We start from the raw sequence: 288,358 nt of genomic DNA on the forward strand, positions 1-288,358 counted from the left end.
CATAAATAAAGGATAATTCGGAGTCACGAGGAAATCGAACTCTAAAATAAATATATCACCTGTAAAATCGCTACACACATCTTCAAGAATCATATGCAAATTTCAGGAAGTAACCAGACGACACCGATGGTACATCACAATGACGAGAATGTAAGAGAGTGATATATAAGGAATACAGGCAAAGAAATAAAATTGTTCGCAGGCGCTTTATAAGCATTTCAGTGCAATAACCGAATAGTTATGACACAAAGGACGCTTTTGGATGATTTTTTACGTGGTAGAATTATCGGCTGTCTGGAATGTGGGCGTACCCAGCTGGAAGTATCAGGCGAACTTGGAATTGCCCAGAGTGTCATCTCCAGGCTTTGGCAACGATTCCAAGATGATGGTAATGTGAGTAGACGTTACAGCACAGGTCGCCCCAGAGTTACAACGCCGAATGAGGACCGGTATTTGGCAGTTACTCAAAAACGAAATAGGCGGAGCACAGCCTCAGACCTGTCTCGTCGGTTCTCTTCAGCCACTGGTACGACAATTTCAAGGCAGACAGTGTACAGCCCCTTAGGGCAGATTGGTCTATATGCTCGTATACCTGTCAGATGCGTTCCACTTGCTGCAACTCACTGTCGCCTGCGGTTAGCCAGGAGCAGAGAGCATGCATTGTGGACACCGCAACAGTGGGCTTGTGTGATGTTTTCCGACGAGTCCAGGTTTAGCTTGCAGTCTGATTCTCCCCGGGCTTTCATATGGAGAGGTCCAGGTACCCGTTACCACCAAGAAAACATCATTGAACGACACCGTTACGGTGGTGCAGGAGTGCTCGTTTGGGGTGGAATTATTCTGGGTTCCAGAACTGACCTGCATGTTCAAATTGGAACCATGACAAGCCAAATCTATCGGAACGTCATTCTGGAACAACATGTACGTTTGTTTCGGGGCGCCATGGGCACACAATTTGTGTTTATGGATCAAAACGCCCATCCTCACCGTGCAAACATCGTAAGCGAATGCCTTCAATCGGAGGATATCACCCGTATGGACTGGCCAGCATCTCACCGGACTTGAATCCAGTAGAGCACGTGTGGGATATGCTTGGCCGACGAGTTGCAGCCCGTCAACCACCTCCTACATGTCTACCGGAACTTCGGAGAACATTGCTTTTTGAGTGGTGTAATATCCCCCAAGATCAGATCGATAATTTGATACTCAGCATGCCTATGCGTTGTACGGACTGTATTGCATCGTCTGGGAGACCTACAATGTATTAACAATCATACCAACCATATAATATTGTTTTTTTGTAAATAGGTTTTCTTTGTAATTTGCTCCAGGGAGAAAAAATCGCTAATTTTTTTAATAATATCAAACATATAGCATCTTCTTTGCTTTTTACCTTTTGTTTAATAAATAAGCTTTACAAATAAGTCAAATTTGTTTTGCTTCTAACTCTTCCTTTGCCCGATTTTGCATTATCCTTAATTTATGGACATGAGTGTATTTTCTCTTATTTCTGTTTGCTTCCGCTGGCTATTTATAACTTCCTATTTCGCTCGAAGATTTGTTATTCTTTCCAGTAAAAATAATATTTCCTGTTCATCTGTGGACTATAAATACTATAAGCTAACAAATGCATCTTATTTGTTACTCTCTGTGTTCAAATGGTAGCTGAACTAATATTATTTATTAGGCAGGGTCTAAAAGTGTCCTATGTTAAATGATGACCCTGATGTACAACACATTTTGCAAAGCAATCGTAACTGTCGGGAGGAAATAATATTTGGTTGTAACGAAGGTTTTCCGCCAAAAAACATTCTTAACAAAGTTCGGAAAAGATAAATTTGATAGTTTCTTAAAGCCTTCGGCCCAGAAATTTGGTGGCCGCGAGTCTAAAAGCAGATCAACCTTATTTCGGACGTCCTGTGTAGAATGGAAGATAACACCAGCAAGATGTAACTGCAGGTTTGAAAAGAGGCAGAAGTCCGAAGGAGCTATGTTGAAGCTAAATGGTATATGTGGCAAAAACTACCATTCGAATTCGTACAGAGTCCATCCCGTGAATGCAGACACATGTAGTCTTGCATTACCTTGATGGAACATTACCGTTTTGAGCCGGAACTCAGTTTACCTCGCCATTCTGCCATGCCACGAACTTCCGAGTACTTTACTCAACAATATGATAACGGAATGACTGAATAAAAGTTGCCATCGCTAGTACTTCTAGCGATGCTTGGTTTATTTGATTAAGGCAATGCCTCGAGGACTATTTGGCAAAAAGAAGGGATACCTTCGGGGTTGACTTTGTAAGGAAAACTAGCTCGTATACGTTACACATGGGAAACACATGGGAAGCGAAATCGTACTGTCAACTTTATGGTGCTCAAGTTTCCTGCCCACGACAGGCGAAATCTTTCTCTCTTTGCCACGGTGAATTGCATGAGCTTCTTCTGATGTTAGTGTCAGACATGTGAGGTAAGTCACAACACAAGACATAGACTGATGCTTGGAAGATAGCGTGCAGCTCAGTAGATTCAAATTTGACAAATATAGTAATCGATCACCGAGTGCTAGCGGCATTTTTCTACTATTTTTTGACAAGGAGAATAATTCAGAAAAAGAAACTTTTCTCTTTTGGTATGACGTTTTAAATACAATATGAATTATGCCGCTCTCTATATGTGTAATACTTACACCAGGACGAGCCCGTAAATCTGTCTGTGCTTTGGCAGACAAACATGGATGCAGATTTTCTCAATCTAAGAAAGAAAAGATTGGTTTTTATAAAAATAAACATTCGTAATTTATTCCAGAGGCTGCCAGAATATTCCCTAGAATCCAATTGTCTAAAATATTATTTATAATAAAAAGGAAAATATCCCTTTCTTCCAGTAAAGTAACTACGTTAGATACTGTACTCCTCGAACTCTCTCAAACTGCTTTTGTTTGGAGAATTTTTTCTACTTGGTCTAGAAATGTTCTGACATTTTAAACATGTGATGGACGGGTTAATTCTCTTTGTAATGTGCACGATCTAGCGGCGCCATCTGGTGAGAACTGTTGTTAATTGTAACTGTGCAACTGTTAACACACTCTGCGACCTTAATCCACAGCAGAGCATTTGCAAACCCAAAATTGTACCGCATAGTCAAAAACGCTGTTTTGACTCTAAGGCGGATATTTGGGACCCTTTCTTCCGTTATTTGACTTCTACGAGCCTCAAATCATTCTTCAAACCCCATTCAATTTTCTATAATCAAGTTAAGTGCAGAAATTAATTTTTCTCAACTGCACATAGACTTCCGTTAAAGAAAATAGCAGTAAATAAGAATTAAAGGTTAAAAATTAGATAAGGCGTGCTGCTTTTATAAAAGTTGTACACGCCATTTGTAAACCTAATATACTCTATTTAAGGATCGCCTGCATCAGACCTTAGAATAAGACTGTTACGAAAACCTAATTTAGCGTAAAAGGGGACAAGTCTTGAAATTTGAATATTAATTGTTCTTACTCCGCGATGAAAGGCGATAATTTTATAAGATATAATTTTTCTCTATTTATTTGGTCGATAAATTGATTTTTTCTGATAATATTTTTATTATCTTTATAATCACTTTCTAAATCTGGTAAAAATTGTCTATCAATCAAAAACACGTAGAAGAAATTAAATTTTTCTTTTTCTAAGGAAGAAAAGGAGAAATTTAAGATTGCTTTTCCAGAGAATGTTTCAGAAAAGCGTTAAAATGAAAAATGAAGGGGAAAAAATTGTTGCTTAATGCGCAGAATACAGAATGGGTCTTCAGTTTTATGCATCTGGAAAACTTCTATTATTTCTGATACATATCAGAAGAACGATAGCTTATGTAAATAAATAAATTTTAACGAGGCGGTACATTTAATTTAAATTGTTTGATATTTTATCAGCAGGTGATATGGGTAATATACGACAAAATCATTATAAAACAACAACATGTAGAACAACAACACGTTAGAACAACACGTAAATCTCATTCAACGGGAAATTAATAGTTTCTACAAATCACAGCTTTGGAATACATAAGGAGAACACATTAGTATATTTCTCATGACTGCAAGGTTACAAAAATAATATTGAACAAATGTACATTTGAAAAGCACTGTTGTATGGGATACGTAGATAATGTGTTAAAAAAATAAAACATTTGAGACTTGAGGTAACTAATAATCGTCCCTCCCTTTCTGCTTGCCTTCTTAGTGTAAATATAGCACATTCAGCGCGTATTCGAGAATTCGAGGTTCGAGTCCCGGCGAGGGAATTGCTAATTTTTCATGTTTCCTGCTAAAAAAAAAATCCTAATGGCTCTACGGTTTCTTTAGGAAACATTATTCTTAAAAAATAAAAACAATAATGAAAATCCTGAGTAGGAAGGCAGTCAAGTTCTCGGATGGGAACCCAAAGTGGGGATCACTATCACTTAATAGCTTTAATCATTCTGCCGATTGCTGAACCATAAATGTTCTTGTCCTCTCGATTATGAAAAACCTAAATACATATTGATAAAAATTTATAATAGTTCTTTAATTTGCGTCTATCAATTGAACAGATAATATATTTTAAAGATATGTCATTAACTTAAAGTTTTCAAAAATGACTCATAATCTTTCATTTATTCATTAGTTTTAGAAAGAGAACAAATATTCTGCCCTTTCCAGAGGAGTCAGTTCCTCATAAAATCATTAGGTAATTTTGAAGCAGGAGTACAGGAAAATTGAGCAATGCCTTCCCTGGGAATCGAACCTGGACCTCTCGAATACGCGCCGAGTGTGCTAACCGTTGCAACACGGAGGCATATTGGAAGGGGGGAGAAAATACCTCAGGGCGACTGGGGATTAGGGAACCCTGTCGCCAAGTCCTGGTAGTGAAGAATCATCATCCATCGCCTTTTAGTTGGGGCGCCACAGTAGATCCAATTAGAATTATTCGCATCTCAGTAAACTGAAGAATATGCAGTGCCCTCGCCGGGACTTGAACTTTGACCTCTCGAATACATGCAGAGTGTGCTAACCGTTGCACGACGAAGGCATGCTGGAAGGAGGGAGAAAATGCCTTAAATCCGTTTAACTCTATTACTAGAATTTTGAGCTTGAAAGAAAATTTTCAACTTACAAAAATTATGCTTTGCCACAGTCTCTCATTTCCCATACTGATAATGAGCTGTTGCAGCATTTCGTTTAACCACTGTGTCCGGCTGCAATTCTAGATATTTGTACAGATAAAAAATCTATCTCCGTTTAAGTGATGTTACATGTAGAAGTGAATGGATGCTTTCTACCTGAAGATTACCTGGCATTTTCAGGGAATATACAGAAAGATTTAGGAGCCAGATGAAAAATTTCAAAATTGCGCCTCTAAATGATCGTATCACCTGTTCATTCAATATTTTTGCTTACCTTTTCCGTCTATGCTTTTATTCATTGAATGTTATATGTTTCTTAGAGGATGAATGTATAGAGAATGTAGGTGTAAACCGTATGGCTTTTCATGCCAAGTAAAGAATGCTTTAAAAGCTTTTTTGCTGTAAAGTTCATTTTCTTGCTTTTTTTTCTCTATGCATATACAGTGAAAATGTCTCTCATTTTGAATAACCTGGTACTCATTGAAAATTTTTTAACTTAAAATAGTAATATATTCCAATAGTTTATTAGGTACCAGAAGAGGGCGCAGTCCGACCCACTTAACCAAATACATTGGTTTTATAGTCATAACAGGCCACGCCGTAGTTTATAAGGTATTTTCTCGCTCCCTTTCTTCTGCATGCCTTCGTGATGTAACGGTAGCACACCCGAAGCGCATTGGAGAGGTTCAGTTTCGAAGCCCGGCGAGAGCATTGCCCATTTTTCATGCTCTGCTTAAAAAAAAAAAAAAAAAAAAAAAAAAAAAAAAAAAAAAAAAGTCTTAACGTATCTACAGTTGCTCTGAACTAAACAGTGGTAGTTAATGATTCTTCACCACCAAGATTTGGCGATTTTGTGCCGTAATTTCCAGTCGCCCTTTAAAACGGGGAGTATATAAGGCATTTTCTGCCTCCTTTCTGCTGTAACGGTCGCACACTCGGGGCCTATTCGAGAGGTCCAGGTGCGAATCCCGAAGAGAACACTGCTCATTTTTCACGTCTCTTGCTTCCAAAAACCCTAATACATGTTCAAGTTAATTAATTAAAGGAAGCACTTTGATGAATTGGTGGCAGAAACTGTGAGCAAAAAATTAATTTTATTTTTCTCCTTTGGGAAAAAGCAGTGCATATTTTCGCAAACCGATCGTCATTTAATATCGTGTTAAAATAAATATTTCGTTTTACCGTTATGGATATTAATTATCATGTGGTGCATATTGTGGTATGTTACCGTCACAATTGTCTTAGGCTTTATCTTCTAGTAAATTTTATAGCAGGAAAGACTTTTCTCCGAAAATAATTTTTACACGATTTTCATTTCGATTACTGACAGAAGTGTAAACTTTAGAAAATTGTTTTTAACTGTAAAGAATATTCTCTGAAGTTTCTCTTTATAAGTAATCAACACTGCGTCACTAACGAAATTCGCATCTAAATCTCTTGAAATGACTATTAATTTCCCTGTTTTCGATCACGTTTCAGTTCCTTTCATTTCGAATAACTGGGATCTAATGCAAATGACGGTAATTGGGATCTAATGTAGTGATTTGATTTCACTCTATTAAACTTTTATTTCTCTTATTTTACAATCTAAATCTTTAAATTTATTTCCCAAAAACATTAATTTTTAGAAATTTTCATCATTGATAATAAATGTGTAACGTTCTAGGTTAAACAGTAGTTTGGGTCATGTTTTTGTGTATCATAATATACAGGCTGGTTATAATTACAGTTAAACTTTGTAATGGACATAAAAGGAAAACTACTGGACCGAACGTTATCGTGTATAGGCGATCATGGGAATTTATTCTCCATAAAAAACGTTCAAAAACTTACCACCAAGGGAAAAATGGCTCTATATGCTTTATTGTTAAACGAAATAAGACACGGAGACATCGGTTTAAAATGTGTTTAATCGTTTCTGAAACGTGTTACAAAGTAGGTTCAATGTGGCGTCTACCATTTTCCGAAAGCAAGTTAAATAGTATTACTGCTTTCTCAACAGGAGCTCTTAGGAAGAATCAGGAGAAATGTTACGGAAATGTCTGGGAATCCCGTCTTTCAATTCCACCAAACTGTTTATATTGTTACGAAATGTACAGGCGCCGTAAGATGGCTTCCCCGTAAAGCACTTTTAGGGTTGCCATATTTGGCGAGAAATAGCCCATTCGGCGACAGGGCGAGTCATAGTGCCTCGTCTGGAGCGCGAGATAGTGTATCTCATTTAGTTAGTCCGTGCGGATAAGATCGAGTTGACAGCCGGGCAGCGAGTACCGAGTGGGTCGTCGAGTGCATCGAAAGAGTCTCTTAGTACATCGCGGTTAGTGCATCGTCGAGAAAGTGTGTTGAGCTCCGGGAACGACTGAACCGAAGAGTCGGGAGCTGTTCTCAGTGTCTCGTTGAGTGCGAGATAGTTAGTGTCTCGAGTTAGTCAGTCCGTGCGGAGACGATCGAGTTGACGGCCGGCCAGCGAGTGCCGAGTGGGTCGTCGAGTGTATCGCGGTTAGTGCGTTCGTCGAGAGGAGAGAGTGTGTTAAGCTCCGGGGACGCCTGAATCGAAGAGTCGGGAGCTGTGCTCTGTGTGTCGCCGAGTGCATCGCGAGTTGTAGCGTAGAGAGTCTCGAGGGTACGTGGATTAATGTGTGTGGTCTCGAGAGAACGACCAAGCAGAGTCGGGAGCTGTACTCTGGTACTTTGCAGTGAAACTGTCTCCACCGTTATATCCTGATAACCTGAACGTTCTGTCGCTGATTGTGCCAGCGTGTTTATAATAGTCTTCGACGACTATAAAAGTGTTTTGGAGGCTGTCCTGATTAATATTGGTAAAAAATAAAGTATGCTTCGATACTTCATCAAGTGCTGTCGTCGTTATTCACTCCAAATCCACACAAACCGCGTACGAACGTGAAGGAAGAAAATAACGCAACAACTGGTGTCAGAAAAAAAGCGTAACAATATTATCAACATAAACAGTTCTGCTGTAAGCCAATTATAAGCCAATGCGTTTTAAACCCATAGCTTCATGTCTTAGGGCTGAATTCCGGCTTCGAAAATCACATATTACCGATCTGTAAGAAAACGATTTCCGGAATACGCACACTTTTGCGAGTGATTTGCAATTATTTTCTAATCGCTAATTTGTGGTTTTCACGGACGGATTTCCCCGTTACGCAGATGGCGCACTCGACTTTTATCGTGTTTAACGCTTTTAAATGATAATTTTGTTTATGTCAACGTTCCTTAATGATATACAACATGTTAAACCAGTGTAATAAAAGGTTAAGTTAGATTCCGACCCTTATTTTATTTAACAATACTGCATACAGCGCTATTTCCCCCTGGTGGTGAGGTTTTGAATTTTTTTTCATGAAGAATAAATTCCCGTGACCTCCTTCACACGATTGCCAAGTTTGATAACATTTGGTCCAGTAGGTTTCCTGTTATGAACATATCAAAGTGGAACTTTAATTATAACCACCCTGTATATCACAGAAATCCTTAGGAAAAAGAAACATAGCCATCTATAATAATAAAAGCAAGTGTAATGTGTCTGTCTGTCTGTCTGTCTGTCTGACCGAGCTCTCCAGCCAAATCTATCGCACGCAGGGACCTGGAATTTTTTATACGGAAGCACAAAGGGGCTGGCCACCAGACCTCGAAGCCCGATTTTCGATTTTTGAATTAGAAAAATTTTAAAAAAATTATTTATAATTAATTAATCACGGTTTTTTTGACTCACTGATATTATTATTTGTTTTCAAATAACGTTCGATTGTAACGATTGATTTCTTTATTCTAGCGTTAGTTTGCTGTTTTGACGATACATTAAATCGATTAATTACAATTCATTTCTTTTTTGTAGCTTATTATTTATAATTAATTAATCACGGTTTTTTTGACTCACTGATATTATTATTTGTTTTCAAATAACGTTCGATTGTAACAATTGATTTCTTTATTCTAGCGTTAGTTTGCTGTTTTGACGATACATTAAATCGATTAATTACAATTCATTTCTTTTTTGTAGCTTGTGGGGGGGGAAGAGAGAGAGACAGTCTACATGTCCTACACTACTATTCCTGCGCTATTCACTTATCTGCATTTTCTAAATGCACGGGCAACGCCGGGCGGGTACAGCTAGTTTATAATAAAAAGACTTTGTAACAATGATAATTATGCATTTATTGCGATACATATTTTTGATGTTGACATCTTAGAAATTAGTTATATATTGTACTCATTATAGAATACATTAGCTGTTTATTCGTTACTGTTTATAAAAGTATCAAAACTTAAAAGTCTTTTAGGAATAAAATATTATAGTACATTTACGTGTATCGGTTTTCTTCTCAATGCAGTTATGTGAGTTTATAAATGGAGATCTTCTGTATGGACAGCATCTGAGTCGGAAGATGCCCCTGCGGCTATTTCATCTGAAACAGAACCTGAATCTGACATCTGAGCAGCCCACATAACTTTATGATGATCATCCTTCTTCTTCTCAGGAGATTTTTTATCGTTCAGTGTCGATAAATGTACGAATATATCTTCAATGGCTGTTCTGGTTTCTTCGTTGCCACTTGCCTCTTCTTCGCTGTTGACTTCCAGAATTGGAGACACGATGTTTTCTGTGTGTAAAGATTTCTTCCTGTCGCCTTTACTATAACGAATAGAAGCGAAGGAACCCAAACCAAATGATGAGGTTCTTCTGCTGCTTCGCTCTGCCATACTGGACATAGGTATTCCAGAGAAAGAATTCCCTGTTCTTCTTCGTTGTTGTTCGTTAACAGATCGACAAGCCACAAATCCCAGAGCAATCCCAACTAATACTAACAGAGATCCTGTAAGTAAGAGTATGATGCCAACTACTTGCATGGGATCTAGCTGAGACTCAAATTTGACGTTGGAACTCTGAATCATTTTTTGTATGAACGCCACAGTCTTTGGAGGAAATTTTGGCTTGCAAGCCATTATGGTAAGGACGGTGCCGCCGACAAGATTGAAGATTCCGAAAAGAGAGAAGCAGAAAATAAAGGGAATGGCTATGAAGAAACCGGCAGAACGTCCATGGAAGAGGAGAGGGCAGCTCGCAGCGTCTCGATGAGAATGGCGAAGACAACTTCCCTCCATTTATCTGAAAATAAAAAAGGTGTTTTAAAATGATAGCTTATATTAAACTAGCAGCTACGCTGCCAGCCTTCGTCTGGCTTTTAAATGTACAGGAAAAATACCTGAAGGGAATACCAAACATTAAATTAAAAAAACTGAGCAGATTTTTACTCTGAAGAACAACTTCAATAAATAAATAAATAAATAAATAAATAAAAATAAAATAAAATTTTTTTTAAAAAATCTGAAAGGTTTCACATTTTAAATTACATCCAAAGGGCGTTTTTTTAACGTTTTGTGTGTTACCTTTATTAAATATAAAAATGTATTATATACATAAAAATGACAATGAACTATGCCAATCTCTTAAAATAAGTGACATAAGAAATACGATGAAAAATTGTTGCCTAACGCATATTTCTAAAAGAATGAAACTATTCAAAATGATGCGATTTCATCAAAAATGTATCAACAACAATAAGAAAGGAAAATTTTTGCCAAAATCACATTTTTAAAGATGTGAGATGTGAGAAGTGTACTCGGAAGCTTCATTAAAAAAAAATTTAAAATACAAAATATCATTTTTCTAAAATTCATTTTGTAAAAGCAGTCGCAAGGATGAAAGTTTAACATGTCCAAAAATAAAAGAAAAATAAACTGTACATTTTTAAAAATAAACTTTTTAAAAAAAAGCCCTTTGAAAACGAAAGCTCACTTTGTAAAATAAATTCGTATTTAATCGATTTATTGAAACGCGAAATTTATTTTAAGTTCGTAAAATAGCTAAGTGCCTACGTTTTATGACGATGTGAAAATGGAGTGTGTAGAGTAAAATCTCGCGTTCCTATAGCCCATTATGTCTCAAAATGACATGATTTCGTCACAAAACATAAAATAAAAAAAATTCTAATTCGTATTTCGAAACATCGCTTCGAGGTGCACTGGCTCTTGTCTACATGCACCTATGTACCAAATTTCGTAGCCGTGGATCTATTAGCTTACGCGCAGCGCGAACGAAAGATATACACACACACACACAGACAGACTCTTTCTTTTATTATATGTAGAGATAATTCTTGCGAGAGCCAAATCTAGTGTATACCAATCGCATTGAAAATGGATCTAGCTGAGATCAGGTTTTTTTTTTAACGTGTTTTACGTGTGGTTTAACGTGTGGGCTCAGATTTTTAGGACACACAAAAACTCAGAAACTTATAAGATATATTGACACGTAAAATGTACAAAATACGTGCCCTCTGTTTGTATACTAAAATAAAGACTGCAAGTGTGATTTACATTTCAGTGTCACGTTATCCTCGAAGTCGTAGAAATCACGAAAATTTGACTAGTAATTAAATATTGTATGAAGACATTAATAAAGGCATAATAAAAAAATAGGAAAAAAAATCTGAAAGTTTTCAGATTTTAAATTACATCCAAAGGTTCGTTTTTTTAACGTTTCGCGTGTTACCTTTATTTATTTAATATCACGTTCAACCTACTCAAACCATAAAATTCAGTTCAACAGCAATATCGCAAAATAATTTTAAAATGGGCCTATCTTTAGAATTTCCGATACAGAGTCTCGCGCGCTGGAGATAAAAAAAATATTTTATGGTATGTGTATCCTGTATGTATTTTTTCTGTTCTTAACTGAACTGCATTTTTATATCTGAATTATGTTCCATTTTTTGAATTCGTAAAATTCTGACTCTCACAAAAGTGTGTTACAATATGTTAGTTTTACTTGCTCGTACCAACTCGTTCAGCTTCCGATTTGCTTCTTGCACCTGCCTGAATTATAAAAAATTTGTAATGTCTAACATAAGCCTTCTTCTAATGAAAGGATTTATTTACATTGACATAGAAATACAAGATCCCTTAAAAAATCTGAAATTTTCAGTGATTAAAATATATTCATTTATCGTTGAATGCAAGAATTGTTTTGTGAAGAAGAGACAGAGCTCTAACTATTGTTTTTAAGATGTCAGTTTGCAGCAGAGAAGAAATTTAAAAACTGTGAAAAAGGACCTGCCACAGCCCAGTCTTTCCTAATAATTATAAATATCTGTCTCTGGTATGAAAAAGATTGAAAAAATATTTAATAAAATAAAATAAAAAATCTGAAAGGTTTCATATTTTATATTACGTGCAAAGGAGCGCTTTTTTAACATTTTGTATATTACTTTTATTTATTAAATATGATGGTCTTCGCGCTTAAACTATAAAATTCAGTTTAACAGCAATATCGCAAAATAATTTGAAAATGAGCATATCTTTCCGATACAGAATCTCTCGCGCTGGAGATTAAAAAAAAAAAAAAATCGTACAGTGTTGCCATTGCTCGCATTGAAATCGTTTTGTTTTTTAATCAAAAATTCTTTGAAGTGTTACAAAATATGAAATCGATAATAAAATAAATTTCAAATTCAAATTAGGGCTTCCACATGCCCATATTCTATAGAAAATTACATTATTCAAATTTTGCTGGCTCTAGGTACCGTTGTTTTATCACAATGCGAGAAATATACATATATTATGCAGATTCTTCATTATTTAATTTCTTTGAATAAAATACACGGTGATAATATTTGGTGGCAACACTTTACAAAGTGAAACAACGCTTATCGTGAATCGACGCAAGATGCCAAAACGAAATTAATACCTTCTGAGCAAACTGCCCTTTTGGACTAAAAATATTATTAGTAAAAAAAGCTAATAAAAAAGTATCCCGTGTTTCATAAATAAATGGGGAAGTACCAGTTATAGCAAATTATTTCAGTCATCAGAAATCTGAATATAAGGATAAAAAAATCAAATTATGAGAGCAAAATCGTTTCAACCTTCTTACCTTTTTATTCTTAGAAAAGTTCGTTATTACTTTCTGTTTTTCGAAGATTTAAATAAAAATTGTTTGCATATTTTTTTACGTTTCTAGTAATAAAATTCTGATTTACAAATTTTGCTTTACCTGCAATAATTAAAACGAAAGCTTATATTTTAAGGTTATAAGGTATTTTCTCCTTCCTTTCCCCATGCCGGCGTGCTGCAATGGTAGCACACTCGACGCGTATTCGAGAAGTCCAGGTTAGAGTCATGGCAAGAGCACTGCTCATTTTTCATGCCACCAGTAACAAAATAACCTAATGACTCTATCAGGTATTACATTATAAACTTGAGGTATATTGTATCTTTACATAATACAAAAAAAAGTATGATGTGTACACCACATGACTTCCTTGTACGAAATATTAAATTATACTAATTTTTTCTTGCATTTCATTTAAACTTATTGAATTAAATCTACTACGTCAACAGCGCATAAACCGCAGTAGAATAAACACACTCTTTAAAATTCACTATATTTGTTTAACATTCCATCTAACAGCGTTATATTTCGTTCATATAACTCAGAATGCACAAAATTTATATCATTTGAAGAATTGTCTAATCGTTGCCACATATTCTATTCAAATACTATAATAAATCTAGAACGATGTATAAAAGAAATTAATCAAACAAAACAAAAAAAGAAGCAGTTTTTCACAGAAGATTCGGTATTTCTCTTCAATTAGTTCAGTTCTTACTCCGCGGCAAGGCAAAAATACATAAAAACTCAAAATATCTATATTAAAAATTACGAAGTAAATCTTAAACACTTATTTCCTAGAAAACATTCCAGAAAGGATTTAATTCGCAATAATAAATGCCGTCGTGCTGCAATGGTTGCGAAGCTTAATCTCTCTAGATTGGGAACAAATCTACTATTCTGTTGTTTCATATATAAACAAACATGCTCGTTATGTTATTTAAAAATTAGGTGTAGCAGCCCTTAAACAGCTTTTAAATTGTTGATAATTCTACAAATATTGCTTGTAGATTTCCTAAAGGCATAAAACCCTTAACCGGAAGATAAGAACAATATAAGTAAATCGTTTTTGAAGCATAAAATGCACAATTTACAAACATATAAGAGTAAGGAAATTGAGATCACTGAGCCGGGTAGCAGAGTGGATATATATACATAAATATATTTATATAAGTTTGGTGAGGCCGACTGCAACCAATATACGAGGTGCACATCTACATGTTATAGCAGTCCTATATACAAAATTTCAACGTTCTGAGGCTACTCGTTTTTGAATTATACGAAATACGAACGTACAGATACCATGAAAAATTCTCTTCAGAATTCATTTTAAAGCAGTTTTATAATTTTTTGGGGGAGGAAAAGAGTCTGTTATTCTGTCCTTACGTACAGATATCACGCAAAAACATCGCTAAATTGCATTCGATAGCGGTCAAAAGGGATATTTTCGTTGAAATATGCTGCCTGAAACTGATTACAATACTTCCTCTTTACTTCGTACAAGGAAGTAAAAAACTGCAAAGCTATATTTATCACATAGATTTCAGAGCTACTTTAAATTACTTTTTATGAACTATTAACAGAAATGGTTTACATTTTTATTACTCTAAACTTGCAAATATTTTTATATAATAACTTTTACAGTTAACTGGATTAAGTTACAGATATTTGGTATCTGCTAGCTGATATTCACATCTAGGACCGTAGGTGTCAAGTTTTCTAGATTACGCAATAAATATGGCACGTAATACATAAAAGCAGCTAGCAGATGTAGTGAATCAATATTCATTAAATTATTTAAAGTATTTATTAACAGTATATTTGGAATTCAATGGATCCTACAGCATTGCATGACAGAAAAATTTTATAGCCTTGATCTTCCTCATTTACAGCTAGCCGACTACGATTTATTTTTTAAGCTATTAGCGACGTCGTTAGTCTTTCAGTTTTTCTTTTCTTTTTGGATCATTACGCTACCACAGACATTATAGTTACCATAGATGCTTACCATTAAGATATTACGCTGCCATAGATATATTATCTCCCCTCAAGTTTTGCCACTATACGGAACAGAAGTCTCTAGTTTATCTTTCCTCAAACCTCGCATAGATATTTCTTCTTTCTACCTTTCTGAAAAACTTAAAATCTTTAAATTTCTCTATATGCAATTCTTTAAGAAACTGAACGATTTAAAAATATTGTTACGAATTTTGTACTTAGATAACTAATTTTAGTAGAATTATAAGCACCGTTGTTGTATTTCTTTTGTCACATGAGAAATCTAAAGAGGACCTGTGCCGGAAAAGTAAGAATACAGGCGCAAGTGCATTTAACATTGCGTAACTAGGTATTCAGGTAATTTCGGGAGATATGGCCAAGCTGACAACAGTTTTGGCAACTTATTTTGTCGCCAAATTTGGCGACCATTTGGGTTCGATCCCTGTATCACCGTAATATATAATTGACCATTATGTTAGCTGTAACAGTAATTCTATTCTTGTATTGTTTTCCAGTAATTTCAAGACGCAGAAAGCACTAGAAATATCTCGACGGTCGGTTGAAAACTATTTAAGGGAAAAGAGAGAGCATCTTCTCTCAGCTGCTTAGTAATTGTTAAGATATAATAACACGCAGAACAAATATTAATTTAGAAGTCAAACAACAAAACAACTGGTTGAATTGGTGAACTGGATTTTCTAGAGGCATTTCACATTCAAAAAAATCGTTCTGTTCTAGTTAACGACCCTAATTCCAATCCATCTTTGCCATCAGCCTTTAAAGAAATTATGTTTTAGCTCTGGTTTCATCAACAGATGGCGCCAGTGGCATATCTCCTGTCCAGGCTTTCTTATCTAATCATTATATCTTATCTCGTTCATTTGCGCTGGTGATGGTTCGGTAAAACCACCGAAACTAGTCCTATGAAAATTTGAAAATATGACGCTGATTTTTGTTATTTGACTTCTAAACTAATAGTTATTGTTGTTACGATTTGTGGTATTTCCGCGTGAAATGAAATAACCGAGTTAGATTTCGCTTTAGATGATTTAGCTTTCGCATTGTCTTGTGTTTAACGTTTCTTAGTAGTTTGAAGCGTAACTACTGATTGTACTGTGTGATTCTGTGGACACCTATAAGAGTATTTCTGTGGGAAATTCCAAAAATTTGAAAATTTTTTTAATAAAATAAATTTTCTACGCACGCAGCAATATTAAACGCATATATAGTATCATTCTTAGCAAAAGATTTTATTCTGCAAGAATGCTTATTTTTATTCTTCATTAGAGACATTTCTTAAGTTAAAAAAGATGAGAATATGTAGCAATGAAAACAGCAAACTTAAAACATTAGTTTTTAAAGCTAAAAATTAAAGCTGAATGACGTTTATTGCAGAGCATGCGATATTTGAAAAATACAGTTGGGGTGTGTGTTGTAAAACTAATTTGGCTTGGAAAACAAACAACTTTTGTATTAATATAAATGAAAAACAAGAACATGAAGCCAATTTTCTTGCTCCACAGAGTAGACAATTCGCATAAAAAGAGAGTGATGAACCTTGTTAGGACAGAAGGGAAGATAATCATAGTTACTGTCAACGTGATCAGAGATCAAAGTAACATAGATAACGCAATGTGAAAATAAGAGGCTAATAATCATTTTGATGACGTAGACATTGCTTTTTTTTTATCTTGAAGCTCTGATATATCATTTTATAGGACCTGTCTTTTTTGGATGTTGTCTTTTTGGAGAGCTAAAACTGGGAGTCTAAAAGTTTAAGCTATGTTGTCGTAGATTTGATTTTTGCGATTTTGTTTAGTCTTTTTTTTTTTTCGGGGGGGGGGTCTTTTACAGTAGTTTTAAATATGTGTCCATAATTATAACAAAATTAGTATATCGAATTATCATGGATATTTTAATATAATGGAAAAATAACGGATGAATATGATATTCCTCCTAGTATCTGCTTTTATTAATCGAAAGACTTTTAGTCTTTATTAAAATTTTAATGCAAGTGCTTTGTTAAAATTAAGGATTTTACTATTAAACATGCGAATAATAAATTCGGAAGCCTTATAGGCGAAGAACTGAGTTATTTCGAATATATAACAAATTGCTTTGAATTGAAGATGACAAAAGTCAAATAAATTTTATAAATAAAAAATTATTGTATGTGATCTTAGTAGTCTATTTCTTTGTGACATGAAATTTTGAGAGAAAAAGTATCTTTAACAGTATAACCGAAAGCTTACTTTTTTTAAGAGTTAAATATATACTTCTCTTAAATTACATTTATTGCTTTTGCTTTTGAATTAGTTGTTAATATAGAATTTTATCCCCCTCAGTACATATAAACAAATTATATATTAAATTTTAATATAAACAAGGTATTTTAGTTAAACGTATACTAAGGAAAAATTATAACATAGAAAATACAGTTATGAAATGCCCAGCTGCGGTCAGATAGCTTCCCCTTAAAGCCGAGTTAGGGTTGCCGGAAAGTGGCAAAGAAAAACATGGTGTCCATATTTGGCGCCAAATCGCTTATTTGGCAGCAAAATTGGCGATATGCCATAGACAAAGCGAAAACATTCTAGAACGATTTCTTACCGGTTTTCCCCAAAATGTTCTCAAAGGCAGGTCAAGAGCTATATAGAAGAATGCGTGAGCGCAAAGCAAAACTCTGAAATATATAATCCTGGAGAACACATGAACAGTGTCTTTGCGGCATGGGGTCACTCTAAATATATGTCGAGCCAAAAGCCCTTTCGTGTGAATTCGTGGTAGGGGAGAAGAGCAGGAGACCCTCAGTCCCCTCCCCCGGGGTACTCTCCTTCAGAATTGGTGTGGAAACCTACCTACTTGAGGCTCTGGAAGCTATTCTTCTAGGACATTCATGGACAAGACAACAACAGCAATAACATATAATTTGTGGCTGCCATATTCCTGTATTTTCTTTTAACACTGCAGCAAAATTCTTGTCTTTCTTAGAGGATCTCCGCCACATGAATTCCAAAAGATAATGCTATACCGTCAGATACACTAACCCCTATACCGTCAGGCCGCATCTCTTTGCCTTTCGTTTCTCCATTTAAGAGAGCCCCTCAATCTTTCCGCAATTTGGGGTGTGAGCACGCGTTGTTGTATCAAAAATTAAATTTGTGATACACAGTTAAATGGTTGAAATCAGCCTTTTCAAACTCCTCTGTTTTAGGAATCTGAATACATTCTCGATTCTTCTAGTACGTGGTGTACAGTCGTTGATATCAGTGTTCTTGCTTCCCGATTTGGATCTGCAAAAGGAAGCACTCGCCACTTTACAGCATAACCCACGGAATATCCACTGTTGTGGAAGTACCGGTGTTCGCCGAAACCATCGCAGCAAAAACATCATGGACGAAAACGTCGCAGAGAAAACAACGCAAGGTGAAAACGTAGTGGTGCAAAACATCGTGTTAGAAAAAAAAAAAAAAAAGAGAGAAGAGAAAACAAAGCAGCTCTAAAATATCGTGGTACAAAATATCACTGTCGAAATTTAAGCGGTTCAAAAGTTTCGCAGTTTAAAAACGTCGTCGTCGAAAATATCGTGGTAAAAAAATAAAGTACCGAGAAATCATCGCATGGCGATAACATCGCAGACATCCGTTTTTCAGTCTTTAATAATTGTAAAAGGATACTCGCATACTGATTTGTGAACGCAGAATGGAAAGAAGGATAATTTTTACTTTCATATTTTTTATTAACTAATAAATATTTGCTGAAAATATAAAATGGAAGCTCAAGCATTGAAAATTATTGCAACTTATAGCACTTGATTTTATACTGACATAGTTAACTAACAGAGGTCATTAATAAATTATTTGTTATGAAGTTTTACTGATAATTTTTCATGAAAAGTATAATCTAAAAAGGATTCGAAAAAGGAGAATAAGTAAATGCATGTCCTTATCTATAAAAAATTTGTTAAGTTAATTATGAGATCATTTTCTTCATGTTTGTTAAACTGGTACGCTTACACTGAAAATTATTTCTTGTTTTGCTTTTTATAAATTTATTTGTTAATAAAAAATATGGAAGTAAAAATTATCCTTCTTTCCATTTTGCGCACATAAATCATTATGCGAATATCCATTTACACTTATTAAAGCCTTAAAAACGCATGTCTGAGATGTTATCGTCATGGGATTTGTGGGTACTTTATTTTTACCACGATATTTTCGAAGACGATGTTTTTAATCTGCGAAGTTTTGGAACCGTTTTATTTTCTACGACGATATTTTGTAACACAATGTTGTTTTAGAACTGCGATGTTTCCTCTTTGCTTTATTTTCTCCCACTATACTTTGTACCACGACATTTCTGCCTTGCGTTGTTTTCCGCGACGTTTTCGTCCGCGATGTTTTTGCCGTGATATTTTAAGCTGTAACCGAAGTACCCTGCTATCATCGTTTTTTCGCCGCACGAAGATACTCTCGTTAATTTCGGGTATTTTCCAGGTCCACCTATTCGACCTTTAGACTGACGAAGTACATTTAGCAAAGAAACCACTCTAAAAAATTGTTCCAGTCAATCGTGGTATTTTGACGTATGTTGAGCTGTTTATCGCCCCAGTTAATCGACATTAGTTCCTCTGGCCAACAGTAGATGAAAGGCAGCCCTGTTAGGAATGGTATTCTGGAACCGCTAAACCAGTTGTTGTATCGAGTGCTCTTTGTTCGTTTACAACTTTTCCCATTGCACCTCCACATACTTTCTTTCACCCATAGGTTTAATTTCATGGCCATTTATACAAATTCGATTGCGTTTCCTGGAAAAATGGCACGGCTCTTCCTCACTCCTTGGTAAATTAAAAATTGTTAACGCTTTTTTATAATTTTTAAACTGAAAAAAGACTACTGCAGTAATACGTACACTATACTTAAAATTCAGTAAAAAACAGAAGTCGAAAGCGAAAGTACTGTCCTTACATAAATGTTTAAACTGAGAAAAGTCAATTACGATATCACGTGGTTTGCCAGATTAGACAGGGAGAAGTTAAACTGAAAAAAGCCTATCATGATTTCACGCGGTTTACATAATTTTGGCGGTTGACTGGGACTCGAACCTCAGACTGAACTTCCACTGTTCAGCGACATTACCGCTCGGCGGTCCTAGTGAAGCTCAAGTAGTACTAATGTTTGTAATTCATAATAATAACTGTAGACAACTAATATCATTGCATATCTCTAATATCATCTAAAAGGTCTACATTTAATATGCTGAATTTTAAAGAAATAGCTTATAAATGTATGATGCATTTAAGTTATTGTGAGGTTTTTTTTTTTTTTTTTTTTTTTTTTTTTTTTTTTTTTTTTTTAAATTTAATTTTTTTTTTATTTGAGTTATTTCGACAGTTATTTTCAAACCAGAGAGACAGAGGAAAAGTAAAATAAGCTGCGTTGATAAAGAATTGTAGGAAGAAGTTTATACTTCTTAACTTAAGTTAATTTCTATAACCGCTGGCTAGTCGTCACGTGATCCAATGACAATTAAAAATATATAATCTGTGCACATTCCTAATAAAGCATGGTTGTTAATTGAAATCTAACGTCATTTAGCAGCATGCAATTCACTAGCGACTTTTATAAAAAGAGTAGAGCCGTTAGGTTAATTAGAAAAGCCAGAAGAGATGAAAAATGAGCAATTGCCTTTTCCGGGAATCAAACCACGGACTTCTGGAATACCGGCCCATCATGCAGAACCACTGCACCAAGAAGGCACGCTACGAAAGCGACAGAAATACCTTATATACTCCCACTTTTAAAGGACGACTGGGGATTTAGGGTACCTAGTCGCCAAATCCTGGGTGCGACATTAGAATTTTTTGGAAGCCGGACAAGACGAAAAATGAGCATCGCCTTCGCCGGGAATCGTACCACGAACCTCTCGAATACCGGCCCAGCGTGCAGAACCACTACACCACGAAGGCAAACTAGGAAAGTGGGAGAAATACCTTATAGAAGTAATTGAGTTTGCAATTATTACTTCCTACCGAACAGAATAATACGTTGCCTATAGCAGAAACTGTGACAGGGAAAACAATTTACTGAAGAAAGTCCTGCGCTATAATATTATTGCGAAAGCCCAGCTGCAGTTAGCTAGCTTTCCCACAAAGCCGGCAGGAGGGGGATTGATAATCATTAAAAATGACACAGGAAATGATACTCGAATCAATGCTCTCATAAATCGAATTATACTCATGTGTCATCTCTACTTGTTTTTTATTTATGGACCAATTTCCATGCTGAAGCTTCGCTCTGGATTACACAGACGTGTACAAAGTGGAAAACTGGTTAGGCCTGAGAAAAACTTTTAGCAAAATTCTCAAAATTAAGAACAGTTAATTTGTAAATTTAAACAGAATGCGACAGAGATAAGGGGACAAGGAGATATAATTATACCTCATTGAGAGAGATACTGGGACGAGGAGATCTAATTATATCTTTCAGTTACCTCTGTCAGTTTATAATTCAGTCTTATCAGTTATCAGTCTTATAGTTCAGTGTATCGTAACATATACTAAAATTTCTTACTATAAAATAGGTAGGTAAATGAAGAATCGGTTTTTAAAAGTAGAGTATTAATTGCAGAGGCTGCGAGCAGTAAAGAAACAATTGTATTGTAAGGATCTTAAGTTTTACTAACGTTTATTTTTATTTTAAATCTTTACTATCACTTCTTATTTTCTACTTCCGACCAGAATTAAAAGCGTTAACTTATTTATGCAAAATTTGTCTGGCGAACGCCAAGTACTTAAGTTGTGGCTTTTTGCCAAGCGAGAGAGAGGAAGGAGTTAGTCGAAGCAGGCCGCTTACCTTAGCAGTTTTACTCAGTTGCTGGTTGCCTTCCAGGCCAGAGGTTTAACCCTCTGACCTCTGACTCTGAAAATTATTTTTCGTGATAATTTTTAAACGTATTGTAGTGTTAACAGTTCTCTGTACTACATACGGCTTCCTGTTAATATACGGCCAATCTTCCACGTCGACCCTTGTTTATTTATCCAAAGTTAAGTTAGAGTTTAGTTAAATATTTTTATATTCTTACGTTCAGACCACAAGTAGTTGGTCTCTGTATTCCGAAGTACGGAGATTATTGTAAAGAGTGAAAAATAAAGGGTTTCGTATACCCTTCCTGTGTATCTTGTCTACTTCAACATTTATTGAACATAGCTTTAGTAAGCTCCCTGTTCCGAGTCAGGTCTGTGCATGTTCCCAAAGAAAGTAAGAAGGAACATTGAACCTGATAGTGGCGCCCAACGAAGAAGAATAACCATGGCCGAGTTTCAAGAAGAACCCGTGCTGCCTGCAGAAGCGGCTCAGAATCCAGAAATGCCAGCTGCCGCCCTGGAAGGATTTGGTTACATCGTCCAGACCATGCGCGCTTCGATGAAACCAGAAGCAACATTTAATGGAGACTCACCGGTAACCAGTTTTTTGGAAAAATTGGATGACCAATTCATGCTCTACCCGTGCACGAGTTTCAAAAGGTTAACTTAGCTACCAGCGCTTTGAGGGGCCAAGCGCTTAACTGGTTCAAATGTATAGGCATTAGTCTCTTGGGTCAAGCAGGAAGTCCCACCTATACTTACGAAAATTTCCAGACTGCCCTAGTAAAAGCCTTCCCTGTCGTAAGGGATCGTGCGAAATTAGAAACGGAACTTTTCAGTATATATCAACAAAGAATCGAAAACCTCTCGAGCTTTATTTTAAGAAAAATTCACGTTTTCAAGCTCTTGTATGGAAACCGTCCGGATCCTGAAATAATTCAAGTGATTTTGCCGAGGTTACTGCCCCAAGTGCAAGACTTTATTGAATTAAGGAATCCGACTACACTGGAAAAGTTTTTTGAGCTAGCAATCCAGTTTGAAAGTAGAAGAACGGCGGACATTGAAAGAAGACGCCAATATCAACAACGAAACCAATTTGGTGCGCCAAGACCACAGCAAAGTCAAGCACACTGCTACGGAAGCAAAGCGAATCAGTGGGCAAGGAAACCCGAGCATTCAAAAACAGCCGGCGAACGTCGACAGTTCAATAGCAATCCAGGAAAAAAGTCTCAAGGTCAGTGGAAAAAGAAGGAAAGCATGGAAATAAAAAAGGATTTAAACTAAAACGGATTTCTGCTGACGGGAGGGTACGGAAATCCGAAGGCCAAGAAAACCCCTCTTCCTTCAAGTTAAATACAGTAATGGTGAAAAATTTGACTCTTCCGAAGATTGAAGTGTTGGTGAATAACATCCCAGCCACCGCACTCCTGGATACAGGCGCGCAGTGTTCCTGTGTGGCAGAAGATTTTTTTAGGAAGTATTTTCGTAAATATCGCATATATAATTCGGATAATACGACAGTATTAGCTGCGCGAGGAGAAAGATGTAAGTGCATAGGTAAATTACCGCTATACGTCCGTATCAAGGACGAACAAGTAAAGGTTATGTTTTTCATAGTAAAGAATCTGCAAGCACATATTATCTCAGGAATAGATTTTCTTTCAGAGGCACAAGCAACGCTGGATTTTAATGAAGCGTCCCTTAAGCTGGCGATGAAACCAGTTCGAGAAGAAAAGGCTGAACCGCCGATGTTAAACCTTGACCACCTGCCTAATGAAGAGCAACGAAGAATCCGACAAGTGGTAAGTGAATTTGCTTCGTTATTTAGTGATATTCCAGGATTTACTCAAGTTACTAACCATAGTATTGACACCGCAGATTCAATGCCAGTTCGCCACAAAGCATACCGGTATGATAAGAATAAGGAAAAAATTATAGAATGGTACATCAGCGATATGCTACGTAAAAAGATCATAACGCCCATCTCAAGTAGTTATGCTAGCCCGGTGGTTTTATGTAAGAAAAATAATGACTATCCATTGACACATCCAAAAAGGTGGCGATTCGCGATTGACTACCGTAAATTAAACTCCATAACTAAATATCCGGTATATCCGTTACCTATTATTGAAGAAATTCTAAGGAACATAACGTCGACCAAATATATGACGACTTTAGACTTAACGTCTCGTTATTTTCAAATAGAGGTTAGGCCTGAGGACGTGCCTAAGACTGCTTTTATAACCAAGTCTGGCACTTATGCATTCCTGCGTATGCCGTTTGGCCTTTCAGGGGCACGGCAACATTTCAGCGATGTATGGACATTGTGTTAAGGCCTGTTCTTGGAAAGTCCACATTTATCTATTTAGACGATATCATTATTACTAGTGATAATCTCGACCAACATGTACAGGATTTAAGACAGGTGTTTTCTTTATTAAATGAGGCCGGTCTAAAAGTTAATGTCGAAAAGTACAAATTTGCAGCCCCTGAATTAAAATATTTAGGTTACAAAATATCTCAGAAAGGAATCGAGACAGACGAATCAAAAATAATCGCTGTACAAAAGTATCCGACTCCAAACACGGCGAAGAAGCTCTCTTCTTTTCTAGGACTTTGTTCATATTATAGGTCCTTTATAAAAGATTTTGCAGCTATTGCTGAACCATTGTTAAAATTAAAAAGGAAAAAGGCAAGATTCTCGTGGACGGCCGAAGCCAATAGGGCGTTCGAAAAATTAAAGCAAGCATTAACGCAAGCCCCTGTGTTGAAATTTCCTGAAAAGGATGAGAATTTAGAAATTTCAGCGGATGCTTCGGATTATGCGGTAGGAGCGGTACTTTCACAAAATCAGCAGCCCGTGGCATTTTTTAGCCGAACTTTAAATCAAACACAAAGAAACTATTCCGCGACCGAGAGAGAGGCACTTGCAGTTCTGTTAGCAGTGCAAAAGTTCCGAGTCTATTTTGGAAAGGCGCCAATAACAGTGTACTCTGATCATGCGGCGGTAACTAGATTGTACTCAGGGAAAAACTTATCCCCAAGGTTAATAAGATGGGCACTCAAGCTACAAGAATATAATCTGGTAATCAAGCATACCCCCGGAAAGGAAAATATCGTAGCAGATGCCCTATCCAGAATTAAAATAGATAAAGAAGATAATACTGTAAAAGAGGCAATGCTCACTGCATGTACAATAAATTCCCGAGAAACTGTAATAACCGAACTGGGTAAGGATCCTGAGTTTGGAAGCATTTATGAGTATTTAAAGGATCCTGAAAATTTTAGCCACCAAGATATTGTGGCGATAAGAAATAGGGCGGATCATTACGAACTAATAGATGGTCTATTATTTTATACAAAAACTACGAATTCCAACAACGAATTTCGACCTGTTATCCCAGCTAGTCTTAGATTAAATATCCTGCAGGAATTGCATGACAGCCCTTTAGCTTCTCATGCTGGTATTCGAAAAACTGTACAACGCGTACGCGAGGCAGTCTATTTTCCTGAACTGCAAAAGTTAACAAGGGCGTATGTCCAGTCCTGCCCAACATGTCAAGCAGTTAATTATATTAATTTCCGCCCGGCCGGGTTTCTAAATACTATTAAATCCGAATTTCCAAATGAAATAATTGGCATCGATTTATTGGGCCCTTTCCCAAAAAGTCAGTTAAATAAAAGTCGCTATCTCCTTGTTATGGTTGATCATTTTAGTAAGTGGACCGAAATTGTCCCTTAAAACGAGCCTCCGCGAAATTAGTTACTGATTCTATTTTAAATAAATATATTTTAAAATACGGGGCGCCCCTAAAAGTTATATCGGATAATGGTCCTCAATTTGTAAGTAATGTATTTGAAGACATGTGCCAAAAACTGGGCATACGTCATTTAAAAATGGTCCCGTATCGGCCGCAACCAAATATAGCGGAACGGGTCAATAGAAATATAGTGAAGATTATCCGTAGTTATGTTAAAAATTTTCATAAAAGCTGGGATAACTATGTCAATGAATTTGCTTTCGCCCTTAGGACCGCAAAACATGATCCAACGGGCAAAACTCCTGCTGAGTTATTTTTAGGCAGAAAAATTATAACGCCGTTAGATAAATTATTTTATGTGCAACAAAGAGCCCCAGAATTTAAAATGGGTGATATAGAAAAATTAATTAAAGAAGCAAAAAAGAATACTGAAGTAGCACAGAGAAAACAAAAACTCTATTACGATTTGAAACGACGGGGAGTAACTTATAAAGTAGGGGATTAAGTGTTAAAAATTAAGCATTCACTTTCTTCAGCACCAGAAGATAAAACCGCCAAATTTTTTCCACGATTTGAAGGACCATATGTCATAGAAAAAATAACTCACGCTGTAGTGGTGTTAAAAGCCAGGAATGGTGAAACATGCTCCGCAAACATTGATCAAATAAAACCCTACTATGATCGCAATAAAATGCAAATTTTCAAAGATCTTTTGCAGGATCCGGCACGGCAGGCACAAGCTCCAGAGGTGAAACAACGACAAGTACAAGGGCAAGCCATTAGGAGGCAGGAGCAATTGAAAAGAAAGTTTCCCCGCTGGAAAATTGAAGGTAACAAGAAAAAGAAGCCGTTCCAGCGTCCAGAAAAGAGAGCTCAGAATGAAGAAGGGAGAAGTACGACCAATGCAAAGAAAGCCAGGAGAAATAACGGCAACTATAACCCGGCTCCCAAACGGAAGATCTACTCATCGGACAGGACTCTCCGCAGCAAGTGTAGCCGAACTGCGGAAGGGCCATCAGCGGCGGAGGAAAAGGTACAAGGAAAATTTGAACGGCCAGCAACGAGGTCCAAGCAGGAACGCGAAAGAAGTGTCCCGGTTCCGCCAAGACCAGCTCCCATCAAACGGCCAGGACCACAGGCAGAGGCGAAAAAGAAGGTATTCAAGGGTGACCGAACTGGAGGAAAAAGAAAGCTTCTAGAGGAAGACACTGAAGGGCGAGCCCGCACAAGAAGGAGGAAAAATCAAACTAAAATCTGCGCTACCTTCCAGGACTGGGCTCAGAAAAATATGTCCGAATATCACAAAGATAAGTAAAATTTTATGTTACTTTGCAAACTTAAGTTAATCTTTCATTCTTACTGCAAGTGGCAGATTTCAAGAAGTTTTACCTCATGTGAGGTCTACCTTTATCGCCAAAAAGGCGAGAAATGAGTTGTTACCGATTTTGGTATTATGTTTTTCAATTACTCGCGCGTAAAACTAAAGTTGATGTATAATAGGAATGTGTAAATACTTAAATATTGTAAAAGTTATTGTATAAATTTTATTTAAAACATTCTGGCAAGAAAGAAGTTTTAGTCTGAAAGACTTTTTGAAATGTAGTATTTCAATGTAGAAGAATTGGCACTTGCTTGGAAAAGAATAGAAGTTAACAATGTACTACTAATGTATGTTTTCAATTGCGTAAAATTAACGGCATGTTAATATGTTCTTATATACAATGTGAACTGTTATTTTAAATGTTAAGAAATACTGTCATATAGTAAAAGTGAAAGTAATGCAAAAAAAAAGTTTTTTATTCGTGTGACTGTAAAAAGACCAAATTATGGTGAATATGTGTTAAAGGTTGAATGAATGTAGTTAGGCTCTCTGACGCTACACTTCAGAGTTAGCCACTTTCAGAATAGTACCTCAGGGTTTAGAGTTGAAGATAGGGTGAGTTACGAGGTCTTGTTATGTTGAATTTTAACACGTTAGTGTTTTGATTGTATTAGGCAGTGTTGAACACGTATACATAAACACATTCGTGTTTGTTCTTTTACAACACATGTCAGAGAGCACGGGGAGAGATAATTAAAATAAAGTCATGAATGAAATAAGAATGTTAAGAGAAATATAAATATTTATGTGACTTGCCATTTCATTGTGTAACATTTCATTAAACTACTGGAAGGAACCAGATTTGAATAAAAGCTCCTGTTTAGATGCAGTACAGATGAAAAATTGGTTGTCCATGGAGCTGATATTGTAAAAACAAATTTTTTTAAAAAAAATTTCTAGTTTCTAGTGAGAAATGTTTGTAAAAGATTGGCCTCCCGTTAGATTCTAGAGCTAAAAGTTTTCAACAAGGTCATTTTAGACCTCAGTTTCAAACTAATTAACTCTGGCGGGAAGTATGTAAGGATCTTAAGTTTTACTAACGTTTATTTTTATTTTAAATCTTTACTATCACTTCTTATTTTCTACTTCCGGCCAGAATTAAAAGCGTTAACTTATTTATGCAAAATTTGTCTGGCGAACGCCAAGTACTTAAGTTGTGGCTTTTTGCCAAGCGAGAAAGAGGAAGGAGTTAGTCGAAGCAGGCCGCTTACCTTAGCAGTTTTACTCAGTTGCTGGTTGCTTTCCAGGCCAGAGGTTTAACCCTCGTGATAATTTTTAAACGTATTGTAGTGTCAACAGTTCTCTGTACTACATACGGCTTCCTGTTAATATACGGCCAATCTTCCACGTCGACCCTTGTTTATTTATCCAAAGTTAAGTTAGAGTTTAGTTAAATATTTTTATATTCTTACGTTCAGACCACAAGTAGTTGGTCTCTGTATTCCGAAGTACGGAAATTATTGTAAAGAGTGAAAAATAAAGGATTTCGTATACCCTTCCTGTGTATCTTGTCTACTTCCCACATTAATTGAACATAACTTTAGTAAACTCCCTGTTCCGAGTCAGGTCTGTGTATGTTCCCAAAGAAAGTAAGTAGGAACATTGAACCTGATTTTATTATTAGTAAAACGTCTTAGTCTTAAGTCGAACAAAAAGGGAATTACGTTTGATTAAATGATGAAAAAAACTCTGTATACCTAATTTTTTAATCACATTGGAATTTAATTAAAGGGCGAATTAAAATTACTTCCATTTATTTGCCAGAAATATCGAGTCAAATCCGCTGATAGTTTTCTCAAGCATACTTTAAATCGAGTGAAATACACATTCACGTACTTCTGAAGACATAGATTAATTCCCATATTTATTTAAATACTAATTATATATAACTAGTAGCAAAAACTACTTATCTAAAATTGTTCGTTAACAGCGTAAAGATATCAGTATAATATATCACTACTCATATACAGGGTGATCAGCAAATAAGCCCTGATTTCAAAATTAAATATCTCTACAACAAAGATCGATAGAATTATGCGGTAAACTGTACGTTTATTAGGAAATCTGTAAAAAGGGTGTACAAAAGTTTAGAAAATTTAGTTACGAAAATCGTCAGCAGAGGGCGATGTAATCGCAATGACCTATCAATTGCCTTTAAAATGTGCATCGAAGTCGAAGTCGAAAGTACGACAGTTGGCTTGTGAAAAGAGGCTAGCGTAAAAAGTGAAATAATGTATTCCATTGAACAACGTGTTTTTTGGTGTTGTTGTTGTTATTCTGGAATTTCACCGAATTGAACACAGTCCAACGGCAACACGTCGCAGTTTTCAAAACCGATTTAGTTTTCCAGTTGGACCCGATGCGAAAGCCATTCGCATGCTCTTCGCGAAATTCGAACGGACTGGCAGCGTGGTTGATGATCGAAAGGGAAATGTTGGGCCTAGGCAAACTGTAGTCACTCCTGAAAATGCAGCCAAAATTTCTGGAATTGTTCAGCAAAATCCTAGGAAAAGCATCCAACGGATTGCATCACAGACAGGTTTAAAGTACACGAGCACGCAAAAAAATATTAAAAAATAGACTACGGATGTTTCGATACAAAATCCAAAGTCACCATGAAAGGTGTGCAACAAAGGGTTGACTTTGCGAATCAGATTCTATCAATGATCGACAACGACAGATTTGATGTGAGCTGCATCTGGTTCACAGATGAGGCACATTTTCATTTGAATGGAATTGTTAATAAACAAATCTGAAGATATTGGGATTCCGAAAATCCTCATTTGTATGAAGAAAAAGCACAGCATTCGCCTAAAGTTATTGCATGGGCTGCGGTATGGGCCAGAGGCATTATCGGATCCTTTTCGTACGTGAAACGGTAACCACTGAAAGTTACGTTACGATTTTGGAACAGTTTGTCAGCACTCAACTAGCGTTGGAGGATCGACCAGGTATCGCTTGGTTTATGCACGATGAGCTCGACACATCGAACAGATAAAGGTTTTCGCTTTCTTCATGAATACTTTGGAAATAAAGTAATTGCGTTAGATTATACGCAGTTTACTGACACAAGGATTGCTTGGCCTCCATATTCTCCCAATCCTAGTCCTTGTGACTTCTTTCTGTGGGGCGCAATGAAAGACACTGCCTATCGAAACAATCCCGCTACTCCCGCTTCACTTTATTGTTTTTTTAGACTCCTTTCAGAGAAAGAGTTTTGAGCGCAGAGCACCATCTGTTAACGATTTTCGTAACTAAATTTTCTAAACTTTTGTACACCATTTTTACAGTTTTGCTAATAAACGTACAGTTTACCGCATAATTCTATCGATCTTTGTTGTAGAGATATTTAATTTGGAAATCAGGGCTTATTCGCTGATCACCCTGTAGATACAACTTGACTTGAAAATTCCTAAAATGAGAATTCCTAAACGAGTATATCTTGGTTGTTCAGAAATTTACTATTATAATATCCATTTCTAATAACATTTTCCAATGAAAGGAAGGAAAAAAATTCTAAATCGTACCTTAGAGACAAATACAAAAACTATACTTCTGAATGAAAAGCAAGGATTGCTGACAAAATGATTTCAAAGAGTAATAATAAAATTCATTCTGCTTTCGTGACTCTATCCTGACATCTAAGGATATTATTTCGAAAGTTATCTATTCAACATTAAATCACATACTGATGTTTATTAGCCCCAAAGGGACGCCCCGAAGGGGATACCAGTCTCGAAGCTGCAAGTTCATTGAAACACTTAAATGCGTTGTACCACTTTTCAAATTGTTGACATCAATATTATCGCCCTGTATTAGATTTAAAGAAAACAAATAGTAAAGATCTATGTACTTACGATTCTCGCTTTGTGAAAAAACAACGACACCTAGAGCCATACAATTCTGAATAACGTAGTCCTCCACTCGATCATGGGCAAATGGAAGATCGAATTTTAAATTTCAAAATTGGTTTATTATCTATTTCATAGTTAGTAAAATTGTAGCGAATTTTTTATTAACAATCTCAAAGATTTCAAAGCAACCAGTGCCAACAATATATGAAATAAAATACTTTTATCTCCAGAGCGCGAGTCTGTTTACCGGACATTTTAAAGATGTGCTGTTTTAAATATTTTGTGATTTTGCTGTTGATTCGAATTTTACGTGGCGTAAGCGCAAAGAACGTGATATTGTTGCGTGCGTACGGGTTCGTAACAAATTGAATGCCCAAATCCGATGAAAAGGGAATAAAATTTGTTCTTATCACAACAAATAAAAACAAAATGCTTAAATTTCTATAGAAACATTCGTATAATATCCCAATACCTCACAGTAGTTATTTTTTAAACTACTAAAACGTTCAATAGAATTTAATTCAAAATAGAGGAAAACGTAGAGAAAGCGAAGCCGATCTCGCCGCGAATTCGCTACAGTAAACAACAATAATTTTCTAAACAACTCATAAAACAACTGAATGAGATGTTTTCTTCCAGCTTTTTATAAGCTTTTTAAATGCAAGAGTATATTCTCGCATTTTCTCGATATTAAAAGAGTACAATTACGAGATATCCATTATTAAAATGTTAGATGCGCGTGGTCTATTTAATGTTTCTGGCATAGCTTTCTCTTCATCCGTAACGATATTTAATAAATAATGTAAACGCACGAAACATTAACAATAAAAAAGATAAAAAACGTTTTGTAAAGCCATCTTAGTAAGAAAACTGAACATTGATATGATGACTTGAGAAACGTCCGAAAGAAACAGAAAAATGTATGCCAATACTTAATGTTGCATCGGAAATTCTAAACGTATGCTGCTATACTGCTTTTAAACTTTTTGTAATTTTGTTGATGAACTGTACATGGTGTAAGTGAGGAGAAAATTATACTCAATAAAATAAACCTAAAAAGACCAAAATGTGTTAGCGTAGCAGTAGACTGGTAGACTGCGAGCTCAGCTGAAGCACAAAATAACCTTAACAGTCTTTTTTGGGTGTTTGTTAAAGTCTCACACCTTTCAGATTTTAATTCTTTTTATTAACGCATTCATTTATGTAACAAATTTTGTATAATGATGTAGAAAGATTAGATATTTTTTGGAAGATAGAGAGATGAAAAATTAGCAACCGCCTTCGCAGGGAATCGAATCACGGACCTCTGAAACACCTGCTCAGTGTGCTGACCACAACACCACGAAGGCACACTAGGAGGGAGAAATACCTTATATACTCCCCCTTTTAAAGGATGACTGTGGTTTATAGTGAACCCAGTCTCGCCAAATCCTGGGTGTGTAGAGTCATCATCCACCACCTTTTTAGTTCGGGCGCCATAGAGACATTACGTTAATTGGGAAAGCCGGAAAAATGAAAAATGAGCAACGTCCTCGCCGGGAATCGAAGCGCGTACCTCAGGAATACCAACCAAACGTGCAGAACGACAACACCCCGAAGGCACGCTAGGAAAGCGGAAGAAATACTTTATATACTCCCCTTTTTAAAGGGCGACTAGGGGTTTTATGGGACCCAATCACCAAATCCTGGGTGTGAAGAATCCTCATGCAGGACCCTGTTAGTTCAGGCGCCACTGTAGAGACATTAGGAATTTTTGGAAGCAAAAGAGATGAAAAATTAGCAACGCCTTCGCCGGGAATCGAACCACGAACCTCTGAAATACCGGCTGGGTGTGTTGACCACTACACCACAAAGGCACGCTAAGAAGGAGGAGAAATACCTTATAAAACAATGTAAATTATTGGTACATTGTGAAGTGTATTTATTCCAAGCATCCCAGTTAATTGATGTTTAAACCCTAGCAGAAACTGAGGGTATGGGTGGAAACCCTCATACCGTTGACCGACAACAATTTCTAACGTCAAGTTCCCCAAAATCCGAAAAATTGTGTGTCAGTTTGATGACGTTTGTAAAATTCTGCAAAGCACATTTTAGACAATCTATGAATCATTTTGTCCTCGAAGTTTCCAGAAATTTGTATCTTTCTATTTTAGAAATATTATAAATAAGAGGTTACGTGAGGCATTTATTTAGTTACTAATTTTAATGATATTCAAATAGATTTGAGACTTTAAATGTCTTCACGATATTAAGCTTCTGCTCCATGCTCAGATTTTTTGGAATTTATTCTATCAGCGATTTCAGTCATAACTGTTATTCCTGGTGTGTCAAGACGAATTTCGGTCTACATATTTTTACTTCTCTATGCGAAACAAGGAAAGTAAATCTTCCTTCCTTCGTAACTCCTTGTATAGAATAAAGCTGTGATCTCGAAACATTTAGGGTATTATACATCAACAAAATATCAATTTTGGCCGCTCCGGAATCCATTGAACAACGTTTTCGCGCGACATCTGTATGTACAGGCAGAATAAAGGATTTTCTTTCCAAACGGATTTAAAATGGATTCAAAAGAGAAATTTTCGTGACATCTGTACGTACGTATCTCGCGTAACTTAAAATGAGCAAATTCTGAAAACGTATATATTGCCACTCCGTTACACGCATCGACGAGCTCACAGTTTTATTCTTACATTTTGAAATATTTATCATGTTTTGATTTAAAAGCGATTTAATAATGTTCCAGTTGAGGTTTTTATTCCCTTAGTTAATCTGCATGCAATAGTTGTAAAATTAACTTGGTTGTAAAATTAACTGGCCGAATTGTTTGTTTTTGCGCAGACACTCTAATTTTAATTGTATTTTTTTAATAAATTGTTTCTAACTGTATGTATTGTTTTAGGTTTTGCTATATGTTACAGGTTTAATGAAGATTGAGATTTTATTCATTTTGGGGTAGCTGCACAGTGAGAACTGAATTGATTGAATGACAACTACAAGTCTAATGAAATTCGAAGAAATAAGTTTAAATGAGTGTGTGTGATTATGGCAAAGTCTCGAAGGCTATCTGCCTAATGGGAGGAATGCCTCGTGGAGGACTTTCTAAGGGAAAGTGCCTCGTATACACGTTACACATGGGGGAACCACGAAAACGCACATGCAGCCAACCCGTTCACGGGATTCGAACCTCAGGCCGAACTACCAGTGTTCTTTATCGCTTGGCCGTTGGTGGGCCCAATTAGTTTAAATGAATTGCAGTAATATGTGTATAATTTAATAGGGCTTACAAGGAAGTCGTGTGGTGTCCGCATCAGATTCGTTTCAATTCCGTGGTTATTTAGAACTGTTTATCTTGCTTTGTAAATCGCTATTTATATTAATAAAGATTCATATTTTCGTTTTGTCTAGTTTGGTTATTTAAAAAGTTTTCTACGAACTCGTAGCAAGCAACAGTATTAAAATTAAAAAGTATGGTACTTTATTCAATACTCGTTTTAAATTTCTGCTGTTGGTTGCCAATACAAAACGCTTATTAATACAAGTGAAGCAGTAATGAATTACAGCCTGGCGTAAAGTTGATGCTTCAGTGTTTTAAGTGCAAAATATTGCTTCACAATAACTTTAACTCCTATCCGGAATTCTTTCCTTTCTTTGAATGCGTGAATTATTTGAAATAAGCGTTAACATTTTCAAATTGTTGAAATTACACTTAAGCCAAAAACTTCGTGCCTGTATTTATACTTGCAGGTTTCAAGTTCCGGTTAATTAACGAGATTACGGGAATCATTGCAACTACGGAAAGGATAATCTAGCAATTTATAAAGTTAAAAGCAATATCCTTTTCGAGTTCCTCAAAATTATTTGAGTCAGAAAGCATTAGGAATATTTTAATAAAACAGATTTACATGATTAGTCAGAGCTTACCTCTTTAGAAGAGAGAGCCAGTTGTTGAAATTTCAAGAACGTTTCAGTAAGCTTCTCTCAGAAATTGTTTGATGTTTGTATACCGTCAACTTAATTCATCGTTACTGCCTGAAGTTTGCTCTTTGTCTTGAGTTTGCAGAGATATAAATTAACTATTTATATTAGGATTTCCAGAGCAAGAAATATGAAAAGTCAGCTAAGCCCTTACCGATATTAGAATCATGGATCTTTCGAATCGCGAGAAAACGTAAAGAGGGTAGTGCTGTGTCTTTTAACCTGGAAATGCTCTTTTAATATCCAGCCAATCAACGATTGTTTAGCTTTTCTCTAATGCAATAGCTATTTTCTCTTATGCATTTAATTTACCGCACGCATTCGCATTTTTCTACCGCTAATGCATTTTTCAAGAGCAGCCGTATTGGTTGGCAGTTTTGTGCTGTGATGAAAAGTCTTTATTATTCTGTGCATATTGGTTCTGTGTTATTGAAAGTGCTTTTTTATAATTTGTTTTGTGCTCCGGTTTTGAAAAATGTGCCTTTTGTATCAAGATAATGATTATTTTGAAGAAATGAATGATTGAGAATTTCATCGACCCGGAACGCCCCATTTGCATGCACAGCAATGGCTGCTACGGAGGATGACGTGTTTTACAATGCTTTTGAAAAACACTGTAAAATTATTGAATCAGCACTTCAATCTAAATGCAATATGAATCAACAGGTTCGCGAGGAGGCCAGGCAGGCTTTGGGTGAGTTGAAATCTTCTATTTATAAGAATTTTAAACGTATCAAAGCTGTTAAATTTATGGATGCATGTAAGGAAAGTTTGAAAGACGCCTTTTCAAGACCTAGTTATGCTAGTATGGTGGCGCCATTTGATGTTACAAGGATTAATGAAAAATCCTTGATTTCTTCGGATTGTTGTTTAATTGTAGACTCTGAAAACTGCTCTTCTGACGATGTTAAGAAAGTTATTAAACTAAAAATTAATCCATTAGAAGCTAAGTTAGGTGTATATACTTTGAAAAATATTGGAAAAGATAAAGTCTTGGTTAAGTGTTTGACAGAAAATGATCGGTATCGACTTCAAGCCGAGATTAATGAAAAGTCTCCGGAATTAAACACGTCCTTACCAAAAAAGAGGAATCCTGTTTTACTTGTAAAAAATGTGCCAAATGAAATACCTAATGAAGATCTTCTGAAAGTGATTTTTGAACAAAATCCCGAAGTTGTTGAATCTGATGAAAACAGAAGTACATGTAGAGTTCGTTTTACTTTAAAAACCTTCCAGTTCACGAGGCACGTTGTGATTGAAACGCACCCCATGGTTCGTAAACGTATTCTGAATCTGAATCTGATGAAAACAGAAGTACATGTAGAGTTCGTTTTACTTTAAAAACCTTCCAGTTCACGAGGCACGTTGTGATTGAAACGCACCCCATGGTTCGTAAACGTATTCTGAATCAAGCCAGGTTGAAAATTAATTGGAGTATATGTGAAACTGACGATTTTATTATCATCAGTAGATGTTTTAAGTGTCTTGGGTACAACCATCGTGCTGATGAATGTCGTGAGCGAACAGCCTGTTTTAACTGTTCTGGAGAACATAAGGCAAGGGATTGCTGTAGCTTGTATAAATTGCATCCGCTTCAATCATAAAACAAATAACAGCTATAAAAAAGTGAATGTTAATCACAAACCTTTTTCAGAATGCTGTCCTAGTCATGAATTTATGAGAAAGAACATTCAATCTCGAATTGATTATGGCTAGACGCGTTCTAAAGTGTGTGCAGTTAAATCTTCATAAATCCAAATCTGCGACACAACAGCTAATTTTAAATATGGAAGCTGATGATATTGACTGTGCTTTGGTTCAGGAACCTCATTATTACAAGAATTTTCTTCCAGGATATCCTGGCACTTATAAACTTTATTGTGATCCTAATTCTGATAATGTAAAGGCGGCAATCATTATTCGATCACGTGATCTATCAACATTTCTTGATTATAAAAATACGGATTATAATATGGTTACCTTGGATATTACTGTTGGCTCAACAGTGCTCACTCTTTTTTCATACTATTTTGAACCCTCAAGAAACATTGACTTAGATCTTCATAAAATTAGTCAAGTCTTTATGTCCAAAAATCTTAATCGACTGGTTTGGTGTATGGACTCTAATGGCAAATCTGAATTATGGTTTAGTCCCTATTCTGACTCTCGTGGAGATAAACTGAGTGAATTTATTTCTGCCAACAACCTATTTGTTATTAATGAAGATTATGGACCTACGTTTCAGGCAACTCAGGGTTCTAGTTATATTGATGTTACTGTTATTGGTTCAGATCTTCTCCAGGATATTTCGAGTTGGCGACTGTCTGAAAAAGAATCCCTTTCTGATCATATGATGATTGAATTTGAATTTTGCCTTTCTACGTTCTTACGAGACACCTCAAATGTTCCTTTTAAAATCTTCAATACAGGGAAAGCAAATTGGGATCGTTTTCGAAAATTTTGTTCTTCTCGCATCACCCGTTTCATTGATATTCTTAACGACTGTACTGACGGTTCTCGACTAAATACTCTTGTTGAGAATTTTAGTTCTGTTCTTCTCCAGGCATCTCAAATTTCCATACCTGTTAGGAATCATGGTAAGCACAATGTTCCTTGGTGGTCTGCCGAAATTTTTTGTATGAAAAAAAGGCTTAATGCCTCTAGGCGTAGATTTCAGCGTTGTAAAAATCCGCCTCTTAGAGAACTTTATAAAAGTAAATATCTTGAATATAGAAAAGTTTACAATCTAAAGCTTGCCGATGCTAAATCTCAGTCTTGGAAAACATTTCTTTCGACCATTGATGTTCGCAATGTATGGAAAAAGATTTACACGTATGGAGTTAAAAGAGATTTCATGAAAAAAATTGAAATAACTGGTATTTGTCTTTCCACTGGAGAGACAACCAACTCTTTAGAAGAGACAATTACTGCTGTGCTTCAGAAATCTTTCCCCTCGGATCTAGAGGAAAATGATGATGATTTGCATAAGGAATACCGTCAAGCTGCGCGTACTGCTTATTCTTCTTTTGTAGATCCTATGTTTTCTTGTGATGAAGTTAATACAGTTATTTCTATGCTGGAACCAAATAAATCACCTGGTCCTGACTCTATTTCGAACGAGATTATTAAACAGTTTCATTTAATGTTTCCTCAATTTCTCCATAAACTTTTTAACGTTTGCTTAAATGTTGGCATTTTCCCACGTGTTTGGAAACATGCTCAAGTAATTCTTATTCCTAAAGGAAATGAGTCTAGGATTCCTTGCCTAGATAACCTTAGGTGTATAAGCTTACTTCCTGTTTGGGGTAAGTGCTTGGAAAAACTTTTTATTAACAGAATTTGCTGGTATCTCCGCCATAGAGACCTTCTTTCTGGTAATCAGTATGGTTTTACACCTCAAAAAAGTTCTGAAGACGCTCTTTTACGCTTGAATGAAATTGTTCAGAGAGGAAAAAAGAAAAACTTGCACACTATTTTGGTCTTTTTGGATATTAAGGGCGCCTTCGACTATGCGTGGTGGCCTTGTATTCTCAATCTTCTCAAAAAAGTGGAACTTCCAATGAATATTTTTTCACTTGCTGCTGATTTTTTAAATGATCGGGCGGCCAAATTGCAATTGGGCTCGGCTTCTGCAATTCGTCACCTTGAAAGGGGTTGCCCTCAAGGTTCTGTTTCAGGACCTACGTTTTGGAATATTATTATTAATGATCTCCTATTAAAACTGGAAAATCTTGCTTGTTGTGATACTATAGCCTTTGCGGATGATGTTTTGTTTTGCTTCCAGAGTAGGGACCTTTCTGCTACTTTTTTACAGGCACAAGAGACTTTAAATTTCGCCTCCAACTGGTCAAAAGGTTTTAAATTAGATTTTAATCCTGATAAAACCAGGGTTATGATTATTGAAAAGCGAAACATCTGTTATGATGCATTTCAGTTATCGCTCGATGGCACCCCTTTGACTGTGGTAAAGCAAATGAAATATCTAGGGGTTTTTCTTGACTGTAAATTTTCTTGGAAACAACACTTAACTTATGTATCAGAGAAATGTGATAAATTACAGCGTGGATTAAGTCGTATTGCACGCAACACATACGGTATTAATTACAACGTTCATTCGCTCATCTATAAACAAGGAATTACCCCCTTCATTATGTATGGCTCTAGAGTCTGGGGTATATCGCTCAAGAAGAAGATAAATTATAGATATTTACGACGTGTTCAAAGGCGGATACTTCTGCGGGTCATATGTGGATATCGTACCGTAAGCTATGAGTCTGTTTATGCAATTTCTGGCTTTCCTCCAATTGACATTGCCATTCTTCATTCTATTGCTTATAAGAAAAATATTTCTGCTTCTACTGTCTCTCAGTATGATTGTATATTACCTCTATCTGATCTCCCTCATCCTTCAGAAAGAAATGCTGTTAATTTTATTCAGTTTAGCAATAAAGTCGTAGATGATTCGCCTGTAACTTGCTATACTGATGGCAGCAAAATTGATGGCAAGGTTGGTCTCGCATTTGTTGTCTTCAAAAATGGTCTTGAATTTGAGCACTTTCAATTTAGAATCAGAGATGAATGTACCGTTTTCATAGCTGAACTTTTGTGCTTAAACTTCGCCGTCAAATAGGTCTCTAAACAAAACAGTGCTGTTTCAGACTATCTCATTTGTACTGATTCCCTTTCATCCTTGGAGATCTTAAAATGTATTTCTTCTTCTAATAATATCATTATTGAGATTCAAAAAGAACTGAAAAATCTAAAGGATAAAAATATTTCGGTTTCATTTTCATTTGTTCGTGGTCATACAGGTGTTGTTGGGAACGAACGAGCCGATTTCCTTGCTAAGACTGCGACTAAGCAGGAAATTGACACTTTTGTCAATATCCCTAATTCCTTCTATAAGAAGGTCATGTATAAAAGCATTGTGGAGTCGTGGAATCACGAATTCATTAATTCAAATAAAGGGAGTTTAACTAGAAGATTTTTCCCTTCTATTAAAATGAGATTGTCGTGTCATCATTTCTTCACAAATTATAAATTAACCCAGTTTCTTACTGGACATGGGAATTTTAAAAGTTATTTGAACAGATTTAAGTTGAGTCCTGAGTCTGTCTGTGACTGTGTCCTCGGCGGCGAGGAGAATGTAGAACATGTGCTTCTTCTATGTCCTAAATATGAGAACGAAAGAAAAGTCTTGAAACTGGGACTGAAAAATTTTAATATTAACTGGCCTCCAGAGTTTTACTAATTTATTTCCGAGAGAAGTGCTTTTAACACTTTTTGTCAATTCATTGTAAAACTGTGTAATCATCCTTAATTTTATTTCAATTTTCTCTTCTGTTTAGTTTGTATTGTGTTTCTTACTTACTTCTGTAAGCCCCATGTGATACTATGTGGTACATGGGGAACTTGTTGTGTTTCTTTTAATAAAAAAAAAAAATATCCAGCCAATAGGCTTACATGTAATTTCCTGCTATCGTAAAATGATAGTTAAGCATAGTTGTCTCCTGATTTCTTATTTCTATCCAAAGAGAAAGAATGGGAAATTATATTAAAGTACTGAATGATTCAATAAGAGCTAATTTCAAGTTTCTGTATCTTAATTGCTTTCCTTAACGATTAGTGTTTTAAAGCATGTTTACCTTCATCAGTAATATTTACGTAGTTAATTAAATCTGCCATTTGCTCTATCTACAGGTCTCAGAACATTGTTATAAAACATACATCGCCTTCGACATTTCGTTCTCTACATTAAGTTTAAAATTGATTAAGATTAGAGTTTCATTAGCTTCTGCAGTCTCTAAGGTAACCTAATTTAATTCGATAGCATTCCATTGGACATTTACTCATTAACCGATGGCAAGTAAATGCTCGGAACACTATCAAGTTCTATACAATTTTCTAATACCGAATTAGAATATCTAATATCTAATATGAATTTCCTTAGCGGATAATTTAATAGCGCTGCTCTTAATATTATGTTAATTTCCTATTTTTCCTATTATTTCCCTTTGGTCATTTTACTCATATACATAGTATTTTTAATAATGTCTTAATAATGCTGACACTGCTTATAAAGTACTAGAGAGTCGTTAAGCAAATGTAACATACTTTCAGAAATTAAAATTTTGTTTTGGGGCAGGTATAACTAAGGTAATATTTTTATCCTTGCGCGAATTTGAGTGAATAATTTTCGAGAATTTCGAACAATTTTTAATATTCCAACTTTTGAAATGAATTTAGGACTTTCAAATGCTTTTTCGAATTTTTAACAATTTTGAATTGTTCCAATTTGAAACTTCCAGAGAGAAAAAGATATTTTCTATATCAGTTCGTCTCGATTGTTGTAAAAATTTTCTAAACAATGTCTCTAACTTCAATAAACAAAAGCTGAATATTTTAAAACAATTTTATGAGTTTTAAAACAAGAGCACTGCTGTAGGAGGTACTGTGGTCATAAGGCACTGTCAATGCATATATATATCTTTTTTAGATTGAGAGACTAATTTTGCGCATGTTGCCCTATAACGGGAAAGATCTATTTTCCCCGTCATTTTCTAATTTTCGTTACAATTTAAATTTTAACTTACATTTGCCAACAGCATTATAATTAATATTAGTTGTTAATTAATTAATAACTTCGAAATTTAGCTTAATTACAAATTCACAGTTTAAAATTATTAATAACAGTAATCACATTATTTAATTTAACTAATACTGTCAAAATTATTTAAATTAAAAAATATTTGAATTCCATTAAAATTTGAAACAAACATTTTAAAAAATGTATATACTCCAAAATCTAAACTAAATTTTTGAACCTTAAATTAATGTATAAGTATTTTTCTCCTTCCTTTCTGCATGCCTTCGCGGTGTAACAGTAGCACACCGGCGCATATTCGAGAGGTCCAGGTTCGGGTCCCGGCAAAGGCATTGCATATTTTTCGTGTTTTCTGCTTCAAAAATAACCTAATGACTTTATAGTGGCGCCCAAACTGAAAGGTTTGGGCGCCACTGTTGAAAGGGGAGATGAGGACTCTTCCCCATCAGGATTTAGTGATTGGGTTCCCTAATCCCCAGTCGTAATTTGGAAGGGAAATTATATAAGGTATTTTCTCCCTCCTTTCTGCATGCCTTCCTGGTGTAACGGTAGCACACTCGGCGTGTACTCGAGAGTTCCTTAATCGAGTCCCGGCGCCACATTCTCATGTCTTCTGTACACACATACACACACACAAAAAAAAATCCTAATGACTTTACATTTGTATCTTAGCTTCCATTGCTTAAAGAGCTAAGCCCACTTATTGTGGAAAAAATTATGCACTTTGTCTTGAAAATTGAAACAGTTTAGTAATCCAGCTGCAAGCTTCAAAACTTGTAATAAATTTGATATGAGTTGTTTGTTTTCAGTCACATTCCTATGCTTCAAGATGAGAACAAATTAGTATGAAAAAGCAGTGTAAAAGAATTTTATATTAGGGAAGAGAAAGTTTGATGTCTTTTCAGAATAAAATAAAATAAAGTACAATAAAATGAAACGCTGCTTTACTATATGAAGTTCTACATTACGTAAAGTCACCATCTATTATCTGTCAGATGACCGCAAATAGCATAAATACCGATATATCTTTTCCTAAATTTATAAAGTATTACAGGATAACAAGGAGTTAAAGCAGAAAATATTTATCTAATTATTTTATGCAGAAAATAATCTATCGACCCGCCTTCTGTGTAAACGTGGATACTGATTTTATGTAACTATACTGGCAGCACTGGAAGAATATGAAAATGCTTTAAAAATCATTAATTTAATATATAGATATTATAATACTAACAAAACGAGCATGCTAAAGAATAAATGCTAATATAAATAATAATAAGCAAGAAAAACTGGCGTAACATGAATAAGTTTACAAGCTTTTAGTTTCGAAAGTTAAACTGAGCTTTCTTCTTCAGTTGCAGGACGAAAAAGACAAAGATACATATGGCTACGCGAGGACAGTTGACAAAAATTTCGAGAAGGTTCTAACTAAATGAACGGAAACAAAATCATTGACGCCATCTGTTGATTGAAACGGGAACGAAAAGCAACCAGGAAATAATATACTGAACAGCTGACAGTAAAGAACAATTTGGATTGGAATCATTAACGAGAATCAAAGTTTTTAATGGATATAAAATACCTCCAATAAATCTAATTCACCATTTATAAAATGGGATTTTTTTATCTGTAATAGTGGGCTTTATAAGATTATGAGTTTCCTTTTCCCTGTAGAAACCTCAGAATTCCATATCCGGAACGGGGTCTTTAAACAACGAAATGTGGATTTTATTAATAGGAGAAAAAATTACACGAGCCGCGCAGACCGTATAGTAATTAGGGAAGCCTATTGCGATACCAAAGGGCTCGAGTTCAAACCCCAGAGAAGGCATGAATGTTTGTTACTGTATAGTGCCCACAGAAGGCATGAATGTTTGTTAATGTATAACGGGAGGCACTCCATATACATGTCAAGCCGAAATTTTTCTCGAGAGGTTGTTGGTACGAGAAGAGGGAGAGACTCTCGGACCCGTCCCCCGGGTGCTCTTCATCAAAATTGGGGCGGGACTGAACGAAATCATACTGCCACCTGTATAGTGCTTAAGGCTCTAGCGCAATCTTGTTCACCTTGCCACCGTGAATTTCGTGAGCTTGTTCTGATGTTAATCTCAGACAAGTGAGATAAGTCACAACAACAGCACACAACAAGAAAAATGACAAGAAGGTTAAACTTCGGTAAAGTATATTCAGTTTTGTAATCAATCGATAGAAAAATAGTATGACTACTGAAATTTTATAATAGATAAAATGGAAATAATATAGTTCTTCTGTTGAGATGAAAACATTTAACGGCTTGGCTGAAGAAGAATAAGAGACGAAAGATCTCCGTCCATTGCAATCTCTCTTAAAAATTTGAGTTCTTAATCAAGAACTGACTGCAAGAAAGTGTCTTTTGAATGCTCAGAGTGTGAAAGCATACAACGAAATTGGCTATTGTGTAGTCGGGACTTCTGTTTAGTTAAGATTTAAACCATTGCAAAACTCAAACTGATTAAATGTCATGATATACAGTTGTACCGAAGTTAGATATATTACGTGCAGTGCAACCAGGACGTTGAGGGACTATACACGTCATTCTATTTCTCATCGATTATTATTAGTTCCTTTCCAAAATTTTACAACACTCCCAATTTACGGACTAGTTATCTGTATTACTAACTAGCCGCTACTCCAGCCTTCGTCTGGCTTTTAAATGTACCGGAAAATGCCTAAAGGCAAGCCAAACATTAAATTTAAAAATTGAACAGAATTTTACTCTGCAGAACAACTTTATAAAAAACAAACAACAAAAAATATATTACGCCCAAATACACTTTTTTTAAAGTTTTGTTACCTTTATTTATTAAATATCACGTTCTTCGCACTTAAACCATAAAATTCAGTTTCGCAGCAATATCGCAAAATAATTTTTAAATGAGCATATCTTTAGAATTTTCGATACACAAACTCGGGCGCTGGAGATAGAAATGTTTTTTTCGTACGGTGTTGTTACTGCTAGCTTTGAAGTCATTGAGTTTGTTAATCAAAAATTTGTTAAAATTTTACAAAATATGAAACAGATAATAAGACAAATTCCGAATTCCCAATTTGGGCTTCCGCATGCCTATATTCGAGTGGAAACGAACGTTATTCAAATTGGATGGCTCTAGGTACCGTTGTTTTATCACAATGCGAGAAACATATATATATTTATGCATAGTCAGGCTGCGTCCCTTATATCATACATTTATGCAGATTCCTCATTATTTAATTTCTTTAAATATAATACAGGGCTCGAATATTTAATAGCAGCAATTTGAAATTTTTTTCCTTTCCGTTAAGTGAATTGATTGAATGAGAAATGTAGCTCTAACGAAATTCGGGGAAATAAATTTAAATTAAATGTAAGGAAAAATGTGCATAATTTAATAGGTCATACAAGGAAGTCATGCGTTATCCACATCAGATTTTGTTTGCACTACAGCAATATATCAGAATTTTTTAATCGGTTATTTTGGGGAAATCTTCGAAATAACTGAAGATTTCCCCAAAATAACCGATTAAAATGACTGGTCACAACACTAACTGATGACTAGCACATTCTTCATTATATTTCATTCATTATATTTCTCTTGAAATTATTCACTATTTTTACCGAAACAATATGTTTCAAGAAACACTATTTGAGAAAACTCTTCCTTACTCGACTAAAAGAAAATAATTATGGTATTATTAAGAGATGAAGAACTATTTTTATTTTTCTTAAGAATTTTAATTAACTCATTTATAATATTAGTGATAAATGTCAAATAAATGCCTGCTTATATTAATAGTTCTCGTAATCAATATTAAGAAAAGTTCCCGATTAAAAAAAATGAGCTGCAGTACTTAATCAGTTTTTCTTTAGTGGATATATTACATAATTGCATTACAAGAAACCACAAATTATGCAAATTGAAACTAAGTGAAATAAACGATGGAGAAAGGTCTTTTGAGCATATATATTCGCTTTCCGGTCTTAATGGACCCAGAAAGTTTTCTCAAAGGAGAAATAATAGGATTTCGAAGAAGACAATAGCTTTTTTATAGCAAAGAAACTTGCAATTTTGATCAAATGGAAGCACGAGTTCCTTTGCTATAAGACATAAACTATATCTTCTTCGAAATCGTATTATTACAAATACAGAGTTTATGAAATAAAAAATAAATTAAGAAACTATTTGAAAGCTTTCAGATTTTATATTGTGTGTTATATTTATTTATTAAATATCATGTTCTCGCTTAAACCACAAAATTCAATTCAACAGCAATATAATTTAAAACTAGCATGTCTTTGGAATTTCCGATACACAGTCTCGCGCGCTGGATTATATAAGTGTTTTTTTTTCTTTCCGTACAGTGTTCCCATTGTTCGCTTTGAAATCGTTAAGCTTTTTAATTTTTACAAAATTTGAAATAGATAATAAAACAAATTCAAAATTCAAAATTCGGGCTTCCAAATGTCCATATGTTATTCACAATTGGATGGCTCTAGGTACCGTTGTTTCTTCATAATGCGAGGAACATCCATGTATTCATTCAGATTCATCATTATTTAGTTTCTTTAAATGTAATACATGGGGATAATATTTCGTGACAACACTCTGAAAAGTGAATTGACGCAAAATGCCATTTTGAAATTAATAGTTCTTCTGGGCTAACGCCCTTTGTGCTAATAATGATAACAATAATAATAACAATAATTCCGATTTTTTCTGATACTTTTTATTTAAACTATATATCATTTAAACATCTGGATTTTAGTAAACTTGATACTCTTGATTGTGCATATAACAGTTAAAATTGTATATCAGTGCCAGTCTTAGGAAATCAGAAGTGAACGTATTCAAAACTGATAATATGACTATGGAGTTTCTTTAACTTATTAGTATTAATTTTATCGTGATTCCTCTTTCATAAATGGTGCAAGTTAATAATCCATATCTCTTTGTCCTCATTTACTAATTTTTATCAAAAATATATTTTGCAGCATGTGAGTGTGCTATTATTTAAATGTGCTGATAGTCCTGAATGTTTATAGTGGGTAGCAAAGTCTAATTGCAGTTCGAAATCGAAGGTGTAGATTCCATTCTCCCTTAAGGCTTGGTAATATGAGAGTTGTCTTTGGCTCATCTTCCCGGATGTAAAATCGGTAGCCCCATTCACAGTATCTTGGTTAGCGTTCTCTATGATGAGGCTGCTAAACGATCGATGGGCTCAGTTACTTTTGACTACCTACAGGTGCAGGTAGTATTCATATAAGGAAAATCGGGAAATTCCCATGCAGCCAGCCCATTCGCCGAGATTTAAACTCGAGTCGAATATCAGAGTTTAGCGATTTTACAGCTCAGCCGCTGCTAAGCATTGGTGACAGAAAAATTCTTTTATGTTCCATCCGAAACCATCCGGCTTAATTAATGTGCGAACTCCAACTTGCAACAATGGTATTAATTAGTACTAAAGCCTTTATTAAATATTAGTAAGCACTAGATTCTCTAAAGAATTGAATCTTTACATTAAAATGACCAAACAACGTACCTGTGTCCTGAACAACGTTCAACCCTTACTTTCAATTCTCATTGTTATGTCTCAAATAATTTTTTGATGTGAGGTTTCTAGTCAATATCTCAAAAGATCCTGACTAAAAACTGCGCTAAACGTAAGTTTGTTGCTCTGCTAAAGAGTGAGAATGCATTTATTATTTATAATTATTATTATTATTAAAGTTGGGAAATATTTAGCAATTGAATTCCCAAAAAGGACATGGGATAAACAATTAAAGTGTCAAAAATATAGAATAGCATAAAAAAATAAAAACTATTAATCATCTTTTGCTTAAAGTTTCAAATAGAACTTTTCAAGGTGTAAGTATTTAAAATATTAAATCTGAATGAGTAATGAGTGTACTTTCCGGTCTGCATGCCATTTGGAGATCCATACTGCTAGTAACTAATTATCCAAAAATGTTAAATACTACTTCTTTTTATCTCAGAATGACGTGAAACAACACCGATGTATCTTCGGCTCTCTACTATTGAAATGAAAATATTTATAAAAGTAAAAAAACAATGCAAAGTTTGAAATTCAAGAATTATACAACAAAAATTGTTTAATAAGACTCATAATTCATAGAATCAAACACAAGAACATTATTTATATTTTCGAAAATACGTTTTCTTTGCATATTTACTTCAAAGCAGTTGTGCTCAAAATAAATAAAGGATAAAACCTGATATAGGCACCACATCACTTCCTATTAAATTAGACACATTTTATACTGCACTTCATTTAAACTTATTTTCTCGAATTATTATAACTTAGTAAACTGCCCCTCGATATAAGTTGAAAATTACATCAAAAATTGCAAATGATGAAATCAATTATCCTGATCAATTCTTTTCGTACGGAAGTCAAATTTTAGTACTTTTATGGGTTTATAACGAGTATAAAAATATCCCAAATATAAGTATGAGAAACGGAGACAGCATTAAAAGTTAGATTTCGTTATTTATTCATTTTTTTTTAATATGGCACTGGCAAATTTCGTCATTTAAATACGTCCGTTTTTTAGCGTTTTTTAGCTGCATTGTCCGTTTTTTAGCTGCATTAAAATTGTTTCCTTGAATTATTCTAACGTAATTAAACAACCCCTCAAGTTACAAGTTGCAAATGACATAAAAAACTGCACATTTTTTAAATTAAATATTCCGGTCAATTTCGTCATTTAAAACACTTTTGCAACAGGATGTATATGACTGTGACCAACGCTTTTGAACATAAATGCCGGGTAAGGATTTTTAAGCGGAGCAAGGGTATATATATATATATATATATATATATGTGTGTGTGTGTGTGTGTGTGCGTGTTTCATACCGACGATTGCAATAAAAAAATGAGGTATACACCTAGATGCTATAGTAGTCCCGTATACAAACTTTCAAAGTTCTAAGACTAATAGTTTTTGCATTATGCGACACGCATACAATGCATGTACACTGCACACTGCACAAAAGAAAAAGAAAAAAAAAAAAAAAAAGGAGGACGGACAGTTCTATATCTCCCAGTCTACTGGGCTGATTGACAAAATTCAAATTGCTTTTCTCATGTTTCGAAAGCGCGATTTAGGATATACATTAGTTTATATAGAGATATTTTCAACAAAATCGCCTTTTTTCTGAAATAACATTTCTGAAATAAACAACAACAAATAACATACTAATATTTTTTCATATTTCGATTCTACGACGACGCCCAGATATTAAATTTTGTAAAATGTGATGCAAAATTTATTGAGAAAATCAAAAATTTATCTTGGCGCACTTTTTTCAGTTTGCCCCAAGAACAATTCACTTGGCGAACTTCTTAATATATGGCAGTCTATTTTCTTTTCCCTTCCATTGTGCATGAGCGGAAAAAAGTAACATAGTTCCTTTTTTCAAATAATTTTAACAAATACATTTGATGTTTTTTATCGCTTTCAACAAATATGCCAAATTTCAAAACGCGCAAGTTGAATTTCCTCAATCGGCCGAGTAAAACGGGAAATATAACTGTCCACCCTTTTTTTTCTCGCAGTGTACGTACGTACAGACGTCACTAAGAATATTCTTTTGAATCCATTTCAAATCCATTTTACAATCCGTTTTGAAAAACGTGTCCCTTATTCTGTCATTTATTCTACGTAGATATTGTGCAAAAAAATCGACGGGATTGCTCGGAAATGATCAAAAATGTATATTTCTGCTGAAATATGATATTAAATTTTTCAAGATTACAATACTTCCTTTTTACCTCGCACAAAGAAGTAAAATTGTGAATTTAACTGGATAAATATCATCGGATGCCTTTCGGTCTTCAATATCTGGTTTTCAAATATTAAATCTTTAGGGATATTCGAAAAGCGATACGAGTTTTATATATTCATCGAGGTGCAAATGCAGCATTTGTTTTTTCAGGTGGCAAGAATACTTAATAATTCTTAAATATTTATTTATCTCTGAGAAAGCTACGTTCCCAAAATAAATATTTACGATACCTAAGATGAGATATTTAGTTTCACATGTTAGAATGAGAGGCGTCATATATTCTTGGTTGCACATTCGAAGAGATCAGATATACATCGCGAAACAGAAAATATTGTCATAATTTTCCTAGTGACGTTGGTGAAAGAATGGGTTCAACTCCTTGCTTATAATTTGATGTTATAAATATAAATTTCTGTATAATTTCGTAGTTCTTAACAGTCTAGCCGAAATACAAACATAGTGATTTAACCGAAATAGAAGTATAATAACCCATAAGTCAATATGACGAAATCAATATACATAATTAAATATTTACAAAACTTGGGTAATAAAAGTGAATAACGTAAAAAGTTTCAGTAGGTCTATATTTAGAATGAAAAATAATGTGTTGTAATGATATCGCTGTTTAATCTGGATGTAAAGGAAATTGAAAGCATCACTGTTCATTAGAATAATTCTATGCGTTAATAAATAAATAAAAAATTAAATTTCGGTTAAACTTTGCAAGATTTAGTGAGTAGCAAATAAAAACATTTACGTAGCTTAATTTCACCATAGTGTTGCGTTTTTTTTTTTTTTTCCTTCTGACACCAGTTGTTTCGTTATTTTCTTCCTTCACGTTCGTGTTGATTTGGAGTGAATAACGACAACACTTGATGAAGTATCGAAACACACTTTATTTAGCCAATATTAATCATGACAGCTCAAAAGTCACGTTTTACAGTCGTTGATCTAATATAAACACGCTGGAACATTCAGCGACACAGCCTTCAGTTTATCAGGCTATAACGGTGGAGACAGCTTCACTGCAAAGCACCAGGGTACAGCTTCCGACTCTGCTCGGTCGTTCTCGGAACTCCACGTACTCTCGAGACTCTCCACGCTACAACTCGCGATGCACTCGACAACACACAGAGCACAGCTCCCGAATCTTCGGTTCAGTCGTTCCCGGAGCTCAACACACACTCTCGACGATGCACTAACTCGCGATACACTAAAGACTCTCTCGATGGACTCGACTACCAACTCGGCGCTAGACTTCGAGAGACTCGCTCAATGACTGACTATCAGCTCGCTAGACGAGGCACACACACTAACTGACTGCGGACCAGCAGGGTTTATATAGCTTTCGGCTTGTGTTCGAGAACATTCTGGGCCAAACCGGTAAGAATTCGTTCCAGAAGGTTCTTCGTCCCTCCACGGCATATCGCTAATTTAGTCGCCAAATGAGCGATTTCTCGCCAAATGTGGCAACCCTGCCTTCCTTTGTAATTTTATGGCAGCCTTAAACCTGCTTTGCGGGGAACCTATCTCACCGCGCCTGTACATTTCGTAACAATAGGTTGTTTAGTATTAGGACAAAGAACTTCACTATCATTAGAGTGCCGAGCTGTTTCATACTGACACCAACACAATTAACAGCAGGCAGTTTTATACTAACACGTATAAGCCAATTCGACATAGGAGCCTTCTACATGATTATACCTCAAGGTTTGAAAAATCTCGGATTTGATACATAATCCCTTCCTTTCATGATTTAGCATCATTCACATTCCTCGTTACTAGGGCAGCAGGTTCACGCATTGGCTCATTTCAGCTTGGTCATATTGTCTAACAGCAGCTTTAAACGCTTTACAGCCAAAGATCTTAAAAGATGTAAGTATATTTCAAAATACGTTGTATGCATTCCCTTTGAGAGGCTCTCACTGAAAAATAAATCAACCTACGTTTCAAATGAATTTCTTGTGTTAGCTTCTTACGTGGAATTCAATGGCGGTTACTATTCGTTTTCGTTTAATCTTCCTTTTATATTGATAAGCAATTATTCTCTTGACTGTTCTCCTATCATTTTCTTGTATTAGGTCAGTAAAAATTACTGAAGTTTTTCATTTCGGTAACAAACGCTAGTACTAAACGAAATTAGCTGAAATAAACATCTATTTAACAAATTTATTTGACGATTTTAAAATCTAATAACTAATAGCTAATTGCTTATCAGTTTGTAATTTAATAGTTTGCATAAATTCGTGAATATGAATAAAATAGTTTGAAAGACTAATTTACGTATAAAATTTTTTGTAGCAATCAATTTCACAGCAAATTAACGGGGTAGAGAGTAAAATAATTTCTGTTACTTTGTATGCAGCGTGATTATAGCTAATTCTAACGTGTAATCCAAAAGAGGGTGTAGACCAAAATTGAAAAATCACCAACACATTTTATTAACACATGATATCAGAGTAAGATTCATTAGTATTCCAAACACATTGTAGGGTTTATATTTATTTTAACTAACATTTATTTTAAGTTTAAGCTACCTTTCCAGAAGCCTTTACTTTCCCCTAGAATTGCCAATGCCAGAGTATGTAAATTGTAGTAGAACGCGCAGTATATTCAAATTTTAGCAGAAGTAAGTTGAGTTTAAATAGAAGGGAAACGAGTTTGTAAGTGTGCTTCTTGAATCGCTAACGTGAAGGTTGCTAGGTAGAAATTTAAGAACCGCGCGTTTCGGCCTGTGTGCCTATCTCGGCAGTTCGCTGAATCTTTCAACTGCTTAACCAGTAAGCTCGCTGAATCTCAGCTGTATCTTAGAACGCGGTTAGGTTAGTTACGATTTCAGACCCTCGTAGGTAGTGATCTAGTTGTTTATTCATCCTGTCATTAATTTTTAGTTTCACATTTCTGTTTTTGTTAACCCGCCGGGTCGGCGTAGTTTGTGAGAGTCAAGTGAACGCAGCTGTTATTTCTAAAGTGGAATAAAAAGGGATTTAAACCCTTCTTACGTGTTTGCGTAAATTTACAGTTCATAGCAGTCACTACCACGGTTGCTGACAAGTTGAGGCCACACAATACTACAACATATCAAAAGATAGTTATTTAACAGAGAGTCATATCACTCTCCTTTACTGAAAGTGTGAGAAAAAGAGAAAGATGAGGTAGAAAGGGATTTACACAATTAAACTCCTGTGCAGGATGTCCAGATTATGCTGTTTATCGAGCTATTGGCGACAGTCCATCGCCAATTTGCGTGCTAACACTTGAAGTATCATGGGTTTTATTGAAAGAAAAAAAAAAACCGCCAACAGATGACGCTCCATACGATAACAAAAACAATAATTAGCATAAAAACTGATTTTTATCAAAGACACTATAACAAATGTTCAACATGCCGGCCGTCATTCATCAACAGTACCTGTAGTCGAGGGACAATGTTGCCGTCGGATGTTGTTTTTTTATCATCCCTAATGAGGTAGACTTACAATTTCAGGGGTAACCCCACAACCAATAATCCCACAGATTGAGATCTGGGGACCGGATAGGCCGAGCATGGCGAAAGTGGCGCTTCACCCCGGGATACTCACGAAGTGATGCGTGCGAGAGATCTTTCCCACGTGTAGCAATATGGGGTGGAACGCCATCCTGCATAAAAGTTATACACCTTCCAACAGGTGCTTATCAGCCAGATTAGGGATGACGCGCTTCTGTAACATATCAGCGCAACTCGAACCCATCACACTGACAGTTTGAATAGCAGAACTACGCATTTCCTCGAAGAAAAAAATGTCCGATCACGATTGATGTGATAGATTCACATCACACCGTGACCAAAACTCGGAGGCGAGAAAAGAAAAATAGCAATATCATGAAGGGACTGATTCTCTTTCTCACTAGATTCTCATGCGACGTCACTGTCATTTTTCTGTCCAGCGCCATATGTTGGCCTATTTTTTTTTGCATTTTGCTTTTAACTCTCAATAAACCCTTATGCCCTTTCAAGCATATATGTCAATTTTTACCTCTCTACCTACCGTGAATTATTGAATTTTCAAATGTTACGGACTTTGGGGTTACCCTGTATGTCGCAATTTTAAAATGTTGTTTCCCTGGAATGCAAATCATGCGTAGGTGTTTTAATTTTAAATAATGTGTACAGTTTTCGATTTTATTTACTTAATTGTGACCAGCATATCTAAAAAGCGACTAATGAACTTCACATTAACAGTTTCTACAAGTGTCTTTACAGGTGTTGGTGTTGGTGTGTTGAGTTATGGCAAAGCACACGAGGGCTATCTGCCTAATTTGAGGGATGCCTTAGTGGAGGACTTTCCAAGAGAAACTGGCTCGTATACATGTTACACATGGGGAAAACCACGAAAACGCCCATGCAGCCAGCCCGTTCGCGGGATTCGAACCTCGGACCGAACTACCAGTGTTCAGCGACTTTACCGCTCGGCCGCTGGTGGGCCAAGTGTCTTTACAAAACGTTAACAGTTTTGTAAAATTTCAAAAATATATTTTCAATTATTCGGAAAAATCTCAATTGCAAATTCCCATTATTGACGCTTAATAGAGGTTCAATTGTAATTAGTATTTCATTTTATTCCGTTAAACTTTCCATAATTTTGTCTCATCTTATATAGAGTAATTTGTTAATGAATATAACACCTAGCATTTTAAAAACGAATACAAATCAAAGTACTTCTTATTTTTAGATTTTCCTAGTTGCAATGTTTTCATTCTTAAAAAATTATATTCTTAAAAATCAATCTTAAAAACCTGAATTTTATAGCAGTATTAATAACTGAAAATAAAACAGTAATTGTTCTGCGTCGATTTTAAATAAAGTCTTTATGTATTTTGAGCCGCAACAAAATGATACTTTTTACTCAGTAACCCCTAATTTGCTTTCGAAGAACAAAGTTTCTTTCAAAACTCACTGGATTAAAACTTCTAAAATTAACGTCAGGAATATTTTTTCCTACCAATGTTTTGCAATGGAATTCCACACTTCATTTGAATTACTGTTATTTCTAACGCTTTACATAGAAAATGTTTTTGAGAATTTTCTCAGAGACGTATTATTACTTTTAAACATATATAGTGTTTATAAATTATTACTAGATATTTACACCTCGTTTCATGCGAATAAATTCTGATACAATCTTAAAAATTACTGTAATTCTTATCAAACGTTTGAGATAAAGTAACTTTTTGAAAGTTACTTAAGTTTGGTTACGCTTTGTGTGTCGGCGGATCTTCTCTTAATACCAACAATTTCTTTTTAGAAACAGTACGTACCTTTTTCATGTATTCGTTTGGAGTCTTCTTTCCACATAGAAGTAGTGATTAACGGGGGTTTTTTTCCGAATCATAATAGTGCTTATTTTGCACTTCGAAAATTTAATACTATTCATTTCACAAGGTTTTGGAACTATGGAATAAGATTATTTTTGTTCGGAAAGCGCAATCTATGAATAGCTTGTTTATATGCGATATTTGGAAAGAAAAAGTAATAGAGAATATTTCATAATCTCGATAATAAGCTGTTGCCAGAAATATTAATTCCAACATATTTGGTTTTCCCAAATTCTTTATCGCGCTTGTTCTAAAAATGCGCAAGAAGGTGTAAATACATTCTTTATTGCTTTATATATTGCAATAACATGACGTAATATTCTATGTCCTGTAATTAGGATTATTTTCCATTGAGAATTAGTATTATTTTTATTTTGAAAGGGATTATACTCCTAATGACAGGATTTCAGATATTGACAAAAACTTTAACTGGACAAGATCTTAATGATCTCTTATATTTTGATTATTACAGATAGTACTTGTGCCAGAAGTCCTCTCCGTATAATATTCAAAACCCTCAGCTTAAATATCATTAGAGTTAATTTGTATTCTTGTGAGAAATGCGGAAGGAAGAAGTCTTAGTAAAGATCAAAATCATAATAAAAAAAAAAAAAAAAAAAAAGAAGAAGAAGAAGAAAATCTGAAAGATTTCAGATTTTAAATTTACTCCAAAGGGGAGTTTTTTTAACATTCTGCGTGTTACCTTTTTTTATTAAATATCATGTCCTTCGCACTTGAACCATAAAATTCAATTCAAGAGCAATATCACAAAATAATTTTAAATTGAGCATAACTTTAGAATTTCAGATACACTGTCTCGCGCTGGAGATAAAATTGTTTTTTTAGTACAACGTTGCCATTTCCCCCTTTGAAATCGTTCAGGTTTTTATTCGAAAATTCTTTGATATGTTACAAAATCGGAAATCGATAATAAAACAAATTCCAAATTCAAATTAGCGCTTCCGCATGTCCATATTTTATGTAAGATTACGTTATTCAAATTGTGATGGCTCTAGGTACCGTTGTTTTTATCACAATGCGAGAACCATACATACATTTATGCAGATTCTTCATTATTTAATTTATTTTATAGAGGGCGATAATATTTGATGACAACAATTTGAAAAGTCAAACAACGCTTTTAGTGAATCAACGAAAAATGCCAAAACGTAACTAATAGTTCTTCCGAACAAATTGCCACTTTGGACTAATAACTCGTTAATTAACGCAAAGAAACATATAAATTTATTTCTGCCGTGCAACGAAGCAATGTTGCATAGTTAGAAATTTTACAAGAGAATTTTTGAAAGCAAACCAAAGTTTATAAAAAATGAGCATTTGCGTTGTTGGATTGTGCATTTGGACTGTTATATTAGGTGCAATAATAGTACTCTAGCTCGTCTTTCTTGTTTCATAAAAAGTGCTGCGTTGGAAGTGTAGGGAATATAATCCGCTGTTGTATCCCCGAATTTATCATCTGCCGATGAACCAAGGAATTGTTGCTGATGAACTCGAGGCGTAGGTGGGAACACACGAAGTTCATTCTCTCTGACCAAAAGAAAGTCTATATTCCGAAGCTACGTCCCACATCTTTTTCTTGCACAAGTGTGTATCTACTGAACGTTTTGTCATATATCATTGAGGACAGATAGCTGTAAATTTGTTTTACCAGATAAACTTAATTCTTATAATAGAGAAGGGATTAATTTTGGATTAAAATTTTGATATGGTAGTTCGAGGTGAAAAATTCTTCTCAATGAATATTATCTTAATCAAGTAAAAATGCTTCAAAGTGATTACTATCACTTTCGAATACGCGTCGAGTATGCTTCCAATTACACCATGGAGACTTGGAAGATTTAGACTGAAAATACCTTATATATCCCCCCTTTTAAAGGACAACTGGGGATTAGGGAACACAGGCGCCAAATCATGGTGGTGACGAATTATCATATACCGCCTTTTAAACTCGTGCGCCGCTTTAAATTCGTTAGTTTATTTTTAAGGAGACGTGAAAAATGTGCAGATCCCTCGTTGGGACTCGAATATGCGCCGAATATACTTAAATTATTTTCTCGAATTTCATTAGAGGTATAATTCTTATTCAATCAAATCAGTTCGCACTCCGTGACAAAGCAAAAATATATAAAAGCTCAAAACATCTTCATTTAAAATTGTAAAATACAGAAACACCTAGAACACTAAATACAACTGAAACAGTTAAACAGTTATTTTTTCAAATCAAATGCAAGAACAAGCAATTTGGTCAACGGGCAAAAAGACAAAACTTTCGATGCACAGCAATCGAAAGTTAATTTTTGGTCCCGTGGGCAAAAAGGCATCGAAGTTGTTGCCCAACTGGCATTTTTCACTTTACCAAGAGTATTAAATGTAAACAAATAGCCGCTACTTTTGATCTAGCGTGACTTACACTTTTAAATTGTCGATAATTCTATAACTATTGCAGGCAGATCAACTAAAGACAGAAAAGCTTTAACTGGAACATAAGAGCAACACAGTTCAATCACTTTAAAGAACTTGAACCAAAAGTACATAATTTACCAATACATAAGAATAAAAGAACAGAGCTCATCGAGTCAAGTAAGAGAGTGGTTATGTATGTACAGTTCGGCCGATTGTAAAATAAAAAAGAAGGAGGTTCACAACTAGATGTTCTAGCAATCCCATATACAAAATTTTGATGTTCTACGGCTCATCATTTTTGAGTTATGCGAGATACATACATAGGTACGTACGTATGTACATACAGATGTCTCAGAAAAGTCCTTTTTGAATTCATTTTAAATACATTTTAGAATTCATTTAGCAAATAAGGATCCTAAATTCTGTCCGTGTGTACATACCACGCAAAAAATCGTTCAAGTAGCTTCGAGAGCGGTAAAATGGATATTTTCGTTGAAATATGATGAAGTTTTTCGCGATTAGAATACTTCGTGAAAGGAATTAAAAATCAATCTTATATTAATTTTTGATACAGAGTCCTGGTCGCAATAGTTATGTTAGTAAAAGCGAACTATATTTACGTTAGAATAATGTTTAGTTATGAATAATGTTTAGTAGTTGAGTTTTTCATGATGAATAAAAGTTTATACCCTGTCTGAAAAGAAAAATTCAAATTGTTTGACTTTTTTTTTTACGACCAAAATTGATCAAGATATTCAGTTTCAAAGCAATTGAATTTTGATGTTATTTTCAATTTGCCTTGTGGGGTAATTTAAAAATGAATTAGGATAATTCTAGGTCTTATGACTTTATTGTTAATATTAGTCAATGGTATTCACTTGTGGTTTATTAGTGCATGACATTCTTTAAAATTTTGTTGCATATGGTATCGCAAAACAATTTACAGTATTTCGAAAGGCAAAAATGCGTTTTTAATGAGAATCATAATCTAATAATCATAAAAGAGTTCATTGAATTTGTAGGATCCTCCACTGTGTAATTCTAAATTACTATTGGAAAATTAAAGTTTAACAAAACTCCGTTTTGGAGTTTACAATAAAGCCGACACTTAAGCTTTGAATTTAAGAGACTAAGAATAATTCTAATCTAAAGAAGTATAGCCAAAGCTATCAAAATTCTAACAGAGTTGGCCCTTAACGTTAATAGACTGCGAAGCTATCAAGGGCCTAAAGTACAGCCGAGCGTAATAATAGCTTAGGAGAAAGTAGCCTAAAAAGGCGGACGCGTGCAGCCAGAATATCTGGTATCTCTCTCACTAAGACCGAAGACCTTCGCGGTTAAATTCCGCTCTTCCTCATTATGTATTTAGACGTAATTCTAAAATTACGTTCTGGCCGGAAGTGGTAAGTTGAAGTTAAGAATCGATAGGAAAGGAAGTTGAACTCAAAATTTAACTGTTAATAAAATTAACATAATCCTTACAAACTCTAGACTTTTTTCATTTTTAATTTATGTAAATAATGTTACAAGTGTGATATGTACCAAATTTCAAGTTTGCTATTGCTCTGTAGAACACGTATTGTTCAAGATACCTTTTTTGAAATATTTAATTAATTATATCTTTTCACGGTAATCTGCATAGTAATGTTTGTTACTTAACATCAGAACCGTTCTCTAAGAGGATGTTTAATTTTTTTTTCACGTAGAATTTCGAATATTTCACCCTTCAGTTTCTGCATAATCGTTTGTATATATGATGTGGAACTTTTAATATCTCTATCGAATTGTTTCGGACGGGCATATCGAATTATCGTACGGGACTATCGAATTGTGTCGGACACTGTAAGATCTCGCTAAGCTTGTTAGCCAGCTATTTTATGTTTAACTGCTTTCTCCTCCTCTTCATTCCATTTACCTGCCAGAATGTAAATTTCTAGCTCTCGTGATATTCAAATGAGGTAGAAAGGTTCAATTAAAGCGTCTTCTGCCTTCTGTAAGCCATGTTGCTAATTCGATTCTCTCTCGAGTAGTATTCCGCGGTGTTGCGATATTCTTTCCAGTAGGCTTGTCTCCCCGACTTAGATCAGAGCCAAATTACGCGTTACAGTATTTGTGTAGTCATTAGGCTAACTTACTTTTCCTTAGTTGAGTCAATTTAAGTACTATTGATGACCTCTACGTTCGTACACTTGATTTGCCTCTCCCGAGCTCGTTCTCAAAAACCAAGCGCGAGAGAGAATTATTGGCAACATCTGTGGGAGAAAGAGACTAGTGGCAGAAGAGTCTACAGATTCTTTCCATAAGTCTTCAGTCTTCTAACAAGTGGCTCGCCTCACTTTATTCAGTTTCTAACAGGGCATGCTCCCTTCATGACTTACCTGCATTACTTCGGAAACGACTAGTGCTCATGTGGGATGGCAGCAGATCCGGACCACTATGTGTTCGTTTGCAGAGAGACTTATTTACTTACCACCAGCTGAGATGCTGTACTAGCAACATTGTACTCATTATATGACTAGCAACATTTGTACTCAATTGGTGGAGCATTCTACTTGTCACTGGGCCTAGCCAAACTTCTATATAGGATATTAAAATTAGTAGCGAAATTTATAAAATTAATCCGGAAGATAGATATTTGTAATATATGGTTATTAAAGAGACCCTGTCAAGACCTTGACTGTGCTGAATGAGGATTTTAGAAACGGTTTTTGCATTGTGATTGAGTTTACAGAGAATGTTTAGTCTAGAAATCAGTAGTAAGTTGGATATAACTTGATGCATTTTACACTGAACAATATTAACTAGGTATATTAATGTACATCATTATGGTTATCATTATATAGGCACAGTCCAGATCCTTCTAGTCGTAATATAATTAATTTAATGTAATTAATTAATGTACAATATATGTGCTGTTCACATATTTGCTTGTCACATTCATAGTAGTCACGTGTGTTATTTACTTATATACAGTTCGCTTAGATGAATTCACTTAGTCCGCTTGATAACTGCAGGTCACGCTGAGAAATACAAATCAGTCTCTAGAGTCGAAAATTTATGTGCACATTGAATAACATGTGCGGTTCACTTATACACAGGGCACGATTTTACAACTGCATGGTATTTTGTACCGGTTACTGGCCTGTACCGGTTATATATTGAGTTTTTCTGTTAGCAAACACGCAGTCCCTTCATTTGTTCTTCCTCTCACCATTTAAAAGTATTGTTACAAATTGTGCGCATATAGAAATAATTTAGTCAAATTTTATGTGAAAAATGTAGTTTTTTTCTTTTTTTGTGCGTGTGTATGTGAAAGTCTGAAGAAGCAAAGCTTTTCCGGAAAAATTAGAATACTGGGGCAAGTCTGTTTAACATTCAGCAAACAGCTATCTCGCTAAAATGGCAAAATGGCGATGTTTTTGGCGACTAATTTTATTCGCAGAATTTGGCGAGAAATCTCCAAATCTCGCCAAGCCTGGTGACAATCTGGCGACATTTTACGCTGGTTTCTTCTATAACTGTAATGTGCAGGGCAATGAATAGCTGTAATACATGCTATATGTAGCTGTAACCGTATTCCGGCCCTCATATGCACATCTAGTAATTTCGAGAATTGGAAGGTACAATAAATCTCTCAGCGGCCAGGATAAAACTGTATAAGACACGGGTAGAGCATTATTTTCTCACATAGTTTAGTTCAGAGCTGCATTAGGAGCATTGAGAAATTCTTGACAACTTTTCCTTTTAGATGAGCTTTGCATTGCGTTAACGTTCTTAAGAGTATCAAGTGTGATTACTGATTGTGAATTGTGATAGTGTGAAGAGCTGTAGGAGTTTTTTTTTGTGGAAATTTCTAGAACTGCGATGTATTTCTTTCGGTAAAATAAATTATATCAAGCTCTCATCAATTCTATTGCATTCAATCTATTACGAAGCTGTAAGCATGCAACAATACTAAACGGATGCATTTTCAGCTTTTTCAAAATACGCGAAAAATTTATTTCAGAAATATTCTAGATTAAACATATTCACCTGTAAATTTTAGAGATTATTTTTAGAAGAGAGTAAATTCTTGCCCCAAGAAGGATATTTGAAGTTTCCCTGAAGAAATTTATCGTTAGAAATATTTTACAAGTTATACATAAAATTACTTCCCTTTAGTAATAGAATATTTATTCTCTTCTTCGCAAATTTTGAAGTAAATGTAATTCATGGAATTTATTCTATTTGAAGGAAACTTTGTAGCAGAATTTTTTAGCTGGCATTGCCATCATAATTTATTAACGATAAATACTTATCTTTTCAACACTGGACGGCGCCCGAATTGGCATTCTGCGATATTAGCCATATGAAGTTTAATATCATTTCATTGGATGATCTATGCGTGTAAGATGTTCTAGGACAGGTTTTCTTAAAACTTTTTTCAGTCGCGACTTCTTTTTATTACTGAGATTTTTTTCGCGACCCCCAGGACCCCATAATATTCACAAAAATTTTGTGGGACCCCATTAGTATTGCGTAAATCCGACACACGCTTGAGTGAAACTGTCAATTTTTTTCATTTGAGAACGTGTGTGTGTGTATGTAATTATGGCAAAGCCTCGAGGGCTATCTGCCTAAGAGGATGGATGCCTTCGTGGAGGACTTTCTAAGGGAAACTGGCTCGTATACACGTTACACATGGGGAAAACCACGAAAACGCCCATGCAGCCAGCCCGTTCGCGGAATTCGAACCTCGGACCGAACTACCAGTGTTCAGCGACGTTACCGCTCGGCCGCTGGTGGGCCTTTTTTTCATTTGAACTGTATTATTGCTCTATTGCAGGTATTGGACATTAACTTTAATTTCTAATTTTAAGACATAGAACAATGTGAAAATTTTAAGTAAGTAAACAGACGAAATGACAGTGTCACGTGTAAAGCAAGGAAAATGAGCGTTTATATTATAAAAAGAATGCGTAGAAACGTTTTAGTTTTTTCTTTGTCTGTATTGTCTTATCTTTATCTATTTTCAGAGGCATTGTGTAAAAATATTTGTTAACTGTACAATTATTATAATAAGTTTAGCGACCCTCAAGGGAATCTCGACCCACACTTTAAGAAACCCTGTTCTAGCACAACAGCCAATGTGTTGCAGTGTAGAGACATTAGGTTATTTCGAAGCAAGTTAGATGAAAAATTAGCAGTGACCTCGCCGGGACGCAAACCACAGACCTCTCGAATACGCGTCGAGGGTGCTGACCACTGCACCACGAAGATATGCTAAGAAGGCGGGATAAAGACCTTATATACTACCCTTTTTAAAGGGCGACTGGAGATTAGGGCACCCAATCGCGAAATCCTGGGGATGGAGAATCATCATCCGCCACTTTTTTTCTAGTTAGTGCACCACTGTAGAGACATTAGGATCTTTTTGAAGCAGGAGAGTTGAAAAATCAGCAATTTTCTCTCCCGAACCACGGACCTCGCGAATACGCGCCGAGTGTGCTGGCCACTACACGACAAAGGCATGCTAAAAAGGCAGGAGAAATACCTTATTGTAGTGGATGCGTAACATAATATCAAGTTCATAACATACTAATAGTGTAGTTTTTCAAAGGAATGTGTATGAATGCGCAAGAAAACAGTGATAAAAAGTATGTGACAAAAACACTTTTGCGAATTTTGTAAATAATGTTAATGTTCTTATATATGAAACAGTAGTATCTTCTGCATGATGTTACATGAAGAGAGCGAAGCTCTGCCGGAAAAATAATGTTACAGAAGAAACTCTATTTAATTATCGAGGTAAATATCCATCTCGCTAATTTGGCGAGATATCACAAGATAACGATGGTTTTAAAGACTAATGTTTGGCAGGAAATTTAGCGAGAAATAGTTAAACTTTGAGACATTTTGGTCCAGTCTCTGTATAACTGTAATTGAGCTCTATACGTAACTGCAACCGTATCCGGGTCTTGTATTTAATTTTAACCGTGTATGCCTTCCAGTATTTTCGAGAAACGGAAAGTACTGTCAATTTCTCGGTAGCCGAGGTTAAACTGTATAGGACAAAGACAGCATCAATTCTCAGTTTTTCAGTTCAGAGTAGACTTCGAAGTATTTAGAGATCTCCGTGCAATCCTTGCTCTTCAGATGCACTTTGCATAGCGTTATGTTTAACATTCCTAGCAGTAATGTGCTTTTTTTACTGAGAAGGGCTGTACGACTACTTTGAAAGTTCCAGAACAGTATAGTATTTCCTTTGGAAAAGTAAATTCTATTGAACTATCATCGATTCTGCTTCCCTTCAATCTATTACGAACCAGTATGCACGTAACAATATTATAATAATGATGTTTGACAGAAGACATACGAGAACTGAACATAAAAAAGTGGTATACCTTATAAGATATTGCTCCCGCCTTCTTCGCATGCCTTCGCGGTGTGGTGGTCTGCGCGCTCCAGCGCGTAACCGAGAGGTCCTTGGTGCGATTGCCGACGAAGTTGGTTGCTAATTTGTCGTCTTTCCTGCTTCCAAAAAATACCTAATGTCTCTACAGTTGCGCCCGAACTAAAGGGATGTTAGATGAGGATTTTCCTCACCCAGGATGTGGCGATTGGGTCCCCTAAAATCCCAGTAGCCCTTTAAAAGAGAGAATATATAAGGTATTTTTTCCACCTTCTTCGCATGCCTTCGTGGTGGGGTAGTCTGCACTCTCAGTGCGTAATTGAGAGGTCCGTGGTTCGATTCCCGGTGAAGGCGTTGCTAATTTTCCACCTTGCTTGCTTCCAAAAAAATACCTAATGTCTAAAGAGCCTTGTGCAAAAACAAATTACGTAAGAATATGTTCGCATTTAGCTGTGATGAATTACAACTCTCCTGTATAGCTAAGTAATTGTTCCTGTATAGCTATACAGAAGAAAATTCCAGTATTGTTCTAACTTTTATGCTTTTTAAACTAAAGTGTTTAAACTAAAGTGCATCCTGAAAAGAGTTGCGACATCTGTGAAATTCTGTAAACCATCTGAATACAGTATCACGAGATGAATATTTGTTTCCAAATGCTAACTGTAAAAGTTGAATGTATTCTTCTTGATTTAATTCCAGTTTAAAATCATAGCACGAAAATGTTTTCGCGTCAATTGAAAGTTCCCTTCTTCCTAAAATTTATTCTCCGCTAAACTATTTGGAATAGGGCAATAAAAATCGTTTTCTTGGCTATTATAGTTCATATTTTCGAATCTAATGGTTAATTCGTTTCTGCCACTTATCTGCGCGTATCTTAAAAATTTCAGAGTAACCCCCGTAAGACAGTTATTTTCAGGTACGTATCACAAATAGTGCTTGCGGATTTTTCGTTTCCATTTTGTTATTCAGTTAGTGTTTGCTTTGACAAATGTTAAATGATTTTATCTCCAAATATTCGAACGTTGAATTCATATGAACCGATCTATACTAAATACAATGAGGGAGCCGTTTAACCCTTTGCAACACAGTGTGTCCTGTCTGGATACACCTAAATATTTCCTTCTGTACACACAGAAAAATCAAATGAAAAAGGATTTATAGGTTACTATAGGTTACTCTAAACTTTCTTTATTTATAGTAGACGGCAGCTCAACACAAACCAGTCCATATATTTTAGCCATGTTTAGTTTTTTAAGACCCTCATTTTTCAAAGAAATCTTCCCGATTTTTTTAGGGTATAAAAGGAATTGTTTTAAAAGAAATTCCTATGTTATTTTTTTGGCTCTATGCTAATCTCCTTATTCTATATTAGTTTTAAATTTTTACCTTGAAATCTTGCCTAAAATCAAACGGCGAACCCTAGGTGTGCCCAGACCGGGCTCACCGATCATCCAGGACAACTGAGAGTCTGTAGTCTTTGTTTCACCGCATCTCGTCGGTCAGTTCATTGACAACAATGCTCGTTTCAGCACACTTTTCGAAGCTCGATTCAATCAGTGTGCCCCTTTGGGCACACCCACAGAATTAAAACGATAAGTGCCATCTTCACAAACTTTTACTTGTGTACTCCTCTAGGCCTAATTAAACTGCCTACCTTTTTTTTTTATCAAAACTCCGACTTTAAAAGGTAGCGTGCCGGAAGGGGTTAACCTCCCATCTTTTTGTATGAATTTCCAAATAACTATGCCAGCTGGCCAGTTCCCTCTTGAAATCTTGTTTGAGGTCTGATCTCGAAAACGTAAAATTCCACCTAAAATGTTATTTAAGGTGATAAGTGATATGTTACGGAGGACGCGAGCAGGTTTATCTTAATTTTTCTAACAGTTTATTTTTAGTTAAAAGTTACTTTCCTATCTTCCTTAATTTTAGATTACAACTTCTGGCCAGAACGCATTTTCAGAATCGCGTTTGAATGCAAACGAGGAGAAGTATTTAACTGTGAAGTTTTACTGACTTCGTTAGAGAGCCAGAGATTCTGAATAGCGTGCGTTCGCCTTTTAGGCTACTCTCTCTTTCTTAAGCTATTTTTACGCTCGACCGTACTTTAGGCCCTTGATAGCTTCGCATCGTTTTAGTTAATATTAGTTAAGTTTTAGTTCTTAGTTTCCTGAGTGGAGGCTTTACAGTAAACTCCAAGAAAGGAGTCACCTGTTAAATTTTATTTGAAATAATAAAGGGTAATTAACCGATCTCGAGTTTCTGCTCTCTGTCTACTGAACTAAAGCGATTATTCGCTTTAGCAGTTCTCAACGTTCCAGACACATTGTAGTAACATCCATGGTTTGGAATCCTATGAAGGAATTAAGTCTAATGAATATATTAATGTTATGCCGATCCCGAGCAAGGTTACTCCCCTCGGTTTAATAGTATAATTTCTTCTGAACTCAGGACATCGTTTGAAATAACCATATCACAAGTGTGTGCACAAAATCTAGATGCTAAGTTATACTGTATAAACTGTTATGTGAGGAATGCACATTACCTGAAAAGGTCTTGCTTCAAAATAATCTTTAAAATCACCAGAATTTTTCGAAGCCAGTGTATTATAAGATAATTATAGCACTATTAAGAATATTTTTAATCATAATCTTATTGTTTAATCATAACCCTATCATTACCACCAATTAATACAATTCAACTCAGGACATCGTTTGAAGACTTGCCCATAGGTTTCATTATATTTCGGCCATTATATTTAATTTTGGTTATTATTATTTCTGCCCCTAAGTGCCCATTTAACCGCCCATAGATTTCATTTAAACAACGCCCATGTGTTTCATTGAAACAACCGAAAACGATCCGACGATTCCAAATGATTCTTCTTTCTTGAGAAAATGGTCGCTTTAGAGATTATGACTGTTAATAGCATCAATTATTTAATTTTATTTTCAAAAATATCGTTTACCTTTACAGTAAGTGGTCGCCGTGAGAGGTTCCAATGTATTTCTGTGTTGAGAGATTTTGGTAATTAATGTATGAAATGGCCATGCAACTGTAACTGCAACTGAATGACGTAACTATAATGCGCCATCTAGATGAATCGCAGACGAGTGAAAGCAAAAGTGACAAATAGAGATGTGTAGTTGTGACGATTCTTCCTTTTTATGATCACTTTTAATTCATGTAAATTCATGAATAGGATTTGATCATTAACATATTTGATTATTATTTGTTTATACAGTTGCTGCATACATCTAAGTGTCTTTCCGAAGGTGTGCAAAATCGCCGGTTTGATCCCTATTCCAAAGGTAGAAGGCTCCTATAGACCCATCTGTTTTTTGCTTAGAGATATTAGGTATTTTGTGGAAGCAGGAAAGATGAAGAATTAACAACGCCTTCGCCGGGAATCGAGACGCAGACCTCTGGAATACCGGCCCAGTGTGCAGACCACCACACCACGAAGGCACTCCAAGAAGGTGGGAGAAATACCTTATAAGGAGAGTAAATCTAAGTTATCATTCGAAGTACTTAACATTTTTTAAAAAGTCGACGAATTAGTAAAATTTCCTATTAGTTTTAGTAAATGTTTACGTTTCTTATTAAGCCTGCTACATATTTCTTGGTAATCAGTACTACTGCCTACTTCCTCCTTAGTTAAGTTTACATCGATTAAATTTTAAGTTTGAGTATTTAAGGATTTTAGTTTAATTAACACTTGTAGATGTTCCTCTAGGATATCACAAACATTTTTCATCTATAAGGGCAACATCAATACTCGAAATGAGTTTAGTAGCTTTGATTCGTTCAACAATTCGTTTCTGTTTTAATTTTTCAAATTTTTTTACTCTTTTTGTATTTAAAGAATGATACTTCCAAAGCGAAAGTTATAAATATAAAATGGTCATCTTCAATCCTCTTGAAAATGGTTAAACATTGCTAATCTATAACCGTTGATAATAGAAACGCTACATTAAGCGAACTCAAACATCGATATATGGGGCAGGAACTTTATATTCTACATCAAGATTTTGCAGAAAAAACACCGTTAACATTTATCGAGTTATTATTAACTACAACATGAATTAAAAGAGATAAGGAAAGAAGAATCTTCTCAACATTACCACTTGTCTATTCATTACAGCAGCTCTCACTCTTCCGCGCATGTACCTACATGTCGCATTATAGTTACGTCATTCAGTTGCAATTACAGTTGTATGGCCATTTGCTACCTTCATATTGCAGATTTTAAAGAAACTTGATTGTTCTAGTTACGGGGAAAATTTTGTTCTATATCTTTAAATATCAATTTCACATTCATAAAACTGTTTTTTCTTTCGGATCGATCTTTTTTTATATAAAATTTCATTGAATAATTTTTTATCAAATGATTATTATTTATCAACAATTTTTCTTTTGGAAGTTATGTTTTCAATCTACTATACTATATTTCCTCCCTCCTTTCCGCATGCCTTCGCGGTGTAACTGTAGCACACTCGGCACCTATTTTACTTTCCTATTTACTCGTAAAACGTATAAAAATTGCTTTTACTTGCAAATTTAATTTTATCTAACATTTCTAAAATTTTTATCACATATTTTATTATTCGAGAGGTCCAATTTCGATTCCCGGCCAAGGTACTGCTCATTTTTCGTGCCTCTTGCTTCAAAATAATCTTATGTCTCTACAGTGGCACCCTAACTAAAAAGGCGGTGAAGAATAATTTGTCACCACCAGGATTTGGCGATTGGGTGGCTTCACCCCCTTCCCCTTTAAAAGGGGAAAGTTTATAAGGTGTTTTCTCCCTCCTTTCCGCATGTCTCTGTGGTGTAACGGTAGCACACACGGCGCATATTCAAGAGGTCCAGGTTCACGTCCCGGTGAGGGCAGTGCAGATTTTTCATACAATCCTGCTTCAAAATAACCTAATAGCTCTATACTACAATATATGCAAAAGGTTGGTTTGGTTGGTTTGTGTAATTATGGCAAAGCCTCGAGGGCTATCTGTCTAAGGGGTGGGATTCCTTCGTGAAGGACTTTCTAAGGGAAACTGGCTCGTATACACGTTACACATGGGGAAAACCACGAAAACGCCCATGCAGCCAGCCCGTTTGCGAGATTCGAACCTCGGACCGAACTACCAGTGTTCAGCGACTTTACCGCTCGGCCGTTGATGGGCTTATATGCAAAAAGTGATCGTTTAATAATTTTCAATGTGCGTATCATCACTTTCGATTTTCCAGGTATAAAGTACAGCTGGCGTGAATTTCGGGGAGTTCTTTCACAAAAAAATCTTTTTGGGAATCTTATTAGGAGCGTAAACGTATATCTAAAAGGCATAGTTATTTGATAGTTGAAGATTTCAGATCCTGCTAAAATAGTCTTCAAGACCGTATGGAGTAGGGAGTGACCGTATGGAGTTATAAAATTCATTTCATTTTTTTTAATCCGAAAATATTTTCAGATTTCGAAACATTTGCGGAAACATATACTTAACGCTACACTGCACTGAAATGCGGAGTTATCCTGATCAGTACGGGACCTTGTGGTGAATTCGTAAGGTCTCTTTCCTTCCTTTCGTCAATTCTCTTTCCTTCTGCCTGCCTCTGCGGTGTGTATACGTCCGCCTAGCAATCGGAGATCCGGAATTCGAATCCCGGCGAAGCCATTACTGATTCTTCGTGTGACTCGGCTTCTAAATGATTCTATACTAAACTCAAGTTGTAAGTTATGACTGGAGTAACTGTCTGGTCTGTGGCATACTATCATATTTATACTCAACTTAAATGATTGCAAAAAGATCTCTTCGATAAATAATTTAGCTTTATGTCTAATGTCGTAGCCTAGTTACTGAAACCAGTCAAGACAGTCTTAAACAATCTTCGTTGGAATGTCTGCGGACTTCTGAATAAACGCTTTTATTTTTACATCATTTAAAATGCTTGATATGTCGAGCATTTAACATAGTTAAGGCGTTTGAGTACACTATTTTCTATTTAGCTCATTTTTATTAAAGAATCATAAATTAGGATAATTATGAAATCTTCAGAAGTTAGAGAGTTTGTTTAACTGAAATAGGACACAAATAAAAATTAACAATCTTCACAAACATTTAAATTGAAGTGATGAAAAAAAGAAATTATAAAAGACTCATTTCTAAGTTTTAAATAACTTCAGGCTTACCTAGTGGTCAATATTATCAGGAGTATACTCCAAAAACAAAAACGTAATATAGCTGAAGAAAGAATGAGGATCAAGTACAACGTTAGTACAAAAATTTTTTAAGCCTTTTTTTAACTCAAAAAATATCGGTAGAATCCTCTTTCGCCAATACATCGTTTGGTGCTCGTTTGTTTTTGACGCTGCCGAGTTTCATTATGCAAAAGTAACACTAATTTATTTTAACAATTTTCCTATTTACTCGCAAAACGTATAAAAATTGCTTTAACTTAAAAATTTAATTTTATCTGACATTTGTAAAACTTTTATTACATATTTTATTATTTTCGAGCATTGTATAAAATTATTTGTAATTAAAAAAAATATTTTCTTATTTATTTTACACTTTTGCTTATTAGTTTCAACACGGCTATAACTTACAAAAGAACGTCATTTTCTAAATTCTTTGTTTTAAATGTGGTGATGCAAGAAACTTATTCACAGCCTCAGAATTTTATTTCAGAAGCGTTTTTCGTATGTTCCTGATCACCGAAACATAACATCTATTACTTTGTTTTTCTGAAATATGAAAAGACAAGCGTTTCTAGAATGAAACAACATCTCCATTATTTCTCCTTACAAAGAACACTGCTGTTTTATGATCCCAATTCCAAACAGATAGAGGAAGGTATTGATTCTTATTCAGCAAAGATCTTGCCGGTAACCACGCAATACCCAATAGACTAACAAAGCGGATATCTTAAAAGCTTACTATCCCAAACTCCACATCAGTGACAAGGCCAATCAATTATCCTCAAGGATTCCTTTGTTAAAGATTTTGTATGCAATCCATTGAAAATGGGACGTATCGTTAAGTTCCCTTTTGTAATGAAATGGCACACCATCCTAATCCATAAAATTAATCAATTGAGAAACAATTTAAACTCAATCATAGCATTAACAGCTAACCCATGTGTTTATTAAATGGAAGAAATTATTATTCTGAAAGAGATGACAGATCTCCAAACCAGGAAACAATTTATTTAAATAAAGTCATTTTTAAAATTTTATGTAACATAAAGCAAAAAGTCTAAATGCATTTTTGGTATAATGCAAGGAGGTCTTTTTAGATTATAATGACGAATGTTTGGCTTTGCATTAATGCAATTAGTAAAATAAACTCGGTCTAAATAGCCTATAATCTGTAATCTACACTATTAAAAATCTGTGAGCATCTGTCCGTTTGTTTGTTTGTGACATTGTCTCCTTCGGAACGCTGTGAAGTTGAGCTTAGAGGTACCCCCCGGATTCCAAAAACTCGTGGGAAGTAATTTCGACTATTCTCATCTTCGTACGACTTTACTTAGCCGAGATATTAATTAAAAAAACTCTGGAAACGCTAATTTTTGCCCTCATTTTTTCGAGTGGCAACAGTCTCACGCTCTGGAGATGAAAATGCTTTATTTCGAAGAGTGTTGCGGCTGCTAACTTACAAATCGTGTAGAGTCCGCTAATCAAAACTACAAAATATGAAATAAAAATAACATTGCCAAACAATTAAATATATTATTATTATATAAGGTCATATTCTAACGTTGAATAAAGCGCGCGATTGTATGTGACCTCACTCTATGTCGAAAATTGTTCGTTAACTTTGTAGAGCTATTAGAATATTTGGAAGCAAGAGACTTGAAATATGAGCAACACCTTCGCCAGGAATCGAACCGCGAAACTTTGGAATACGCGCCCCGCGTGCAGAATGTTAAATCGCGTGCAGACTGTTAGACGAGTGTGCTACTGTTAAATCACGATGGCATGCATAAAGGAGGGAGAAAAGAATATCCTTCGTTTTGTAATAAAAGACCATTTTACTTTTATCCGAAATTTGAGTGTTCGAAACTCAAATGTATACAAATCAGTTGTTGCATACATTTGAGTATCTTTCCGGAGGTATGCAAAATCGCCGATTTGTCCCTATTCTAAAGGTAAAAGGCTCGTATAGACCCATTTGTTTATTGAAATGCTTTAGCAAAGTCCTCGATAAATTGAGTATAAATAAATTGAATCATTTCGTCACCAAAAATGGACACTTAACAAACTGACAGTATGGGTTCGTCTTTTCGGAATATCAATTGAAGACGCACTGTATCAGTTTGTGAGCTACCTGACCATCAACAAAAACGAGTACCACGTCGCTGCATGGTAGTTGGCTATCAATTTTAGATACCCTGCGAAAGATACACTCTTCGGGCAACCTTTATTAATTATTAAAAATCTATTTTAGTGAAAGAAAAATTATATTTTCCACGGACTATAATACAGAAGAATTTGATCTGCTCAGAGGATGTCTACAGTGGTCATGTAGCTCGCTGCTGGTCTGGAACCTGATCATGAACAAATTGATCTCTGAAGACCTACCAGAAAACGCAGAAGTGATATGTTTTGCTGACGATCTCATGGTACTTATAACAGAAGTGTCACTGGAAAACCCAGTAAAGAAATTTCAGAAAATAATTACAGTGATGGATCGCTGGAAGATAGAAGAAAACCTGGAATTTAATCTCGACAAGACTTCGGCAATATTATATCCCAGAGGAGGAACTCGCATAAGAAATCCGAGACATTCCAATGATTGCAACTGGTATTGGAGCAGGGGGAACCAAAGCGTAGGAGCTACAACGTCTAAAAATGAAATTAGATATAATGCAGAGAAGCTGGCTGTTGTGCATCACGTGAGCATTTAGGACCAGCGTCTTCCCTCTTATCCTATAAATTCTTTTCTTAGCATTGTAGAGACATTAGGTTTTTTTTTTTTTTTTTTTTTTTTTTTTTTTTTTTTTTTGGAAGCAGGCAAGATGAAAAATGAGCCTTCGCCGGGAATCCAACCACGACCTATGAAATACCGGTTCAGCGTGCAGAACCACTACACCACAAAGGCACGCTAGGAAAGTGAGAGAAATACCTTATAACATTTTTATTAAGGACTTGCAAGAAAGATTTTATAATCTACGGATATTACTTTGTAACAAGAAACGCCTTTAAAAAGCTTAATATCAATTTAATTCACCCAAAGGACAGAATATCGATCCCTTATATTTATATGACACCAACAATAGGAGAAATCGGCATAGTATATACGGATGGTTAAGGGATCGGAGAAGAAATTGGATTGGCTCTTGGTGTATATTTCCATGGATGTGAAATAGAAAATAAAAAATATAAACTAGAGGAGTTTAACTCTGTTTATTAAGCCGAATAAGCCGCCATCTGAAAAGCGATAAATTGCATAAAAAGAAACTTGTCAAGGCAGCATACAATTCAGATTTGCTCCGATTCCCTCTCAGCATTAGAAAGCCTCTCCAGTCCGGACTGGCCGAGGTTCGATATTCAAGAAGTGAAAGAACTGTATAGTGATATTTCCACAAAACATCCAATAAAACTTTCTTGGGTGAAAGCGGACGTTGGATAAGAAGGAAAAGAGCGAGAGGATGTACTTTCAAAAGAGGCTGCAACTGAGGTAAATATAGAAAAAATAGATTACGGGGGATCTAAATGGAAAGCAATAAAAATGGATCTAAATAATATAAAAAATGGAATAAAAATGGAGAGATTCAGACTGTACAAAGGACTACTTAGAAAACATTGAAATCTCGAAAAAATGAAAACCATAACCGATAAAGATCTTTGTCAGGGCCTTTCAAGTCACACGGTAGATTCCCGGCTTACCTAAACATATTTAAAATACAAGAAAACGCAAATTGTTTGCTATACGGAAAGCTGGGAAATAACAGGTACTATGCGGAAGAGTGTGAATTAACAAAAGACCTTAAAAGTAGCAAATAGGACTTTAAAGCCCTGGTTTATAATGGAAATGAATCAAAAAACATAGCAAAAGAGATCATGGAAAGAATTAATGAAAACCGGGTAGCAATTGGAATAGAACAATAACAAAGAACACCCAATATGGCTGAAGCTGGAGATTTCGTTTATTTATGTTGTGTTGTCCTACATGTTTCTCCTTCGTGGCCGGTCTAGAGAAGCCATAAGGCGAGCTTCGGCTTGCCATGAGAGTGGATCGTGCCATACCTACCTACCTACCTTATATACTCCCCCTTTTAAAGGGCGACTGTGGATTAGAGGACCCAGTTGCCAAATCCTGCTTGTGAAGAATCACCATTCACTATCTCTGAAGCGTCATTAGAATATTTGAGAACAAAAAACATGAAAAATGTGCAATGCCGGGACTCGAACCTGGACCTCTCGAATACACGCCGAGTGTGCTACCTTTACACCACGAAGCCATGCAGAAAAAAGGGAGAAAATACTTTATAGTGTTCCTGTTGTAACGCATTTTCTCCCTTCTTACTGATTGCATTCTTGGTTTAATTGAAAATATGTCCGGTATCAATGATTCATACATATTTCGAGGCTTTAAAAAATTAAAACTCGCTCTACGAATGGCGCGGAACTACAGTTCGATTGCAATAATTTGTTACCACTTGGATTTTCCGACTGGGTCCCCACCTAAAGAACAACCTTTAAGTTGGGAAAGAATGTCATATATTTTCTCCTTCCTTACCTCGCGCTTTGCTTTGCATTTGGTAGCACGTCTGCTTGGCAGTTGGAAGGTCCGCAGTCCGAAAACCGTGAGCGAATAGCTCATTTTTCTTGTTTTCTGCTTAGTCAAATGTCCCGTCGCTCCCTTAACACTGTTAGTTCGATCTGGGGTTCGAATCCCGGCGAACGAGCTGAATGCATAAGATATTTCATGGGGTTTCCTATGACGTGGAGAAAGGGTCATATGAAAAAAGTTTCTAAGGAAAATTCGCTCATATGCATATAATGTGTAACGAGCTAATTTCCTTTAGGAAGTCCCCCTTCAGGCAGACAGACCTGGAGTGCTTTGCCATAATTAAATAAACCAAACCAAATACCCAATCGCTATACACTATTAACCCAACTCTACGATGGAAATATTGTTATCTGCTGTATTTTTCAAAGATTCCACATCAATAAAGTGCGTCTTGCATAAAGAAAATCTATTCTGTATTATAGAAATCCCCCCAGGTAGGTGAATACGAAAAGTGGATAAAAGTGAATAAAACCATTTCCATAAATCGGGAGTTCGATCAATACCAACATGGACAACCCATCCACTTTGCAAGCACTCCCCCGCTCGGACCAGACAAATGAACTGACATTAGATATTAAAAAACTTTCTTTTCAACTCCTGGAGAGGCACATGATTAATTTGAATCGGGTAAAAGATACGCTGGTTTTAATGGAAATGAGAAGCTGGCGTATTGGTCAAATGAGCCATTACAAAAAAAGACACTCAAATCATTAATCTACAAGGGTCGAAAAGGAAGGATGTGACTCTTATGAATAATAATCATATCCACGAATTATGTAAAAAAGAATGGGAAATGTTCGACAAAAATAAAAACTATATGAGGCTGGTAACAATAAAAGAATCAAACTTCAGTGAGATAGATTTAAATCAAATTTTAACTGGTCACGGCCGTATTTCTGCTTACTTTAAAAGGTTTAATCTACAAAACTTTGACCTTCCTTAATGCCTGCATAACGAATTTGCACTTTTCTCAACAGTGGAAAGTTGCGGAAATTATCAGGATTTCCAAACCCGGGAAAGCTCATATGCAACCAGACGAATTTCGACCCATTAGCCTATTACCTGGACTTGTTAAAATATATGAATGAATTTTACTTTTACTAGCAATGACGAAATCTCACCTAAGACAACTTCCATCGGAGCAATTTGGCCTCCTTGCTATCTACAACAAAGCAATTAGTGAGAATTATGCAAAGCGGTATTCCACAAGGTTCGGCCCTTGAGCCGATTCTTTATTTATATTATGTTGCTGACTTCTCGAAAATCCTCTGCAATAATAATGCAATTTAAGCATGCTATGCTGACGGTACTGCTTTTTCAGTGCATAAAACCACGAATTGCCCCCTACAATGAAATGATAGCACAGGCAACAACAACTGAAGAACTCCACGACATCACAAGCAAGCTGATGTTCACAATAAGGACAGTATGCAACGAGCTGTTGCCAATCCGGAAGACTAAAAAGGTCACGGGTCTCAGCTGGTGGAATAGAAATCTCAAAGAGCAGCAGCAAAAATGTCGCGCCCTCAGACGACGTTTGAAACAGGAGCGCCGTAACAATATACAATCTAACACGCTCATTACTTTCCAGCGAGAGAGAGCACGGTACAAACGCATGATCGTTCAAGCCAAGCTAGACAGCTGGAGAAGATTTTGCACAGACAACACAGAAGTTTACGGCATTCATCATAAAATTGCCACTAGCAAACTTTTCAAACCAGCTTCTTTCCATCTTCTACCTGTCTCTGATCACACGAAACAACCAACGGAAGCCACGTTAGCAGAAATCATTAGCACAGTTTTTGCAAAGGACGATCCCTTAGAGGATACATTGGCTCACCAGACAATCAGACAAGACACCACGGAGGTAAACACGGCAGAGGATGTCAACTTTACAAGCCAAGAGATATTACAAGTACTAAGATGCCTGCCGCAAAAGAAAGCACCTGGGCCGGACGGGGTAGACTACCGTATCATTAAAGTTATAGTGAGAACCAACATCACCTTGTTCAATGATCTGTTTAACAAGCTGCTGAATACTGGCACGTTCCCCAGGTGCTTCAAAATTGGCCAGGTCATCTTCTTCCTAAAAAAGAACAAGGATCCGAAGCAGGCTAATGCCTACAGACCGATATGTCTACTCTCGGCATTAGGAAAAACATATGAAAAACTATTAATGAATAGGCTTAGGCACCCCCTCCACATCAGTAATTACCTGAGCGCGAACCAATATGGGTTCCGCACGGGCAAATCTACCATTCATTCCCTTATGAAGGTAAAAGAGACCATTGTGCAAAATAGGCTATCCGGACACCACACTGCGTTTATCGCAGTCGACCTAAAAAGCGCCTTTGATACGCTGTGGTGGCCGGCAATTCTGAGAGCCCTAAGAAAATCACGCTGTCCGCGCAACATCTATCGGACATTAGAAAATTACCTTTCGGAACGACAGCTAATCCTGCCGCATAACAAAGGTTTCCTGCACAAAAAGCAGACAAGAGGGTGCCCGCAGGGATCCTGCATGAGACCCTTCTTATGGAATCTGACGTTTAATAGCATCTTAACAGAGCAGTGGCCAAGCTATACAAAAATCATAGCATATGCTGATGACACTGCATTATTGGTACAGGGCCAAACGAGAGAACAGTTACAAAGTAATTGTCAAGAATCATGAGACCTTTTCTAAGCGAGGTGTGCCGAACTCAAACTGCAGATAGCGGAAGAAAAATCACAGGTGTTATTAATACCGAAAAAGGGAGGCACACTTGCGCGACAGCCACGTATCACGCTCAACGGCCAGCGTCTCGCCATCAAGCGAAAACTAAAATATCTAGGAATTATATTTGATGATAAGCTCAACTGGATGCCGCATGTGCTCTCCTTAAAAAAACGCACCGCCAGCAGAGCACAGCAGCTTAAAATGATGAAGGGTTATCGTTGGGGAATCAACCCTCACATACTTAAGATATCATACTCAACTGTCACAGAAAAGATCGTGACGTATGGTGCAGCTGTCTGAGCCTTACCGATGCAAGGCAGAAAGGTGAAGCACCTGCAGAGCCTTCAAAGGCCATTCCTGTTAAACATAACGAGGGCATTTAGAACGTCGCCAACCAATGCGCTGACAGTCCTGGCAGGCCTGCTACCTCTACACATTAGTGTCGAGAAGGAAGCAGTATATCAATCCATCAGACAGCTGGGGCAGGTAGTACAATACGGTGAGGAAACATTTACGGCATACGAAATAGAGCAGTCCCTCAATCGCCTTGACACGCATCCTGCGCAGCATGGCACTGGAGTACACGTCAACTTCCGGTAGAATCTAAGATCCACTAAAGCCGCATATACTTACTATACAGACGGCTCCAAGATCGGTGAAAGGGTCGGCTGCACATATATGGCATTCCAAGGCGATAATATTGTCAATCTATGGAAGGGGCACCTAACAGCGCAGAACAGCGTATTCCAAAGCGAAGCCACTGCCATCAGTAACGCAATACAAGATATTATACATCAGGAACGCCCCTGCAGTCGTGTCATTACGGACAGTCAGTCAACCCTGCATGCTGTCCTCAATCCCGCCCACAGCTCCCCAATCATAGAGGGTATACAGGAAAACTTACGTCGAAACCAAGGAATGAGAATAACATTGGAATGGACGAGAGCTCATGTCGGAAACTCCGGCAAAGAGACAGCTGATTGATTAGCAAAGGAAGCCGCCCAGAACATGGAGACCGCACAGATAGAAATACCGCAGCCAGTGTCCTACCTCAAACGGAAATTGAGAGATGCTGCTCACTTACTATGGCAGACGGCGTGGGACAATGCGGACACCGGCCGCCGAGCCCATGCACTGCTGCCCAAAGTAGACTCTGAATTCATAATGACACGGCCGCAAATGGTATACTATATTACAGGACATGGGCCCTTTCCCGCTTACTTTGCGAGATTTGGAATATCAAACTCAGAATAATGCAGTGGTGAATTGGGCACAGCAGAACATTATTTGTATCAGTGCCCGCTTACAGAAGGAATGCACTTTCCGTACCCGCAGAACAACGAGCAGGCCTTTAGAAGGTTCCTAATTAAGCACAACTATCACAGCAAGACTATAGTAAAGATCATAAAAAGGCTAATGGACATGGGCACTGAAATATGCCAAGTGTAACCCATTAATGAATATCTAACATGAAATGGTCTGTGCAAAACGCACCCAGCAAAGACAATATTCGCCTACACTGAGAGCGATACCTCAAGGTATCAATCACCGAAAAAAAAATTAAGTAATAATCTCAGATATTCAGCAGCATAACTATAACCGGATAAAACTATGCACATGCTAGCACACCGACAGCCAACAAAGGCATTTCTCATGCCCATTTGTCTGTAACAAGCATACCAACGTGTCATGTATTTAATTGTAATTTGTAATATCATACTCATGTGTCAGCTACAAGTATCTAAATGTATTATGTAATTTGTACTCTCATAAGCATGTGATTGTTAACAAGCATCGAAATGTATTATGTACAAAAATGTAAGGTGTACACACACAGGTATGTAATTTGTAATATCTGTACACAGGCATGCACCAATTCGGAAATGTTACAAGCAAATATATTTCAGCCCAGTTCGGCCATGTACTTAACTATTTGGTTATTCAATAAATACTGGACCTGGGCAGTAAGAATGAGCGTCAACCCGGTGGCATTAGATTCGTAGAACTGCCAACCGGACGGTCCAGGCGTTGGGTTTGGGCGCGCGGTGAGAGCCACCCATGAGGCATCACGGGTCATACTCAAGATAAGGGCGGGCGTGACACTATGCTAATTAACGTAATAGTAAAGGGGTAGTGGTCACGACCTCTGTCACTTGTCACTTGCTCTTTCAGTGCGAATATTAATCATATCAAATAGTATCATGCAATCAAGAAACTGCAATGTTCCTTTCATTGAAGATTCGTACAAGCGCTGGAAAGTGCGAATTAACGCACAAAAAATCGCAGCTCCTCATTGTGAGAAAGGAAAAGAGAAATGTCGCCCTAAAGAAGAACTTGTACTTTTTAAACGAATCTGTGCCTATCGCCATTAAAGCTAAATACCTTGGTGTCACAATTAACAGCCGGCTAACTTGGAATACTCATATCCAAAACGTCTGAAACCAAGCATTGAGAGTTATGAAATGTCTCTATCCGATCTTTGGAAAGTACTCCAAACTGAACCTCCAAAAAAAAGAGATTGATATACCTTTCAACAGTAAAACCGATAATGACATACACTGCACCTGCTTCTGCCGCTGCAACAACGAAGTATATACAAAAGCTTCAGACAGTGTAAAATTAATTCCTCAGAATCGTCACTATTGCACACTATTTTGTTCGGAATCATGTTGCATAATGATTTGAAAATTGATCTTCTGTGTAATCCAAAAAATCAATACCAACTTCTTTAACGGAGCAGACAACTGCGATCATCTCAAGAACTTTGAACTGTTCCATTACGATATTTTAGATGAGGACAGATTTCTACGTCCTTACGCTGCATATTTATTAAAGAAAAATCATGACTTTACCACTTAGTTTACTTTATTTACTAATCTACTGCTCTAACTTTCCTGCAAAGTTACAAAACTTAAGCAGCTTACGTCTGCGTCACGTGGTGGGTCACCCACGTGACCCACCGACTATATCATTACGTTTTGTTAATTTTTCCTGATGAACTTTGGCATTTGCATAGTTGTAAATAGTACTCGATATTGTCAATTGGACCTATTTTAATTATGGTTTGTTTATTACTTGCTTTGCATTTCGTAAATACGTTATTTTAGCAGAATTTCCCTGGGAATCTCGGAAATGCCATGCCTGCTTACTGCTCAGGTGACAAGCGGGCACGCCACTTTCACTATCAGTTCCTGCCTTCTTGAACCTACGGTTCAAACTCAGTCTACCTTCTGCACCCTTTGGGCAATCACCTGATGACAGCAGGAACAACTCAAGCATTTTGCTTGATAATCACGGCAAAAGGGAAACTTGGACCTTTGACCTCTGCGGAAGCTGCAATGAAGTTGGAAATTCTAAACACTGCCTGGAGACCTGCTTACTTATATGAGAATGGATATGAGGGATATGAGGAAAGATTTTATCATAACTGGAACTTTTAACGTGGAATTGATTCTAACAAATTTTTACAATGCAAGTGTTTCAAGAAAGATTATGAATTGTATCAATAATAATCGATCAATAGTGGGAATTATACTTTAGTTGTGTGTTGTTTTTTTACCTATAATTGGGACAGCCTAATTAAGCCAGAGGGCCACTTGTGGTCAGGTGGGCCCACAAACAAATATGCACATAGCCCAGTGCAGTGCTTTCAATAGTCCAGAAGTGCTTTCAACATTTGCTTTGCCTAATATTGATATATTTTATGAGTATCGGCTTCCACGAAATGACCCATTTGCCTCGAACCCCAAACCAAACTACCAGTGCACAGTGGCTTTTACCGCTCAGCCACTGGTGAGCCATGTTTACCTTTAAAGCTCGCATAACGCAATTTCTTGTTCACGACAATTTTTGTAAAACGTGTACAATATGAACTGATATTTGTAGCAAGCGAAAAACTTATGACTATCTTATATAGATTAGGAGTCTTATATATATTATATATATATAAGAGTCTTATCGTATATAGATTATCCTCTCTTAATGACAGCAATTACATTTCAGTCCTACAGTTCCACAGCGAAGCTCACATTTAATTAAATTACATGGCATAAGCACAATTATTTCCACAGATATAAAACAGAGATCGTCAAACTGCTTTTTGGCAAACCGTGCGGTTCTGTGTTACTTTTCAAGAGGTTCTGTTTCTGTAAGTCAAAATCAAAATTTGAAAAAGAATTGTTTAATATCACCTGCATTGATACCTATAAAGTAATTCCTCATCTACAAAATAATTCACCTATAAAACTTCAACATATAAACTAAACCTATAAAATAAGTCAGTAAGTAATTTTTTTATTTTTATTGCTGTTTTTATCTTAAATAAACTGTCAATTTTATAAACATATTGTTACGAAGTCAGTTATAAGTCAATTTTATAAGCATATTGTTAAAACTTTTGTATTTAGACAGATAAATTTAGCTGCCATAAGATGATATTGATGATATAGGTATATTTGTAGTAATAAGCATTCTTTACGTTATTAAACGTTTTTTACGCACAGCATTGTTTCCCTTTAATATATTTAAAATTTCTAGGTTGATATTAGAAAAATTAGAATGATTCAAAAAGCGCAAAAATAAAATTTCCAAAACTATTCTGTCCTTGGGAATAATAATTTATTTTCGAAAGTAGTAATAATAATATCAGTACTGCGTGAATATTTACATAAAATACACGCAGTACTGATACATTTTAATAACTTTAATTTACTAATTTTAATAACTACTTTTAATAACTCAACTTTAATTCGTCGCATAACTTGGGTTATTCGTCGCTTTTGCGCTTTTGACTGACTGCTTCCGACAGCTGGTGGCGCTTCAGTATTCTGATATCCCCAGTTTTCCGGTTAAAGTTAAAACTAAGTTCTTAAGCAATCAATTCAACATATTGCAGTTATCGAAAGGAAATTAAGTCTAAAATATTAAAGCTTTAAATTTCAGATCAAAAATATATATCAATTTGAATTTTTCCTTTTTGTTATTAATATCGTTTCTGTATATTCTGTATATTTTGATGAATATTTAATAAGTGAAATTAAAAATTTAGTTAAAATATTTTTCTATTTTATTCAAAAAATTTGCATTTTACTAGAAAAAAACTTCTTTGCCATCAGCTCTCATCGTATTAACCGTCCCAAAGCACGGTTATATGTCTTTCAGTATACATTCAGATAAAATTATATAAATAAGAAAGGTGCATAACAGACGTTTAATTTAGAATGATATGCAGAAACGCGTATATTATCCCTACTTCCGAATAAGTTCAAATTCTTCATCTTTTAATTGCAAGAATTAGGTAACTTGATATAAAAATTCTGCATTTTATGGAAAAATTTAAAAAAGAATTTCTTAATGCCTTGCAGTGTTTTTCCTTAATACCTTAATATGACGTTACTACCATAATGATTTTCCTGAAGCAATTGTTTTCTTCCAGAAACGTTTTGTTTCAATGCTGACACAAGAATTCAGTTTTTTTAACATTTGATTCCCATAAATTTTGAATTCAAAGCAGTTCCAGAGAATATATTCGAATACAAAATGCCAAAATGAAATTTTTCGTATTTTCGCAATGCCCAAAATGTTATACAATCTTTAAGAAATGTTTTTACTTGCTGAAGTATCGAAGTTCCGAAACGTATCCTTCAACAGCGATATTTCTTAAAAGAACACAGAAACGGTATATAGGCCCATGATTTCCAACAGTGCAGAAAATCGGAAGAGACACAAAATCTCTCCAAATTTAAATCTATGTCCACTCTTCAAATAAAACTGCAAGCTCAATTTCTATTGTAAAACTTTCTTGCAGGGAACATCTCTCCTCTGCTAATCTTTTCTATTATTTAATAATATGACAATGCTTTTTAATGGAAACCTCATTTTTCTCAAATAATGGAGCACCCTTTGTCTGTACCCAACTTTTGTACTTAGGTCTTCAATTTCTCTTTAAAAATGTTCATATCTTTTACCTGATACACTTCAATATAAATTAAATTACATTAGTTCTGCTGCATATATGCAACTCACTAGGACACATCTAAATATGGACACGCTCAAAATAAGATATTCAAATCGAAAGGAACCATTGATGCTGAACTAACATCAGTAGTTATAACTGATTTCAAATACGCTGTAGGGATTATTTAAATTTTCTAATAGTTATTTTTAATTTTGAAATCCCTTTCCCTTAAATTCTTGTTTTGAGCCTACAACTCCCTACCAGAATGAGATTTCAGTATCGCGTTTTATGTAAATGAAGTAGTAGCATTTAATGGGAAGTTCAGTCACTTCAGTAGAAAAGCTCAAAAATTCTCGGTAGAGCGTGTTCTGCCTTCGAGCCACGTCATTGCTTTAAACCTATCTTACTACGTTCGGCCGTAGCCTTACTTGCCTGATAGTATTCGCTGGTGGAGTTTACTTACGGGCAAACTCGGTTAATTATTTCTATACAGCTTTGGCTGGGGGTTGGATGTATTATTTCTGACAGTGAATGATAGAGTATTTTTAAATATTCCCCCATAAAAGTTCTCCTATAAAAGAATCCTCCTACTAAAGTAAATAAACCTTGAACGCATCCTGCTAATTAGTCAGTAATTAATTTACTTTAAGAATGTACTCAATGATACTAGCACTCATCTTACTAGAACTGACAATGAGCTAAAGATTATGTAAATTATAAGGCAATTTCTCTCTTCTACGTACATGCCTTCTGGTGTACCGGTAGCACACTCGGCGCGTATTCGAGAGGTCCATGTTCGATTCCCGACGAGGGAATTACCCATTTTCACTTCTGCTTTATATTAGGATAATGAAGCTGCAAATTAAATGTAATTATTCATTACAAAGTAATAAATAAAGAAATAACCATAAAAAGCAATAATGAAACTGACTTCGACTTCCTTAAATGTATAAAGCATTTGGATAAATATCTAAATGTATAAAGCGTTTGGATAAAATCTTTTTCAGCAGTCACAAAATAATTCGAGAACAAGATGTTTTATGCATCTGCATAAAACAGAATATTTTGAATTCCTTCATCCGTATATTTTGCTTGTATTCAAATATGAAACTTTGTCTTCCTCTGTAATCTATCCGCTTGTTGCATTTCTCCTTTTTTATACTAAATTTGCATTCAAATGTAAACTGCAGAGCTGTATCTGAATGTCCACTTGTCAGCACTTTGTATAGAATGTTTTTCATATCTTACCATTTTTGCCTTCTTTATTCAAATAAGCTTGCTGTAAGTTATTTATTCAAAGCACTTTTAAAGCATATACTTTCGAAAAATGCTAAGAACAGCATTTAAAAAGTTGAGAAAGAAGGAAGAAAATTTAGTTGTGCATGCGTTTCGAGAACAGACCTAAAAAGTATCGAAATTATTTAATCAGTTTCATTTTACCCTTTCAAACTTCGCAATTATTTAAATGTAAGCAAATTTCAACATTAGATAAATGTTACCTAATTTTGATGGAGAACGGCACGAGGTCTAATGTTACCCAGCTTTAAATTTTAGACATAAATGTATTTCTTTCTAATATCTTCATTAATTACCCTTTAGAAATGGAAACGATTTCTTAAAATATTTCTTTATATAAGATATTTCTCCAGCATTGCTAGCGTGCCTTCGTGGTGTAGTGGTTCCGTACGCTGTGTCGGTATTCCAGAGGTCCGCGGTTCGATTTCCGGCGAAAGCAGTGTCTACTTTTTCATCACTCCGGCTTTCCAAAAAATACCTAATGTCTCTACAGTGGCGCTCGAGCTAAAAAGGGTGTTGGATATTCTCCTCACCCAGGATTTGGCGAGTGGATCCCCTAAAAACCTCAGTCGCCCTTTAAAAAGAGGAAGCATATAAGTTATTTCTCCCCCTTTCTTAGGGTGCCTTCATGGTGTAGTGGTTCTGCACGCTGGGTAGGTATTCCAGAGGTCCATGGTTCGATTCCCAGCGAAGGCGATTGCTCGTTTTTCATCTTGCCGGGTTCCAATAAAAATACCTAATGTCTCTACAAATAAAAGGAAAAAGACTGAGAAAACTAATTAAATATGAAACACGATTAATGAAGGAACATTTGATGACTTACCGACTAAGTATTGCTTTTGGACACCTGGCCTAAAGCTGACGTAATCAAAATACTCAGATATTTTATTATGAATCAAGCTATAGAGTTTTCTAGAATAAATCACTAAATCAAAGAATTCTATGGTCACGACATTCTCATAATAATATATAAGGACTAGCGTAGATGAATAGGTTAATCTGTTTAGTAAATATAGTCTCCATCGGGATAACTACGTATGCATATAGATACATTTTTTGTGACTGACATTGTAATGTTTCCCTTAGTTCAATTAACCAATTATGCAATTTTTTTTTATCTTTCCTGAAATCCTCAACTTTCCTTTGAATTTCCTAGCCAGGATGTTAATTTAACGATAAGTGAAGTGAGTATTTGAACGGGTGAGTCTTGGACTTTATTCAGAGCGTGTTTTCGCTAGCCAGCACACGTTACGCATCTGTCCTTGATGTTACGGAGTTGCTGATTCGTCTTTTGGTCATTTAAATAATTATCACGCTGAGTTGTCGAATCGACCTAATTACCCTTAACTTAAAGTTCACTTACAGTACTTCTTTAGACTTGAATTGATATATGTAACAACTCTTAAGTTCCACCGCAAGTTGTCTGTGTTATTGTAAAGCACAAAGTACCTCCCCTTCTGTTCATAGCTGATAATAATAAAAGTTATTTTGACCTTTCTTCTGTGCTGGTATTCTTTCACGCCTGTATTAAAAGTCGCCAGGATCCTTAGTAAAATCTGGTAGCGTTTATGTGCCCAGAGAGAGAAAGATCCTACAACATTTGTAAAATTATTCTAAAAGAAAAGAGCGGTTGAGAACATTTCTAGAAACTAATAGTGTAATAATGAAGTGATAATAAATTATAATTGTAAAGACATTAAGTATTTTTGATGCAGGAGATGTGACAAATGAAGAACGCCTTCGCCGGGAATCGAGCCACGGGTCTGTGGAATAACCTCCCAGCATGCAAACCACTACACCACGAAGGCATCCTAGGAAATCGGGAGAAATACCTTATGTACTTCCCGTTTTAAAGGGCGACTGGGGTTTTTAGGGGACGCTATCGCCAAATCCTGGCTGACGAAAATCATCCTCTACAACCCTTTTTTGTTCGGGCGCCACTGTAGAGACATTAGGTACTTCTTGGAAGCAGGCAAGATGAAAAATGAGCAACCGCCAATGCCGGGAATTGAACCACGGACCTCTGAAATACGCGCCCAGCATGCAGACCAGTACACCACGAAGGCACGCTAAGAATGAGGGAGAAATGCCTTATATAATTACCAATTAAAATTAATAATTATTTGGTAATTATAATAAATGAACAGTTACAGTTAATGATATATAACTACATAATGTACAAAGGAGTATTTTGGGAAACTTTCGCCACTCACAAAGCATTGTCTTCCAACTTCTGGTAGAGTGCGACCCATACTTTCGGAAACGGTAGAATCAAGAAGCAGTATTGGGAGAGCTTTATGACTATACGAAGACTATACGGACCATACGAAGACCAGTAAATGCTTATGCGGTCACCTGACTAGTTGTGATTTAAAAGCCGACCCCAGACAACTGGGTCGTTAAGAGAAAGATTTGAGACAACCTATTTCGACGAAAGCAAAACCTTCCTCAGTAATATCTTTGCTTGACATAGAAGTTCTAATGTCATGAATAGCGTAAGAGAATTTTAGCGATTTGCACTACATATATCATTATACCTCCCAATTGTAGGGGGGGCATCGTCAATGATTCTGCAGCTCCTCTATTACATTTTCTGCAAACGTAAAGAATAAGTGACTTAAAATACAGCAGAAAAACTAAAAGGACGCGATTGTTTCATTATGGAATACTATGGAACATTCAACTATGGGAAACTTTCAAACACTTGCTACTAGTAAGTACTCTGTCTTCATGGTGTGAAAATGCAGTAAAAATTCCAGCTTGTGCTATTCTAGTCTTATCATGAATTTCAGTATTAGTTGTTAGTCTCAAATGATCTAGGATGTGGTTTAGAGGATTTTACTATAAGTTATTAAAATGTGAATCATTGAAATGTGTAAACATTCACTTGCGTGAATGTATGGTAAGTATTTGGATTAAAGCGACTTTTGATTCAGTTTCGATGAAAGTGAGTGACATAATTAAGATTTTGCATACTATTTATTATTGCACATTTAAAATGCGTCTTCAAGAATTCGTTGATTGTAGCGGATAGATCAGAGGTTCGATCCGAGTTGCTGTTGCAAAATCAATAAGGAAAATAGCTGATAGACTGCTAAATTAAAATCCAAGTGTAGATAATTTTCAAGAATCGCTCACTGAATTAATTTAGAAATGCTGTACATTTCGCAGAGAATATCGCAGTGAAATATTTTTTTTAAAGAAAACTTATTATACCTACTATACATGCGCGAAAATTAAGGAAAAAACTTTGAAATATAAAGTATAACACCAGTTCACAGTTACATGCTTTCATTATCTTAAATTTTCAATAAGATTCATTGAGATATGATTTTAAAAACATTTTATGTTTCATTTTGAAAAACTTGCTTTTCGCTTTTATAAAAATTTTGTAGAGTTCCTCACTTTGTAAATGCTAATTTACAGTTGAACGTGAAGAATCTTAAGAACTGTTAAGCGAATAATCACTTGAGTTCGTGTGACAAGATGAAAGGGTAAATAACCCTTTATTATTTGAATAAGATTATTTGAATAATAATAAGAAGAATAATTAGAACTCCGTCCTGGAGTGTACAATAAAAGCCAACACTTGGGCTTGAACTTAAGAGGCTAAGAAGTAAACTAAAACTAATTTAAACTAAAAGAGATATAGCCGAAGCTATCAAGATTCTAACCGTGTTGACCCCTTAACTCTAATGGACATCAAGCTATCAAGGGCCGAGCGTAATAACAGCTTTGAGAGAGAGTAGCACACAAGGCGAACGCGCGCTAATTCTGATTCTCTAACTCAGCAAGTAGAACTTCGCGGTTAAATACCACTCTTCCTCATTATGTATCCAGACGTTATTCTAAAACTACGTTCTGGCCGGAAGTAGTAAGTTGAAGTTAAGAATTTGACAGGAAAGAACTTTAACTCAAAACTTAACTGTTAATAAAATTAATATAATCCTTCCAATTTTAGTAACTATTTTGTTTTCGAAGATCACGTACTAACAGGAAGAAAAATGCTTTAATTTGTATGCAAAACTAGACATACAGGTTTGTAAATAAAACTAATTAAAAAATTCATAACTCTGATTTATAATTACGTTTACATAGAGTCATTAGGTTTATTTCGGAGGCAGGAAAGACGAAAAATGAATAACGACTTCGCCAGGAATAGAACCACGGACCACTGGAATACGCGCCCAGTGTGTAGACCACCACACAACGAAGGCACGCCATGAAGGCGGGAGAAATACCATATAACATAATATTTAAAACCCATGTTTGGCAAATAAATTTGCAATCGTAAAGTATTATTTTAATTTGAGATCTTTTTATAATGAAATATTTATAGCATAGGGTGCACAAATCAGAATAATTATGCTATTTTCATGGAAATGCGTCAGCAGGAATAATAATAAAATTATCTTTTAAATGCTGTGATATGTTGTTTATTTAAGACAAATTATATTTTAGCTGTTAATCTAAGATGAATAATTTCATAAAGGATTTTCAAGGAAAACTAACTGGCATTTACTTTTAAGTGTTTTAGTTTTAGAAGAAGCCTAAAGGAATCCAAAAACAGTATTGTTCTAGACTTTTTTTTAAGCTTTGATTTTTACTAAATGTAAGCATTTCGATTTCGATTCAAAATGAGATTTTTCTCCAGTCCAATATTAAAATGTTTAACCTTGTTTAACAAAAAGTTCTCCACGGACGCTTTAAAAGCAGAATTTACTGTTAACAAAGGAAAGGATACAAAACTGTATTGGACTTCGTATGGTTTCTAAAATAAAAGGAAAGGGCTTTAATGTAAACTCATTTTCTGGCCGAAAAGATCTACTAAGCTTTTAGCTCTCATGACTAAAAGTACAATTTTCTTTCACCAACTTCTTAAGAGAATTTGCACTTTTGAGATTTCAAAAAAAGGACAAAAAATGTTCATTGTCGCTAACTCCTTTTTTGTTTTAAAACTTTGATGCGGATATTTTTTTACACTAATGCAGAACTCCTTATATCTTATATCATTTATCAAAGATATTAAAATCTAACATGCAGTTTCTTCTGTTCTTGTTTTAAAAGAAGTATTAACTGCAAAAAGACATTATTTTACATTTTAGATAATCTTTTGCCAAATTTTCTGCAACATATATTAACAGTAGTTAAAAAATTTATTTTGAATGAACATTTAAATTAAGTGTCATAAAGGAAAACAAAAATATTATCTCGCCTGATAGAAACAATTCTGTTGTTCTGCATTAGATATACGAGAATAGAATTAAGAAGAAAATTAATGCTTTTAGTATGGAAATACACTCACTTCCAAAAGTTAAGCACGAAGATGTAAAATGCAAAAAATCAACAAATACTGCTTTGACTGACACAAAATTCGGCAGGAAAGTAGCATATACATTTATGCATAAAACAAAATCAATAATTATATACAGAAATGAAACTAATATTAATTTTTTGTAAGTTATCAAATAATGACATACTAGAGACTTAAACAGAATTATGTATAAAGTGAAATAAACAGCATAAAATGAAAAAAAGGACATAAATACGGTATGTGATTGTCCCCTTATCTGTATACAAAGTTAAAACCTTGTGACCATGCTTTCAATTAGGTGATCAACCACCGCAGAATTAAGCAATCGCCGTGGGTTATCGTCCATTAAAACAAAAGTAGGGCCAACTGCTGCAGCGTACAATCTCACAATGGGTTCTAGGACTTCATTTCGATACCGGACAGCCGTCAAAGAACCCCGTTTAAAGATGTGCAGGTCGGTGCGGTATCCTAATGAAATCCCTGCCCACACCATAATGCTTCCGCCTCGGAATGCGAGATGTTCGGTGATGTCTTGGGACTGATTGCGTGTTCGTTGTTATTCACGCCATATCCTTATAGTACGCTTGTCATCTGGCTCCAGAGCAAATCTTGACTCATGAGTAAACATGACGTTGCCCCAGTCAGACATTCCAATTGACATGTTCCCGGCACCACTGTAATCGCGTCCCTCTTAATTGAACGGATTGAGGAACTCAAACTCGAGGTACCCGGGAGTACAGTCCACTCATATGTAATCTTCGGCGTACAGTAGCTGCAGATATCGCCTTACCAATGGACGCTGTAACCATAGATGTCACACGTGTGAAGGTCGCTCTGCGATTCCACTTGGCTACAATAGCAATACATCGATCTTCCGCGGGGATTTAACCCTTGGGCGACCGGATACGGATCTTCGGACAACTGTATGTGTGGTTTGGAATTGTTTCCATAAACGTGAAATTACAGAATGATGAACGCCGAAGAAAAGAGCAACATCTGTGATCGACTGTCTTGCTTCAATGCGTCCCACAGCACACCAGCGCTCAGAATCTTCCATTCTTCTTCTGGAAGTCATAGAAACACGTATGTCTTGAAAACAAATTGCACGAAAGTTTTAAACACCTTCTATCAGTACAGCTTCTGTAACGCTTCGTAAAGCTGGCTTCTTATAAGACTGCCTTTTCTGCATATTTCTTGACATGAAAGCGCGATTGCCTGTTACGTAACATATTTGCATACTTCATCTACCTCTGCAGCGACTTGCATCCTCTTCAATTCCGATTGGCTTCCGGAAATTAGCATTTCTTCTCCGTGCTTAACTTTTGGAAGTGAGCGTATAAACGATAACTTCAGAGAGTAGTCTATTGGCAACTTGTCTTCAAATGTCATTCAAACCATTCATAAAGATTTCCAGTTAAAGGTATATTATTTTGTTAAACAATAAATACAATTAAAAGTAGAATTTTTTTAAACCAGTCGCGAGTTCATGTTCTAAGTAAAACATCGGCTAGAATATTGTTGCGTGCGTACGTGTTCGTAATAGATTAAATGCACGCCCGATTATAGATTAATAAAATTTATTTCTATCAAAAGAAATATTCAAGACCTGGAATTTTTCGCAGAAATATTCGTACAAGTCTTCACAGTATCACACAGTAAAATCAGTAGTTACACTTCAAGCTACTAAGAACGTTAAACGTATGTGATGCAAAGCACATCTAAAGAGAAATCTAATCACATCTCATACTGAATCAACAACTCAGAACAATAACAACAACTAACTAGGAGCATATGTTCTCTTTCGAGCCTTATATATTTTTAAACCGGCCGCCGAGATATTTCTAGCACTTTCTAGAAATATCTCGAAAGTAATTCGAAGGTGGAATTACAGTTACAGCTAACATATTGGTCAATTACATTTATTCAATTTCAATACATATTACTGTGAAACAGGTACCGGACCAAAATATAGCCATATGGTCGCCAAATTGGACGACTTTTGGCAATTTCTCGCGAAATGTGGCGCGAAATAAGTCGCCAAAAGCGTTGTCAGCTTGTTAATATCTTTCCAAATTACCGAAATACCCATTTACTCAATGTTAAATGTACTTTGCCGTGTATTCTTACATTTCTAACATAGCTTCTCTTTTTAGATTTTTTCTCCTTACATTACACAAAAAAATGCAACAGTTTCACATGCAACTGAGTTAAAATCATCTACCTATGTACAAAATTCGGAACAGTATTATAGTAAGCAAAAGTAATAAATTTGCTAAGCTATTTTGAGAATCAATTTGTTGTGCAAGAATACTTGTGCAACTTTCTAATCCCTTCAGTGAAGCAACGAGTGAATTCTACGATCAGGAAAGTCTTTCACTATAATGGCAAGGCAAAATACAACAGGAAGTTCAACGACAGAACGTAACAGAAGCAACCGAAAGTCATTGCCTAAGACAGTCTCTGGCAGCCAATATCGGGTGGTCTCGGAGTCATAACCAAGAAGTGTCCCACTGCCACGAAGGTGGGCTATATTAATGGGTTCCATAAGATCATGGAATGGACAAATTGTTTGAGCAAATATTGTAAGAAATTTTATGTGGTAATATATTTTAATCGCCAAAGAGGGCGTAAATCTTTCATGATGTATACTTCTTGTTCTTGGATCTGGCAGCGCCAGTTGAATGTGTGTTAGACGTGAATAAACTTGGCATTTTTGAAACCTGATTCGTAATGTTCATTCACCTTGGTGATTTGTATGATTTGAATTAGTGTTTCTTGAACCAGGATAACTTGAAATCTTAATGGTTATTATAATATTTTATAAATATACCAATTTCACCCTAGCAATCATGACCTGTAAGTAGCCTAAAATAGGCCATGATGTAGCGGATATTCTTGCAAGCAAGCATTCCATTGTTTCGTCTTGCTAAACAATAATTTCAACTGATGTCTTTGTTTTATAGACTGTTTTATGTTTAGCTTTATGGAGTGATATGACATATTTGAGTTTGTTAACTGTAACAGTGAAGTACCTTTTCGTGCGAATCTTTTTTTGTTAAACTCTCAATTTTCCTCCAGAACGGATATTCGAATCTACTCAAACAGAACTACGAAACAGCGAAAATACTAACTTAAAAAATTCTGTAAATAATACCCAAAATGTTAAATCTGATGTTTTTGATTTTTTTTTTTTTTTTTTTTTTTTTTTTTTTTTTTTTTTTTTTGATGTTAAGAAATTTTAGACTTTTGATAAACTTTTTGATAACTTTTTGATGTTAAGAAATTTTAGAAGCAAAGCTTGGTTGTCAAATGTATTTCAATATGTGCATTTTTAACTTCAGATTCACGTCGATTTCTCAAGCAACATTTTTAACATTAAGTATTTCTTCATTTGCTTTTTCTTACGTTTTTTTATTTCCAATACTTTCAATGTTTTATGCCTCTTTTTTTTTAATAAAAGGGCAATCTGCGTTTTACTCGAATTGTAAGCGGATTTAGGGTAATTATTACGGTTGAATCTATATCTTCAAAAAGAAAACTATTGACTTAAAATTATTTGTTAAATTTCTGTAAATATCATAAAAACAAACAAGTGAAAAGATCAAATAGAAACTTTCTCTCTTGATTTTCCGAGATTCAGTGTTAGAATAAATTAGTTTTCTTTTGCATAGTGAAACTGGGAAGCATAAAAAGGAAAGTTCAACAAGCTCTGTGTTGGCAAGACAGGATTCATTCTGTGTCTTGCATCTATCTTGTACCTGAGCTAGAGTATCAGTCACGCAATTTTATTTTCAGCCGTGTTTCCTTCTGTCTTGTAATGTACTCCTGCAAACATTGCCGGATAGCTAAAGCCTTAATATATTTATGACTGATGAATAAGTCTATGTGAGCTCTTTTTCAAGATAGAGTAACAGGGCTCCCCGTAGCACACTCTGGGTAATGCTAAATCTGCTACAATATTCAGAATCTAGTGTTTTTTAATCGTGAGCAAAATGTTTTATTCTATTATTCGCTCGACGCTATACCAATTAACCGCTATGGTGCTCTCATCCTCCGTCACTTATCACTTGTCACATAATATATATTTGTTTTGCTGTTACTAGGTATTTCAAGGTAAGTAGATCCATATAGATACGTATTTCAGAAAAATTGAGATCAATATTCGAAGACCGTTCTCATCAGTATAATTCTGAATAATAAAGGTGTAAGCCTGATACGTATCTGCGAGTTTAATGTTTGATAATTAGAATATCTAGTAAACTTCTGGCTGGCGTTGAAACCGTGCATTTTAAAATTCTTGTACGATGAGCGACTTCATCATCCCTGTAGCCTTCCTTATATTACACAGGCAAAATATTTCTTCTAATGTATGACTTCGACATTCAAAAGCATTTTACAGTGCTCCTCGTTACGTATAAATGTGCTCCTCTTTACGTATAAATGTGCGAAACATCACCGAACTATAAAGGCATAAGAATAATAAATCAGAAATTCACGCGATGCATATGAGATTGCTGCGACGGACAATAAAAATTTTTGTGTAGGGTTTATTTAATTTCTTTAACCAGTTACTTATTTTCAGAATCTTTATATCACATCTCTCTTTCTGTTTTTCCGCCAGAATGCTCGCGTGTACCTGTACTGGTGGTTTGAGATTGTGAACTCAGAGCATGTTTTTCATATTGATGGCCACATGTTAGGACCACTATTCGAAGATAAGAGTTCCCGTGTTCGGTCCTGCATTATACTACCCTATAATAATTTGATTCCTGTGAACGTCATAGAGCTAACTTCGCGATTAATCTACTGTGTGCAGTCTTTGGTTATTAACTATTTAAATTAGATTTACATTGAATTTATATTTTAAATTATTGTTATAAAGTCTGGCTGATCTGTAAGCACCATGTGTGTCCTCTTTTCACCTTACTTAATTTTAAAATAAAGGGTCTTTTACACCTTTCTCAAGTCTATGTAGTCCTTTGAAGACATAGCGATAAGTTGCTTTGTAGCTTACTGAGGATTAGTCGCAAGTTACATTTATTAAAATGCTTAACGATAAATTAGTAAAAAGTCACAATAAATTAGTAAAAGTATCATTCACCTTACAAATGATATATATTAATTTGTTTAAGTTAGTTTTAGTTTTCAATTTACTCAACTATTTTAGTACTTTTAGTATTTAGTATTTTTTAATATTTTTCTACTTCATAAATTAAAAATGGTTATGGGATATGACAATAAACTATCACAAAATATCTTCTCTAATCTTCTAATTTAAGAGAAAACTGACAGCCTAGAAAACTTTCCTTCAAATTCCGCTAGAGGATTTTAAGGAAACTGAAGTGTATACATTAAAATCTGTAACAAAAATATGCCGCAAGTGACAGGATTTCTATGTAAAGAAAAAGCTTTATTTTTTGCTTCCTAATTTTTAGAACAATATTTCGAATGATAGCTTTGAGTATGGGGCAATTTTAATCTTTCTCAGATTGTAAAAAAATAAAGAAAATTTTACTAGCTTTCCCTTCATCTTATTGATATGCATTAAATATTATAATATTGAATTTTCAGAATGGTTTTCTGCAAATGGTGCATGGCGATAACACGTTATACAGAAAATCTGTCAAATATGAAATGAATCTTATACAGACGTAATGAAAATTAGAACTTAACGGAAACTAGAACTTAGAAAACTTAGAAAATTAGAACTTACGTAACTTATGGAAATGAAGAAGAATTTTTCACGGAGCATCCCTCCCTTTGCGTGTAGTGCCTAAGAGCAAAGCACGTAATAAGCAAAAAAAAAAAAAAAAAAAAAAAAAAAAAAAAAAAGGTCAGGCATTATTACTAAATACTTCAAGACGAATAAACTTTACTTATGTATACTTTGAAGTAAACTTAAGTACAAATTTCTTGCCTAAACATGACAACCAACTACTAAAATACTCTATTCATTTCTGAAATAAGAAAAATTGTTCTGACTAACTAAATAATCTAAGATTGCGAACTATGCTCCGCTAAGTTATTTTGCCTTTCCTTAATCTTAAATATTTATTATTTACTGATTATTTAAGACTTATATTGTCTATTCCAATAAATTTGTTTTGCGTTTCTTTAAATCTATATCTTTGTTATTAATTTTAATAAGTTTTAACTTAGAAGCTTTACCGTTAGCACATTGTTGTCTTTTGAACCAAACCAGTCTAAAAGATATCAATAGAAGATGACATTAACTTAATGCCGAAGTCGAAAGTAAGGAAGATAGAGGTGACAGCAATGCTAGAAATTGAGTTCTAACCGTGTTTCGCAGTAGGAGACTAGGCGCATCGTTTCTCAGATGTGAAGTAATTGATGCAATTGTTCTAAAATTGAAGGAAACCTTCGCTTTTCTAGGAACGTCTAATGGAATTTTGTGCGGGAAAATTTACTTCCGGATTCTTCCGTGTTGCAAGACTTTTAAATTCAGAAAATGAAAATTTTATAAATTAGCAAAATGAAAATTCATGTTGATATTTCAAACATTGATTATTATTTATTTTTCATTATTAATATTTTAAACTTAGATACTTTATCTATATTCTCATAGCAATTTTGAATAAAATATTAAATTCAGAATCCTTACTAAATGTAAAGTTAGAAACCTAAATAACCTTTTAACATAAAACATAGAAACTTTTAACATAAACATGCTAACTACCTATTATAATAGCAAAGAAAAAGTATTTTATCATTTGACAGCTTAAACTGTATAAGAATATTTTGCGCAGTTTGTGTAAACCTGAAGACTAAAAGCTTTCTTACCAAGACATTATCACCATAAATTTATTTCTTTTTTAAACCATATGAGATTTTAAAACTGAAAAATTCCGTTTATTTTAAAAGACCAATATATATTAATGTTTTAAATGCTCTCCAGATTTAACAATCTAAAGATTTCAGTTATAAAATATATTTATTATTTTTCGTACGGACATTATTACTTGATGCTTTCGTGTAAATTCCCGCAGTAACAAAATATAAAAAAAAATAATAATTTAAGAACAGTTTTTAAATGCGAAAAATAAAAGCATTTTAATTCGAAAATATGTTGCCTAGGATTTTGGGAAGAATACTAAATTTTTATTGTTATACTAAATGCTATTATTATACTTGATGCATAACTGATAAAAGTGCAAGACGAAAGTTACGGATAACCAATGATGGAATATATAATAAATATATTATTTAATTCATTAATTATTTTAAGGTTATATGCTTCTACAGACAAGGATAGGACCAGAGTGTTTAAGACATCTTTCAAACGAACAGTTATAGAGTCATTAGGTTATTTTGAAGCAGAAGACATGAAAAATTAGCAATGTCCTCTCCGAGACTCGAACCTGGACCTCCCGAATACGCGCCCAGTGCGCTACCGTTACACCACGAAGGCATGCAAAACAGAGGGAGAAAATGTGGGCATTAGGGAACCCAATCGCCGAATCCTGTGGTGAAGAATCATCATCCAGCACCTTATAGTTCGTTCTCCAATGTAGAGTTATTAGATTTGGATGCGGGAGGAATGAAAAATGCGTAATGCTCTCGCCGGGACTCGAACCTGGACCTCTCGAATACGCGCCAAGTGTGCTAACCATTACACCACGAAGGTATGCTGGAAGAAGGGAGACCTAATTTGTGCTTTTTAGTCGGAAATTGTGAAAATTTTTGGAAGTAGTTATGCGTTTAAAAGTTTATTTTCCAATATTACCGAGTTTATCAAGAATTGCTACAAAGACTCTCTCTTTCAAACTGTTCTTTATCACGTCTTTTGCAACTGTCACCACAAGAAACTGGGTTCAGAATCTCCAATATTTTTAAGCATGCTGATTGCATTATCGCACCAAGTAATTAGGTTACTTACAAAATACATACACTGTTTTCAATTTCGGCATAGAAATATTTTTTCGCCTCATATGTAAATGTACTTGTGGACATTAGCGTTCATAATATTTGGACACCTCTCGTAAAGAGATTTAAGGTTATATGTAGGACCACCAGCGGGCGAAGGGTAAAAGCATCTGAACACTGGTAGCTCGATCCGGGGTTCGAGTGGCGGAATACGGGCTTGCATGCGCATTTTCGTAGTTTTCCCCATGTGTGACATGATACGAGATAGTTTAACTTAAAAGGACCTCCGTGGGCATTCCTTCCTTTCAGTATAGTGTCTAAGGGCGGAGCACATAATAAGTAAAAAAAGATGCAGCTACTTTCAATGAAGAGAAATTCATTTGAAACGCACTGATTCTGCCACACATTTTTTATCTAATTAGTGAAAATTAATATTTAATATCCAAATGTAATTGCTAATAATATTGCATAAAATTGGTAATAATAGGAAAAAATATGTTTGATCTATAAAATCTGGGTTATCATTGATTGAAAATATGTCATACTTTATGAAGAGTCACATTTATTATTTTCTTCCATCCGATGTGGTTTATGCAGAGCAGGGGTTCTCAACCTTTTCTGCCTCATGCAGCCCTTTCGCCATAGCTAGAAGCAATGGTGAAATATATATCCTTCTACGATGAAATATATCTTATTATATCTGGTGAAATAACAAATAGCAATGATGAAATATATCTTAATATATCTATATATAAATCTTCCTTCTTTCCAAAGCTCGAATATCACAAAGCGAAAACTTTATCATAGAAATCTTCCGTAGGAGAAAAGAAAGAAGGAAGAAAACGTCGTGGTGCAAAACTTCATCATAAGAAATAAAACGGTTCAAAAACTTCGCATTTAAAAAACATCGTTGTCGAAGATATCGGGGTAAAATATAAAGCACCTACAAATTATCGCATGAAGATCACGTCACATGCATGCACTTTCAAGCTTTGAAAATTTGCATATTCGCATATTGATGTGAGAATGCAAGAAGAAATAAGGAATGTTTTTACTTTTATATTTTATATTTTTGAGTTATAATTTTTTGCTGAAAGAATAAGAAGGAAATTTAAGCATTCAAAGACTAAATCTGAACAGAACATAATTTTAGGTATAGCAGTCAGTAGAATTTTAAGCTTTTATAGTTAACTAATAAAGGCTATTAATTAATTAATGTTTTTTTTAAAGTTGTATTGGTAATTTTTTATTGAAAACATAGTCTAAGAGAGATTAGAAAAAAATATGAGTAACTGTATGAGTACCTCTAATAAAATTGTTTAATTAATTATCATATTATGAAATTATGTTAACTGCCATAAGTAGCATTAATTTTCTACTCAGCAATACTCAGTTTTGGAATGCTGATGTTTCCTTCTGAATTTTTCAACAAAAATTTATCAATACGTTCAAAAATATAAAAGTAAAAGTATTACTCATTCCTTTTTTCTTTCACAAATCATTATTCGAATATGCATGTACAATTTTTAAGGCCTAAAATATTACACGCCTGTGATGTTATCGTCATGTGAAGATTTGTTGACGCTTCATTTTTTACCACGATATTTTTGAAGACGATATTTCTAAATTGCAAAGTTTTTGAATAGCTTTATTTTAGGTGATGATGTTTCATACCGTGCTATTTTTAAACTGGGATGTTTTCTCCTTGCTTTCTCTTCTCTCACGATGTTTTGTATGACGACGCTTTCGCCTTGCGTTGTTTTCTCCGCGACATTTTTGTCCGCGATGTTTTCGCTTGTAACGTACATGGTCAATGAGGAGACAAAATATGAAATAGTTATTAAACTAAATAACAGTTAATGATTTTAGAAGCGTTACATGTTTCAATCATGTATAATCACATCTGGCAGCAATATATGATGATATTCGCTCTGGCAGAGATACTATGTGTAAACAATGAAAATGCTTTGTAAAATTTGCTGTTAGATGCAGAGTAAATTCAGGGCAATCATTGCAAAACATGAATGTAGCCACCATCGTAACATATCTCATACATGTTTGAAGAGTGAAACTTCTGATCACGCAATTTCAATGATACTCAGGCAGGAGCAAAGGATGTGTTGTGATACTGCACACACGGAATGAATAAAAGTGTTGAAGGTCACAAGGTGTGATGTGTGATGAACTCCAAGTGTGATGAATATATGCTGCTCCAGAATAATGTTGGATGGGTTAAACTACAAGATAAAAACATTTACTTAGTGCATAGCATGAAGATGTTTTGTAGTAGTTATTGTTAATCTAACAAAACACATTTAAAATGTAGTCTCATTGCACTGTTCAATTTAGGAAGGAAAATCTTGTTGTTAAAAAACACTTAAAACTCATACATGCAGAACCCTAATTAGAAAAAGCGTTGGTGGCTGCAAATAAGAAAGCATATTTCATTTGAACTATAATTAAGTCAATTTATTTTAGACTTCTTGATATTAAAACACATGAACGCTCACTAGAGAAATTTTTATTTCATTATACGAAGTAAAGGAAGTGTTGAAATCACGAACAACTAATTTCGTGTATGCTATTTCAACGAAAATATCCAATTTGGCAGCTATGGAATGCAATTGAACGATATTCTTGAATGACATGTGCACGTAAATACAGAATAAAGGACTCTTTTTTCCCAAACGGAATTAAAAAACTGATTTAATCTCATTGCACTGTTCATAATGATTTGTTGTCTAATTGCACTGTTCATAATCTCATTGCACTGTTAATAATCAAAGATGATTATTTGAAATTTATTAATTATGAATTTCAATTTCTGATATTTGTGAAATATTAGTTATAAATTTCTTATTTTACCTCTTTAATGATAATTTTTTTGCAGCTTAATGCGCGAAAATAACTAATGTTTGTGTTTTATGATTATATAGGCATGTTTGGGTTTTGTTTTCAAAAGAATTGTTTTGTAATTATAGTATATATATACGCCGACTCTCTCTTTATATATATATATATATATATATATATCTTAGACAAAAAAAAAAAAAAAAACACGCACCAAGGAGGAGTTATCCGAATGGGACGAAAATCGGTAGAAGTGGTGATGAAAATGTACAGAAAAACAAATGATTACAGTTTGAAGAAAAATTGGATTATTTATCGAAGTGATAGAGTTTCACAAAGTGAAAAAGTCAGCAAAGCTTTTATCCACCTCTGGCCCTTATACAAACAGTTATTTGGCTTGCCATCGATTGATAGAGGTTGCGGATGTCCTCCTGAGGGATATCGTGCCAAATTCTGTCCAACTGACGCGTTAGATCGTCAACATCCCGAGCTGGCTGGAGGGCTCTGCCCATAATGCTCCAAACGTGCTCAATAAGAGAGAGATCCGGCCACCTTGCTGGCCAAGATAATGTTCGGAAAGCATTAAGGCAAGCAGTAGAAATATGTGCAGTGTAGGAGTGGGCATTATCTTGCTGAAATGTAAGCCCAGGGTGGCATTAGAACTTTGTCGACGTACCGCTATGGTGTAAGGCTGCGACCGATGACAACCTAAGGGGTCCTACTATAAAATGAAATGGCACCCCAGACCATCACTCCTGGTTGTCGGCCTGTCTTTCGGAAGACAGTCAGGTTGATATCACACCGTTGTCCGGGGCGTCTCCAGACTCGCCTTCCCTGGTCATCGGGGTTCAGATCAAAGAGAGGCTCATCACTGAAGACTATTCTACTCCAGTCAGTGCGAATGGGATTCCAGTGCGAATGAGCCCGATACCACTGCAAACGGGCTTGGCGTTGTACAGAGGTCAATGATAGTCGGCGCAAGGGGCACCTTGACCTCAGCCCCCTTTCTGTGAGCCGTCTATGAATGGTCCTTGCGGTCACTGAAGCACAATCGATGATAATGATGCATCTGGGGTTGTGAGTGCCGTTCTGACGATTGCTCGCCTTTCACGTTCTGTTGTTTCTCTAGGCCTACCGCTTCCTTCTTGACGCTGTGTGCGGCCATGGTTCACCCATTCCTGCCAACATAGTCTAATAGTGGCATCGCTACTGTTCAAATGTCGAGCTATTCGCCGATAAGACCAACCGGCTTCTTTGGGTCCAACTACATGACCTCTCTCAAATTCTGTCATCTGCGCATATAGTTCGCGCACCTGTATGCGAGGCATAGTTACTGTCTACCACAGTACACGAAATGAAATTTGTGAAGAATTTATGACCTAAAATCGTAATTTCTCCTCTTAAATATTCTGCCAGTTGCGCAGATCAGATGCGCTGTAGCGACAACCGTTCATTCATTGGCTGCTAAAATGTAAAATGTTGCACTTTTCGTCGAAACCTGTATGCATAACAATTTGTGTCCAATTTGCTTTATATCTACTCGGTGCGTCGTTTTTTTTTTTTTTTTTTTTTTTTTTTTTTTTGTCTAAAGGCCCGTTTCTACTACTGCGTACGAACGCGTTGTGTCAAGTGAAGACACGCCTACGGCATCCGTTCAAGCGTTTCCACTGCCGCGTATCCGTAGATTATTTTCATTTTCCGCCGATACGTGTCACTGTAATATTTTGGCGCCAAACAACGAGTTCGCGAGTTACAACACTGAACATCTGAATTTTTCCCTCTTAAGCGAGTATTGTTTGTTTTGGATTTGATATGGATCCTGACGTAGAACGCAGAAAAGTTTTGTTTACTAAATTCCATGTTATTGGAAATTTTTATTTCTGCTTATGAACTGCGAAAGTAAAGTACGCTAGCAATTTTTAAATAAATAAGGTTATGATGCATATTATGATAATCACTAATTGCATAGAAACTAAAGTAAATTACAAAATTTCTTTGCGTTTCTAGAAGCCTTAAATATAAATGAAATAATATATTTTTTACGTATTTACAATGAAATAATATATATATTATTAAAACTATAATGTACTGTTACTGAATAAATAAATAAATAAAATAAAAAAGTTAAACGAATTAAAAAATAATTGGTACTTTAAAACTACAGAGCAACTGTAAAGAAAGGTTCACAATATTTACACAAAATTTGCTATCCTTGTATACCGCTGACTTCAGGGTCATATCTGGACAATTTATTAGAAATCTCGTTTGTTTTAAAATGCACTATGCGCAGTTATATTTTATGCATAATCCATAAAATATTATTTTTAATTTAAAAATTTTTAATTCATATCTATTTTTATAGAATTTATAAAAAACAGCTTTTTCTCTTTATATATACACACATTAGGTAAAGAAATGGAAATATTTAATTAATTAATTTCTGTGCTTCTGCTAGAAAGGACTGAATTTAAAAGCAATTATTATAGTAATTTTTTGTCAAAAAAATGTTTAGGGCATTAATACTGTCTCATGTTGATTGGTAAGGAAAGCTTAGAGCTGTAAACATCGCAAAGTCTGAGCACATGTATGTACATTCACATAAAAGTGAAACGAATATATATATATATATATATATATATATATATATGTACAGAGTTTCAAAAGAATAAATACTAAAATTAAATTTAAATAATTCTCTTGCGCCATTGCTGCAAGGAATGAAATTTGAATTTAGCAAACATTCTCTATTCGTAAAAAGCAAATTTAAATGAAATTTAATGCAAACAAATAAATGATTAATTATTGCTGCGAACTAATATACAATATCATTTAAATTCTGAGAGCATATGTAAATCAAGTGCAAGTATCAAAATGCATGAATAAATATATAATTCCAAAAATTTATTTATCCTATTATTCACTTATACATTTTTATAAATTTTTTAGGATTAAATCTATCCTATTATTCATTTATGCATTTTTATAATTATTTTAGGATTAATAATCTATCCTATTATTCACTTATGCATTTTTATAATTTTTTTAGGATTAATAATCTATCCCATTATTCACTTATGCATTTTTATAATTTTTTTAGGATTAATAATCTATCCCATTATTCACTTATGCATTTTTATAAATTTTTGGAATTATATATTTATTCATGGATTTTGATACTTGCATTTGATTTACATATGCCCTCAGAATTTAAATGATATTGTAGACTAGTTTGCAGCAGTAATTAATCTTTTATTTATTTGCATTAAATTTCATTTAAATTTAATTAACTTTAAATTTGCTTTTAACGAATAGAGAATGTTTGTTAAATTCAAATATATATGTACAGGGTATGCTTTAAATTAGTATTATATAATTTTCAAACTTTTTTGGGGGGAAATTTAAATAAATATGAGCATAAATAAAACAATATATTTAACTCATATAATAATAGAAATAAATTATAAAACATGAATATAGATCAAATTGGAACAAAAAGCTGAGAAAGTTGCAGACAGGGTGCAAAAAGCGTATGGGATTAGAACTCGCGACCCCCAAAAGTAAACATTATAACCGTCAGCTTTACAACTAAGCTAGCATCACACGGGAGTCGTATGCATATTTTGGCTTATATACATCAAGTAAATCAATTCTTAAAACTAAATTTTTTGGTCCTATTTCAATGTGCTATAGTCTGAAAAATTCACCAGAGTTTGTTCTTCAGCTTCTAGTAAATTTTTTACAAAAAACATTATCTTTTAAAGTGGCGTTCCGATTGAAGTTAAACGAGCTGCTAAAAATATATTTCATGTGCTTACAAATATATATTAGCCAAAAAGATATATTTATAAAGGGAAATACATACTCTTTAATGCACTGGAATATTTAAAAGGTTATCAAATTTAATTTATAATTAACGTTTTTAGTTTTTACCTGTTTCAAAAGAAAAAAAATAACAAATCTTTTAATCATATCTAATTTGCTATAGCAGTTTGATATACACTGGTGTGCAAAAATTAAGGAGGAGACGGTTTTTTCAATATAACTTTGTACAAAAGCTTTCCAAATCAACACATTTAATACCGTAAGATCCCCAATACGTAAGGACATGAGTAATGTAAGCAACACTTACTAAAAGAGAAATCAGAGGGATAAAAAGAAGCTTTATTGAAAAAGTAGCATGGAGCGCAATGCGACTGAAGGCCGACACATCCCTGTGATGGGTGTCCTGCAAGAAACATCCGGTCTTTAATAGGGGATATGATCTCCCCTGACTGCTAGGCAGGTTTCACAGCGTCTGCCCATGCTGAGAATGAGGGTGTCAATGAGTTGTTGAGGCATTGCTGCCCATTCGTCTTGCAGCGCCAATCGAAGCTCCGGAATCGTTACTGGTGGTAAGGTACGAGCTGCCAAGCGTCTGCCTAGAAAATCCCATACATGCTCGATGGGATTTTGATCCGGAAATCGTGCCGGCCAATCCATACGTTCAATATCCTCACTCTCTAAGAGCTGTTCGGCAGCTACTGTGCGATGACATGGTGCATTGTCGTCCATGAAAAGGAACTGCGGACCCATAGCGTCTCTAAAAAGACACACATATGGAAGAAGAATCTCTTTACAATAACGGGTCCCGTTGACTGAACCTGCGTCGAAGATGTGAAGGTCTGTATGACTACCAAGCATGATGCCTCCCCAAATGAGAATACCGCCACCTCCATACCTGTCCCTTTCAATGATGTTCGAGGGATGATTGCGGCTTCGCCGCTCTCTGCAGATGAGTATGCGATGAGAATCGCTACTCAGACTGAATCTGCTCTCATCTGTAAAGAGTACTCGTCCCCATTCATTGTCTCTCCAATTCCGGTGTTCCCGGCACCACAGAGAACGCCTTCTCCGATGGGCAGGCGTTAGAGGTACACACCGTACAGTGCGTCGTGCAAACAGACCACCACCGTGCAGTCTTCTGGCCACGGTAAAACGCGATATCGGTCGTCCAGTCGCCTGTGTCGTGTGTCTAGCGATTTCTCTCGCTGTCTGCCGCCTGTTTCTTCTGGCCTGTAAGGCAATATACCGGTCATCTGCGTGTGTGGTTCCTCATGGACGACCACTACTAAACCCCTGGATAGCTGTTCCTGTAGTTTGAAATTGTCTCCACAGTCGTGAAACGATGCTGTGAGCAATTCCGAACTCTGCAGCCACACTTGTCACACTGCGGCCTTACTCCAACTTCCCAATGATTCGACCTCGGGTAAAAGCATCCAGATGTCGTCTAACAGATTGATTATTCGCCATTTCTCGCTGAGGCAGCAACTCGGTGTGATTTTAACTGCTATACGGCGTGCAATCTCTTTGCCAGAAATACTGATCTTACACCGACAACATGCTTTATATTACTCAGACACTCCCCCATTACGTCTACCTGCATATCTGCGGATGTGCTACCGTACATCACCTTACTTAATCTCCTGATTGGTCTTTCTGTCCGCTCTGCCTCTTCGTTCAGCTGATATGCTAATTTTTCGACTTCGTCCTTAATTTTGCACACCAGTGTAGTCAGACATTCAATACATACTCTTTAATGCACTGGAAATTTTAAAAGGTTATCAAATTAAATTTATAATTAACGTTTTTAGTTTTTACCTGTTTCAAAAGATAAAATAACAAACCTTTTAATCATATCTAATTGGCTATAGCAGTTTAATATAGTCAGACATTCATTTTCATTAAAGGTAAATGAGGATGCAGAACTAGGAAATAATTGTCAGGACAAATTTTGCTATTTCATGGACTTGGAATTATAATTTTTGACGCTGATTTTCTTGAACTGAATTTCTTGAACGCCTGATTTTATCTGCGAACAACTACTGTAGTTGCAGTTATCTTATTTTTCTTATCTTTTTATAACTAAATTCAGCTGATTGCTGTCTTTTTCAGCACGCAGATTTCTCGCTATAATGTTAATTCAGAAATAAGTATTTTTTAGCAAAACATTCTTTCCCTAAGCGAGCGTTCATCGCTACTTCTGCCGCCATTAATTTTTGGTGACTACACCTGATTGCTCCTTTTTTACCACGTGACCCCAACGCATCAGCAGACATACGGATAGAAGTTGAACATTGTTGAACTCCATCCGTACGTCCTCCGTCACCGCACATCGACCGGATTGCAGATGCCAATCAAAGTGAATTCGCTCGCTGACTGGAGAAACTGTACCTAAGCACCTGTATCTGTGCCTAAGCACCGCAACGCATACGCAGCAGTGGAAACGCGGCTTAAGAGTGCATATGACCCCTCCGTTACTCGGCTCAATGAGCTCAGTTTTTTATTCTTACGTGTTGGTAAATTGTGCACGTTTTGCTTTAAATATGATTGAATTATATTGTTCCTATCATCCGGTTAAGAGTTTTATGTCTTTAGTTAATCATCATGCAATAATTGTAGAATTATCAACAATTTAAGAGTTGTTTTAAGCGCGGCTAAGAATATTTTTTTTAGTGAATTAAGTCTTTCTGCACCTTCAGTGTCTTTTTGCCGAATGAGACCAAACGTAAAACTTTCAGTTTTCTGCACCAAAACATCTGTCTTCTTGCGCGCTGGCGGAATTGGTTGGTTTTGCGTAGAAACTGTAATTTTAACTGTAATTTTTTTAATTAAATTTATTTGGTGTTTTATATTTTTCTACATATTTCACTTTTTAATAAAGATATTTTGAGCTTTTATGTATTTTTGCCTTGCCACGAAGTAAAACTGATTTAATTGAATGAGAAATATATCTCGAATGAAATTAGAGGAAATAAGTTTAAATGAAATGCAGGAAAAATTGCGTATAATTTAATATTCCGTACAAGGAAGTCATGTGTTGTACACACCAGATTTTTTTTTATTTAAAGATTTCAAAACCATTACATAAAAAAGATCAATACATTTTTCTACTACTTTTTGTTCAGTCACAGAGATCTTACTATTAAAATAAGTGTGTTAGCTATTGCAGACTTTCTGGCTAGTTATATTAAGAACATACGTAGTCGGACAGAATTAACGAGTACTCAGATTCAAACAGGAAACATTTGCGTGAATTTGGATGGGTAGATAAAAAAAAGGGAAAAAAATACTAACCAGTGAATGTGGACGAACGGCGGATTTCTCTTTCCTTGAAAAACATCACCATGGTTCCTCCGAGGCTCACGGACGAAAGCTTAAACAGACGCCCGCTCTTCGATGTCAAAACCGGGAAGAACTGAGTTGGGAGGATCCCGATTTCCTGACGTAAAAACACGGTGGACTCATGGTGTTGACCTTACGCCTCAAATAGAAACAGATTGAAGCGACAAATTCATCGAAGATTAGTAGTGAGGACCTATAATTTGTTAGTTCAAGACGCAGGAGAGTTTTTTGAAGAAATATGACGGTAAAGAAATTTGTGGCGAGAAAATGCAGCCTCTACCCAAATATGCTCAACTCCGCAGAAGAACGCGCGTCCTTTTGAAAAAACGCAATTCTACTGGCAATCAAAATCAGACGAAAATCTTTGCTCTTGAATTTTTATCCGCTTTTTCAGCAGTGAACGCTACCAGCCGACGCCACAACAGATGTGAGAATTTTCAACATACACGCCAAGATCCAACTAATACAAAAATTCAGTAAAATTTTTATTTTTTACTTCCTTGTACAAAGTAAAAAGGAAATATTGTAATCGCGAAAAGTTTCAGGCATCATATTTCAACGCAAATATCCATTTCCACCGCTATCAAATGCAATTTAACAATGTTTTTGTTTGAGATCTGTACCTAAGGACAGAATAAAGGACTCTTTTTCCCCAAAAAAATTGTAAAACTAATTTAAACTGAATTCTGAAGAGAATTTTTCGTGGCGTCTGTGCATACTTATATATCTCGCATAACTCAAAACTGAGTAGCCTCAGAACGTTGAAATTTTGTATATAGGACTGTTATAACATATAGATGTGCACTTCGTATTTTGGTTGCAATCGGCCGCACCAAAAGTATATAAATATATGTATATATATATATATATATATATCCACTCTGTTACTCGGCTCAGTGATTTTAGTTTCTTTATTCTTATATGTTTCTAAATTGTGCATTTTTTTCTTTAGAAATGATTGAATTATGCTGTTTTTATCTTCCAGTTAAGGTTTTTATGCCTTTAGTAAATCTGTATGCAATATTTGTACAATTATCAACAATTTAAAATTTGTTTAAGTGCTGCTAAGCCTAATAATATTTGCCATGTCGGATATTGCTTGATTACATTTGAAACAGCAGAATAGTAGATTTGTCGCCAATCTACAGAAAGTAAGCTTCGCAGTAACAAAAAAAAAAAAAAAAACGCGATTATTGAGAATTAAATCCTTATTGAGAATTAAATTATTATTGAGAATTAAATCATGCTTAATCCATTCTGGAATTTATTCTAGGAAATAATACTGAAAATAATGGCTTTCTTAGCGTTTTGTTATAACTAAATCCGAATAATTTTCTTCAGAAACAGCACAGAAATAGCCTTCCGTCCATTGCTTTTTTAAAAACGCCATTTTGCGTGAAAACAAAATTACCAAATAGCAAACGATAACTTGCACTTTCAAAAAAAGTGTTTAAGATTTACTTCGTAATTTAATATAGATATTTTGAGTTTTTATGTATTTTTGCCTTGTCGCGAATTGAATGAGAAATACTGAATCGTCTGTGAAAAACTGTTTCTTTTTTCTTCTTGTTGTTCTTTGCTTAATTTCTTTTATACATCGTTTTATAGATTTTTTATAGTATTTGAATAGAACATGTGGCAACGATTAGATAATTCTTAAAATGATATAAATTTTGCGCATTCTGAGTTAAAAAATTATTGAAATGTAGCGCTGTTAAGTGAACCTAGGACCAGAATTTCGCTATGGTAAACAAATATAGTGAATTTTAAAGAGTGCATTTATTCCGTTGAGGTTTATGCGCTATCAACGAAGTAGAATTAATTCAATCCAATAAGTTTAAATAAAATGCAAGAAAAAATTTGTATAATTTAATACTGCGTACAAGGAAGTCATGTGGTGCACTCATCAAATTTTTTTCCTTTACATTTCAACTCCTTTCGAGCTTTCTGGATAAGGAATATTTATTATTTTTCCGAGCAGAGTATAATATAGATAGGAGACAGTTCCTCGCAAAAAGTTTTATGTAAACGACAATCTCGTTTAAATTCAGATGTTTCGTATAAACGCAATTTCATTAACTTCTAACCATTAAGTTAATTTTACGAAGTTGGTATGAAATTTTTAAGATATTTAAAATATATTAATCACATTTCAAAACTTTGTTTAATGTTATTTTTTACTTTCCAATAAAGTGGATATTGTTAATTTTAAAACGAGTTGGCTCCAAGAGTGATTAAATATTAATGTTTCATGAGAAAAATTTATTTCCTTCTATTTTAATGCATTTATTTTACTTATATTATTTAGTTCCAATTTCCGTCCAAAAATATTGGAAGAATCTTCGAAAACAAATATTGTCATTAAAGTCATATATTTGAAAGGATGCTGACGTTTCAATTGCAAAACATTTCGTTTATAATGGCCAGGAAAAATTATTAATGAACTTTCCATCTAATTTCATATAATCATAACAGCGGGCTTTTGTAATACTAAAGATATTTTGTGGGGTAATAAATAATGATTTACATCATTTTAAGAACTATTCGATATTTTAATGATCATTAAAATGATTGAGCAAATACATAAATTAAATTAAATAAGGAAAGAAATTTGCTTATATTTAAAATGAAATATGATATAATGGCGCTTAATTCAGCCTTTCCTTTCAGTCATAAAGGAAAACATATTATTAAATTTTAGAACAAAGTTTTCTGAGTAAATAAAACTAATAATTTAGCAAAAAAAATTTCTAAAGATTTAGCAGTTTCGGAAACCAGTAAAAGATCGAAAACATAACTATTCGGTTCTCTCCCTCTTTTTATCTAGACAGCTAAAAAAGTTGTTGTTGTTGATATTAACTGGTTAGTCATTAGGCTAGATCAAATCCATGAGTTCAAGAGTCGTCAATGTTTCCAATATGAAGGTAGATATTTTCAATAGGTCCTCTTTTGCAAGTCCCAAACAGGTGAGAAGATGTCCAGGAGTGAAATGATAAGATGGGTGGATCTAATTTCTTAATTAAATAAGGTATTTCATGTGTCCACTTAAGAGCCTCGTCAACATAGTCTGCTGAGCACGACTACCCCAAAAGCAATACCACCTTCCAGCTGTCTGCCAAAGTACCAATCATGAGCCGGAGAAAAATGTCAGGAAGAGGCAACAATAGATTTAGTTTTCAAGCAAATCTCCAAAAAGGTCAGGGTGCCAGGGGTCAGAGTCATTGAAGTACCTTCTTTAGCCAGGGCACCAGCCAACCACTGAGGCCAGTATGTGAAAGGATCCATTGCAGATGCACATCATGACGGAAAGAGAGGTTTTGCAATAAAGCCAAAACAGAGAGTATCTTATCACCAATATGAGACCAATTTTGCAAATTCTGGATAAAACTGCGACGCTCAGTCAAAATCCACATATCTTTTTCAAATACCATAAGCTCGGAATGAAAAACAGAATAGTGATCAGTTCTCTTAGTCTTAAAATTAAAGCTATTAATAGGTGTTCTAATGAAAAGTTCACAACCGCAATTCCCATCTTCGTCAGTGAAAATCTTAAGGGCATTAGAGGGACTTCCATTTAAAGTTTCCAGTGCAATTCTGCCGAAGATAATCTAGTAAATCCATTTGTTTTGGTATAAGAGGTTAGGTCTGTGGAAATAGACACCAGGAAATCCTTCCAGTGAGCTGATAGTAAGCTTCAATGAGTATCTCTCAACCGTTGTATCTGTTATACCCATGCGATAAGCCAAAGAAAAAGGGCTGTTTCATTTCAGTCATTGATTATAAACACACTCATGAAGACGTATAGATGTACGCTTATGAGTACCGTAACTGTATAGTTTATTATAGTGTAGTTTATGTTTTTCCATGTAAAAAACTGTAGAAAAAGAAACGCATATGATATTTTTAAAATTATTATTTACGCTCATAAAACCTTAAGAAAACATCTTACTTAATACACTAAGCACTCACTAATTAAAAGTAATTAATTTCCAATTAGTGCAACTTAATTTCTTAGTTAAAACGTGAATGGCATATTGAAAATAATGGGAGGAAATCCGATTACAGGGTATCCCCAAAAAATACAGTGACGTCATATGGCGTATTCAGAATGAAGGAATTTGTACTGTCATTGTAGGCTTACATTGTCTCGCATGCTATAAATGCTCTAATTAATGAACCATTAACGTCAATGGTATACCTTTTTTTGACTGTGGACTACCCCACCCATTCAAAATCACCTGTTCAAATGTTGCCGAAGGGTAACTGCATTTGGCTTGCTTCTGCTCAAAAGTTCCTCTTACACAAATGATTTAAAATGACCGCATAAGATTACATCAAACCTTCTTGACCTGCTGGCTGAAAATTACAGATATACAGAAAGAGAGACTATCTCAGAGATTAAGCTGCAGGGGTCTCTTCATTAGGACAACCACAAGTAACCGAGAGTAAAACCACGAGAATTTGAAATCGCATATATTTTGAACGAAGCGGCATATGGGAACAGTATTATGACAACATGCATTACAAAAACTAATATTACGGAAACAATTGCTTGTCTAATAAATATGTAAACAAATTCGGTTACTTCTTTAAATCCTTCCGGTGAATTTCCGATTAACCCTTTCCGGCACAAAGTGTCCGGTCTGGACACACCTAAATATTTCCTTCTGTACACACAGAAAAATTGAATGAAAAAGGATTTATAGGTTACTATAGGTTACTCTGAACTTTCTTTATTTATAGTAGATGGCAGCTACCAGTCTATGCATTTTAGCCATGTTTAGTTTTTTAAGACCCTCATTTTTCAAAGAAATCTTCCAGATGTTTTTCAGGGTATAAAAGGAATTGTTTGAAAAGAAATTCCTATGTTATTTTTGGCTGTATGCTAGTCTCCTTATTCTATATTAGGTTTAAATTTTTACCTTGAGATCTTGCCTAAAATCAAACGGCGAACCCTAGGTGTGCCCAGACCGGGCTCACCGATAATCTAGGACAACTGAGAGTCTGTATTCTTTGTTTCTCCGCATCTCATAGGTCAGTTCGTTGACAACAATGCTCGTTTCAGCACTCTTTTCGAAGCTCTATTCAATCAGTGTGCCCTCTTCGGGCACACCCACAGAAATAAACGATAATTGCTATCTTCACAAAATTTTACTTGTGTACTCCTCTAGGCCTAATTAGACTGCCTAACTTTTTTTTTGTCAAAACTCCGACTTCAAAGGGTAGCGTGCCGTAAAGGGTTAATTAGCATTATTAATTGCCATTCTTAGTTTCTCGAAGAACTTTCTTGTTAATATTCCATCGTTAATAATGCTAGTCTCCCATAACAATGCTTGCGAGTTCATATGTTATGCCTTTATTTAATTAGCTGTATAAAGTTATGTTAACTACGTTTGCGCGCATTACACACAGATGATTTGTTTTTGTTTCAAAACATATATATATATATATATCTTCTAAAAGGGATAATATTGCATTTAGAAAATGAATCTAAATCAAATATCATACAATCGGTGTTTCAGCTCTATAGATGCAATTTTCAACTACGGTTTTTGTTGATTCGGATTACTGTTAGGAGAAATTCTGTTTAGCGGTAGCTAAATTCATTAGGCGTTTTAGTATCATACATTTTAGGATACAATGATTATTTTCTGCAGCAAAAACAAATATTTTCATGGTACAAATGAAAAATTGAAGGAAATATCTCACTTTTATTCTTTTTTACTTTTTTATATCATTATCACATATCTTTTATTCTGAAAAAGCATGAAGAAATTTGACTTTTATATGTCTTGCAAATAGCCTTCATATGTGTATATTTACTGATAAGCCTAATAAAAAAGGGGTTTTCTGCAGTGCAATAAAAATCCTTTGCACAAGCAATGAGTAATAATATCTACACCAGCGTTTTTTAAACTGTTCGACGGAGCCCTAGCCTTACAATAAAAATCGAGTTTTTTATAGAATTAGAAAAATAAAATAAGAACTAATCTCCACTTTCAAATCCCATAGATCTAGAAATGCAGCGACTCGCAGTTTTAGAAATGCATAGAAGTACCGTATATTTGAATATAAAAGGGTGCTTTAAGTAGTCGAACATAACAGTCACTTCTCGATTATGTCCTATAAAATATAAATTGATTGAAAGTTTTTATCTCCCAGGTATAACATTTCTGAGGTTGTTAAAGTCGTTAACTTCATAAAATCTCGGTCAATAAAAAATCGTTTATTCAAAATGTTATGTGAAGATATGGGAAGTGCAAATATATCTCCTTTAGTACACACTGAAGTCAGTTCGTTATTTCGAGGAAGAACATTAACCCGGATTTTTCAGCTAAGGGACAAGGTGCGAGACTTTTAGCCCAAAGAGATTTAGCCCAGTTTTTTTTTTTTTTTTTTTCCACCATGTTGTCCTATAATGAAAAAAGTACAAAACTGTACCGTATGTAATTGATAAAGTAAAATATCAAACTGACAAAAAAGCAGTGAAGTTTTTTTCATAAGTTTTGGGGGTTTTAAAATACGTCTGTGATCTTAAAATATTTAACGAAGACTGCTACTTATGAATTTGATGAAGATCACAAATTGTGATGTGCTGTTACCGAGACAACACGCATAGCATGTTGTTCTTGTCTTTAGAAAAATCAAATAAGAACAATCATCAGATTTATCGAAAATTCTCCATAGCTATTAATGATAGAAAAAATAGTTAAATCTTAGTGGTTAGGCAAAACAATAGGCTTTTTATTTTTTTAAAAGTTTTGTTTCCTTTGGAGAAAATTACATTGCAGATGAATAAAAAAGAGGTGAAGAATAAAAATTAAATAGAATATTCTTCCATTTTATTTCTAAAAGAATTCATGGAATCCAGATTTTTAGTTTCATAGCTATAGAGTTTTTCACTAGAGACGCGAAGAACTTTTCAAATAATTCGAACAATTTTAAGTGCATTTTCATTTTAAAAATTTGACTGAAATTGCAACCTTTATTTTAAAGTAAGAAAAATTCATTTTGAGATTATATATTTCAGGGAAAAACTCTATACATTGCAGAAACTTGATGTCTGACTTCTTTTCATAAAGCAATAAAAGTATTCTAAACTATATGTCGTTTAAACAAACAAAATAAAATAGCAATAACGTTTACTTGATGATGAACTTCGATCAATTTTAAATATCTAGCTGAAATGTTTCTCTTTCATATACTACAATCACGAATTTAAATTCCTTTGAGCGTTACCTATATACTCTTTCTACATGGACATGCGCACTTAATTTGAGGAGGAAATTTTTAAGTTATCTTCATTCGAAGTATTCAGCTGCTTAAAAGTCAATCAGTAATAACGCAAAAATACTGTTTTGTGTGGTATAGAAAATAATGATTTCTGTTCCTTATTGTTATTTAATTCTCTGTAAATGACTATATGAATTAATACATCTTGAAGTCCCAAACGATAATTAGAAGCTAGCCATTTTTATCAGTTTTGAAAAATTTAGATACTTTATAAAATTTCCAATGATTTTGAAATACTTTGTACATGAAAACGGTGTTCTGTTTCCCAGAAACAAATTTTTGAAACAGCGAGTATCCAAGCCATGTGAAAGTTAACGATATTTAAAACTATTATATGATAAAAATAACATGCTTTTAATTTCGCGCAGTTTTTAATTTACTTCATATATCACTGGTTCTCCTGTGGAGATATCATTCTGAAAATTGTCCATTCATGCGCAAAGGAAAATTTAAAACAAGTATTTGCGAAACCCAAAATTTTTTCAACGTTCTTAAGCTACGTTGTAAATTGAGTTCATAGTACACAGGTTTAAGTAAAATAAATAGGAGTATCATGGTATTGAAGGACGGAAGAAAAAGAATTTATACTAATTTTAAATGCTTCTTCATTGCAGCGCATTCTGAAATTCCGAAGGCCATGAAACGTTGCTACCAAGAATCATCAATTCATTTAGGATATTTTGTACCACCACAAGAAACTAGCTGGTGTGAATTTGTGATCCACCGAGCGGATCCAACAGTCTGCCATTCGTTTGCAAATATCTGCAAAGACATTCTTAGCAGTACCTTGTGCGACTAACTATATACAGCTTCCTGATGGGAACAAAATGTGCATATCAGTAACAGAATTACGTAAGTGCTGTTTTCACTATCATGCTAATCCAAATAATACTAATTAAAGTTAATACATATATATGCAATGATAATATTCAACTAGTATGGCCAGGTATTAGAAAAACATATTAAATACACTATATTGAAATGGGTTAGATTACGGTAAAACAAATTAGGGATATCTGTCGTGGGAAAATATGCCTTCATGAAAGACTTTTAAAGGGAAACTTGGACGTATTTACGTATCATAGAGGAAAACCTTGATCCAACCAGTCTGGTGAATGACCGAGAGTAGAAGTTGGGCGTCGTTATTTTACAACTTGAAACTACTCCGTTAGTTATCATCAAATTCATATCAACTTGTTTTATTAATGAACTTGCGACGCAATATGGATAGGAATTGAAGACAAATTAAAAAATCGGATGTGTACACCATATGACTTCCTTGCACGGAATATTAAATTATACGCATTTTTTTCTTCCATTTCATTTAAACTTATTGAATTGAATTAAATCTACTTTCGATAGCGCATAAACTACAATAGAATAAATTCACTATATTTATTTACCATAGCGACACTCTAGCGCAATAACCAGCGTTACATCTCATTCATTTTATAACTAAAAATGCGCAGAAATTATATCCTCTGAAGAATTATCTAATCGTTGCCACATGTTCTATTCAAATACTATAATAAATCTAAAACGATGTATAAAAGAAATTAGACAAATAAAAAAGAAATAGTTGTTGTTGCGAAGCTTAGTTTCTTAAGATTGGCACCAAATCCACTATTCTGCTAAGTTTCAAATGTAAACAAATATGGCTGCTATAGTAAAAAAAAATAGGCTTCACCGCACTTAAACAACTTTTAAATTGTTGATAATTCTACAAATATTGCATACAGGTTAACTAAAGGCATAAAAACTTAACGGGAAGATAAGAACAGCATAATTCAATCATTTTGAAAGCAAAAAAAAAATGCATAATTTACAAACATAAAAGAATAAACAAACCGAGATCACCGAGCCGAGTAACAGAGTAGATATATTGTCTCCATTAGAAAGAAGTTTAAGTCAGTAAATTCACTTGCAATAACTTCTCCAGGTACAGTAAAAAAGAAAAGTTCCACAACTAATGCATAATTAGCTATTACGAAGTGTTATTTTTCCCACTTGCGAGAATACTCTCATAGCACGCTATCGAGATATTTTTTTATTAAATACTGTATGCTCTATCAGGTTCAGTGTTCCTCCTTACTCAGGAATAAATAGAAGGGCTAGCTCATTTCTTTGTTCGACTCCTCGCCGACGCGAGTCTAATGGGGGGGGGGGACGTACAGGTAATAATCTGGCGTCACTGTGATGCCACCTGTCCTGATTTCCCGCGTTTAAAACAGTAGTTTCATTGAGCTGCGAGACGATTTTCTAGGGGTTAAATATCCCAAATTAATTTTAATAATATATATATCTGTTTTCTAATAATGTATATATTTAAAATAATTTATATATATGTAATTTTAGTCAGTTTTTATTTTAAATTCTATATTGTAAAGTATCGTTTACGTAATATGGCTTTTTAGAAGTATGAAAGGATGAGATATTTTATTTCATGGGACCAAAGGATCCAAATGAGAGTTTGCTTTTGACGAAAGAATGGATACACGAATGTCAAAGAGAAGATTCTATTAATGTGAAGAGCGGAAAAATCTGCAGCGAACATTTTCTATGCAGTGTTTATAAAGATATGAAAAATCGCTTGTTTGGATAGCCACAAAAAGAAACTGTTGAAGTGGACTGCTGTGCCGAAAGTAAATTATGATGACAATAATAAATCAAATTTTAATGATTTTGAAATAAAACTCACAAATGAAAATGTAGATCATCCTGAATGTTTAAGGATAAACAAGAATGCATTGATAATTTGAAGAACAAAATAATATCCTTAGAAAATTGTATTAAATTGTATTGAAGTATTGAAAAATAGAGAAAAGAACAATTTTAGAATGTTTGTTCAGCGACAAAGAAGGTGGACGACATCTAGACAGAAATTGGTATCAGAAATTAAAATCTCAAATAGCGAAATTTGGGGGGGGGAGCACAAATCGGAGAATTTGGAAAAATGTCTAAATGTCCTATTTTTATAAAGACGCAGATTAATGCATTACTGAATAAGAAGAAAAAAATCAGGTGGGCTAGTGAAAATATTTCACGTTGCATCGTCATAAGAGCTCTGTCATCTTAAAGCTATGTTTTTTGGAAAGAAAAAAAATTAAGAAAAAAATTGGAATATCTTTACCTCGTATTATCAAATTAAAGAAATGGTGTTTATTTTATCTTTTAGTGTTTTCTAAATTTTAGTGTAGTCCAAGAATTCAAAGTAATGTTCTTACTCTAAAGAAGAAAAGAGGCGAATATTTGTATTCTGTAGAAAAAATATGCGTTCTCAGTTTTTCACGAAATGCATATAGATTGAAAACTCTACTATGACTCTAAACTGGAATAAGTTGGTTCTTTTCAAAATGTGCAGTTTGTTTTAATCAGATGTCTCATTTCGCGCTCTGCCTCAAATTACTGAGAAACCGCGTTTTAGATAGAGGATTTGTTTTAGAAGATGTAACTGTTTTAAATTTTGATATTATTAAAGAGGTTTTAAATAGAGATTGAGAAGAAATCAAATTGTGTCACAAACTAAAACCAAATTATTTAACTCTTTCGCATCGAGAGATGACCAAATCTGTTTTCAACAAACATCGAAAACGCCCGTGTTTACGAATTTGTCTTGGAATAGTTTTCCTTTCCCCCTGCCCGGTAGATCCATTGTGTGCAGTTTCACCTTAGGGCCGGATTGCATCTGCGAACGTCAATAGCTTTCCGTATTTCTCCTTTATTTCCTTCAAAAGAATGATTGACATGCCTTTTAACAACTCGCGAAACCAATGAGCCATAGACTAACGTGGAGGGGAAAGAACTAGGTAGAAAATAAACGAGGCGTTGGGGCGGTTTGCCGTTGCCTGAATGAACGGGCGCTACGGGCGACTTCGATGCGAAAGAGTTAATGGTCAAGGGAAACGAGAGACAAAACGTCGCTCCAGAGAAAACATTATTTTCAAAAAGTACCGCAAAAGGTATACTCTACCCCACAGGAAATCAGAAAGCATCGACTTCTAGTATGAGTTAATCGATAATATCTTCGGTATTATGAATAGTACTAAAATAGTACCAACAAGAATAACAAGTATTTAACAAACTAATTTTGAAATACTTGTTAAAGTTATTCTTATTGTATTTGTAACTAATTATTGATTAGATTTTGTGCTAGATTAGCATTCTAGATAAAATATAATAGTATAAAACATCAAAGTAATTGGCATAAAAAGACCTGCTTCCTTTACTCACACTTTCGAAAAATTAAATAACTGTTTTAGGTACTCTGAATAAAGCTATTTCATCAAAATTAAGGTAACAATCTTATATACATTTGTTTAATTGTAATATAGATATAAGTATAAATTACAAAATTATTTACAAAATATCTATTATATTGAATCGGAAGAGAATTATAACAATGTAAAATTTACAATTAGGCAAAAAACAAACGTAGGTTAGCAGAAATGTTGCCATATATGTCATCGTATGTTTAAACCTATGTCAATGTAAAGTTGTTTTTTGAGTAAATTTAAATAGCTGCTATTATAGTTATCTTAGAAGCAGTATAAAAATTCTCTCAGTTAGCATGCAAATAAAGAAATGATTAGAAATAAACGTGCATTAAATAAAAAAACCTGCAAATAAAAATAAAAAAAAAAAAAAAACACGGAACTTTATGTTAAAAGAGTAGCACATTTTATCTATTATTTTAAAATTGAGTAAGCATTATTAAATTTTTTAATGGTTCAGTCTAAAATGCATAAAGCAGTAACATTGCCTCTTCCAAATTATAGCTATCTTTCACACACAGCTCATTTTAAACGCTGGTTCAAAAATTTAATTTTGGCTAAGTTCCAAGCTGTGAATTATATTGGCGCGCTCAGTGTCATCATGGCTACGTCATCACTTCTCACTTTCTGATTCAGGGGGAAAAGCTCTATGAGTTTCCTTCTCTTCTAAGTCCTGAGAATATGGGCATCTGGAAGCTCAAATTTGGAATTTGTTTTATTATCTATTTCATATCTTCTAAAGCATTTATGACTTTTTCATTAAGACATTCAACGATTTCAAAGCAAGCAACAGAAACACTGTACGAAAAAAAAACATTTTTATCGCCAGCACGCTAGACTGTGTATATGAAATTCTAAAGATGGGCTCATTTTAAAATTATTTTGTGATACTGCAATTTAATTGAATTTAATGGTTTTAGTACGAAGTACAGGATATTTAATAAAAAGAAACGTGACACAAAACGTTAACAAAACACCCCTTTGGGTGAAATATAAAATCTGAAAGCTTTCAGATATTTTCCTTCTGTTTAGAATACTATTTTGAATTGAAAATTCAGTTATTTGATACGAATTGGCTGCATGAAATTGCCTATTTAAACGATATTTTTACATCACAGAAAAATTCTTGCTCTCGAGAAAAAACAGAATTTGGTCAATTTGCGTGCGCTCCTTTGATTGCTTTCCAACAATGAAAGCAATTTCAGAAGGTGTTGAAACAAGGAAGATATATATTGCGGCATCTGAAAGTTGTGACTGAAGCGTACAATCAGTATTTTGCAAATTAATAGCAGATTAAATACGAAAATGAATTGTGGTTTATAAACCCATTTATTGTCAACTCACGACCTTCAAAATTAACGACCTATTAAAGATAGCCCGTGTATCCACGAAAAAAAAAAGAACATTAAAAAGTGTTCTACTTATCAAAAAATTAAGAGACGCTGCTCTAAATAGAGAGTTCCATATTTTAAATGTTGTACTGGAGAATTCCTCCGACATATTCTCAATGCAAATTTTAAAAACAATTCTAAGAAAGTAAAATTAAAAGTAATAAACATTTCCAAAGAATTTTAAGGGAGGTGGAAGGAAAGAAAAGAAATATTTTTTAAAAATAAGAAAAGTTTTTAAAAATAGCATATTTATCAAAGTGATAATGTTAAGTTTCACTTTCACTTTCATATGTATTTCCTGTTATAGTACCCCCGAAAAACAAATATTATTTCTGTACGCTTTGTTATTGTACTCAATCATGACTGTAAAACAAGAAAAATTCATAACTTTTATTTTTCTATTTCAGGAAAATATTAAACGGGTGAATAAAAACTTTTTACATCGTGATGAAAGCGGGTATCATAAACATAGCTCAGTTAATCAAATTCACTTTGCAATTCACCGAACAAATCTTTTTTCCCTCCAAAATTCTATCAATAACATGAAATTGCTTTCAGGAGAATTTCACTCACAAAATGAAACGTGTTTATTGGAAGAACGATATGTTAATGTATTATAATTATTCTTTGGTTCGTGAGAAAAAGCTACTTTGCCATTTATTCAGCATTATTGTAGTCATAAAAAAGCATATTATTAGAAGTTTTTACTCAAAGTATTATTCTCTTTATCTGTAATTGTTTTTATGCTAATACAACTGATACGATTTTATTCTAACTTTTCAGGAAATCGAGTTAGGTTTTATTCTATCTTTCGGGTGATAGGGTTATAGTTGAGAATCAAGATTAAAATCTGGTTCGTAGCTATAGTTTATGAATAATAATTGTTAACTAGAGTGAAATAGGCGGTCTTAAGGAAATTTTTTGACATAACACTTTCATGTAATTGGTGAAAATTAATCTGTTATGTATTCTATACTTTAAGCCCCATGCGGATGTACTTCAACGTGTTATGTATATTAACACCCCAGTTCAGTGACAACTAAAAGTTTGCAAATACATTAGGATATTTTAAGCAGGAGATGTGAAACATGTGCAATTCCCTCATCGGATTGGGGAACCTATTCACCAAATCCTAGTTGTTGCGAATCATCCTCCACCAACTTTTAGTTCCGGAGCAACAGCAGAAACATTAGGATATTTTTAAGCAGGAAGAGAGAAATGTCCAATACCCTCTCCGGGACTCGAACGTGGACTTCTAAGACGCCGAGTGTGCAGAGGCAGAAAGTGGCAGAACGCTTTCTCCGATAGTCTTACAAGTGGATCACTATGTGTTAAATTAGGTTAGTAAAATTTCGTCTCCGGGCCCAAAGGATAAGTGTCAGGGTAATCAAGTAAGACTTTGTGCTTTGCGTAAGGTTTGCGAGGATCTTGCTGTCAAGTTAATCCCAGTGCCTGTTAAAGTGATTTACTAAAATTGGTCTCTGAGTTCAAGAGATGAGTTGTAAATTTAATACTAAGGTTCTTCTTCAAATGCTTCAGGTACTTCACCCATTCCGGGAGTTCTTCAGGAAAATGCACAATAAATGTTTTATATAATTTTTATATCTTGTCTAATATCATTTGTTGGTATTTCGAAAAAAATGCAGTTTTCATGCCATTTCACATCATTTCATCTCTCTAGTATGTACAAAATGATTTGTATTACATAAAAGTTACCCTGATAGGAAGAGTAAACTATGCGTAATATAAGCTGGTACCAAAGCTTATGAAAACACGATGTGACATGCCCGCTGCATCGGTGCGTGGTAATCAAGTAAGAATTTATACCTCGTGAAACCAGTGGATCGTGTTCAGGGTCAGCATTATATCCAAGCTATCAAATTGTTAGTTATTAAATTCCCTTTTGGAATCCCAGAATATGAGCAAGATTTCTTGACTTGAGTCACATCTGAGTGCACATTGCAATGGAGAATATTACGATTTACATGCAGAATCTTAGTTATAATACACAAGATTTATTAGAATTGCTTTAAGATTGAAAACAGTCGTTTTATTTAAAACTTCCCTACCATATTCATTCTTCAACGTTATTAAAATAGGATAAAATATCATTTAAGTAAAATTATATACATATAACTTGTGATATATATACCAGTTTCTCCACAAAAAATATTTTAATTAGTTCAGAATTATTTCTGGTTGAGTAATCTCAAACATAAATTACTCTACATAGTCTCTAAATGACGCAGAGCAGTAAAAGATTATTGTTTTTTTTTAGCACTTGCTTTACAAAACGGGCGATGTGTGGAGGAGCACCATCCTGCATAAACATTGTGGTTGTACCACATCGCCCTGCCTGATGAGCAGGAATGATGGATTGCTCTAATAATGAAGCGTACCGTTGACCGGTGGCGGTGCATGTCACAGGCCCTGCGGCGCTGTGATCTTCGAAAATAAACAGACCCTCAATGAAGGTTGCAGTAAAGCCGCACCAAACCGTTGCATGCGAAGAGTGTAATAGAATTTGTAGGAATTGATGTGGGTTTGTAGCAGGTCAAATACGCCAATTGTGAGCGTTAACTGCACGTTCCATATGAAAGTGGACCTCATCGGTCCACAAAATGTTTCATGGCTGTTACGCTCATCCTCGAGCTCAACTCGCGCAAGAAACCGCAACGCAAAAGTTTGTTGACTATTCAGATTAGCTGGTAAGAGATGCTGCACTAGCGACAGCATAAGACCTTTTGAAGAATGTTATGAACAGTGGAGCGAGGTTGGTCAACAGATGCTGCGATACACCGAACACTCGTGCTGTCGATGGTTTGCAATCTGTCTTCCTCCACTTGCGTCGCTACATCATCCACTACCTGTGCTGCTACACATTTTCGTCCCCTTCCTGTTTGAATCCCCAATGTTCCCATTGCTTCAAATTTCCCAATCATGTTTGTTAGTCCTTGACTAGTGAGTAAACCTTTCCGTAATCCCTTCGAAGACCGAAATTTCCGCAAAGCTTTGGTAGTAGAGTCTCCATTTCGGTAAAAAAATTTCACCAGTAAAGCATGTTCCTGGAGAATCAATGTCATCTTCTTTGACTTGGAAATGAGTATGACTGCAGTTCGCCTCTCGCATCTTTATAGGGTTGCTGGGTGCACGCAGGATTTCTGTGGTTACGACATTTGCACATGCCAATACTTTACATTTCACAACGTCATCTAGTGCTGGATTTTGAATTTTATTGTTTTTCCCTTCATAAAATTCCCATCATTTCATTCTGCCAATACCCATTTTTCATACAATTCTGATGCAGTTTTTAATACAGACTGCTCGTAAATTTCAAGTTTAATTATGGACACCTTTATCCCAAAGCCTTTATTTAAAAACGTAACTATTCAAAATATTTTACCGGAATATGCTGTTAAAAGCAAAGGTGAAAATTGATCAGTAGAGACAAAAAGTAAGAAATTTAGAACATATTTTACACAAAGACCCAAAAAAGAGAATTTCGGTTCCAATAAATTTCAAAATAATCTATAAATATACAAAATAAGAATTAAAGAAGTTATCAAGAGGAGGATACCTCAGACTCAATTACATTATCAATTATTATTGGCACTGAATTTTGATTTTTTTCGTTTTCGTGCAAAATAGATTCTAAATGAAATGTCTTTTTTTTTTTTTTTTTTTTTTTTTTTTTTTGTAAACATACAAAGAAAATGATTTTAAGAAATATATGTTTGAAGTGTATTCAAAAATAGTAGAACAGTATATGAGCTGCTGAAAGAAATTTTTTGCATATTCACTGTAGTAAGCAGACCTACGCGCCGGTAAATGCATATCTACCATTAAACTATTATATACAATAAAATAAAAATATTAAACTAGATATGCCTTTTTTTTATTATAAATTAAAACTATTATATTCAACCTTTACCCGGAGAAAGTAATATTGATAACAGCTTTTAACTAAAAATGTAAGAACCCATGTATTTAAAATCAACGCGTAGCTGGGATTAAACTAGGGCTGCTTTTATAACTCATCTGCATAAAGTAATATATGTATGTTATAAATATTGAAGCTAATATAATGAGATAAATGCTTTGTAATTAAATAACTCTCGTTAAAAATTATATTAGTGTTCATTAGAGCATTTAAAAACTGGACGTTTTTCCACTATTAAAACTTCACCAACAAAGATTTTTAATATTTTTACTTTTCTCCTACGAAAAGCTCAGGTAGCATCTTGAAACTTGTCTTCACCCTCTACTTTCTTAGTTACCTGTCAACAACAGACAGGCTTCCATTAGAGTTTCTTCGTAGAATAAAGATTTGCATCCTTCATTAATATACTAGGAAAGATGTTTAAAAGACAAAACTTTATTGATTCAATAGAATTTTCATGAAATATTTAAGAAACTTTCTTACTGAAAGACTTCAATAAACATTTGTATTTGTTTTGCTTACACCGAAAGATTATTCTCCAGACTTTAATCAGTTACTTATTCTTTATATCTGTAATACACTGTTTATCATAAATTAAGGAAAAATCACAAAAATCACGATTACTGAAAAAGTTGCATGTAGAATTTTATGAAACTTACCCACAATATACAACACATAGTAAGGTATCAAATAACATAAAAAGAAATTACCAGACAATTATGGTAGTATAGAAATTAGCACATGTATAAAATGAACAAATCGAAGGTGTCCGTTTGTTATAGTAAAAGTACCTTCAATATGGAATATAATCGCCTCTAGAAGCAATACAGCACATTCAGCAATGTGTGATGCTTTCTTTTACGTCTTACTCTCAGAAGCAGTATGTAATGCATAATTTTCGTCTCTGCATTTTCAAGAAATAATAAATCAATACAAAAACGAGCTAAAATGCGCTACTTAGTACAGTATATGCTCCTTGAAAGTGGACCATCCAAATTTCTCAGTAGTTTTTTACATGCATGCATTAATTTCAGTCAAAATATATATCACCAGTTTTTCATTTCATTTCATTTTAAACATTAATCGTATCAAAACTAAATAAATCTACTACTTCCATAATGAAGTAGCCGCCATAGATAGTTACCAAAATCAGCAAACTTAATTCGACATTTTCCCGCTAAACCGTACAACTTGGCATTTTTTGGAGGGATGAGAAGTGTATTTCCTCAAATCAAGTTTAGTTAGGTTTCTTTTCTAGTGATAAATATATTTTTAATCACAGCCTGCGCAACCACGCCGTGAAGGCGACATGCAACAAATGTCAAATTTTCATGAAAGGTATTACAGCCTGGAATAGGCTTATGACTAACATTCCAACTCATGCGCACAAAGCAGGTATGAGTAACGCTATCTACACTGTGTATATATGGGAAGATTGTACAGCGAGTGTCTCATTTCCCAATGAGATTTGAAACGTCGGTTTCTTTGTCTAAAGGCTGTTTTATGTCTCGTATAAGGACGTACTACTACTTGTGGGTGTCGGAATTTGTCAGCAGTAAAATTATGGCCTACGTACTCTGATGTATAGTTGCCCGACGTGAATGACTTGTGCTGTTCTCAAATCCATGACTCTTAGGCGAATATGGAATCGATGGATTCACGAGGTCCATCCTGAACGCCATGCAGGATCTCAGCGGCCCCGCGACAGTAACGCCGTACAGGACAGACTCAAATTATACAGCCTCTCGGATCATACAGCCACGTCAGGTACCCTGAGTTATAAAATTGGCTCATGTGCATCCGCACGATACGTTAGACAACAACGATGTGCGACAATCAGGTGGATGCCCCAACACGGTAATTTTTTTGCTGGTCCGAAACTGCTTGACAGATAATGCCGTGTGAGCGGGTGCATTGTCTTGGTGCAACAGCCATGTATCACTCCCCAACTATGGCCTTTTTTCCTAATTTTTCACAAAGTCTTTTTACTACTTCAGTGTAGTATTGTTGACCACTGGGAACCCACTCAATCATTGGAATTCCATTAATCTCTTGAAGAAGGCAATTAACATTGCCTTGAATTTTCATGTCTTGACGTTCATCATCTACCACACTGTCCCTTCCTCCTAAAAACGCCTTATCCTATTTAAATACACGTGCATGGGAAAAAGCCATAAGCCTCGGTTAACATTTGAAATGTTTCCGTCATGTTTACAACGATGCGACAAACGACAACGCTGGATACGGGGTTTTTTTTTTTTGGGAGGGGGGTTGATCTTAACTTGCTTATGAATTTGATTTCCAATTTTTTTTGAAAAGTTAGTTTTGTTTTCTTGAAAAGATAGTTAACGGTTTTTCCTCAGTATTTTACAACTGGTTTGGTCTAGGAGTTTTCTGCATTTGTGTGAATTTCTTTTAGTTTCGGTTTCGAGTTCTTGACACAATAGTGTTTGCGTTTAAGGATTTTTTCGGCTGGTCCGAATTTTAATTTCCTAGTTTACAGTAAGGTTGTCTAAATTATTTTTTCCCTTTTTGCTTCTAGGTGCACACTAGATTCTTTCGGCTTATTTTTTTTTTTTTGGTCAGTTTCTCTTTTCCGTTCCTGGGGGTGTTCTCCGTTTGTTTCAACTTCTGGTTCAGTTCAGTGTTTAATTCATTTAGGATTTTTTTTAAAATTGTACTACCACTATACGATTGATTGCTTGATTGATAGATATGATATACGATTGTTTATTCGATTCATCTTTTGATATATTATGAATTAGATTTGTTTTGAATTATTTGATATTTGATTATTTTTTTAGTTAATTTTGTCCGGCACCTTGCAGCAAAGTTAAAATAGTTAAAATAAAAACATAAATTTTTTTTCAGATATAACATCTGCCGAGACTGGAACTCTGGACCTGTAGAATACGCGCGGAGTGTGCTACCGTTACACCATGAAGGCATGCGGAAAAGAGAGAGAAAATACCTTATAACATTCTTGAAACTCCAGCACTGAAACAACATCTCTTAAATATGACTATTTTCTTGACATTACTAGTGTTACAAATTGTACAATGTAACATTACTCTGCCTGCGGGAAATATCACTAAAATATGTTCTATTCTAGTCATTTACCAGCAACATCAAGTGACATCTGCAAATCTGGCAATTCTTAGTAACATCGAATGTACAAGCACAGACCAACAAGTAAATAAGTGAGCTAACATCAAGTAATTTTTGTACAGATTATCAGCAGCATCAAATAAACACAAGTGCAATATCAGATGTATTCTTAAGTATTACAAGTATATTCCTAGTATATATAGAAAAGTAAAGAGTGTTATCCTTCAGTAATGATCAACTGCAAGGCTTTCTAATGCGCTCTAGAACCCTGATGTCCCCTAAAAAGCAACTGAAATTTTATTGCACCGCAAGTACAATCCTCATGAATTAAGGACAAATGTAATCCTAACGTATTACGAATGTATCTTTAATGAACAAATGCATCTCAGGTATAATACAAATGTAAATATTCCAGAGTATCTCGTATAACCCTCCTGTATTCACTACGTACAAGTATAATTTCCATACGTGCTATCATTCTAATATCTCTCGTCTCAAACATAAATTCACTACATCATATATTTCATCATAACGAATTAATGAACAGCAATAATGTATTGCAAGGGTTCTAATGTGTGTACCTAACATATTGCTAATGAATCTAATGTAATCCAATGTACCACAAACGCTCATGCTCATGCTCACGCTCATTTACGTGCATATTACAACAGGTGTAATATAAAATATATGAAATGCAAATACGGTGAACAAGATGCTAATGTTGAACATGTTATAAATTGTGATTTGTTTAAAAACAAATGGTTTAAGTTTCTACCAAGATTTTGTTATGAATCTGATATTGTGAAAATATTTAAGACGAAAAGTCAAAAAAAGGTTTTATAGGAATAATGAAAATTATTCCTATGACTAATTCTGAAGAAGAGGTTAACGGTCTCTGTAAAAATACCTATTGTTTAAATTAATGAAATAATTTGTACAAATAATCTATTATATATTTAATTTATTATGTATATACTGTATATATTGTACTTATCCATAGATTGGATTTTATTGTATTGTTATTTATTTATGTATTATGTTTATGGAATCAAGATGATTGTAATAGAAGAAATTTTATTTTGTAATAATTTTTAGTTTAAATAAATTATAATATGAATCTGTTATTGTGAAAATATTTAAAGACGAAAAGTCAAAAAAAAGGTTTTATAGAAATGATAAAAATTATAACTGATTCTGAAGAAGATATGTTTATACGGTCTCTGTAAAAATGCCTATTGTTTAAATTAATTAAATAATTTGTACAAATAATCTATTGTATATTTAATTTGCTATGCATATACTGTATATATTGTAGTTATCGTAGAAATGAAATTTATGTATTATATATTATGTATGTCAAGATGATTGTAATAGAAGAAATTTTGTTTTGAAATATGGTGTATTTAATTATGGCTAAGCTCACTAGGGCTATCTGCCTAAGGTGAGGGATGCCTTCGTGGAGGACTTTCTAAGGGAAACTGGCTCGTATACACGTTACACATGGGGAAAACCGCGAAAACACTCATGCAGCCAGCCCGTTCGCGAGATTCGAACCTCGGACCGAACTACCAGTGTTCAGCGACTTTACCGCTCGGCTGCTGGTGGGCATTGTTTTGAAATAATTTTTAGTTTAAATAAAGATACTTGCTGGTGTAGCCTGAAAATCTTCTCTCAGGGTACGAGTACGGTATGATGTTTTTGTAGTATGAATGGTTATAATAATCCCTGATTTGCCGTAAGATTGCAGGTTAAAAGACTAGTCATACCTAGTACATAGTAAAAAATAATGCCAACATAGTTAAGTCTGATTACAATTCTCTAAATAGGTTCATTGTAATAAATTTTATGAATGGGTGTACTGTAAGAATAATCTTTATGTGTAAATGACTGAGTACATTAAAAACATTATGTATTGACCAAGTACACATCGCATGTATTCTTGTAGCCCAGTATCTGTCAGTACTCAAATGTAATCATAATGTGCCCTAACTATGATCTTACAGCCAAGTACATCTATTGAAATGCAAGTGTTATCACAGTGCAATGTAAGTATATATGTCTACAATATATATGTCTGAATATATAACTGCATGCATAAGTGATTTCTCCCGTCTTCTTTGCATGTCTTCGTGGTGTAATGGTGAGTATGCGCGTATTCGAGAGATCCGTTTTTTAAGTCCCAGTGAGGGTATTGCTCATTTAAAAAAAAAAAAAAATCTGAAGTCTCTACAACCTTTTACAGTTTTTCTTTGTAATTAATTAAATCGCAAATGTTTCTCTAAAATAACAAATTTAAGGCTGCCCAGAGCTATACTTTGTAAAGTCCTCGAGTAAATCTAAATTATTCAAAATTTACATTTTTACAGAGTACAGTTATGAGGAAGCTATGGCGATAATAAAAATGTTTCTCGATATATATTTTGAATGTTAAATATATCATTTAGAGATTAATGTTTTTCTTACAACAAGATTAATTAAAGGGAATAAAGGTTGCTCAGAAAATCACTAAGAAGAGCAAATTGATTTAAAATAGTTACTTGACTAAGCCTACTATGTATAAGATACATAGACTTTGGTTCATAATTATGGTTTTTCACGTTTTTCTGCAACACGCTGCAGTTTTCTATTAATAATTGTAATAAAATAAAAATAGCAACAAAAGGAATAAAATGAAAATTTTGACCAACCAGTTTCTGTATTTAACAGCGCTAAATGAAAGAATTTGCTTTATTTTACAATAGTAAAACAATTCTTCTAAATTTATTACAATACGAAATTAAAATGATGATAGTTTTTTTAGGTTTCTTTTATTGTGGCAAAGCTTCGAGGGACATCTGCCTAAGAGACGGGATGTCTTTGTGGAGGACGTTCTAAGGAAAATTGGCTCGTATGTATGTTACATAGGATGAAAAACATGAAACCGCTTATGGAGCCTGCTTGTTCGCGGGATTCGAACCTCGATTTTATCGTTCGGACGCATGTGGGCTAAAATGATAAAGTAGACTATTTAATAATTCATATAGTGCATGTAGTAACTAGTATATAATGTACATGATGCACATAATTTATTCTTCTTGACATATCCATTTTTTCATAATTTTCTAAACTGTATTAATGCTTCTGTAATGTTCTCCAAACTGTTACATATACCCAAAAAATATTTCCAGTATATTTATTATTCAAAAGTCGAATTTCCATATTATGGAGAACGCAATTTAAAAATCTGGTTAAGGCTTAACTGTATATATCAAATTAAAAGATCAGTTGTGTATATTCCAAAGAAATGAGTCTGTAATTACACTATATTCTAGCTGCACACTAATATTTTGCGCTTGAAATTCTTAATATACATATACGCATTAATTCGGAATCAATTTGGCGTATTAAAAGTAAAATTGAATGAATCTGTATTTCCAACTTTTTCATAATTTTATACTTCACTACTGTATTAATTAACGTCAGCCATCTACATTTTAAATTACAATTTTGAACAAAAATATTTATTCCGCTAATGAATTTAAGGTTCTAAATTAATTACTTCTCAACAAAAGAGGATTTTTTTTCTTTCAATGGACGAAAGAGCGTTCTTTTCTCATTAATTTTTTATTGATTTATTTTGAACATTTTTTTAAAAGAATGCTATGTTTTCAACTGAATTTGCCACGTTTTCGTAATAGAACCAACTTATGAATAATAATAACTCCAAATGGAAAATATTCTTTTTCCATTGGTGGGCTGTAACCGTCCACAGACATTAGCCACTACTAATGCCAGAACATCTGTTAACCCATTATACTTTTATTCAGTTTGTAAAGCATTTTTAAAACTCCGTTTCATTCATTACGTGTAAAAAATTACAAACGAAATGACAAAGTAAGGTAATTTTTTTCCAAATAACACAAAGAAAAACCTCTTCCAGTTTATAGCTTTCACTTTGCGATAAGATCAACGTGCGTGCTAAATCAACGTGATTTAAAATTTACCATGCATGCGATATTTCATTTACCTTGAATATTATAGAACTGCGTTGTTCAATGCAAAGTTTAAAAAAAAATCATTTTACCTGAAATTCTTAATATTTTGCAAAAAGCGTTATTACATACAGTGACTTTCCACCTGATGAAGAGAGATCTGTACCTGTTTGCCTTCGAAATCGATTGAGATGTTGAATAAATCTACGCCAAACACAAGGTAGTTCCTTTCTTAATTTTACAGGTATAAGGTATTTTCTCTCTCCTTTTCGTGTGACTTCGTGTGACTAGGAGCAGGTTGGACGTGTAATCGGAAAGACCGGAGTTCGAATCCGGGCGAGGGCATTACTCATTTTTCAAGTCTCTTGTATTGATAAGTCTAATGACTGAATGTCTTCTTGAGAACTTTGACAGCTAGAGAATAGCGGTGGGATATTCTCTTCTCCCATTTTCTTCCCTCTTTCAGTATTGAAGAAGAGTCTCCTTCAAGATTTCTACGAAGCTGCGAAATTTACACTTCTATCTGTAAGATGCCCAAGCTTAAACCTACTACAGGCCGTAACATTTGCCTCTGGACCAAGATAAAAGTAGTGCACTTGGCCTGGTGCTACTGAGAGACAGTAAGATAAGTCATTATGATGCTTTTATACTTACGTTTTTATCTGCCGTTCTGCTTTTAATTAAATAACTGTTTCCAGATACCTCAACTAATCATGTACAACATCTGAGAGAAAAAGGAACACATATTATATGCTGGGCTGGCTGCGTAGGGGTGATTTCTAAGAAAATCATCAAATATCAGCTAGAACCTGGGTTGTCTTTACAATCTCGACAAGGATATCATCGAACACTGATGGTAAGGGATAAAATATCACGTAATTATTCAATAGACAGTCGGGAGGTTAGAGTTGAATTAATTCAAAACGGATTTTCATAACAGTCTTAAGTGCTGAACTTGAACACTAAAGAATTAATGCATAACAAAATTGAAGAATGTAGCGTATTTACTAATTAAAAGTTGCACAAATTTTAGTGTGTAGTAGCATGAAAGCTGGTATCATGAGTTCCAAGGCGTGGTTAATAGAGACCAGCGTAGGTCAGGGGATTTGAACGCAATATTCTAGACGAAAAAGGGTGATAAACAATTTATCAGTCTATAAATAAAGAAATAATTACGAATTTTTTTATAATAAGAAACCAAGTTCGCGATTTCAGTTTCGCTACAATCTTATCAAATAGCTACAGATACCTTCAGCACCTGTCAACAGTTTTGATAAACTTGCTGAGAAAAAGAAAACGCCAGTGTCAATAAGAATGTGTTTCGCTAGAGGGAGCGTATCTTCAATATTATATTTAACCAGTTTTAGAGTACTAAAGGCAGAAAATTCATGAATTTCTGTGGGTTTTTACAATGATCGAGTTCTGAATTATTTTAGTCACACTTTCTTAGGAAGAAATCTAGGGGAGGTCTTCCCACCCATGAAAATTCGATGGATGTTCTTGTAAGCACTTTTAGCATCTGGGCCTTTCTTTTTTTTTAATTTATAAGTCAGGTGACCTTTCCAGTGCTTTGAATACCTAGGGTTATTTAAACCCCCAAATCGTCAAATTCTAAAGTGCTGATACGATAATGGATAGGCAGTTCCTGAGCTTTGTAAAATTTTACCTTATATTGTGATTATTTCGTTAAAAAGTCTATGATTCATGTACTGGTTAATAAATAAAGAATAAGGTACTCTAAAAGGTTTCTTATCGATTCTAAAAATATCCATTCACTACTCCAAATTAATTGTAACATTTTGAGGAGCTCAAATAGCATCAAAGGTAATTAATGAATTCTTTTGCAGATGAAAGTGAATTTTCAAAGCAAACCAGATTTGCATAGAATTGATACTTCACGTAGCAAACGATAGGAATCTAGAATTAAAATCTTCTGACATTTATTGTTCATAAATTTTTAGATTGCATTTTAGTAAGAAATCCACGAATTTTATATCTTCCATTAGGTAATCCATTAGGTCCCATCTAATACGCTGTTATAAAAATGTATAATATTTTACTGAAAACGAAAATAAAATTATCAAGAAATTTCATACGTAAAAAACAAGATAAATTGTTTCTTCACATCTCCAACTAAGGACTTTAGTTTGTTATATTGTTAGAAATTTTGTACATAGACAGATGATTTTAGGGCAATTATATGTGAAATTGTTGTATTTTTCTGTGTAATCCAACACAAGAAATCTTAATAGAGAAGCTATGCCGGAAAAGCAAGAATACAGGAGATAGGTCCATTTAACATTTATGGGTACCTCGGTAGTTTGGCGAGAATCGCATTGCTCACAACGGTTTTGGCAACTTATTAGGTTGCCCAAACGTCAAATTTGGCGACCATTTGTCCGGTCTCTTATCACCGTAATACCTATTGTAATTGAACAAATGTAATTGACCACTATGTTAGCTACAACCGTAATTTGACCGCCATATTGCTTTCCAGTGATTTCGAGAAGCAGAAAGTACTTGAAATATCTCGGCGGCCGGTTGAAAACTATATAAGACGGCAGAGAGCATCTGTTCTTAGTTGTTACTTTTATTGCTGCGACTTGTTAGCATAGTGTGAGATTTTTAGTATAGAGCAGATATTTCCGAATTAGCTTTCTTTTTAGATTCGCTTCGCATTGCGTTGTGTTTAACTTTCTTAGTAGTTTGAAACGTAAATACTGATTGTACTGTGTGATTCTGTGATACCTGGTACGAATATTTCTGAGGAAAATTCCAGAACTCTGAGGCGTTTATTTTGATAAAATAAATTTTATTACTCTACCATCGGGCCTGTGTGCATTCAATCTACAAGGTGTCCATACTTAAACTTGAAATTTGCGAGCAGTCTGTAGCAAAAACAGCAGAATTGCATGAAAATTGAGTAATGGCAGAATGAAATAATGGGAATTTTATCGAGGAGAAAAAACAATGAGTTTAAAAAACCACCACTATATGTCGTTTTTCAATGTGAACTATTGGCATATGCAAATGTCGTAACCATAGTAATCCTATGCGCGCACAACAACCCTATAAAGATACGAGAGGCGAATCGCAGTCATACTCGTTTGCAAGTCGAAGAAGAGGACGTTGAATCTCCAGGAGCGGGCTTTACTGGTGAAATTATTTTACCAAAACGGAGACTCTGATACGGAAGATTTGCGGAAGTTTCGGTTTTTGGAAGCGCCAATCATTAGTCAAGGACTAACCGACATAATTAGGAAATTTGAAGCAACGGGAACATTCAGCCAGGAAGGGGATGAAAGTGTGTTGTAGCACGCAAGTGGAGGAAGACAGATTACAAACCATCAGCAGCACTAGTGTTCGACGTTTTGCAGCATCTGTTGACCAACCTCGTTTCACGGTTCATAAGATTCTTCAAAAGGTCTTACGCTACTATTCCTATAAACTGTCGCTAGTGCAGCAGCCCTTACCAGCTGATCTGGATAATAGACAAACCTTTGCGTTGCGATTTCGTACGCGAGTTGGGCTCCAGGATGAATGTCCATGGAACATTTTGTGAACCGACGAGGCCTACTTTCATATGGAAGGTACGGTTAACACGCACAATTGTCGTATTTGGGCTGCCACAAACCCAGATCAATTCCTACACTCTTCGCATGTAATGGTTTGGTGCGGTTTTACTGCAACCTTCATTGCAGTTCCTTTTTTTTTCGCCGCAGGTCCTGTGACATGCACCGTCACTGGTCAACGGTACGCTTCATTATTAGAGCAATCCGTTATTCTGGCTCTTCAGGCAAGGCGATGTGATACAACCACAGTGTTTATGCAGGATAGTGCTCCTCCTCACATCGCCCGTTGTGTAAAATAAGTGCTCCGCCGCCATTTCGGTGAAGACAGAATCATCAACCAGCAACTTCCTACAGCTTCTCTTCCTAGATCCCTTTGACTTGAATCCTTGCGACTTTCAGCTGTGGGGATACCTCAAGGCCAAGGTCTATCGTGATCCCATCCCATCTCTATTCTACATTAAAGAAAGCACAGAATGCCATATGCGTAACATTCCCCAGTTCATGCTGCTTTCAACAGTCGAACAAACGATTTTATGCTTCCAGATGGTGTCAGACAATGGTGGACATCATATCACTTTTGTAGATTATTTATATGTTCTCAATAAAGCTATGATACACAACCTAGGGTGGTGTTTGAAACTCATTGTTCCCCCCCCCTCGATAAAATTCTCATCATTTCATTCTGATATTACCCAATTTTCATGCAATTCCGCTGTATAGATTTTGCTACATACTGCTCGCAAATTTCAAGTTTAATTATGGACACCCTGTATTACGAAACCGTACGCATGCAAGAAAATATTCACATTTAATGTCACAAAATTTTTTTAGCAAAACGTTTAAGTGATCTGTCATATTGGACAAAAAGTTACAGAAATTTCACATAATTTCTTTATGTCTGGTTTGGAAAAATAGTTAAATAATAAGTTTTAATGCAATCTTCAAGGAAATAGCTCTTTTAAAAGCAATTTTTAATTTATAAAGTCCCCTTTAGTATCCTTGCGTCGTTTACAAGTCCGAAATAATTTTGCCGAGAATATTAAATCTGCTTTACATGTCTTTTGAAAAGTATTGTATGACATTTTTGACAAGTCATTGATAAGTATTTTGAGCCCATTTCTTTCATTTTCCTTTGATTTTCTGTTATGAGATTCTGACTAACCTGCCTGTTATAATGCCAATCGTCTCTTCATTGCTTTGGACAGTTTTGATTTGTAAAGTCTGTTTTGAGATCAATGTGCATCCCCTAAACTCTTTTATTCATTCTTCAAAGCTGTCAATTTCTATCTTCACAATCATCTTTTAGTTTAGATTCCTTTTGAGAATTTTAAACATGTATTGAATATCTAAAAAACACATTCTTCGGTTGTCTTTCTATCCAATTAAAAACTTTGGATATTATTTATAAGACTTTAGAGAAACTATAATTCCCATTGATTAGATTTTGTTTCAAATAGGATTTTCATGTATTTTACACTGAGCTTCTTCACCACTAAGCAAAGGGTTCACTAATTTGCTGAACAAACTAGCTAAAATTGTTGTTTCGGGCGATTTAATAACCATACACTTTTTAACATAACACAAATATGAAAATAATATCAACTGAAATAGTAGTTAAAAATAAACAAAATATAAACAACTGAAGGACAATTTCAGTGATCGGTATATTGTGGGCAAATTCTTTCGGAAAATTTTCTTCCTGTATTTTCTGGATCCAACAGGTTTCCGTGTCGCAAATGTCACTTGCAGTTAATTCAGATTAAACTCTGTCTTTCTTGTTTCTGTTAAATATGAATCCTCTAAAATAGGCTGTTAATCTGTAGAGCTTTGAAACTGAACTACACTTATTCACATCTTGGAGGTAATTTTCCTTTTTTTTATTATTTTAGCCAAATGTCGCTTCCACTAACATTTTAAATTTTGATGAATAATCTTTCTCTATAGTCAAAGGATCAATTTCAAAGTTACAGGGAGGACATTTTCTAAAGTCTGTTGTAACCAGTTGGCGCCTCTAAACACGTTTTCATCGTTTATATAATTTGTTGCTCTACAATTTCTTGATATCACATCCGCTCAACTCCTGCAAACTTCTGGGATAGGATATTTCTCGAGTTTCACTAACTCTGTACGCAACGAAAGGCTACCAATGTTTGGCATTTCCACGGATCCAGCAGAGAGCTACTGTTGAGTCGTTTCACAAGAAGTAATTATCCCTCGTTTGAAAAATGGGTTTTAAAAAGTTGAGTATTCTTGCTAGAATCAATGTTATAAGGTATTTCTCCCGCTTTCCTAGCGTGTCTTCGTGGTGTAGTGGTCAGCACACTCAGCCGGTATTTCAGAGGTCCGTGGTTCGATTCCCGGCGAAGGCGTTGCTAATTTTTCATCTTGCCTGCTTCCAAATAAATCGTAATATCTCTACGGTGGCGCCCAAACTAAAAAAGTGTTCCATGAGGTTTCTCCACACCCAGGATTTGGCAATTGGGTCCCCTAAAAACCCCAGTCGCCGTTTAAAAAGGGGAGTATATATGGTATTTCTCTCGCTTTCCTAGCGTGCCTTCGTGGTGTAGTGGTCAGCACACTGAGCCGGTATTTAAGAGGTCTGTGGTTCGATTCCCGTCGAAGGCGTTGCTAATTTTTCATCTTGCCCTCTTCCAAATAAAATCTAATGTCTCTACAATGTTGCCATCAACTCTTATACGTGACAAAGTTATGCTTTGTTTTGTAGTAGGAATGTGCGACAGCTCCGTATGCTAATTCATTAGCGTCGACATCAGTAAAAATGTGTTATTTGAATTCGGTAAGATTGTTTTGAAATTACCTCTAGGTACTGAAAAAGTTTCCTATTTAGAAAACGTCCCCACACCAATTCTATCATTTAATTTTGAAATCCCCATTTAGCTCTTCATTCCATCCTGCATCTCTCTCCCATAATTCTTGAAATAGAATCTTCATTCGGATTGAATTAATTTTGAAATCCAATCAAATTTTCAAAAGTCTTTATGAATTACTTCGTTATTTTTTTATTGAATTAGATTTGAAATCTTTTAAATTTTCAAAAGTCTTTCCTGAGAAAGTCCTGAGAAAAATAGAATCTTCATTCGGATTGAATTAATTTTGAAATCCAATCAAATTTTCAAAAGTCTTTATGAATTACTTCGTTATTTTTTTATTGAATTAGATTTGAAATCTTTTAAATTTTCAAAAGTCTTTTTGAACTAGTTCGTTATCTTTTATTGAATTAATTTTGGAATCCTTTCAAATTTTCAAAAGCCTTTCTGTATTAGTTCGTTATTTTTTTTCCAGATGCATAGATGCTTCTGATAAAATGAATTTTGCATCTGTAGACCAGTTTCGAGGTTCAGGTACAGAATTTCTTCCCGCCAACAGTTCATCAACATATAAACAATAATTCCAAACTCCTGTATGCTTCTTTCTTCGAGTCCTTGTATTTATTTGTTTGGTATTTTATTGTCGTTTCTATGGGGAAAGGGCTACGTGGAACTCCAAATAAGATTCTTGTAATCCGGTAAATTTTTAGTTCCGCGGATGTAAATTCATGAAACCAGTAGCATCCTCTGATAATCTCGACCGGCTTCCGCTACGAAAATTCGTAAAAAAAGCCATTTCGATACCAAATACGACGGAACCAAGCAATAGACTTCTTTTGTATATAAAAAACATTTATAACAAAATAAGAGAGAAAAATGGTATATATTTTCATTGGGTCAAGGCACATATTGGTGCTGTCGGGAATGAAAGGGCGGATATGCTAGCTAAAGAGGCTGCCCTGGGAGAAGGTGATATTTATGACGCTATTAATGATTCCAGAAGAATTACTCTGAGAAAAATGAAAGCAAGTATAATTGAGAAATGGTCTCGGGAATGGAACGGTTCAAATAAAAATAAGGGTTACTTGAAGATTTTGACCATAAAAAGAAAAATGGTTCTATTTAATAATATAGATACTATTCAAGTTATCACGGATCATGATAGATTCCCGGCCTATTTAAAACTTTTTAATCTCCAAGGCAATGATCAATGCTTGGCTTGCGGGAAGTACGGAAATGCAGCTCATTTTATGGAAGAATGTAAACTGACCGAGAGTGTGAGGACGAGATTTGGAAAAATAAATGAACAAAATATAATTTAAAAAAGGAAATTCTTGAATAGCTATGCAACAGAAATTATGAGGATTGTGAATGAAAACAAGATTATAGGAATAGGACTTTATATATTTTAATCTTTTATTTATTTATTTTATTATTATTATTTTGTTTGTTTGTCTGCGTCGGGTGTGCTGCTTTAACCATGAGGCCGATTATTGTCGGCCAGGAGGGTTGCAGCATACTCGTAAACTAAACTAAACTACTAAGACGGCAGTTTTATTTTTTCTGAAATTTAAAAGTTGTGTCAAAGTGTTAGAACGCAAATCTGGTCCTTTTGAAAAATTATCATTCAAATTAAAACTGTTTATCTCTTTGGCCGAAGCATCATAAGCTACTTTTAAATTTGCAGTTTCACTATTTTTGTTATTGACAAGATGATGGAACATATAATACGATTTATTTTGAAATATTTCTGTTTCAGAATTTATTTCCTCTTTAATGCCTTCAACTACCTGTTCATTATAACCCCTTTATATTCTTCCTAAAGAGATACGTTATTCTTAAGTCTGTTTCTTACTGAGTAGTTTAACACTATTCAGTTTAAGGAACTGTTTTTTGCCATGTTAAAATTACCTTCTAGCTGTAGTTCCTCTATAAATGGTAATCTGCTTTAAAGAACTTTTTTTGCAATATTAAAATTATTTTCTAAATGTACTTCCTCTTCAAATGTAATCGAAGTTTATACCGTTTACCATTAAATCTTACTTCTGTTTCAAATTGCTTCGAAACATCTGAATGGTTCAATGAACTACTGAATACCAAAGTCATCAATATGCCAAAACCTTGTAGAGACATTAGGTATATTTTTAGAAGCAGGAAAGATAAAACAGTAGCATCGCCTTCGACGGGAATCAAACCACGGACCTCTGGAATACCGGCCCAGGGTACTGACCACTACACCACGAAGGCACGCTAGGAAGGCGGGAGAAATACCTTACATACTACCCCTTTTAAAGGGAGACTGGGGATTTTAGAGAATCCAATCGCCAAATCCTGGGTGAGGAGAATCGTCATCCAACACCCTTTTAGTTCGGGCGCCACTGTACAGACATTAAGTATTTTGTGGAAGCAGAAAAGATGAAAAATAGCAACCGCCTTCGCCGGAAATCGAACTACGGGCCTCTGGAATACCGGCCCAGCGTGCAGACCATCACAACACAAAACCACGCTAGGAAAGTGAGAGAAATACCTTATAACCTCTTATTTTTTTTTTTTTTTTTTTTTTTTTTTTTTTTTTTTTTTTTGTTGTTGTTGTTTATTTGACATTCAGTGAGCTCATTAATAATGCTTTTTTGTTTATATTCGTTGCCGCGTTCGAAGGCTGTCGGCGCCAAAAATACACAACCATTTCATTAGGATGAATATTAATTGTTTGATCTTGAACTAAAATACCAAAGTCTTCATAAAGGTTAAATTATTGCTTATCTTTTCGCATCCTCTAAAATTATTTCTAAAAATTGTCATATAAGACTTAATATTCAAATTAACATTTATTATGATTTGAATTTTTAGCATAACTTCTAATTTCTTTTCTTCACCAGAATGTTTAGTTTAAATAGCCAGTATTTAAACTCAGATTTTTGGATTTCAACACAGAGTGTATATTCTGGCTTCGCGTGCACCCTACATGTTAGTTTCTTGCCAGGTCTGATAGTTACGATTATTCGGCTGTCGTTATATCGTTGCTGATAATTTGATTTTCACGCTTCGGTAAAAGTACTGAGCCAGCGTAGAAAAATGTTTAACTGTGTAGTCTTTGACTACTGTTCCACGTTTAACTTAAATTTGACAGTTCTTTTTAGTTTCATCATCATGAGCTGTGGCTAGGGTTCCCACCTCTCCCGGACTTGAGTATTGGAAATTAAAATCTCCCGGCTCCCGGAAGGAATTTAAAATAAATATCGCTCTCCCGGAAAATCAAGTTTCTCGAAAATAACGACACAATGCGCACGGACAAAATGGTTGAGAGCATCGAAAATCACACGACCGCGCACAGCAGCCAAAGAACGTCATGTCAGTACATATTCTTTGCAGCAGCGATCTACGGTGAGCGGTGAGCAAGCGCCTTACGGGATGAGTAGTAGTTTCATGGCGGGGTATCGAGCGCACGCGCCCTCATCTCCCGTCACCCTCTCATTTTCAATCCATTTTTACTTCCTTGTACGAAGTAAAATGGAAGTATTGTAATCGCGAAAAGTTTCAGGCAGCATATTTCAACGAAAATATCCATTTTGACCGGTATCGAATGCAATTTAACAATGTTTTTGCGTGATACCTGTAAGTAAGGACAGAATAAAATACTCTTTTCCTTCAAAAAAATTATAAAACTGCTTTAAAATTAATTCTGAAGAGAATTTTTCGTGGTGTCTGTACGAACGTATGCACGTACGTACCTATCTCCCATAACTCAAAAACGAGTAGCCTCAGAACGTTGCAATTTTGTATATAGGACTGCTATAACATGTAGATCGTATTTTGGTTGCAATCGGCCGCACCAAACGTATACAAACATATTTATATATATATCAACTCTGTTACCGGCTCAGTGATCTAAGTTTCTTTACTCTTATATGTTTGTAAATTGTACACTTTTTGCTTTCAAAATGATTGAATTGGTTAAGGTTTCCGGTTAAGGTTTTTATGCCTTTATTAAATCTGTATGCAAAATTTTAGAATTATCAACAATTTTAAAGTTGTTTAAGTGCCGCTAAGCCTAATACTTTTCTTGATATCGGCCATTGCTCGTTTACATTTGAAACAGCAGGATAGTGGATTTTTTGCCAATCTAGAGAAACTTAGCTTCGCAACAACAAAGATAACGCCTTCATTTATTATTGCCAATTAATCATGCTTAATCCTTTCTGGAATTTTTTCGAGGAAATAAGTGTTTAAAATTTACTTCGTAATTTTTAATACAGATATTTTGAGTTTTTATGTATTTTTGCTTTGTCGCGAAGTGAGAACTGAATTAATTGCATGAGAAATACTCAATCGTCTGTGAAAAACGGTTTCTTTTTTGTTTTCTTTGCTTAATTTCTTTTATACATTGTTCTAGCTTTATTATAGTATTTGAATAGAACATGTGGCAACGATTAGATATTTCTTTAAATGATGTAAATTTTTTGCATTCTTAGTTATAATATGAACGAAATATAATACTGTTAAGTGAACCTAGCGCCAAAATGTCGCTGTGATAAACAAATAAAATGAATTTTAAAGAATAAATTTATTCAACTGTGGTTTATGCGCTGTCGGCGAAGTAGATTTAATTCAATCCAATACGTTTAAATGAAATGCAAGAAAAAATGCGTATAATTTAATATTCCGTACAAGGAAGTCATGTTGTGTACACATCAGATTTTTTATTTAGCTAGCTATCCACAAACAAGTGCGTATTTTGAAATTATTTAAATGCTTTCATAATAATGTCCAGTGAAAAAAAAACTGGTTCTGCAAGTGAACAAGTGCCACAAAGAAAGACAAAATATTCGACGTCGTTTCAAGACAAGTGGTTAACTCAATTTGATTAGCTTATAAAGAGAGACAACTTTAACGGAGAATGTAAGGATGTTAGAGCTTTAACTGTACATTCCTAAAGCAAGAAACACCAGTCGTTAATATTAACCCCTTGGGTACATTTGACGTCTGAGACACGTCATTCACTTTTTTTCCCCTAGGATCGGTTGACGTGTCTAAGACGTCAAACCAAAAATTAAACTCTTGGGTATACATTTGACGTCTGAGAGACGACATTCACTTGCTTTCCCTAGGAGCGGATGACATGTCTAAAACGTTATTTGAGGTTATGCCCAATTCTGCTCATTTCAATGTAGCTTGTATCAGTCATAATAGAAGAGGCAATTACAGTAATTCGGTAAACATTATTTGCGACACACTGCCCCATTATGTCAAAAACAAGGAATGTATTTTATGATAGTGATAGCGAAAGTGACTTTGAGAAATCTAAAGAAGAATTGTTTAGTGATCCTGAAATTGACAATTACAATGAAATACAAAGCGAAGGTGATAAAGACGATATTGAACTAGAAAATGATTACAATTGTAATATAATATCAAGGTTTCGAAGACGCTGAAGACGTCTATCGAGCAGTGATAGTGAATCTTCTCGTGAAGCAGTATCAGAGGAATGGATTTGGGAAGAAGAAGAAAATGTAGCCGATATAAAAAGTTTTTCTGAAATATCTGGAATTAATCCTTTGAGCCTGCGTAGACTAGGTAGTAATCCTACGCCTTTAGATGTTTTGAAAGAAGTCTTGAATGAAGATTTTTGGGACACTGTAGTAGAAGAGACGAATAGGTATGCCAGACAAGGGATACAAAAAGAAGATTGCGTAAAAAAAAAGGTGGTTTCCTGTAAGTTCTGATGAAATGAAAGCTTATATTGCATTATGCATCTTGATGTCGCACATGAAGAAGCCAAAAATTCATATGTATTGGTCAAAACGATATGCAATAAGCACTCCAATTTTTGCCAGCAGTATGGCACACGATAGGCTTTTGTTATTTCAAGCTTTCTACATTTTACGGATAATGAAGAGGAAAATAAAGATGACAGAATAAGAAAGATTAGAAATATAGTGGATTACCTAAATACTAAATTTTGTTATATTTATACTCCTAAAGTGAAGTAGCTATTGATGAATCGCAACCAAAAATTATATCCGTTCCACATGCAAAAATTTTCTCAAATAAATCCGTATCCAAGGGGTTAAATAGGGATTCGTTGCAATCGGTTTCGAACTTTTTCGTGAAGAAATCTTCAGAACAGGACAATATATAAGCAATTAAAATTACTTCAGTCTATCATAGAATTAATGACCATCGTAGCTTTAATAGCCAGGATTGCACAAATTGTATAGCACTCTATTACCTGATTCGTCTTTGACAAAAACGATTTCTTATGGTAGAACAAAATGTACAAGTATTTGCGAGAGTGTGCTTGCTCCCGCAGCTCAAAAAATACTTGTAAACGAGATTAAGGAGGCAGAGGTTTTTTTCAGTTTCGACCTGATAAAGTTTTTTTTTTCTTCCGAAAATGGTTTTTCCTCTCCCGTATTTTGATAGTCAAGAGGTGGCAAAGCTAGCTGTGGCTGATATTGTTAGCACAAGAGAATGTGTTTATTTTCTAAATTCAGTTTAAATAAAAAGTTACTTATATCTCCTCAAGACTATGGGTTACTTCAGACCTAGAGATAAGTCGCTTTACATCTATTGGAGTTGTTGGGCTAATTACCAGTTTCAGATTAAGTAAAACCCCACTCACTGTGGGGACTTTTGTAAGAGTGTAGGGATTTATATTAACTTTTGCAATTGAACTCTTGTATCTCCTAATAATTTTTCACCTGTATTGCGATTTCTAAATGTATAAACAATTTAATTATCTTCTCTAATAACTAAATGTTTACTTATCTACTAACGATTTCACGATAAAGAAAAGCGCATTATCAAGTAATACTCGAATGAGTTTCGAGTTTAGGGGTTACAATTTTAAGGCGTTTTAATTTTCACTAAGCACGTTTGTAATATAACTGAATCTGAATTTTTTACTTGCTTGCAGTGTGATTGATACATGCGAAAGTAGTATTATTTGGGATTTAGTGCCACTCTTTTTTATATTATTACTTTGATTCGGTGATATTTCGGTTTTAAATTAATTTTATTGATGCAAATATTTTGATGTTGATCATCAGAAATACATTTTCTGCATGGATTTAATTTTGATCTGAAATTAACACTCAAATGTGATTTTTAGCTGTATTTGAAGCAATGACCTTTCGCTTTTAGTATGTTTCGTGTTTCAGCAGACGAAAGAACTTCTTAATGAAATGAATAGTGGTTCAAGCAGCAGGGTCGAGTACAGCAAGGTTTATTAGACCTTTTGGTGTGGGCAACCCCGTAATATTTTGTAGGACCCCGCAAATTCGACGCACGCGTGAGTGAAACTGTCACTTGTAATGTAACGTTCTATTGCAGTTTTGGGTAATTAACTTTAATTCTTAAAGTAAAAGGAACCTTTCTATTATAAAATAAAATCTGTCGAAACGATTTCGTCTTTTCTTTGTCTATATTGACCTTTATCTATTTTCAGATACATTATATAAAAATATTTGGTAATTGTAAAATTATTACAATAGGTTAAAGAAATATCAATATTGCTAAAATATTTAGTGATCCCCTACTGCAGGTCTCGCGATCTCAACTGGAGTCACGACCCACAGTTTAAGAAACTCTGACTTACAGAATACACAATTAAATTTTACACCGGTTGAAAATCCAGCTGTCATTTGATTGCTTTTTAGTTATTTCATCTTTAAAATAAATTGCTGGAAATCGTCATATTTTTAGATTTCTTTAAAAATTTCTTTGAAATAACCTAAAAGCTTCGCGACATTCCGTTTCAACTTTTTAAAATTCAACTAACTCCAAAGTGTCAAATTCTGTTTTTGATTTCCTTTTCCTATTGTATTCTAAAGCTATCTCTTCCGGAATCAGTTTCGTTAAAATTAGACACAGTAAACGATTGCAACTTCCCGTAACTGCATTTAAGATTCCAGGGATCTAATATTAGTTTCTGTTTTATCGTATAATTTTAGAAGAGCTAAGGTGTCAGACGCACGCTTAACTAGATTTAGGCTTAGTAACTTCATCTAATAACTATTAATTACGCCCGAAACGTTCTTTTTTCAAAGTGAAGCTTTTATTATAATTTTCGTTCTTTAGAGTAAATCCTTTTATTGCATCAAAGCAATCCTTTTATTGCATCCTTAACAAACCTTTCAGGTATAACAATTTTTCAGCTTTAGATAAGCTTTCGTTTTCTGTGAATGTAATTTTTAATCTGAATCCAAAAATTAAGCAACATACTTGTATCGCCGCAATGTTTTGAAATACTTAGTTTCGGAAGTTTCAGTGTTTTGATTTAGAAGCAACGTTAGCTCTACTCTTCCAAACCACCTTCCGAACTATCCGAATTAATACCTACGCTTTCATTTGATTTAGATTTTTTTTCAAATACCTAGATAGTTACCATTTCCATTTAATTACTTGTTCCTCATATTCTTCGTTACCTGTTATTTCGGTTTCAGGTTCTTTCAATTTAATCAAATAATCTATGCTAGTATTTAATTCGCTTAATTTAACATTTTTATCGAGCAATTGTTCATTTAATTCATTTAGCTCATCGATTTTGCCTTCTATTTCTAACTGCTCGTTTTAAAGAATAGTTTCTATTTTTGTTATAATTTTAGTCATTAGACTTTGAATCGTCGTTCGGTTCTTTCTTAATAATTCAAGCTTCATAATCCGCTTGATTCAAACAGAAATATAAACATTTTATTTAAAGACAAGCAAGTGATGAGCCTGTCATTATAAACCAGTTTCTTTTCCCACTGATAAAAATATTAACCCATCATTCTTTGCGCATAGCGCCATCTATGCATAAACATTCTCTACCAGTAATAAAGTAAATGATTTATACAAAAAATGAAAATCAATAACCTTGTTGAGACATTAGGTTATTTTGAAGAAGGAGAGATGAAAAATGAGTAATACCCTCGGTGGGACTTGGATCACGGATCTCTCGAATACGCGCCGAACGCTGTACCACGATGGCATGCTAAGAAGGCAAGAGAAATACCTTATATACTCCCTCTTTTAAAGGGCGACTGGGGATTAGGGGACCCAAACGCCAAATTCTGGTGGTGGAGAATCATCATCCACCACATTTTTTAGTTCGGGTGCAACTGTAGAGACATTAGGATATTTTGAAGCAGAAGAGATGAAATATGAGTAATACACTCGCTCGGACTCGAACCACGGACCTGTCGAATAAGCTCCGAGTGTGCTGACCACTACACCACGAAGGCATGCTAAGAAGGCAGGAGAAATATCTTATAACATTTTTGGTAAAATATATCGCAAACATACTTTACATAACATTCAACGAAATTTCTGAAATGTAATTATATGTTCTTCTCCCTTCAGCATCCCATACTTATGTGAAACGACTTTTCGGTTTTAATGCATAGTAAGCCCAACTATCATTCAACCCTGAAAAACGTTGAAGACGCTTTACATCAAGCATTGTCAAATATAGCATAAAGGTATAATTTGTTACGTAGCAAAAATGTAATTTGTTACGTAGCGTAAAATAAGCCCATCCCTCTCATTAAAACGCCATTTTCTTTCATTAAATTTTGTATACTTGAAAAAATCTTAAAACTACTACTTCTGATATGTATATTGTTTTTATCCAAAGAAATTAATTATTAATGGGAAAATATTCGCTTTGATAGCTTCATTTTACATTGAATATCTGGGGTCGCGAAAAAAGAGACTTCCATGCACGTACACTCAACGCTATTTGCTAAAGTATGTTGCAACCAAACATGCGCAATTCAGATGCTGTTTTAAAAACCACTGAATTTTGTCTTTAGGCTTAATTTCAACGACTGCAACAAAAATTGTTCTTGTTGTTGTTGCCGCTAGTTCACTCTTGTCTCACCTATAGTCAGCCCAAGCCCAAGAAATTCTTTGTGCCAAAGAGCGAAAGTTTACGCCTGTCGTTGCCAACAGCCTTGAGCACCTTACAGGTGACAGTGCGATTCAGCTCAGATCAGCCCCCAATTTTGATAGATAGCAATCCGGTCTCACATAAAGAGACACCCAGGAGTAAGACAGTTACTATTGAAGATTGGGCAGGAATCAGAAGTGCAGTGGATGAAGTGACAAAGATCCTACCCTAAAGATTGCAATTTTTCCAATAAGAGTTTAAATTTTCTCAGTAGAGCAGGTTGCTTAATGAAGAAGCGCATGAATGGTGCATTATCAACTGACAACCGCATGTGCCACGCCTCTGTGAGTGGGCATGCTGTTATGTAATGACCTGGAGTACCAGCCTCGCTGCACGCAGAGGCCACTCCTCCACAGGTGATGACAGGTGACAGCAGGATCCGGACACCTGGAAGGCTTTTACTGACTATTCGGGTATCGTCCGAATCGCGCAACTGTCCAGAAAAAAGAATATTGCCGAACAGAGGCAGATGGTGGAAGACAGGCGTATTGCGGATTCCTACAATACCAATGCTTATTATACAATATAAAGATACTTACGTCAAAAAGTGCTGTTACTGTGCTGAATTACCACAGTAGTAATACACCGTTTTACATTATATATTAATAGTGCACTAGTTTAATAGTCGACGCAGGGACGATAAATTAATACTTACAATAATAATATTTCTTGAACTCTACAGACATTGCTGAGTGGTATCAATGCGCATTGTATCTTAACCTATAACTATGTATATTAATGTATATTATACATTAATATAACATTACATGCATACATACAATACATTAATACATACATAACATAAGCGGTGCATTCGATATATTAATACATTACACAGTAATAGTGCACTCGATATATTAAAACATACAATAATAAAAGTACCTAAACTCTACAGACATATTGGAGAGCAATACCAATGCGCATTATGCAACGTATTAGCTATATATATTATACATCAATAACACATGCATGCGTCCTGTACATTGATGCATACATAACATAAAAGGTGCATTCGATATATCAGTGCATTATACATAACTCATTATACATTAATAGTGCACTCGATATATTAATACATTTAATAATAAAATTTTTTAAACTCTACTGACATATTGCAGAGCTGTACCAGTGCACATTATGCAGCTATTAATGCTGGTGACAAACATCTCACACGTGTAGAAATAACAAACGTCCTCCGACACCTTTCAAAAAAGAATGTTTGTGGCGCAGATGGAATAGATTATAATCTAATCAAACACGTTATCAGTTTCAAAAATGAAGCGCTTAACGCCACAGAAATTTAATCGCAAAGAAATCAAAGACAGCAACGTCGACTTCAGGCAGGCAGAACACGTTCTGAATTCATCTTCCAAATCCTTCCTTTAAATACTAACTTCTTTACACTTGATTGTTTACATTCTGACAAGAAAGTGTGAGTTGAAAGCAAGAGCGATAGGAAAGGCTGCTTCAAAGTAAAATAATTGTTAAGTAAATTAAATAACTACCCACACATTAGGCTTTCTTTCAGCGCTGTTTTATATTTCATATGATTTGATAGGCTTTATGAAGATTTGAGAATGTTCACATTCTTTCTACTTATATGTCATGTTAAAAAGTTCTTTGCTTTACTTTATTTCGGCTTATGAAAGGTTTTATAAAACGGTTTATTATACTTTCATAAATTTGTATTAGTTCATCATTTCTTACTAAGAAACATCCAGTAAATCTAACAAAATTTGACTTTTAGATATATGTCCAGTACCTAATATACATTTTCCCAAAATACTTTCATTTCCCTTAACTGTCTTTCCTAAAGTTAATTCCCCTCTTCACTCATCTGTTGCAGTAATAACGTTTCTATTTCTGCTGCAAGGCCAAAGACCAGTTAAGATAGCTTGATATATTTTTCTTCTCCAAGGTTTCCTCGCCTACATATCTTATTTTCTTCATTCTTTCCCTCTTCCTCCATTTAGCTCTGATGTTTCGGCTGATTACATTCTGATTGGATTTTGTACCCATATGTTTATTAATTAATACAATTGTAATTCAAGCGTATTTTATTTATACTGAATAAAAATTGGTAACTTTTAAGGATAGATTTTACGTCCTTGTACAAAGTAAAGGAAAGATAGCAATTACGAAAAATTCCGGGTATCATATTTCAAAGGAAATATCCATTTTGACGGCTACCAAATGAATTTAACGATGTTTCTGCGAGGCATCTGTACATAAGGACAGAATAAAGCACTATTTTTCCCCAAACGCATTAGAAAATTGATTTAAAATTATTTAGAAGAGATTTTCTGTGACGTACATATGTATGTATGTATATCGCATAGCAGCCACATTTGTTTACATATGAAAGTTAGCATAATAATGAATAAAGTCAGTTTCTGCACTTTCAACGTTTTTTTGCCGAGTGGGTCCAAAAATAAGCTTTCGGTTTTGCGCATCAAAAAATCTGCCTTGCCTGCTGGCTGAATTACTTGTTTTTGTGTAGAAGCAGTAATTCTAATTGAAAAATCTTTTTTTTTCATTGTTTTAACTGTATTTGGAGTTTTATTTATTTATTTATTTATTTATTTTTTCTTTTCCAATTTTTAATGAAGATATTTTGATGTTTCATTCATTTTTGCCTTACCGCGAAGTGAGAATTGAATTAATTGAATGAGAAATCTATCTCTGATGAAATTCGAGGAAATAAATTTAGGTGAAATGCATCAAAAAATGCTTATAATTTAATATTATGTACAAGGAAGTCATACGGTGTCAGCATCAGATTTTTTCTATTAGTTTTTGGATTTATCATTATCTCAGACTATGATATATTTATTTACACATGTCTTAGTGTCTGTAGTTTGAACCCTTTTATTTTCTTATCCCTTCTATAACTTGTAAGGTCTAAATTATGTAATATTAATTCAAAGTCTTTCAAACCCTATTAGATTCAAAAGCAAATTATCGTTTCGCTTGAAAATGTACAATAAAGTCTTATGAAGGTTTTAAATAAACAATTTATTTAAGCTTAAACAGCACAGAAAGCCCAACTTTTGAATCTACTCATAAATTAAAATATAAAATAACGAATTGATATTAAAATATTGGTGCGTTCTACGGATTGGTGGATTTGAAGTAGTTGATGTCAACGCTTGAAAAATCAAAACGCAATTAATTCGTTAGTATCACACAGCACCGTTCCAAAGACGCGTTACAGTCGTCGAAAATCTACGATAAACACGCTGAAACAATCCGCAACACAGCCTTTAGGGTATCAGGCTATAACGGTGAAGACAGCTTAACGACAAAGCACTAAAGTTCAGCTCCCGACTCGCTCGATCCCTCTCAAGCTAATCACTGAACTCAGAGCACTACTACTGAACTCAGAGCACTACTACTGAACTCAACACACTGAAGATACTCTTCACGATAAACTCGATACTACTCTACGCCGCGCAAAGGCAGGATATTTATAGCTTCTGTCCTGCCTTTCAGAATATTCTCGGGGAAACCAATAAGAATTGGTTCTGAAATGTTCTCTCTCAGTCTATGGCATATCGCCGATTTTTGTCCTTAAATGGTGGCAGATGGGCGATCTCACGCCAACTGTGGCAACCCTGCCTTTCCTTGCCATTTTTGGCAACCCTAAATCCTCTTTACGGGAAAGCTATCTTACCGCAGCAGGATACTTCGCAACAATATCATAAAGTTGAATTTACAATTTTTAAAAAAGGATCGTAACTTAAGACTACACAAATGTGGTCTAACTAATTTTAACAGAGCGATTTAACATCGGCTAGCAAGTACTTAATGCCGGAATATTAACTGGCAGTGCTGGGTTTTAAAGCTAAAGCTGCGAGGGTCTCTGTCAGAAGCTCTAAATCTAAAACATAGAAAACACTCGTCTTAAATGCTCTTTAATGTCGTTTTTATCCTGCTGAGTGTTAATGAAAAGGGGAAATTATAGTAAAAATCCAAATCATACTGTCATGTATTCCTCTACGATTAACCAATTAGTTGCCTCCTAAACGCGGCGAAGAACCAGCAAGAGAGAGAGTCAGTTGAAGGTAGGAGATGCCACCGAGATATTCTGTAGAAGTGTTTCCATCCAAGTTTGAGTTTCGTTTTTAGCCTGTGTGACTGATACAATTTTGTAAGATGTTGAGAACATCTGGGTTAAAATAGTTAAAACCATGGTTGTTTCTCTAACTATAGTTTCTCTAAATATTCCTGCATATAAAGCAGTGCGGAAAAAAAATAAATCTGAATTCCTTTCAGATTTTCTATTCCGACCAAAGGAACGTTTTTATCTTTTATGCATATATGCAGGTTTCGAGAACATTTGGACTAATGTTCGTTTCGGCTAAAAATATTTAAAAACAGCCTATCTTTAGAATTTCCATTGGACATTCTCGCGCGCTGGAGATAAAGATAATTTACTCCGTACAATGTCTTTTTACTGCTCACTTTGAAACCGTTGAGTTTTTTTGATCAGATTTTCATTAAAGTTTGCAAAATACGAAATGCATAATAAACCAAATTCGAAATTCAAGATTCGCGTGTACAGGTGTCCATATTCGGATGGAGGACTATGTTATTCAAAATTTGATGGCTCTAGGTACAGTTGTTTTTTCACAATGAGAGAAATATACATACATTCATGCAGATTCGTCAATACCTAATTTCCTTAAATATAATTAGGGGGTAATACTTGGTGGCAACAATTTGAAAAGTGATACAACCGTTTATAGCGATTCGGCGCAAATTGCCGTTTCGAGACTAAAGTATCCCATCTAGGCTAACCCCCTTTGGGCTAATAATAAAAGGAAAAACCTTAAAATTAAATTTATGTGAGTTGTAGTATATTCGCTATTCTGGAAAGGACGACAAATATACAAATTTGTTAGTTAACAAAAAATACCTGATGAATCTACCTCTTATTTCTTGATTTTATATTTATCTCGAATCATTTTATATCACTCACTCAAAGATAATCTTCACACATTCCTGTTCCTTTCCTCCAGCTTTTATGTGAGGTATCTCTATTACTTTTCATTTCACAGTGATTTCCAATTCCACTTCTATAATAAAATTATATAGACCAGCCTTTTGGTGTCTTTACCGAAAAGTGCCGTTTTTAACAACAAAATTCGTATCACACTTTGTAGGGTTTCCCTTAGTTTGCATAACAAATTATTTTAAGTTCGGTGCCTTTCCTGAACCTCTCATTTTCCCCTCACATATCCTCGCCAGAAAGCAACTTTAAAGTCAAGGGAAGTGAGCGCGGTTGTTCAGTCAGCTTTGTTTTAGCTAGCCTTAAATTAAATTGTTAGTCCAGCACTACTATTTAGCTTTGAATTTATTGTAATATTATTCTTAAGTACCACCGCAAGTCGTCGATGTTATTATAAGTACGAAGTACGCGCACTTGTATTAACAGTTTGACGAATAATAGTATGTTTATTTTATGATTCTTCTGCGCTGGTATTATTAACGCTTGTGCGAGAATTTGTCAGGTTTTTTAGTAAGGTTATAAGGCATTTCTCTCGCCTTCTTAACATGACTTCCTGGTGTAGTGGTCAACACACTCATACGAGGTCCATGGTTCGAGTTTCGATGAGAGCATTGATCATTTTTCATCTCCCCTGCTTTCAAAAAATACCTAATGTCTCCACAGTGTCGCCAGAATTATAAGGGTGATCGATGATAATTCTCCCTCCCCAAGATCTGGCGATAGAGTACCCTAATCTCCAGTCGCCCTTTATAAGGGATTATATAAGGTATTTCTCCCGCCCTCAGCATACCTTCGTAGTGTAGTGGTCAGCACGCTCGGCGCGTATTCGAGAGGCCCTTGGCTCCGGTCCTGGCGAAGGCGTTTATTACGTAATTAATCAACTACCGTTGATCGAAGTTGTCAGAATCCACTGACGTATGCAGGTTCTATTTATATACACTAAAAAAGAACAAGAACAAAAATTCATTTACCTGTTCTTATGCATTGTTGAATCTGACGGGATGTTTCAGCTGGCAGTCTTCTTTACAGAAAAACCACAATTGAATTTCTTGACATCACATTTTATTTACATGAAACATTCAAAAGGAAAAAATTAAGATTTAAATACATTTTCTTGTACAGCCTCTCATTTTTTCTTATGACTGTACGAAAACAATTTATCCGTCTATCACATGGATTCGAAACCGAACTATCTACTGTTTACAAAAAAGAATTAAAAAAAAAAATAAGTTTTAATTTCTCTCACTAATGGGACCTCTGGCGCCCTCTAGCGGGAGAAAGCCGCTTTAGATGAACATTTAACATACTCCCACCTTTAATTTATGGTGGAAGCCAGAAATTAAACATTAAAATTAAATTTACATCATTATTCAAAAATAATAGAATGAAATAAAACTAATATCAATGAAAATTTCAAGCCAAAAAAAGCCAAAAATGTTAAAGTTCTAAAATTGAGTTGTAAAAGGTGTTCATACAGTTCATCAGCTGGATTACTGGGTCGTCGTTCTTAGATATCTCCAAATGGCAAAGTTTACGAATCGCTCGTACAAAAGTTCCTGAAGAGGTTTTTACCTCTGCCACACGTGTGCAATCATCTCTACTTGGAAACGATTTTGTGACTTTGCCTATTGGCCAGTTTAGTCTCTTTCGGTTGTCTAGTTCAATTATTACTACATCACCCGTCTGGATCACTTGAGCCTTTTCTCTTGATTTTTGAACGAGATTTGCCAAATATTCTTTTCGAAATCTATTTCTCAATTGATCTTTTATATTTTGGGATTTCCGGTATCTTTTTTGAAGTTTCTGGAAATTAATTTTCTCTAGATCAGGTATCCCAATTTCTTGGATGTCTTGAATAAAAGATGATGGAGTCAAAGGAATAAATTTATCAGATTCTTCTGAAATATATGTAAGAGGTCGATTATTCGTTACAGCTTCAACTTAATATCGTTGAAAGGTCTTAAATTAAGTGATGATCTACCAATTGTTCTTAGAAAAAGATTTTTTACTCTGCGAATAAGCCGTTCAGCAGAAATAATCCAAAATGTTTCTCGCAGGATGGAACCAACAGTCTGGAGACCAGCATGGCAATTCTTTAAATGGCAGTCTGGTATTAAACAATTTACTACGTGATGTTTTGATGGCAACAAAATTCGATATTTGAACGAAACTTCCTCATCACGTTCTAACAACTTGGTTTTCACTCGTATTATGTTATTTTGATCTTTCACAACAACAAGACCTTTGACAGAACCTGAGACATCACCAAAATTTTCTAACTGAATTCTTGACCAAAGGAACTTCTCTGCCTCTTTCTTTTCTTCGATCGAGAGCTCAAATGGGAAAAATAATTTCTATTTCTACATTTGGATATGAATCTTTTCATCCAACAAATAATATTTACAAATCTGTAAAATTTCGAAATTCTCTCATAATTAATTAATTGATTTACTTTTTTACAGGTAAATAATGATATTGCAGTTTTCTTTCTTTCTGACATAACTAAATCTTCATTAGGAACCTGTTCCGATTTGGGCCAATTATTTTCTTCGTCTTTTAACCATTTTGGTCCCTCCCACCATCTCGTCTCGATAAGATGTCTTGGGTTACAACCACGAAATGGCAGGTGGATTTAGATTACCTGGGACAAGATACCATTGGTATGATTCTGGAAGTTTGCATTTTTCTCTGATTCTGTTACCCACAAAAGTACCCCATTGGTCATTTCTTCGTATCCACGCTATATCTGTTGAGGAGTCCGTCCAGTAATAAACTGGTATTGTAGGGATATCCAGAGCTTCACGAATATAGTTTGCTAATCTGGAACCTAAAACACAAGAAAGAAGTTCTAGACTCGGGATTGTCAAAGTCTCTTTTGGCGCAAGTCGAGATTTTGCTCCTAGAAGCTGTACCGAAATCCTATTATTATCTTCACAGCTCAGGAAAATTACTGTTGCATATGCATTCTGACTCGCGTCGCAAGAAACATGTATAGACCATTTTTCTTTATTTCCGTAACCTATGCGTCTGTTTACCTTCAAGTTAGATAATTGTTTCAATTCACTATACCATTTCTGAAAGTCCTTTTGGATCTTCTCTGGAAGCGGAGAATCCCATTCTGACTTAGCTGACCAGGCCTCCTGAATCATTAGCTTGGCTGGCAACAATGATGGGATGAGAAAACCGATGGGATCGTAAATACCTTGTGTTATAGACAAGAACTTCCGTTTAGTAGGATTTTCTGTTTCAGCGTCAAATTTATTGCAGATCATTAAACAATCCTCCTTTCTATCCCATTTAATCCCCAAAACCGAAACTGGAGTTATAAGATCTTCTTTAAACAAACTCCTGTTCTCAGTTGACAACTTTTTTATTTCTCTTACCGGCCCGGACTGCCATAATCTTAAATCCATCTTAGCTTCAGCCGTAATTCCAGTTGACTTTGAGATAATTTCTTCTAATTCGGACGCAGTGTCTACGGAGATTACGCAGTTGTCAATATAGAAGGACTTCAAGAGTCTGTCAGTAACTGTTTTGAATTGTTTTGGATACTTGTTCAAATGGTGTCTTATAACCGCGCTGAGTAAAAAAGGGCTACAAGTAGCTCCAAATAATATTCTGTTATGTTGACAGACTTTAATTATATTTTCCTTCTCCCACGATAAAAATCGCAAAAATCGACGATCTTCTTCCTTAACTTCAATTTGGAGGAAGGGTCTTCTAATGTCGGATACAACAGCAATAGCCTTTTCTCGGAATCTCAATAATATAGTGGGAATTTCTTCTATCAAGTTTGGTCCTTTGAAGAGACAGTCATTTAGGGATGGTGCTCTTCCAACTTTGCACGAGGCGTCAAAAACTGGTCTGATAGACGTAGTAGCACTCTCTGGCTTAATAACTGGATGGTAACACAAGTAATGGCCTCCTACTTCTTCTAGTTCCTTTTTTGAGACTTCCTGTATGACATTTTTTTTCCATTCTTTAAAGACTAGGTCATAATCTTCAAATTTACTTAACTTCTGCAGTCTTCTTGTAGTGCTAAACAACCTTCTTTCTGCTTCATTTCTATTTGAAGGAATGTTTGAGTTAATACAAGTCCATGGAAGACCAACACGGTAACGCCCGTCTTCACTTCTTGTAAGTTCTTTGAGGAACAAATCATGGGCTAGCTCTTCTTCCTTCTTAGACAACGTTTCAGTGGGATCATTAATTCCTATTGTCTCTAGCCGCCATAAATCTGGAATGCTAAGTTCTCTCAGAGATAAATTAGTCATCAACGTTAGCTGTACCACTATTCACGTAACCTTGGGATGGATTCTCTAACTCACCGCAAATTGTACATCCAAGTTTTGTCTGCATTGCCGTTAGACCATTGTTCAGGTGCTTGATTCGTCCTGCTAGGAGTTGGCCATAAACATCACTGCCAATTAAAATTTCTATTTCAGGACAAACCGTACCAATATCTGACACCTATAATCTATGTCTCTTAAGCTCTTCTAGAACAGACTCCTTTGGAATGCGTGGAATGTTCCCACATATCTTTTCTTGGTCAAGGAATTCGGTTGTGATAACAGATTTGTGACCATTACCCGGTGCACTTAATTTAATTTTATATTTACTATGAGATGTAGCTTCTATTTCTGCACCTCCAAATACCGTGTGGGTAATAGTTGCTGTAGCGAGAGGCTTAAGACCAAGTTCTTTCGCTGTGCTCTTTAAAATATAACTCCTTTGGGACCCACTGTCCAATAGTGCCCTAACCTTCTTAATTTTCTTATTACCCTTAATTAGTATTTCTAGTGTCATAAGAGCAACTTCTCTTGAACACTGCTGATTTGCAAGTGGGTTCTGGATATTCGCTAGGGGTTTACATTTATCACTAATTTCTTTCGTTTTACCTATCTCAGGACAGAAAAGCTCTGTATGAGGTTTTGAGCAGACATGACAGCGTACAAAATCTTTACACATTTTGGCACGGTGGCCAAAGCGTAAACATTTCAGACAACAGTTCTTTTCCCTCACTTTCTTTATTTTTTCTTCCAGAGAGAACGATCTGGCAACTACGCAGTCCTTACTTTCATGCGACTTACGACAGAACAAACACGAAATTTCTTTAGCATCGAATAAACCAGCTGCAGTAGGGTACTTGTTATCCCTTTTCAGTATTTTCTCTTTTACTTTCTCTTTTGAGAAAATACTTTCAAAGCCTGCCCTGGCTAACTATAATCTTTCTTCACCCGCTACCTCCCTCTTCAAAAAGTTCATTAACATCGTTAAACTCGACTTCGAAAAACTCACTTCACTATCAGAATCTTCCTTTCCCCTAATATTGCATCTCTGCCATGCTCTTAAAATATCATCAGGTAAGCAGGATTCTATCTTGGGGTATAGCCAGGCTGAACTACTCTCTATATCAAGCCCCATGGATTCTAAAGACCTTAAATGTGCTTCTACCTTGGTAAATAAGTCACATAATGATAATCTGTCTTTACCCGTAGCTTGAATATTTGCTGTAATTAATTTCAAAAATTCCCTGACATACACTTCGATAAGAATTTCTTTATCCCTATAACGATCTTGAAAAGCTCTCAAAGCTTTTGAATAATTTTCTGAAGTTATCGGGTAACTTTCTAATAAATTCCTAGCACGAGTTCCAGGTTCTACAGCTCATAGCAAATATTGGAACTTATCACAATCATCTAATTCTTTATCTTCATGTATCTGATTCTGAGTTAATTAATTTTTGCCCAAAATGGCAAATAATTAATTAAGTCATCAAAAGGTTTTATATTCAATTTAGGTAATTTATTAGAGTTACTACTGACATCAGAATTACTAAAATCTGCGTCATTTGAAACTTTGTTTACATTTAGTAATTCACTAACTTTTCTTTGAATTGTGATGAATTGATCAGAATACTCCTCGCAGCTTATAACTTCGGTTTCTAAATCATCTTCAGGGGCACTGCCCTTCATTAATAAATCTAGTACCTCTGAATCATAAGATTTTAACTCAGCAGCTATCGTTTGTAACTTCACAATTTTATCTTTTAATACAGCTTTATCTGCTTGAGCATTTTTACTAATTTCGTTCTTTAGAACCTTAACCGTTCTAGTGAAAGCACTGCGTGCCGTTGCACGTTTTTTCTTTATCATATCAACATTCATTTTTACTTTAAACTCCACTCAAATATTTTATCTTAAATTTTAAAGTAATCCTTCTAACGTAATCTTATTTCCTCAACCCTTTATTGCAATCTTACACATAAATTTGTTTTACGTTGAAATTACTTTTATTCAAAAACATAAAACTTATAATATACATTTTAAGCTGAAAATCCTAAATATTTATTTCTATTCAACTTAAATATAAACATGCTTTCATTCAACAAACTGCATCTTCAGAAAATAAACATATTTCAAGTACTTTCATTTTCGAAAGCATAAATAACTAGTTCTTTAGGACAACACGTCCTGTCGCGGACGCCAAAAACTTTATTATATTACGTAATTAATCAACTACTGTTGATCGAAATTGTCAGAATCCGCTGACGTATGCAGGTTCTATTTATATATACTAAAAAAAAAAAAAAAAAAGAACAAAAATTCATTTACCTGTTCTTATGCATTGTTGAATCTGACGGGATGTTTTAGCTGGCAATCTTCTTTACAGAAAAACCACAATTGAATTTCTTGATATCACATTTTATTTAAATAAAACATTCAAAAGGAAAAAATTAAGATTTAAATACATTTTCTTGTACAGCCTCTCTTTTTCTCTTATGGCTGTACGAAAACAATTTATCCGTCTATGAGACGGATTCGAAACTGAACAATCTACTGTTTACAAAAAAGAATAAAAAACAAAAAGTTTTAATTTCTCTCGCTAATGGGACCTCTGGCGCCCTCTAGCGAGAGAAAGCCACTTTAGATGAATATTTAACAGCGTTGTTCATTTTTCATCTCTCCTGTTTCGAAATAACCTAATGACTCTACAGCGGTGCCCTAACTAACGACTATCCTCCACCACCAAGATTTGGCGATTAAGGCCTCTAATCCCCAGTCGCACTTTAAAAGTGGGATTATATAAGGTATTTCTCCCGCCTTCTTAGCATGCCTTCGTGGTGTAGTGGTGAGCACGCTCGATGCGTATTCGAGAGGACCGTGGTTCGAGTTTCGTCGAAGGCATTGCTCATTTTTCATCTGTCCTTCTTTCAAAAAATACCTAATATTTCTACAAGGTTATCCTTAAATTAAATTGTTAGTCCAGCACTTAGAATTAAATGCCCCGCAAATCGTGCATTATATTATAAACCTACTATTCAAAATATTAATAACAATCTCATCCATTGTTTTCACAATTCATAGTCAAGAAACATAACCAAGCTTACAGACATCGAGTACAAATCTCTCAAGAATATCCCATCAATCAATAAAGGACTATTCTTTGGCTGTAAATGTAAGTAATTTCCAAGATACGCAAACGCAGACTCACCGTAATAATTTAAAAAGTCCACTACCTCATATGAGCTGCGGAGATTTTTCTCGCAGCAAAGCAACGCTTATGGAATGCATTTGCTAAAACCAGATTTTAAGCCTGTTGAATATCGATAGTTTGTCCCTTAATTTGAAAAAACTCTTTACGCGAGCGTTTTCAGGATTTCTTTTCTGCGTAATGTAAAATATGTGTTAATTTCTTGCAGCTCGGGCCCTACTTGCCGTTACTGTGCCCTGCAGAGATATAATAAAATGGAAACACAGGTTTTTTTGATCGGTGTCCCCCACAGTAAAGGGTTTCGATGCCCGCTAAGTTTTACTTCCCGGCGCTGATGCCGTGGAGGACGAAGTGAGTTTTGAGCCGCTCCTGAAAGCACGAGATAAGATTTCGTGTGTGTAAAATATATAAAAGAGGGAGCCGTCGTTCGACAGTGGCTCGAAGCGCATTTCCATGGTTGCGCTGTCAATGGTGGATTCGAGTTGCCTGCAGCTCAAACGTACTATGAACGTACACAGTTTGTCCGGATAGTAGTAGGAATGAACTTTTTTAAAAATTTATTCATAGTTTTGACACATCGACTCAATAGTTTTCAAGATATACGCCTTCTGCATCAACACAACGTTTCTAGCGACTCTGCCAATCACTGAAGTCCCCCTAGAATGCAGAGTCTGGAATGCTCTTCAGCTCCCTCGTTGCTTTCTTTTCAGTCGGGAGAAATAGAAAGAAGTCTGAAGTAGCTACATTTGCCCCTGCATTTGAAAGACTCAATAAACGAATCGACCGTGTTCGCCCAGCAATCGGCTGGGTCATGAAGGCTCCATCACGACAATGCGCCAAGCCACACCGTCTTTGCAGTCACGGAATTTTTGACCGAACATGGCACCACACAGCTTACCCAGCCACCCTACGTCCCAAATGTCATGATGTCCCAAGTGTCATGATGTCATGATGTTGAATGATGTTTCTTATCGCCAGAATATCTTGGTCGCTAAAATTTTCAGGATCCTTTAAATACTCATAAATGCTTCCAAACTCAGGATCCTTACCCAGTTCGGTTATTAAAGTTTCTCGGGAATTTATTGTACAAGCTGTGAGCATTGCCACCTTTACGGTATTACCTTCTTCATCGATTTTAATTCTGGATAGGGCATCTGCTACGATATTTTCCTTTCCGGGGTATGCTTGATTACCAGATTATATTCTTGTAGCTTGAGTGCCCATCTTATTAACCTTGGGGATAAGTTTTTTCCTGAGTACAATCTAGTTACCGCCGCATGATCAGAGTACACTGTTATTGGCGCCTTTCCAAAATAGACTCGGAACTTTTGCACTGCTAACAGAACTGCAAGTGCCTCTCTCTCGGTCGCGGAATAGTTTCTTTGTGTTTGATTTAAAGTTCGGCTAAAAAATGCCACGGGCTGCTGATTTTGCGAACGTACCGCTCCTACCGCATAATCCGAAGCATCCGCTGAAATTTCTAAATTCTCATCCTTTTCAGGAAATTTCAACACAGGGGCTTGCGTTAATGCTTATTTTAATTTTTCGAAAGCACTATTGGCTTCGGCCGTCCACGAGAATCTTGCCTTTTTCCTTTTTAATTTTAACAATGGTTCAGCAATAGCTGCAAAATTTTTTATAAAGGACCTATAATATGAACAAAGTCCTAGAAAAGAAGAGAGCTTCTTCGCCGTGTTTGGAGTCGGATACTTTTGTACAGCGATTATTTTTGATTCGTCTGTCTCTATTCCTTTCTGAGATATTTTGTAACCTAAATATTTTAATTCAGGGGCTGCAAATTTGCACTTTTCGACATTAACTTTCAGACCGGCCTCATTTAATAAAGAAAACACCTGTCTTAAATCCTGTACATGTTGGTCGAGATTATCACTAGTAATAATAATATCGTCTAAATAGATAAATGTGGACTTTCCAAGAACAGGCCTTAACACAATGTCCATACATCGCTGAAATTTTGCCGGGTCCCCTGAAAGGCCAAACGGCATACGCAAAAATGCATAAGTGCCAGACTTGGTTATAAAAGCAGTCTTAGGCACGTCCTCAGGCCTAACCTCTATTTGAAAATAACCAGTCGTTAAGTCTAAAGTCGTCATATATTTGGTGGATGTTATGTTCCTTAGAATTTCTTCAATAATAGGTAACAGATATACCGGATATTTAGTTATGGAGTTTAATTTACGGTAGTCAATTGCGAATCTTCACCTTTTTGGATGTGTCAAAGGATAGTCATTATTTTTCTTACATAAAACCACCGGGCTAGCATAACTACTTGAGATGGGCGTTATGATCTTTTTACGTAGCATATCGGTGATATGCCATTCTAAAATTTTTTCCTTGTTCTTATCATACCGGTATGCTTTTTGGCAACCTGGCATTGAATCTCCGGTGTCAATACTATGGTTAGTAACCTGAGTAAATCCTGGAATATCACTAAATAACGAAGCAAATTCACTTACCACTTGTCGGATTCTTCCTTGCTCGTCATTAGGCAGGTGGTCAAGATTTAACATCGGCGGTTCAGCCTTTTCTGCACGAACTGGTTTCATCGTCAGCTTAAGGGACGCTTCATTAAAATCCAGCGTTGCTTGTGCCTCTGAAAGAAAATCTATTCCTAAGATTATATGTGCTTGCAGATTCTTTACTATAAAAAACATCACCTTTACTTGTTCGTCCTTGATACGGACATACAGCGGTAATTTACCTATACACTTATATTTTTCTCCTTGCGCCGCTAACACTGTCGTATTATCCGAATTATATATGCGGTATTTCCGAAAATACTTCCTAAAAAATCTTCTGCCACACAGGAACACTGCGCGCCTGTATCCTGGAGTGCGGTGGCTGGGATATTATTCACCAACACTTCAATCTTCGGAAGAGTCAAATTTTTCACCATTACTGTATTTAACTTGAAGGAAGAGGGGTTTTCGTGGCCTTCGGATTTCCGCACCCTCCCGTCAGCAGAAATCCGTTTTAGTTTAAATTATTTTTCATTTCCGTGCTTTCCTTCTTTTTCCACTGGCCTTGAGACTTTTTTCCTGGATTGCTATTGAACTGTCGACGTTCGCCGGCTGTTTTTGAATGCTCGGGTTTCCTTGCCCACTGATTCGCTTTGCTTCCGTAGCCGTGTGCTTGAGTTTGCTGTAATCCTGGCGCACCAAATTGTTTCGCTGTTGATATTGGCGTCTTCTTTCAATGTCCGCCGTTCTTCTACTTTCAAACTGGATTGCTAGCTCAAATAACTTTTCCAGTGTAGTCGGGTTTCTTAATTCAATAAAGTCTTGCACTTGGGGCAGTAACCTCGGCAAAATCACTTGAATTATCTCAGGATCCGGACGGTTTCCATACAAGAGTTTGAAGACGTGAATTTTTCTTAAAATAAAGCTTGAGAGGTTTTCGATTCTTTGTTGATATATACTAAAAAGTTCCGTTTCTAATTTCGCACGATCCCTTACAACAGGGAAGGCTTTTAGTAGGGCAGTGTTGAAATTCTCGTAAGTATAGGTGGGACTTCCTGCTTGACTCAAGAGACTTCTGCCTATACATTTGAACCAATTAAGCGCTTGGCCCCTCAAAGCGCTGGTAGCTAAGGTAACTTTTTGAAATTCGTGCACGGGGTAGAGCATGAAGTGGTCATCCAATTTTTCCAAAAAACTGGTTACCGGTGAGTTTCCATTAAATGTTGCTTCTGGTTTCATTGAAGCGCGCATGGTCTGGACGATGTAACCAAATCCTTCCAGGGAGGCAGCTGGCATTTCTGGATTCTGAGCCGCTTCTGCAGGCAGCACAGGTTCTTCTTGAAACTCGGCCATGGTTATTCTTCTTCGTTGGGCGCCACTATCAGGTTCAATGTTCCGTATTACTTTCTTCGGGAACATGCAAGGACCTGACTCGGAACAGAGAGCTTACTAAAGCTATGTTCAATCACTGTGGGAAGTAGACAGGATACACAAGAAGGGTATACAAAACCCTTTAATTTTCTCTATTTACAATAACTTCCGTACTTCGGAATACACAGACCCGCTACTTGTGGTCTAACGTAAAAATATAAAAATAAAACTAAATTCTAATTTAACTTTAAAATAATAAACGTGGAAGATTGGCTTTATATTAACAGGAAGCCGTATGTAGTACAGAGAACTGTGAACACTACAATACGTTTAAAAATTATCAAGAGGATTAAAACCTCTAGCCTGGAAGGCAACCAGCAACTGAGTAAAACTTCTAAGGTAAGCGGCCGGCTTCGACTCACTGCTTCCTCTCTCTCGCTTGGCAAAAAGCCACAACTTAAATACTTGGCGTTCGCCAGACAAACTTTGCATAAATACATTAACGCTTATAATTCTGGCCGGAAGTAGAAAATAAGAAGTGATAGTAAAGATTTAAAATAAAATAAACGTTAGTAAAACTTAAGTTCCTTACAGCTTTACATATTACCCTAGATCTTTATGTAACTTGTTACATCTTACCATCAAAATATCGCATAAGCAAAGAGTTTGTTTGCGTTAGGACGCGTAGCATCCGGAATGATTGCCGCTTGATGTCCGCCTTGTCGGTTCCTTTTTGACCTGGCCTCCGCTGAGTCTTCGAATGTGTTTTGAATCCTCGGTCCTAGTTGCTGCGTACTCGTTACGGTAGTTTTAGATACTTCTTAGAAAACGCCGTAATTCCCTAATATGCGCGTAATTGTGCGCAATGAGTGTGTTACTCTAGCTGTGGTCATAAAGAAAAGAGCTATTCCGTCGAGTAGAAAATCGAAAACGGGGAGAATTTCAGAGGAAGAAATTTAAAAACTTTATTTAAAAAGAAGTTGGGTCTCCTAAGGTAGATTCTTAAATATAAGAATAAATGAAGATTGTTCTAAACTGCTAAATGTTAAGAGCTGGACATGAAAAAAATAAGACCTCTGGAAAACAAGCCCTAATACGTATTTTAGAGCAAAATGAGTATGAGACTCAGTCTTAATTTCGGGGAAATGCCGAATAACTTAAAAGTTTGAGACTGTCTTAATTATTTCCTAATTATTCATGTTTGGTATTAATTCCCATAAACTCTACCTCCTCTACCTCCTCCTTCATTGGGAAATGGGAGAAAGAACATCTGAATTATTTTTCTTACATTCTGTTTACTGCAATCTTACCCCTGTCAAATTCTAGCGATTGGACATAAGATGCACAGGTATTGATTTTGGGCGTAGAAGTCCAAAGAGAAGAGTGCTACCCTAAATTTAGTAATTTCCTCAAAGTATGCATATTTATGGGTAATTGTAAAGTGAATATGATTGTTAATGACAAAACCACGGATGCACTAGAGTCAGGGATAATTTCGACCAAGTTGAAGCAAGTGGTATAATGTATATTTCGGAGTACTTTGAAGGGTCGTTTTAGCCAAAAACATGTGTTCTGAGAAATGGATATTTGACTAAAAATTCCCATACGATTATAGCACATTAGTCTAGAATAACCTTCTGCAAAAAGAGGTATCATAACGGGTCTCATTAAAAAAATTACCTTTGTCACAACTTTATTGCTAAGGCCTTTCGCCAATATTCTTATTTATTATGCGTGTTGCATGATAAGTTGCTTTCACGAAAGTCTATTGTGCCTCGGGTATGGCAAAGATTATTCACATAATTGATGAGAATGAATAATGATAAGTGAACTTTTATCATTCATGTGATGAAAGTTGACTGGAATAGATAGAAACCTATATAAATTTTATTTGAAAAGTCTCCTCGTTAATTAATTTTAAGTTCTGATTAGTGGATAAGTCTTGTTGTTGTTCCAACTACTTACATCATCACCATTTTAGGTTTTGTTTTACTGTCTTTTCCTTCTAAGGTGTTTTCTCCCTCAATTCTGCATCCCTTCGTGGTGTAAATAGAAGCACACTCGACGCGTATGCGAGAAGTCCAGGGCTCGAGTCCCGGCGAAGATACTGCACATTTTCCCGTCTCCTGCTTCCCTCCCCTCCAAAAATATCCCTAAAGACTCTACAAGTAATGCCTGAATTAAAACTGTTCCGCGACGATAATCCGTTTTCACCAGGATTTATCCCTGGGTCCCCTCATCCTCAGTCGCCCTTTAAAAGGGGAAGCATATAAAATATTTTCTTTCTCCTTTCCGCATGTCTCGTGGTGTAACTGAAAACATACTCGACACGTATTCGAGAGATTCAGGGTTCTAATCCCGGTGAAGGCAAAAGACATTTTTTGTCGCCTACTTATATATATATATATATATATATATAATAAAAAAAACCTAATGACTCTACAAGTGACGCCTGGATTAAAAAGGTGAAGGACGATATTTCATTATCACCAGGATTTAGCGACTGAGTCCTCTGATCCCCACACGCCCTTTAAAAGACGAAGCATATAAAGTATTTTTTTCATCCCTTTCCGCAACCTTCGTCTTGTAGCTAGAAGCATACTCAACAGGTATTCGGGAGTTCTGGAGTTAGAGTCCCGGCTAGGGTACTACACATTCTTCCTGACTCCAGTCATATCAATCTTGCTATAAAATAAGATTTTCAGCCATTTTTGTTAAGTGCTGTATTCATTATATTCACCAGATCGAATACTAAAGTTATGTTTCTGGATGCTGGGCTGAGTTGGAAGCGATGTTTCTCGTTTTCCTTTTAGTCGCCAACAAGATCTAGCTGAATTGTGTCGTGAAGTTTAGAAAGCCTAGAATAATATTTCGCAAGACAATTTCAACACTTGCAATAATGCATCTACAAAGAACTGAGACAGGCTTTTGTATTATTAATGGATTATATTCTTTATTGAATTTAATTAGAAACGATTACTGCTTCTTGACTTTGAAATCATAATATCATTCCTTTGTTATGATCTAGAAATTTCCTAAATTTTGAATAAGGACCAATTTGATTCACGGTTAAGTTTTCATAAAATTATTTTTAACTTCACAAATGTATGTGTACAGTTTTCTAGTTAGCAATATTATTTGAAAATATTTCTAAATTTTGAAAATCTCTTCATTGTGTTGTGCGCAAGCAGTAAACCAATTTATTTGAAGTATACTTACAAAATCCTGGTGTCTTTTACAGAAAGGAGAACATTTACTGAGCGGGATTCTGTATTGAACGTCCATCAACTTTCATAATACTTTTTGTAAGTTATTAATACATAAATAGAGTTATATAAGAATTACTAGTTTACAGAAATTTTATGACAAAGAATGTTAATAGTATTTATTTTTATTATTATTGCTTATTATTATCACTGTTATTACACACATTAGCCACTATACAGCGTGTTTCTAAATGAATATCGGGGCTTTAAAGCTTTGCAGTATTTATTACGTAAAACTAAAAATCATAATTAATACATGAAATGAGAGAGCAACTCAAACAGTTCTGTTTTTTGGTACGCGCATGCGCCAGAAAGCGCTAGTAGCAAAAATGGCAACTAGTGATCCGGCGATGGCGACTAGCGACTAATAACTAGCGACTAATAATGGCGACTAGCGACTAATAATTCGGTCTTTGCAAAGTGATAATAACATCCGTAGATGGTATCATCAGTTTGAAAATACCGACTGCCTTTGCAGAGCGAAGTGTAAAGGACGACCAAGGGCAGTGAAGAGAGTGTTGTGTTCATAAAGGATCGTGTGTATGTGTCTCCACTACCAGCTGACCTACCCGACCTAAGAAGCTGACCTACCCGATCTAAGAAAAAGGAATGAGGCAGCTGTTGCAACGATTACACCACAAACATTAATCAACGTTTGGGAAGAACTGAGCTATCGACTTGATGTGTGCCGTGTGACAAAAGGTGCTCACATTGAACACCTGTAAAGCTTGTAGGTATAACTGTTGCTCTTTCATTTCATGTATTAATTATAATTTTACGTTTTACATAATAAACACTACAAAGCGCTAAAACCCCGATATTCATTTAGAAACACCCTGTATTATTACTATTAGCATACACTGTTCATAAGACTTTCGCTATAGTCTGATTTAAAGATATTGTCAGAAAAGTACCTCGTTCGTTTTCTGTGGAAGAGCATCTATAAATCGTAGATGCAATTTTAATTTTCATTTGCTATCAAGTATTCCTTTTCATTTGGTCATTCCCCTTCGAACTTTAAATTTAATAGCAAGAGGTTACATTTAATCTCTTTAAAGTACGTCATTTCTGAATGAATGCGTGCTGTGTGAAACTTACATAAAACTAGTGACGCACAAGCTTACTTAATGGCAAAAAGTAAAATATCAGTCTTCTGCGGAATAATATTTTCTTGCTGCATCTTAAAACCAATCAGATTAACGCTACTGAAGTCCAAACGATGGATAACATAAATATAACATAAATCAAAACATAAATTCCCTTATCCTTTTTTAATACTTAATTAGGAACCTATTCTTTTAAACTGGAAAAAAATCGCTCGCCCCTTTAATTCCATGCACCGTTTCTGTAACTCTAACAGTGTTCTTTCTCAAACAGTATTGTATTCTCTCTGCAACATTACTTTAAATGGAAAGCTATTCGTCCAAGGACGTATCTTCATTGAAAAAGGAAAATCTTAAGTACCATTTAATCTCTCAAATAACCTACATTTCATGATTTATACACGAACATACACATATATGTGATGATGGATGAAGAATATATATAAATAACGCATAAAGTAAAAAAATGTTATCTCATTTATTAGTTTTTGTTAACTTTACAATTCGAAAATCAAAACATCAAACTTAGGCACTGTATGCCAGTTCTGATGGAAGAGTTTAAAGGAAGAGTTCGTAGATTAAAAAGCACATATATAATAACGATACTGCTTTCTCTATTTCAAAGAGGTGAGCTACAGGTAAAACTGCCGCCTTTACGGTATAGTGGTTAGCGTCGCCCGCAGAAGGAATGGATGTTTGTAAATATACAGTGCCTGTGCGGCATCGGAGCACTTTAAATATGCGGTGAGCCGAAAGTCCTCTAGAAAGGTTGGTGGTAGGAAAAGAGGGGTGGGAAACCCTCGGACTCATGCCCCCAGGTTGCTCTCCATCAAAACTGGGGTGGAACTGAGCTAAATCGCACTGTTACCTGTATGGTGCTTAAGGCTGTTGCCAACGACAGGCGTAAATTTGAGCAATTTGCCACGAGGAATATCTTGAGCTTGCGCTGACTATAAGTCAAACAAGTGAGCATTAACAACACCTATAAATAGAAAGCTATAAATGGTAAAACTTCCAGTATTTAATACTCTATGTTACACAACAATGGCCCTCAACGGGCGAGCCCGGATCAAACTACTAAATAATGTTAGTCTGATTACTATTGTTAACTTCGTGATTTAAATACCGCTCCTCCTCATTAAATATTCAGCAAGATTCCAAAACTACGTTCTGGCCGGAAGTAGTAAGTTGAAGTTAAGAATTTGACAGGAAAGGAACTTTAACTTAAAAATTAACTGTTAATAAAATTAACAGAATCCTTACAACACCAGAAAGCATGCGAAAAGGAGACAGAAAATACCTCATATACTTCCTCTTTGAATAGGCGAGTACAAATTAAGAAACCCATTTGCCAAATCCTGCTGGTGACGAATTATCCTCCACCACCTTTTAGTTGGAGCACCACTCTAGATTCAATAGGTATTTTGATGCTGGAGACTTGAAAATTAAATTATGCATTGTCCTCGTACAAAATCGAACTCCGAACCTCACGAATGCGCATGGAGTATACTTCCAATTACACCATGAAGCATACGAAAAGGAGAGAGAAATTACCTTATATACTCCCCCTTTTAAAAGGCAACTGGAGATGAGACGACCCAATCTCCAAATCCTGGTAGTGACGAATTATCATCCACCACCTTATAGTTCAGGAGCCACTTATAGAGACATTAATTTTTTTAAAAGGAGCGGTGGAAAAATGTGCAATGCCCTCGTGAAGATTCGAACTCTGGACTTCCGAAAAACGTGGCGAATGTTCTTCCAGTTATACCACGAAGACATGCGGAAAAAAGGAAAAAATAAATTAGAAAATTAGAATATAAAAAAAAATTAGAAGATATAAGAACTATCTTGCATCATTCTACTCAGCAAATATTTAGATCATGTGATCAATAAATATAATTTTTAAAGTTTTGGTTTCGACTGGAACAGAAATGCAGGATCTTCTCTTCCTTAGATTACCACGCTATTACTACCCTTTCGATCTCCCATAAGCAATTTGTAATTTCTGGTTGATCATTATGTTTCGAAAAGATACACTCTCAACTTGATTTTGGTAGAAATTCTGACTCTATGAGTTCTATCTTCTACCTTTCTATTTGGTTTGAGGTAGGGCCAAGCCGACTATATTTAATCTTCACTCGTTTTAACATAAAATTATTAATAGTATTGCAGAATAATGAGCAGAAGTTTGCGAAATCTTACATAACACTTTGAGCACGATTGATATCAAGAATATATCGAACAGATTGATATCAAAACAGCTAAAGGTAACCATTTTGGGGTGATCACCTCCTTAAGACGCCTTTTTCTGAAAATGACCATTTTTTCTGAGAATATGAATGAAAATCACTTCGACCACGTTCGTAAATGGTCAAAGTAGCCTGGAACTGCAGGTGGTTGTCTTACAGAGGATTCGCTTTATTTTTCGAACATAATTTTAAAATAAATAAAAGATTCTTAGAAACTTTGTAATCTGAAGTACATACCTAGTAGAAATATCTTAAGAAATAAAGTTTGCTGCCAGAAGTAAAGTAGAACAAATATAGTAGTTTTTTTTTATTAGATTTTATAGAATTAGGTATTATTGTGTGTGAATGTGAAATATATGATTATGCTCCAAGTTTTAAAAATCAGTCCATTTATACTGATATTTAAAAAGGATTAAATTCTATTAGGAAATAAAAAATAATGGGAATTCTTTTTTATTAGTAGGCTTATTTAACATATGAATGTGTTTATTATTTTCCATCTTCTTTATCGCTGTTAAAGCGCAATCATAATAAAAGCATTCTAAAATCACGAAGACGAATCGAAGTATTGGTTTCTCCTATTGCAAAAAGGCTTTCCTCTTCAAATTTTCCTTTTTACGCAAATAGAGTGCTTTCTGCACCCTTTAAAAATCAATAATCAGGACTTGGTGCTTCAGCTTGGTTATTTAAAAGGTCTTCGTAAATTTCAAGGCATGGTAAGAGAATTTTTGAAAATCGATTTCGAATTTTCTGTCCTTTTCCCTAAAAGATCTTAATTTTAAAATCAGAGCACTACAAAGAACTTTCTTAAAGACAATTTGCTTTAATTGCGGATGACTTTGGTCTTCTGTTGAGACGGTCGCCTTAGAGAGTTGAAATTAAAAAACCAATATCTGTTTGTAGCCTTATAATGTATTTCTCCCTCCTTCTTAGCACGTCTTCGTGGTGTAGTGGTCTGCAAGCTGGGCGCGTATTGCAGAGGTCCGTGGTTCGATTCCTGACGAAGGCGTTGCTCATTTTTCATCTCTCCTGTTTTCAAAAAATACCAAATATCTGTACAGTGGCGCCCGAACAAAAAAGATGGTAGGTGATGATTCTTCACAGACAGGATTTGGCGACTTCTTCCAAATAAATCGTAATGTCTCTACATTGGCGTCCGAACTAAAAGCGTTTTGGAAGTTTCTCCACACCCAGGATTTGGCAATTGGTTCCCTTAGAAACCCCAGTCGCCCTTTAAAAGGGGGAGTATATAAGGTATTTCTCCTTCCTTCTTAGCATGCCTCCGTGGTGTAGTGGTGTGCATGCTGGGCGCGTATTCCAGAGGTCCGTGGTTCGATTCCCGGCGAAGGCTAACATCATCTGCTTCCAAATAATACCTAATTTCTCTACATCCTGAGAAATAATATTTGTTTCGAGGCGGCTGCCGTATTAAGTTTCAATATAATGGCTGCCTTAAATGCTGTTAAATATAGGATATTTTGCGTAAACCTTTCAACACCTTACCATAAGCTAAATTTGTCTATTTCAATGTTCATGCCTCAAAGTTTGCTTCGTTAGCTTGGCGTTTTACAAATGACTTTTGAATTTTTCAATAATTAAAGGATAAAAACTTGAGTTCTACAAATGAAGTGGAAATTACGTTTTTACAGAGGTATCATGCATATGAATATATCCTACCGCCATTGTAGAGAATTTTACATTTTTACTAGCAAGAAATGTGAAATATCAGTAATAACCTAACCGGATCACGCATCAACCATTTGCTAGCTAGACGTGTGAACCACTTCCATAGCGAGAGCATATAACGAATTACGCAATAATTCTTTGCAACGTTATACCAGAAACAAAGTATTACAACTAAAGAAATAACACTGTACGTATATTCCTGTGAAGAAGATTCAATTCATTAAAACTAAGCGTTTAATGTATAAATTAGATATTTTCAATAAACACTTTAAGGGAATAATTTTGCTTAATAGAAAATTTTAAATTCTGATATATAAACAATTACAATGTTGCGTTAATAAATGTTAATTAATTAATAATAATGTTATAAACAATAATAATGTTGCGCCGAGTTCGTGGATTTGCAGTGATTGATGACAACATTTGATGAAGAATCAAAATTTAATTTATTCGCCAGTACTACTCAGGAGAGTTTCGAAAACGCGTTTACAATCGTCGAAAAGACTACGTTAAACACGGGAAACAATCAACAGCACAGTCTTCAGGCTACAACGGTGAAGACAGCTTCAGGGCAAAACACTAAGTACAACTCCCGACTCAGTTCGGTCGCTCTCAAGCTAATCTCTGAACTCAAAGCATTACTACTGAACTCAAGACAGTCTTCACGATAAACTGCTAATCCGCTTACAGGCAGCGTTTATATAGCTTTAGATCTGCCTTCGACAGCATTCTGGGTAAAACTGGTAAGAATTCGTTCTGAATGTTCTCGCTTCGTCTATGGCATATCGTCAATTTTCTCGCCAAATATCCTTAAATGGGCTATTTTGCGCCAAATCTGACAACCCTGCTTTTCCTTGCCACTTTGAGGGGAAGCTATTTTACCGCAGCTGGGCGTTTCGTAATAATAATAGAGCTATGTAGAAGTAAAATCAGAGGCTGTTCACACATTTTTTAGACAACGTATATTGTATTCACAAAACTAAATTACATAAAATTCTTGTGTTTTAAATGTTCTATTTGACATCCCTTATTCTGAACTATCTTTCGGCATCGCAATTTCCAGGATAATAATGCTTTTAGAAGTGCCAGAAGAGGTATTCTATCCCATTCTTCCAGAACAGCTTTCCAGAGTCCTGTTAGGGTTTTGGGACAACGTTTGGATAATACAGTTTTTAAAAGTCCGAAAGCACAAAAATCTATGTGTGACACATCGGAAGATTTAATAGGAATATCAGTGAAGTGTATGGTTTTGATACCAGTTTTTTGTTCTATTTCTTTTAGGAAATTTACAGTGGATTTTGATGTATGACTGCTAGCTTTGTCCTGATGGAGTCTCACAGATTGATGGCACTGTGGGTAAAGCGATGGTATTTCATTCAGAAAAATTGGCGATAAAATATGTTCCTGATAGTATTTGGAGTTAAACTTGACATTTTTTTGCACTCTCTTTATTTTTAACTTGCCATTATAAGAAAAACCAGCAACAATCATGAATCCCTTAGGCCCATATCACACGGCGTTTGTTTCACACGAACAACTGTTTCGGACAATCTTTCTGCCTGGTTTACTATTGAAAGAAAGACGTGCGACTTTTTCCTTCCTTTCGAAAAAAGTTGCAAGTTGTTCGTTTTCAACCAATCAGCTATCAGCGCCGAATGCTGTTAGCTTGTTTGTAATGGAGAACCAGTTTTCCCTGTGTTAACCCCAAAGCGAGCTGTGGTCATTGGCTGTTGTGACAAAGCAGAAAAATTGTTCCAAACAGTTGTTCTTTCGAAACAAACCGACGTGTGATAGCAGCCTTAGAAAGCCTTTCTTTCGATTCTTTGAACCATGTACTTAAATTTTTTTTCTCCCCTTTTATGATAATAAATGGCTCTTTTTCTGTTACAGTCATTTAAATACACCCATGCTTTCTCTATTGTGACAATTGTTTTCCATTTTTCTTTGGATAAGTGTTTCTAATATAGAATTTTGCAGCGTGTCCTGCGTCGAGCGATATGCTTTGGAAGAAGACGATGCACATTGCGTTTTTTCGCTTTCTTAGGATTTAAATCAACGTTTATTATTTTGTTAATAGTGGACACCGAGCATTTTAATGATTTTGCAACTGTACTTTGACTAGAGGGATTTTCTTTTAACATTAAACAACGTACCTTTGCAACAGTCGAAGATGTCCGTTTTTTCCTTGGATACTTGTTTGGAATTTTCGTCCCACTTGAGGCTCCAATTAGACTTTTTTTTTCCTTTCTTGTTGATGATATTACCAATTGACGCTTTAGATATCACAAAACCATGACTCTCACATCGTTTTTGGATAACGGAGTATACATATTTCTCTTCGGAAAGAACGTAAATGTAGCCTTCGAACCACTGCTTTGTTAAATTCGCCATTTTGAATAAAAACAAAACTTTCAAGCCACAGACGATAATTTTGACTTTTAAAAACATAGCAAAATTGCAATTACTTCTTTTGCAGCAAACGAGTTTTTATTACCGCTTACCAAAATCATCTAAAAATTGTGCGAACAGCCTCTGTATATTTTCTTTCAATAATAAAGTAAGTAATTGATTTTTATTTTGAATCATATTAATAAACATAATTACACTTTGCTCACAAAAAAAGGAATATTTCCATACCTCCCGTTCAACTGAGCGTGACGAAACTTATCTTGCGTTTTTAATGTCTAGAAAGAGCGACTTAGAATACATATTAGATTTATACATACACGAAAATCGTCTGACACGAAATCGGAATTCTCTCAAAAGATATACCTATTTATTTCCATATTTTGATTTCACGATTCAAATTATGCCAAAGTGCCACGTTTTGTAAAAATCGCTATAGTAGTTTTTAAAACCTTAGCTCTGAAAATTTTAGCGTCTCAATGTTAATTGAATTTGGCATATATTTACTAATATCTACTTTTTTTCAATTAAACTTGCTTGATTCCTTTTTTCACAATTCAAAATTTAGGTTCAATCCAAATAAAATTCGCAGCTGTTTTCTGATTTGCTTTTAAAATTTATTTTTTAGTAATTTTTATGAATTTTTCGAAACAATTTTAAATTATAACCTACAAAAGTTTCACCATCATCTTAAAGCAAATGTATTTCTAAGGATACCTGCAAAAGTTTAGAGCTTTTTATTCAAAATATTGCAAGATATACGTGAATTTATATATCGGCGCATTTTGAAATTTCGCATATTTGTTACAAGGGATATTAACGTCAAATGTGGCTTACGCACTTTGTTAAAATTATTTAAAAGAATTTTTTTTCTTTCCTGCGCAATGAAAGGGTAAAGAAAATAGGTTACCATAAATTAAGAATTTCGCCAAGTGAATTATTCTTGTCGTAAACTGAAATATTTGCGCTAAGATAAATCTTTTAATTTCTCAGTGAAATTCTCACCAAATATTATAAAATTTAATATTTCGGCATAATTTGAGTCGCCGAACTGAAATAAAGAAAAATATCCGTATGAAATTCAGAAAATATTCTATTTTGTGTCAAAATACCTGTGTTAGGACAATGCTATATGCATATCTATTTTAAGTCGCACTTTCGTGACTTTAAAAACGCAAGTTAAATTTCGTCAATTGACCCAGTAGAATGAAAGATGTAGAACTGTTTTTTTTTTCATGTGCGCGGTATACACTAACTGAACACAATAGCAAAATTATTTTCATATCCTTCAAAATAATGAAATAAATCATAGTTACTTTTGTGGCTTTGAAATTTACTTAATTCGGATTTAAAGAAATTTAATTCAAGTCCAGTCCATTTCTATAAATGAAACGCCAATATAATACTGATAAGTGAAATATTTCCTAACTTATTATCTCAATACCTTCATAAACAAAATAATACTATTTAATGAGAAGAATTAAATTCTCTGTTATTTTCACATTATTTAGAAAAGACTAATTAGGAAGAGTCTTTCTCAGCCAAGAAAAAAGCAGTTTCACCTACGTTTGCTAATTTAATAAGCAAAATGAAATCCCTTAATTAAGACTAATGGAGTTAATTATATTTCCCATTATTTTAATTCGTCTGGATTCAATAAATAAAAAATATTTTTGGCTACAAAGAGTGACTTTAATACTTTTTTGCCCATTTTAAAAATAGTGATAGAGAAATATTGCAGACGGAATTTATGTTATAATTACAGCTTTTAGTAAATTAATTTTAATGCAATTTATATGATGAAAGTCTGAACTAAATCATCATTAGACACATATGTGCTGTTATCTATCGTAACCATTAACAATTCTCCTGTATGAGAACATAGTTTATTATTAAACGAAATATTACAGTGGGGTGTTTACACACGAAATATAGGTAGCAGTGAAATAAGCCAGAGAATACTTAAGCCATTGTGGTGTCGGAAATAAGCATATGGTTAAACTGTAATGAAGCTAACTACATAAGTGTGCTTTGATATTATTATATGAACAGCTGAATTGTAGTGTAATATGCATGGAAAATCGCTAATTTCGTTATGTAAGCGATGGCATAGGGAAGATACAAAACATTTGATAGCTATATTCGATATCTATGACACGCGAAAGCTTGAGATATCCACTAATCTGGGCGAAGAACCTCTGAAAAAGGCACTGTAGCGTTTCGACCGGATGCCGCTTTAGGGTATGTCGCAGTAGATACAATTTAGGCAATTCCCAACATAACACTACAGTAAGTCAGTCATTCATGTAAATTGAAGTAGGTAGGAGCAGCATGTCATGTCCAACAAAATCGGTCTCAAAGCTACTGTTCGTTCATGGAAAACAGATCCATAGTTAGAAGCACATTAGAAATTGGTTTTTGCTTTCAGCCAGTAGAGGCAGTTCGCCTTCGTATTGGTATTTTGAGCTGGTTCACTATAAACGGTGTTTCACGTTTCAAACGTTTTGGAATCTAGAATTAGTTTTATTATCTATTGCATATTTTGTAAAGCTTTAAAGAGTGTTTGATTAACAAACTCAATTATTTCAAAACGAGCCATGGCAACACTGTACGGAAAAAAAAAATCCTCTTTATCTCCAGCGCGCGAGAGTATGTATCGGAAATTCTAAAGATATGCTCTTTCTAAATTATTTCGTGATATTGCTGTTGAATTGAATTTTATGGTTTAATTGCGAAGAACGTGATATTTAATAAATAAAGATAACACATAAAATATTAAAAAAAACCTTTGGGCGTAATTTAAAATCTGAAACTTTTCAGTTTTTTTAAAAATATTCTAAATCCGAAAGATCGAAATAACGATTACTATTTATAAATTTATATTTAATAAGCAAAGGTAACACATAAAAAGTTAAATAAACATCCCTTTGGGCGTAATATGAAATCCTAAAGCTTTCAGATTTTTTTATTACTAGTCCAAAGGGACTAGTAATAAAAAGAAGTCCCTGAAGGACTATAGTTTTCGTTTTGGGATTTTGCGTTGGTTCCCTATAAATGTCCGTTTCACTTTTCAAATTGTTACCACCAAATGTTAGAGTCCTGCATTATATTTGAAGAAATAATATAATGAAAAATCTGCATAAATGTATGTATATTTCTTGCGTTGTGATAAAACAACGATACATATAGTCATCGAATTTTGAATGACATAATCCTGCTGCAAATATGGGCATCTGGAAGCCCAAATTTGAAATTTGGAATTTGTTTTATTATCGATTTCATATTTTGTAAATCTTTAACGAATTTTTGATTAACAAACTCAAGGATTTGAAAGCGAGAAACTGCAACGTTGTACAGAAAAAGCATTTTTATCTCCAATGCGTTGAGACTCTGTATCGGAAATTCTAAAGATATGCTCAATTTAAAACTCTTTTGCGATATTGCTCTTGAACTGAATTTTGTGGTTTAAGTACGAAGAACGTGATATTTAATAAATAAAGGTAACAGAGAAAATGTTAAAGAAACGCCTCTTTGGACGTAATTTAAAATCTAAAACATTTCAGATTTTTAATCTTTTTTGTTTTGCTCTGCTTTTGCTTCTGTATTTGTGTGCTAGAATGCAGCTAAGATCTCCCTTCTTTTTTTGTAAGCACAAAAACCAATGCATCTACAGGAAACAGATGAACTTGAAATGGACTATACCTTTTCGGCCATGCATAGGTTTGAGTCTTTTATCCGTAGGTGAAGAGTACTGTATTATTAACCCGCGGACGCGCTTACAGCTAAGAATAGCACAGTCGAATCTTTGAATATTGTAAATTTTGCGTGATTTTAAATTTAAAAAATCGACACTTTTTTGTTTTATTGTAAACTAAAAAGACCTTTAAACGTTTTAAGACTCTGAAAAGATTAGCTTTATTGATGTTTCCTAGATACATTCATTTAAAACGCAGCGTGGTTGTGACAGTTTCAGAGAACTTTTATTACCACGTGATGGCGACGAATATCACAGTCTTAATATTCAAAGGGGATTTAGCGTTCTAAGTTTAGTGTTTCTGAACGTCAACTCTTAAAAGAATTTTTTCAGTTCCACAATTGCTTTGATTTAAAAAGATTCTGGGGAAAGAATGAATGCACTGTTACTGAAGTAATTTTTATTAAATTATAGTGAGAAAATTAATCTCGAGAGAGATAAATTCCAATTAAGTATTTCATTTACTAGATTTTATTCTTACTTTCTTTACAAATGTAATACGTGCATTATTACAAAATGCATTCTTAAATCTGATTTTCATTAAATTCAAGTTTAAAATTTTGTTTTATTAAGACAATAATAAATATCTTCTTTCTTTCTTCTTCTTATTATTATTACTATATGAAGAATTCAAAACGAGAACCTTTTAGATTAAAATTAAAGAAAATTTGGTTCAATAATTTTGTTCACTTTACAAGTATTTCTCCCGTTTTCTTAGCATGCCTTCGTAGTGTAGTGGTCAGCACACTGAGCGCGTATTCCAGAGGCCCGTGGTTTGATTCTCGGCGAAGGCGTTGTTCATTTTTCCGATCTCTTGCTTCCGAAGTAACCTAATGTCTCTATAGTGGCGCCTGAACTAAAAAGGTGGATTCTCCAGAAAGAGGATTTGGAGATTGGGTTCCCTAAAAACCCCAGTCCCCCTTTAAAATGAGGAGTATATAAGGTATTTCTCCCGACTTCGTAGCATACCTTCGTAGCGTAGTGGTCAGCACGCTGGGCGCGTATTCTAGAGGTCCGTGGTTCGCTTCCCGGTGAAGGCGTTGCTCATTTTTCATCTCTCTTGCTTCCGAAACAACCAAATGTCTCTACAACGTTTAGTGAAAACAAAGTAGTTTTTGATAATCGATTGATAATTAGGGACGATATGTGGCTGGCAAACGTAGAATGTAAGTGCTTGGTGTAAAATACGTTGGAAAGGTAAATCGTAAGGGATTTTCTCCTTACTTCTTGCGTGCATTTGAGGTATAATTGGCAGCATATCCGGCTAGCAATGGGGGGGAGTTCGAATCCCATTGAGCACTTTGCTGATTTTTACTGCTGAAGTCACTTAAGTATACTTTGATAAAGAAAATGTGGTGTTGAAATTTTGTGCGATTACTACGGTTTAATATAATACATCATAAATCATTACCATCCGACTATCCCACTAAATGGAAATAGGTGCAGTAATCAGTTGAAAAGCATTCATGAAGCGCTGCCCAAATATGAGACTAGTATTGATTATCTCCATGATTCCTATTCCAACAGCGCTTAGGCCAAATTCTGAAGCATTAGGCACCCAACAAAAATTTCAGAAGCTCAAACAGGATGTTTTGTTTCATCCATCACTTTCTTCAGACACTGCTCCACGGATTGGTCTTTATCGAGTTTCTCAAGTGAGAATTGGGTTTGCTGATATTTTTATGTAATGGTAAAAAAAGTGATGCGATTGGGTGAGACGATGATGCTCTTTGATTTCAAAGAGTGAACACAAAATAAGATTCTTTGCATCAGTATTATTTACCTCAAAGTACTATTTACCTCAAAGAAAAATGCACTGTTTTGCAGAGCATTTTTATCATTTTACCTGAAATTTACTTTTCGTATCAGAAACGTGCTCTACTACTTTGCCAGTTGCCGTATTTTCCAACGTATAACGCGCATCGGTGTATGAAGCTCATCTACTCAAGCTGCATATTTTAAATTCTAGGTATATTCGCCGAATAACGCGCAGCCAATTCTTTACGACGAAGGCTAAAAGACACATGTGAAATGTTCTTATGTTTGAGGACATTAATTCGAACATTTGTCCTAGCTTTTTGAACAACGGTAAGGGAAAGGAGAACAATGTTTGAGGGTAGTAAAGAGGGTGGAATGTATTCACTGCAACAGTCCGAAAGAATGAGAGCACTTCCAACGTGAATGAATTAGTGAATTAATGGAATTAGGAATTAGATTATTTTCCTTTCTACAGTCATTTGAAGCCGTAATTTTCAAGTGAAAATCGATTTGCTTTACTTGAAGTACAGTTGATACACTGCTCCTTTTAGTAATAAATATAACTCTCGCGAAGAGAAACAAACGCAGTGCTGGTTTCAAACGCAAAGCCATTCATTTTGGGAAAGAAAATGGAAATCGTGCTGCATCAAGGCTGTTTGGTGATGGTGAAAGATGGAACGGATAATGTTATTTATTTATAGATAAAACAAAACAATGATGATGAAGATGAAAGAAAATTTGATTGACACGCCTGAAGATATAACGGAAGAAGAACGTGACGAACTCTTCATGTTATCCAATCATGAAAATGTTTAATTTCATAGGGTATGTCATTTTTTAAAAACATAAACAGCGTTTTGGTGCATGTAAAAATCTAATTAGCCCAAAGGGGCAATTTGCACAGAAGGGCTATTAATTTCGTTTTGACATTTTGTGTTGAATCACTATAAACGGCGTTTAATTTTTTAAATTGTTGCCAGCAAATATTATCGCCCTGTATTATATTTAAAAAAAATAAATAATGTAGAATCTGCATAAATGTATGCATGTTTCTCGCATTGTGATAAAACAACGGTACCTAGAGCCATCCAATTTTGAATAACGTACGTTTCCACCCGAATATGGGCATTTGGAAGCCCAAATTTGGATTCTGTTTTATTATCTACTAGCAGCTACGCAGCAAGCCTTCGTCTGTCTTTTAAATGCCTGCCAACTTCATAAAAAAACCTCAAATTTTAAATAAAATGTATTACATATAACAAAATTACAATGGAATAAGCAATATCCCTTAATACAAATATTAATTATCCTAATAAATAAATTAACCAACATCCCGTTGCCTTCTCCCAACAAACGTCCAGTATCCAAGAGGAACATTCAATTTGAAATCTGCACAGAATGATCGCACTCATTTTTCCAAGTGGCAACAATGTTGATTTTCAACAGTCAACAATCCAGTATACAACTGAATGAAAAACTGCTGCCAAAAGCAGATTTCTAAAAGAATGAAACTATTCAAAATGCTGCGACAAAATCGAAAAGATAAAATTTAAAAAAAACATCTGATTCGAATTTTGAAAAACAATCGCTTCGAGGTGCAATGGCTCTTGTCTAGAGGCGCCTACGTACCGAATTTCGTTGCCCTGGGTCCATTAGCTTACCCGCAGCACGAACGAAAGACACACAGACCCTTTCTTTTATTATATATAGAGATTTAATAGTTTGAAAAATTTTAACGAATTTTTGATTAACAAACTCAACGATTTCAAAGCGAGCAATAGCAACACTCTAAAGGGGGGGAATCTTTTTATCTTCTGCGCGCGGAACTGTATATCGAAAATTCTAAAGATACGCTCATTTTAAAATTATTTTACGATATTGCAGTTGAACTGAATTTTATGTTTTAAGTGCGAATATCATGATATTTAAAAAATAAAGGTAACACCAACACGTTAAAAAGACGTCTCTTTTGGACGTAATTTAAAATCTGAAACCTTTCAGATTTTTATTATTATTATTTTATTTTATTGATTTAATAACTAAATCGAGTAAATATTTAACATAATTGATAGCTAGCTTGACATAAAAAATTAGCTGAGTATTAAAACCATTGGCCTGTTTCTATAATACATATGCAATTCTGATTACATCGTGCATTTAAACAACTCATTCATTCTTTTAAAATGCATGCCATGTTTTCATGTGTATCATAATTCCTTTTTTTTTCTTTCATCATATTCAATTTAATTCTTTCATTCCCATTTACCTTTAAGAGAGAATAAATATAAAAAAAAAAGTCTAAAAGGTAAGAATTGTAAGAATTAGAGGCTCCCTTCAGCCCACCTGGACACAGGTGTCCCCATAGCTCAAAAGAAGGGGCCCCGTATCTCCACAAACGGGGGCAGCCAGTAACCCAGCCACCCCCAAACAACAACAAAAAAATCAAAACTAAATAAGCACATCTAACACAATATTACAGACTAAAAAACAAACAAAAAAAATCCACAAACACAAATTCACAACATAGAACACCACAGATATCCAAAACCCACACAAACACAAAATTCAATTTTAACAGAAGATTCCCACCAGCGCCCTATTTTCATTCATAAACTTCATTAGAGCAATAGAATATGATTTAAAAACTTTAAAATTAATGACACTTACATTAAAATCAGTAATGTTAAAAATCTGTCTAATAGGGGCTGTTAAACTACAATCAAACACGAAATGCCTAGCATCACCATCAACCTGAGAATTATTACATAATTTATTTTCCTGCAGTTTAAAGCGGTTGAAATAGAACGGAAACCTACCATGTCCAGTTAAAACCTGATTAACATCAATGTTGTTCATACATTTAATTTTATTTGTGATTTTAATTAGTTCCATAAATCCTTTGTTTTTAGGTGAAGAAAACCACTGCATTTTCCATTTGTTAACGTAATATTTTTTCATTCTTCGAATTGCAATTCTCTTCGAACCTGTTACTTCAATATCCATTGCACTGACATTTGAGACCGCCTGCTTGGCCAGGCTGTCGGCCCTCTCATTACCAATAAAGCCTATATGGGCGTTAACCCAATGTAGCTTAATATTTAAATATGAACTCAAAGTTTCTAATTGACTCTTAATTTCGACAATTAATGGATTGAAATTGTCTGGGCGGGAGAGCGCATGGAGAAGTGACAGGCAGTCAGTGTAAATATTTACAGACGTGGGCATAAACAAGGTATTTTTAATCCATATTCACCTTAGTTCCATAGTAAAAAACAACAAAAGCAGCTCCTACGCTCCCTCCGACCCCAGAACCATCTGTATAAATATCAAACACATCAACAGTTGGATTACATTTATCAAAAACAAAACCAATCCTATTGGAAGGATGTATTAAATGAATATTAAATTTTTCAAAAACATTCTTTGTAATTAAATAATCTTCATACATTTTCAATTCCATTCATCCAGTTCTAAATAAAAATTTCTCATAAAAAAATTCGTATAAAATTGAGAGAGGAGGCAGCGCAGCCAACACAAAGACGGCCTCGGTAGGCACCGTTCTAAAACATCGGGTTAAAGCTAAACCCTAAGCTCTCTGAATACTGTCTAATTTCATCCGTAATCTAACCAGTTCCCCCGCCCTGGATCCCCAGGCTCCAATTCCATACATGATGATTGGGAGCACTACATTTAAGTAAAGTTTCTTCAGAGGGGAGGATTTCAAGGCTAAAATCTCAGCTGAAAAGATTCTTCTATAATTTAATAAAATCAGATCAGTTCGTCTTTGTACCAACTTAAAATGTTATATAAAATTCCATTTGTTATCAATGATAACGCCAAGATATTTCATATTATCTACAAATTTGATTCTTTTGCCTTGATATTTCAAATTTGGTGGTCTCGTCTTTTTACCTCCTCTGGGAAAAACCAATGCACATGTTTTTTCAATATTAAATTGCAATTTTTCTTTCTTTTGCCAATCACTTAGTATTAGAGCAGTTTCATCAAATAATTTTTCCATTTTTTCAAGAGAATCGTGTTTCATAAGAATCATAATATCATTTGCATATGCAATTAATTCCACATTTTGAGGAAACTTCTGCTTCAGTAAATTATCCACAATAATGTTCCAGAGCAGGGGAGCACTGCAGGAGCCCTGAGGGCATCCTTTATAAATATTCATTACTAAGTCTTTACTCTTATCCTTAAAACAATAAAAAAACAATTTTCCTATTATTAAAATAACTTTTAGATAATTAAAGCAAGTTTCTTGGTATTTTTAAATCAATTAAACCATGCAACAGGGAAGACTAATCAACAGAATCAAATGCAGCTGAAATGTCTAGAGAAATCAAAGCTACGTGTTGTTCACCCCTAAAACGTCTAACATATCCAACAACCCGGTAAAGTGCATCCTCCGTACTTCTTCCAAAGGTAAATCCATACTGAAACTCTCTAAGTGGACATTTATTAGCCATAAAGTGTAAAATTCTATTAGTTACCAACTTTTCTAGTACCTTACCCAAAATATTCAAAAGTGTAATGAGTCTTTGCTTTCCATTAGGCTTAGGGATCAAAATAATTCGACCAATTTTCCAACAATCTGGAAAAAGAGTGAACTTAAGACAGGCATTATATAGGCCAACAAAAAAATATGGGTAATAGAAAAATAATCTTTTAATCAACACAGAATGTATGCGATCCGGACCAGCAGCAGCCATATTCCTCAAACCCAATATAATACTCTTAATTTCATCATATGTGAATGGTAAGTCATTTTCACTACATTTCAAAACATCATCTTCTAAAATATGCATGTCTTCTGGTTCACCCAAATCAAGTACCTCTTTAACATACACAGTATTAATATCTAGCTCATCGCCCATACTATCAGGTCTCTTCACATTCAGCTTTAAATTTCGCTTTCCAAATGCCGTCTTATAAAATCTGTCATAATAAACAACGCTTCTTAAAAAATAATTCTCTTTACATACTCTCTTGGTCTTCCTAATCATACGTTTATAAATAGCCAGTTCTCTTTTGTATTTTATCTTACGTAAAATTCTAGTATTATCATCTAATCCAATCACCTGTGAGCTTCTCCTATATGCACGGATACGTCTTTTAAACTTTTCCAATTCGGGCGTCCACCATGAGATTACATTTGAAGTCTTCCTCTGTATCAGCAGATCGCAATCTATTTTCGCCTGAAGCAACATTTCAAAATCGTTTACTACACCAATCAATTGTTCACTGTCATTTACAACACTAATTCTCTCAACAAGCCTCATCATATCGACTTTAATTTTCTTACTCAGCCTGTTGACTCTTAGAATATTTCTCGATACCAATGCCCCTCTTCCATATTGAAGACAAGAATCTGTAATTTCGAAGACAACATAGCGATGATCGCTCAGTGAATCATCAGTATTGATTTCAAGTTTGCATTTGTTACTATCCAGATTGCTGGATCCTATAGCTAAATCTGTCCAACCTTGTCCGACAGGAGAATTAAAGGTTGCAATAGAATTAAAGTTATTAAACAAAATTAAATTATTAGATACAATAAAATCGAACACCAATGTTCCTCTTGTATCGATCAATTTGGCCCCCCAACTAAAATGCTTTCAATTAAAATCCCCCATAATTAAAAACCTCTTATATATAGATAAAACCTCTTCTAATTTATGAAGATTCACAGCAATGTCCTCTGCAGGAGAAAAGTATCCTGATATGAAACTCAATTCTTGGTCTCCCATTAATACAGTAATAGCTGTTACTTCATCCATTTCATAATCCACTATAAAATCAATTTCCTCTTTTAAAACAAGAATTGCATTATTCGCCCTCCAACTTCAGCTGCAACACTCCAACCATTCTCAATAAATGCCAATTTTCCATTAACACAATAGGGCTCCTGCAGTAAGATCAGATCAGGACTAACACCAATAACATTTTGGAGAACAGAGAGCTGGGCAGCAGCTAAGGCGCAGTGGTTTAGGTTGATACTTAAAATAATCATATAAATTAATTTATACAGTAAAATCATGTGAAAATAGAACAAATACACATAAATGAAAACACGGCTGCTAAAATCTAATTATATAAAATACTAGAACCAATGAGTACATACATGCTAAAACTCATAAAAGATAAATCATACTGGTAATTCTTTAAAATTAAAGTCCATGTGACCTCTAATAAATTCAATTTCTCTCTTTAAAGAGGAAGAGTTCTTATCAAATGCACTGTGATCATGTTTCAGCTCTATACCATACTTACGATTAGAAACCACACAGTTTACACATTTTCTATCTTTGTCTTTATTTTTACAAACAGTCGGAAGATGATCTCCACCACATTCAGCACAATGGACTTTATCCTTAAATCTCTTAGAGTGACCATATGCCAAGCATTGTGTACACTGTCTTGGTCTCAAAAATAATCTCGCAGAGAAAGCACGCCATCCAATTGCAGAGGTTGCTCTTCCAGTATTTCCCTTTGACAAACAGAATCAACAGAAAAAACACGATGGAGTGTCCTACCCAGTCCTTTCGTAGGAATATCAAACAAATGTCTAGCACATTCGGCATTACATACACAGTTACGTTTCAAGACATCTACAAGCTCTTCATTCTTAAAGGTCTCCCCCACACCATAAACAATAATTTTTGGTTTAATAAATCTACGCCTCCTTGGTTTAATATAATTCCTCAAATTTTCTTTTTCTTTAATGGCACTTTCAAGCCTAACTACTTCATCTTTACTACCTAGTTTCAACAAAAAGTCTCCATTTTCTCTTCTTATGAACCTTTTAATCCTAACCTTGATATCATCTGGCTTGATCACGCTGCTAAGTTCATCGAATACATCAACGCCATCAGAGGTCGGCTTTATCACTATCTCATCATGACCTTTTTCAAGAACCGAAGAATCCATTCTTTTCGAGTTCGACATCTTATTTTCACTTAGGCAATCCATTCGTTCCAATAGGGAGACCCTAAGATCAGAAATTTCGTGTTTAATGCCATTGATATCATTTCTATTACCGCGTATAATATCAGCTTCTACCATAAGGAAACTCTGTTTTAGAGCAAGCTGAAGAATTTCATCTAATCCCTCGATTAACTTATCCTGCAATGTACTGGCAATTTTCTTTTGGCTTTTAATCTTTTCCACAATCTTAAGTGATTCTCTAGCCAAAGTAACAATATCATTGGCTTCATTCAGAGCTAAATCAAAACCATTATCTTCACCAGTGACTCTGCTCTCAGGTGTAGACATTCTTCCAATATACCCCTACAATCAAAAGTATTACTACTTATACATATATGTATATATGAATGTACCCAATATCATCTCGAAATTTCAATACACCATTTAAAAATCTAAAATTTCATATTTACAATTAAAATTCATAAAACCAATTTAAAATTCACTATATACAATAACATATTTTGCATTTAAAATCATATCAATTCAAAACATCTTTTATAGCAGCCGGTTTTCATAAAAACACACAAAATTACATCACCACATTTAACAAAAACACACAATAATGACAATAATTATATTTTGATAATAAAATCTTATTAAACACTTCAAAATAATTTTCAAAGTTTAAATTCAAAGTTCCATCAGAAAATTTTAATACCCTGTCCAACGGGCAGGAAACCACCACTGTTAGACACTCATTGGTTCAAATGTAAACATTAATCCGTCTGGTTAGGCTTAAATGCCTGCAGTAATAAAAATGGTCCTAATACATTAGATATAGCGTGAAGATGCACAATAAGGATTAAATTCAAAACCGGATAAAGAATTAACACAAATAATTTTATTTTAGAGCATAAATACAGTGAATAAATTGTAAATCACAAGCACACCGGTCTCCAAACGTCAAAAAATCGCGTCCATGTAGGCTTCTCTCACTTGAAGATTTAAGAGGATCACCAATCCTTAAATTTGGCGTGTAAAATCAAACCAATCACTGAAATAAGCATACGAACGAAGAAAGAACACAAATCAATCATACTTTTGCACTTTCACAAACAAATCACCGCAAAAATAAGCAAAATAATGCAGCTGACCGAAACGCGTAATAATGGCGCAAGCATGCGCAGTCTAAAAGGTTTTAGATTTTAACGGTCACTCAAAAGGGTTTGTTAAATCTCTTTATGCTTACTGTTCTACTACTTTACTGTTCCACGCACTACTGCTAACCCTTTTTTGTCTTTTTAACTTTACTATTAAATATCGTTTTCTTGGCTCTTATGACATATACAATTCAACAGCAAAATCCCCCAAAATTTAAGAGCTTTATGTGTTTAGAATTCCCGGTGCAGTGTTAATTGTTGGCATGTATTTTTTGTATTTTTAGTCCAAAGGGATATCAGACCCAATGGTGGAAAAGTGGAGATTTTTTATTAATCTGTAATGCATGTAGGATTTACTTTCAAAAGAACATGGTATAGCACGACTTAAGCATAATTACTGCTTTATTTTTACTAATATTAAATAAATGAAATAAAAGATAAATAGTAAGAGTTAATAATTTAGATGGAGATCTCGTGATGAAAGTAATTCCAACAGTTCTACAGGATTCATGACTATTGCACAGTCCTCAATAAATACATTCAAGGACCCCGTCTGCCCTAATATGGCTAACTATAGACAAGCATCTTGGAGGATCTGCGGATCGTCTGCTCGCTTCCATTCCATCTCGCAACTCGAAGTTATCCGCTCTGTGCGTCGATTACGTCTTAATGTCAGCACTTCCAACGGTCGTCTGTCGCTCTGCAAGTTGCGCTACGCCATCATGCTTTGCTGAGTTGAAGTAGAAGTGAAGGTAGTCGAAGAATCAACCTCCACATCCATTTGCATTGAAAATGAAAATCTTTAAATTAACGGTAAATTCCTGGAATGTCCAAAACTTCTTTGTTGTCATTAACAACAGAAATGCATTCTTCTGGTTTTGTGACGTATAGATCCATGGGCCCACAGTATATTCGTTGTTTTTCATTATCAAACAAAACTTAAGTTTCTAAATAACCCTGATCTCTAAGAGTGTTGTCACTTGGCTGTAATAATTGCACAGCTAAAGAAATTGAAATGGTAAGATATAAATACAAAAAAATTTAAAAACCTGAAAGGTTTCAGATTTTAAATTGCGTCCAAAGGGGCATTTTTGGCGTTTTATGTGTTACCTTTATTTATTAGATATCATGTTCTACGTACTCATACCATAAAATTCAGTTTAACAGTATTATAGTAAAATAATTTTAAAATATCTTTAGAATTTCCGATACAGAGGTTCTCGCGCTGGAGACAAAAATGTTTTTTTTTTTCGTATAGTGTTGCCATCTCTCGCTTTGAAATCGTTTAGGTTTTTAATCAAAAAGTCCTTGAAGTGTTACAAAATATGAAATCGATAATAAAACGAATTTCAAATTCAAATTAGGGCTTCCACATGCCCATATTCTACGGAAGATTACGTTATTCAAATGTTGATGGCTCTAGGTACCGTTGTTTTATCACAATGCGAGAAACATGCATGCATTCATGCAGATTCTTCATTATTTAATTTCTTTAAATATAATACAGGGCGATAATATTTGATGACAACAACAATTTGAAATGTGATTCGCCGTTTATACTTTTCAGCGCAAAATGCCAAATCGAAATTAATAGTCATTCAGGACAAATTGCGCCTTTGGACTAAAAAAAGCATTTTTTTAAATCTTCATTGAGGTATTGCTAAACAATAACGCACCCCTTTCCGGGAGTTAATGTTGACAACAACAATTTTCTAACGTTGTTTTTATAAATTAATTTAGCAGTTAACTGCTTCTCAAAATTTTCTTACTCTTTTGCCTAAGTATGTATTCAAGCCTCATTTTTGAAAGGTGCTACTCTAGCAGATTGTTAACAAATGATGGAAACCATGTTCCAGATAGGAACAACGATGAGTGGCAACGGTGCTGCTGACAACCATTCAGGGAGGAATACCAAGACCCTCAGGCAAGCGACCTTTTGAATCAATAAGGAGAACAATCAGGAAGAATCATCTAGCGCTGAATGGAACATCCGTCAGGACTGGTCTAAGCAGAGGCAGAAAGTTGCAATCAGGTTGATTGTCTATCGCTCATCTACTTCGAAGCTGGGCTCTTAAAATCATACCTAATCAAGTAGAAATTGGAGGTGATTGATTAATTTTCCGCTGCCTCGGAACGCGCAAATATCGCGCTGCTAGATAGAGCTCTGTTAAAACTTTACAGTTAAGTGAGCAAATAGGTGGACCTAGGCACCGAAGTACCCCCAATCAAATAAATTAAGCTTAATGGTTTAGAATGAATGTTGCCAAAATAACGAGACAAATTTGTATAATTAATTAATTATATTGTATAATTAATTATATTGTATAATTAATTTGTATAATTAATTAATTATACAAATTTGTCTCGTTATTAAAAGGTAAATGTAAATAGTTATGGTTATTAGAATGATTTTAAAAATATGAGATCGATAGATTAAGTCAATTCAAGAATAAATAAACACTGATTTAAACACTGTTTAAATAAAGAAAGCTATAGGTTGAAGAGAATTTAAGAATAAAACGTAACCCTTCACGTGATTCATTTCAGACTGCAAAAAAATGCCAAAGAACCTGATCCAGCTGGCGACGAACCTGAAAACATTGGTAATGTTACGAATTTTGTACTTAGATAGGTAATTTTAGTAGAATTATAACTAAAATCATTACATTTTCTGTGTAGTGTAGTGCGAGACAAACTTTAAGAGAAATCTACTCAGGAAAAGTGTGGATACAGGGGCAAGTGCTTTCAACATTGAGTAAATGGATATCTCGCTAATTTGGCGAGAAATCGCCAACAGTCGCCAAAGTTGGTGACATTTTGGTCCGGTCCCTGTATTACGGCAATATGTATTGAAATTGAATAAATGTAATTGACCGCTATGTTAATGTAACCTTAATTTCACCCTTTTATTGCTATCCAGTAATTTCGAGAAGCAGAAATTACTAGAAATATCTCGCGGCCGGTTGAAAACTATTTAAGGCCAAAGAGAGGGCATCTACTCTCTCTTTTGTCAATCAGTTAGTTGTTGTTGTTGCTACTGTTGCAAGTGCAGCGTGATATCGGATTAGCTTTCTCTTTAGATGAGCTTTGTATTGCATTTTGTTTAACGTTCTTAGTAGTTTGAAGTGTAACTTTTGATTATGCTGTGTGATACTGATAGTATGGATGAAAGAAATATTCGTACATGTGTGTGGAAAACTCAAGAGTTCTGTAACATTTCTTTGTATAAAAATAAATCCTATTAACCAATTATCGGACTTTAGCATTCAATCTATTACGAACCCGTACGCACGCAACAGTATGACTAATAATTAAAAACTTAATTGCGAATTCATGGTGCAGTCCAATCCAACTGCACAGTATATGTACGGTGGATGAACGAAAAGAAATAAATGAAAGAGAAAAGAGAGAAAACGAAAACCACAGTGTATCTGCTTATAAGGCCATTAAGTTTTCACAATTCCTTTGAACTCGTCGAGAAGGGGGGAAAACAAAGAAAAATCGCTGTGTAAAAAAACAGCAAAAGATGAAAATTATTTTGGAACATGAAATGCCTAACCGCTCTACTGAAGTGGATGAACGCACTAAGAGAAAACAACATTCTTACCTAAGCCCCAACATCATACCACATCTCAAAGAACAAACTTTAAAAAATTCTGAGAAAGAATCTCGTGAAGAAATCCAAGGAATTTGGTACGAAAACTTATTCAAATGAAATCCTCTTTCTTCTTATGTGAGTAAAATGAAATATTGCAAATTTACAATAAGATTAAAATTTTTAGGAAAATTATTAATAAAAGCTTAAGTTTAAATTTTGAAAGAAATTTACATTTAATACTTGTTGAGTTAAATTCATTAAGCAAGGTACTTAATGTTACTTCCCTTTTTTATTGATTAAAAAGCTTGTAGGGTTTATATTTATTTTAACTAACATTTATTTTAAGTTTAAACTATCTTTCCTGTCAAGCCTTACTTTCCCCTGGAACTGCCAATGCCAGAATATGTAAATTTTAGTAGAACGCGCAAGGATTCAAATTATCAGCGGAAGTATTCTGATTTAAATAGAAGGAAACAAGTTCGGTGTGTGATATTCTTACTTCACGAGCGCGGAGGTAGTGAGCGAGAAATTGAAGAACCACGCGTTTCGGCCTATGTGCTTGGCGGGAAGTAGTGTTAATCGTTCAAGTGAGCTTCAAGTCTGCTGAATTAGCAGCGGTATTGCAGAACGCGGTGAGTTAGTTATTTTAGAGAGCCTCGTAGTTAGAGTCTTGTCTTTAGTTTCTTTTCAGGTTATTATTTTTATTTGACTGCCGAGTTGGCACAGTCTGTGAGCGTCAAGAGCACGCAATTGTAATTTATTACGTTGAATAAAAAAGGAACTTAAACCCTTAACAAGACTCTGTCTTTTATCCAGTTTTCACAGTCACCTCTTGGTTGCGTGCAAGTTGGAGGCGCGCAACGCTACATTGGCGCCCGAATACTTATCGAACTAAAATGGCCGAAAATTGGATGGAAACCGCTGGACAACACCAAGAAATGACAAGCCAATTGGAAGGATTTGGATACCTGGTCCAGACTTTGAGAGCGTCAATCAAGCCAAACGTCCATTTCGACGGAAAAAATTCGGTGGCGGTATTTCTAGAAGGTCTAGAAAACCACTTTCAGCTCTACCCTGTGCCTGAAAGACAAAAAGTTGCCATCGCCACATCAGCACTAAGAGGACAGGCCGCGCTATGGTGGAAAACATAGGCAAATGTTTATTAGGGGAAATTGGAAGCCAGACATATATATTTGAAAATTTCAAAAAATCGTTAGTAAAGGCCTTCCCCATAGTGAAAGATCGCGCACGGCTGGAAGCCGAACTATATACTTTCTATCAACGGGATACAGCAGAATTGACGGACTTTATTCTACGAAAAATTAAGCTAACGGATATGCTGTATGGTAAGAAACCCGATGCGGAGATTATTGAAATAATATTACCAAGATTGTTACCCGCTGTTCAAGACTACTTTGAAATTAGAAACCCAAGCACATTGCAGGAACTTTTCGAATTGGCGGTGAAGTTTCAAAATCGCAGAATAGCGGAAAAAGCGAGAGGGCAAACATATTCTCAAAGTACCCGAAGGAAATCTTCAAAGGTGGAAACCAGAAATGGAAATCGCTCTTATGGGGAAAAAAGCTATCACGCTAACGCATCGAAACTCGAAGGTCAAGGCCCAAAAAGAAAATTTGAAAATAAGCATCCGCGTACCCAGAAGACACAGATTGAAAGGAAAGCTTTAAACGAGTAGAGGGGCCTGTGAAAGGGAGGGTCCAGACCCCGGAAGTTTTAAAAAAACCCTCAAATAGACATTTAAATACGGTCATCGTAAAAAACTCACAGCTACCAATTATACAAGTCCTGGTTGGCGATGTACCAGTAGAAGCCCTCATCGATACAGGAGCAGAAGGAAATTTTATGAGTGAAAATTTCTTCAAAAAGAATTTTTATAGGGTACGACTATTTAAAACCAAAAATACGGAAATTATAGCGGCGCAAGGAAAAACATGTCACTGCATCGGGAAATTATCATTAAACTTACAGGTAAAAGAGGAAAGTCTCAAAGTATTAATTTTTGTGGTGAAAGATCTGCAACACTCTCTTATTTTAGGTATGGACTTTTTAAGGGCCGCGAGGGCCAAATTAAATTTTCAAGATAGTTCCGTGGTGTTGGAGATGGACCATAGGGTGGTGGAACCGGTGGAGACACCGCAATTGGACCTTAGCCATCTGAATGACCATGAAAGGAAAGCAATACAGCAAGTGGTGAGTAATTTTTCTCATTTATTTTCAGAAAAACCAGGAAACTGCCAAATAGTGACGCACAAGATTCAATTAAATGCCGAAAAACCTTGTAGGACTAAACCATACCGTTATGACAAACAAAAAGACTTAATCATCGAAGAACATATTCAGGAGATGTTAAAGAATAAAATAATAACGCCCATAAATAGTGAGTACGCGAGTCCAGTCGTACTATGTAGGAAAAAGAACGAGTTTCCTCCTTCGGATAAAAGGGCTTGGAGGTTTGCTATTGATTACAGAAAACTAAATAGTATTACCAAATTTCCAGTTTACCCTTTGCCGGTTATAGACGAGATCATTAGACAGATCAAATCGACAAGATATATGTCTACTTTGGACTTAACGTCTGGCTACTATCAAATAGCTATGAGACCCGAAGATATACATAAAACCGCGTTTATAACAAAATCGGGCACTTATGCATTTTTACGCATGCCTTTTGGGTTGTGTGGGGCCCCATCAACATTCCAGAGAGCTATGGACATTGTTCTAAAGCCTGTCCTAGGAAAATCAACTTTAATTTATCTAGATGATATACTTATAACGAGTAGTACGTTGGAACAACATATTAATGATTTAGAACAAGTTTTTAAATTATTAAAATAGGCCGGTCTTACAATTAACGCCTCAAAATGCAAGTTCGCAACTAAGGAACTTAAATATCTCGGTTATAAAATTTCGCAAAAGGGTATAGAAACGCAAGATTCAAAAATAAAAGCTATTAAGAATTTCCCACCGCCCAACACCGCCAAGAAACTTTCTTCCTTCCTTGGGTTATGTTCTTACTATCGATCTTTCATAAAAGATTTCGCTAATATTGTTGAACCACTCTTAGTAATCAAAAGAAAAAAGGGTAAGTTTACGCGGACATCGGAAGCTAACACAGCTTTTGAAAGATTAAAAGAAGCGCTTATTAATGCCCCTGTTTTAAAATTCCCGGAGGGGGACGAAAACCTGGAAATTGCAGCAGATGCGTCAGACTATGCGGTGGGTGCGGTTCTTATGCAAAATAACCATCCTCTGGCATTTTTTACTAAAACGTTGAATCAGACTCAAAGGAATTATACAGCTACAGAAAGAGAAACATTAGCCGTATTAATGGCTGTACACAAATTTCGAGTTTATTTCGGCAAATCGCCAGTAACAGTCTTTTCGGATCATGCGGCTGTTGGTAGACTTTACTCGGGAAAAAACCTAACGCCCAGTTTAATAAGGTGGGCTTTAAAACTCCAAGAATATAATATCACAATAAAATATAAACCGGGTAAGGAAAACAATGTAGCTGACGCACTTTCTCGTATAAAACTGGACGATGAAGGAAATGAACTTAAATGCGCTGTGTTGACTTCAAAAATTTTAGATTCTAGAGATACGGTTATTACTGAACTGAAAGCTGATCCTGAATTTGGAAATATCTATGCTTATTTGAAAGACCCCGAAAGCTTCGAGCACACAGATGTCGATCCGATAAGAAATAGAGCAAAAAACTATGAAATAATAGATAATTTATTATTTTATACGAGAACAACAAACGAAAATCTTGAGTATAAACCAGTCATCCCAGCCTCGCTTCGATTAAGCATTTTGAAGGAGTTGCACGAAGCAAAAACAGTCGGCCACCTAGGGGTCAGAAAGACTTTAAAAAGGGTACGCGAGGCGGTATATTTCCCGCAATTATACAAAATAGTATCGGCGTATGTCAGGTCCTGCAATCAATGTCAGTTAATAAATGATATTAATTACAGCCCGGCCGGGTACTTACATAGCATTCGCGCTACATTTCCGAATGAAATTTTAGGCATAGATTTCCTTGGTCCCTTCCCCCAGAGCGAGTTAAATAAAAATCGTTTTCTTTTAGTAATAGTAGATCATTTTTCAAAATGGACAGAAATTGTTCCACTTAAACGCGCGTCAGCCAAAACAGTCGCAGATGCATTCTTACACAGATACATTTTAAAATACGGTGCACCGATAAAAGTCATTAGCGATAACGGAAAACAATTCATTAATCAAATATTTGAAAACATATGCAATGGACTTGGCATACGCCATATCAAAATGGTTCCGTATAGACCACAGGCTAACATAGCAGAAAGTGTTAATAAAAATATAGTAAAAATAATTCGCAGTTACGTGAGCACACATCACAAGCGCTGGGATGGCTACATAAATGAATTAGCTTATGCTTTAAGAACGGCACATCATGATACTACGGGAAAAACTCCAGCAGAATTATTTTTAGGCAGAAAGTTAATTACGCCACTAGATAAATTATTCTTTGTGCAACAAAGAGAGCAGGAGTTTAAACAAAAAGATGTGCAAAAGTTGATTGATCAGGCGCTTAAAACCTCGGATACGGCAAGAAATAGGGAGAAACTATATTACGATAGAAAACGCCGTGAAGCAGATTTTAAAGTTGGGGATAAAGTATTGAAGCGGAAATTTTCTTTATCAAGTGCCCCAGACAATTTTACGGCAAAGCTAGCTCCAAAGTTTGAAGGCCCCTATGTAATTCAGGAAATCAAAGGAGTAGTCTTATATCTTAAGAACGAGAGAGGGGAAATCTGTAAAGCAAGTCCCGACCAGGTGAAAAAATACTATAATCCAAATGATTTTGAAATCCTTAAAAGTTTCTTGCAGGCCTCAAGTCTAAACGAAGTAGAAGGTCCAGCGACAACAACAACTATTCCACCACCCAAGAAACAGAGAACTGAAGAGAGACCTAGCACTTCCACAACCCGGACGTCGGTATCAAAAAGAAAAAATAATTTTCAAACTCCAGCGTTTAAGAAAAACAAAAATACAGATGCACCGGGTAAAGATACCGTGGTAAAGAGAAAAACACCACCTACAAAGGATTGCAGGAAAAATTATACATCAAGGAGAACGCGCACACGGTTACAGAGTCAGGTGCCAGCAAGGCCGCCGTTCCGGAAACTGAAACGGCAACAGGAGGCAAAAAAATACGAGGAACAGAAGAAATTCAAGAAGGACTCCAGACCGGAGGACGTCAAGACCAGCCGTCCCAAGGAGAAACGGAAATGCCAACAACCAGACGATTACTCCGCCAAGAGGCCAGCATGTAGAGGACGCAAAAGAAAAAGTCAGGTGGACGACACTCGGAGGGCAATAAGGAGAAGATTGACATCCATGAAACCTCTAACTTGGGATCAATTTTGCCAAAAACGAATGACGGAGTTTCAAGCAGCGAAAACTCAAAGATAAGTTAAAACCTTCTATATTTTTTTTCTCTTTTGTTCCGAAATGTATGCATAAGTAAGAAGTTCTATGTTTTGACGAAAGTCAATATGTCTCGGTTGAGACTTAGTTTTGTTTTACTTTATTTAGCTAAATCAAAAGTATTATTTTCTTTAAGTGTAAAAGCTAAAAACAAGCATTTTCTGTTGGTCGAAAGACTAATTCTGTTATGTTAAAGCCAAAATTTGGCCGAAGATAAAAATAACTTCGTATTCTTGTACTAATAAGAATTTTAGTTTCAGTGCCGCCAGCTTGGCGAAGAATGAGTAAAGTAAAAACTTATTTTCTCTTATTCATTTTATGGTAAATTGTAAAAATCATATGTATTAAAATCTTGTAAATGTACGTAAAATACTTGAATGTTATGTAAAAGTAGAATTTAGTCTAGAAGCATAAAATTGTAGATGCTAAAAGTGAATGCTTAAAAGCAATGAAGTCAAAATTTAAGTATTAAACTGTAAAGTCATGCTTTAGAGCGAAAGCCTGCATGTTTAAAGATGAATGAGGGGGAAGTTAGAATGAATGTGTTTTGTAGGGTTCTCCACCTACATTTGAATTTTTAAGAATATTAAAGTAGCTCATTGAGTTGTAGAATGTCGAGTAAAGTGTGTCTATTTGGTCGTTGAATTCTAACAAATCATGGTGGTTAGGGGAAGTGTTGTAAGACTAAAACACGAATATTCCCGTTTGACACCACACACGGTGGAGAGCCAGGGTAAAGTTAAATTAATGCTTGAAAAATTGAATGAATGTGAAGTAAGCAATAACTAAGAAAAACGAATCGTTTAAAAACAAAAATTTATTGTGTCAAGAAAGTGTAAATTATAATGTATGTAGAAAGATACTGATACTTATTCCTTCCAGATGCTGGAAGGAAAGACCAAGATTGATTGATGAAGTCCAGGAAAAGTTGCTGTATGAAGAGAGCTTTATAACGATCAACAGAATTTTAGTATACAATTTCTTACATAAGATTTTTTTGTGTAAACGAGGTTCTCGCCAGTTAGTTCAGAATTAGAGAAACTTACAACAGGTCGTTTGTAGGACCTGCTTCCAAGTTTTCCAAATTCTGGCAGGGGCAAATGTAGGGTTTATATTTATTTTAACTAACATTTATTTTAAGTTTAAACTATCTTTCCTGTCAAGCCTTACTTTCCCCTTGAACTGCCAATGCCAGAATATGTAAATTTTAGTAGAACGCGCAAGGATTCAAATTATCAGCGGAAGTATTCTGATTTAAATAGAAGGAAACAAGTTCGGTGTGTGATATTCTTACTTCACGAGCGCGGAGGTAGTGAGCGAGAAATTGAAGAACCACGCGTTTCGGCCTATGTGCTTGGCGGGAAGTAGTGTTAATCGTTCAAGTGAGCTTCAAGTCTGCTGAATTAGCAGCGGTATTGCAAAACGCGGTGAGTTAGTTATTTTAGAGAGCCTCGTAGTTAGAGTCTTGTCTTTAGTTTCTTTTCAGGTTATTATTTTTATTTGACTGCCGAGTTGGCACAGTCTGTGAGCGTCAAGAGCACGCAATTGTAATTTATTACGTTGAATAAAAAGGGACTTAAACCCTTCACAAGACTCTGTATTTTATACAGTTTTCACAGTCACCTCTTGGTTGCGTGCAAGTTGGAGGCGCGCAACGTTACAAGCTAAATAACTTGGAAAATGTTTAAGCAAAACATTTAAGCAAAATTACTTCTTTAAAAACATTAATTATCAGTTAAAGTTACGAAATTCCATTTACCCAATACTATTTTAATAACTGAAAGAAAGAGCAAATAATCAGATTAAAAATGAGTCATTACTGGCGATTAAACAAATTATTTCTTTTTTTTTTTTTTACTTATAAATCCTCCAGCCAGCTTTAATGCTCTTACTGATTAAGTATAGCTGAGTTCTAAGTATTAAAGTTAGATTACTAAATTATAAAAAATATGTAACATTAAAAATTTTATTTGTTTTAGTAAGAACTTTCATTCACAGATTTTAATAAAAACATGTTATTAAATGCTCTAAGAATATTTTTTTATCTTCTGAGCCGTAATACCAGCAAAAACATTTTGGTACTTTTATGAATGGCATTGATCAAATAGATAAAATTGTAAAAAAATGTTAGGACATCAGACTATTTATGATTTTAATCGATTAGTTTTCTTTTCTTTTTATGCGTTGCAAATCTATTCCAAAATTCTTTTTTCCATTCGAAAGAGCTTCCGGGTTCAATCTTCTTATACGTCAGTTAATAACGCTGCCATTTGTTTTAGACATTTTTTTATTCTCTTGTAGGGTTTATTTTAATTTTTTAACAGCCATTTTTAATTTTAAAACCTTTTCCTTTAAATTTTTGTTTCTCACCTACAACTCCCTACTATGAGTATAGCGTAGTATGTAAATGAAGTAGAAACAATATTTAATCGGAAGTTCAGTCACTTTCTTAGAAGAGCTCAGAAATTCTCAGTACAACGTGTTCTGCCTTCGGGCCAAGTCGTTGCTTTAAGCGCGTCTTACTACGCAAGGCCGTAGTCTTACGTGCTTGTTAGTATTCCCTGGTGAGGTTTAATTACGGGCCAACTCGGTTAGTTATCTTTGTACACCTTCGGCTAAAGTTTAGCTAGTTAGAATCAGTTTAGTTTTTTATTTTCTATCTTAAGTCAAAGCCCAAGTGGAGGCTTTCCTGTAAGCCCGAGAGGAGCCGTCTGTTAGTATTTCTTTGAATAAAAGGGTATTTTAACCCTTATTTGAACTTGTATTTTATAGCTGAAAGAAGACCAGCGAATAGTCGCTAGATACTTCTTTAAGGTTCTAGTAACCAAGGACACGTAAATTAACTAAGGGGTTATACTCTTTTGCATTGTGTATAGAACTTTGTTCGTTTAAGCGTTTTGATCTTGGTGAATATAGTGAAAACTAACGTGTTTTGCTTTGTGTCTTCCTAGACTGCTAATACGCAACACTTGCACATAGAGAAAAAGATCCACACTAAAGAATAATCAAAACCATTCCTTCTACCTAAACTTAGGCTCTAAAATATTCCCGACTGGATTCCGCCAAAAGCTTAAGCCCTAATTGAATATTGATTCGATTTTCGAATTTTGAAGATCAGATAAATATTTCTCAAACGTCCATACATATTTCGGGAACATGATGAAATAGCAGTTGAAGATGTCTAAGATTGTTATTGAAATCACAGCATTAAACATAATTTAGAATCAGTTTTAGGAAGCTGTGAAGTATCAGAGTTTTCTAAAGACGTTTACAGTAAATATCTCAAGAAACGTTTGAGTACATTTTATTGAATTCGAAATTTTTCATAAAAATGTTAAAAAAACTATAAACATGCTTTTCTAGCTCTAGAGCCTAAGCATTTTGTATATCCAAAATTGGACTGAATTTTCTCTTCAGGTATTTGTCTGTTGTTTCTATTCAGATATGCGTCCGTGCTATGAATTGAGAGAGAAATATTTTTAAAGGAATATGTTTGTTTATTTTTAGGTGCTAAAAATTGAAATTCCGTAAGTAGCTTAACCAAGATAATTTCAGTTGCATTTTAAATTTATTTTCCAAACATGTAGATACTTTTCATTCCGTAATAATACTTTTGATTACTGAATAATTTGAATAAAAGTTTATTTCAGTTTTGAAGTTAACAGAATCAAAAACTTTCAATGAACGTGATAAATGATAGAAAAATATAAAAAATAAATCAAAGGCGCAAAATTGAATGGAATAATTTTTAAAATGATTTGTGCATTGTATAGCTAATTTATATACATATATAGGTACCTGTAGCTAGTTTATACAGTTATACTATACGTTTAGAAATATTACATTTTAAATTTCTTTTCTTTCAATACTCATTACATGTGTTTCAGTAAGTAAGAGGAAAAATGTGTCTTATAATGCCTTTCTTTTCCTTTACTGTGCCTTTTATTTAGGTACTTATACAGGATTTTAGCGCATTGGATACAAAGCAATATGTTATTAAGTTTCAGATTATTCAATTTTACACAAATATCCAGTTAAACAGTCCTTCGAACAATAAATTCAAACTAAATCAAAATTCTCTTCGCATTTATCTTCAGTTTGCCTTAATATTTTACACTTGCTTCAATTCTAACTAATTTTGTGCGTGAATTAAAGCAGGTTTCCTTAAAACTGTATGGGTCGTTAAAGGCTCAATAATGTGAAATTCCTGGAATAAATTATTTATTTAATGAGTAGATTAATACCATTCTAACGACTGTTGTTGTTGCTCCGAATGTGAAATGGAGAAGTAGAAATTAATTGATTTAGTTTGAGATAGATTTCATAGCTTTGAGTTTTGCAGCTGTTGATTATTACTCTTCGGGGATATATCTTTCTCGGATACGAAGAAAATGTTCTTTTACTAGCTAACGGAGAATTCCTCACTGTACTTCGGGCTACAATACATTTGACCTTTGCAATGTATTTAACTTGCTTTATATTATTTTCATTCAGCATTCTGGAGTAGAAGCTGGAAAAAAAATTGTTCTGCTAGATTTGAAAGTTGGGCTGAATATTAGAGAGAACATGATGTCTACCCTGCGTAGGGCAAGGCAGGAAACTAGACTTTACTATGAGTGATACAAGTAAAGTTTTTTCTCCCCATTGCACCAGATAACAAAATACACCTCATTTGGTGCATTTAAGCCACATTTGGTACTTAACACAAAATATACCAGGTTTGGTACTTATTTCAACTCACACAACCGAGGCACATCGGATGTGGAAAGAGATGGTCGACCAGAAAAGAGATAAAGTCATCCTGGTTTCATCTTAATTACTTGGAGAACCATCTTTCGTACTTCGTAATACTTCGTAGATGTGAAAGTAATAGTACACATATTTGATCTGTTAATAAAGCGGGAACTCACAAGCTTTTGATGATATAACTGCGGCTATTAAAATCGAAAGTAAATTGAAGCTTCGTAGGTATTTTCTCTTTCTAAAAATTACGCTGGTTCTATGTTTAATTGCTGATGATTTGACTTACAACTGTGCAAGTGCATGTACGTAAACATTAGGGAAATAAGAATATTCAGCTATGGTCTACCTTACATTGGAGGCATTGTTTTTGCGACTGCCAAACCAACGTACTTCTGTCTACACCACGACAGCACACAGAGAGAAATGCGGTATTTCTTTATAACCTCCAACACTTAAAGAGTGATTTGGGAGATCGGAACGATACCCAGTCTTCTAAATCTGGATGGTGATGAATCATCATATCAATCACATTTTAGTTTGGAGCCAAAGTAGAGCTTTAGGCTTTTTTTGGAGGACGAAACACAAAAATGCGATAATGCCTTAGGAAGGCTTCCAGCCGCGGATCTCCGACTACTAGCTGTATGTGCTACGATGTACACCGCAACGGCACACACTTCTGAAGGAATGTGAAAAATTTTTGTCGTAACGTTCAACTTCTGTTTCGGAAAAGTAGTTTATCGTTATCCTGCTTTCAAACCCTTACATTGCAGCTAATTTTATTTTCCTTTCTAAAACAAATTTCTTTTTAAACTATTTACCGCTTCATAGTTGGATTATTTAAACTCTTTCTATTACATATAGAGGCATGGGCAGGAAATTAGGCTTTACGTTAATAAAATATTTATTATCCTACTGCTTAACTTTTATCCAAAATGTTTTGCAGATAATTCTGGATCATTTGTAACAGTTTTACACCGAAACTTCAGGAAATCCTTTAAGTCCTTCATCATCTATCCTTCTCTTTAGAGCATGATGAATTAAAGAACAGTAAAAGGGCCGCTAGATTTTCTTTTAAATGATCATTATTATAACAACATTAAAGGACAATGTGAAATCGTATCATGGTCCTATTTACATGACCATAACTGTAGTGATGCGTGTTTCAGCCTTAATATGAGCCATTATTTTGCTTAATCTTCACAATATTTCCTAAACGTTTGCTATTGGTATAGTTCCTGCTTCTTTGATTCCTTCTATGTCTTTTCTGATTTGTTAGGCTGGATATGACTCTTAATTCTTGAAGCGGATTTATGAGGCGGCTCAAACCTCAATTTCAAGAGGCTCCCGTTTTCCAGAGAATTTTTCAATTACTTCATTAATTAAAAATATTTAAGTAGCGTTGTGACCTAATATGAGAGGCTCCAAAATGTTCAGGTGAGATACCTCTCCTCCGTTCATAAACAAATCTCTATTCACTACATTCTTTATCAACGAGTTTCGTTTAATTCCTTACATGTGCTCCGATGAAGTCAGTTGACTTCTAAGAATGTGTTTCCTAATTTTATTTTTTATGCTTCTTAAATGAAAGTCTAAGCAATCCGTTAAAAAATACCCTTAGAAATACGCACTTCAATTATTTCTAAGTATACGTTGGCCTTAGTTTAAATCAAGAATGTTGCCCTGCCGGAAGAGAGCAAAGAATATAATTACAAATTTAAATTTCCTTTTTCCTCATCATATTCTTTGTAAGGTATACATTCTTTGTTCTCGTATTGTATTCTATTTACTCTTTCTGAATCGCCAGACTTTCTATTAAACTCCTTATGAATTCATTTCTTCTAAACCTTCTTCGCCCATGCGCTTGATGTTTGGCTGCCATTTCAATTTTATATTTCATCGCCACTCTTAGAAATTTCTTCTCTGAAACGTTGACAACAGTGTCGAAGAAATATGACAGTCGAATATTGACACTTCGAAAGGTGTTTAGATCACAAGTAACAGTTGCGTGAGCGTTTTGGTGGTTTTCTTCATGTGTAACGTGAATACAAGCCAACTGCTCTAGGAAGATTCCCCACAAAGTCATCCCTGCATTAAGGCAGATAACCCTAATGGGTTTGCCACAGACTAATAAATCAAATTTAATCCTTCAGAGATTTCCGTGCATTCAAATTTTGCGTTTCTAACCTCTATGAAGTCTTCTACTTTCGAAATGAGGAATTTAACTTGTACTCTGTCTTCCCCTCATCCTAGAGCAGATTAGAAATTCCAGTCTTGCTACTCAAAGTAAACTAAATCTATGTTAGAAAGTCTCCAGAAAGCTGAAATTTAGTACACAGTTAGTTATTCTTCTGAAAACTGGAACAAATGATACAAATACTCTGCAACGTGCAATTAGATACTCTCTTGATGATTGAAAAAGTTGCTTTACAACTATGTCCTCAATCCACACCGGTCTTTAAGAGCAGAAAATTCTAAAAATCTCAAGAGTATCAAATTTAAACTTTGCCGTGCCTATTAAGCGCTTGATTTTACCTACATCAACTGAATCCTGAATCGTCATCTCCAGTTATAATTCCGAATGGTTCCCGCTGAATGAAAATATAGAAAGCGAGTGTGTCGTCACCTCCAGTTGTCTTTTTACCTGCCGTTATCCTCATTGGCTAACTTCGAAATGAAAGGGAAGACAGATTTTGAGTTAGAATGCTCCTATACATAGTGCTGTGAGGGAACTATGAAAAAAGGGAAGAGGTATTCCACCATTAGTTCATTCGGCAGACTTTAGATTGTGGTTTCGGAAAAATTTCGACCGAATATTGTTTTCGAAGTATTAAAAAAGTGGTACGATAGCTCCCCGAGTCCCACAGACTGTTGTACATGAGGCTTCCGTGAGTGCATTTTGTTTCCTCTCGTTTTGTTTATTACTACTAATTATTCAACTAATAGATGAGAGAGTGATTTTTATTTTTAAATTTCTAATTGTGTTGAGTCATAAGTTAAATTATATTAAGAGAAAATAAATGTTCCTTAAAAGACAAGAAGTGCTCTGTCCTTATATTTAAATGAAAAGTGTTTGTGGCTATCTCTAGAGTTGTAGAAATTTATGTATCGTTAAGAAGGAGAGCTGAAATAGATTTATTTTAGTGAGAGATAGCAGTTTGATGAATTTGTTACTGAAATGCATTTTCTCATTTTTGAATTTTGGTTTTGATAAATAATCTTTGATTTTACCAAAACACCAAGGAGTAAGAGATTTGTAAATGATAAACTTTATTTTACTGTGTGGATTATTTATGTAATTTAGTCTAACTTAAAGTTTTAGTTTTTCAATCACCAGGCACTAAATAGTTCAGATATTTTTATGGGAGTTTCCCCCCCCCCTCGTGTCGCGGCACCAAGTTGAGTAAGCCAGGCAATTTAAATAAAATAATATTAATGTTTTCTCCTTAACATAAAAATAAAATAAAATAAAATCTGAGGAATAAAGCAGTGTTTATACCTGTTTTATCTTCTTTTAACATCATGTAAGTATTACTCTTAACTAACCAGTTATTTTAAGTTACGAACCTTGTAGAGTCATTAGGTATTTTTGAAAGCAAGACCAGATGAAAAATGAACAATGCCTTCGCCGGGAATCGAACCACTGGCCTCTGGAATACGCGTCCAGCGGGCAGACCAATACTCTACAAGGGCATGCTAAGAAGGCGGGGATAAATACCTTATATACTCCCTTTTTTAAAGGGTGGCTGGAGTTTTTAGAGGACCCAATCGCCAAAAGAATTATCATGGAGTGGAAAATTATCATCCACCACCCTTTTAGTTCGAGCATCACTGTAGAGTCATTAGATATTTTTGAAAGCAGGAGAGATAGAAAATGAGCAACGCCCTCGCCTGGAATCGAACCACGGACCTCTATAAATACGCGCCCAGCGTGCAGACCACTACTCTATGAATGCATGCTAAGGAAGCTGTAGAAATGCCTTTTAACTTTTATTACCAGAAAGAACCTGATGTTTAATAAGTAAAGGTAACAAACAAAACGTTAAAAAACGCCCTTATATGAAATCTGAAAGCTTTCAAATTTTTATTTTTGGGTATTTGTTTTCGTATTCTGTTGATGGTCTATATTTTTTATTTTTTAAGATATACATTAAATATTAAACTGTGAGTAGAAACACTGAAAAATTTCTGCAATTTCGCAGAAACCGATTTTTAATGATACTAGAGAATTCACAAATAAGATGGTTAACATTACTTCCCGCCGTTGAAAGTGTACTCCAAATGTTTTTACCAGAAAAAGCTTATTTTCAATCTCAAGAAAAATGTCCCATGCTTATTTTAAAATTCTTCCAAAATTCAGTAGCCAAAACTTGGCTACATTTTGTTAACATTCAAGCTTCAATACCTAAAAATATTACAACAATTGAAGATGAAACTGCGTATATATTTGATGTAACTGCTTCAACGGATGCTCTAAAAACTTTAATATTGAGCAATATGGAGGATAACTGTATTCCAATACATATTAAAAAAGACTCTAGAAAAACTTGAAGAGAATGGGGACGTATCACAATACGAATTTATTGAATTTAGAAAAGCTATTATTTTATTTTATCAGACTGCTCTTACTTATTTAGAGAAATGTACAAAATAATATTTCAGGAGATAGAAATGTAAAGCTGGATCATATTAAATGAAACAGCCTTTTTGTTAATTAATAAAAGGATACCAAATCATAAACTATTGGAAATTGATATATATTTGGAATATGTTTAGGTGGATGGAAATAAATAAAGCTTTTAATAAGAACCAGATTCCTTGCTCAAATGTTTTACAATTGCCAGAATGTTTCCTTTTTCTTCCTGGCACTAATGCTGGAACTGAGCGAGTATTCAGCATTAAGAACAGTTTATTCACTGGTGATAATTTACTGCTTAAGTGAATATTTGAAGGGTAAGAAGAACAAAAAAGAGAAAAAGATGGTCTTGTAGAGTCATTAGGTTAACTGGAAGCAGAAAAGATGAAAAATAGCAACCGCCTGCGCAGGGAATCGAACCACGGACCTCTGGAATACCGGTCCAGCGTGCAGAACCACTACACCACGAAGGACGCTAGGAAAGTAGGAGAAATACCTTATAGTCTAAGAAATATTCCTGCTTCAGAAGGTGTGGGTGTATTTAATTATGGCAAAGCACACTAGGGCTATCTGCCTAAGGGAAGGGATGCCTTCGTGGAGGACTTTCTAAGGGAAACTGGCTCGTATACACGTTACACATGGGGAAAACCACGAAAACACTCATGCAGCCAGCCCGTTCGCGGGATTTGAACCTCGGACCGAACTACCAGTGTTCAGCGACTTTACCGCTCGGCCGCTGGTGGGCCCCTGCTTCAGAGAAATATAAGGCTACTTGATCAAAACAATTTAGAAGGGTTACAAATTTATTATTTTGTGTAAAAATGAATACTGCGTTTTGATTTATTCTTTAATTCTTTGAAAATTATTATATATCACTATTAAAAATAAAACAAAAATAATTATTTTTATTTATACATATATTCACCTACATACCACCTCCATCACAATAATAAAATAAGTTATTTGTTTAAAATATTTAAAAAATTACATATATATATATACAGCGTCCCAAATTTCGAACTTCGAAATCTGATCACCTTAACCATAATACATGCATATGTAACTGACGTACATGGAACAACGCATAAAGTTGTTACATCGATCGTCAAAGGTTGAAGACTTTTTATTTCCCTGTACGAAGTAAAGGAAATTTTCGAGTGTTATCTTTTAAAGAAAATATCCATTTTGACGCTCTCGAATTCATTTAGACGATTTTTTTGTATGTCATTTCTATGTGCAGAAAGAATAAAAGATTCATTTTTCTAAAATGGATTTAAAGTAAATTCAAAAGGGATTTTTGTCGACGTCGTAACGTATGTACGTATCTCGCATAACGCAAAAACGATTAAAGTTGAAATTTTGGATATGGAAGTAATACAAAATATAGGTTCAAATCTTTCCCTTTTTTATTGCAATCGGCCGTATCAAAAGTGCATATGTTATTGTGAAATATGGAAATTAGAGAATGTCGACGACATTCTCCGGTGAATGTCAACATGTACCAAATACGTCAGTGAAAGCCAAGTTCGGTATAAGAGCATTTGACACTCTTACGCAGAAAAAATTTTTGCGTTTCTTTACATTGTTTCTATAGTATATGCAGTGAAACTACCATCGATGATTCCCAGTAGTTTTCGCCTTCTATGAAGATAGTCACCTTAGAGAACATACTTAACCTTAGAGAAATCTTTCATAATCCATTATAAAATTATGTTTTCAAGTATGTTGACTAGTTTCAAAGTTTGTTATAGTAGAAAATAATAGCCACGATAGGTGTTCACTGGCTCATGCGCATATAAGTCTATATGCAAGTAACAGTTCAGAGAGCCAAAATTTGAAAGAAAATGTTTAGTGAGAGAGAGCTTGTAGTGACCATAAAAAAGCGAAACTTTGTGCCCTTTGTTTTGTTGAATTTGATTTGAGTTCTATCAGCTTTGCATTGGGCAAAATACATTTTAATACACATTTTCTCTAATTTCTTCTGAGAATTTGAGCCACTGATATTTCCACTGCATACTGTTTTACAATATTCAGATAAGTACAGGTAAAAAATGTGGAGGACACCAGCGATGTATCATGGGTCAACTGGTAATGCCTTCCAGTTACTCTCTAACAACTCTTAAAAAATGCAAGCTTTATAAGAATTTGCAAAGAAAGCTTGAAAAAATGGGCAAATGACGCTTTCCAAATTGTTTTGAGTTTACTTATTATGGTACATAGTGCAATCCCACCGTACGCCACTCAACCAGTAGTTATTAAAAATAAAGATTTAGGACATCAAGGAATTACAATATAGTCCCAATATAATTTGAAATTCACGAATTAAATTGAACGTCTGTTTAGATGTAACAAAAATGACAGATAAACATAGATAGTATAAATATAAATGTAATGAGATAACTATAATATTCAGAAAATATTCTTATGTAATATTAAAATAAACAATATTTGGCTAAATTCGAAAAGATTTCAGGATCACACTCGTATAATAACAAATTCTATTAGCGTACGAAGTGTTTAAAAGAGGTAGTACATAAGGTATTTCTCCCGACTTCTCAGTGTGCCTTCGTAGTGTAGTGGTCTGCACGCTGGGCGCGTATTCCAGAAGTCCGTGGTTCTAATTCGCGGCGAAGGCGTTGCTCATTTTTCAAGTCTTCTGGTTCCAAAAAAATCCTAATGTCTCTACAGTGGCGCCCTAACTACGAGTAAAAAGGTGGTGGATGATGATTCTCCTCACTAGGATTTGGCTATTGGATCCCTTGAAAACCCCAGTCGCCCTTTAAAAACAGTAGTATATAAGGTATTTCTCCCGACTTCTTAGCGTGCCTTCGTGGTGTAGTGGTCTGCACGCTGGGCGCGTATTCCAGAAGTCCGTGGTTCGATTCCCGGCGAAGGCGTTGCTCATTTTTCACATTTCCTGCTTCTAAATATCCTAATGTCTCTACAATCTTATAAAGTAATTGCATAGCATAGAATAGAGGTGTTTTCTTCCTTACCGCATGCATGTATTGAAAGCATTACTTGCATGCGGTAAGGAAGAAGAAACTTCAATTTACTTTTTTGTACTATCTCTCCATTTAAAATTTACATATATAAAATCTTCATTTAATTTTAAATTTACCAAAAAATTTACATTCTTCCTGCATAAAATGTGATTAAGAAGGAGACTGAGTCTCCAAAATCGAAGTGGTTGCGAATTAACATCTGTCGAATTTTCAATTCGTTCACCACTTGCAAATTATGACTTTTTAGAGCCGGAAAACACCAAGAATCAGCTATGCAGTCCCAGGGTTTCAAATTCCGGACATTTTGATTACTAGCCGCAGGTACTTCCAATTACATCACAAAGGCACGCAATAAGGAAGGAGCCTAAGTACAGAATTACAGCCCTTTACACCACAGCCTAGGTCCATAGTTACAGCCCGATCACAGCCGAGTGCATCTCTCCATGTTCAGGAAATGGCCTGCAACAGATCGTCTGCAATCACTGCAATTTCATATCAAATGTTTATAAGGTATTTCTGCCGCCTTCTTAGTATGCCTTCGTGGTATAGTGGTCAGCACGCTCGACGCGAATTCGAGAGGTCCGTGGTTCGAGTCCCTGCGACAGCATTGCTCATTTTTCAAATCTCTTGCTTTCAAAAAAAACCTAATGTCTCTAGAGTGGCACCCGAACTAAAAAGTGGTGAATGATGATTCTTCTCCACCAGGATTTGGCGATTGCGTCTCCTAAACCCAAATCGCCCTTTAAAAGGGGGAGTATATAAGTATACCTCCCGCTTTCTTAGCATGCTTCTCCGATACGCTAATGTCTTAAGAATGTTCTGTACATATATGTATTATAATCATCTTTACTACTGCAACTTTTGTTTATTGTGCCCGTTTGCACTTCACATTTACTGACCCAAGCAGCAATGCCCAGAGAGAATGGACTCGAAAGGGTAGCCTCCCACCTGCGGATTTCCCACAAGTTAGCTCTGCATTCCTGTATTATCAAGCTTTGGAATCATATTTACTAGATGATTTACCACCCGTAGTTTACCAGAATTTTTTTTTTTTTTTTTTTTTTTTTTTTGTACCTGATACTGTATATATTTTTGTTATTATCATGTTTTTGCTGCATTTCTAATTGCCTTTGGAAACATTAGAAATCCTAAATGGGAACAGGGAGCTTACACAAACTATGCTCGTGTGTGTGTGTAGGAGATACAACACCTCTCAGAAGGGTTAACTTTGTAAGGTTTATCCTAAGTTTTTAACAGTTAATTTTTAGTTAAAGCCACTTTCCTATCTTTCTTAATTTCGGCTTACAATTTCTTGCCAGAACGTGTTTTCAGAATCGCGGTTAAATGCAAATGAAGGAAGAGCAAGTATTTAAAGTCGAAGCTCTACTAACTTCGTTAGATAGCCAGAGATTCTGAATCTTTTAGGCTACACACTCTCTAAGCTATTTATACGCTCGGCCGTATTTCAGGCCCTTGATAGCTTTTCCATTTAGTTAGCGTTAAGGGGCCAACTCCTGTAGAATTTTAACTCTTTGAAAACTGAAGCTTTCTCTAACCTGCATATTAAAGTACCGAACCGCGCGAAATAGTCTTCGAGAGTCACAGCAATTTCATCCCCTCCGCATCCATTAACGCACAAAGAAGAGTGAAGATTTCAAATGACATCCTTTCTGTTTCTAACAAATAAAAATAAGGAAACACAAATAAATCCTTTTAGAACAAGCTGTCTGCAAAATAACGATACAATGCATTTGGGGAAACTGCACCTGCTACTGTATACCTTAGGGGAGGGAAGAAAACAATATCGGAATTTCGGCCGTTTTGGGCGATTGTGGTCATTTGAATGAAAGGCCGTCTGGGGCGTTGTGGTCTTCAAAGATTTTATAGATTCGGCTATATCTTTTAAGTTTAGTTTTTTATTTCTTAGTACTCTTGACTTCAAGCCCAAGTAGAGGCTTTTTCTGTACGTCCTGAGAGAGGACCGTCTATTAACTTTATTTTGAACAATAAATTAACTCTTCTTGAGTACCTGTTCTCTGTCTACAGAACTAAAGCGATTATTCGCTTTCCAGTTCTCAAGGTTCCACACATTTAGCTGCAAATTCTAGGTTGGAACATTGAAACATTATCCTATATTTCTCACAGCCGTTACCGCACTCCGGGATACAAAGATCAGCACTTATGGTGTAAAACATAGAAAATAAGAAATAAACTAAACTAAATAAGAACTAAACTTAAATGCTTTTCAAAGATTTAGTAACTCGAAGATTGGCGTTTTGACACTACGCAAGTAGTGAACGAAATGCAGAGACTACACTACGTCTTCAAATATCAACAGGAACTAAATTCTGGCCTTAACCCTTTGCAGCACAGTGTGTCCGGTCTGGACTCACCTAAAATTTTCCTTCTGTACGCACAAAAAGAATTGAATGAAAAAGGATTTATAGGCTACTCTGAACCTTCTTTATTTATAGCATGGTATATGGCAGCTCAACACAAACCAGTCCATATATTTTAGCCATGTTTAGTTTTTTAAGACCCTCATTTTTCAAAGAAATCTACCAGATTTTTTTACGGTATAAAGAGAATTGTTTCAAAAGAAGTTTCTATGTTATTTTTTTATGTATGCTAATCTCCTTATTCTATATTAGTTTTAAATTTTTACCTTGAAATCTTGCCTAAAATCAAACGGCGAACCCTAGGTTTGCCCAGACCGGTCTCACCGATCATCTAGGATAAGTGAGAGTCTGTATTCTTTGTTTCTCCGCATCTCATCTGTCAGTTCATTGACAACAATGCTCGTTTCAGCGCTTTTTTCGAAGCTGTATTCAATCAGTGTGTCCGCAATAAGTGCTATCTACACAAAATTTTACTTGTGTACTCCTGTAGGCCTAATTAGACTGCCTACCTTTTTTTTTATTATTATTTTTTAATCAAAACTCCAACTTTAAAAGGTTGCGTGCCGGAAAGGGTTAAAGGCAGACGCGAACTGACTGAAATGCACGCGCATGGTAGGGTAGAAAGAAGTCTCTCTGTTCTCTTTGCTAAACGCCACATCTTAAATATTTATACAGTTGCAACCTCATTAACATAAGCAATTATACTCGCGCTTATTCTGGCCGGAAATGGAAAATAAGAGTGGATAGCAACGTTTCAAAATAAAATGAAATTTAGTAAAACTTAAAATCCTTATAACTGCTACTTATAACTAAGAAAATCATTTAACTTATTTTTCAAAATTTAAAAATATTTCTCATTTCCCAAATAAGGAAAAGAAAGTGCACTCTACTCTCTTTCAGTAGGCCAAGGAGGTTCTCTTTCCATTAGTCTCCAATGAACTTTAAGTTTGATAGATAAGTAACTTTACATAAACATTTTTCACATGTTGCAAATTCCAATTTCATGTACTAATTTATCAGGATTTGAGATATTTTAAAAAACAAAAACCACATAATTTATAATCTAAGATCAGTCGCAGAAATAAAAAAGTTATTAAAATATGTTATTAAAATATGTGAATCGTAATAACTAAGTTATTATGGTTTAATGTCTGTTACTCAGAATTTATTTGGGGACATGTCTCGTCACATATGGATGTGATTACCTCAAGGTTTAACTGAAGAGTAAATGATATTCCGCAGTCTGGTGGAGATCACATAATTTGCATTTAGCCTAAATCCCATAAGCTTCCAGAAGTTGGGAGATACATCAAAGACGACATTTATCGTTAAAAACTTCAAGTTTGTGCAATGAAAAAGAAAATGTATATTTAACTTAAATTTACTGTCAAGGACAGGTATATATGATTCAGATTTACCTTTAAATTAATTTTCTGATTACTTTATTTATGGAAAAGAGGTTAAATTTATTCTCAAATACGTATTTTATCTTTTAAATTCTTTATATTGATGATATATTTTCTTTATATTGATTTTTACATATGATCTTTATATTAAATTCTTTATATTATGAATCAAACATCGATAAAATAGCTTTTAATTTTTTGGCACAATTTTCGAATTCTATATATATTCTCCAAATATGTAAAATTTATTTCACTTTTCTAACCGGTTTTTGACTTTTATATAATTTTCCTATCATTTTCTAACTTAAATATATTTCTCTTTTCCTAGAATGTTAAAATGAACTGTACTGATGTGAGGTGAATAGCGGCAAGTTATTTTCAAAGTCGAGTTTCTTTTCGAATTCTGTATGAAATATTTTTTATGTGAATAGTTGCAGCTGCTGGTAGACTATATAAACTGTATTAAATGAATTATTTAAAATGAGGTAAGTGGTAAGTTTTATTTAATTTTATTTAAGAGAGCTTGCTTAGTACTAGTTTTAACACTGGTGCAAATAAGTCTCTTTTCCCCACTAGCTTTTCGGGTATTTTTCACTCTACATGCTCGTAATTTTATCTAACCAAAAACGTAAGTATTGATTACGTAATGCTTGTTTTAACTGTAAGTTACTTGTTTACCATGTTTACCATTTCTGTTCTGCATTCAAAAACAAGTTACACTTAAGTTTTCACTTACGTTTTATTTCTTGCCTATTCTTGCCTATATTGTCTATTCTTGCCTATTCGTCTAAGCGGAAGAAGACTCAAGGCTGCTAAAGCAAGCGTAAGAACACGAGTGTAATTCATAAATTTTTAGAACTAGTTTCGAAGGTTTAAACACAAAACCTCCTCCAGCTACAAAAGTGCAAACGACGAAATAGAACCCTGTGTTCAGATGATAACAATTGAGAGGAAAGACTTCAAGCCACTAGCTCCTTCTATTGCTAAAAAATAGAAAAAAAAACAATAACTTTTTTTAAGCTGAGGGTAACGACGGGCTAGAATTCGATTTTTTTTAATGAATGTGAAACGCCTCTGTAGAGTCTAATTCGACAATGGAAGATATTCTTGGAATAATTTTAGCTGTTGAAAAATGAAAAAAGTAATTTTCTGACCAGCAGTATCGGGCATTACAGGATTTATATGTTTCTTTTTTTCCTAACATATGCATCATGTACTTCAACGCGAAATTTTAAAGCTGTCGTAGTTTGCCCAATATAAATTAAACCCCACTGGCCATAAATGTTGTACAAACCCCAGAAGTTCATATTCGGAATGGGGTCTGCGGAATGGGTAAGCACGGAACTGCGAATTTTATTAATAGAAAAGGAAATGAGCCGAAATACTAATTTCTTTAAAATACGTGGAAATTTACAGTTAAATAATGGCAAGAATTTAATGACAACAGAATTCTTATAATCTCCTAAAATGAGAGATTAATTTTTAATGTACTGAGACCAGAATTTTTTTAACCGCTTAATCAGTAATGTTAGGACGAAAGTCTCTGTCCGTAGCAACTACTTTTAAATAGTTCATTTTATAGTGAAGTGCTAGTCGGGAGGAGCGAACTTGAAGTGCTCGGAAAAGGAAGGAATAAAATGAAACTAACTTCTGCTTTGTCGAATGACAAGTGTCGTTGAAGAAAAACAAATGAATGCTTACAGTATACAGTTATGTGTTGCGTGTGACCAAAGTGTCAAAGAATTGAACTGAAGTGTATAACCCAAATTCAGAAGTGAACAGTCTAACATGATCACTGTAATTATTACTGATAGAACTTTATATCAATCATCTTTATCACCATCAAACAGATTACAGATACCGTCAAGGTAGTGGAACCGCACAGGGAAGTTTAAAATTTCAAATAATTTGGTTTCATAATAATGCATGTAGGATAGGACTCAGAGGGCTTTCTATAGCTAATCCTTCAGTCTCGTTGTAAAACTTATTTTGAAAGACAAAACGTGTTTGCTTCAGGAAAGTGGAGTAGGGAAATTAACTCGTAAATTTCAGCACATGAGAAATGAAGTTTTTGAAGTCTGGTTTCTACGCATTTCAGAGCAGCTTCCACTACAGCAATGATGAATAATGTTTATATCAAAAGAAAAACATGATGACATTTCTAAGAGAAATAATTTTTAATTTATTTATAAACTCCATAGAATTTTTTGGTGTAATTTTACTAACAAAAACAAAATTCTAGAAACCAAATATTTAACTAATGGATAGAGAAGACAGTGTTTAAATCTGACACAGCATGCCGGAATTAAATACCCCTTTTATAAATTTTGGGTAGAGCATATAATCTGGTACGATCCGCAACAGAAGAGATAAGAGATTTTTAGAAGTTGATCGGAGGAATTTTTGAAGACTTAATCACCAATTTTACTTTTGAGAGGCTCCAAATATGAAGGTTCTTTAGGAAACAGCTTATATGGGCCTTCATTTTAAGAGTTCAGCGACACCATCCATGTAAGTATTTCTGTCTATGATGAAAATCTGTCACCTTTGTCGGCTTTTGATAATATTTGGGTTAAGATGAATTTCGGGCAGCTTAGTTTCCCCTAGCGTTTAGATTAGGGTTCAATAGCTTACTGTTAAATCAAATTATGGCCCAATAATTTCCTCACGTGTGTCTAAATGTTTTCTGAATTTGAAAATTTTTTCAGTTGAAACTAAAATTTTGGTGGTGGGAGGTTTTGAGACTTATGCGAAGTTAAAATTACATGTCAGAACTTTCTTTTGCTCAGTTCATAAACTAAAAATTAGCTAACTAAATGTTTTGTTCTTCTGTCAAATTAGTCCTAGGGCATTGCACATGTACGACTTGCGATGATTCCGTTTAATTTACATTCTTCAGACTAACAGAGTTAAAATTTCGCTCTAAGGAACATAAAGTATTTTTAAAATGAAACAAATAAATCCTCTGTTGATCAACACTGTATGTTATAAGATCATATCTTTCATTTTGAGGCACCTAAAATTATTCAAAAAACATCTTCCGGTGGCGAATTAGATTTTCTACAGGAATTTCACATTCATAAAAATTTTTCTGGATCTAATTAACTATCCCAGTTTCAGTCTCTTGCGAGTGAGCTCATCTTTTAAGGAAATTATTTCCTATTCTTCATCGATATATCAACCTCTCATTGTTATCGCCTGAGCGCAGACTTCCCTTTCGTCATCTATACTTCTGTTTCCATACATATCATCTATATTTCTGCCTTCATGGAAGACTTTCTAAAGAAAATTTGTCCGTATACACGTTACACATGGGGAAACCACGAAAACGGCCATGCAGTCAGCTCGTTCGTGGGATTCAAACCAGACCAAACTACCAGTGTTCAGCAACTTTACCGCTCGGCCGCTGGTGAGCCTTTTAAAAGGAGGAGTATATAAGGTGTTTTCTGCCTCCCTTTCGCTTGTCTTCGTAGTGTAATAGGTAGCATACTCGACGTGTATTCGGGTATAGTTTCGAATCTCGGCGAGGGCAATGCACATGTTTCACGCCTACTTCTTCAAAATAGCCTAATGGCACAACAATTTGTTATACCTTCACTTTAAAATCTTAGCGATTAACATAAGATATTCGGATGGCTACTGCTGTAGTCAAGATTTTGGACTACAGAATTACATAAGTTTTGTTTCAATTCCGAAAAAAGAAATAATCCAAGTCCAAGGGAAAGTTAATGTATACAAATTAAAAATTTCTATATTTCTAAATCGTATTTGTATGATATTTCATAGCCAAAATCTTAGTTATGAACAGAAAATATTCGGATGACTAAAACTTCTTAAAAGAGCATATTCTATATTGCGAAGGCACCGGTTAAAATTTTTAAAAATGCTTCTAATATAGCATTAAATATTACCACTAATTAACTTAATAAAAACAAATGCTTTCTTTCTGACTTTTCCAGCATAAATTGCTTAAGATGGTGCTGCCTACGTCGCCATGGAAGTCCAAATGATTGAGTGCAAGTTCGCTTTGTTGATGTGGCAAAGTTCGCTTTAAGTACAACTTCTCAATGTACTTTCGCATATAGGAAATATGGAATATTTAATGTCAGAGAAAGACCACGGTTTTATAATGGTGGTGGCTTCTCTTGTGAGCAACCATAATAAATGGCACGGAAGTCAGAATATTTAGAGCATTAGTCCTAAAACCGGTCATAAGTACACTAATGAAATTCTGCATCCTCAGAATTTTTATAGTTATACTGTAAAGTCATTACGTTATTTTGATGAGGAATGTTCACGTCGGGAGTCGAACCCGACCTCTCCAATATGCGCCGAGGAGACGGGAAACATGAACAATGCCTTCGCCGCGGCGCATATTTCACAAGTGCACATCTGTGTAGCCACCGACGGAGTGGCTTCTAGGATGAACCAATGAGCATCCACTAAGATTTCTGTCATGTCACATGAGCTTTCGCGTGCTTTAAGATTTAAGCAAGATGGTTGAAAATATTCTGTAAAAAATAATTAAAGCATCATCGATCGATTGCTTCTGAAACTTTTCATTGCGAAGTTAAATCAATTATAGGAAATTTTGAAGATTTCACTACCTGGTTGAAAAAAATACAAACACATGTTAGATACTTCGCAGAAATATTACTTAATAAGTGGTAAATATGTGAAGAAAGAAATATGTGATAAACATCGGAGCCCAAATGCAATCTTTACATAAAACAATGCGTATGAGAAAAATATTTACACCAATTATATATGTAAATAGAAGTCAGCCCTTTTTATTGCAGTCTATATGAAAACGATGTTCTATAATAATAACCAATGCAGAGTTTTATTACGTGAACTTTACTAATTTGCATTCGAATACATTTGGCGTGTTAAATTTCACATTTAATAACTGCTCACTCTTAAATGTACTGTCTACATAAGAAATACTCATGAAATAGAGTGAATTTATTGTATTCACAACGAGTATATTCAATTTATTCACACATAATTTTTATTCTTAACAATGGATGTAATCAGATCTTAATATGTATTTTGAATCTTACACTTTAAAAATCGAAAGAATGCAAACACTGAAATAAGAAACATACTACATTCAATGTAACACTTTCAGTTATTCTAAGCTCAATTAAAAAATATATAGAGAGACTTGAATTCGCTTAATCCACATAATATGCCGTGAACATCAATCCTAATATTAATGCGTGATAAAAATCGCGAAAGTGAAATGTCAGCGATTAATAAAACTCAGAAAACGAAAGCACTACGAGATTTTCTACTATTACGCCACATATTTATAACTGCGAAACAAAAGCAAATTAAAACGTAAACAACATACACTCACTTGTAGGAAGATTTAGCGTCACAAGAGCAATAGCAGCTCATTGGTCCATTTTCGAAACTCCTCCCTCAGTAGCTACGCTATTGTGCACTTGTGAAATATGCCGCCGGGACTCGAGCCTGGGCCTCTCGAATACGCGCAAGTAGGCTACCGTTACACCACGAATGTATATTGGAAGGATGGAGAAAATACCTTATAATGTGCTGTTTGGTTAGGTGGGTTGATCTGCGCCCATTTCTGGTACCTTATTATGTGTCCTCAAAGGTTTCCCTAATTAATAATTTTATTTATTTATTTTCTAATGCCTGTATTTTTATACTCAAGATGTTAGCCGTCTTGACTTCCAGTAATTCTGGATTAAAGTATTAAATCTAAAACCCGGATTACGAACACAATTTCTCTACTTTTTGTGTTAAAATCCACAGCTTTTTAATAGCGTATTACATTTATATGGAAGTTTATAAAGAAACATAGGAGGCTTACACTGACAATTAGTTTTCCATACTTCACAAATGCTACTGAATTTCTGAAGTTATTAATTAATTTAGGCCTTTGGTATCTTTATACATAAATGCCGGCTTTATCACAACAAATAGCTAAATCTCTTCAAAGAGAAACATTCAGTCAGACTGCGACGCTAAAATGTTGCTTGTTACTCAGAGCTCTATTACATAAATCTTCAAAATGTGCTGTCAGAATTAATTATTACGTAATTTACAGACTTTTTCGGGATACTGATTGAAGCGACAGTATTTAGATTAAATTATAAATGTTCTTCATCTTGTTAATCCTGAAAAGCCAAACTTCAAAGGATCATATACTGCTAATTATTTTACTAAGATTGTATATTTCGAAAGTCGAAATCATTCTAAATATGATACGAATATCTTTGGATCCAAGCTAATTGAACAAATAATAAATGAAAGAAATTATCCTGCTTTTAGTTTCAGGTACGAAATAAATGACAAAAGAGTGCTTTTTGAGTGAATATTTCTCTGATTTTAAAACTTAACGCAGTAACAGATAATTATCATTTTAATATCAATGATATGAAACAATTATGAAAGAAATCGTCCACGCTTAATATAAGACAAGTCTGAAGTCATATTGTTACAAAAGAAATGAGATCTTTGAAAGCAAAGGGCTAAGACGGCTTGATACTGGTAGTTCGACCTGACTTGGGTTAGATCCCAGGAAAATGGGCTAATTACACAGCTGATTCTTGTGCCCAATGTGTAAGACTAATAAGAGATAGTTACCCTCAGAAAATTCTCTAAGAAGGCATCCGTCTTCTTAGACAGACAGCTCTTATGTCTTTGACATAATCATCTTATACAAAGAACCTATCATCATGCAGAGAAAATATTTTCAAGCTCTCACGGTTTTAATGAAAGCAATAAATATGTTAAAAAAGCAATATAAAACACTTTATTGATTTATTTTCTATTTTACATTTATATTAAAATATCAGGAAAGTAGGAATTTCCATGTGAGTATTACGCACGTTTGTATTTGTAGGTTAAAGTTATCATATCAAAGCAATTATTTTGATCGTTTTAGCACACTTGGCATTCTTTCGCTCTTGTCAAAAAGCATATAATAAATGACATTTCTGTTTTTAATGCAGTGTTTCATATTACCCATAGAATTTAAACTATATATTATTACCTATAGTATGTACTATATATTATTACCCTATAGGTCAATAATATATAGTACATACATAATACATAATTTGCATTATAAAGTATTTTCTCCCTCCTTCCATCATGCCTTCCTTGTGTAATGGTAGCACACTCGGCGTGGATTCGAGAGGTCTAAGTTCGAGTCCTGACGAAGTCATTGCATATTTTTCAGATTTCCTGCTTCCAGAATCTACAGTGGCGCCCGACCTAAAAGGTCGTATACAGTAATTCGTGAACGCCAGGATTTCGCGATTGGGTACCCTAATCCTCAGTCGGCCTTTTAAAAGGGGAAGTATGTGAGGTATTTTCTCCTCCTTCCAGCATGGTTTCGTGGTGTAACGGTATCACATTCAGTGTGTATTCGAGAGATCCAGGTTCGAGTCTCGGCGAGGACATTGCATATTTTTCGTATGTACTGCTTCAAAATAGTCTAATGACTTGACAACATAATAAATGAGATGAATGATAAGGTTGACCTTGCTCTTATAGTTTATGCAGATACATGAAAAATAGATTTCAAATAGTAGAGAATTAATGATTAGTATTCGGTTTCTCAAGCTTAGTTGTTGTGCTTAAACTTGCAGTGAAGTGGATTCCCTATTATTGTGTTTGGTTTGGGATCAATGCGCATTTTAATATTTAGTGATTCTCTTCCTTCTCTGCAATGATTAGAGCCCTGCGATTAAAGAAATTAAGTAATGAAATATCTGCATGAATGTATGTATGTTTCTCGCACTGTGAAAAAACAACGGTACCTAGAGCCATCAAATTTTGAATAACGTAGTCCTTCCCTCGAATATGGGCATCTGGAAGCCCAAATTTGGAATTTTTTTTTATTATCTATTTCACATTTTGTAGAACTTTAAAACGAATTTTTGATTAACAAATTCAATGATTTCAATGCGAGCAATGGCAACACTATCCGAAAAAATCATTTTATCTCTAGCAGGCGAGACTGCCCATCGGAAGTTCTAAAGATACGTGGTTTTTAAATATTTTGTGATATTACTATTGAAAGGAATTTTTATGGATTTTAAGTGCAAAAAAACTGATGTTTAATAATAAAGGTAACACTCTAAATGTTAAACAAACACCTTTTTGGGCGTTATATAAAATCTGGAAGATTTTGTATTTTTTGTTTTCTTTTTTTTTTCCTTAATTTTTTAAATACTTTTTTCTAAATCTGCAGTGCTATTGTACCATTTGTTTATTTATTTTTCAAGTGCTATAGCTTACTTGTGTGAACCTCGTGATATATTTTGTCGAACATGAGGTGTTAAAAATTAGAGTTAAAAAAAAAAATAAGATATGACATTATGTCCTGCTGATTTAATATAGTACATTTATCATACATATTGACTTCAAAATGTAGCAGTGTGTTACTTGCATTATTCTGAAAGAGTTTTATTCTTTCTAAATGAAACCAGTCCATTGGGTAAAAAACATGTTTTCAATTTATGATTATTTTAGTACAGGTATAAAATGCGTTAAACCACAGTGTAAAATAAATTGCTTGATTTTTTTTTCAAATTTTTTGTTAATCTAGAGCATCTGAAAATCTTTTATGTGTAATCAACTCTTCTTTATATTAACGGTTTTATTGGTTTCCTATGAATGTTGTGCTATATTTCTTTTTCGAAAACTAAAATAAGTATATCAAAGCATATATTTTTGTCATATTAATGTGCTTGCCGTTAATTTGCACTTGCCAGAAAACTCAACAAGTGAACTTCCAGGATTTCCTACACTGCCTGATGAATTTTGAGCTGATCCATTCGAAAGCGTGTGGAATTATTTCTGATGACATAACATATGTTCATAAAACATATTAAATTTCAACGGCATAATCTGCACAAGTTAAAACTTAAAATGAAGTAAATAAGGAATTTTAGTTCAATGAATATTACGATTTTTAGTTATTATGTTTTTTACATAAAACTGAGATTTTTCCTGACATTATGTAATTTAATATTTAAATAATATTAGACACTTATAAAAAAGACAACATGTTTAGATAATTATTTCATGAAAACCATATTAGATAATTGTGAAATATATAATTAAATAGGCATTATGAACAAACAAGTTGATTTGACATTAGAATTATAAAAATACTACACAAATACAGTAATGTTTTTGAGTAAAACATGTTCTTTCATATCAAAAAGGTTTAATAAAAAATTGGGTAAAATTCTCTCACGCTGAGGAATTTGATTTTTGGTTTTACGTTACTGAAAATAAAAACACCGTAAATATATATTTTATAAATAAAACACAAAATGGGATAATACAGACTAACCTTGCAAGATTGTTGAAACTAGATTCAGTGACACATTTGGGTATCCATAAATCAGATGGAGCGATGACGTCAGCAAAGTCACGAGAAAGATGAGAATCTCGGAGAGCTGGTGAAAGTCTGGCTACACTGCACGAGTCTCCGAGCGGGAATGGCGCGCTCAGCGGGGAAGCGGAATGTACAGGCGTCGCTCCTATCTGGTTTGAGATGATAGGAAATAGAAGCATTGTGGTTATTTCATTTCAATGGACTAACTATGATATAAAATTGCTTTAAAGTATCTCAAGAGACTTCATCGCAGTAAATTTTTTTAGCATGAACTCGGCTCTTTTTATGTAGTTTTTATTAGACCAGCGGACTGTTAAAATATCAAAGTGTTATTTACTTAGTGAATTAAAGATGTTTATTTTAAGGGTATTTAAATTTACTTTATAAAAATTACGAAACATTCGGCGCTAATTATAGCATCCTGTTGTCTCTGGTTCATTCCATACATGATTGGTTACACATCAGATTATTTTCATCTGCGATAGGCGGAGGTCTATTTTCATCTTGCGTAATGGTGAATGAAGAGAAAAGCAATCAGTGTTTAAAATTGCGTTGTAATTGTAGTCCTCATTTCTTGGGATTTTTTTAGCCTGAAGGTCATTACCCTTCGGCATCGTTGTCTTTGTAGAGACATTAGGAATTTTTTAGAGGCAGAAAAGATGAAAAATAGCAAACGCCTTCGTCGGGAATCGAACCACGGACCTCTGGAAATACGGACCTCTGACCAGCGTGCAGAACCACTACATTACGAAGGACGCTAGGGAAGTGGAAGAAATACCTTATGTACTCCCCTTTTTAAAGGGCGACTAAAGTTGCGGAGAATCATCATTCATAACCCTTTTAATTCGGGCGCTACTTGTAGAGACATTAGGTATATTTTTGGATGCAGGAAAGATGAAAAATAGCAACCGCCTTCGCCAGAAATCGAACCACGGACCTCTGGAATACCGGCCCAGCGTGCTCCCGTTACACCACAAAGGCACGCTAGGAACGTGGGAGAAATACTTTATATCTTAATCGTTAAAATTCACCTATCATGTATGAAAATTATGTTTTATAACCTGTAGCTGTCCTCGTAGCGAGGTAGCAGGGGAGCCATTTGCTATAGCTGTGACCGGGTTCAAATTCCAAAGAAGGCATACATGTTTGTAAGTGTATAGTTTTTTAACAATGTGAGAAAAGTAAAATGTCATCGAGCTGAAAATCTTCTCGAGAGGCTAATGGAAGGGGAAAGGTTTGGAAGACCCTTGGATCCATTCGAGGTTTCTTATAGGAATGGGAAAAGGCTCCTCGCACAGTTCACATTTTCATAATGTGAAATAATACAGTGCAGTGTGATACCACGTGAAGACTACTTGCATTGAAGATTCTGACCATTCAGTGCTTTTATTTTACTGAAAGCTTCTTTTAATGGAAGCCTTTTAATGGAAGCCTTAACGGAAGTTTCACGAAAATCCGGGATTAATGAGGGCTAGTTAGTAGTTGTCTGAAATATCGTAACATTTCATGAATATTTCTACACAGCTTATGTACACTGCGAAAAAAAGGGGGGCACAGTTCTATATCTCCCGTTCTACTAGGCTGATTTACGGAATTCAACTTGCGTTTTTCATGTCGCGAAAGCGCGACTTAGGATATGTGTTAAATGTATATACAGCATTGTTCTAATATAGGTATTTTGTCACAAAATTGGACTTGTGAAATGAAATACCAATAATATCTTTCCATATTTCGATTCTAGGACTCAAATTATGCCAAATTGCGAAGTTTTGTAAAAATCGCTCGAGTGGTTCTTAAAAATAAATGCTTAACTCCCAATGAATGAGCTATCAACATTTTAGCTCCTCAATGTTAAATAAGTTTGGTATATATTTATTAATATCTCTTTTTATTAAACTTATTTGATTCTTCCATTCACGTTTCGAAATTAAGTTTCATTCCAAATAAAAATCGTCCACTTTTTTATGATTTATTTTTTCTCTACATATAATAAAACAAAGAGTTTGTCTGTCTGTGTGTGTGTCTTTCGTTCGCGCTGCGCGTAAGCTAATAGACCCACGGCTAAGAAATTTGGTACATACGTGCATCTAGACAAGAGCCAGTGCACCTCGAAGCGATTTTTTCGAAATTCGAATTAGAATGTTTTTTATTTTATGTTTTGTGACGAAATCGCGTCATTTTGAGACATAATGGGCTATAGGAAAGCAAGATTTTATTCTACGCACTCCATTTTCACATCGTCATGAAACGTAGGCACTTAGCTATTTTACGAACTTAAAATAAATTTCGCGTTTCAATAAATCGATTAAATACGAATTTATTTAACAAATTGAGCTTAACACCTTTTCAGCTGGATTTTTTCTAAAAAAGCTTATGTTTACAAATGTACAGTTTATTTTTCTTTGATTTTTGGACACGATAAACTTTCATCCATGCGACTGCTTTAACAAAACGAATTTTGGAAAAATGATAATATTTTGTAATTTAAAAAAAATTTTTAAATGAAGCTTCCGAGTACACTTTTCACATCTCACTTCTTTAAAAATGTTATTTTGGCAACAATTTTCCTTATTTTTGTTGATAGATTTTTGATGAAATCGCATTATTTTGAATACTTTCATTCTTTTAGAAATATAGGTTTGGCAACAATTTTTCATCGTATTTTTTATGTCACTGTTTTTAAGAGATTGGCATATATTACTTTATTATTATTTCATTTTACTATTATTTTTTATTGTCTTTTTTTTGGTAGACGGTTGCACGGATTTTGCCGATTTTTCGTTTGGCGAGTAATACGACTTATAGTAAACCCATTGGTGGATAAGTTATTTATGGTAACCGATACTTTGTTGTCATTTTATTTTTAAAATAATGCGTTTTATTATGCATAAATTCAGTGTTTTAAATATTATTGATGGCTTCTAAATATTAAAAATCAATTTAATTTTGCATTTTTATTTGAAATAAAAATTTTGTTGTTTATAATATTTTTTATAATTTTATGTTGTGGATGATGTAATCAATGACGTCACCTTACTTAAAAAGTAATTGGTTTTATTAATATCTATATAAATTTAATCTAATGTTTTAAACATTATTTATGGCTGTTACGTATTAAAATACAATTTAATTTTGCATTTATTTTAAAAATGATTTTATTGAATGATTATTTAAATAATTTTAATTCTATGCGTGATGTAATCAGCTCCCTGATTGGTTACTGAATATTTGTGCATTACCGCGCCATTTTAAAATTTTATTATTCATCTCTTCGAATTCCTCAAATTTCAAATTGAATGGGTATGTCCGTTTCGAAGATGAATGTTGTTATTGGTAATTACAAAGAATTAGTGGTATCAGAATAAAAAAATTGACCTTTGAGACATTATTTTGACCAACCTGGCTTTTCTAATCAAAGATTTATTTATAAATTATTAATAGCGTCATAGGAAATTTATTTTAAATTTTTGAAGAAAACTTCGCAAATCGCTTCTTCAATGAAGTGCGAGAGATGTGGATCACAGATTAAGATCGTTAGAAGACCCCCTGTTTTTTTTTTTTTTTTTTTTTTTCTTGTTTTGTTTTTGTGGTACTTATCAATATACGACAGGTAAAATACTTTAAAAAATGTAAGTACATAATTTTCTTTCACTTTATAATTGTATACTTCAACTTTTATTAAAAAATTAATAAAATGTTTTCAAAAATTCCTGAGATATTTATTGCCACATATGTTTTAATGTTAAATAATTAATTCCTATAAAACATATTTTAAAGTATGTAAGTAATATTTTAATTCTTTTAAACGTTGTTATGATGTTTTTAATTCGATATTCAATTTAAGTAATATTTTAATCCAATTAAATGTTGGCGCAATGTTTTTATATCGGTGTTTTTATTCTATTATATGGAAGTAATAATTTAAAATTACTTTAGCATTTTATACTCTTAGTAAATGTATTTATTCACATTTGCCAGCCATCTTAAAAAGCAATGTTTTCAACAAAAAATTAATCCCTTATTTCTAACGATATTTATTTTTTTAAAGTTTCGAATACTTTACTATATGCGTATACAAAAAATTAATCCATTATTTTTAACGATATTTATTTATTTATTTTTTATTTTTTTAAAGCTTCGAATACGTTACTATATGCGTACCCCCCGGCCTCGGGTACTGGCATGTCCTGGTCGGTGCGGAACCGTAGCCGGAGGGCTAGTTCCCCTGGGTTTGCTGGGTAACGGCCCACTGCGACGGGCTCGCGCATGCGACTGGCAGGAGCATCTAGATAACCGGTGCTGCCTGGTGTCTTATCCAGGTGGTGCGCTGCTCCCTTGGAAGGGTAATAGCGGAGGTTGAACCTCCACGAAGTGCTCAAAGGAGGAGTGGACCCGTAATGTGATTGGGTTCACGAGGCGGGGAAACCAAAATCTTGTTACTATATGTGTAAAATACGTAAAAACAACATTTTTCAAGATGGCTGATGATTGTAAAAACCGCGCCAACAATTGCGCCAATGTAAATCGCCAAAAATCCGTGCAACCGTATACCAAAGTAGCACCTAATTTTTTTCTCTTGAAAATATAACATAAAATATCATTAATTATACTTTGCTTTTCAGAATTTTTTGTTTTTTGTATTCCTAATGTTATTTATTTGCTCATTTCATTTTCTTTAAGATATTGACAGGTTTTGAGTGATTTGTTTAGGAAACAAAGTTCTTAATCTCCTTTATACCATTTGAGTTCTTAAAATTTTGCAAAGGGAAGTTGGTTAATTTATTTATTAGGATAATTAATATTTGTATTGAGGGATATTGCTTATTTCATTGTAATTTTGTTATACTTAATAACTTTTTTTTATGAAGTTTTTCTGCAGAGTAAAATTCTATGCAGTTTTTAAATTTAACGTTTGGTGTTCCCTTCAGCCATTTTTCCGGTACATTTAAAAACCAGACGAAGGCTGTCAGCGAAGCTGCTAGTAAATTTATATTTTTAGGTAATTTTTATAAATTTTTCGAAAACAGTTTTGAATTATAATTTATAAAAATTTATCATCATCTTAAAGTAGATGTGTTTCTAAGCATACCTGCAAAATATTACAGATTTTATTCAGAATTTCCGAAGATATACGTGAATTTATACATTGGCGCGTTTTGAAATTTGGTATATTTGTTGAAAGCGATAATAACATCAAATGTGGTTTAGGCACTTTGTCAAAATTATTTGAAAGTAGGAATGATATGACTTTTTTTCTGCTCCTGCACAATGGAAGAGAAAGAAAAGTAGGTTGCCATATATTAAAGAAGTTCGCCAAGTGAACTACTCATGGTGCAAACCGAAAGAAATTCGCCAAGATAAATTTTTGAATTTCTCCGTAAATTTCGCACCACATCTTACAAAATTTAACATTTAGGCATAATATGAGTTGTAGAATAGAAATATGAAAAAAGCTTCATATATTATTTCAGAAAAAGTCTGATTTTGTGTCAAAATATCTATGTTAGAACAATGCTATGTATAAATCTAATATACTCGTATATCCGAAGTCCCGCTTTCGAGACATGAAAAACGCAATTTGAATTTCGTCAATCGGCGCGGTAGAACAGGAGATATAAAACTGGTTTTTTTTTCCTTTCCCTCAGTGTACAAAAAATATTCTTTCAAGTTAATGCTTTTTTTTTTTTTTTTTTTTTTTTTTTTTTTTTTTTTTTTTTTTGCTTAATAATGGGATGCTTGTCGATTAGGCTAAAACCTCGCACAAGTAAACCAATCTGGGATTTAAGGCAAACGGTTTTTTTAAAAACGCACAAAGCCCACTCTTTCCTTGGTTATATAGGATGAAATCAGGATAAGGTACTCCAATATGCGTGTTCAAATTGCGGCATGTGATTGCTAAAATTATAAATTCCGTACAAACTCGTACAAGTTGTTATTATTGGGGTTATTCTAAAACATACTACTGTTTATAGTCTTATTAAACTATGATCAGGACTGCGGCCGTAATCTTTGGGGTACTTTGCAAAAATAAATTTTACAGAACATATTAAAGTTCCTAAACAAAAACCATTCCAGTTACTGCTTAAAATCGTGAAATCCTCGCTTGATATATAACAGGCTAAGAATTCTCCGTACATGTATAAAAATAAAAGTTTCACTTGAATATAAATAAATAAATTTGCTTGCACTTATCGTTGGTTTGTGTATGACCTAACACCCATTGCTGTAGATGATTTGACTGGTTTTTGTTTCCCTCCATCTCCAGGCGTGGTTGGTAGCAGAACCTGTTACATCTGCTTAAAACTTTCCTGTCAACGGGTTGTTTTAATCACTTTGTCCACTGCTGTACAAGTCTGATCCCTGAATCTTATACATCTTGATTTCTTCTGGTCTTTGGGTGACTTTGTATCTTACATTATGGGCACTGTAATGATTCCGACACTGAATGCGGTGCTTTCTTTTCCAATGCGCTATAGGCTTCCACTGGACCTGAATCCTTCGCCGCTCTTCTTCTCGCCCTTATACACGTAGTCAAATTCTAGTTACTTTGCACTTCTCTTTGGGCTGAGCTGATTTCTCTTCCTAGATTCTCCTGCTGATCTAAGTGCACTCGCTGTTCGATATGGCCTCTTCCCGATCTGATTTACTCTCCATAGGCTTGTGGGACTTTCTTTGGGGACTACTCTTAAGAATCCCCTAATTAGCAGCATGTCCACCCGTTCATTGATTGAACGGGCATGACCCCGTTTCACCTTCATTTTTTTTAAGTACCATCTTTCAATCTAGGTGCCCTCGCTCTTACACGCTCAATGACTAACAAAAAATATTTGCCGTGTTTGAATGAAAATCAAATTTAGGACTAAACATTCCAGCCCTGGACGGTAGTGCGAAAAGTATTAAATGTTTAAGTTCGAACACATTATCACCGATCTTAAATGTTTTCTAACCATCCTTCCTGGCGTAGTATAGTTTCTGCTTGGCGTGGACTTTATTCGATTCACTTACTGAATTAGTTGCTTCATCGATTACTTCGTGAATATCTTTCATTTTAAATTCTTCTGCCCTCCTTTCCACAAAGAAGAGTTCATCGAGCGGTGTAATCAGTTCCTTGCCCAAAGATAATTCCGCTATTAGTTTTCCTGCTATGCTGTGTTGCCCACTTTAATGCGCAAGCAAATTCACTGACGCAGTTATTCGAGCGCGATTGGTAACTTTTCATATAATTATGTTTGTGCTTACTCGCTCGGAAATATTAGACTGTGGTCGATAAAGGACAATCTTAAAATGCTATAAGTCAAGAACCGCCGATTTTTCGTCCGAATTCTGATTTATGAATTATAGACCCCATTGTTAGATATTAAATTAAATTGGGTTCTATATTTTCAGAATTTTTTTTAATAATTATCTGCAATATTTTCCGCTGATACCAGCCGCAAGGCAACTAACTGTACTAGGTTTGGAAAGCAAACGCATGCACACACCCTCGCACATATATATATATAGAGAGAGAGAGAGACAGATAGGGAGAGAGAGAAAGGAAAAGGGCAATTTTTGCCATGAATGCAGTATAACTGTTACTCTGTAATCATAGAAATATATCAAATGCTTAGTCATTTTCAAACGTAATGAGCGATATAATTCCAATTCTTTTTTTCTGCATGACAGTGGAAGGGCGATATTATTGTATACACAAGCTTCCTCCATTATAATACTTTATAGGGTTTAATTCATTTTTACTAACAATTATTTTATTTTGTGAGCCTTCTCTAAATTCTCTTATACCCCTCGCCAGCATGTAGATGAGTTAGTGTGAACGACAATATTTAAATGAGTGAAAAGGTTAGACAGAACGTGATTTCGCTGAGCGCACGTTGTTAGCTTCTACCAGCTGTTAAAATTAGTACTTGCCACCCATTCTTGCCGCTTACTTATTATCCTGCCGGTATAGGTTTCTGAGTCAACCTGTTTGCTTAAATTGAATTGTATAGTCCCTCATTACTCTTTAAATTTAGTATTACATTATCTTTTAATTTCTCACCCCAAGTAGTCGCTGTTTTTGTAAGCACATAAATACGTGTCATCTGTTAAATATTTTGTGTTCAATAAAAGTGTCTTTTACACCCTTTACCTGTTTGTCTTTATTTTTAAGCCTGTGCAAGAATTCTCAAGGATCAACACTTAGGTAGGTCTAGTTACATTTTATGATAGCTAAGAAAACTAGATCTTTTGAATGTAAATAACAGAGAACCCATTTACGACAATGTGATCGGTCACTTTGCATTTAAAGTTGTTATATCTGTGTTGTGTGTGTGTGTGTGTTTGAGCACATGCCTTCATTCTGTCATTTTTAGTTCTCTCACAGCCCTCTAAGATAGAGGTATTAGGATACCGTAAATAGCAAGGGTGAGAATTTGTTTTCCAACAACGTAATTTAGTTTCAAATTGTTTGTTACCAGAAAATTGAGAATACGTGCGAAGCGCAGAGATGATGAATAATAGTGTTTTGTCGCGTGCAATAATTACGGGACTAAATACCAAGTTTTAAGGGAAAGAAACTATACGTGATCTGAAGAAAGAAGGAAGAAGCAATAAGAGAATAATAATGCATACTGTGGGGAGGGATTATGTTACAGGCTTTTAATTCGTATACCACAAAGCCACGTACTCGGGAAGATATGTGACATACGATTCAGATCACCCTTCGAATTCACATTCGTTTTTGTCAACCTGTTCGGTAGCGTTACAGGCGATGCATTGTTGATAATGACTGCCATTCTTAAAATCTACGGGCCCACCAGCGGCCGAGCGATAAAGTCGATGAACACTGGTAGTTCGGTCTGAGGTTCGAATCCCGCGAACGGGCTGGCTGCATTGGTGCTTTCGTGGTTTTCCCCATGTGTAACGTGTTTACGAGCCAGTTTCTCTTAGAAAGTCCTCCATGAAGGCATCCCTCCCCTTAGGCAGATAGCCCTCGAGGCTTTGCCCTAATTGAATAACCTAACCTAACCTCTGAAAATCTACGGACCGAGCGTTAAAGTCGCTGGACACTGGTAGTTCAATTCGAATTTCGAATCCCGGAAACTGAATGCCTGCATGGGTGTTTTCGTGGTTTTCGCCATGTGTAACTTGCACATGAGCCAGTTTCCCTTAGAAGGTCCACCACGAAGGTATCCTTTCCCTTAGGCAGATAGTGCTTTGAGTGCTGTGCTATAATTAAATTGTAGAGACATTAGGTATTTTTGGAAACAGGAAAGATGAAACACTTAATAATGCCTTCGGGAATCGAACCGCGAACGTCTGGAATTAATCCCATCGAGACCGTTTCTATAACATGTCTGGATTTCTATCACATCTGCAGAAAGCATGGCAAACCAAATTAAGAAAACTGGATAATATTAACTGGTTTAATAATATACTGATCATCTATTGATTGCGAATATTCCTCTTAACTTCAAGATGACCAAAAGTAAGAAATCGGATCAGAAATCAAGCAGATTTTTTTTTGGAGAGGTACTGAAGTTATTTAACATTCTTGGCATTTAATGTCTTAATGCGTTGTTACCTCTGAAGGCATTCATTTTTAGTATAAAAAAATCTGATGTGTGCACCACATGACTTCCTTGTACGGAATATTAAATTATACCCATTTTTTCTTGCATTTCATTTAAACTTATTGGATCGAATTAAATCTACTTCGTCGATAGCGCATAAACCACAGTAGAATAAATGCACTCTTTTTAAAAATGTACTGTATTTGTTTACCATACCGACACTCTGGCGCTAGGTTCACTTAACAGCGTTATATTTCGTCCATATTATAACTCCGAATGCACAAAATTAATATCATTTGAAGATATCTAATCGTTGCTACATATTCTATTCAAATGCTATAATAAATCTAAAATGATGTAAAAAAGAAATAATAAGCAAACAAAACCAAAAAGAAACAGTTTTCCACAGACGATTGAGTATTTCTCATTCCATTATTTCAGTTCTCACTTCGCGATAAAGCAAAAATACATTAAAAACTCATGTTGTCTGTATTGAAAATTATAAAGTAAATCTTAAACACTTATTTCCTCGGATATATTCCAGAATGATTTACATCGCATGATTTAATTCGCAATAATAAAAGAAGGTGTTATCTTTGTTATTGCGAAGCTTACTTTCTCTAAATTGGCAACAAATCTACTATTCTGCTGTTTCAAATGTAAACAAGCATGTCCGCCATGTTATTTAAAAATTAGGCTTAACCGCACTTAAACAGCTTTTAAATTGTTGATAATTCTACCAATATTGCTTGCAGATTTCCCAAAGGCATAAAACCCTTAAACGGAAGATAAAAACAACATAATTCAATCATTTTTAAAGCAAACATTACACAGTTTACAAATATATAAGAATAAAGAAACTAAGATCACTGAGCCGGGTGACAGAGTGGATATATATATAAATATATTTATATACGTTTGGTGCGACCGATTGCAACCAAAATACGAGGTGCACATCTACATCTTATAGCAGTCCTATACACAAAATTTTAACGTTCTGAGGCTACTTATTTTTGAGTTATGCGAGATACATGCGTAGGTACGTACGCACAGACGCCACGAAAAATTCTCTTCAGAATTCATTTTAAATTAGTTTTCCAATTTTTTGGGGGGGAAGCGAGTCCTTTATCCTGTCCTTATGTACAGATGTCATGTAAAAACATCATTAAATTGCATTCGATAGCGGTGAAAATGGATACTAACATATGATGCCTGAAACTTTTCGCGGTTACACTACTTCCTTTTTACATCGTACAAGGAAGTAAACAAAATGTTGAATTTAAGTTTCAGATTACCACTTGAGGTGGTATGTATGTATGTGTATATAGAGAGAGATGGAAAGAGAGATGTAATATGAACTATCGCACTTTTCAAGCTCGTTTTTATGTTCTGTGCAATATTTTGACTTTCCATTTATTCTAATAATTTAAAAATGATGAGAATGCTTTTGAAATTATTAAAAGAAACTTGAGACCAAATTACTTTATGTACCAAAATACCAAAGTACATGTAGGCAGAAAACATGTTATTGTCATAGAAAATGTTATTATTATGGATCAGCCTATAATGGAGCAAAAGTATTAGTATAGTGGATGTAAATTGCCACTGTAATATAAAAAGCAACCGATGGAAGATATTTATGCAGGATAAATCATAACGAATACTCAGAATATTTACATTTTCTAACTAATTTTCAAATGAACGTAAAGTAGTGTTTCAAACAAATATGCGTAAAACCTATTTAGCACATAAAAACGGAAAGCCTTACAATTGTTCCCCTTTTGTTATTTTATTAAACTGAGGGTTAATTTTTGTATTTTGCAAAAATCATTTTGGATGAAAACAAGAAAGAAGTTGATAACCTCACGAGCTTAGTCGGATTTAACAAGGAAACCTTTCGATAAAAATACTTGTCTTCCAAAACAATAAATAAATAAATAAAAATAAAATCTGAAAGATTTAAGATTTTATATTACGCCCAAAGGGGCGTTTTTTTAACGTTTTGTGTGCTATCTCTATTTCTTAAATATCATGTTCTTCGCACTTAAACCATAAGATTCAATTTAACAGCAATATCGCAAAATAATTTTTAGAGTACATCTTTAGAATTTCCGATACACAGTCTCGCGCGCTAGAAATAAAAATATTTTTTCTCATACAGTGTTGCCATTGCTTTTTTTAAATCATTGAGTTTGTTAATCAAAAATTCATTAAAGTTTTTCAAAATATAAAATAGATAATAAAACAAATTCTAGATTCCAAATTTGGTAAAAGTAAAATGTGAAAAATAAAATGTAATGTAAATAATGCATAAAATGCAAAGTAAAATGTGAAATCTGGCTTGTTCGAGCAAATTCTTATGCAATGTAAATAAAATTAGCTAAAGTGACTAAGCCACACAGTTATTTAATTGCACAAATGCAATTTTCATATAATTTTCATATATTTATAATTCGCTTTGTTTGTAACCAGTATAATTAGACTTTGGCTTTTGAACACTTTTTCTGAAATATTTCTTTTTAATGCTATTCAATTTGAAGTAAATTCTTCCATATCACTACCATTTCTCGATCTAATATAAGGTTCTGTATTACTGCAGGATTTATGTTAACTGAATTTCAGTCACAGAGTATTTTGTCTTTACCTTAGGTTATTGGAATATGGCAAAGCACACGAGAAGAGGGAAGAATGTTTTCGTGAAGGATTTTCTAAGGGAGACAAGCTCATATTTACGTACACATAAGGAAAAACCACGTAAACTAACTATGCAGCCAGTTCATTTGACTCAGTCTGGGCATGGGACAAACTACTAGCATTTATAGGTCTTGAACATTGGTCTATTGATGGGACCTACTACAATGAGTTTTCATACTATCATTATTTTCATTGCATCATTATTATTGTTTTATTATTAGCCATTAGACTATGCAGAGTTCCATGGGTTAATTAATATACACATATGAGCCATTATACTATGTTAATGAACCAGTTATTTTATGATTTATTGATGACCTCTAATGTCCTTCTTCCTTCCATTTCCATGCCAGAATGCAAATTAGCTCGCTTGTATTTAGATACGGTTCCTAAATTTTATGACATAACTAACTCTGCCTCTCGAGACCACGTTATAAGGTATTCCTCCCGCCCTGTTAGCATGCCTTCGTAGTGTAGTGGTCAGCACGCTCGGCGCGTATCCGAGAGGCCCGTGGTTCCAGTTCCGGCAGAGGCGTTGCTCATTTTTCATCTCTCCTTTTTCCAAAACAATATTGTAATGTCTCTACAAAGTTACTACGTCGTTAGCTAAAATACGTTTTATAGTCTTCGGCCTTGCATTATAATCGCCGATACTGAAATTCCACTCCGGTTAGATTCTGAGTCGACTTCGTCAATTTGATTGTGAGTTGTGATTGTGATTGTGAGCCAATTTGATTGTGAGTTGTGAGCCGTTATTGCGAGTTTAAAATCCATCAGACCCTCCGGTGCACCTTTGGCAACGTTCTCGGGGATGAAACGGCTAAACAACTGATTGGTATTGGCCATTACCAATGAATCTATTAAGCTGTAAGTATCATTACTTAATGCATGCTAAACATCAGGATCTAATCTACGTACCTACCTATCGCCTTATGATTTTTCCAGTGAAATGTTTCAGCATCTCATCAAGAATGACAAGAATTAGAAAAAACCTACATATCCTTGAATCATGAATTACTGATCTTTGAATAATAAATTATGTCATGGATACTCATTCTCGTTATCAATTATTATAAAGTATTTTTGAGAAAAGCAAATAGTTAGAGAGTAGTTATGAATCTAATATAGAAAGTGGTTAGACTTATGAAAAATGTTATCAAGGGAAAGCATCCAGCAACGAAATGGCAGGAGCAGTTTGGAATTAGAATGAAGAAAATGTGCATTTCGCATGATCCTTCCGGCAGACGGATAAAGATATATTTCCTTTGTTTTAATTCTTATGAAATCTTGCAAAAGATGTTGTTAAAGCTGGAAGACTACATTAAATGTATTGTAGAGTTATTAGGATTCACGGGAACACGAAACATCGAATTCTCGACTACGCGTCATGTATACTTCCAATTACACCACGAACTCATACAAGAAGGGAGGGAGGGAGAAAATACCTTTTATAGTCCCACGTTTAAAGGAAGAAAGGGGATCAAGGGACCAAATCGCTAAATCCTGGTGGTGTTGAATTATAGTACACCACCTTCTAGATTGAACCCTGGGGGTATATAATTATTGTACACCACCTTCTAGATTATAATGAAGAAAATATGCATTTCACATGATCCTTCCGGCAGACGGATAAAGATATATTTCCTTTGTTTTAATTCTTATGAAATCTTGCAAAAGATGTTGCTAAAGCTGGAAGACTACGTAAAATGTATTGTATAGTTATTAGAACTTATTCATTAGGATTCCCGGAGACACGAAACATCGAATTTTCGACTAGGCGTCAAATATGCTTCCAATTATACTGCGAACTCATGCGGAAAGGAAGGAGAAAATACTTTCGAACTCCCACTTTTAAAGAGAGACTGGGGATCAAGGGATTCAATCGCCAAATCCTGGTGGTATCGATTTATTGTACACCACCTTCTAGTTCGGTCGGCACTTGTAGAGTCATTAGAATTTTTTAAACAGAAGCCTGAGAAATGGGCAGTGCCCTTGCCGGGACTCGAACCCTAGACCTCTCGAATACGCGTCTGGTATGCTTCCATATACCCTACGTAGGCATGCGAAAAGGAGGGAGCAAACATCTTATATACTTCCCTTTTTAAAGGTCGACTGGGGATGAGGAGACCCAGTTGATAAATCCTAGTGGTGACGAATTACCTTCCATCACATTTTGATTGGGGTGCCACTTGTAGAATCATTAAGATTTTTTGAAACAACAGACGTGAAAAATGAGCAATGCTTTAGCCGGAACTTGAACCCTGGACCTCTCTAATTTGCGCCGAGTGCGCTTCCAGTTACACCACGAAGGCAAGCAGAAAGGAGGAAGAAAATATCTTATAGTTTCTAATGATATTTTCATTTGTCGGATGTATGGAAGACAGATATTTATACCTAAACATTAAAACACTTTAAGTCAGTTTATACAAGAAACTAAATGAAAGATGTAAGAAATATTGTGAAGATATCTTGGGCGGTGATCCTTATGAATAGCCGCCTTACCGACAGAGGGTCCAGTTCTGGGCTTTTCTAAGACAATAAGGTATCATATTTTCTTGAATACAATTCCAAGAGGCCCTAACTTCAGTTGTATCCTGACCTCATGTTTTGGGAATATTTAACATATCAGAAAATACCTTGAAGAAAACTGAGAATAGATTCAATGAAAGGAGCGCAAAGAAGAAGTAATCAAAAAAGAACAAAAACATCAAGGAGAAGGTAAATTTCAGAAAATTAAATCATACGCATACATTACAGTAGATTATAATACATTGCAGTAGAAATAAAAGGAATGCTACGACAAATATTTTCAGCACCTTTGATTTAAGGTATTTTAATAGAGGTTGAATAAATGAGTCTTACGATATAAATGCGTCATCCAAATCATTCCTGATGAAGGGCCCACCAGCGGCCGAGCGGTAAAGTCGCTGAACACTGGTAGTTCGGTCCGAGGTTCAAATCCCGCGAACGGGCTGGCTGCATGGGCGTTTTCGTGGTTTTCCCCATGTGTAACGTGTATACGAGCCAGTTTCCCTTAGAAAGTCCTCCACGAAAGGCATCCCTCCCCTTAGGCAGATAGCCCTCGTGTGCTTTGCCATAATTAAATACACCAACACACACCATTCCTGATGAAAGAGTAATTAAGTATATTTCATATGCCTTCCAAAAGGAGCATTAATTTCTGCAACTCTTCTTGAGTGATTCATGTCCAGTTTCATTTATAAGATGCTATTTACAATGCAAATGCTGAATAAAGTTTTATCCTACAATATTATACTCCTGATATTTTGTAGAGACATTAGGATCTTTTGGAAGCAGGCAAGATGGGAAAATGAGCAATAGCCTTCGACGGGAATCGAACCACGGACCTCTGCAATGAAGGCCTAGCGTGCAGAATCATTACACAACAAAAGCACTTAAGGAAGGCGGGAGAAATACCTTATGTACTCCCCCTTTTAAAGGGCGACTGGGGTTTTTAGGGGACCCAATCGCCAAATCATGTGTGAGGAGAATCATCATCCAACAGCCTTTTAGTTCGGGCGCCACTGTAGAGACACTAGGTATTTTTGGAACCAGGAAAGATGAAAAATTAACAACGCCTTCACCGGGAAACGAGCCACGTACCTCTGGAATACCGACTCAGCATGCTGAACCACTACACCCCGAAGGCACGCCAAGAAGATGGGAGAAATACCTTACACACTCCCCCTTTTAAAGAGCGACTGGAGTTTTTATGGCACCCAATCGCCAAATCTTGGGTGACGAGAGTCATCATCCAACACCCTTTTAGTTCGGGCGAAACTGTAGAGACATTAGGTATTTTTGGAAGCAGAAAAGATGAAAAATTAACAACGCCTTCGCCGTGAATCGAACCACGGACCTCTGGAATACCGGCCCAGCGTGCAGAACCACTACACCATGAAGGCACGCCAAGAAGGTGAGAGAAATACCTTACAATTTCAATTATCATTAAAAATAGTTTAATTCAAAGAAAAATTCATTAAATATAAATTGTTTAATTTTTACCTATAAAAACATTGGGCGAGATCAGTGGGTTTTGAAACCACTTGTTTTGCTCCTATATTATTGTTCTTTACTAAGCTCTCTAAGCCGATTATTTCACACGCAAACTTATATTAAGTCAACTTCATTTGCAGATTCGCGACTTGCAAACATAGGCTTCAACATTTTTATTCATGTTAAGCCGATTTCATTCCGAGATGAAATAAGAAATCATGAATAAGAATGTTTATCCTCAGGATGCAATTTCGGTTATGGCAGTTTTTATAGAAAATAATAGTTGTAATTCTGCAATTAAGGGGAACTAGAAGAAGGAAAATTAAAGCACACTGATTTTAAAAATTTAAGAATAATGAACGACAAATAATCAACTCAAAAAAAATAAGAATAATGAACGAAAGATAATCACCTATTTAAAAAAAACTGTCATATTTTTTCAAAAAAAAAGGCAATGAAGGAATTAAAATTAATTACAGCGAGATTATTTATTCAAATAACCAAACGTAGGTAGATGAGGGAAAGATAAGCTTTTCTTAGCATTATTTTCAAGACGTTAAATAAAACATACTGAACAATCAAAATGCAATTATTATAAATTCAGTAGTAACAGTAATGTCTAATGGTATTTTTCATTAATACTTAAGAACTTTAGTTGTTTTAAATTCATTTATATAGCATATAAAAGCTGAGAAAGTTTTGTCAACAAATTAATAAGTTCTCTATGACTGAATCAATACAATTTCTATCTTTCAAGATTTGCATGCACTTAAAATTGTTTCCTCTCTATATATGTATGAAATAAATGAGTATGAAAGAAAACTACTAACTTTAATTTAGCAATAGCTCTTTATTTCTTTTTTTTTTTTTTAATTTGTCTTTAATTTGGAAGTTGCCGTAACTGTTGTTGATTTTACTTTTTGATTAAGCATTGATTTAAAACTATAGTGTTACTAATACGTTTTAGTCTTGCAACCCACAAATAATTATTTCGAATATGCTATGGCTCATACGATATTATTGCACACTATAATATATAATTATATTGTTACGAAATGTACAGACGCGGTAAGATGGCTTCCTCGCAAAGCAGTTTTAGGGTTGCCATAAAATGGCAAAGGAGAGCAAGGTTGCCCATTTGGCGACAAAATTGGCGATATACCATGGACGGTTGGAGAACCTTCTGGAACGATTTCCTACCGGTTTAGCCCAGAATGTTCCCGAACACAACCCGAAAGCTATATAAACCCCGCTGGTCCGTAGTCAGTGTGTGTGCCTCGTCTAAAGTGCGAGTTAGTTAGTATCGAGTTGGTGTCTCGTTTAGCAAGTCAATCCCTGCGAAGTCGATCGAGTTGACAGCCGGGCAGCGAGTGCCGAGTGGGTCATCGAGTGCACCGACAGAGTCTCTTAGTGAATCGCGGTTAGTGCATCGTCGAGAGAGCGTATTGAGCTCCAGAAACGACTGAACCGAAGAGTCGGGAGCTGTGCTCTGAGTATCGTCGAGTGCATCGCGTGGAGAGTCTCGAGAGTACGTGGAGATCCGAGAACGACCAAGCAGAGTCGCGAGCTGTACTCTAGTGCTTTGCCACGAAGCCGTCACCGTCTCCACTGTGATAGCCTGATGACCTGGAGGCTCTGTCGCTGATCGTGTCAGCGTGTTTATAGTAGTTGATCGACGACTGTAAAAAGTGTTTTGGAGCTATCCTGATTAATACTGGTAAATAAAGTGTGTTTCGATACTTCATGAAGTGTCGTCTTTATTCACTCCAAATCTACGAACCCGTACGAACGTGAAGGAAGAAAATAACGTAACAACTGGTGTCAGAAGCAGAAGAGAAAAACGCAACAATATGTACGGAAAGGAAAAAGGACTCTTTTTTCCAAAAATATTTGTAAAATGCATTTAAAATGAATTTAAATGGGATATTTTCCTGACGCCTGATCGCTGAAATTTTCTATAAGTGACTTACTCACTTCTATGATAGTAACATCAAAACAAGCCCACGAAATTCATCGTGCCAAGGATATTGTCAACAGTCATAGTCAACAGCCTTGAGCACCATACAGGCGATAGCAAGACTTTTCCGAGTTCCACCCGAATTATGAGAGAGAGCACCCCGAGAAGACAGCTCTGAGAGTCTTTTACCCCTCTTTCCCTACCAGCAATCTCTCAAGATGACTTTCGGCTCGCTGCGTGTTTAGCGTGTCCTCATTCCGCACAGAAACTATACATTTGCAAACATCCATTTCTTTCCTGGAATTCGAACCCGTACCCTTCGGTACGGCAATCAGCGTCGCTAATCACCATCTCGGTTTGAGCGGCCTATATGTGGCTGTTACAACATCTTGTTGTGTAATTTGGGAAGTGTTTTAAATTATGAAAATATTCCTGTTTCGGCAATGTCAAATTTAAAAACAAAATTTCGTAAAATACGGAAATCTGACTAAATACATAATAAAATTTTATATATGTGATCTACAGTCTTCTAGAGACATTAGGTTACTTCGAAGCTGGAGAGATGAAAAATGAGCAATGCCCTCGCCGGGACTCGAACTACGGAGCTATCGAATTTGCATCCAGCGTGCTAACCACACCCCGAAGGCATGCGAAGAAGGTGGGGAAAATACCTTATATACACCCCTTTTAAAGGACGCTTGCCAAATCCTGGTGGTGAAGAATCACCATTCACCACCTCTTAGTTCGGGCGCCACTGTAGGGATATTAGTTTATTTCGAAGCTGGAGAGATAAAAAATGATAAATGCCTACCCACGACAGTAGTAGTCACTGTCAGTGTGTATAACAATGCCCTACCTACTGAGCACTACACTACGAAGGCATGCCAAAAAGGCGGGAGAAACACCTTATAGTCTAACAATAAATATCTTGTACAGGCATTAGGTTAATTGGAAGCTAAAAAGATGAAAAATATGCAACCGCCTTCGCCGGGAATCGAACCACGAACCTCTGGAATACCGGCCCAGCGTGCTACCGTTACACCACGAAGGCATGCTAGGGAAGTGGGAGAAATACCTTATAATCTAACAATATTTAATATGAGTTTATTGTTGAAAATATGTAAACTGTTTGTTATCAGTTTACTTTTGTAAATATCTAACAATATTTAATATCAGTTCCTTATTGTAAGTATTTAACAACATTTCATATCAGTTTACTATTGCAGCAAAAAATAGTTATAATTTAATAGACCGCATAAGGAAGTGGTGTGGTATCCACATCAACCTTCTTTTATCGCATTGTTTTTTCATCGTTACATTGTTTGTTTGGTATTTTATTGTTGAACTGGATCTACAGTACAGTGAAATATGTAATGTACCAAGACGTTCTTGAGCAGTTTTTTGCTCTTATCAAAGTCGATGAAAATGTGTGTTGGTTTCAATAAAATGTGGCCACTTGCCACACATGTAATTGAAACCATGTAGTTAGTGCAAGGGTTTTCGCGACAGTATCATTGCAAAAGTGTTGTAGCTTCCGCACTCAGTCGATTTGTCGCCGGCAAATTTTTTTTCCTGTAAAGGTACCTGAGAAAGAAAGTTCTATACAAATAATCCGCGTTCAATGGAGGACCTTAAGAGGAGTATTACTACGGCGGTTCACAATATCAGTGTATACGTTCTTTGTAAAGTGCCCTCAAACATGTCAGTTTCGATGTTCATTTGTTCCGTGTCAAGCAATAAACATTAGTAATAAATATTGTACGTCTTAAATTTGTGCATTCAGCCAACAATCTTTATTGCTTACTCTAATGTGGACGATTTTTCTATCAAACTGCATCTTTTTGAAATCTTGCCGACATTAGTGAGCTTTTGAGGATTTTAATGTTGAGGCAATAAAACTTACCCAAGCAGAGTTTAATTTGGTTGGGGTAAGTTGCATCTAAGCTCAAATTACTCGTATATTAGTAGAAGTTAATTAGGTTTACAGCAGAGTAAGCGTGTCCCTTGAGGTGTAAATTAAGTATCATTATTAGAGTAAATAATTACCTGAAAGTGTCTATTCTGCCATCGGATTGCAAGCTGCAACAACGTTTATTTTCTTAAATTTTAAAGCCTAAGTTGAAATCAAAATTAACTTAAATTGCTATTTTGCAAATTCGGAATGATTACTTGAATTTTATTTTAGTATGTATAGTAAAAACTCATTCAATGACAGAGTAAAGATTGAGAAATAATAAATGAATTTATCCACGTCTTAGAGAAAAATCAGAATGAAATTATTCTTAATGACGAATACTTTTGCTCCAGTAAATTTTAGTAACTTCTTTAACTTCGAAATTGCCTTTAATTTAAACAGCTTACAATCGCACAGCTTACAGTTTACAACTTCCGTCTTCCAACAAGTTTGCGTTCTAACGTTACTGATTGTAAGATTTAACAAAAATTTAAATTAAGTAAAATTAATAGATGTGCGATTTTGATGTTGTTTATTGAAAAATATGACAAACTCCTGAAAATGCTTTGTTTAGAGATAATATTTTCACTGTTCAATTTTATTTCCAGTAACTCAGGTATGGATTGGACTCGAATTAGGAAATAATGAAAAAGTACACTGCAGCTATCTGTCTAAAGGAAAGGGTGTTTTCGTGGCTCTAAGCGGACTCAGAAAACCTAACAAGCGTGATGATAATTTCGATATGGCTTACTAGCGCATCAGAGAAACGACAACGTAACGTAACAAAAACACGCTGAATAAACTCAGAGATTCACCCGTTTAAATAAGCACTTCACTTAACTTTAAATCTACACCCTGACGAGAGAATGTGGGGGAAGTTATCAACTTAAAATAAATTTATTATGGAAAATACCTACAAGTTTCACTTTGAAGGTTACAGCTTTTCGCACTTACAGAACTGCTAATTTACATAAACTGGAAGGTTACAGCTTTTCGCACTTACAGAACTGCTAATTTACATAAACTGGAAGGTTACAGCTTTTCGCACTTACAGAACTGCTAATTTACATAAACTGGAAGGTTACAGCTTTTCGCACTTACAGAACTGCTAATTTACATAAACTGGAAGGTTACAGCTTTTCGCACTTACAGAACTGCTAATTTACATAAACTGGAAGGTTACAGCTTTTCGCACTTACAGAACTGCTAATTTACATAAACTGGAAGGTTACAGCTTTTCGCACTTACAGAACTGCTAATTTACATAAACTGGAAGGTTACAGCTTTTCGCACTTACAGAACTGCTAATTTACATAAACTGGAAGGTTACAGCTTTTCGCACTTACAGAACTGCTAATTTACATAAACTGGAAGGTTACAGCTTTTCGCACTTACAGAACTGCTAATTTACATAAACTGGAAGGTTACAGCTTTTCGCACTTACAGAACTGCTAATTTACATAAACTGGAAGGTTACAGCTTTTCGCACTTACAGAACTGCTAATTTACATAAACTGGAAGGTTACTCTAATTCTGCTTCCGAAAATATACATCCAGAGACAGGTGCAAACCCTAGTTAGTTATAATATTACTCATGAGAGTATCATCGTTTTCATATGGGGTTAGCAAAATTGATAGCAATTTAATTGTATCAAAACTTTGAATAAAACCTCTAAGCAAAGAAAAACATGAAATATACAATTATAACGCTGTTCACTTTAGGCCTGTAAAAATGTAATCTTGCCAAATACAAAAAAATATATCCATAAAAAATGTTTACAGTAAATATATTATTTTATATGTGCTAAAGAAATTCTTAATAAAACGCATTTTAGTCTGAATATCGTTTTGAATAACATATTTTACTTTGCAAGACAAAAAAATATATTCACGCACATTAAGAGTAAAGTAAAGCTCACAATCACGAAGTTTCACTAAATCGTTGCGATTTTTTGTGAGCCTATATTTGACGCAGCAGTCTCTATCTTTCATAACGGAAGTAAATTGGAAGTAATTTATTTTTATCTGAAATCTACCTTTCCGCACTTGAGGTAATGGCCAACTGCTGCTGAATTAAAGTAAATCGACGTTAAGAGAAAGAAGTATTGCTCTTTAAAAAGTTGTTTTAAACTTATTAAAGTTATTTTATAACTTTATACAGAAAATGATAGTATATTTAGGTTATGATAACCATATTGTGTCTAAATCTAGTTCTTAAGATAGACACTCTTCTACAATAATGTGCTTAATTTTCCCATTTTACTTCTCATACTTCTAAAGTTTCATTTTACTCAAATTATGAAGGTAATGAAGAAGGAAATAGATATCTTTCAGACTTTTCAGAAGTTAAAATAGTCAGTTCGATGAATAAATATATTAATATAAATTCTCACATCTCCTAAAGCAATTATTTTAAGAAACAATTTCTAATAAGATGTTTGCGGTGATGGAAATGAACGAACATGCCACCAATCACATATTTAAGCCATGTTAATTCAAACGCAATTCTTCTTAGTATATTTAAAGTATTTAAAGGATAAAAATTCAAACAGTAATTAGTACATATTCCAGTAATTAAGAATAATATTTTTCGTGTGAAAGTTAAATGGTTATGTTTTACAAAACTGTCATCTTGAATATAAATATAAGTTTTCATTCGAATAAATCAGTTCTTTAAACATTTACGGCCATCAAAACTTACAAAGCAGAAACATGTGATATCTAGCAATTAAATCGATTATAGACAATCAAATTAACATTTTCGTTTGTTTATTCAAAACTATCAAAATTCACTGGGTAAATTAAGCCAAGTAAAGTTAATGAGTCATCAAATCAGTTTTCTAATGTGTCGAATAATTGAAAATTTTAAAGGTATTGAATAAATTTGCTTTGTCATGAAGCAAAGTTATCGAATATTCACATTGTTTTAATTCAAAATTCAAGACACGTGGTTACATGTTGTCGTATACCAATCAGCATTTAAATTCTTAGTTCGAATCCGGCGCACAAATGCACATATTTCATAAAAACTTTCTTATTTCCACTCTTCATTCATGTCAGATAATTTTAATAATCTTATATGTATTATCATCTCTCTGCAATTTGAACACTTCAATCGTAGATGCGATGTAGATATTACCGAATTATGTTTATATTATATGTGACTAATAATAGAAATATCTCGCATAATCCTGGCCGTCGTTTCTGGGAATATCCTGAATTGTTTCAAACGGATTAATCAAGGAACAAATGAGCGCACAAAGTTATAATTGGCTCCAAACAATATTTTTCCCTGATTATTAATAAATAAAACGTGCCCTTTATTATAATTAATTTTTAAAAGTTTAGTTCTACTCGTTTTTGAGTTATGCGAGATACGTATGTACATACGTTCGTACAGACGTCACGAAAGTTTCTCTTCAGAATTCATTTTAAAGCAGTTTTATAATTTTTTTGGAGGAAAATAGTCTTTTATTCTGTCCTTAAGTACAGATATCACGCAAAAACATCGTTAAATTGCATTCGAAAGCGGTCAAAATGGATATTTTCGTTGAAATATGCTGCCTGAAACTTTTCGCGATTACAATACTTCCTTTTTACTTCGTACAAGGAAGTAAAAAGGCTTATACAGGTTTGTTTTGAGCACGGCTCTGAGAGTAGGATATGGCATGTAGAATTCCTTCTTATTTCGTCCACGTTAGAAAGCACTTTCCTTTGAAAGGACACTTCATGTTTTTTGCAAGCGAAAATAATAGCAAAGAAGCAAACGTGTATATCGTGTGCGGTGATTTAGTGCACGTATTTATTTTCGGGGCAGAGCATATCCGCAAACTTATTCACCAGTGGAAAGATGCATTGTTATGCAATACAATGCATTTGGAATAACGGTTTTTGACTAAATAACGTAAGCTTGAAGTCATCTGCTTCAAGCTTACGTTATTTAGTCATTATGTTATTTATTCTCACTTACTGAAAAATCAGTGATAAACCATAAGATATTATCCTATCACTAGCTTATCTTTCGTTATTTGCACTTCTGCAGCTGAAGCAAAATTTTTTATTTAAACCTCCGAAATTAACTCTATAAATTTGTATACTATGCTGGTTCTTATTGCTTTAACTCCTCCAACAATCGTTACTCGTCGTGTTATTTTAACTCAACTTCCCCATTACCCACACCTAAACACGTAACCACATCTAAATGCACCTAAACACGAAACTGAAATTACTCTGACTTTCACTCTCAAACCCAAACTTTCCGCGTACTCTCTGATAGTGAATGATTTTTGACTTCCAATATCCAACAGTCATCTGCATTGTACTAACACTTGAAATATGAAATTTAGTCATAGCAAAGCAGAATAAAATCTGACTATACTTAGCATACGAAGCGCTCGCATAAACAGCTGTAGATTATGGAGAAATGTTTTAACTCATTTAGTTGGGTCTGACCGCTCATAAGTTTTAGAAATAAATGGGGGGGCCTGTAGAGAAGGAAATATTTTTATATTCTGGTTTCTTTAACGTCACTCTGTGCAGCACACTGTGATGAGAATCGCCCTAGTTTTAACATATAATGGATACTTTCACAACGTTTAAACGTATGCATGTTCAAAAGACAACTGAAACATAAATTCTTACTTGTTACACATTTCATTCTCTTTTGCATGCCCAATTGAGCAAACTTTGCCCACTTTAGTAAACTGTAATCTCCTTGGAAGTAGGTATATCTAGCGTTCGTTTGCAATAAACTTATTTATTTCGTTACTACTCTTATAACTCTAATTTACTATTTTATAATGTCCTTGTGTAATGTCTTAAAAATTCAATCAGTTTGCTTAACCTTGGAATTTCCTCTTTCTTTAACTTTCTTTCCTTCTAAAATTTAGTTGATAAATGTAGTTTTTTTTTTTTTTTTTTCAAAACTTTATAAACCAACAATGTATCATCAGGGTTCTCTATTTTCTGTTGTGACCCCTCCAAACCACGAACAACTTCATTCGCTGTATTCATTAAAGTCTAAACTGCTGAAGCCAATTCAGTTTCAGTTGAAGGTTATAACATCAGTCTTCTAATATCTGCAAATATTAACTCACGCATACGAGATTAACGACATCTAATAACTCCCAAGCTATGGCATATTTATATTATATTTTATTATCTGTTATCGCTACTAATGCACAATTCGATGCGCATTACCTTTTAATGAAGGCATACCGTAACTTCTGAGCATTCGACAGATTAAGATTATTATCTACAGATACTTTAAAAATATCATTAAAAGTTATTCATTCTTGCAAATTCCGCTAAATGTTAGCAAATTAAATTTTGAGAGTTTAATACTTTCTGAAGACGTTCCATCAGCTTTCAGCTCAGCAATTTCAGCAATTTCAAACAAAACTTAAGTGTGTACGATTTTTATTTAATTTTAGGATTACTTCATATAGATTTTTTCACTGTTCTTCAGAGTTCATTTCTTATCATTTTTCTTAGCCTTTGCGTATAACTGATCAAATATTTCTTTCAGTTCACTACTAAATAAATCCTACTTCTTTAAAAGTAATTTACATTCACGTTTAAGACAAATCAAAACACAAATTACCATTCTGAATTCTCCAGATGGATATTATTTTACAGGCAATATTCTCTCAAAAGTTTCCGGCTTCGTATGACAATTTTATGTTGAAAAGTTGTACGTTCTTGTTTCACACAATGAGTTTGGATATGAACTATAACCTTTTCAGTTTTAGCATAGTAGACTTCAGATTACATGGAGCTCTCGTAATTATTAAATTCTCGATATTACGCTATTAAGCTCGCGCTATTAAACTGTTTGTTGTCACCACTTGCTACTGTGAGACATGCAGGATTTACTCCACCTCTATAAGGTATTTCTCCCGCCTTCTTGGCGTGCCTTCGGGGTGTGGTGGATGCACGCTGGGCGAGTATTTCAGAGCTCTATGAAGGTGAAGGCGTTGTTCATTTTTCATCACTCCCGCTTTAAAAATACCTAATGTCTTTACAGTGGCGCCCGAACTAAAAAGGTGATGGATAATGATTCTCCACACCCAGCATTTGCCGATTAGGTCCCCTAAATAAACCCAGTTGCCCTTTAAAAGGGGGAGTTTATAAGGTATTTCTCCCACCGTTTTAGCATGCCTTCGTAGTGTTTTGGTCTGCACGCTGGAGGCGTATTCCAGAGGTCCACAGTTCGATTCCCGGGGAAGCGGTTGCTCAGTTTTCATCACTCCTGCTTTAAAAATACCTAATGTCTCTACAACTCTTGGCAGCCGACTTTCTCTCTTCAGCTCCTTTACTGCGGATTCTGCACTCATCCTACAGGCTTTATTCTACACAACCACATATTAGTAGAAAATCTCATGAGGTCATAGCTTGCGACGTAACAATATCAGTTGGAACATTTAGGAGGCTTATATTCCAAAAATTTATTTACTGTATTCATTTTCATTGTTTATTTACTCTATAAAGTGTTTCTCCCACTTTTCTAGCGTGCCTTCGTGATGCAGTGGTCTGCAATCTGGGCTGGTATTCCAGAGGTCCGTGGTTCTATTCCCGGTGAAGACGTTTGCTCATTTTTCATCTTGCCTACTTCCAGAAGTATCCTAATGTCTCTACTGTGGCGCCCGAACTAAAAGAGTGTCTGATGAGGATTCTCCACACCCAGGATTTGGCAATTGGGTCCTCTAAAAACCCCCAGTGACCCTTTAAAAAGGGGAGTATATAAGGTATTTCTCCCTTTTCTTTTTTTTTTCCTTAAAGGAACTTAAATCTTCATGGAGGATTTTCTAACATAAATTTTCTTGTATCCATGTTACACATAGCAGAAACCACGAAACCGCTCGTGTAACCAGCCAGATTTTTGAAAAGCCAAAACTTATGTCAGACTATAGCGATGTCACGGTGGATATATTCGGAACCTGCCTCCTAATTTAGTTTTCTCGTTCTAAAGTAGTTTGTACCTTGCAATCCTCTGGCTTTGATCTTAGTTGCTCTTGTAAACTTGTAGTTTAGTACTTACTTCTTGTAAACTCCTAGTTTAATTTCAGAAAGTAGTTTCCGGACTTTCTACCTATTTTCCAATGACATGCTTTTTGTGCAATTATGGTTTCTGTTTGATGCACTATTACAAAACCTTTTCTAATCCAATAAAAGCAAATACTCACGCTGAGTATAAAACCTATCATAAAGCTGAAGCTTCCCATGGGAAATTAGTTTCAATGAGTAATGTTAAAACAAATATGCCCTAGAAAATATGTTGTAGATACACTCCATCTTAAGGGAGAATATAAGCCATTGGTCCTATTTTGGTTCTTTCATCTTATGATATGTTTATAAAATATGTATCGTGGGTAAAATTTAAGAGGATTTAGAAGTTAAGTAGAGATGGTTAAAAAATATGGAATGTAAGAGTTTGTTTCATTTATATTGAGCGATCGAATTTCTATCCTTCTTGGGAATAATTAATATCGCTAAATAATTCTTGATTTATTCTGATTTTATTTAGACTCATTTTTTCTATAATACTTCAGTGTTATAATTAAGACACAATAACACGCCGAATAAATACTAATTCAGAAGTCAAACAACAAAAATCAGCGTTATATTTACAAAATTTTCACAGGACTAGTTTCTATGGTTTTACCGAACCACCATCCTCAGCTGCAAAACCGCAAATGAACAAGATAGGAAACAATGATTAGATAAGATAAGAAAGCCTGGACAAGAATAAGCAAGTGGCGCCATCTGTTGGTGAAACCAGAACTAAAACATAATTTCTTTAAAGGCCGAAGGCAAATTTGGATTGGAATTAGGATCGTTAACTAGCACAGAAAGAATTTTATGAATGTGAAATACCTCTAGAAAATCCAGTTCTCCAACGGAAGATGTTTTTTGAATAATTTTGGCAGCAGAAAAATTGAAAGTGTGGTTTTCGGACCAACAATGTGGCGCAACAGAAGACTTCTGTGTTTCCTTTTTTCTAACATATGCCTCATGTTCCTTGACGCCAAATTTTAAGGCTCTCTTAGTTTGGCCAATGTAAATTAAACCACACTGGCAAGGAATCCTATAAATACCCTAGGAATTCATATCCAGAATGGGGTCCTTCAGTATGGAACTCGGAATTTTATTGATGGGAGAATAAACAACCCGAAAGTTAAATTTCTGCAAAATATGAGCAACTTTATAGCTAATTGATGGAAAGAAGGGAATGACAACAGAATTTTTATAATCTCCTAAAACAAGAGTGTGCCTTTTAGTGTGTTGAGATGAGAAATTTTTAACTGCTTGATTAATAATGTTGGGTGGAAAGCACCTGTCAATAGCTACTGCTTTTAAATAATTTAGTTCTTCATCAAGGGCTAGTTTGGAGGAGCAAACTTGAAGAGCACGGAAAACATAGGAATAAAATGAAGCTAACTTTTGTTTAGTCGGATGACATGATTTAAAGCGTGGTGGAAGGCAAACCGATGAAGGTTTACGGTAAACCGTAGTACTGAAGTTGGATGTGTTACGTGTGACCAGAATGTCGAGAAACGGAAGAGAATTGCAAGTCTCAAGTTCAAAAGTTAACTGAATAGCAGGATCAATAGAATTCATTGTTGAAAGAACTTTATTTAAATCATCTTTATTACCTTCAAACAGAGTAAAAGTATCGTCTACGTAGCGGAACCATGCCGGGAAGTTTAAAGTTTCAAACAATTTTGATTCATAATAATGCATGTAGATATCAGCCAGGATGGGACTGAGGGAGCTTCCCATGGCTAATCCCTCAGTTTGCTTGTAATATTTATTTTGGAAAACAAAATGTGTTTGTTTCAAACAGAGTTGAGTAATAGAAATTAGCTCATCAATTTCGATGCAAGAGAAATGAAATTCACGAAGACATTCACTAGACATCTTAATGCACCCTCCACTGGGACATTGGAGAATAACGATTTTACATCAAAAGAAACCATGCGTAAATTACTAGAAGAAATGTTTTTAACCTTTTTTACAAACTCTATTGAATTTTTTATGGTGTAAATGTTACTTCGCGAATTTCATTTCTCTTGCATTGAAATTGATATTGCATCGTATGGATATGAAAGGATTGTTAGGCTTCTAAAAGCATACAAGTTGCAGCAACTTTATTTTTGTATATTTTCATTAAATTATTTCGATTAATTTTCAAAATTAATCCTCAATTTGGAATACGATAAAAGACTTTGACTATCGTTGGCAATGTCTGGACGCTATTGACGACACATTTCGTTTTGAATTTCAAAAAGCTTCTATACTTATATAACTGCAGTCAAACACATACTTCGCTAAATGTTGCCAAACTATTATCTTCAAATGAATATTTATTAGGAATTTTGGCTTTCTTTTCTTGTGTGTTCTCTTGATGCTACTGGAAACATAGTCGGCTAGCCAAGTGGAAGATCCGAAGTTCGAATCGCTGCTAGAGCATTGGCAATTTCTCACTCTTCCCGGCTCTGAAGATAACAGAATATTTCTAAAGTGGCGCGCAGAACTGTGTATGGGAAATTCTAAAGATAATCTCATTTTAAAATTATTCTGCGACATTGTTGTTGAACTGAATTTTATGGTTTCAGTGCAAAGACCATGATATTTAATAAATAAAGGTAACACACAAAACGTTAAAAAAGCCCCTTTGGAAGTAATTTAAAATCTGAAACCTTTCAGATAAAAAAGGTGATAGACGCCATCCTTTGAATAAATCAGTCCTCAAGCCTCGAAAAAACAAAACTATTTAAGCCTATCTTAGTGTATCTCAGTATACTATAGATGAGTTTGTTTCTTGTATGCCTTTGCTTGTCACATTTGTCGCTAAAATCAGAGGTTTATGCAAATTGCAAGACAAGTGGCTTAGATTACACTAAAATGTAATCTCGAATAGCCCCTTAATCGAAATCGCTTCGTTTCACTGTCGTTTGCTCAAAGGAAGTCCCTCGCATAGCAGAAGGTTAGACAGACGAATGTTGACGAGAATCGCCCAACCGAGATAGTGATTAATGACTCTGACTGCTCTACGAAAGGGACCGCGTTCGAATCCCGGAGAAGTCATGAATGCTTGTAAATGTATAGTATCCATGCAGCATGGTGTCAGTATAAATATGTGGCGAGTCGAAACCTCTCTCGAGAAGTTGGTGGTAAAGGGAGAGGAGAGAGATTCTCAACATTCTCCTCTTGGGTTGCCTCTCAAAACTGAGGGCGGAACTCAGCTAAAGTCGGACTGTCACCTATATGGTGCTCAAGGTTCTCGTCAACGACAGGCGCATATGACTGCTTGCCGCGATGAATGTCGTAAGCTTGTACTGACCATTCTCAGATAAGTGAGATTGATAACAATAACATATTTGCGAGATTGAGAAGTGTTAGAATGCTAAATGCTCTTATTGTTGGCCAACCCAAACGCCGCTATGACTTCTTCACCGCATGCACTGGCTAATAAAATTATGCGTTAGAATTTACCGTGAACTTTATATTGTGAATTCACAGCAATCACTAACAAAAGCAATAATTCGTCAACCGTTAGAGATTGCTACTTACGTATAATATTAGCCATTAGGTTTAATAACCAGCAATTCTTAATAAATTCTTTGTTGTTGTTGTTGTTTCAATTCATATTTCAGCAATACCTAAGAGCTGGAAATACCTGAAAATGTAGTATTAATACGGAACATAAAATGGCGATATACTAAAGCCTTAAAAATGGATTATTTACAAGTTTTTATTTATTATCTTAGGTTTCAAATTCTAAAGAAAATAAAACAGCGAATCACAAACGAAAATATCTCTTAAGAATCAATTTGTTAAAAACGCTTGGTGACAAAATATTCTTTCCGGAATGAAATGAAATACAAAAATACACTCTTCTATAAACTATTTGCTTGATTTATTCATGGAAATAAAATAGAAATCGATATTGAAGGAAAATTGGGAGACTAATAAAAATTCATAAAAAAAGAAATGCACTTGTTAACCTGGTAAAGCAAAGGAATAAATACATAATAGTTATGTTTTCCATTTTTCCTATTTTCCATTCAACCATGTCTGGTTCCTAGACGTTTTTCCTTCCAAGCTGTTACTTCAGTTATATATATGTATATAGTATACATAAACATATCTCCAATCACAACATATTAATATTATAGCTTCATACTATAACCATTGTAAATAGATTAAATGTATTTTATGTATGGAACTGCAGAAAAATGTATGTTTATAAAATTCCTACAGAAAATTTGTGATATTTTGTAAATAAGATTTGCTATAAAGATTTATCTCAAAGTAAGTATGTCAGAGCTTCTGAGACATTTTTTAATTCATCATCTCTTTCGGTTTTTAATATTTTTGGATCCTCATTTTAATAAGGCATAATTTTCTGAAAATTGCAATATTAAATATTTATAATAATGCTAATAGAAAATATAAAAATTAAAGAAATTTCTTTGAAAATAAATTACGTAAGAAAAGCTCAATTCGTTTTTAGAAAAGAAGTAAAAGGTTTTGAGAAACCGTACGTTAAACAAGGGCTGTAATATGGACATAGTAATAATATTTGTACACTAAATATTTTAACTATCTAATTATGCATATACATAATGTATACGAATGCTTTATAACTAATAAATTATCCAATTTTCTAATTTTCCAGTGGCAGGATTTTGTCAATTAATCTTTTACGCCAGTTGACGGAAGGTAGAGACACCATCATCCTACCAAGAGGTTAAGAGCTACTGTCTCGCGTTCCTGCCCATACTGTAAGATATTGTTACCATTGTGGCTCAGGACATAGATGGCATTGTTTTACCATAAACATGCAAAAGGCCTGTGTATCGTTACTGGCGATTTTAAGGTGGTGTTCTCTGGTAAGTGGGCAGATAGCAAGATAAGTAGTAAGCAGTAGTAAACATCTAATCTCGAGTTTCAATTCTCCACTGTCACAAAGGTCGGTGTTACTGACGCCATTTCTATTAAAATATTCGAGAAAGGAACCATATCCTGTAATAAATCTTGTTAACTGCAGAACAGTGATGTTGCGTTTCTCGTCTGCTTGTTTGATGTAGTAGTATGTACTGCAGCTGTGTTCTCATTCATCTACTCTCTTTGCCATTTGATTTGTACTTTGAATTTTCGCTGTTTCTACAAATATGTGTGTAGCCGAAGCGCTGGCTGTGGATAATGTATATTTTCTGATGTCACCTCCTTTTCTTATATGTTAGCAATTTCCTTTCCATTCACCCCAGCATGCGAGTTTCAGCCAGGAGAGCGATATTGATGCCTTAGTAAGTCTCTATGGATTTGTGTAACTATAGAGGATGTGTGGTGATTGGTGATGGTTGAGTATGAACAGAAGTGCCGACATGCTGCCTGTGTGGATAGTAATGTCCTAAAGGTTTCTCTGAGTGATGTATTGGATAGCTCTGAAAATTGCTGCGGCTTCTGCCTGAAACACGGTGCTATTATTATTTAGTCGCTGTTTCCATTAATGTAAGATTTCTTCTCCATCATGAAGAACTAGTGGGCTATCAACTTTGCCTTCCGTACGGGAACCATTTGTGTATATAGTCGTAGTGTTCTTGCTGGTGTGGAATTATGGTGCAGATGTTATGGTTGAGATGACTTTTACCCCTTGCCTTTTAAATGCTGGAAGAACATGTAATGTCGTCGTCTGGCATTTCATAATTGTTTGGATAATGCCAGTCATAGAAGAAGCTTGTGGGAGTGCAAAGATGAAATACTGATTGGATTACTGCTTCTTTCTCAACAAGAATATGCAATGGTATTATACCTGCCAGATTATTAACCGATACAGCTTCTGTTGTGCGAAATACCCTTGTAATGCTTAGCGCAAATGGGTGCTCGACGCGAAGAAGATTTTTACTTTCCTCTCTTGCATCAGTTGGGGTAAGACTGGAGTAGCATATGTAACCGTCCTTTCTTAATGACACTTGAGTATTTCGAATGAGAGAATTTAGTCCCGATGTGTTTCCTTGGAAATTCCAAAGTTATAGTGCAATGCGTCTAATACGTTGTTTAAGTTCCTTAATGTGAGTAAATCCAAATTAATATTCGATCCCACTTAAGGTCCAAATAATTGCACCTTCGTCGGAATTCGAACTTCGGATCTTCTACTTGCTAACCAGTTACACAAATAGAGTATAGAGTGCACAGTATAAAAGGCGAAAATTCCTTATAAATCTTCAGGTAATCGTAAGAGGTTGGCGACATCTGGAGACATAGACATCTGGCCATAGCGGTAACACTGATAATCAATGAAATATAGTTCACTTGCTCTAAAGCTAGAGGACGTTTGCTATCAGCAACTTCCATATATCGCCAGCGATAGCAAAAGATCTAGTAATAACCGTACTTGTGACGTTTTACACCACGAAGGCACGCAATGACAAAAGCGAAATCCTTAATCTCTCTCCTATTTAAAGGAAGGAGGCTCAACTTCCAAATTCAAGGGGTGTGGAATTATTGTCCAGCTAGTCGAGTGCCTCTTTTTGGGAGTGGGAAGCGAAAAACATGAAAACAATCAGCTATGTCGTTGTCGGGACTCGAACTCCGAATCTTTTGAATGCTGGGCGGACGTACTATCATTTAAATTACGAAGGTACGCATTGGTAAAAGCGAAAATTTCTTACAGATTTATTAATTTTAAATCTAAAAAGCTTTTATTATAATCTCTGAAGTAATATTTTACAATATGTTGCCATCTGGGACGCTATTTGGGAAAGGATTAAAAGTATTCCCATTCTTGCATAACGAACGATGTACGCACTTAAAGCCGCTAAAGAACGGATAGCGTTCGTTATTTGAGACATCACTGTTGTAAGAAAAACGATATGCAGAGACAGCAAAAAGGATAAAAATAAAGTTTACTTGAAACTGTTATCCAAGATTTTATATGATGGAGGATAACAAACACTTACAAGTGCTAATATTGTAAATCAGTGATGGCTGTTCAAAACTGATCAAGAGTTACCTAATTATAAAAGCAACGTAAGAGATGTACATTATAAACTTCATCTCTCAATAAAATTATCGAAGCCATGAAACATGGTAAGTCCACTAATAGCAGGGAAAGTTCAGAAAAAAAATGATGAGTTCTATTTTTTCAGTTCTTGTAAAAGGAGTAACTTTTAAATAATATATAGATGCATAATGAAAGATTTTACAAAAACGTTTGTGTAAAATTGTAGTGTAACTTGATACATCATTTATTCGAAAGACAATAGCTCTGTAATTCATGGGACGCTCAATGCGATAGTAATAAGTGCCATGTTATGAAGTGATTAATTATCATTCTTTATCATACCTAACTTTCAGCAACTCTCTTGCCAGAAAATATAATCTGTTAGCACTTTGGATTTACTGAAACCTTTCTTCGTGAACGTATAAGAGGTTAGATTAGATTATCTAGGGCACAGAATACATAGAGACTGCCTGTTTAAAGGGGGAGATACGCTTAAGGCCTTAAGGCACTATACGGAAGGAAGGGTTGCCTTCGTGGAGAACTTTACAAGTGAAACTGGTTCGTATTAACCCGTTACACATGGGGAAACCACGAAAACGCCCAATCAGCCAGTTCAATCACGCGATTAGATCCTCGGACCGAACTACCAGTGTTTAGGAACTTTACCGCTCGGCCACTGGTGGGCCGCTTGTGAAACACGCTTGTGAAGGACTACCTAAAAGAAACTGTATCGTATTCATGCTTCAAATGGGAAAAATCTGCAAAAATCAGTCATGCAGCCAGGCCCTTCGCCTGTGACTGAACCTAGTCAAAATTCCAGTATTCAGCGATCTTAACCACTAGATCTCACGTGGGTAGAAAGAACTGGTAATACTCTATGTTGCAGTTTAAGCAAACCACTGCTTAATGCTGCACTTATTTAGGTCAATCAATCTCGTAAACAACAAGCAATAAGCCAAAAACAGAACCACAGCCATAAACACTATTAACATCCAAGCAATATAAAAAATTCCACATCCGTGTTTTCCGGTAACCACGGATTTGCATGATATACAAATATCAAACAGTTTTATGTTTACAATGCACTCGGGTAACGAATTATGAAGTTGAATATGTTTTCCGTCAGATATTATTCCAGCATGAAACACAGCATATTGTAACACAGAGGTTCTCAATCAATTGGTTTTCCCGCTTGGAAGGAATTTTTCAATTTTAGAGCGAAATGCGGTCAACCTTTTATTTATCTTATAAGTATTTAGTTTTAGTTTATGAATATAAAAAGCGACTTTTATTCAAATTTCGATATTTATTATAATTTTTTTACAATTTTTCTTGTTTAATTTATAAAACAGGTTGAAAAATCTTCTAAATCTAGATAAATATATGTTAAGATAAAAAATAAGTAAATCGGCTTTATAATTCAATTTAACAATAGGCTTTTAATTCCTCATTTTTTAATTTCAATATTTCCTCTTTATTCTAAAAACACAACAACATTTCTGAACTGCGCCATTTCTAAATTGATATATACCGCATTTCTTGCGTAACGCTGATGACGTAGCTGATTCGGAACCTAAACTTAAAATTTCGAGAACTGAAACTTTTCTAACCTAAACCAAAACCTTCCTTTTGGTGAGCATAATGGATAACTGGGCACTTCGCTTATATCTCCGTTGCTGCTTGGACGCAATTTCGCTGTGCTCTCTTCCTATCGCAATAGTATTCAAAATTTTAATTTTTTTGGAAATAGGCCCTTTTAGAGTGACATTTGAGTTGTGGTCACAAATGTGAATTTAAATAAAAATAGAATTTTATTTTCCTCGACTGTAAAGTTTCCTATTCGTTAGGGATTAGGATTCTACGCAATCAAATGTCTTTCTTTTCAATACGGATTTACGTTCTACGAATTTTACGTTCTATGCTGTCTGCCGTCAGTATTTCTGTACTTCTACGTCTTAGTGTTCGTACATCAGTGCTGCTGGATTTTGCTTTCATTAAATAAATATATTTATGCTTCGAGCTTTGGAAAAGATAGGGCAGGTAGTCTTCTAGCAATTGTGAAAAGAACGCATGGGACAAAAATGGTAGAGAACCTCTGTCTAGAACATTTTGAGTCTCCATTAAAAGTGAATCAACCTTTGAATGACTTCTTGGACGTAAAATGAATGACGTTAATTAAATTATGATCACCCTCGTAAAATTGTCATATGTTTTAAAGGAATAAAACTAAGGACATAATAAATCTGTAACAATTTTCCATTCCACTATCATCAAGTCTAAGTTAAATTTTGGTACCGCATAAAAATATTAGAAGACTATAAGCTGATTACGACATAAATATTGGAAGAAATAATGTACATTTAAAAACAAGTTTTTTAAATTGAACAGAACATTTACTGACATCGGAATAAAAGCATTCATTTAAATAAATGATATTTAAAATGACATGAAGGGAAAAAACCTGAGTATAGTACAGCTAAAAATATTATGCACACAGAAAAATGAAAGCGTTATAACAATTGAAGATCTAATCTGAGAAAAACGCTTAAGTTTTAGAAATCCCTGAATGACGTATCACTTTCTGCAAACTTAGATATTTATATCCTGTCTCTAAAGAGCAATGAAATAAAAAGCTTTACTCTTCCTGAGAAGATTAACTAAAGTTTGTTTGGAAAATATTTTATTTGATCTTGGCTTACCTGAAACGTGTTTTTGTTGCCTTAAAACCACACATTGCTGAAGAACTACGACTAATTTCTCTTCTCCGTGCCTATAATCGCATTATTCTACTTCCCCCTGATTACTTTCTGTAATCGATCTGTCTCTGTAGCTACCTTATTTGGATTATAAGCTTACTTTTTTCTCATTGCCTCAATAATTAATTTTGTTTATACTATACAAAGTATTTTAATTATTTCGCCGATAAATTTTTGCATAAACAAATATCTAATCCACCCTTTCATGTAACTGCATATTAACAATGGAGAAATAATATTAGAGATTATTTTAAATACCAAATATTTAAATAACAAGAAACTAAATCTTCCATTTTATAGCGTTAGGTTATAACGAGAAATGCATATTCCAATAGATAAAACGTTATTCAATTATTGAAGTTTATTGTCTTTAATCAGACTTCTAAATAGCTTTAAATGCTGTAATTTGTATTAACTTTCCCTAACGTTTGATGTATTTTCTTTTGTAAACTAAATGACATATAATTCTAAAATGGCATGTCATTTGCTTAACAACGAACTCAAGCATTTTAAAAATTTATTTCATTGGTTAAAACTTATACTCAGTAATTAACTGCAGATCTTGTGCTTTTGTGCAAGAGGATAAGATAATGAAATCATTGGGATTTTGAAGCATCTTAATTTCTATTCTGTTAAATATATCATTCTTATCTAATAGGCTAATTCCGAGTGCCCAAACCACTTAACTGGTGATTTATCGCCAGTATAGTTTAAATTAACGTATTCTTAAGTCAAAGCAGTAAGAAAAGATATGAAAAAATATTATTTAATAAGAAAAACGGCTAATAAAAATTTGATTCGACTTAAAGAGAGGAACTACTCCTGGCAGTAATCACAAAACAGAGTACGCACTTTTTTATCAGCTGGAAGTGCACAGAAAAATGAGTATACTAGATAGTGTACGAATCCAGATAAATAAACTTTCTTGAACAAAATCTTTCTCCTTATTTCATCTAGTTTAATAAAGTTCAGGAATGAATGTTTGGGTATTCTGAAGTTTATATGAAACAGTGCAGAATTGAACTCGAGGAAATTTATTAGCATTTTAAACTTAAGCTTGGCTTTAATAAGCATTAAAACTTAGCAAGAAAGAAGCAAATTCTATAATTGTGTTGTGTGCCCAACGGCTTTCAAGCGCGTGGTCGCAGCAAGGCAGAGTTTAAAAAATGGTAAATGGCAACAGTAAGAAAAGGTTTAAAATAAAACGATTTTCAGAATAACAGTAAAAGAAAACGACTTTCGGAATAACAGTAAAGGAAAACAACTTTCAGAATAACAGTAAAGAAAACGACTTTCAGAATAGCAGTAACTGACAAAGATTAAGTATAAACTTCGTTTTAATGATGTTGAAGAGTACAGGCAGTGAAGGGTATATGTCAACGATGTGACAGTAGTTTTCTGAATATTTTGTCTTCTGGTATTTCGCTTTTACTTGATGGTAATTTTTTCTTTTATGATGTGAATAATAAAATGTGACTGCGTGTTAAAAATAACGTTTTATATCATAATACCTACATAATACACATGCATTCAGTATAATGCTAACTTTAAAGAAGAAGGGAAGAAGATAAAGAAAATTTATCGAGGAAAATAAGAATTCAAGAAGGTAACATGGCTTAGATGTATGGCATGTTGGTTATATATTGACGCTCAACGTGCAGTCGGAATGATTTATCCGACTGAGTACAACAGGTGTTTGTGATTTGAACACATCGATTCATATTCGCCAAATGTTTAGCCCAAAAATGCGTTAGCCCAGAAGGGCTGTTAGTCTCAAAACGGGATTGTACGTTGAATGACTATAAAAGTCTGAATTACTTTTCAAATTGTTGGCTGCAAATATCATCTCCGTCTATTACATTTAAAGAAATAATACATAATGAAGAATTTGCATGAATGGTTGCATGTTTCTCACATTGTGAAAAAACAACGCTACTTAGAGACATCCAATTTTGAATAACGTAGTTCTCCATCCGTATCTGGACACCTGGAAGCCCGAATTTTGAATTTCAAATTTGTTTTATTGTATATTTTATATTTTGTAAAACTTTAACAAATTTATGGTTAACAATCTCAACGATTTCTAAGCAAGCATTGGCAACACCGTATGTGTAAAACAAATTATCTCCAGCGCGCCAGACTCTTTCAGAAACTCTAAAGATAGGCTGTTTTTAAGTATTTGTAGCCCAAAGAAACAATAGACCACATGCTCTCGAAACGTGTATGTGTATGTAAATGAAAAAACTCCTCTTTAGGCGTAATATAAAATCTGAAAGATTTCAGACTTTTTTCTTTTTTGTGTGTGGCTGTGTGTGTGTGTGTGTCTATGTGTTGTGTGTGTTAGTACTTTCATCAGTGAAGTCTCTTGACTAGAAGGTATTTTGGAATTGTACGAAGTTTCGTTTCATTTTCACCCAAAGATAACAAACTACAAACTTTTCAACGGACATTAAAAGTAGGATAATATGGCATTTTGATTATAGTTGTAGGTTATTAATCCGTAATCTCACAACAATGGATAAGGACAAAAACTTTCAATTTTATCTGGCAAAAATTATTGCTCACATGAGTTCGTCCCTCATTTTGAATTTCTTAGAAGAGTTCAGTATTTCACTGCATACAAATCTTACGAACGCCGTGACTTCTATTTTTATCTCAGCAGGAGATGAGGAAAATGATCTGAGCTTCACTCTTTTCTTTTTGTAATAAAACGTTCCCAGCTTCTAAAACAGTAAATTTAATGCATGTTTGTGCTAATGTTTACGTTGAATTTCTTAATTTGTTTATATTAAACAGCTGAAAATTATTTTATTAATATTAATCAGAAACCTTTACTTAAGTTTTAAAAAATTATTAACAATGGACAATTACGAGTATTTAATAATTCTTAGATTTCCCCAGTCTGTAGATTTGAGGAACAAAAGTTATAATAAATTCAAACTTTGATTGCAATTTTATTAAAGGTAGACCATTTTGGTACTTTTTTTAGACAATCAAATTTATAAATCGCTTTTAAATCAAAAGGATAATCAACAATTACAAGTTAAGAATAAAAGATTTAAATAAATTAGAGCTCAAACTTTAAGATTATTTGACAAACCAATTTATTAAAACGTAGGCCAGTTATTTCAGTTGCCGAACTTTCTAATAGCATTTTAAAAATTGCAACGAATAGTTTTCTTCTTGTGAACTAAGCGCAACATAAATTATCTTAAACACGAAATCAAGTGGTGTCACGCATTATGCCGTGTATTTTACTGTGCCATTTTTCAAAATCACAGAATCATTCAGCGCTTTGGATAAGCGAACTAGCATAATCAGTCCTTTTATTTGAAAATATTCCTCTGCTTGCTGTTCTGCAAAAGTCAAACCCAAAAATTTTAATATATCCCCCAAGAAAAATAAAGAGATAAGCAGAGAACTAGCGGTTAACGTTGATCCTTCACAAAGTACTAGACTAGCTTATTTATTATTGCGATTATATAAAACCAAAGTTAATATTTTATTAACGTGTTGTGATATCACGCTTATTTATTTTGGCGCCCAATATCCTTGTTTTGCGCCAATTCTTAGTTATCAAGAATATTCGAACAGAAAAGACACAAGTACTACAGTTTTTAATACTAATATGAAATATTTATTATGAAGAGTGAAATAAAACGACCGAAAATTATCTGCGACATCTAACATTATGGCATAATTTAATTTCATAATATTCCAATCTCTGAATATTATCAAAAAATGTAAACCTCGTAAAACCTCGGCATTTGAAACATTACAGCTATTTATTAAGTTAACATTAGAATGAGCTATTACACATAGCGGCCACTGATTCAAATCACTTGAGCCTAAAGTACTATGTATGCTGTTTAACGTTTTGTACGCGCAGTTGTGTGCATTTGAAACATCTAATTATGAATATATATTTATACTGGCTCAGTAACTTTAGATCCGCGTGAATATAAGTCATTATTTCCTTAAATTTTAAGAGATTATATGTGATTAGGGTGTAGAGTCTACTTGTCTAACTTCTAAGTGAGAACTGTAAGAGTAGTGACTGCACTGAAGAAGAGTTAAAAAGTACACTTTATTAACTCTTCAAAATTTACAATGCGTCGTCAACTCGACGCTAATGCACTGCACTTCCCTTGGGAGGTAACTGAAGTCACAGAGCTAAACTAAAAATTCGAAGATATGCACAAGTAGTAGAACTAAGCTACAGGGCTCAGATAATTCGTGTTTCTTAAACTCGCGTCGAAACTAGTGGCAGCAAGTATATGCAGTTATTCCACATAAACCAGCCATAACTCCGGGACTACAAGCTCAAGCAACAAAGGGGACGGTAATAGCCTAATTCTCTGTAACTTTCCTACTGAACTTCGGTTTTTAAACTCTTTCTTCACAAGGCAGAATTTGCATTAATTCACTCGCGCCACTAAATTTAAATATTCTGGCATTAGCAATTAGGGAAATGAAGCTTATAGGAACGTTATTTTAAGCTTATAGTTACTATTTATTAATGTTTATAAGTAATTTTCAGCTTATAGGAAATTTTAAAATTAAAACTTTGTTAGTTAAAAATAAATATAAATCTCTACAAGGGGAATTTCAAATTTTTGCACGAATATCGAGAAAATCCGAGCGAGTTTCAAATTAGTCTAAATTAGTTCAAATTAGTTCCAGCTGAAATGCAAAATTAGAACATTAGACTACGTTTACTCAGTTTTGGCGTCTTCTGTAATACCAGAAAAATTCGTTTTCCAAATTTACACAAAATCGTCTTCCGTTGACATTCAACACCGAAAAGCAGTTTCGGCAAATTCTTACTCATACATTTAAAAACAAATGCCATTTACTGAACGAATTCTGTTCTGAATAATTATATATAGATTTAACACATATTTACGAATTTAAGTTGGTTCGTATAGGAGCCAAGATGTAAGATTTCGCAGCCAAAATTGAAAAGTGGTCAAGCCCGTCTTTAAAATTACCCTTTAAATTCAACTAGATATATATTGCCCAAACCAAGAATACTTGATCATCTAAATATAGTTAAATATATGTTTTGCCAGGGGCTGCCTTCACCCTGAACTGACGGCAGCCCCTGACATATTTAAGGGTTTAATGCATATTTAAAGTTTAATACATTTATAGTGAACCAACGCAAAATCGCAAAACGAAAACAATAGTCCTTCAGGGATAAAGCCCCTTTGGACTAAAAAATACAAGCACAGTTTCAAAAAATAATTTGTTAGTTTAGTAAAAAAAAACTGCAAAGCGAGGTTTCCAGCAGTGGCTATCTAATGACTGCTGAACGGCTTTACAGTAAACGCAAGATATAATGGGTCAAAAATCAAAATAAAAAAAATCAAACTTTGTTAAGAACCAAAGAGGAAAAAAATAAATATGTAAAACATTTTATAAAATTAAATTTACCAAAAAAGTGTTCCAACTGAGGCCGATATAGAATAATCATAAGCTTTTGTTAAAATTTCAAATTAAAAGCGTTAATAGTTTACGATGCCAGAGTTGGTGATTCATGTATTAAAAGCGTGAGATTGAAAATTGATATAACGACAAGAACCAATGGGATTACAATTAACCCCCGGCATATTTAAGGGTTTAAATGCGAAGTGTAAATTATACTTCGCATTTAAACTCTTAAATATGCTGGTTTTTCTTGTGTACCGGTGTTCTGCTTGGTGATTCGTATGCGTGAAGCTGTTCTGTATCTGTCGACATCGGATTTGTGCTTCTGTGACATTTATCTTTTGAGTTAATGGTGTTTTTTGGAAACATGGCTACTGAGTGTCTATGTCATCGTGTGTGATTTTCAACCTAAATAGTGCCTCTTATATTCCTCTAAGTGTTTCAAAGATACATAACACGTGTGCCCCAGTTTATTTTCGTTACAACAATACCAAATTGGTGACAAATGGACGTATTTTGTGAAATTTACCTGCATTCTAGTACCTTAGTGATTTTAAGTATTACTGCTTTAAAGTGTTCGTGAGAAATGCATGGTGTGGTTATTTAAATATTGAAATTTAACTTCTCGTTTATTTCACGTGTTTAAAATAATCGCTCTTATCTATAAAAGTAAGTATTGCTTTTTACTTTCATTTCGTGTTTTTACATTTGTAAATAAGTGATTCCTTTATACTTATACCCTCTGTTAGAATTATTAAATTTTCATTGTGTTTGCATAGCATACATTAGTGCCAGCCATAATGATTATTACTTTTAGTCCAGATTTTGCCTCAGGGTGTTAGTATTATGAAAAGTATTACTGCGGTTGGCGTAGATGTAATGATAACTATTGCCACAATTTTTTAAATTGTGCTTCTTATCTTTTTTTTAATATTGGATCCATTTATATAACTTATTAATCAATTCCTTTTTAAGACTCATTCTCGAAATGTAATCACATTGGTTCTTTTCCTTATATCAATTTTTAACCTCACTCTTTTAATACATGCATCACAAACTTTGGCATCGTAAACTATTACGCTTCTAATTTCAAATTTTAACAATAGCTTATGATTATTCTAGATCAATCCAGAGTTGGAACACTTTTTTTGATAAATTTAATTTATTTTGTTCCTCTTTCGTTCTTTTCTGATAACGAAGTTTGATTTTTCTGCGTTAACCCATTATATCTTGCGTTTACTGTAAAGCCGTTTTTGCAGTCGTCAAATGTCCAGTGCTAGAAAACGTGCTTTACAGTTACAGTCACTATAAATGTCCGTTTCACGTTTCAAACTGTTGCCACTAAATGTTAGAGTCCTGCATTATATTTGAAGATTAAATAATGAAAAATCTGCATAAGTGTATGTATATTTGTCGCGTTGCGATAAAATAATGATACCTAAAGCCATTAAATTTTGAATGACGTAATCTTACTGCAAATATAGGCATTTGGAAGCCCAAATTTGAAATTTGGAATTTGTTTTATTATCGATTTCATATTTTGTAAATCTTTAACAAATTTTTGATTAAAAAACTCAAGGATTTCGAAGCGAGCAACGGCAACGTTGTACAGAAAAAACATTTTTATCTCCAATGCGTGAGACTCTGTATCGGAAATTCTAAAGATATGCTCAATTTAAAATTCTTTTGCGATATTTCTCTGGAACTGAATTTTGTGGTTTAACGTGATATTTAATAAATAAAGGTAACAGAGAAAATGTTAAAGAAACGCCTCTCTGGACGTAATTGAAATTTTTAACGTAATTTTAAAGAATTTTTGATTAACCAACTCAATGATTTCGAAGCGAGCAGTGGTAACGTGCTTTACAGTTAACGTTGTATAGAAAAAACATTTTTTTATCTCCAGCGCACGAGACCCTGTATCGGAAATTCTAAAGATATGTTCAATTTAAAACTATTTTGTGACTGAATTTTATAGTTTAAGTGCGAATAACGTAAAATTTTATAAATAAAGGTTACAGACAAAATGTTAAAAAAAAACGCTCTTTGGACGTATTTTAAAATCTGAAACCTTTCAGATTTTTATCTTCTTTTTTTTTAACCCAAAAGGGCTTTGTCCCTGAAGGACTATTATTTTCGTTTTTCGATTTTGCGTTGAAACCCTATAAACGGCGTATCACTTTTCAAATCGTTGCCGCCAAATACTATCTCCTATCATTTGAAGAAATTAAATAATGAAGAATCTGCATAAATGTATATATATTTCTCACATTGTGACATGACAACGGTACCTAGAGCCATCCAATTTTGAATAACTTAAATCTACTGCGATTACGAGCATCTGAAACCCAAGTTTAAAATTTGTTTTATTATTAATTTCATATTTTGTAAACCTGTAACGAATTTTTGATTAACAAACTCAAGGATTTCAAAGCAAACAATGGCAACACTCTACGGGGCAAAAAGCCTTTTTATCTCGAGCTCGCTGAACTGTGTATCGGAAATTCTAAAGATATGCTCATTAAATATTTTGCGGCATTCCTGTTGAACTGAATTTTATGGTTTAAGTGCAAAGAGTGTGATAATAAATAAAGACAACACACAAAACGTTAAAAAAACGCCCCTTTGGAGGTAATTTAAAATCTAAAATCTTTAAGATTTTTTTTTTCTTTTTGACTTGTTGTTCCTTCTACCATGGCCTGAGAGTGTTACAACTAATATTTTGCAAGATGTAAAAGAGCAATTGAAATTTTTAAAGCAATCTTTGGAAAATTTGAAAATTCAGAAGAATAAACTTGCTTCTGCCTCAGATGAAGATTGGCAGATTAAGACTAATTTTCTTAAACAAATGGGACTTAATGAGACTTGATGAGACTAATTTTCTTAAACAAATGGATTACTTAAGTACTCATCAACTCTTCTATAGAATTATAGGGTTTTACATAAAAAGAAACATCATGATATAAAATTGTTGTTAAAAGAATTGGATGCATTTACAAAGCGCGAAGCAACAGTCATTACTCTGGCCTCATTGAGTTCGGTATTACATCAACAGGTTGATACTTCTCTGGATGTTTCGGACAAAGCTATTAATTACATATCAATATCTTATGGATGATGGGTCTGCGCAAACATCAGCTCCAGTTGCCTTGAACAAAAACTCGGATGATCCACAAATAGTAGTGGATGATTTGAGTCAACGTGTACAACTTACGCATCATCTAAATAACGTGTTTTTTTTACGACTTCTTGCAGTAACATATAAAATTATTCCACGGACTTTGGTACAACGAAAAGGTCTCTGGCTGATCTTCGATTTTTAATAAAAGATTGCAGAGTTACGATAGCAGTTCACTGATGCACTAAAGGTGGCTCAAGAGCATGCAGCTTTCGGTGTGTATTTAATCATGGCAAAGCACACTAGGGCTATCTGCCTAAGGGGAGAGATGCCTTCGTGGAGGACTTTCTAAGGGAAGTGGTTCGTATACACCATGCAGCTTTCGAATCAATTAGTTTCAATCGTGAGGATGTAAAGGCTTCAGTGAATAATATAACTCTTATGAAGCGTAAGCAATAGCCTAAAATGAATTTTTCTAATCATGTGCTTATACTTACACCAGTTGATCCTTCTTTTTCTTCCAGTGCAATACAAGTATATTTGGGAAATGAACTTGATGAATCTAATTCCTTACTTCCTACTGAGCAAGTGCTACCAACACGTTCAAATGAACTATCAGTACATTTTAACACTAAAGAATCCTTGGTTACTTTAATGAATGCCATTCAAACTAATGAAAATCTGACCCAACTTGTGCATGTTTCAGTATCTAAGCTTGGAAAATAAAAAATAATTATATTTGGTGTTATCAGGTTCAATGTTCCGTCTTACTTTCTTCGGGAACATGCAAGGACCTGACTCGGAACAGAGAGCTTACTAAAGCTATGTTCAATAACTGTGGGAAGTAGGATACACAAGAAGGGTATACAAAACCCTTTATTTTTCTCTATATACAATAATTTCCGTACTTCGGAATACAAAGATCCACTACTTGTGGTCTAAACGTAAGAATATAAAAATATAACTAAACGCTACTTTAACTTTGAAATAATAAACGTGGAAGATTCGCCTTATATTAACAGGAAGCCGTATGTAGTACAGAGAACTGTGAACACTACAATACGTTTAAAAATTATCAAGAGGATTAAAACCTCTGGCCTGGAAGGCAACCAGCAACTGAGTAAAACTTCTAAGGTAAGCGGCCTGCTTCGACTCACTGCTTCCTCTCTCTCGCTTGGCAAAAAGCCACAACTTAAATACTTGGCGTTCGCCAGACAAACTTTGCATAAATACATTAACGCTTATAATTCTGGCCGGAAGTAGAAAATAAGAAGTGATAGTAAAGATTTAAAATAAAATAAACGTTAGTAAAACTTAAGATCCTTACATACTTCCCGCCAGAGTTAATTAGTTTGAAACTGAGGTCTAAAACGACCTTGTTGAAAACTTTTAGCTCTAGAATCTAACGCGAGGCCAATCTTTTACAAACATTTTTCGCTAGAAACTAGAAATTTAAAAGAAAGAAATTTGTTTTTACAATAGCAGCTCCCAGGACACACAATTGTTTTTCATCTGTACTGCATCTAAACAGGAGCTTTTATTCAATTCTGGTTCCTTCCAGATCTCTGGAAGGAAAACTAGTTTAATGAAATGTTACACAATGAAATGGCAAGTAACATGTATAATTATATTTCACTTAACATTCTTATTTCATTCATGACTATTTTAATTATCTCTCCCCGTGCTCTCTGACATGTGTTGTAAAAGAACACCAAACACGAATGTGTTTATGTATACGTGTTCAACACTTCCTCCTACAATCAAAACACTAACGTGTTAAAATTCAACATACCAAGACCTCGTAACACACCCTAACTTCAACTCTAAACCCTGAGGTACTATTCTGAAAGTGGCTAAATCTGAAGTGTAGCGTCAGAGAGCCTAACTATATTCATTCAACCTTTACCACATATTCACCATGATTTGGTCTTTTTACAGTAACACGAATAAAAAAAAAATTTTAACATTACTTTCACTTTTACCATATCACGGTATTTCTTAACATTTAAAATAACAGTTCACATTGTATATAAGAACATATTAACATGCCGTTAATTTTACGCATTTGAAAACATACATTAGTAGTACATTGTTAACTTCTATTCTTTTCAAAGCAAGTGCCAATTCTTCTACATTGAAATACTACATTTCAAAAAGTCTTTCAGACTAAAACTTCTTTCGTGCCAGAATGTTTTAAATAAATTTTATACAATAGCTTTTACAATATTTAAGTCTTTACATATTCCTATTATACATCAACTTTAGTTTTACGCGCGAGTAATTGAAAAACATAATACCAAAATCGGTAACAACTCATTTCTCGCCTTTTTCGCGATAAAGGTAGACCTCGCATGAGTTAAAACTTCTTGAAACCTGCCACTTGCAGTAAGAATGAAAGATTAACTTAAGTTTGCAAAGTAACATAAAATTTTACTTATCTTTGTGATATTCGGACATTCTTTTCTGAGCCCAGCCTTGGAAGGTAGCGTAGATTCTCGTTTGATTTATCCTCCTTCTTGTGCGGGCTCGCCCTTCAGTGCCTTCCTCTAGAAGCTTTCTTTTTTCTCCAGTTCGGTCACCCTTGAATACCTTCTTTTTCGCCTCTGCCTGTGGTCTTGGCCGTTTGATGGCAGCTGGTCTTGACGGAACCGGGAAACTTCTTTCGCGTTCCTGCTTGGACCTCGTGGCTGGCCGTTCAAATTTTCCTTGTAACTTTTCCTCCGCCGCTGATGGCCCTTCCGCAGTTCGGCGACATTTGCTGCGGAGAGTCCTGTCGGATGCGTAGATCTTCCGTTTTTGAGCCGGGTTATAGTTGCCGTCATTTCTCCTGGCTCTCTTTGCATACGTCGTCCTTCTCCCTTCTTCATTCTGGGGGTGTTCGTGAGCTCTCTTTTCTGGACGGTGGAACGGCTTCTTTTTCTTGTTACTTCAATTTTCCCGCGGAGAAACTTTCTTTTCACTTGCTCCTGCCTCTTAATGGCTTGCCCTTGTACTTGTCGTTGTTCCACCTCTGGAGCTTGTGCCTGCCGTGTCTACCGTGCCGGATCCTGCAAAAGATCTGTAAATATTTGCATTTTATTACGATCATAGTAGGGTTTGATTTGATCAATGTTTGCGGAACAGGTTTCACTATTCCTGGCTTTTAACACTACTACAGCGTGAGTTATTTTTTCTACCACATATGGTCCTTCAAATCGTGGAAAAAATTTGGCAGTTTTATCTTCTGGTGCTGAAGAAAGTGAATGCTTAATTTTTAACACTTCATCCCCTACTTTATAAGTTACTCCCCGTCGTTTCAAGTTATAATATAGTTTTTGTTTTCTCTGTGCTACTTCAGTATTCTTTTTTGCTTCTTTAATTAGTTTTTCTATATCACCCATTTTAAATTCTGGGGCTCTTTGTTGCACATAAAATAATTTATCTAACGGCGTTATAATCTTTCTGATTAAAAATAACTCAGCAGGAGTTTTGCCCGTTGTATCATGTTTTGCGGTCCTAAGGGCGAAAGCAAATTCATTGACATAGTTATCCCAGCTTTTATGAAAATTTTTAACATAAATACGGATAATTTTCACTATATTTCTATTGACCCGTTCCGCTATATTTGATTGCGGCCGATACGGGACCATTTTTAAATGACGTATGCCCAGTTTTTGGCACATGTCTTCAAATACATTACTTACAAATTGAGGACCATTATCCGATATAACTTTTAGGGGCGCCCCGTATTTTAAAATATATTTATTTAAAATAGAATCAGTAACTAATTTCGCGGAGGCTCGTTTTAAGGGAACAATTTCTCAACATCATTTGACCGTTCGGTAATAAAGTGAGGAATATACTTTACCCTCAGTCATGGCAACAACAACTGAAGCAAGCACAAGATTTTATTAAATTTTTATGTAATTCTCTCTTTTTTTTTTTTTTTTTTTTTTTTTTTTTTTTTTTTTCAGTATGGTCAAAATTTGTCATCGACTTTTAAAATATATTTTCTGACAAGGTCTTGGTACAATACAATGGATAATAAGAAGCAATTTTCTCAAAATTGGATTTAGATCGTTTTTGTTTATTTATTTATTTATTGTTGGAACTATGTTTTCGCATATATCTTTGTTTAACGTACAATCTCTTAGAATTTTATCAACTACACCATCGGACAGGTAGAAAACAAAATATTTGAAAGATTTTTCCGGCCGTCTTATGTAACAGAAATGTTACATGTAAACAAAACCGTTTATTCATAACGTGTCATTAAGACTAAAAAGACAAAAATAAAAACAAAATTTAAAAATATTCTATGATATAAGCTTTTATAAAACATTAATAAACGAAAATTAGAAAATTTATTTATTACATCGTTTAATCGGAAAAAAAGTTAAATAATTTTCTTTGCAAAGTTCATCTGTAATCTAATATCATGATTAACAAAATCTGATAATCGAATAATATTGACAAAAATATAAGCTATTAACTTATCAAGGGCACCCCATGCTATTATTATTCATCAAATAAAATTGTAGATGAAAAAAAGAGTAATGTAATGTCACGTTCTCATTAAACTGTGCAATAAATGATTTTTTTCCTTTAACTTCATTAATTATTTTACGAAATTTGTATTAAGTCTTATTTTATTTTTAAAATATATCTCTTCATTTGCGTTCTCGCTTTTATGAGTAAAATACGATTCCTCTACCCCAACTGCATAGTGGTTGGTGATTCTGAGTGACGTACCGAAGGGCTAACGATCAAATAACGGAAAAGGTAGAGATGTTCGTAGATGTAAAGCGTCTTCCGGCATGGTATCAACTTAAATATATGGCGTTTCGAAAGTTCTCTCGTTTGGTTTGTGGTAGGAAAGAGGGGTGGGAGACCCTCGGACCACCCCACGGGTTGCTCTCTCTCAAACCTGGGCTTGAAGTAGATGTCCAGATTCCTTGAGACTCTAGCAACCATTCCTGCATGAAATATGGATTCGACAACAAAGTAAGAAACAATACAGTTCCTCATTTTTACCATGCACTGTATCTATACAAGTTTCTAACTTTGGTTACTGTTGGTTGCACACATTATTGCGTTCTACGGATTCGTGAATTTAGAATGATTAATGACAACACCTGATGAAGAATCAAAACACAATTTATTCGCCAGTATTACTCAGGAGAGTTCGAAAAACACGTTTAAAGCAGCCGAAAAGACTACAACAAACACACTGAAACAATCAGCAACACAACCTTCAGGCTATAACGGTGAAGATAGCTTCACGGTAAAGTAGTAAAGTACAGCTCACGACTCGATCGATCGTTCTCAAGCTAATATCTGAACTCAAGACACTTAACTGCTTTCTCAGAGTACAGACAGGGCATATATAGCTTTTACCTACCTTTGAGAATATTCTCGAGAAAACCGCTAAGAATGCGTTCTAGAATGTCTCGCTCTGTCTAAGGCATATCGCAAATTTTGTCGCCAAATATAGCCAAATGGGTGATTTCGTGCCAAATGTGGCAAACCTGTCTTTTCCTGCCACATTCGGCAAACCTAACACCACTTTGCGGAAAAGTTGTTTCACTGCAGCTGAGTATTTTGTAACAATGTATACACTTCCAATTGCAAAAATGTTTTATTTGATTTAAGTACGTCTCATGTTTTGATGTTTTTAAATTTAAAAAGTCAGGACATCTGTAAATATTACAAAAAAATTCCAAATTCTAGGTTTTTATACGGTTTCCTGGTCTCAGTAGGTTTGTTAAAAGTTTATACTTATCATAAAATATAAAATGCAAAGCCTTAACAAAACTGATAACTTCAAAATTTGGGACTTTTGCCACCTTTCTCGGGTTTCCTTCAGAAGTTATTTAAAGAATAAATTAGAATGATTTGAAAATGATTGTTTTACACTTCAGCGTTATTCAGAGATATATTGTTGTTATTTGGTGATATACTAGTACGTAACATTCTTCAATTAATAATTTTTCATATATATATATAGGTCGGAAAAATTTTTACATAAATAATTTAGAAATTTTCATATGTTAAAAATCTTAAGTTATTAATGTACTCGGGCAGTTTTACTGATTAAAAGTCGTAATCTAATAATCATACAAGAGATTTATTAAGGTAGAAAAATTTATTTTAAATTTACACAAAAAACATTGCGGTTTAGGTATGTACACTGCTCAAAAAAAAAATGGGACAGTGCTATATCTCCCGTTCTACTGGGCCGATTGACAAAATTCAAACTGAGTTTCTCATGTCTCGAAAGCGCGACTTAGGATATATATTAGATTTATATATAGCACTATTCTACCATAGGTATTTTGACACAAAATCAGACTTTTTCTGAAATAACATACCAATTTCTTTACATATTTCGATTCTACGACTCAAATTATGCCAGAATACCAAGTTTTGTAAAAATCGTACGAATAGTTTTTAAAATATTAGCTCTCAAAATTTTAGCTCCTCAATGTTAATTGAATTTGGCAAATATTTATTAATATCTCTTTTTTTATTAAACTTTTTTGATTTTTTCTCTCACATTTCGAAATTTTGGTTCATTCCAAATAAAATTTACCCATTTTTTGCGTTTTATTTTTTAAATTTCTATTTTTAAATAATTTCTATAGATTTTTCGAAAAAAATTTTGAATTATAACCTATAACATTTTTACCATCATCTTAAAGTAGGTGTATTTTTAAGCATATCTGCAAAAAATTATACTTTTTTATTCAAAATTTTCTAAGATATACACGAATTTACATAATTTCGCGTTTTGAAATTTGGCACCTTTTTTTTGAGCGATAATAACGCCAAATGTGGTCTATGGATTTTTGTTACACTGAATTGCCACAGCTATTTTTAACCTTAAACTTCAAGTAAAACTTTACGGAGAATTAATTATATGACATTTTTTCCCTCAATGATGCGTAATAAATATTTATTAATATTATATGAAAGGCTATTTTTTAAATTATAGATGATATTATTCAAATTTTTAACTATTTTTTTTTAATTTCTCTCGTATCTTTTCTTTTTTTTAAAAAATTTAAGAGTAAGTTTTTGTAAGAGTAAATTTTTACCTTCGGCGTTTTATCGTCTGCTACTTTACTTCGTTTAAATCGAATTGTCTAAAACTGAGAATTTTCGTTTGATATTTATTTGAATTTTATGACATTAACTTCATAATTTATTTCTAAACAAACTGTTGCTTTTGAAGTGGCTGAAAAAGCGGCTGATACTATTATTCATATTTTTAAAGCACAATATATATTTTTATAGAAACATTATATTTAGAATAATCATTTTTTATAAAAGTCAAATTATGATATAAACATACAACCCTCTAGAGACTGAATTATAGGAAGTTCAATGGTTATGTAGAAATGATCTGCAGCTACTTAATGGCTGGATAAGTCAGCAGATTCTATGGACAAGTAAGAATAATTATATAAACGACACCAACATTCTGGATTCAATAAACAACGAGGATACGATGTTTACTAAATGAATTTAAGAAGTTTTAAAACATAAAAAATCAACTCATTTTTTCCCTAAAATGTATTTTTGTGAGTAGCGTATTTTCATTATATCCTTAAAATTCTAATTTGGAATGTAATTGACAAGAACTGAATCATAATCATCAGTAATATAATAAGTAATTATTACGGTTATTAATAAATCCTTCTTATAAAGTAATTGCAAATATTTCAAAATACTTTCTGTCCGAATGCAAATATTTTTATTTTTATATTAATCAAGATTGCATACCATATTACTTATTTCCACTTCAATTCTTACCGTCAGTTCTAGTAGAATTTACAAATCAATTATATTTAATTAAGGATTGGATTGGATTATTTAATTATGGCAAAGCACACGAGGGCTATCTGCCTAAAGGGAGGGATGCCTTGGTGGAGGACTTTCTAATGTAAACTGGCTCGTATACACGTTACACATGGGGAAAACCACGAAACCGCCCATGCGGCCAGCCCGGTCGCGGGAGTCGAACCTCGGACTGAACTACCAGTGTTCAGCGTCTTTACCGCTCGGCCATTGGTGGGCTATTTAATTAAGGAATGACCATCTAAGTTAAGAAACAGCGTACCGTAAAAATATTTCAATCATTGGCGCCGTATCTTTCATTTTACTCCCGATTGGCTAGCTACATGATTTTTAATGAGTATTCGGATTTTACTAGTAACTTCACTTGGAAATCGCGCTTAAACTAGGTTAGTTGGTTATTTGAACATAGAAAGAACATGGGAGCTATTTGATTAAGATGCTTTCATAGAGAATCTTTGTAAAAAGAACCTAAAAATCTACGAAAACCAACCTGCGTTAGATTGAGCAGCAAACAATTAGTATTTAACAATCTTTTTTTTTTTTTTTTTTTTTTTTTTTCAAATGCTAGACAATTGATGAGGCTCCAATTAAATCTCCAATTTAATATTTTATTTGTAAATATTTAAAATATTGTTGTATTCTTAGACACAAAAAGCAGAATTTAAGTTTTGTTAACTCGTTAGTAAACTACCAAGCCGTAGTGCAAATGAATATTCAATCTCTTTGGCAATAATTGTATTCACTTAATAGTCTTGGAATATGAGCTAAAGGAGGAACGTTCTCGGAAGATTAACGAAGTGTTTAAATCCAGTGATATTAGGTTTGTCTTACAACCTCAGGATCAAAGCGATTCTGCAATTGCCCGAGTAGTTGACTTGTAAATAGATGTGAATTAAGCAGATGACTTTTAATCTTACGTTATTCAGCCAGAAAATATATTCCAAATGTTTTGTATTGCATGACAATGCATCTTTTCATTATTCAATAACCAGTCGGAGAACCGCTTGTGTTCCGAAAATAAGTATGTGTACTCAATCGTCCTGCATGTTCTTCAAATTTGTCTTCTTGTGATTTTTTTTTCTTTCTCAGAAACTAAAGTTGCCTCTCAAAGGAAAGTTTTTTGACATTGAAGAGACAAAATTAATATGACATCTACTTTTAGAGGCATGTCAAAAACAGATCTCTACAAACCTTCTCTTCCATTACATGTTGTGCAGTCAGACAAAAAGTTACATAAGCGTAAATTCTATAATCTATTTTTATTACACTCTGATTACTTTATTAACATATAGTGAATATATACTAAATCTTTTACTTTAGCTAAAGTAATTCGGAAGTTTTGACGGAATTGTTGTCGAAACTAGGACTTAGAAGATAAGTCAAATTAAATATTTCGATAACCCAATAAATTCAAGTTCGAAATTTCAATATTTTATTTTCGGAGGGAGGGGAAATGTTTTCAGTTTTGGTCCATTATACTAAGTATATTTGCTTCGATTTTTTATTTTTCCATAAAAGCGAAAATAATTTGAAGCTATGCATTATATGGTATATATATAATGCATAGCTTCAAATTAAAATTTAATAATATACAGAGTGGTTATAATTAAAGTTCCACATTGAAACGGTCATAAAAGGAAAACTACTGGATCAAATGTTATCAAACTTGGAAATCGTGTAAAGGAGGTCATGGGAATTTATTTTCCGCGAAAAAAAGGAATTTCGAAACCTCACCACCAGAGGGGAAATGGCTCTGTATGCAATATTGTTAAACGAAATATGGGTCGGAACCTAACTTAACCTTTTGTTAAACGGGTTTAATATGTTGTATAGCCTTAAGAATCTTTGAAGTAGGCAAATTACCATTTAAAGACGTTAAATTCGATAAATGTCGAGTGCGCCATCCCCGTAAGTGAGAATTTCTTCCGTGAAAACCACGAATTAGCGATTAGAAAATGTGAGATCGCAAATCACTCTCACAAGTGCGTAGAATCTGGAAATCGTTTTCTTACAGATCGCTAATTTGTAATTTTTTAAGCCTGAATTCGGCACTAAAACATGAAGATACTGATTCAAAGCGCTTTTAATCGATTTGGGCCAAAGAAGTCTCTCATGTTATCTATCTAGTTCCATTGCATTCCCCTATTGCATTCGATTGCATAACAGTCATTTCACACCGTTTACTGTTGAATGAAAGCTAGTTTTATAACTGAACCATTTTTTTCTGAAGAGCAGTGGACAGCTGGACTACTGCGATTGCAGCTCACTTAGAGCCAATATTAAAATGTTTCGTGATACATGAACTGCAGTAACGTGGCATTTTAGATATTACGATTTTTATGCAGGGCTGGGCACCACCTCAAGAGTGTCGCATAGTTACTTAGGCAACATGTCACGAATGAACGTCTTATAGGCCAACACTTCCCCTCTTCCCACCAGACCTCAACCTCTGTGACTTTTGTCTATGAGGTTATCTCAAAAGCACTGTTTATGGTGATAATCTAAACAATTTGGCAGAAATGAAAAATGTGATACACTGATAACATTCCTCCTCATATGCTATGTGTAACGTGTATACGAGCCAGTTTTCCTTAAAACGTCCTCCACGAAGGCATCCCTCCCTTAAGGCAGATAGCCCTCGAGTGCTTTGCCGTAATCTAATAAACCAAACCCAAACCAAACCTGATATACTCAGAGCTGCTGTTGACAATGCAGTAACATGATTTAACTTGCTTTCGGAAAATGCTGGACGCTACATTGAACATGCTTTGTAACACGTTTCGGAAAATATTAAACGCATTTTAAACAGATTTTTTCGTGTCTTATTTCATTTAACAATATTGTATACAGCGCCATTTTCCCCCTGGTGGTGAGTTTTTGAACTCTTTTTTTCCGCGGAAAATAAATTCTCATAACCTCCTTTACACGATTCCCAGGTTTGATACCATTTGGTCCGGTAGTTTTCCTTTTATGACCATTTCAAATTGGAACTTTAATTATAACCACCATGCAAATTAAACTTTATAAGTCTGACAAGTTGGTTCAAGTCCCAGCTTTAAAAATATATGTATATAAATATAATCTCTTACATTAATCATCTTAGAAAGAATGTTTTAGGAAGCTAATCTTTATCTCGCGTTATAGATTGTATAAAAAAAACATGATCTTTAATATGATTTAGTTTGTTTCAGCTGATATAAGAATCGGATTACTCGGTATTTCAGAATAAACCCTGCTGGACTGTTTTATTTCTTTGTCATTTAGCAAAAATCTTTTAATTAAAATATTTATCCTTTGGACTTCGCTTTAAACTTTATTTATAGCTAAAATGACTAGAAAATGAAAAGCTGTCTTTAGCTGAAACGCAATTCATATAATTGATATTATAAAAAAATTGACAAGAATGCAAATGTATGGAAGTCTAGCAGTCGAAAAATCTTAATTTTCTTGTGTGAGCACTGAAAATAACTGTAGAAGGAAAGAAGAAAATTAGGGAGAAAAGTAAGCAAAAATTTGCAGGGAAATTTGGCTGTCAGACATACCAAGATGTTCAAAATGTTGGACGCTTTCGAATATACTTCAAAGAATTTAGGTGTTCAAAGAGAAAACACTTGGACGTGTACACCAGCAAATACCATCAATTGAGCTTGTGTTAACAGAAAAGACAAAACGATATCATTGCAGATTAAAGTGAAGAGCGACTGGTTTTAAACTATATGGTTGTGTAAATTACGTTATAGAACATCATATCGTATCATAAATGGTGAATCCCATGATTTTCTCAGTCGAATTATTTGAAGATTCAGGAGTTTATCCAATGATGTATGTGGATGTCACCTAAAGATGTTTTTTTCCCCTTCCTGATGAAACAGCGGCCGAGCGGTAAAGTCGCCGAACACTGGTAGTTCGGTCCGAGGTTCGAATCCCGCGAACGGGCTGGCTGCATGGGCGTTTTCGTGGTTTCCCCATGTGTAACGTGTATGCGAGCCAGTTTCCTTTTCTCTAAGTCCTCCAGGAAGGCATCCCTCCCCTTAGGCAGATAGCCGTAGTGTGCTTTGTCATAATAAAATAAACCAAAACCTTTTGATGAAACCAGTCTTTCCTTTCATCTCATACCTTTAAAATGTTTAGCCTCTAAAGACTGATAAAGGCTCTGACGAAATACTTCGTGAAGAACTTTCTAAGAGAAACCAGCTGTCATACGCGGTACACATGAGAAAATCCACGAAAACGCCCATGCAACCAGCCCATTTACCGTGGTTCGAACCCCGGAGTGAACTACCAGTGTTCAGCAACTTTACCGCTCGGCCGTTTGTGGGCCTTTATGAAATGGAAGGCGATAACTTTATTTAAAATGATTGTCAGAAATACCAAAATGTTTCGAAAAGTTGGATACTTTTCAATATACTTTCAGAATACTTAAAGAAAAAGAAAAGAAAAATAAATTTTTTCGTAAAATTTAGCATTCGTATTTTTTTAAATTTAAAACTTTTCAATCTTATGATATTTGATTCTTGCGATTTCAAAAAAAAGAAAAAAAATATTTGACTAAAATATGAATAACATTTTAAGCAACCAAATGTAGGATAAAATTGTGTAAAGCAATGGGCACAATGATAAAACTGTTTAAAGCAGTGTATGCAAGTCATCCTAAGTTAAAATATCGGTTATACATCTCTCTTATTTATATATATTTTTTCTGAACGGAACATTGAAAGGCGTGTAAAACTGTACTTTACTGTATTTTCTCTTTTAATATAGTATGCAGTTTTCAAACGCATCGTAGTCTGGGTTACAAAGAATTTTTCCGAAAGAAACGCAGTTCAAATAAATAAAATCAAATTCTGGAAAATTGATATTAATAAATATATTTAAAATGCTCAGTTCGAAGGAATAAATAGAAAATTTTAAAACAATTATCTGAAGAGACAATGCAACACAAACAATTAAAATAAAAGTATAAAAATTTAAAAATTACCTAAAATAATAACTATGACGAAAAATATATATGTATAAATAAAACTATTTGAACAAAAATAAACGCTGCACCTTTATTTACGCAGTTCGAATAGGTAAATAGAAATTTTTAAAACAGTTATTCGAAATAAAAAAACGTGCAACTTAAACAATTAAAATGAAATTTGAAAAAGAAAAAATTACTTAAAATAATATGTTATAATTAAGAATATAATATAAAGAATATTATTTGGAAAAAAGGAACGATGGTGACTTTTTTTCCTCTCACGGGAAAGGAAACTAGGTTGCCATATATTAAGAAGTTCGCCAAGTGAAATATTCTTGGCGCAAACTGACAAAAAAGTGCCAACATAAATTTGTGAATTTCTCCGTAAATTTCGCTCCAAATTTTACAAAATTCTATATTTAGGCGTAATTTGAGTCGTAGAATCGAAATATGTAAAACGATTGGTATGTTATTTCAGAAAAAGTCCTATTTTCTGTCAAAATACCTATGTTAGAATAGTGCTATATATAAATCTAATATATATCCTAAGTCGCGCTTTCGAGACATGAAGAACGCAATTTGAATTTTGTCAATCGGCCCAGTAGATCGGGAGATATAGGACTGCCTTTTTTTTTTTTTTTTTTTTTTTTTTTTTTTTTTTTTTTTTAGCAGTGTACCAATGTTTATAACCTGCCATTGTTTCCTGGAACACGAGTTTTATAAGATTCTGTAAATAAGATTTCCTTTTTGGAAAAAAATTATATTGATGAATACTTCTCACAGATGTCTTTCTTACCAGTGTTCGTATTTAATCTATTAATTACAGAAATATTTTCCGCTCCCCAGTATGATCCCAAAATTAAATAGCTCGACAAGTGGCGAACCGCCCTGGAACTCTAATCACGGAGGCGTCCTCTGAAAAACCTTATGTACCTACATGCAGAATGAAGCTCAAAAGTCATCTGCATTTGAAAATCGTGGTATGCATTTGTATTGAAATTTATTGTGAAAACGGATTTTCAAGAATCAGTCCCTAACATATATTTAGCACTGAAGACTTTTTCTTTAGTGTGTATTTCTGTTGTTTCTTACAAGAAAAGCGTTTCAAAGTTGAGGTTGATTAAAAGCTATCTGTGATCAACAACAACAATTTTTCCTTTGTTTGTTTATGTCATTACGACAAAGCACTAGAGGGTTATCTGCCTAAGGGGAGGGATGAGTTCGTGGTGGACTTTCTAAGGGAAACTGGCTCTAATACACGTTACACATAAAGAAAACCACGAAACCTCCATTGCAGCCAGCCCGTTCGTCGTATTCGAACCTCAGACCGAACTACCAGTATTCAAAGTCTTTACCGCTCGACCGCTGGTGCGCCTTTATCAGCAATCAGCCAAGTTAAGACTTACTAGTTTGGCAATCTGTTTAATTGAAAACAAGGTATAAACTTTAATTTAATAAAGCTACAAAATAATTTTCAGAAGTCAAATCTCTCTCAAAAAAGAAAAAAAAAAGCATTTTTCGCTTTTTTATTAACATAAAAGTTAAAAGTTCATTCCAGGAAAATTTCCGCCCCGGCCTCATCGCTGTAATTGTGCCATTGAGAAAATTTCGTGTTTGTAGCATAACTTTTGTTGCATGAAAATCGAACATTTTGAATTTCATTTCATAGAATTATTGTGAAATTTCACTAGTATAGGGATTGAATTCCATATAAAAACTAGTTTAAATACTTTTTACAAAACCCATTTTTTTAATTTAAAAAATCTGATTTGGAGACCACATGACTTCCTTGTAATTAAATTATACCTGTTTGTTGCTGCATTTCATTTAAACTTATTTCTGCGAATTATTCAATTAATTCAGTTCTCCCTTCGCGGCAAGAAAAAGAAAGCATAAAAGCTCAAATTATCTTCGTTAAAAATTGTAAAATATGGAGAAACATAGAATACCAAATACAGCTAAAAAAACTTTTTTAATTTTTACAATTAAAATTAGAGTTTTTAAGCGAAAACAAGCAATTCAACCAATCGGCCAATGGACAGCAAGACGATTTTTCGAGGCACAAAACTTACGTAGAGTTTACTTTTGGTCTCACTCGGTAAAAATACAATGAAGTTGGTGCAGAAACTAACTTAATTCACTATTTTGCTAAGAGTTTTAAATCAAAGCAAATGGTGGCTTCGCTATGGGCTTAGCAGCGTGACTTTTAAATCGTTGATAATTATACAACTATTGCATGCGGTTTAACTAAAGGCATAAAAACCTTAACCGGAACATAACAATAACATATTTCAGTCACTTTTAAAGGAAAAAATGCACTATTTACCAATATATAAGAATACAAAATTAAGCTAGTGTGTATACCAGGTGACAACGAGTATGTATTTGTTGCCATCAGCAGTTCGTGGCAGAGGTCCCAGGATGTCAAAGGCGATACGTTCAAAAGGCGCACCTACGTTGTAACGTTGCAGTCTGCCTCGGCTGCGTTTCCTCGGTCCTTTCCGACCTGCACAGGCATCGCAAGATCGGCACCACTTTTGCACGTCATTCTTTGCATTATTCCAGTAAAAGCGCTCACGAACTCTCTGTAAGGTCTTCATAATTCCAAAGTGACCTCCTGTAGGGCTGTTATGTAGTTCTTTGAGGACATCAGGAATCCGGGATCTTGGAAGTATCAGTTGCCATCGGAACGTCTTCCCATCATCCGACTCGAATTTCCGGTATAAGACGCCGTTTCGAATGTGAAGTGAATCCCAGAGTGCCCAGTATTGTTTTGTTGTAGGACTACAGATAGAAATGTCCTGCCATGTAGGTTTTCTGTTTGATGACTCTATTAAATCAAGTATGGGTTTAATGTCGCGGTCTTCCAGCTGGTCTTTCCTGACTTCATCATCACTCCACGGGTCTCGATCAGCCGATGTTGATGTTGTAATTTGTCTTGCGACCGGAGTCAGCAGCTCGTATTTCGCTTCCACCCTGGAACAATATCGACAACTTTCTTGGCAAGGTCTTCTAGACAGGGCGTCGGCGTTTCCGTGTGATGATCCCTTACGATGACGGATAGTGATGTCATATTCTTGGAGTCTCTGTATCCACCTGGCTATTTGACCCTCAGGATTTTTGAAATTTAAAAGCCAGGCCAATGAGGCATGGTCCGTGCGGAGTAGGAATTTTCTCCCGTATAGATAATGATGGAAATGTTCTACAGCTTTGACTATGGCGAGCAACTCTTTCCTTGTGACACAGTAATTCCTCTCCGGTTTAGACAGGCACTTGCTCCAGTAAGCTACTACACGTTCTTGGCCTTCTATTTCTTGGGACAAAACAGCACCGAGACTTTCATTGCTCGCGTTGGTGTCGAGAATAAATGGTCTGTCGAGGTGAGGATACGTCAGGATTGGAGCAGATGTTAAAGCTTCCTTTAAGTTGTTAAATGCATGCTCGCATTCCTTTGTCCACAAGAATCTTTGCTTGCTCTCTGTCAGCTTGTGAAGTGGTCTTGCGATGGAAGAAAAGTTCTTCACGAATCTCCTATAGTAGGTGCAAAGCCCTAGGAAGCTTCTCAGCTGATGGACATTTTCGGGACGCGTCCAGGATTTAACCGCTGATACCTTTTCTGGATCCGTGCGCACACCTTCTGCAGAGATGACATGTCCCAGGTAAGTCACTTCCTTTCGAAACAATTTGCATTTAGCGGGAGTCAGCTTCAGATTGGCCTCTTTCAGTTTCTGAAGCACCTTTCTAAGATTTTCTAGATGCTCTTCAAAACTCTTTCCGACGATGATGATATCGTCCAGGCATATCAGACAGGCTTCGTAAGAAAGGCCTTTCAAAACAGTCTCCATAAGACGTTCGAATGTTGCCGGCGCATTACACAGTCCAAACGGCATCACTTTGAACTGCCAAAGTCCTTGTCCCGTAGTAAATGCCGTCTTTTCTCGGTCATCAGGATGGATTTCTACCTGCCAATACCCACTCTTTAAATGAAGTGTTGAGAACCACTTGCTTCCAGAAAGAGTGTCTAGAATGTCATCAATTCTAGGAAGAGGGTAACTGTCTTTCTTCGTAACCTCATTCAACCGGCGATAGTCAACGCAAAATCTTGTTCAGCCGTCTTTCTTTCTGACGAGAACGATGGGAGATGCCCATGGACTCGCTGAAGGCTCGATGACATCGCCTTCTTCCATATCTTTTAACAGTGTTCGCACCTCTTCCTGTTTAGCAAACGGTAGACGTCTTGGATGTTGCTTGATCGGGGGATGATCGCCAGTATCTATTCTATGTTGTGTCAAACTAGTTCGACCCACGTCAGAAGACGAGCGGGAGAAAACAACTTGAAGATCTTTAATGACGCGATCGGCAGCATTTTTCTCTTTATCGTTTAATTGTGCATTCTGCAATAACTCCGATGTAATGCTCTCTGAGGACACGGATTCTGGGATGTTACTCTTTTTTTCAACGCTGGTTACTGGAGTACATGTTGCAACCACTTCACCTTTCTTAATAACTCTCGACTTTTCAGTTACATTGGCGACTCTCACCGGGATAACCGTTCTGGATAGGTCGACGAGTGTTGAGGCTACTAATACTCCTTTTGGGATATTACAGTTATTGGGATATTCTATGATGCCGTAGCGGAAATTTCTATTTTCGGCTATGGATCCAGGAAGTAAAATTTCTGTTCTTGCCGGTATTGTAATATAGTCTTGTGCTATGATTTTATGGACAGATTTAACTTCTTCATCATTAACGAGAAATAACGCTATCTCCTCAGATGTAGAATGCAATTCGTTATTTTTAAAATCCAAGGAAAAATTGTATTTCCTTAGAAAGTCCAATCCGAGTATGCAAGAATCAGTGATCTCTGCTACATATGCCGTGTGATGGTAAGCGGCACTTCCAAACGTGATGTTAACATTTACTTTTCCGTCGATGTCGATCTTCTCACCGGACACAGTCTGGAGGGTAACGCAGGGCGGCGTCCAGATAAGTTTGTTTCCTAGTTGTTGAGCCAAATCTTTTCGGATGATGGTGACGTTGGCTCCTGTATCTATAGTCATATTGCACGGAACTCCATTAATATGTCCTATTATGAAAAGTCCATTACTGCCGCCTCTCACTGCAGAAATCTGAAGCGCTTTAAACTGGGGCTTTTCATTATCTGGCAACCTCCGCCCCGCGAGATGGCCACTAATTAGTTTCCCTGCTGCTTGTTAGAAGCGGTCTTAACATCAGTACCCTGGGGTGTTTTGCAGTTTCGTCGTATGTGTCCTTCAGCACCGCAGTTCCAGCACTTAACGGTCGGTTTCTTCTCACCAATATTCAGGTTCACCAATAAGGCGTTCAGTTGTCTAGTTAAATCGTCAAGTCGAGCGGTGACTTGATCCCCTGGCTCCTGGACTTGAGCAGCTCTGATTGGGTGGCGGTCTCGACGAGTGGCTTGCTGGGCTGCCTCAAATTTCATGGCGTACACTAGAGCACTTTTTAAATCTTTTACATCCGCCATTCGTAGAGCTTTCTATATTTCAGTATCTCGGATGCCGTCGATAAAGTATTGCAAGGACAGGATTTCCCTTGTTTCTGTCGGGCATTCCGAAAAGGCGAGCTGGGACAGTCTTTCAACATCCGCGGCGAGCTCCTGAAGTGTTTCAGTAGGCTTCTGTTGACGAGATTTTAATTGGAGCGTGCTGTAGTCTTTTAAACACTTCTCCCCAAAGCGCAACTCCAAGGCGCCGGACAGAGCTTCGAAATCTAACCTTTTGTTTTCGGGAAGAGTCTGAAGGATATCCGCTGCGTCGGCTCTTAGAGAAGCGGCGAGATGACAGGCCTTGGCTTGGGAATCCCATCCATTCGCATCCGCCACGATAGAAAATTGTGTCTTATACACCTGCCAGGAGGTCTTCCCATCATATGTGGATAGCTTCAGAGGTGGACGAGCAGGCATTGGGAAGAATTTAAAATCATCACTCCTGCTCCCTGCCGACGCTACGAATTTCTTTAAAGTATCCATTTCTTTGGCAACTGCAGAAACTCTCTCATCAATTTGTTCTTTTACAGAAGAAACTCTTTCTTCTATTTCTTCTTTCACCGAAGAAACTCTTTCTTCAATATGTCCAACTTTATTTTCAATTGCGTCAATTCTGCCTTCCATAGCTTCAAATTTATTTTCTATTATGCAAGTAATTTCTCTTTTCATTTCTTCTTGACCAGCTTGAACGGCTTTCATTTCGTCCTTAACGGATTCCTGGCCCAATTTCATTTCTTCCTTAAATGATGCTTGGCCAGCTTCCATCTTTTCTTGGAATGCAGCAAAAGCACTAATGAGCTGTCTCAATTGTTCTTCCATCGCTCTTGTTATTGGCATTCAAACCCCACTCCCGACAGCAAAAATTGTTGCGTGCGTACGGGTTCGTTATGAAATGAATGCACAAGTCCGATGAAAAATGAACAAAAATTTATTATTATCACAACAAAAATGCTTAAATTTTCTCAAATTATCATGCAGTATTACAATATCTCACAGTAGTTTTCTTTTAACTACTCAAATGTCCAATAGAACGTAATTCAAAACAGCTAAAGAACGCTAATCCGCGAATTCGCTACAATCAACAACAGTAGTTTTCTAAACAACAACAAACTAAGCAAATACTACAAACTGAGATGTTTTCCTCCTTTTATAAGATTTTAAAATCACGCGCTAGAATTTTCGAGTACTTTCTCGAAATCAAAAAGAGATATTTATTTATTTAATGCACGCGCTCTTGTATTTTCAATTTTCCGGCTTAGCTTTCTTTTAATATTCGTCACGCGCTGCACTGCGCGAGAAATAAAACCATTTAATTTATAATTGAACTAACATTAGCTTTTTAAATACCAAATTCGTAACAATATTGTG

General features: G+C 34.8%; 1 protein-coding gene across 4 annotated transcripts; it reads right to left on the bottom strand.

Annotated features, from left to right (window-relative positions):
- Positions 1 to 9,314: 9,314 nt before the first annotated feature.
- LOC118196210 (uncharacterized) lies at positions 9,315 to 223,276 on the bottom strand. 4 transcript variants are annotated; one of them, XM_035367628.2, is made up of 2 exons: positions 223,129 to 223,276; positions 9,315 to 10,281 (listed from the first exon to the last, which is right to left on the bottom strand). In XM_035367628.2, the coding sequence occupies exon 2, from the start codon at positions 10,275 to 10,277 to the stop codon at positions 9,516 to 9,518; it is 762 nt and encodes a 253-aa protein (XP_035223519.1). In that variant the 5' UTR covers positions 10,278 to 10,281; positions 223,129 to 223,276; the 3' UTR covers positions 9,315 to 9,515. The 4 variants fall into 4 exon arrangements, with proteins under 4 accessions (XP_035223519.1, XP_035223521.1, XP_035223522.1 ...); XM_035367630.2 differs by lacking the exon at positions 223,129 to 223,276 and adding an exon at positions 159,460 to 159,641; XM_035367631.2 differs by lacking the exon at positions 223,129 to 223,276 and adding an exon at positions 153,817 to 153,991.
- Between the last annotated feature and the right edge of the window lie 65,082 nt (positions 223,277 to 288,358).

This window comes from Stegodyphus dumicola, chromosome 2 (assembly GCF_044657685.1).
Source record: "Stegodyphus dumicola isolate Sdum_Otavi_A_Nest chromosome 2, ASM4465768v1".
Classification (NCBI taxonomy): Eukaryota; Metazoa; Arthropoda; class Arachnida; order Araneae; family Eresidae; genus Stegodyphus; species Stegodyphus dumicola.

What these genes read in the sequence shown, in the direction of transcription:
- LOC118196210 (XM_035367628.2), bottom strand. Translation starts at nt 10,277, where the DNA reads ATGGAGGGAAGTTGTCTTCGCCATTCTCATCGAGACGCTGCGAGCTGC.